Here is a 288,358-nt window from a genome sequence, read left to right as displayed (position 1 = left end):
AATATTTTTATAAGTCTTTTACATAGGATCACACACACAGTGACAAAAAATTTCATGAGCTATTAACAAACATGTTTGTATTCAGTTTTCAATTGTTACATATAAAGTATTAAGACTTAAAATCAATTTTTCATTTTAAAAATAAATTCCCGTGTGTCGCCTAGGTCACCTACTAATTCTTCAATCATTCAAAATAAAACCATGGTCTTACCATCTTCATCAATCACAATACATATGTAGCACCATGTGGCATTGTCCTTGGACCTAGGGTCGACCTTGAGGTGAGGCAACAAAGGTGGTCGCCTTGGGCCCCCAATTTTGAACAAAATTTAGGGCCCCCAACCAGGGGTGTATATCATGTCGTGTTATTTCATAATTACTTTAATATTAGCTCAATCTATTTATTTTCATGTTGTTGTATGGTGTTATTTTGATTCGTGTCTGATTGATGTTTAATGTGAAAACATTCACTTTTAGTTAAAAATAACTTAGCAAGTGTATAGAGAGATTAAAATTTTTCCCATAAGTTGAATTTTATAAAATTTATTTCTACTAAATGAAATTATTCATAGAATGTTTGATTTCAATTCAATTGTGTTTTTCTAATTAAAAAAATTGTACCTTATTACTATATATTTTTTTACTAGATTGACTTTAAAATAGATAACAAAAATACATATCTTAAATGAAAAAAGAAGAAGATATTAGCCTTAATTATTATTTTACGTGCTTTTTTTATTCAGTTAGATAGAGTTAAATAAAAGATTAAAGAAATGTCATGGTGTCCCTTAGTGAATATTAAAATATATAACTAATAAAGACAAAAAAAAAGGTCCAAACAGTAATAAAGATGAAAAAAGAGAGCTTTAAAAAGTAGCAAAATGATAGAACTTAGGAAAACCTTAAGCACTACAAATTGGCCAATAAGGAGGTCAAAAAAGTAGTAAGAGAGGCTAACTTGAAAGCCTATATGACCTATACACTAGACTAGATAGTAAGGACGGAGAGAAATTGATATACAAACTTGCTAAAATAAGAGAGAGGAAAATAAGATATTTTAATCAAGTCAAGTGCATCAAGGGTGAGAACTCTAAGGTGTTGGTGAAGGATGAAGAGATTAAGGAGAGGTGCAAGAACTATTTTGAGAAGTTAAATAAGGAACATGGATGTAACACTTGTTTTATTTAATCTATTAGGGGGTGTATTTAATTCATTTATTTTCATTTGGAAAGTCTTTGGAGTTGTTGTATCTTGATTTTGGAGGAGTTCAAATTGATTTAAACATGTCGAGATTATTCGTTCACACTTGTTTACATTGAAAAGTTGTTTGGGAACTTAGAAATATTTTTCTAGGGTCAACACTAGCCTTGGTGGTATCGACACCTGTCTTTTGTTGTTGGCCTCAAGGGTCGACACCAATCTGGGAAGGGTCGACCCTTATATACAACAGAATCTGGGGTTTGCTTGCTAAAATTTAGTGTCAACACCAATCTGGGAGGTGTCGACACCTTGTCCTTTGCACACATTGGTGTCTTAACATTTCTTTGTAAGGGTCAACACCTCTGTCCTGAGGGTCGACCCTTGTGTGTAATTTTCAGATTTTTGGATAGGTTTGGGCCCTATTTTTTAGGGGTTTTTGACTTGTTCTTTTCATTTAACCTTGGGGCTATTGTTCTATTATTACCTTGCTACTATAAATAGGCTCCAAACACTTATTCATTTCACTTTTCCTCCTATTTTCCTTCTTTACGTCGTGAGCTTCTCTTCTCTCTCTCTAAACTCAAACTTTTTCACTTAAATCTTTAGATCTACTCACCTAGAGTAATCTTTTCACCTTGGCCCTTTAAGAAAGATTGTAGATCTCGTCAAGGGCTTCCTTTTGATCCAAGAGTTTTGTGGTTTCGTCGCTGGTGATTTTTGGATTGTCATCTCTTTGTTTCAAGAGGTAGGGGTTTCTAGTTCTCCTTCAATACCCTCATTTATAGATAGATTCGTGGTATTTTCTTTATATAAATAAAAAGGTTATATTTGTATGCATATTGTGATTAATAATGAGATTGGGGGGTTAGGGTTTGAAGAGTTGGGGTTTACATGTTGGGTTATGATCTTAGGTCATGAGTTTGGGTATAAAAGCAATAGAAGGGTTGGAATAAAATGTGTTTTGTGAAAAACTTTAAATTATCTTAAAACCCTAGTTCGGTCCATGAAGATAGATAACGGTTTTGCTTAAATTGAAAGTAATAGCATGAAATTGATGTGTCAAATTACACATGTACAAGTTTAATTGCAATTTTGAAGAGTTTAAAAATTTATGTAAAAGTTGCGATTGAACTCTTAATATTGATATTTTAAATTATGTTATAATATGAAACCAAACTTGGAGGAAAGAAATTACTAATAGTATGGATGATATGAGCTTTGTGATGAAATGATGATGTGGAGGTTTAAGAGTTTGTATTGAATTAAACAGAATTGTATTGAATAGTGTTGAATTGGGTTGTGATTAAATTATGTTGAGTTGTGTTGAATTTTGTTGTGTTACGTTGAATTGTATTGAGTTATGTTATATTATGTTGAGTTAAGTTGTATTGAGTTTTGTTGAGTTGTGGTTGGTACTCACGCAGGGAGTCGAGAATGTTGTTGGGTGCCCACGTCTCGCCATTTAATAGTCGGCAAATGTGGGGGTGGTTTTGAATTAAAGGTGCCCAAATGCCTTGTCTAGGCTTATCGTTGGACGAATGTGAGAAAAATATTTTTGTTGTCCACACAATCCTGAGGTATAATAGACGGCAAAAATGGAAAAATGTTTTTGGGTGTCCACACAGTCCTGCCGTATAATAGTCGGCAAAAGTGGAAAAATGGGTGGTTTTGAAGATGTTTTTGGGTGCCCACTTCTTACCGTATAATAGTCGGCAAATGTGGAAATGGTTTTAAAGTTGAAAATGTTTATTTTGGGAGTCCACGTCCTGTTGTATGACAGTCGATAAATGTGGAAAAACATGGTTTTTGGAAAAATATGGTTTTTGAGAAAAGGGTTTTTGGGGGTTCACTTCCCGTCGTATAATAGCTGGCAAAAGGTGAAATGTGCATGAATTAGGTGCCCGCTATCCCGCCGTATCAAGTCGGCAAAAGGTGGAATGTGCTAAGAGATGTGTTGAGTTGGTGATAATATGTGTGACTTGTGATGCATTGATGAAATTACAATCTAATGTGTACCTTGATATGGAAGGGGGATGTATATAGAAATTATTTGAAAAGAATGGATAACGAAATAGTAACTAAATAAGGGATTAGTGATAATGAACTCACCGGGTTATATGTAACCATTAAGGAAAGATTATGAGTTTCGTTTGTAAATAATTTAGAAATTGAATTAAAAATGTTTATTATCCTTGTGATATGTTGAATTATAATTGATAATGCAAATGTGGATGTGATGTAGCTGTTGGATAAGTAGGAGTTGAGTGTAGTAGAATTGTTATTGAATATAAAGGAGACTTGGATTTCTACATTAAGGAGTTATAGCAATAAAGAATTGACAGGTGGGAATGGAGTATATGAGTGTTGTTTTTAAGTATTAAGGGAACTTGAACTTGAGGTTATGGAGTTTTTAATAAATGTAATGAGTAGAAAGGGAAAATGGAAATAAAAAGAGGAATATTAAAATGGAAATTAAAGGAGGAATATTTTGGAATTGGTTAATAAATTTAAAATGATGTTGTTTCTTAAACATATTTTTTTTCAAAAAGGATTTATGGTTTTCTGATGATAAGGAATAATTTTTATGGCTGAAGGTTTCCTTAAATGCTTAAATAAATTTTGAGAAAAAAGTACTCCACGTATAATATTTTGAAATTACAAAATGTCACCTTACTATGTGGCATCACTCTGCATACATGATCATTTCTATCTATAGGGTGATTATTGTTTTGGAACTATGAGATTCCTATTAGGCATTAATGCTCATTCCTTATTGTTTCATTTTTTTTTACAAGAAGAGAATTCAGATTTATTGGTTGGAGAGTTAAGAAGTTCATGTATCTTTTATGTGTTATTTCCTCATAGATGTGAAAGAGAAGAATTCTGTACATTGACCTTTGTAATTATTTATTTGTAGTTCCACAGTGGAAGTTGGCATGTATTATTTTTATTGTTATATTCATTGTGAGAGAGAACGGGTATTATTATGTTTCTATTACTCAGGGTAATAGATATTTATATTTTAAAAAAAAATGGACCTAAATTAAAGGCTTTTAGTAATGTTTCTGAGTAATTAAAAATTGAGGTGTGACAATGGAGGTAAGTCAAAAGGGAAGGAAGTAGGCAGTAAAAAAGAAAACCAGAACTATAGGTTTTATCGTAGGATTAGGGACTTTGTAGTAGAGTTTGCACTTAAGAAGATGAAATTGAATAATGTTTTAGGACCTGATGATGTACCTATTGAAGCATGGAAATGTTTGGGTAAGAAGGGGGTTGTTTGGTTGACTAGGTTATATAGTAAGATTTTATTGATTAGGAATATGCCAGAGGAGTGGAAGAAGAGTATTTTAGCGCCAATATATAAGAATAAAGCAGATGTCCAGAATTGCAACAACTATAGAGAAATCAAGTTAATGTATCACACAATGAAAGTGTGGGTGAGAGTGATGGAATGTCGATTGCGAGATATAACAATGGTGTCAGAGAATCAAAGTTGGGTTTATGCTTGGTAGGTCAACAACGGAGGCGATCTATTTTTTGAGGAGAGTAATAAAAATGTATAGAGAAAAGAAAAGAGACATTCATATAATTTTTATCGATCTTGAGAAAGCATATGATAGAGTGTCTCGGGATATTATCTGGTGGGTGTTAGAGAAGAAAATGGGTGACAAAAGATTACATTGATGTGATTAAGGATATGTATGAAGGTGTGGTGACCACTATTAGATCGCCTGATGGAGAGACGAGTGAATTTCCAATTACTGTAGGTTTACATCAAGGATCAACCTTAAGTCCTTATCTTTTTGTTTTATTATGGATGAGTTGACACACAATATTCGTGATGATATGTCATGGTGTATGCTTTTCGCAGATGATATCGTGTTAGTGGATAACACAAGAGAAGGAGTTAACACTAAGTTGGAGATTTGAAGAAAAACACTTTTAGTTATGGATGACTTGACGCGCAATATTCATGATGATATGCCATGGTGTATGCTTTTTACAGATGATATCGTGTTAGTGGATGACAATAGAGAATGAGTTAACACTAAGTTGGAGATTTGAAGAAAAGCACTTGAATCTAAAGGATTTAGGATAAGCAAAACTAAGACAGAGTATATGGAGTGTAATTTTAGTAACAATCACAATGGAAGCAGAGGAGAAGTGAAAATTGAGAACCAAGAACTACCTAAGAGTGAAGATTTTCATTATTTAGGATCGCATATCTCAATGACTAGGGAGATTGGAGCGGACGTGGTCCACAGAATTAAGGCAGGGTGGCTTAACTGTAGTGCATATGGAGTACTGTGCGATAAATGAGTATCCATTAGACTAAAATGGAAGTTCTATAAAACGGCTATTAGACCAATGATATTGTATGGGACAGAATGTTGGACAACTAAGAAACAACATGTAGATAAGATGAGTGTTGATGAGATGATGATGCTAAGGTGGATGTGTGGTACGCTAAAAAAGACAAAGTTAGGAATGAGTATATTTGAGAATGGGTAGGAGTAGTATCGATAGAAGATAAGTTGAGAGAGAATAAATTAACATAGTTTGGTCATATATAATGGAGACCAAGAGAGGCAGTAGTGAAGAGATGCAATACATTGATGGTAGATGAAAGTGTTAGGGATGGGGTAAACCTAGATTGACGTGGACTAGTGTAGTAAATAAATATATGAATCTCCTTAATTTGATTAACGAAATGGCCTTGGATAGAGTTGAGTGGAAAAGAAGGATTCATGTAGCCAACATCATTTGATGGGATTTAAGGCTTGGCCTGGTTTGGTTTGGTTTGGTTATAGCATTGGTAAGTGTGGACGCACCCTTGGGCTTCATGCTACAGTTCGGACTCAATGTCATGGTTCTTAATCTGATCTCACAATGTGCGATGTGAGATTGATAAATCACCAAAGAGTCCAAATTCGACAAATCGTTTTAGAAAACTAATTTTTGTAAAGAAGTGCCAAACATGAACTGCTTTGCCAAATACAGAGTCGCCACTTAAATATTTATTTTTGGAAAATTTAGTGTAACAACCCTCGTTACTGTTTACCGATAAACTACTGATTACCGTTAAACTGAAACTGATTATGACTGATAAGTGAACTGAATAAACTACTGAACTGACTGACTGAAATTGAAACTAAATTGACTGAGTATATCTGCTCAATTGTATGTCTATCTGTTTGATTGTTTGATTATCTGTTTGTGTTTTTATGTTTGAACTACTAATTGAAGGCCTTATCGGCGACGGAATCAGAAATTGATTAGTGTTTTATGATCATCGCAATTTATGTGATTTTATAGCATATTTACTTGGAAACTAATTAGGTATGATTAGATTAGGTTAAATATTGGGTTAATTGCAAAGTTTGACTTAATTAATATTAGACCACTTAGTGGCCATTATCTATGCACTCTTGAGCCTTATACATTGAATCAAAACACTTTTGCTCAGCTCATTTTGAGCACACCACCGACTAGAGAGAGGGAGATTAGGGAGTGAGAGTGTCTGCATCTCTTTTGCTTGATCTTGCTTGGATTGAGAGGATTGAAGTATTGATTTCATAATTGAGCTTCTAGGCTTGAACTACAAGACTTAAGGTAGAATTTCATTTCCTCATTCTTGTGTTTAAGTAAATTCTTGCATGATTTATAGCAAATTGAAGCCTTGAGCCAAGTTATGGCTCTTACATGTTGAATTGGAGCCTAGTTCATGCATGCATGCCTTTATTTTGAAGTTTTGAAGTTGTCTTTCATCAAATTGTACATGCATGCTCATATTTTTACAAAAGACCATGAACTCATCATGTTTTTGAGATTTGGCTCACTAGAGCAGGAAATTGAAGCTTAAATTGGATTGAATTCATGCATGTGTACATGTTCTTCATATTCATGAAATTGGTTTGAAATTGAGTTCATTTGAAACACCCTTGGGCTTTGATTTTGCAAATTGAGCTTTGAATCATGTCATTCTATGAGTTTATAAGAGTTTTCCAGAAAATGGGCCCAAGAGGATCGGTTTTGATGCATTTAAACTTAAGTTTGAGCTTGGAGGTGCAATCTGGGTTTTTCAGATTTTGCATTACCGCTCGAGCGGGGAAAGTGGCGCTCGAGCGGGGAATCCGAGCATCCAGTATCTTGCACTGTTTTACAGTCCGCTCGAGCGGAGGATTGTGAGCTCGAGCGGAGGCATGTGTCTCAAGCTCGAGCGGGCGTCGAGCGTCCGTCGAGCGGAGATTTCACCCATCCAGTACTTTTACAGTACGCTCGAGCGGGGTATTTGACGCTCGAGCGTGTACCTTTGTTGCATGACCGCTCGAGCGGGGAAACCCGAGCTCGAGCGGGACTCTGTTTTTTTTTGAAAATTCTGAAACTATTTTCTGAGCACATCTTTGCATCCTCATCCCATCCTAGGCATTCTTAGGCCTAGTTTAAGGCATCTTGTTGAGGATATAGATGTAGAACACACCGAGGCAAATTAGGGGTTAAGTTATTATCTTTCCCATCTGTGTAGCTTAGCGTGTGTTCAATCTGTTAACTGTGTAGGGTTGGCGACTGGGGAGGCGCGCTCTAGTTTACTGTAGCCCAGAACTCTGTGAGTAACGATTGTGTAAAGATATGTTCAAAAATGATTATTTTCTGAACAACTGAACTGTACTGTTTCTGAATTGAATACTGTTAATTGAATGAATGTATGTCCTATATTCTGAACTGTATTGTGGCATCCTTAGCACCTACTGTTTACTGCTACTGTTATAGAGATCTCTGTCAGTTCCCTTGTTGGAACCACTACTGTTTACTGATTGATGGCCATCTGTAGACGCGCCCCGCGAAGGAGGCCCTTTTGCTACTACAGTTCGGACTCGCGATTTTGTTGTCGCGGTTCTTAATCTGAACCAAAGAGTCCAAATCTGGCAAATCGTTTTGAGAAACAGATTTTTGAAAAAGTAGTACCAAACATGGACTGCTTTGCCAGATACAGAGTCGCCACCTAAATATTTTTTAATGGGGAAATTTAGGAAACCCTGACTCGGTGCCGAAGGCCACATGTCCGTCATCACTGGAGTTGTCTCGGCTCGGGAGCTTGGGTACGATCGGGGAAGGTCAGCTATGAGCACCCCCTTTCGCCCGGTCCGAAGACCGGCCTCTACTAACCATGATATCCGATTTTGAAGACGTTACGTGTTCTTATTCCATTTATTAGCCTAGAATTACTATGTTATGCGCGCAGCAAACAAGTATAGACTAGATCGCCTAATTTGGAAATAAGCATTGCATATCCGTTTGTTTTGAAAAATGTTTTGGATTTGCTACTCGCAAGTAGGCTAAAATGCGGATTTCAATGAGTTTTTCCAACTCAAACAACCCAACCTCCACCCACAGGCATTAAAAACAGTTTATCACATAAGCATTTAGCCACATGGTAAACATGCTGTCATGATAGCATTCACACGCATGCGAGATGCTAAAGCAGGAAAATACTTACATCGTACTCCGTGCCAAAACAATAAACTAGTTAGCAAATATGCATGTCCTAGTTCATGTCAATTATGGCTAATGCATCACATGCAAAAATGCAATTAGATAGGCTCGGCTAATCCTAAACATGGCATGTGAAATGCAATCAATTGATGCACGTATTCAATTTGGAATTGAAATACAAATGCAGTTAGCGTGCTGTACCGAGCCTAATGCATGTAATACAAATGCATGGATGCACGCATGCATAGCATAAGGTATGCTAAATTAAACGTGCCCTAATACTAACCATCAAAGCAGGTAAGTAAAAGGGAAGAAAGAAGTGGGGATTGGAAAACATACACACCACTCACACACACTTATTACAGATTTGCCCTCACTCGGAGGGACCAAATAAATATTACAAATTAATTAACTACGCAAGCTAATTAATATTACAAATTGCCTAATTAATTAACAAATTAAATAAGCTAAGAAAAGCAGTAAAACCGCCTCGGGAAATGCACCGCCATGCATAGGCTGCCTCTGTTTTCCTTCCTTCACTCCTCTGGAGGCTGCAAAAACCTCAGGACTGCTTCCCTGGATGCTGGGAAACATCATCGGCTGCATGGAATTACTACCGGCAATGGGATGTGGTCACCGGCACAAAGTGAGGCTGTCGGCAGAGAAAATATTGCCGATCGGCACTTTACACTGCCGGTCGGCAGAGTGTTCCTGCAGAATCTGCAAATGACAGCAACAGAGGGCAAGGCAAAGCATGGCAGCACAATTCAAGGCATATATGCACCAACCATGTCCCTTATCATGTTAATGACTCAAATGGGCATGTGCCTCGATTCTCGGACCACCAATCACGCATTTCCATGCATGATGGCCCAAAGAGTCGAGTATGCAATTTTCATGTCAAATGAAATGCAAACCAAACACACAAATCAAGGCCCAATTCCTATCACCAAGTCAAGGAACAAGGCATGCATGCAAGATGTAATGCAACCTAGGCATGCAAGCTAAGGATGCAACATGGCATGGCAACAAACTTATGCAAGCCTACAAGCAAACATGGGGCCATGCAAATGGATGCAAAGATGGACTTATACAAGATTTGGGCAGCTCTAATAAGGCCCAAAACAGTAGCCAAAATGCCCAAACATGGAGTCTAAACACACATGCACACATGCACATGTTATGGTCTAAGTCTTAAGCATTAAGCTAGCAACATTCAAGCACACTTGAAAAGAGATTTCATGGACAATTAGTATGCAACATGAGCTCTAAAATCATGCTATAAAATGATGCCAAATTATGTTAAACAAGATAAGCAAATGCATGCAAGCATGGTCCAAACACTTGAGGCAAGTCATGAAGCTTTGAAGCACATTTAGCACAACAATCATGGCATGCATTAAACAACTAAAAACAGATTTTTAGTATGTTAAAATAAGGCTAAAGGACTACTTAGATGGCATCTAAGTGACTCAAAATTCAAAGGCATGCACAAGTGCCAAAACATGGAGCATGAGACGACAACCTTACAAGGCATTAAAGGGACATCAAATGCAAACTTACAAGCATACAATGAGGTCTGAAATGACATGGTGGATGGTCCCAAATCACCAAATCAATGCAAAAGTGCCATGCTATACATGCACAAACTTAAGGCCAACAAGCCAAAATGCAAAGGGGCTATATGATGCATGCCAAATCCGACCCATACAACCTATGACAGACCTAGAACATGGCAAAATATGCACATAATCTTCACAAGACTAAGCCTAAAACATGCTCCAACAAAGGCACACAACCTAAGACATGTTAAGGGATCACAAGGCATTACATGGCAACTATGCTAAGCATGCATGGAGTACCAAAACCAATTCAAAATCATGTTATATTATGGACATATAAGCATGAAAAACAGTCTATACATGCTCAACACACACTCAAACATAGGCTCCCTTTAGAGGCCAAAACATGCCCTTTTCAAGGACAACAAGGAGAGGGGGTGGCCCTCTCCTTTTGGAGACTTCAAGGCACCATCTCCACCACTAAAATCCCTTAAGATTTCAGTGGTGAAGAGGCCCAAACACCAAAGTCCCGAAACTAGCACAAAATAGCACAAAATGAGGCCTTTCAAGGCCTAAGAGGGGTCAAGCACCCCCAAACCAAAAAACACTCTTAATAAACAATCAAGAGGGCCTAAAAACAGAACTTTTTTGTATTATATACCAATCTCAAAAACGAATTTAAGACAGGTAGAAATAAGGTGCAAGAATGGGGAATAAAGGGGTGAGATTCTTACCCTTGAAGACCCCTTCACAAGTGATGCTCCAATGGCCTTCCTTGGCTTGAATCCAACACCAAAACTTCAAAATCAGTCCCTTAGAACCTCAGTAGCTAGACAAAGGTGAAACACTAGGTGTTTATGTGCAATAGTAAGACACAAAACACCTAGAGCACAAAAGAGAGGGAAAGAGAGATAGGATGTGTATCTAACCCTAACCCTAAAACCAGAGCTTAACAATGGCTGTCTAAGCTCTCAAAAATATCTCAAGTCTCTAACCTAAGTGTCTAACCTTGCAACAAGAGAGAGACCTTCTCTATATAGAAGCTTTTGTCTTGTAAAGCTTACAAGACAAGCTTCATAAGAGGGAGATCCCTCCATACGTGTATGGAGGGGAGCAAAAGCAAGACAGCTGTCTTAAAATATCTGCAAAAGCAGATGCACAGTAATCGGCCGGCCAAAAATGTCATTTTGCAAAAAGGAGTGCCGATCGGCACTAAATAGTGCTGACCGGCAACAAATAGTGCTGACCGGCAATATACATTGCTGGTGGCAACAAAAGCCAGCCGGTGGCCTCTAGCCACTGCCGGTGATGTGTGGGGATACCTCACAAGGCATTCCCTGCCCCTCCAAGGCAAAACACAAGTGTTTGGTGTGAAACCAGACACTAAACGATTGAGTTCGGAGATCCTGAGGCAGGGCGCGCGAGCCGAGACCTCCGGGAACTCCAAACGAACATAAACATGGATAATCACCGAGTGTTCAAACGGTGACGTCTAAGTCTTGAGGACGGTCAAAAATGGGGTGTTTACACCATCACTACTGTTCAGTCTTTTAAGACCTACTGTTTACTGCACTGTTATGCTAATGGATGTACCACATATGACTGTACTGACTTAACGACTGAAATGCTGAATCAATGAACTGTTTTCATTACTGTAAGGACATTCATTCTTAACCCCTTTACGCATTATGTTATTCACTGGGCTTTAGCTCACTGCTCATATATATATGTAGGTGTCCAGGCACCAGACCGTAGCTAGAAGCGTCGGGGTAACTCTAGTTTTGTCAAGCTAGCCTATGTGCCTCACTGCGAGGTTCCGAGCCTGCCATGCTATGGCTTAGGGGTCTTTGATTTCCCCCTTCTGTCTCTGTATCTGTTATGTGATAACTGAATAGAATGTATAGACTGTACTGTACCGTTATATAGGGGTTGAGTCCCCGATCGAAATGAATGTAAATATTGTGTGTACTATTCTGTACTGGTTATGTATATATGTATGAAAGTCTTTTTGCATACAGACTGTCACAGCTCATTGGACATTATTTATTTACTGTTTTGGCTTCCGCCAGGCCCTGTACTCTGTTTTACTGTATTACTGTTAAGCAGGCCTTCGGTAATCTCGGATTACTGGCCAGTTACGGTGCTAAACCCATAGGGCTGGGTTTGGGTCGTGACATTTAGGAAACCTTGACTCGTGCCTAAGGCCACGTGTCCATCATTACCAAAGTTGCCTCGGCTCGGGAACTTGGGTACGATTGGGGAAGGTCATGCAATGAGCACCCTCGCTCGCCCGATCAAGGATCGGCCTGTACTAAGCATGATATCTTGTTTTTGAAAACACATGCGTTCTTATTCTGGTTATTAGCTAGTATTACTAAGTGATGCGCACAACACACAAGTATAGACTAGATCGCCTAATTTGGACCAAAGCATTACATATCCGTTTGTTTGGAAAATAATTTGAAGTTTGCTACTCGCAAGTAGGTTAAAATGCGGATTTGATGAATTGTTCCAATTCAAGTAATCCAACCTTCACCCACAGGCATTCAAGCAGTTATATCATGTAAGCAATTAGCCTTATGGCAAGCATGCTTTCATGGCAATCGATAACACACATGCAGTATGCTAAAGCGTAAACACTCACAGTATACTCCGAGCCAAAATAGAGAACTAGTTAGAAATCAATGCATGATCCTAGTTCATGTTAAAATGGCTAATGCATCGCATGCAAAATGCAACTAGAAATAGGCTCGGCTATTCTAAGATGGCATATGAGATGCGACAATTCGATACATGTATTCAACTTGGAATTGAAATACAATGTAGTTACTATGATGCGCCGAGCCTGGTGCATGCAATACAGATGAATGATGCAAACATGCATAGCATAAGGATGCTAATTAAAATATGACCTAGAACTAACCATCAAAAGCAGGTAAGTAAAAGGGAGAAAGACGTGGGGTTAGAAGACATTCACATACACGTACGCTTATTACAAGATTGTGCCCTCTCGACGGAAGGACCGAAAGAATAATAAAAATTAACTAATTAACTAGCTAACAAGCTAATTAATTATTACACAACACTTAACTAATTAAACGAATCAATTAAGCTATGAAAACAGTAAAACAGCCTCGGGAAGGGGGATGTATGCATGTTCGTTCAGCTTCGCTCGGAAATCCGTCGCCATGCCACATGTTGCCTCTGTTTGCACTTCTCTGTACCTCTGAAAATTGTGCCAACTTTTGTGACACTTCTGAACCACCTTGTGGACATTCTGGGAGGCCATCGGCCAAAAGATATGATCATCGGCCAAGGAAAACTGGTCATTGACCAAAAGTATGGCTCTCAGCCAGATGTTTGTAGTTGATCGGCATTGAAGATGGCGGACCGGCCATATCTTCCTGCAGAATGCTGTTTTGCTGCAGCAGAGGACAAACAGAGCATGGCAATGCATTTTCAAGACAATGTATGCACAACCACCCTCCCTATCATGTCATAAGCTCAAGGGAGTATGGTTCTCGACCCTCGAACCACCAATCACGCATTTCAATGCATGATGGCTAAAGGAGCCAAGTGTGCAATTTATATCAAATGAAATGCACACAACACATAAGGGGCCCCAACCTCTATCATGCTTGATCAAGAGGCAAGGGATGCATGCATAATGCTATGCAACCTAGGCATGCAAGCAAGCTAATGCAACATGAGCATACAAGCAAGCAATGTGTAATAGGCATACAACCTAAACAAGTAAACATGCAAAGCATGTAACAACAATGCCAATGACAAACATGCAACAACATGTGAGGCAAACATGTGACAACATGTAAAGGGACAAGTATATTTAGACCAATGTAATACATACATGATGAACTTAACAAAGTAACATAATCATGCAAGCGTTACAATGTAATAGGCATGCAACAACAATACCAATGATAAGCATGCAACAACATGCAACGGGACTAGCATGCAAACATGCAAAGCAACTTAACAAAAGGCATGCCAAATGCAATATAACCCAAGCATGCAACAACATGCAATAGGCCAAGTATGCAACAACATGCAAGGCAAACATGCAACAACATGCGAAAATGGACTTAAACCAACATGGACAGCTCTCAAACATGCCTAAATCAGTGGCCAAAATGCTAAAAAATGAGGGACAAAAGCATATACAAACATGCATACTAATTGGCCTATCACCTAAGCATGAAGACACAACGCTTAAGCATACTTAAAAGAGTGAAAAGTATGCAAGTGTGACAACACCACATGCTCTGAAATGATGTTAGAAATGATGTCAAATCATACATATAATTACAATCATAACATGCATAAGGCTTAAAGCCTAAGACTAGCAAAGGGACTTGAACCAAAGCTACACAAAACAAAGAGCATATGACAAGTATAACCAAAAATAGTCCTAAATCATGCCAAAATGAGCCTAAAACATGCAATGGCCAAGGCCAAAACATGCTAGAAAGGTGGGCTCAAAACAAGGAGCATGCAAGGCTATAAAAGGGGTGTTATACTACACCTATCAAAACCGAACATGGTATGATTTAAGCAACCAAAATCAGGGTTATGGCATGTTAGAACAAGACCAAAAACACATTGAAATGGCATCCTAGAGGCCTAAACATGGAGGTATACACAATGGTCCATTCATGAGGCACAAGACATCAACTCTTTAAAACATTAAAGGAGTGATAAGTGCAAGTATATGAGCATACTATATGGACTAAAATAACATAACGAGTGATGCCAAATCATTGAAATGGTCCAAGTAAAGCATGCTAGTGACTTGGACACTCAAAGCTAAGAAGCTAGATTACATTGTGGTTATAAAAAACAATGCAAGAATGACCAAGACAAGGCAAAATAGAGCTCTAGCATAGTAAGACAAGGCTAAAAGCTTCATGGAGTTGAGCCAAAATCATGCTAAAATGACATGTTACAACATGATGCATGTTGAGGCAAACAAGAGGATTGCAAGACAAGTATATGGAGCATATAAGAGGCCATGAAACCAACTTGAAACAGAGGTATATTATGGCAAAACAAAGCCTAATACACACTGAAATAAAGCTAAAACAAGCTAAGCATACAAGCCACCAATATAAGCCATTTATGCAAGCATTCAAGAAGACAAGGAGAGGGGATGACCCTCTCCTATTTAAGACCTCAAAACCACCTTTCCACCACTGAAAATCCTCTGGATTTCAGTGGTAGAAAGGTCATGCAAAGCTAAGAACAAAGGCCAAAAGGGATGGCCTAAAACAAGGCCTAACAAGGCCTTGGAGGGGGTAAACAACCCCAAACCAAGAAGAGACCTAAACAAAGGTCTAAAGAAAGTAAAAACAGAGCTTTTATTAGTTAATAGAAAAGCTTAAAACAATAAGCAAGAAGGGCTAAAAGCTTAAGCAAGAATAGGGTATTAAAAGCAAGTTTGCTCACCCTTGAAGAACACCTCCAAGAACACAACACTAGCAAGTTTGTCTGATCAAAATCACCTCAAAAACCCTAACACCAACTACTTAGGACCTCAGCAACCAAGGATGGTGTTCTATTAGGTGCAAAAGTATGAACAAAACAACCTTTAGGGCACAAACACACACACAAACATGTGAAGAGAGGGAGATATAGAGATAAATAGATACAACTCTCTAACCCTAATTTTTCAGAACCTCTGAGAAGGGAGGAGGAGCTCCCTTCTTATAGAAGTCCAAATTCTAAGCTTCCTAAGCAAGCTAAGGCAAGGGACAAATCCCTCCACACACGTGTATGGAGGGGGTGAATTGTGGATGCCAGCTGTGCCAGCTAGCATAAAATATTTGCATAAAATAGATGAACAGGGTTCGGCCAAAAAATATAGCCGATCGACCAACATAAGGGCCGACTGACTAAAAAGAGTGTCGATCGGCCAACACTTTTGGTCGATGGCAAGAAAACAGGGCCGATGGCTTCATGCCTTGGCCGATGGGTTGAGGGAATGGCCAACAAGCCACCCTTTTCCCTCAGAAGCAAAAACACAAGTGCTTGGTCTACAACCAAGCACAAAATAGTCAAGTTGAGAGATCTTGAGGCAAGGCGCGCGGCCGAGACCTTCGGGAACTCAAAACGAACACGAGCATGGATGATCATCGAGTGTTCAAACGATGACGTCTGAGTCTTGAGGGTGGTCAAAAATGGGGTGTCTACAGTAAGCTAAAAAATAAATATTTGATTCAACTAATTGAAATTCAACTATTATATATATACATATATACATATATATATATATTTGTTAGCTAAATTTTTTTAAATTGTAATGCAATAGAAATAAATTTTTATCCTTTTTGCTTTGTCCAAACAATTTTTTTTTTTTTTGGGTAATGATATATGAAGGTTCCAATTTAAAAAATTCACCTTAGACCCCTAATAACTCAGGGCCAGCCCTACCTGGACCAACTAATAACTTCTTCTATGTACACACCTATTTTTATTATAAATGTTACATATTTTTATGATAAATATTATTTGTATTTTTTTTTTGGGTGCTGGTGTTAAGATAATTTATGATTCAAAAATAAAATTATATATTTTATGATAATATTACATATTTTTGTGATAATGTTTTATATATATATATATATATATATATATTTTATTCAAAGAATTTCTAATTACAAAATACGTGACATTATCAAAAAGAAAATATTACTGTTGAAATTGACGTAAACAGTAAAATTTTACTTTGTTTCACAATAATATTTTATTTTGATTCACAATAAAATTTGTATAACAGAATAAATAATTTAATAACACTACGAGAATAAAATTTGACTACACTTGAATAGGACATCAAGAAAAAAAACAAAGTATGTATTAAAAGAACAACCACAACAATTAAAGGTAAAATTTTACTTTAATATTTACAAATGAATAAATAAACACCATTATAAATCACATATAAAAAAAACCAACGAATAATTTTTCTTCTTCATGTGCAGTGTACATTTTAATAGGAAAGGAAAGCAAAGCATACAGTCATACCACTTACAAACGTAAAGATTTGGGTTTACCTTTGAAAATGGATTTCATATATAGATAATGTGGGTGTTGATTTTTGACCACACAACCAAAAGGGAACTTAACTGGAGAGCACCAGTAGAATAGATTAAGTCCAACAACCTGTAACAAGAAGATGAGAATCCGGCGGTGGTTCATCCACCTAGGGGTACTCCGATGATCAAGTCAGTAATCAATATTTCTCACAGATAGCAAATTGTACTCAAAATTAACAAGAAAGAACTTCACAAATAAAAACATACCTTAGACTCACGAGAGTGCCTTGTTTTTATAACCAGCAATGACTTAATCCCTTTAGAAGCCTCACTTCAGTGGACTCAGGCTCATTGCTCATCCTAGACCCTCAGCTAGATAGGGATAAACTCTCCTTGAACCTTATTCTTATCTAGACTGAGATCCTCCTCTGTTTTAGGACTCTTATCCCTTATCTACTTATCTTAGATTTCGGTATCTCCATAGATAACCTCGGCCAAGCCGAGATCATCTCGGCAGCATGACCAAGCCACATGGCACCTCGGCTGATACTTCGGTGTCACCTTAGCCACGTGCTGTTACTCTCAAATTATGTCCCCACAACTGCCCCCTAGTTTCTATTACCTTTGCAACCTGAGGTGATGGAACCTACATCATTTGTCTAACCAACATATCGGCTCAAAACTCAGATACTACTCCGACTGAGATCATGACTCGTCGGCTTCACGTAACTAAGATTCAATTGCCTATTTTATCAAAAACCAGGAACCAACTCTCAAATTCTTTACACATCTCGATCGAGATCATTTCTCTGGTCGATATCATAGCCTCATTACGTTAAGACTTGTAAGAGTTTCTACTGCTCATGAGCTATCACGCACAGTCTTTTTACCCATTTTTTCCATGTGTTCCATTTTCATTGGTTCATACCTGACACGCGCTAGCAGGCCGAGTCATTTTTGTTCGTGCTGCCTGACAGGCACGTTGTCCAAGGTACTTCATTGTATTTTTGTCACCTCTTCATATTTTTGACAAAAACCCATCCCCTTTCTCTTCGACCCTTCACCTTTTCAAATTCGATTTCCCTCTCTTGCTTAAAATTTTCTCTCTCTACATGTCCAAAGCTCCGTTACATTCATCTCCTCCAGTGAGCTTTTTATCGTTTGCGTCCAATCACTTACGTCATCTGTCTTTGGCGAGCCTTATTCTGGCGTCCGTTTTGTCGGCTTCACTCAGTAAGTCCTCAATTTTCTCTTATCAATTTTAGTTATTTTATTGTTCCTTCAATATGTTTTTTCTTCGAATTTTGCTACATGCCTACAATGTATCTATAATTAATCATGTGTTACAAACGGTATTTGCGTCTAGATCTTGAATCAGTTTTGATTATGTTTTTGATTGTGCATCACTGCTTTTCACATGTCATTGAAATGATGATTTTGAATCTTTACTAGAGGTTTTGTATCTTGCCCTGTTTCTCTTTGTGTTTCTCATTGCCTTGTACTCAATTGCTTAGAGGTTATGAACTGATGCTTGCAAAATGCCTCTGACTGCACTTCTTAATTTATGCTTTTCTTCAAATTTTCATGGAATCATGTTCTTGAACCATTGTTCCACGTTACTGCATTTGCACATTGTTATTTTTCTCTGTTTCTGTCTTGACCCTGAATCACGTTCTGTTTTTTCTTGCTTGTTTTCAAATCCTTGGCCTTTGATTCTTGTTTCAGTAGTTCTAGGTTTGAGATTTGCTTTAGTACTTATATCCTTTAGAAAATTGAGACAAATTTCTCCTTAGATCTTCAAAAATCCTCACCCTATTGTTCATTTAGGGTTTAGTCAAGGTTCTCAACCCCATACTAGTTTCTTTTCATCTGAAATCCAGTTCCAAACATTTTAAGCTGATATCATGGGCATGTTCAGGTGGAGGGTAGATACCTCGACCAAACTAAAGTACTTCTGCCAGGAGTTCTCTATTCCAGCCGACGTTCACCTTAGGTTGGTTGGCGAAGAGGACTCCATGATGCCCTTTGGAGCTTTTTACCCATTTCCAGTAGTCTCTATTATCAAGGGTAGAATCAAATTCCCCATTGACATCTTCTTTAGAGAAGTCCTTCACTTCAATAAACTCAACCCCATGTAGCTTGCAGTTAACACCTTTAGGGTCATTAACGGTGTTGCTGAGCTGGCACGCCAAGAAAAGGCTAGGATTACTCTGTCCGACCTCCAATATTGCTACACCATGTGTGGCATAAAATCCAAAAGTGGCTATACATACTACTTGAAGCCCAAGTCCACCAAGTACAAGCTCATAGCCAACCTTCCCGACTCCAATAATGGCGCTGGAGATGACTATTTGATTATCTCGAGAAACTGGGAATTCGCTCCAGATGACGATTTTCATCTTTACCCTTTGCGCCGAGGAGTTTTTAGGGAAGACGAGGGTAAGAACTTAGTCACCCCATAATTCTATTTCTGTTAACACTTAGTAATTTATCTCTATTAAATATACTAATATTTTCTCACTGTTTCTGCAGCTCTTCCCCAGCCATCAAAGAATTTTAGCTAAAAGTACATCCCAAGTCGAGATCTTATTCGGCTTCTAGGACTACCGATTGAAAAACACAAGGCACCCATTCTGCTGAATTACATTCCAATGTACAAGTCTCCCATGCTAAACGTCCCTAAACGAAGCAAGACTCCCCCATTTGCATCAACTCTTCCAGCAACTTCTTTCCCGAGGCCAGATTAGGCCTCGAGTTTCGATCCCGTTGAGCAGCTTTCGACTTCTATAGCTGCCCAATTCATTCCTCCGGCTCAATGCAAGCACCAACGTCATATTTCTAACGCACCAATTAGTCAGACAAGAAGTCGAAAAGTCTGAGGTTTTGACTCGTCAGCTTACGATCCAGCGAATCCTCCAATCGCCTTACCTACAATTCATTTTGGCCCTAGAGTGACCGTCGCTGCAACTGCCGACAAGATGGGTCGTAAACCTACCATTGCAGAAGATCTATTGGTTGGTTTGCCCGACGTTGTGTCTTTGCAGTCCACACAGCCTTTCCAACCTAAGCCAAAACGAGTCAAGAAAACCAAGGCCAATGCCACTGTCACTGTGATCTTTCCTGATTCTAAGAAGGATCTAGAAGACTCAGTGCCGATATCTAAATTGGCTGAAGCCAAGAAGAGGCCAACCAAGGCTGCGTCGTCTAAGGCCCCTCTTGCCAAGAAGACGAGGTCCGAGCATCAAGAAGGTGGGAGTAGCTTCCTACGTGACCAAACTTGGGCCCCAAGGTCATGATTGGGGATCGACCTTCGAAAAACGGAGACAGCACCATTGAAAGCGTGGAGGTTGGTGCTGCTCTTTCTATGACTATCCTTCTTCCAGTCGACATGAATCAAATGGCCTCGCTTAATGAATATGAGGACTTTGCTCTAATGATGCAACACTCAATCTTGGTAAGTTTCTTCAACTTTCTCTTTTATTGTCTCTATTTAGCTTTCCAATACTTAGTCAATGTTTTTCTAACTTGTGTTTTTCCTTGCAGGCCATCCAACACGCCCAGTCTCATGTTGTCAGGGTTGAGTTGATGAAGAAGGATTTGGTGAAGAAGACCCAATCTTATTTCTTCACTCAACAAGGCTGAGGCTCACAACTGGAGTCTAATGGATAAGGCCAAGGCTGCTCAAAGCAAGGTCAAGGCTAAAGTCGAAGCAACTAGGGCCGCTACCGAAGCCGCCAAATCCAATGCCCAGGCTACCGATGTCAGGGCTACCGATGTTGAATCCAAGCTCGCCGAAGCCCTCGAGACAAAGGAACCAAGATAAAGATCGCCGATCAGAAGGCTAATGCGGAGAGGAAAGCCAATGTTTGGGACCAGTAAAAAGAGCAAGTGAATCTGGCCTGCAACGAATGTTATTATCTTGGCTGGATGACAGCTCTCAAGAAGCTATCCGTGCCTGATGATTTGCCCCTCCGAGACATCAGTCATTTTAACAAGTCTTTTCTTCCCTCTCCCAACAAATCTGAAAAAGAGGCCGAGGAGGAGGAAGCCGGGGAGGAGGCTGAGGTTACTGTTGGGGCCAAGTCCCCCACTCTAAATGATCAAGTCCTGGACTTGACTGCGGAGAATGGGGACGAGGCTTCCAAAAGCTTTTTGCCAAAGAAAATTACTTTGCCCGTGGCCGAGATCATTGCTACAGAGAAGAGCCTAGACCAAACTCTTCAAGAGATTGAGGTCGAGATCGAAGTCGAGAAGCCTGAGCACCTGTTTGCCGAGGCCAAAACAATGCCAACTAAGGGTGGGCGCGGATCAGTTGCGGTCACAAAACCTCCAATCTGCTATTCGTCTACTAGATTGGCGGATTGGAGAAAATCAATCCGCATTCGTCCACCAATCCAGCGGATGTGGATTGAGCGGATTGGTAGATGGATACGAATCGGTTCGGCGCAAATTTAAATTTTTAACGTAATTCAATTGTGCACTTCCTTAAAAACACAACATGGGCAATGCAATATGTAGCTCGACTTTTTTGCACCCCCTTTTCGGAAGCTCGGAATAAGCCCTACAGTTCGGACTCCACTTGTGGTTCTGAATCTAATCTCACAAGTGCAATGTGAAATTGATAAACACCAAAGAGTCCAAATCTAGCAAACCGTTTAGAAAATTGATTTTGAATAAAAAAATGTCAAAATTGGACTGCTTTGCCAGATACAGAGTCGCCACCTAAATATTTTATTTTGGGGAAATTTAGAAAACCCATGACTCGTGCCAAAGGCTACGTGTCCGTCATCACCAGGATTGTATCGGCTCGGGAACTTAGGTACGAGAGAGGAAGGTCATGAATTGAGCATCCCTGCTCGCCCGATCAAAGATCGGCCTTAATAATCATGATATGAATCTTATGTACATTATATGCTCTTGTTTCGATTTATTTAAGCTAGCATTTACTATGTGATACACACATACACAAGTATAGACTAAAATTGCAAGAATCGGAACATCTTGAGTCATGTTTGTTTTGCAAAATTGTTTCGAAATATGTACCACTTGAAAAAGTGATCGCATATAAACATTGCTCAAATTATTCCAATTCAAGCAATAAGCCTTCATCCACAGGCATTCAAGCAGTTTATCAATTAAGCATTTAGCCTCATGGCAAGCATGCTAGATATGGCAACATTCACACGCATGCGATTATGCTAAAGCAAATAAAAGCTTACCTAGTATGCATGATCCTAACTGTGCAATATGACTAATGCAACACATGCGATATACAATTACTAGGCTTGGCTAATAAGCATGGTATATGAAAAAATTTGATAGCATGTGGTCTAAGCACGTATTCAAAGAAATATTTAAATAACAATGCAGTTAGAATGATGAACCGAGCCTCGGTGAATGCAATACAGATGGATGCAAACATGAGTTATGCTAATCAAAACATGATGTCCCTAAATTAAACATCTTAAGCAGTTAAATAAAAGGGAGAAAGACGTGGGGTTGGAAGACATACACGTTATTACATTGCGCTCTCACGAAGGAGAGTTCGAATAGATTAACTAATTAACTAACTAATTAAAGCTAAGCTAATTTAGCTAATTATTACAAAACAAATAAAATTAACTAAATTACTTAACTAATTATTACAAACAAATATGAATTAACTAACAATTCTAGTTAACTAACTAATGAAAAAATGAAATTTGAATAAATAATTAACTAACTAATTAATTACAACACTTTACAAAATTAACTAGCTACAACTAATTAATTACAACAAGATTAATTACATTCGAAAAAATGCGTAAGTAAAGATGGATGAAGGTTGCATGTATAGTGCCTGAGAGCTACTCTGTCTGCCCAAGCCATCTCTGTTTCACCTTCATCCACTACTTCCGTTTTCTGCAAAACTGCACTGCTGACCACACACCGAGGGCCAGCCGTGCATCACTGATGACCGTCGGGCCTACATATGGCCAGCCGCGCATCAATGTGATAACCATGTTCAGTATTATGCTAATTGATCTTTATTATGAATATGATTATGTGTTTGATATGATTTTGAGTGCCATTTATATGAATATATGTGGTTTTGAATTTCTATCTATTTACTGTAGGAAAATCTGTTTGACTTTCTGCTTTGGAATTTAAATTGAAGGCCATATCGGCCACAGGAACCGAAATTGACTACGCCATTGTGATTGGTGTAATTTTTAGAGCCTACGGTGAAGTTTAATTGAAAATTGATTTGGATCAAATTAAATAGATTAAATTGATGCTATAGTGCTCAATTAATTAGTATTAATAAGTGTGATTAAGGGAGTTTGTATAAAAGGGGCCATTATACACTTATGTTCATTCATTTGAGGCTCAAATCATATTTTATACCTTAGAGAGAGAGTGAGGCCGGCTTAGAGAGAGAGAGAGAGAGAGCTCAAATTGAAGGTTTGATCAAGAGGCTTGAGAATCCTGAAGATACACTCAAGATTTAACTAGAATTTGTGAAGATTAAAGGTCCTAGGTGAGTAAATTCATGAGTTTGAGCTTGTGATTTTATGAATTCAAGGTTAAATGGTGATCAAGAACATGAATTGAATTGATTATGATGAAAATGAGTTGGTTTTGATAAATTGGAAGTCAATATACACATGCATGTAGGAAATTGCCATGAATTTGTATGTTTGAGCTTGAAAAACATGATTCATGTTGAATCTTTGATTGAAGTTCATGCTTTTGATCATCTCTTCATCATTTAAATAGAGAATAAGAGCTATATCTCACATGCATGTACAATTCATAAGAGTATGAGTTTTGAATACATGAAATTGAGCTTCATAATGTGATGAATTTGGTGCTATATCATGTTAGTAATTGTATATGTGAAGTTTGAGTCATAATATGCAAGATATGTTGATTTGAATGAAAGTTTGAAGCTCAAGAACAATTCTGGATTTTCCAGAATTTGGCATGTCTGCTCGAGCGTGGAAAGCGCCACTCGAGTGGGAAATACGAGCTCCCAGAAGTTTTGCAGACATAGGTGTCCGCTCGAGCGAGGATATTCACGCTCGAGCGGGAAGCCATGTAGTGAGACTTTCAGCTCGAGCGTCCGAATTAATGCTCGAGCGTAAAAATAAGGCAACCAGTACTTTTGCAGACCATGAGGGTTCGCTCGAGCGGGGACCCCTGTTTCAGAAATTTTATTAAAGTGTTCTATGTTTCATTTTCCGTTCTCTTTCACTTCTAAGTACTCTTAGGCATGCATTGAGCATTATGAATGAATTAAAAAAATAATAAGGAAGAAGCCTAAGAGGGATGTATGAATTAAGAACAGACTAAATTGATTGTGACCCATATGCGTTATGTAATGTGTAGGGTCGAGCTCCAGGGTGAATCCACCGGCAGATCACTGTGAGTAATATCTTAGTAAAGATATTTTGAAGTATGTTAATTGTCCAATTGCTTATCATAAGTCTTATAAGTCTGTTAATTTGAATTGTAGACAAATGTTTGTTATGCCAGATGGTTGGGCCAAAGGCCGTCAGATACAATTGATTGGGCCGAAGGCCATTTGACATGAATGAATGAATGGGCCAATGAATGGGCCAGAGGCCGTTGGATATGAATGAATGGGCCAATGAATGGGCTAGAGGCCGTTGGATATGAATGAATGGGCCAGAGGCCGTTGGATATGAATGAATGGGCCAGATGCCGTTGGATATGAATGAATGGGCCAATGAATGGGCTAGAGGCCATTGGATATGAATGAATGGGCCAACGAATGGGCCAGAGGCCACTCGATATGAATGATTGGGCCAAAGGCCGTTTGATATACAGGAATGAATTAGGCTCGAGGCCGTTCGTTTAAGAACAAAGTGGGCCAGAGGCCGTTTGATATGTTTAGGGTCGAATCGCCTAATGTACTGAATAATGCATGAAGTAGAATACTAAATGGGCTCAAGGCCATTTGATATATGTGAATCTCATTCGTGTACTTTCTTTGTTTGATATTATTCACTGGGCTTTCGCTCATGCTCATTCATGTGTATGTAGGTGAGCCAAGGGATGTCCAAACCCAGCCTCGGGGAAATATGTGAGAAATAGTCAAGGTTTTGAGGAGTCAGCCCAACGTCTCACGCACGAGACTTGTTTTCGCCTCTTTTGTTTTTTTGTTATAGTTTTGTTATGTTGGCGACAACATTGGATTACTTTTGTACATAAACTTTGGGTTTGACTGACTTAGACTTAAATGATCCTGTATGTACAGTTTATATGTTAACTTCCCTTTGATGTGAGTTATTAACGAATACTTACGTGAAATGTTATGATATGCATATAAGCACAGCCCTTTGGACAAAGTTTTAAATTTGCTTCCGTTTGGCCCCTTTACTCTGATGAGTTATGTCTTATATGGTTTGAGGCCATAGGTAATCTCTTGATTACTGGCCGGTTATGTCCTTAACCCATAGGGGCAGGTTCAGGTCATGACAATCAATTTGGTGCAAAGCTCTATTTTTGTGTTCTGAGGTGAACCAATGCAGACAGAGTGTCCTCCAGCTCTGTTTGTCCCTTTTCTTCCTTCTTTGTCATGGGAAAGCCTTGAGAGAAGGTTGAAATTGATTCCAAAGCCATTAATGAACAAAATGATTGCTTGATGGTCTCAGATGCAATTTTGGACAAAAGTTAATAAAATGCAAAGAATAAGACCACCCTTTCCTCTTATCATAGTATGAACGCAAAGAGGAAGGTTATAACACTTCAAGAATCATCAAAATGCGATGGATTAGCATGTGACAACTCTTGACACAAGGAACTTGGCATAACGTCCGGCCAAGTTGAAGCAATTTAAACCACTTTCTTTATGTGTGTTGATCCAAGTTTTAAGCCAATTTTATTAAGCCTTGCCATTCTTTAGTTCATTTGTCCATGGTGATGTTAAAGTCCTCTAAACAAGAAGTAATGTCAAACGAGAGGTGCTTCTAAAGCATGAGAGAAAGACTATACTGTTGGCAATGAATCTCCGAAAAGATTAAGCCATTAGGTAAGAGTCTTTCTTACATGTCTTGAACAACCTCAATCTGTTGAAATCATTCTCAAGAATGAAAGAGAGAGGGATGGTGGATTGATTGTTAAAATTAGACTCTTAAACATGGAAATGAGTAAAGGAATGCTTAGAACAACATGCAACAAGTTATGTATGCTAACTTATAAGACAACAAATGAACTAAACAAAGCATGAATCAATTTAAAAGGCTTGGACAGCCCTAGAACAACCCTTAACATATGAAAAAATAGAGGCTAAACATGCATGAAAGGAGCTTAAAAAAGCTAAACAATAAAGAGAAGAATGAAGGCTAGTAAGCAAGAATAAGCACCCCTCCTCTTTTGAAACTTCAAAACATGATTTGTGGCTCTTTGAAAACTCTAAAAATCAGTGTAGATATCAAAGAAAAAGAGTGGAGAATGAAGGGTTTGAGCTATAGGTAAAGGTGTAGAAAGAGCAAGATCTCTTTACCCTTTTGGTAGCTCTTCAAACCCAACCTTGAATACTTCAAATAGATTCAAAGCAAAGAAAAAGAGTAAGAATCATGAAGCAAATGAAAAAAAATGAAAGTAAGAGAGAAGAAAACAAGCTTATACCTTTCAAGGGGTAAGCTTGTTGTTTGTGATCCAAACTTGGTTTCAACCGACCCTCAAGCTTGAATTATGCTTCTCCAGGATCAACCAAGGCTCTAAGGTGGTGAGACAAGGTTGTGTATGGAGTATAGAGATGACACAAGGAAGCTAGGTTAGTTCAAAGGTTGCTTGCAATGAAAGAAGGAGAAGAGAGGAGCTCTCAAGGCGTATATAGGCTCTCTAAATTTGTTCAACCCTTAAAACAATAACACAACTTCATTTTTATAGAATTTAAGATCAAAAGGTGCTAAATATCTTCAAAAATGGATAGCTGGCGGGCTCCCACCTAAAATAGTGTTTTTTGCCACCAAGGTCCGGCCGGTCATTCATAGCCACGGCGGGCCATCTCTGATGCACGACCGGGCCTTGATGCCCTCCCCTGTTTTTTTGGTTCAAACTCAACTCAGAGTGGAAAAAGGTCCAAAAATAAAACTCACAGGTTCAAACAAGGTAAATGTTGAAGATTTGAGGTCATTTCGAGAGCCTGATTGAATCCAAATCGCTGTGAATTCAAAGCACACAATTCAACTTTCATCATCGAGTGTATCGAACCAAGCGCCTAAGTCTTGTAGGCTGTCAAAAATGGGGTGTCTATAGTTGCCCTTCTTTGACAGAGTTCGAAGTCTTGAGATGCTGTGAGTCAATATGAAAGCCTAGAGACAACCCATTTTGACAAGGCCGTAAGACTTGGACAAGAAAGCAAAACATAAATTAGATTGGTTGCGCTCGCAAGCTGCCTACGTATCCCTTTGCAAGGAATCAAATCAACGTAGTTCAGGGGCAAAATTCAAATGATCTGTACGATGCAACTTTGAAAGACGGACTGAAATGCTTCGCAAAGTCGGCTATTTTGAAAACTTATGATCATGCAAGATGATGCAATAAGCAATAACAAGTAGACTACACCAGATATAACAATACATGAATAAGCAGCTTCAAGCTTAAAGCGAAAAGATTCAAAACATACTCTACCCATGCCAAAACACAAGACGAGGAAACAAAACATGGCTTAGGGCTGCGTTTCACGCATCCTAAGAAACAAGAAGACGAAAACTGGTTGGGGTCGTGTTTCGCACATCCCGAGATGAGAGCAAAATAGCTTAGGGTTGCACATCAAGCATCTTAACATAGAAAAAAAATTGCTTGGGATTGCGTTTCATGCGTCCCAAGAGCAAACACACCCAAGGCCGCGTTTCATGCGTCCTGAGATAGAAGAAAAACTGGTCGGGGTCGTGTTTCACACGTCCCGCGTAAAACCCATCTTAGGCCGTGTTTCACGCATCCTGAGAAACAAAAACTGCTCAGAGCCGTGTTTCACATGTCCCGAGATAAAACCCGCCCAAGGTCGCATTTCACGCGTCCTGAGAAACAAAAATTACTCGGAGCCGTGTTTAACACGTCTCGAGATAAAACCCGCCCAGGGTCGCGTTTCACGCGTCCTGAGAAACAAAAGCCGTTCAGAGCCGTGTTTTACATATCCTGAGATAAAACCCACCCAGGGCCACGTTTCACGCGTTCTGAGAAATAAAAACCGCTCGGAGCTGTGTTTCACACGTCCCGAGATAAAACCCGTCCAAGGCCACATTTCACTCATCCTGAGAAACAAAAACCGCTCGGAGCCATGTTTTACAAGTCCCGAGACAAAATAGAGAGGTGTGTAATAGATGCACAAAGTAAACAAGTGAATATGTACGATAGATGCACAAAATAAATAAGTGAATGTGTGTGATATATGCACAAAATAAACAAGTGAATGTGTGTGATAGATGCACAAAATAAACAAGTGAATGTATGTGATTGATGCACAAAGATCTTAGCTACAAAGCTATGCAAGTTCTTTTACTGAGACACAAATGACTTATCCAGAACTCCTTTGAACGAACCGTACATACAATATCGTGTGGTACGAAATGACGGAATGAATTACGAACTAGACAAAACAAGTCATCAATGACCAAAATAGTTAAACAGGATAAAAGTTTTAAAACAAGTTACATCACGAATTTGAACTAATGAGTTTAAACAAATTAAACAAAATCAGTGAAGAATAAAATAAATCAAATTATGCACTCACGCAACAAAACAACGTGGATATTTTGCTCACTCTCTTTATTTTTTTTGATCTCTTTGCTATTTTGCCTTCGTTCTTTTTTTTCTCTTTTCTTACTTTTCACTCACTGTTGTTTTGTCTCTTTTTTTTTCATCACTCTTTTTTTTTTTTCATTATTGTTATCATACAACTCATCATTACATCCAAATTAAAACCCAAATAAAATCAGAAATAAAATAATAATGAAATAAACTAACATAACACAATATAAACAACACACAAAAAGGAAACAAAACAAAACAACAAAAAAAAGAAAAAGAAAAACTGAATTCACCAAAGGCCGGCCGGGGCCTCGGCGACGCATGGCGGACGTACCTGATGCGCCCCTTGAGCGGCCGTCGAGCAGAGGGGGCCAGGCCTGTAGCATCGGCGGCTGGGGCCGGAGCGGGAGCAGGGGCTGGATCTTCGAGGAGGGCCCGGGTCCGTGGTAGGGGCGGAGTGCGGGGAGGACGAGGAGCTGGCTGGCCTACCCTGCCTGCTGTATTGACTTTCCAAGGGCAGGGTGGGTCGACCTATCAGATTCCCTTCGCCCCTCCACCGGCTGGTCACGAGTTCATTGACGTCCCCGACTTACCGCCGGTATGTTCTACTGCATTTCGTACAGTTATTCATTTCAGTTTACTTGATATTCCACAGAATATTGATGCATTTGATACTTTTGCAGGCCTCTTCTGAGTACACCCGTCAGTCGTTGGCGATGAATGCCTCGATGATGGGGATGCTCCAGCGGACTTTTGACCTCCTAGCCATCTACAGCATACCGGTATGTCCTTCTGACACTGGCCTCAAACCATTCATACACTGCTTCGCATAATCTGATGCACGGCACAACACCCGATATACTGATCTCACAGTATCTGACACACTGCATACACTGCATTCTGCATCGTACCCTGTACTGATAAACTGCTCACGGCATTCTTACACTGTATTCACACACTGCATTCTGCATTGCTAAACTGCTCACGGCACTCTTACACTGTACTCATACACTGCATTCTGCACCTTTAAACTGTTCACAGTGTACTGATGCATTTCCCTTTTTGTGTACTTTTTCAGCCTCCTTTCCAGATTCCCATGGCAGGAGGTGCTCCGGCCAGGCCTTCTGTCCCTGCTCGGGGGAGAGATGAGGAGGGCAGGATATTTCCCCGTACCAGGGGAGGGCGTACTCACGTCGGGAGTAGTTCGCGAGCTCCAGTCCCGGACGGTGACGACGACGAGGAGTCAGAGGCGGAGGGAGGGTCATCGGAGGAGGAGACCGGAGGCGATTCTAGCTCGGGCTCTGACGACGACGCTGATGATGCCCCTGGACCTTCGTCCAGGAAGAGGACCAGGACGGACTGACGGCCCCCCGGAGTGCTTGACACAGATGCAGATTTTTGCTATCTTTTTCTTTCTTGTACTTTTCTTTTTGGTTGGTAGATAGATTACCTTGTACTGCCGCAGGCAGATTTTGTTTTCCTCAAAACTTGTACATTCGAAAAGACAATGAAATGAAACGGACTTTTTATCTGAAAAAGTGTTTACATTTACACATTTCATGCATTGCATCGCATCTCATCATGTTACACCTCAATGTAAATGAAATTGATTGGTTGTCTGAAAGTTAAACACTTGCACTGTGATAATCAGATAACTAAACAGCCAACAGCAAAATAACCCAAGCAACCCACTGCCTGATTCTGGACACACAGCCCTTACTCTGTTGGGGATTAATCTGCACACAGCCCATAACACAGCATTCGATTCATTCTGCACACGGCAAATTCTCAAACAAGCAGCCCAATCTGACAGGACGGACCTCAAAGATGGAACCGGTTGGAGTCGAAATGCGTTCAAATGTAGAGAATGGCACAGCATTCTGAGCATAAGCGATTTTTGAAATCGAATGAGGGTTTTTCAAACCGGGACATCGAGCCTACAACTGAACACAGCAGGGAGGACTCAAACAAAGAGGTACACGACCTAAACACAACGAGGCACGCTCGGGAGAGACTCAAAACAAAAGACGAGACCGTCGAATGAAAGAGACACGACACACAGACGCGTAAACGAAGATGGGAGACCTCGGACCACGAGGAGCCAGTTCAATCTGGGTATTGTTTCCCACCCTTTCTCATTTGTGATCCTCACATCACTCGACTCTCAAGCTCGGATTTTCTCTCAAAACCCTTTTTTCCTCGCTTTTCTCTCAACTTACACCTCTCTATTCTTCAATCTCTCATTTTTCATCCCTCCCCGGGGTGATTGATGGATGAATAGGAAGTTGTGGGTTCATGCTCAACATCGTTAGCTCACAGCTATTTCCTCTGACGGGTAGAGTGCTCTTCTGGCAAGTACGTCGATGACGGGGGAAAGACAGAACGCCTGGCTCAACTGTGCCCCTAGTTCATCATTTTAACCATTTTTCGTTTTTGCTTTCTACTAAAACGGTTTTGATCAAAACGAGAGTCGGATTAACGTACTTGTTCGATTTTTGATTTGAAAGGCATGCAAGTCAGGCTGTAAGCACTGAAAATTTTCCTTTTTGGGTCCAAGACAATGGTCCGGTTTTGGAAAATGAAATAGTTTTCGAGAAAATAGTCAACCTCAGTAAAAATTTTCAAAAACTATTTTTCAAACAGTCAATGCTCAACAAGCATGGAACTTACTCTTCGAGATGCGCAACCTCGGATCGGAGGCAATGGAAAATTGCCCCTGGTTTGAAGGGGGGTGGGAGGCAACGGAAAGTTGCCCCTAGTTTGAATGGCGTCTCACGACGGCTTGTGGCAACGGAAAGTTGCCCCTTGTTTGGGATGGTGCCGCAGCAATCCGCAGACAGTCTTCATTGGCGATGGTCGAGCTCTTGGACACTGCGATGACGAAGACGGTCACAACACATATATGGACACAATCACCTTGAAGGGTGTTGGCCACTGGACTTTGAAGTGAAATTGAAACCATTGCATGGACTGAGACGCTTATGAAAGCGTTGGGGGCTGGACTTCATGATGAAGTTGCCTATGTATCCCAAACATGGGAATCAAGCCTTACGTAGTTCCGGTTAAGGTCCACTCGGGTATTTTAACCTTCACTTTTTTTAGGCTCTTACTTTTGCCAAGGCGCCCAATGCGGGTTTTCGACCTTGCGAGCTTCTTTTCATTTTCTATTTCTTTTTCTCTTTCTTTTTTCTTTTCTTGCTTTTTTTCTTTTCTTTTTTTTTTCAATCTTTCTTTTTGTATTTTTCTCTTTTTGTATTTTTCTCTTGCTCTAACTTTTGCCTGGGCCGCCCTTCCGGGTTTTCGGCCCAGCGAGCCTCTCAAAGGGTAAAAGTGTAGCAAGTCCATGCCAAATGGTTTTTTTTTTTTAAATTGAAGCCTCTCTGTATCTAGGAGAACGGCTGTTGCACTGATTTGCGGAGAATCCATCCCGGTTGCTCTACGAGCTTCTTCCGACGAGATCTACTCCTTCTGATTCGGCTTTGGTGCCTCCTGCTCGAGGGCTGTTTCGAAACTGGCCACACGGGCCTCCATGGCGTTTGTCCGTTGAACTTTCTGAACATTCTGAACGGGTTCAAACTCGGAGAACAAATAGGTTGAATCTTGAGGCTGAGAGCGATCCTAGGCTGCGCAATCTCAAGAGCGATTCCACACAGGTCTTCGCAGGGCCGCGTAAAACATTTGCTTTTGAAAGTTTTTAAGGAAGCGACGAATCGCTCGCGCCGAAGATAGTGTGGAACCAATCTGGATCAAGCCAGGGTCCTTCTCAGTACTCACGCCGACAAGCATGGCTTTATTCATAAAAAGGCTTAGCACGCCTCTCTTTCTCTCAAAATGATCAAAATTTTACAAAACCCGAGGAATTCCTTCCTCTTCGTTTTCATCACCGCAGTGTTCAAAAAGTTTGTTTTTTGAAAAACTTAGGTTAATGCAATGAGTTTGGCACACAGGAGAGCAGGCGAGATGTACTGTCAGCCCGATCAAATTCTCTGGTCCTTATGCTAAAAGCAAGCATGAAGTTGAGATAGCAACAGCTGTTTCCATCGGCTCCGTTGGTGCAACTGGCCCCTCGGCAGAAACAGACTCAAGACAAAAACAGATAATAATTACAAAACAAAGTGGTGTTCGAGGCAACAACCCCAGAATCACCTGGTATTATATACAACGGGGACTGACTCGATACAATCAGACAGATGCTTAAGCAAAAAACACTGACTCAAGACAAAGAGACAGACTCAAAACAAAAGACTGACTCGACATCCAAGCCAAGATTTACAAAACTCGGTTTCACCGATGCTCAAAAATGCGTGCCAGACGCTTCATCCAAAATGTACCAAATGTTGCCCGCAGGCGGTTCACTTTACATACTCGCAGTATCTGAGCCCTCGAAATCCAACAACTAAGTGGTGACGGGCTTGCCCGAGGTGGGTGGTAGGATAACCTTGTTATCAATCAAATCCTGCACTTCATGACGAAGGCGGGAACATCCATCGGTACTGTGACCGGACTGTTGATGGTACGCGCAGTACAAGGTAGCATCATGAGTGGCGGGAAGATTCTTCGGGAGTGGCCGGGGCTCCAAAGGCTTAAGATGCCCGTTCTTTGCCAATATTAATAATGCCCTAGACAAAGGCATGTGGAGGTCGTGAAAGACTCTGCGCCCTCGGGGCAGGTACTTTGTAGTCTGAGGATTCTTGCCAGATGCGCTGGCGAAAGGATCAGCTGGCGCTGCCTTGGCTTTTTGGACCTTCCCCGGTGCAGGGTTGGGAACTACAGGAACTATCTGGGCATGACGGGGCCCATCCCGGTTTTCTGCCTGGCTTGAACTGCCTTTGGTTGGAGCGGGGAAAGCATCATCTACAGCTTTGGTCACTATTGCAGATGTTTGTTGCTTGTTCATCCCTCTGACTTTCAGAGCCTCGACTGCCCACAGCAATTGTTCAATAGGGTCGGCATCTATCTTTGCCTTGTCTTTTCCTTTGGCCTCAGCCTGATCGAGGGTCTGGGTTGGTGCTGGCATGTCGTGGCTATAGCCGGAAGCCACCTCTGGCTGGCTGAGCTCTATCACAATCCGCCCCAGTAGCGGGGGCTCCTGTGGTACGAAATTCCCAGCATACTGCGCCGCTGGCGGTGAAGCCGACATTCCATAGGCGAGGTCTGCCACAGACCTTTGGAGATCGCCTATCATCCCCATCAATTCGAAGGTGGTGGGCTCACGAGCCTGGTATAACTGGGGAGCCCAAACTGGGTGCACAACGGGCATCCTGGGCGGGTGTGACATACTGATGCTGGCTTCACTCTGCGGAGCGGTCCCCTGCTCCAATGCAGCCGTCATAACCACAATTTCTTCTGAACTTTGTGCCGCCATAAATCCTGCCTCAGCAAAGGGGAGACACTGGCTGTTCTGTATCAACTCTACAACTCTCTGAACTGAAAGAAAAAACAGGCAGCATTTCAGCCCAAACTGATCAAACACGGGTGTAGCCAAACAATTGTACCCTACTGCTGATCACTGTTCCCAGATTTCTGTTCCCAAAATACTGAATCTGATACCCGCGGATAACTGATTCCTGATAACTGATTCTCAACAATACTGATTCTGGCGCCTTCGGGCCCGATACTCAAACTCGCAAGCTGGTATATGCGTTCCTGTAGAGATACACTCTAAAAGCACATAGCAAGTAAAAGAGAGCTCAATCACCCCTATGTTGGGGTAGGGTTTCCCTGTCCTATTTTGTCAGGAGCTAGGGTTTCACTACGCACACAGCGGTTTCAAACAACTTAGCATCGGGTAAGCAACCTGTCCTAGCTTGGAATGGTCACTATGGATTCCGAATATGCACTAGGTCGAATGGTCAAAAGGGTGCCCCGGTAAATCGGGGTTTGTGTTCCCATACTGTCAGAGCCCATAGCCGGTCAGCCTTATGGACATGCCTTGACAAGACAAGCCTCCGGCAAACCGTTCAGGAATGGCAGATGGCAAACACTGTGTTCCTAGGCGCACCAATGCACATGCAATGCAAAGAAACACATAAATGAGATCAAAACAGGATATCACGAGTTCGAGTCAAACTCTCTAAAAACTCCCCAGCAGAGTCGCCAGAAACTGTAGACGTCCCCCGAACGCCCCGGGAGGGTGAGTCCCGTTCTGTTCATTTGGGGTTACTACAGTTCGGACTCGACTTGTGTCACGGTTCTTAATCTGAACCAAAGAGTCCAAATCTGGCAAATCGTTTTGAGAAACAGATTTTTGAAAAAGTAGTGCCAAACATGGACTGCTTTGCCAGATACAGAGTCGTCACCTAAATATTTTAAAATGGGGGAATTTAGGAAACCCTGACTCGGTGCCGAAGGCCACATGTCCGTCATCACCGGAGTTGTCTCGGCTCGGGAGCTTGGGTACGATCGGGGAATACAAAGGAGCTATATCAAGCATGCCAAAATCGACCCAAATACTTATGGACAGATCTAAAACATGGCAAAATAAGCACATAATCTTCACAAATACAAGCCTAAAACATGCTCTAACAAAGGTTAACAACCAAGAACATGTTAAGGCACAAATAAGGCATTACATGGCAACTATGCTAAGCATGCATGAAGTTCCAAAACCAACTTGAAATCATGTTATATTATGGATATATAAGCATGAAAAATAAACCAAACATGCTCAACACACACTCAAGCATAGGCTTCCTTAAGAGGCCAAAATATGTCCTTTTCAAGGACAACAAGGAGAGGGGGTGGCCCTCTCCTTCTTGGGACTTCAAAGCATTATCTTCACCACTGAAATCCCTCAAGATTTCAGTGGTGAAGAGACCTCAACACCAAAATCCCGGAGCTAGCACAAAATGGCTCAAAATGAGGCCTTTTGAGGCCTAAGGGTGGTCAACAACCCTCAAACAACAAAACACTCTTAATAAACAATAAAGAGGGCTTAAAAATAGAACTTTTTTATGTTATACAATAATCACAAAAACAGCTCTAAGGCTAGTATAAAATCAATGCAAGAATGGGGGAAAAAAAGGACTAGAATCTCACCCTTGATGACCCCTTCACAAATGGTGCTCCAATGGCCTCCTTGAGCTTGAATCCAACACCAAAACTTCAAAACACACTCTTTAGAACCTAAGCTCCAAGAGGAAGGTGAAACACTAGGTGTTTGTGTGCAATAGTGACACACAAAACACCTAGTGCACAAATAAGAGGGAAAGAGAGATAGAGAGTGTATATCTAACCCTAACCCTAGAAAAACCAGAGCCTTGTCTGTATTTTCCTTCCTCAAAAATGTCTAAAAGCTCTCCCTATGCCTTAGAGAGAAGCCCTCTCTATATGCCTCTTGTAAAGCTTACAAGACAAGCTTTGCAAGAGGGAGATCCCTCCATACACGTGTATGGAGGGGAGCAAAAGCAATACAGCTATCTAAAAATATCTGCAAAAGCAGATAAACAGCAATCGGCCGGCAAAAAATGCCATCTTGGCCAAAAAGAGTGCCGGTCGGCAACAAATAGTGCTGACCGGCAACAAATAGTGCCGGCCGGCAAACTATATTGCCGGTGGCAGCAAAAACCAGCCGGTGGCATCTAGCCACTGCCGGTGATGGGTGGGGATGGTCTACAAGCCCCACCCTGCCTCTCAAAGGCAAGATGCAAGTGTTTGGTGCAAAACCAGACACTAAACGGTCGAGTTCGGGGATCCTGAGGCAAGGCGCGTGAGCCGAGACCTCTGGGAACTCCAAACGAACACAAACATGGATAATCACCGAGTGTTCAAACGGTGACGTCCAAGTCTTGAGGACGGTCAAAAATGGGGTGTCTACACCCACGCCTGTGGCTATTTAAAACACATTTCAAGCTTCATTTGAATCACACCCTAGATCGAAATCCCCTCCCCCTTCTCTCTAAACTTCCTCTCTTTCTAGATTTTTATTCCCCTTGAGTTACCTAACAACTTTTGCAAAATATTTCCTTAAAACCCTCTTGATCCACCATCTTTTGAACCGATTGGATTTTGGTTTGGTGAAGTTTTGAATTTTCTTTTGGTTTTTCTTAGATCCTCACAACTTTTCCCAACTTTTCCCCCTTCTCCCTTTGATTTTTTGTCTCCTCTTTATTTTCTCTCTCCTAGGGTTTGGTTTTGTGATTTTCACTCCAAAAACACCCAACCACTCACTTTTTCTTCACTTTTTTTTATCTCCTCTCTATGGCTAGCGACGAAGTACCTATTCTCGACCCCGCCGTAGGTATTGGTGTTGTCCTTGGTGCAGACATGGAGGCAGAGGAGGCTACATTGCTTCCCCTTGCCGAGAGGCCCTTTGATGCGGCTGCATACCAACCGCGTACACATGTGCCACCCCCAGGCGGCATCTTGAGATTTGAGGGTTTTATCCTAGGGCTAGATGAGGACACTCTACTATGAGAGCCCATGGAGCATGTATCTGCCGACGCCTCTACGGTATGCAAATTTTCCTTTTATTTTACTTTGCATACATGTTAAAACTGATGAGCAAACTACTCATCTCTGTTGTGTATATACTGATAAAACTTTCAATTGATAGGTGATTGCCAGGAGGATAGGTGGCTATGGCTCTATATCTAGCCCCCGACATTAGTACGAGCGGTTTCCCACAAAGGTCCGCTCTTTAGTAGATGCTGCTGGCTTTAGGCCTTTCTACTCCAGGTTCATACAGATGAGGGCCGAGTCTTGGCTTTATGGGGTCCTAGTAGAGAAATGGTGGGATACCACCAACTTATTACACTTCTTTTTGACTGGGGAGATGACATTGACCATATACGACTTCTCGATGCTGGCCGATTTGCAGGTTGGGGTCAGTAGCCCAGTCCCCTTTGATCCGGATATGACCTAGTGGAGAGTTGTACAGCTCCAGCTTCTCGGGGCGATCCTAGACACCACCAGCCACGAGATGGTACGCTACAACTGGTTCTTGGAGCATTTTTCTGGTACTTAGCTAGCTACTGTAGATGAGGTTGCCTAGTACACTCGCAGCTTCCTCATATATCTTCTCGGTACTACCCTATTTGCGAATAGGGAAAATACCGTGGATTATACATTCTGGGGGCACTAGTACACCTTCCTCGGGTGGTGGAGTATGATTGGGGTGGCACCGGCTTGGCCACCTTATACTGCTACACGAGCTCCATCTCCCACTATAAGGCGGATTCACTCAGTGGCTATTAGAGAGTTTGGGAGGTACACCTTACACCGACTTTTCTGATATGCTTTACATCCTGTTTACTATTACATCTCTTATTTATCTGATCTAATTTCTCATGCCTTTTGTTTGCCTTTTGTTTGCAGCTTTGGGTCTACATATATTTCACTTCCTTGGCTCCAATCCCAGTGAGGTCGATCGAGTTGTCAGCACCCCACTCTCAGTACTACAACTCGTCGTTCGAGCGACACCGCCTTGTAGACCGAACCTTCCTATACTTTCGTCGCTTCTTTGACACGATTATGGCGGACCAAGTAAGCATATTGCACTCTTTCCCACACTACATGGTCACTGTTATGCTGTTACATTTGTACCATATTGCCATTCTCATACTGCACTAGCTTCTAACATTACACTAATTTCTGACACTGCATTAACATTTGTCACTGCACTGATTTCACACTATATTAACATTTGACACTGCACTAATTTCTTCATGCTGCACTGACATCTGACACTGCACTGATTTCACAAGTTGACTGGCACCCTTGGGCAGGCATTTCCCAAGTGTCGAGGACGACCTATACCGCTGTCTGGCATGCCTCTACGATGAGGATCTTGTTAGAGGGCCCCTTTGGTCGAGCGTACTACTTGGGAGAGAGGTTCATCTGCCAGACGCGGGGCGTTGCTGACCCTGACATTTCACATCCTCCTCCTCCCGACATGAGGGTAGTGGATGATCTACAAGACGGTCCTGAGCTCGACCTCTTAATGAAAGGTGAGGGCGGTGATCGTCATCATGAGCCCGGCGACATCACCGCCTTCTTATATACTCAGGTGATGGCACCTCCTACCCCAAGCGTGGCTCGAGATGTGCCAAAGATTGCTACTGCTACTGCTGAAGGTGTACCTGTTAGAGGTTCCCCTACTGTTGCTCCCATTCCTGGATTTCCTATGATCCCCACCAAGATCGTATACATGCGTCCAGACAGAGTGATCGAGCAGATCCCACTGGAGCACATCGAGGAGAGAGACCGTAGGCTCGTATTTGCCTCTAGCATTGAGTAGGTACACATTTCTTTATGCTAGTCCATATTTCACTTTAGATTGTTTTCTGTCATTCCTATTCATTGTTCACTATTACTTCTGTCTGCCTTTCTCAGATTTTGTTCTTTTGCAAATTCCCTACGCGTACGGCGATGAGCTCTTTCGAATGATTGATCGACTACTTCTGATGGTACGAAGGAGGTAGACTGCCTGAGTCACCCATGGGATCGAGGTACATTCTATCTGCGGTTTACTATTGTTTCCATACTATACACTTTGTTTACTCCTATTGATATCTATCCTCTTTTCAGCTTGAGCCGGCGCTAGCAGTGCTTGCAGGACCTTTCGTAGCCAGTAAACGGAGATGGGGCCCGGTGAGAGGCCGAGAAGGAGCCGATCAGGAGAGAGGTCCTGTGAGGCAGCGCTCGCTTTCTGAGGAGTCTTTTGACGGATCCACGACCCCCGAGGACGAGGGAGAGGAGATTGACCTGCAGTCAAACAGCCCTAGTGATGACAATGACGCACCTCCTCCACAACCGAGGAGGAAGAGAGCTAGGATGGGCTACTGATAGTGATGATTTGCTATTTTGCTTTTTTTTTTCATTTTGCGATGTAGTTAAAGACTAGCTTCAGATAGTCCTTTATTTTTGAAGACTTTTCTTTTGTTTTTTGCTTTGTAAAACAATGATCGGGGTTGGTCCCAATGATCGGGGTTTATTGAATGATCTTTTTGCATAATATGATGAATGGCATTTGCATGTGATGAATGGTGTAACCCTTGCATTGTAACCTTTGGAACCATGAATGCTTTGCTCTTGAATTGATTCATGAATCGAATAATGACTTACAACCGGCCAAAATGTAAAATACAACTCGATGATGGAAAAACGAATTGAAAACAACTCAAAAATACTCAAAAACACTTGGTACAAACAAAACAAGACTCAAAAGTATAGTCGAAGTCCATCCGAACAAAGCCCAACTTTTGTTATAACTAATCTGCATTAGACCAGCACCAAGACCCAGCTGGGCTTCATTGATGCCCAGCCGACCATCACTGATGCATGGCTGACCATTAGTGTGATGTCAGCCAGTGTTGTCCAGTTGTCATGTATAGCTTCTTCTCAAACTCTATAAATAGTGCTCACATGCTGTTTTTCTGGCAAACTCACAAGTCTTTGATATTTTGCTCTCAAGCTGGAGATGTTATTTGTCAGCAGGCTTTGAGACTGGATAACCACTTTGGATGGCTTGGAAAAGGTGAATTTTCGCAGCTTTAGCCTAAATGTCCTTTTTCCTTTGAGTCATACTTCTCTTTTCTTTCTATTCCTCCATGCTGCAGTTTGATGTTGGAACCCAGTCACACTTGTATTTAGCTTCGGGGGACAAGAAATATACCCGACAATTGAAGAATTTCAGGCACTAATAGAATCCCAGCGTGATGAGGAAATCATACCTCAGCCCCGTTTCGCCCACGTCCAAGCTTTGGGATGGATGTGTGAGCTTACTCTATGCGAGGTTTGATCTTTGGTTCACAACGGAGAGCTGGATATTCCCAGCCTAATTCATCGATTTTCTGATGTTGGTGACCGAGGCAACCTTCTCTAGCGAGGCTTTCGGCAACATGCCCTCTGCTTGTGCATGCTGGCTCGTTTCCTTTTTGTCCCAAGTTTCAGCAGGTCCAGCATTCGGTTAGTTGAAGTGGCCCATGGTTTAAAAGAAGGCAAGAGTTGCATTGGCTTGGTGCTGGCCGAGACTTTGATGGGCTTAGACACATTTCATCGACGGGAAACTACCAACTTCGCGAGGAGTCCATTACATCTGTAGGTAATGTTTCCCACCCTTTCTCGTATGTGTTCCTCACATCACTCGGCACCCAAGCTCTATTTTTCTCTCAAAGCCTTTTTCTCACTTTTCTCTCAACGTACATCTCTCTGTTCTTTAATCTCTCTTTTCTTTCATTCCTTCCCAGGTGTGGCTTATGGATAAGCTAAAGGTAGTGGACTCTTGCCCTAAGTACTCAACTCGAGGCTATTTCTATCACCACCGACTAGTAGATTTCCCAAATGAAGGGTGGTGGTGCCATTGGATGTGCAGCAGGTCTGCTATTGACATAGCTTGGCATTGCCCCTGGCTTAATCTGACCGAAATGAGCTACATAACTCAGCAACTTGCTATACAGTTGATTGGCCTAACACACTGTGTATTCTACTTCCTTTTTCGGTTCAGACGTTAGTTTGGGTATGATCAGATCCACCTAAAGGAGGGGGTTGAGCACCCGGTTTCATTCCCCATCCAAGATTCACACTTGGCTAGGTACCTTACTACTTGGAGGACGAGAGAGCTTCTGGCCCCTGCTCCTAGTTTCAATTGCACCCTTTCTGGTGAATGCCTGGCTTGGCTTGAGAATGAGGCACAAACCGGGGCCACTTTGGCATCAGAAGCTTCCACAAGCACAAGCGGGGGACGCAGGAGCACCTGACTTATCTATGCCCCTAATTTATTACTTTGACCTTTCTTTTCAATTTTTTTCAATGTAATAAAAGCAACTTCGATTTGTATCAGAGAGTTAGAGAACTTCATGCTGAAATCATTGAAATTAAAGTTGTGAGTACTGAAAATTTTCCTTTTGGTCAAAAAATGGTCTAAATTGTAGAGGGTAAAATTTGAATAAAAATCAACTTTTATTAAAACTTTCCAAAACCATTTTCGAAAATGATCACCACTTGATACTCACAGAATCAATCCTCAGGATGTATAACCCCAAATCAAAAGATGATAACTACCCCTTGTTTAAACACCATTGCTCAACATTGTGACCAGCTCTTCTCTCAGAATAAAGATCACAACCGAACTCTTAAGTAAAGAACAGACAAAAATGACCTGATTAAACACATGAACAGGACAGTTGAATTGGAGGTGTTTACGGCTGAACTTCAGGATGAAGTTGCCTACGTATCCCAAAGATGGGAATCATACCTTACGTAGTTTGGTTCAGGTTCACTCGAGTATTAACTCTCTCCTTTTGCGCTCTAACTTTTGCCAAGGCCGTCCTTTAGGGTTTTCAACCTTGCGAGCTCAATTTTTCTTTATTTCTAATTTTTCATGCTCTAACTTTTGCCTAGATCGCCCTTTTGGATTTTCGGCCTAGTGACCCTCTCAAGGATAGTATTTCTTCAACTTCCAGTCTCCATTTGCTTGAGAAACAACTAGATTCGAGTCCCTGACAACATCCAACCTTTTTGTCCCTAGTTGGGCAACTTCCAAACCAGTGATACACGCCTCATACTCTACATCGTTATTGGATACCTTGAACCGGAGTATGAAGACTAAGGGTATATGAGAATTGTCGGGTGCTATTAGCAACACACCTATCCCATAACCATATTAATTGGACGCTCCGTCAAAGTACATTGTCCAAGTCTCCTCCTCGACTTGCAGAATAGCTTCATCTGGGAACAGGTATTCCACCGTTTCATCCCCCTCTACTGGGTGATCTGCTAGGAACTCCACTACAGCTCTCCCCTTGACTGACTTGCGACTAACATACTTAAGATCGAATTCGGAGAGAATAAGCAACTAACGTGTGACACCCTGAATCTACACTATTGGTTGCAATCAAGGGAGAGTCACTAATGAGTCATATAGTCAATAACCAAGTAAGATCCCAGATCGCCGGAGGAGTCAAATTAGCCTCCCTTCTAAGTCCAGCTTTCTTAGGCAGCGCACTACCCTTTTAACAGATCTTAAAAAGTATTAACACAAGGCCTCATAAGCAACGATAAGGTTCATACATATATATATAGAATATAAGTACATAACAACCACGAATATCCTTAATTTCAAAAGCTTGTTCCATTACATTACATCCTAAAAAGAAAATTTAAAACTTCATATGAGCCTTACAAAATTTCAAAGGGAAATTTCTAACTTTTCTAAGTTAGCCAAAAGTCTTCGAAGGTTTCAGGCTCGTCGTCTCCAGCTATAAGCTCTTCTTCGGCACCTGGCATAATGTGCCGTGAGCTTTGAATGCCCAGTAAACACACACACACCCCGTCCCTTTTTTCCCAGTCCAATACACAATCAAAAATATGACGGCAAATAGTAAAGCATGATACTCAAATAAATAAAGGGTTACAAGGTTAGATGTTAGTAAACTAGAAATCCCCCAGAGAGATTTCGTCCTCCCAACCACAAGAATCGGACGCGGATTATTCGGTATGCCCCCTCTTTTGCTGCTTTGTTGCAGACCTTACCTCGGATGCCTACCAACGATTATGTAAAGCGTAGCGCCAACCGCAGGGCCTCAAAAGAGACAGTAATAATGGGCCTTGCCCAAATCCCTCCTCACACTAAACCACCTAGGGTCCGAATACAACCGCTCCGTTCAAGGGTTCTGGAAATCACTTGCGCAAGATTTTAACTTCCAAATAGGGAACGCATCCCAACAATCCATACATCACATATTATCATATTTTCATTACTTAAGTGATCAAAAACTCAATACCATCCCAATTAAGTTTTCCGTGGAGTTAAGTGTTTTAAATCAAGGTTAGACCAACTTAACAAGATAATAATATCCACATAAGCATGCATCATTAAGATGAAGAAGATAAAGAACATAACCATAACACATACAATATCATGCCAAGATATGATCATAAGCTAATAAGCATTTTCATGAACACAAGAGCATAAAACACCCATGCACAACAGAATTTCCAGATTCAATATCACATAAGGATTAGAATTTTAGATTTTTACCGGACTCGGCCTTCCTATGGCTCGTAGAGATTTTAACCTAGTTTCCAGAACATATTTTGGAAATGGGATAGCTTTTCTAGTTTTTTAGTTATTTAAGAAATACTCCAACGCTGTCCAGATTCGTCGACCGTTACGAAAATTTGATTTTCTTAGAAATCGCTCACTTTTTTTCAATGAAACCAATTTTAGTTGAAAGCTAACTACTTAAGGAAGATTTTGACATAAAATAGAGGTCTAGAAAAATTTTCTACATTTTTATAGAAATTTTGAAAGTTGGCTGCGAAAACAGATTCTTAAGGCACAATACCCAAAACAAGAAGATTTGTGAGAAAAGAGATCCACTAAGGGAAAATTTTCATTTCTTTTGTGATGAAAACATGCTAAATAACATATATTAAACTCAAAAAAATTTCTTGAAGGTGTGCCTTTGGAAAGTTTGAGAGATTGGTATGAAAAAGATAGTTTTGTATCGAAATGAGAGAAACTACAAGAGAGGTAGAATCATGGCTCAACTCTTATCATTTTTAACACAAGGAAATCATTAATAACACATCTGAAAACAATGTTTAGAACCCTTAAGAGCATGTATTTGAAAAAGGAAAATGAAAGAGAGAGTCATGTTGTTTCTTACTTGCTAGGCTAGAACAAGATTACTCTCCTCTTCCTTCCTCTCCCTCTCAAGACTTCTCTCTTGCTCTCTTTTCTCTCCTCTAGGCTGAATGTGTGTGAGTGTGTGTTGTTTGTGTATGCCATGCTATGGGAGGTGGTTGTATTTATAGGCAATTTTGGTGTAAAAAGACATAAAGGCCCACTAGTTGGAATTGGATGGAAAAGTTTGGATTTACTTGGAGTCTAATGGAATAGAGAGTGATTAGGGAAGTTAATCATGGGATTAGACAATATCTAGTTGGTCTCTAGTTGGAGTGAAACTAGTGTTGGGAACAAAACCCTAGATTTAGGGGTACTAGGTGCTAGGGTTTCTAAAATATCATAATTACAATTCTTGAAAATAGGCCCCTCACATTCTCCTAGGGCGGCCGACCATGGGGAAGGGAGATGGGAAATTTTTTGTATTCAATTTAGGTACTATGGACACATTCCCCAATGTATATATATATATATATATATCTCAAATTGATTGATGGTACCTATAGTATAAAAGCACATGTATTAGTTTTGGGGTAATTCTTAAATTTAAATAAAGAAATGAGGGCTTGGAATTAAACTCGTGTATTGGAATCTTACTTATGTAGAATTAAATTAAATTAGGCTAAGGAACCTAATTCGGCTAGGATATTCCTGTTTTGATAAAAATAAAAAATAAAAATGCTAACCTACAAGATTCGAAATAATTCAAGAAACTGAGGGGCTTTAAGGAAATAATTCAAACATAAGGGTCTTTAAAGAGAATATATTTTTCAGGGGCTTCACACAACGGGCTAGCCTACCCGTAAGCGCTAGTTTCTCAAAGAGATATTTGATGGGATCTAATCTCGAAACCAGAATTACAGAGTGAGCTAACAAGTAGTGCCTTAACTTCCTGGTAGCCCATACCAAGGCTAAGCAAGCTTTCTCCAACAGAGTGTAGCAGGTCTCATAATCTAGCATTTTCTTGCTCAAATAATAGATAGCTTTCTCCACCCTATCCTCAGATTCCTGAGCAAGCATGCATCCCATTCTTGTGTCTGTTACTGACAGATACAGAATCAAAGGCTTTATCGGCTCTGGCGGCGACAACACAAGCGGATTCTGAAAGTACTGCCTGATCTGCTCAAAAGCGAATTGACACCGATCATTCCATTGGAATTTCTTTCTTTTCTTCAGGAGACCAAAAAGTGGTTCACAAGTCAAGGTTAAGTTAGAAATAAACCGTCTTATGAATTGCACTTTACCCAGAAAGCCTCGCACCTCCTTTTCAGTCCTTAGTGGTGGCATTTCTAGGATGGCCTTGATTTTGGAAGGATCTACCTCAATGCCCCTCTGTGTGATCAAGAAACCCAGCATTTTCCTTACTGTTAGGTCGAAATTACACTTCTGCAGATTCAACTTCAGTCTGTATTCTTTGATCTGTTGAAAGAATTTCTTCAAGGCGGTGTAGTGGCCCTCTTTTTCTTTGGACTTGACAATCATGTCATCCACGTACACCTCGACCTCTTTATGGATTATGTCATGTAGAATAGTGGTTGCAGCCCTTTGATAGGTAGATCCGACATTCTTCAGCCCAAATGACATCACCTAATAGTAGTAGGTACTCCACAGCGTAGTAAATGCAGTTTTCTCTCTGTCCTCGGGTGCCATCAGAATCTGGTTATACCTAGAAAACCCATCCATAAAGGAGAGCAATGCATGGCCCGCAGTGAAGTCTACCAACTCATCAATATGTGGCAAGGGAAAATCATCCTTCAGACTAGCCTTATTCAGATCCCTAAAGTCAACACAGACTCTAATTCTGCCACCCTTCTTTGGGACTGGAACAATGTTGGCCAACCACGTTGGATATTCAGACACAAGCAAGAACCCTGCCTCAATCTGTTTTGTAACTTCTTCCTTAATTTTCAAAGCCCAATCTGGGCGTATTCTCCACAACTTTTTCTTGATGGGTCGAGCCTCGGGGTCAAAAGGGATCCGATGTTGTACAATCTCATGATCGATTCTAAGCATGTCTTCGTAGGACCACGCGAAAACATATTTGAAATCTTTTAATAAAGTGACTAAGTGCTCGCACTCCTCTGAAGACAACGTGGACCTGATCTAGACCAGACGCGAATCCTTTTCAGTACCCACATTAAAAGCAATGATTTCATCAGCAAGGGGTTTTGCAAACCTCTTCTCCTCTCGATTAATCAAGTTTTTCAAAACCAGAACAATTTCTTCATCTTCATTTTCATTAAAATTTTGAAAATCTTGGTTAATGCAATAAACAAACGGCACAGAGAAATACTTAGAATCGACAACGTTCTCATTCATAAAGTCCAACACATCCAGCTCTTTGGTTACAACCGACTCAAAAGAAAAAGAAAAAGAGGACCTAGACATGACCTTAGTATTCGAGTTATCACCTCCAGGAATACTAGACTCAGACTCAGAAGAACTGGAATCCGATTCTGACTCCACAGACTCTATAGAATCAGATTCTGGTTCACTACCCAACTCAGAACTAGACAAGTAACCCTTTTCCTGCTGCCAGACGAGAGATGGTGCCTCAGATGCATCCAAAATGCCGTTGGATGGGTTGACACCTTGTTGGTCCCTGATCATGAAAACGGTAAGGTTATCCCCCAAGCTCTCTGAGTCGGTCAAAGGATCTATAAGGAGACATGCCAGTGCTGTCCCTACTCCAAGCTCACTGTTGTCCGAGTCACTTTCCATACTCTGTTCAACTTCAACACTTGGTTCAGCCTTTTCCTCGGCATCACTGTCTTGAAGCTGCAAGTCGAAGAAAATTTCAAAACCGGGAACACACTACTTTGAAAAATTCAACCAGGGCTCGGGAAAGCTACAAAATGGGAAGTCTTCTCCCTCCTGAACAAAGTGGCCGTTCAGTGTTCCCCGAATCGGCCTGTGAATAGGCTCATAGTGTTTCCTAGCTTGCTTGGCTCTAGCTCTGCCTGCCACCTCTTCTCTTTTCCTGACGCAATCCTCTTTGATGGGTACATACACCAAGCCAAAGGCATGCGGATTATACGGCACATTGGCTAATGCTGTGACGCCTTTCCAGCCACTTCTTCTCAGTCACATTCCTGGCACATGTTGGAGTTTGTTCATGAAATAGACTGATTGGGCGCTAACATACACACCCTCATCAGTTGCCAATATGGTTTGCACTGCTCGAGCCTCGACCAAAGTAAACCCTGAGAGGAATACATCCTCCTCGCCATGAACAATCTCCAGTACTGGTGTAGTTACCTCTGGCGGATGATGTATGGATGAATTCCCGAACACAATCATCACTCCTTTCTCGTGAGGGTATTTTAGCATTTGGTGGAGGGTAAAAGAGACTACTTTCCCCAGATGCAACCAGGGTCTCCCTAGCAGTAGATTGAAAGTGGCTGGCATATCCAGGACATGGAACTCAACATCATGTTGAGTTGGGCCGACCTGAACTCTGATTTGTATTGCGCCCATCACTTCCCTGCTAGTATTATCATATGCCCCGAATCACTTGGGCTGTAGGCACGAAGTCTGCTGGTTTAAGGCCGATGACATAAGCTGTGCAGGAAAGACAAATGTTGACAGCTAAACTGGTGTTGACCAACACCACTGGCACCCATTTGTCTTTGCACTCAACAGATATATACAGGGGTTTGTTGTGTGCTGAGCCTTCCGGCGACAGTTCCTTGTCAGTGAAAGTTAGGATTGGGCTGAGACCACCTAGGAAAACTAATCCCATAAGCTGTTCAGGGGTGGTGTTAATGGACAGTTTGGCTTTGTCTATCACTGATAGTACAGTCTGTCGATGCACCCGAGAAGCCATGAGCAAACCCCAAATTGAGATGTCGGCTTGAATTTTCTTCAGTTGCTTCAACACTGCCTCTTCTTCCAACTGCTTCTCTTTCTGCTTCTCACCCTCTCTATCTTTCCTAGAGGCCTCAGCTTGGTCTAAGTGCAGTGGCTTAAAATACTGCCCACTTTTCGTCATGTGATCAATCTTTTCAGCGTACCAAGTGTTATTTGGAAGAGACTCATCCCAGTTTTCATCAATGTGGGCCAGATGTAGATCGTTATCCTCCCACCATACATCTCCGACAACCGACAAACAATTGTCCGGCTTCGTTCTGATCATTCTCACATCATGAGTATCCCCCGCAGAGTGTTGGGCTATTCCAACTTTCTAGTTATGTTCAACCCTCTCGTGCGCAAACTACTTCAATGCAGCTTCCTATTCTGTGTCGACAGTACTAACAATGCCCAGTTACTGAGTTGAATTATTCACACCAGTGCTCTCCGGCAGTTTCCCTTTCTCATCGGCCATTCTGGCCACTGCAGCAATTCTTGCTCCATTTTCTTTCAGTTTTGTTTCAGTTCCTTCCTCCTTGTCAGGTTCATCACTCAACCACCCAGAGCTGTCCGCCGGCCCATTCAAATTGAACCAGTCAATCTGCACATCTCCTTGATCTTGTTTGTCATAGAACTGTAGATTGTCTCAGTCCTCCTCTAGCTCTGCCAGATCATCCAAACGACCATCCTCGCTAACCACATTGACCTCCACTACTGTTGGTAATATTACTTCTGGCTTGACTTGATCAATCGGCACAATATAGCAGTATGGGTCACAGATCCCCTTTGGCAAGTCCTCAGAGCTCTCTAGCAATGGACCGACACTTTCCTCTAAAACCAACCTCCCTTCTTCTTCCACTACCATCACCACAGGTTTAGGTTAAAGTGTGGACGTGTCCATCATGCACAAATCCGTGTTTTCATGAATGAACACCGTCGGTCTAGGTAGGTGGGAAGGCGTAATATATACGCTGGGGTCGTAGGGGAGGGCCAGTGTATGGATTAGGTTCAGGTTGTGAGGTGGGGGAACTTGATTGTGGGTTGGGAGAGGATTGATAGTTACATTTGACTTTTGGGGTGTTGCGATCACATTGTTGTCGATGAGGTCTTGAATCTTAAGACGCAGCTTGAAGCATTGGTCGGTGTCGTGACCGTGCTGCTAATGAAAAGCACAGTACTTGGCTGGGTTATGTTTTGGTGGAAGGAGATCAGGTAGCAGGCGAGGTTCTAATGGCTTGAGGTACCCTTTTTTGATCAACACCCTCAGGGCTTGGGATAAATGCATGTAGAGTGGGGTGGAGGTCCTCTGGGATCGGACTGGGTTGTTTGAAGTTTGTGGAGTTATATTGGTAAAGGGATTGGTGGTCTTGGTTGCGGTAGTGACAACACTCACATCCGATGGCCGCGCAGATGTGCTTCTGCTAATGGTTGCATCGGAATTGTGCGCAAAAGGCCTCTTGGCCTGCTCTTTCTCATCAGTTATCAACCCCTGTTTCATGGCATCTTCAATCTGAACATCCATCTCATGGAGCTCAGTGAATGTGAACAAAGGTAGGACGATCATTTTCTGCAGCAACTTTCCGTGCAGATTACGGATTACCATCCTTATTTGATTTTTCTCTGAAGGTCGTGTAGTCATCATTGAAGCCTTGGCCCTCTACCTTGTCACGAATTCTGAGAAACCCTATTTTGGTTCCTAGCACGTTGCTTCGAGATCACAGGTTGTGACCTCGATTTACGTGTTGTAGGAGTACTATGCAATAAAGACCTCAGTCATTTCCTTCCAACTCTACTTCACAGAATCCTCCAGCTTTGCATACCAGATAACTGCTATACCAGATAGGGTTTGGCCAAAGAGTGAGAGCTTCTGTAATCTAGTTAGGCCCATCGGTTGTAGAATGTCTAAAAATAGCCGAAGATGAACCATTGGGTCTCTAGAGCCGTCGAACTGATCGATGTGTGGCATTTTGAACCGGTCTGGTAAGGTTACTGCAAAGGTAATATATCCAGCTTCGATGTCAGGGATTGAGTTAACACCCTGTACCCACTTGAAAAACTTATCCAGCTTGTTGACCTTAAGTACAGTCTGGTTAACTTCAAATTCAAACGGAGCCTCAGTTTGGTATCCGGGTGCCTTGGAGGCTTATGGTGGGATGGGGTCTACCGGATTGCCCTGATTCTCAGCCTGGGCATTAACAGTATGGAGTGTGGCTCCGGGTGCTAGAATACCTGTAGGAGGTGCATGAGATGCAGAAGTCGCTGCCGGCTGTAGTTGTTATTGTTGCAGCCTATTTATTACTTCGACTTGATGGGCTATGACTTCAGCCTGACGAACAGCATCTTGCTGCATGGTTTTCATTGTTTGTTGGAGATGACGGATCAAGTCCTCCATACTAACTGAAGGGTACTGTGCCATCGGAATTGGCTAGTGATCTCGTGCTGGCCTAGATATAGAAAACTAAGCCTAACTAGATGTAGGTGATCGTTGGACTGGTGAATTATGCCTAACTCTTCTCCATCTAGTAACCGGTGGGAGTGAAGCAAACACAGGCTATCCTCTAACAAGATCTCCGGATTAATAAAGCCTCCTGACAAGAGTCTAGAGTGCTTGGGGGATATCCGCACTTTCCGAAGCTATTGTGATAAACTACCTAGCAAAAAGAAAGCAGAAATCAGAAAAACACACAGTACCTTAACTCAAATATTAACAACACACAGATGTAATCAAAGTTGCAGGACTACTCTCAACACTGAATTCTGCCCCCCAAAATTGGTACCCAACTTGCAACTGATACACACGTTCCTGTACAGTTTCACTGTAAAGCATATACCAGTTAAGTGAGATTCAAAATACCCCTATGAGGGGGTAGGGTTACCCTATCCTAGTTTCGTCAGGAACAAGGTTTCACTATTCAAGCAAAGCGGTTTCACGCAATCCTATATTCAGGTGAGCAACCTGTCGTAATTTGGAATAGTCTCTATGGCTTCCGATATGCAACTAGGCCAAATGGTCAAAAGGGTACCTTAGCAAGACTAGCTAATATACCTCTCACACCTAACACCGAGAAGTGAAAGAAGGATCAAATGGTACAGCGGTAGTCCAGATCCAAGGGTTGTGTTCCCATCATGGCAGAGCTCGCGACCGGTCAACCTTTTGGCAAGCTTTTAGGCAAGCCTCCAACAAACTGTCCAGGAATAGTAGATAGCAAACATAGAGACTTAAACGCACCAATGCAAATGCAATGCAAAGAAACATATAAGTGTAGATAAAATTTCATATCATGAATTTCAAGTCAAGTTCTCTAAATTCCCCAGCAAAGTTGCCAGAAACTGTAGCTAGACTTTTCGCACCTCCTTTTTGGAAGCTCGGAATAAGCCCCATAGTTCGGACTCCACTTATGGTTCTGAATCTAATCTCACAAGTGTAATGTGAAATTAATAAACACCAAAGAATCTAAATCCAGCAAACCGTTTGGAAATTGATTTTGAATAAAAAATGCCAAAATTGGACTGCTTTGCTAGATACAAAGTTGCCACCTAAATATTTTATTTTGAAAAAATTTAGGAAACCCATGACTCGTGCCAAAGGTCATGTGTTCGTCATCACCAAGATTATCTCAACTCGGGAACTTAGGTATGAGAGGGGAAGGTCATGAATTGAGCACCCTTACTCGCCCGATCAAAAATCGACATCTACTAATCATGATATGAATCTTATGTACATTATATGCTCTTATTTCGGTTTATTTAGGCTAGCATTTACTATGTGATGCGCACACATACAAGTATAGACTAAAATTGCAAGAATCGGAACATCTCGAGTCATGTTTGTTTTGCAAAATTGTTTCGAAATATGTACCACTTGAAAAAGTGATCGCATATAAACATTGCTTAAATTATTCCAATTCAAGCAATAAGCCTTCTTTATCCACAGGCAAGCAGTTTATCAATTAAGCATTTAGCCTCATGGCAAGCATGCTAGTTATGACAATATTTACATGCATGCGATTATGCTAAAGCAAATAAAAGCTTACCTAGTACTCCAAGCCAAAAAAAAAAAAAAAAAGTTAGAAAAATGCATGATCCTAACTATGCAATATGACTAATGCAACACATGCGATATGCAATTACTAGGCTCGGCTAATAAGCATGGTATATGAAACAATTTGATAGCGTGTGGTCTAAGCACGTATTCAAAGAAATATTTAAATAACAATGCAGCTAGAATGATGAACCGAGCCTCGGTGCATGCAATACAGATGGATGCAAACATGAGTTATGCTAATCAAAACATGATGTCCCTAAACTAACCATCTTAAGCAGTTAAATAAAAGGGAGAAAGACGTGGGGTTGGAAGACATATACGTTATTACATTGCGCTCTCACAAAGGGGAGTTCGAATAGATTAACTAATTAACTAACTAATTAAAGCTAAGCTAATTTAGCTAATTATTACAAATGAATATGAATTAACTAACTATTGTAGTTAACTAACTAATTACAAAACGAAATTTGAATAAATAATTAACTAACTAATTAATTGCAACATTTTACAAAATTAACTAGTTACAACTAATTAATTACAACAAGATTAATTACATTCGACAAAATGCGTAAGTGAAGATGGATAAAGGTTGCATGCATAGCGCCTGAGAGCTACTCTGTCTGCCCAAGCCGCCTCTGTTTCACCTGCAGCCACAACCTTTGTTTTCTGCAAAACTGCACTGCTGGCCACACATTGAGGGCCAGTCGTGCATCAATTTGGTGCAAAGCTCTATTTTTGTGTTCTGAGGTGAACCAATACAAACAGAGTGTCCTCAAGCTCTATTTGTCCATTTCTTTCTTTTTTGTCATGGGAAAGCCTCGAGAGAAGGTTGAAATTGATTCCAAAGCCATCAATGAGCAAAATGATTGCATGATGGTCACGGATGCAATTTTGGACAAAAGTCAATAAAATGCAAAGAATAAGACCACCCCTCCCTCTTTTCATAGTATGAACTACAAGAGGGAGGTTACAACGCTTCAAGAATCATCAAAATTCCATCGATTAGCATGTGACGACTCTTGACATAAGGAACTTGGCATAACGTCCGGCCAAGTTGAAGCAATTTAAGCCACTTTCTTTATGTGTGTTGATCCAAGTTTTAAGCCAATTTTATTAAACCTTGCCATTCTTTAGTCTATTTGTCCATGGTGATGTTAAAGTCCTCTAAACAAGAAGTAATGTCAAACGAGAGGTTCTTCTAAGGCATGAGAGAAAGACTATACCGTTAGCAATGAATCTTCGAAAAGATTAAGCCATTAGGTAAGAGTCTTTCTTACATGTCTTGAACAACCTCAATCGATTGAAATCATTCTCAAGAATGAAAAAGAGAGAGATGGTGGATTGATTGTTAAAATTAGACTCTTAAACATGGAAATGAGTAAATGAATGCTTAGAACAACATGCAACAAGTTATGTATGCTAACTTATGAAACAAAAAATGAACTAAACAAAGCATGAATCAATTTAAAAGGCTTGGACAGCCCTAAAACAGCCCTTGACATATGAAAAAATAGAGGCTAAACACGCATGGAAAGAGCTTAAAAAAGCTAAACAATAAAGAGAAAAATGAAGGCTAGTAAGCAAGAATAAACACCCCTCCACTTTTGAAACTTCAAAACATGATTTTTGGCCCTTTGAAAACTCTGAAAATTAGTGTAGATATCAAAGAAAAAGAGTGGAGAATGAAGGGTTTGAGCTATAGGTAAAGGTGTAGAAAGAGCAAGCTCTCTCTACCCTTTTGGTAGCTCTTCAAACCTAACCTTGAACACTTTAAATAGATTCAAAGCAAAGCAAAACAGTAAGAATCATGAAGCAAATGAAAGAAATGAAAGCAAGAGAGAAGAAAACAAGCTTATACCTTTCAAGGGGTAAGCTTGTTGTTTGTGATCCAAACTTGGTTTCAACCCACTCTCAAGCTTGAATTATGCTTCTCCAAGATCAACCAAGGCTCTAAGGTGGTAAAATAAGGTTGTGTATGGAGTATAGAGATGACACAAGGAAGCTAGGTTAGCTCAAAGGTTGCTTGCAATGGAAGAAGAAAGAGGAGGGAGGAGCTCTCAAGGTGTATATAGGCCCTCTAAATTTTGTTCAACCCTCAAAACAATAACACAACTTCGTTTTTATAGAATTTGAGCTCAAAAGGTGATAAATATCTTCAAAAATTGACAGCTGGTAGGCTCCCACCCCGAATAGTGTTTTTTGCCACCAAGGGCCGGCCGACCATTCATAGCCATGGCCACCCATCACTGATGCACGGCGAGCTTTGTTGCCTTTCCTTATTTTTTTAGTTCAAACTCAACTCAAAGTGGAAAAAGGTCCAAAAATGAAACTCACAAGTTCAAACAAGGTACATGTTGAAGATTTGAGGTCATTTCGAGAGCCTGATTGAATCTGAATCACTGTGAATTCAAAGCACACAATTTAACTTTTCATCATCGAGTGTATCGAACCAAGCGCCTAAGTCTTGCGGGGGGTCAAAAATGGGGTGTCTACAGTGGGCATGATTCAAAACAACCTGGGCAGTGGGTAGTGGGCAGTGGGCATAATTCAATGAGTATAAAACATAAGGAAAACATAATTCAAAACAGTCTGGACATAATTCAAAGCAACCTGGGTAGTGGGTAGTGGGCATAATTCAAAACAACCTGGGCATAATTCAAAACATTGTGCATAATTCAATGAGCATAATCTAGTGGGCATGATTCAATATTGGTTCCGATTTCGGTTCCAGTTACAGTCATCCAAGTTACACATAAAGCATAAGGAAAATATTGTGCATCCAAGTTACAGTCATCCAAGAGTTCAAAAAAAAAAAAAATTTAAGTCATCCAAAACAAGAGTTTAAAAAAAAAACGTTACAGTCATCCAAAGCATTGTGCATCCAACAATCATTGTGCATCCAAACAATAGTATTATAGTCATCCAATAATAAGTAAAAAAGCAATTCATTTCCTTGAGTCAAACCATGAATAAGCCATCTAAACCTGCCTAACAAAAAAATGAAATTATTTAATAAGGAAAACACTAAAAAGTCTTAAACTCAAAACAAGTAAACATATGTTAACAACATTTAACAAAGGGAAAGTATTTACCAATGATATTAAACTTCAATAAAACTACTCTCCGAACTTAGGCTTGAACATGAACTTGATTCCAAAACAACTACACATAAAACATAACATAACAAAAACATGTGACGTGATGATAATAAATCTTGAATAATACAAAATAAATGAAATTTAAAACAAATAAATCATTGTATATTACCCGAATCATATTGCTGTTCAAATTCTTCAACATCATCCATTGCTTGTCGATCGCATATTGAAATGTTACTTCAGAGCCAATTTTGTGTACAAACAAGAACCTCCGCCATCTTGGGAGCAAGTGAACTACAAAATGGATCAAGCATACGACCTCCTGTACTAAAAGCTGACTTAGAAGCAAAAGTGGAAACAGGCATTGCCAACACATCTCGTGCTGTAAGTGATAAAACCCTATACTTTATTGCATTAACCTTCCACCACTCCAAGATGTCAAATTGAACATTCTTCCCACCTTTCTCAATATCATCCAAGTACTTGTCCAATTCCGATGTACTCTCACTACTAGAAAATTGCCCCTCAAAAAATGAGTTAAATTGAGAGTGCACAATAAAGTGTGGGTCATTTTCATCTATCACCATATCTACTGTTTCATTTACATTAGAGGCATGCACATTTGTTGAATCAAGCATGGCATAATGATCATACAATTGACTCAAATAATTTTTCACCTTGTCTGTGGGTGTTTGGGAAGTGAGTTTTTTTGTAGGTTTTTTAGTTGTAGGATATTATTGGAGAAATTTTTTTTTTGTGTTTGGAAAGATAGTTCGGTTTTTTTGTGGTTGGATAGATGTTTGTGGGAGAAAAAAGTGAAATGATTATGGGGTTTGATATGATATTTTGTTTGGATTTATTTTTTTTGGTTTTGTAACCAATTTATCTTTTAGTGAAAAAAAACCCAAAAAAATTCCTTCCCAAATAACGAATCTAACATTTCTTTCACTTTCACCACATCTCCACCAAAAATTGTTGAAAAACAAAATTGCAAGTATGTCACTTTTCTTCGAGGGTCAAGAACAACCGCAACCTACAAAAAGAGATTGATTTTATCTCCAATACTTGTCAAACGTCTCTTTCATTTTCTTTGCCATTGAAGACAAAATAAGATCATTGTCTTTGATTAATTGTCCAATCATATTTTCAATGATAAAAATTTCAGTGTAGAATGTATTTGAAGTAACAAATAAAGACCTAGAAAATCTCTTTGTTACATTGTAGAACATTCTAAAAAATTTCAAAAACACTCTACAATTATCCCAATCCTCGGCGGTAGGTATCTCTTTCCTCTCACCCTCTTCATTATCCAAAAAGTAGTGTTTATAATTGTAATCCTCCTCACCCATTGTTTGAAAAGCACTCTCAAATTTTTCCACCGCCTCCAACATAAGATATATGGAATTCCACCGTGTTGGCACATCTAGGCACAAGAGACTCTTACTCTCAATTTTCAAACTTTCCACATACTTTTTAAAAGAGTCAAGGCAATTTGGAGAAGACATCACATACCTCACTGCATGCCTCACATTCGCTATACAAGACTCAAGATCCTTCAATCCATCACTAACAATGAGATTTAGAATATGCGCACAACAACGCATATGTAAAAATTCATGGCCCAAGACAGTTCATTTCCATAGTTTTGTGGTTCGTTTCAAGAATCTAATGGTTAGATTAATGGAACTCGCATTATCAACAATTAAGGTAAAAAGGTCATCAATGTCCCACTCTTTTAAGAGTACCTCGATTTTTTTACCAAGTGTTTCTCCTTTGTGGTCTTCAACTTGACAAAAATTTATGATCCTCTTTTATAACTTCCAATCGTCATCAATGAAATGTGCAGTTAGACACATATACCACAAATTTTGTATGGAAGTCCATGTGTCTGTGGTAAAGCAAATTTTACACCCCTTCACGATTTTCTTCAACCTCTCCCTTTTATATATATGTCTACGATGCCCCTAGCAACGGAATATCGAGATGGGATCTTGAAGTTGGGTTGCATGACATTACAAAACTTTTTAAAACCAACCCCATCCATAAATCTAAAGGGCAATTCATCAATTACTATCATCTCAGCAAGATACCTCCTAGCAACTTCTATAGAAAATGACATATCCACAACATCAACAGCACCCTCCTCACCAACTTCTCTAAGTTGAAATCTCAATGTTTGTTGCCCATGAGTGTCCCTATATGGATATTTTGTACAATTTTTCAAATGACTTAACAAATTACTTGTTCCGTGACTCTTAGAGCCTGCCATATATTCTTTCTTACAATACTTGCACATAGCCTTATCTTTCCCATCAATACCCTTAATCTTTTCAAAATGATCCCAAGCCTTTGATGTTGTTCTCCCACTACTACTAGTTTTGGCCAGGGGTGGTCTAGGAGGGGGAGCATTAGATTCGGTAGAAGGGTCAATAGAAGATGATTCGGGCTCAACATTAGGACTCACAAAAAATGTTTCTTCACTTAGAGGATCCATGACCAAAAGATTATCAAATAAACTGCCAAAAACCAATAAAAAATCATTCAAAATATGCTTTTCAAATCCATGCTCTTTTTAAACAAACTACCATCAACCTCTAGAAAGTCATCAATGTAGAAAATTAAGTACAATGATCACAGAAAATTTCATCCAAATCAAACACCAAAATTTCAGTTGAATATCCCCAATCCATTACTTGAATAAATAAATAAATAAAAATCCCAAGTTTGAGCAAGGCAGGGGCAAGAAAGAGTTGAGATGCCACCACTATTATTCCTTTAATTTTCTGTGAAAGTGTACTCCAAATTTCAAATTTAAACAAACTACCATCAAAAATCTCAAAACAAATTAATAACAAGTCAAAGAACAGATTAATCTTTTTTTTTTTTTTTCAATTCCAGCCACACTTTATTAGAGAACAGATTAATAACAAGTCCAATATACAGTGTAATAACAAATCCAATATATAATGTAATAACAAAACAGATTAATCTAGTATTTTTTTGACTCTTGGATGCAAATTAATCTAATATTTTTTCTATAAAGTCCCTTACAAAATCCATTGCAGATAACAAGAAAAAGAAACCAAACCTCTGTGGTTTTCTCTCTGTAAGCTTCCTCTCTTTGTAAGCTTTCTCTCTCTGTGTGTGTCGAACCCTCACACTGTGAATCTTATCACCTCTCTAGTTTTAGAACTGGAAAAAAAAAAAAAAAAAAAAAAGATTAGACTCTAAAAGAGAGGTTTTTGAACTGGAACAAAAAAAACAAAAGAATAGATTATGAATTGAGAAAAAGAAGAAAAGAAGAGAAAGCATAGGTTTTCATCTTTGAACTGGATCAAAACAAAAAACAAATAAATTTTTTTTAAAAAAAAGAACAGAGCAGATTAGATCGCTAATCGATCTCCTTTCGTTTTCGAACTAGAACAAAATAGAACAGATTAAGTAGAAAAAGAGAAAAACAGAGGAGAAAAAGAGAAAAGAAGAAGAGAAGAAGAGGAAAGAAGAAGAGAAGAGAATATCTCACCTCGATCGCCGATCGCCTTTTAGTTTAGATCGTTGCTCATTGCTGTTGGTCAGACGATGAAGAAGATCGCCATCATCATTGTCGTCGCCGTCGGTAGATGGGTAGGGTTTTTTGGGAAAGAGAGAGAGAGAGAAGAAAAAGAGAGAAAGAGAGAGAGTTTGTCGAAAAAAAGGGCTGAAAGAGAGAGTGTATGGTGTGGTGTCTCTGTCTATCTGTCCCTCTGATGATGATGGGCATAAAAAATGTAATAAAAAAAAATGAGAGTGCCGGACAGATCAGGTGTAGTGGATGAAATGGCGAACCACCCACAACCCGACCCACACTTGCAAAAAGGCAAAATCCAAACCTACAACCGCCCGCCAGGTGTCACGCATCCACTCATATGGTGTTAGGTTGGGTAGATTTGGCGGGTCGGTAGATCCGTTGCACAGCCCTAATGCCAACAGCCGAGGCTGAATTGTCTAAAAACATTGCCCAAGATCCCAACACTTAAAAACTTTTTTCTTTCTTTTCCTTTGAACTTTTGCTTCTCAGTAGTTGTAATAGTTTCTACTTTTGTTAGGCCAAAGTGCTATCGTTTATAACTGAACAACTTATTTTCTATGCCAGGCCGAAGTGCCTTTTTGTAACTGAACAAGTTCCCTCTTTGAATGCACGTTTGGCTATTTCTTCTAAGTGTTGAATGTTTGCCTCATGTATGCTTTGCTTCTTTGTTGTTATGCCTTGTATGTTTGTTCATACTTAGAATTTTTTTGATCTTTCCAAGTGTGACAACTTGGCTTCTTATCTCGGGTCCCCAGACCTCAGATGAATTCACACCTCGGAGTAGAACAATTCAATCACCTCAGAAAAAACCTTTACTATTTATCTCGGCCAAATAACACTTCAAAATATTTTATTTTTACAAATGTTGTCTCTTCACTTGTATTTGCTGTCTTATGGCAAGACTTTACCCTTCCAAGTCTAGCAGCTTGGATGGGTATCTCGAATAAATACACTTTGGGTACATAGCAGTACTCTCACCTCGGATTAACTCATCTCGGATAGTTCTACCTATCAATGATCTCGGATAACTTTAACTCGAAATTTCAGAAATTTTCACAACTATTGTGTTTATTCTCACTTCCTGCTCCCTGTCTCCTAATGTGAACCTAAGTACCACTTATGTTCACATTAAGCATGCATTTCCAATTTTTGCCGAAGTCTAATTCAAACAAATCTTAGCCAATGTTTTCTACCTTGGTGTCTTTGTTAATCTGACTAGATCAAACTTAGTTCAACTCTGCCGTCATAGCAAGTCTAAGTTATTCGTTATGTTTCATTTGGAAACATCGCCAACTTAGTTCAACTCTACCATCATGGTAAGTCTAAGTTACTCATCATGTTTCATTCGGAAACATCACCATAAGACTTATTCAATTCTATCGTACAAAAATTCATAAAAACAAAATCAAGCTAATATTTTATTAAAACTTCGGCTAATAAAATCATTACATAAATCTCAAAAAACAAAAACTAATGGTAGAAAAGCCTTAAATTACAAGTGTTCTAGGGTCTTGACAACTCCTTGCCATCATTGTCTTCTAGCCGATATGTCCCATTGCTGATAACCGAGATGATGCGATATGGTCCTTCTTAGTTTAGGCCAAGCTTATCCTTCCTATGGGTCTTTTTTACTGCCGACAACCTTCCTTTGGACGAGGTCCCCAACCCTGGACTCTTTTGGATTGACCTTCTTATTGTAAGCCCTAGCAAGCTGCTATTGGTATGCCCTCAGCCGAATTGTTGCTCTCTCCCTTCTTTCTTCCAACAAATCCTGATCTCGGGCAAGGAATGCCTCGTTGGTTCCATTCTCCACTTCTTGGGTTCTGATTCCAGTGATGCCGACCTCCGGTAGGATGACTTTTCAGTGCCATAAGCCATGGCAAAAAGAGATTGCCCAGTTGATCTTCTCGGCGTAGTCCAATATGCCCACAGCATATTAGGCAATTCTTCTACCCATTTTCATTTGGCTACTTCTAGCCTCTTCTTGATCCCACCCAAGATAGTCTTGTTGGATAATCTGCATGACTGTTGCTCTAGGGGAAACTGGGGGTAGAATAATAGTTTTTGATCTTATATTTTACACAGAAACTTTTGATCAGCTTACTATCAAACTAGGTACCATTGTTTGCCACAATGTATAGCGATTTCGGTTTTGGCCCGTTACTTAGTGTATTCCGAACTCGGGTTGGTTTGGTTTTGAATAGTTATTCATATCTTTTTCCCTTGTCTTTCTCTTTATTTTGGTTATCGGGTTGTGGTTACGCGTTTGGGATAGGCTGGTTGCTTGTTTTTCCAAACTTTTGTTGCCTAGATTTTGGCTCTTCCGCTCGAACGAGCGTTCTTGCGCTCGAGACGGCTTCACAAATTTTGCTTCTCCGCTCGAGCGGCCATTCTTGCACTCGAGCAGGATTTGCCAATTCTCAGCATTTCTTTTGCAGTTTTGAAATATTGGGAAAGTGCATTGGATGCTCGAGCGTCCAGTCCTACGCTCGAGCGGGGACCTTCATCTGCAAAACTTCTAGAAATGTACATTTCACGCTCAAGCGCCAACTTTCACGCTTGAGTAGAACCTTCTGTCTGATGCTCGAGCGGTGCGTGTATAACAATCCGAGAATATGACATTTTGAATCACTTTTTATTTTTTCTCTCTCTCTCTCTAAAACTTCCAAAAAGCTTGTTCTTAAGCCTCTCTCTTTAAAATTTACCTTATCTCTAAGATTTCATCTAGATTCATTGATCTTTTCACCCTAGTGCCTTTGAGAAAAAGGTAGAGCTCGTCAAGATCTACATTTTGATCTGAATAGAAGTGGGTTTCGACGTTCTTGGGATTTCTCTCTTGTTTGACTCATCTTCTTCCTTTGAGGTAGGGATCTTTTCTACACCTTCATATGATATTTAGCTTAGTTATTTGTGTCTTGTATAACAATGATGTGGTTTGAGAGTGTTGTAAGCAAACCTAGGGTTTGGGTATAACATGGAATGTGGGATTGTTATTGAACATGAAATAAATGAATGTGGGTTGTGGGAATGAGATTAACATGTGTAAAAATGGTTGATTTTGACCTTTGGATTGAGATTTGGAAAATAAGGGATTTTGCCCTAACATACCTTGATTAATTATTTTATATAAATAATGAAATTGATATGAGAAATGTGAAATTGGAGAAAAGTATAAATGAATAGTGTAGTTGGATTTGTTAATCACTCACCCATCAGAATTCGATGGATTATCTGTTATAGAGATTGTATATCTGTTTAGAAATATCTGTATTGGGCTATCGATGAAGGATAGTTTTGATTGTTGTAGAAATGACATGTGGATTAGGCAAATTGAAACTAGTCTTTTGATAGTTGTCATTAAATATGATTGTATTTATATACATTGTATATGTATGTTTGTTTGGGAGTGGAAAAGGGATGTACTCCATTGTTTGATTTTGTATTTGTATACATTGCATATGTATGAGTGATTGTTTGGGAGGAGAAAAGGGATGGACTCCATTATAATTAAGTTGGTTGGAGTGTTCTGGGTGAAAGTCCCGAAATTATACATGGGTGCCTAGCCCGCGGACGAAATATCTGTAAAATGGTAAATGTAGTACTTGTATAGCCTACGTTTACATGGGTCCCGTTTGACAGTTGTCCACAGATGAAATTTTCGTAAAAGAAAAGTTTGAAGTGTTTGTACATTGATGATGTAATTGTAGAACTAATGAGTTGAAGTCTCATTGGAATTGTTAAAGAGACGACAAAACCAGTCCATGTAATGAAATGAATGGAAATTGGTACCTTATAACTATAAAATTTGTGGATGTCCCTATCATTGACATTGTGTATGCATAGTGTACTCATACATTTGTTAAGTTTCATATATTGTGCTAGATGATTTCTACTGGGTTGTAACTCACCCTATTTGGGAATAACATTTTCAGGTGTTCGTGACTTACTTTTACCAAGGCAATAGCTTGGAGGGATATTTTGAGAGCAAGAGCTTCTTTATTTAAATTGTATATTTTTGTAAAGCCTAGGACTAAATATGTATGAGGTAGTCACCTTTTTGTGTAACCAAGTCAAGGCTTGGAAAGATGTAAGCCAATAGGGCATTCAATTATGTTAAACTCTTTTGTATTATTAAAATCATGTAATGAAAGGATTATTTACTCTGATTCATACTGTTATTGATACATGTTTGGGTTGTATTTATTGTATTATTTTGGGGGTGTTATACAATGGCTCTTGGAATCCCAAACCTGATGATTATATTCTTCTAGATGAAGTTTTTTACATCCACATCTCGGATTTTAGCCAAGGGTTCAACCTTGACCCACTTTGTGAAGTAGTCAGTTGCCACCAACAGGAACTTCCTTTGTCCAGTTGCTTGGGGAATTGCCCAAAAAGATCTGTGCCCTACTGGGCAAATGGCTAGGGACTAGATATTGGATTCAGATCTGTAGTTGGCTGGTGTATCAAAGATGCAAACCTTTGACACTTCTCGTACTTCCTCATATAAGCTTCAGCACCCTTCTGCATGTAGGGCCACTAGTATCCCTAAGATATGATCCTATGAGCAAGTGATCTGCCCTTAGCATGGCTCTTACATACTCTCTCATGGATCTCATGTTGAAAGTCCTCTACCTGGGATGGATGCACACACCTCAGAAGGGGTCCAGTGAAAGATTTTCTGTAGAGATGGCCTTCTACTGACAAATAAAACCTGGCCGACTTCAATCAAGTCTAGTGTGCTTTTTTTTTGTCTGTTGGCAGTCTATCATCTCTGAGGTGTAATAACCCGAAAATTTAAGTTGCCCCTTAAATTTTATATTAGTATTATTTAATAAATGATTTCAAAAAAATAATTTTTACTTTATATTATTTTCTGAGTATTATGGTATTTTTATTATATTTTTCTCTATATTTTACCTAGACCGAAATACACTAAAACATAACATTTTCTGTACTAAGAAGGATGCGTGCCCCCCAATTCTCTTGCTAATCGCACCTTCTCCCCTATATATATAGGGATGTTCACTGTGTGCATCATCATCACATCCCAAACTCTCTTTTTCTCTCTCTTTCGGCACTTCTCTCTTTAATTATTTTATAAGTATTTAGTAAGTCGCAGTGAACAGTAAATAAAAAGCTAGAATTAACAATAAGGTGAGTTATATTATACTTTGAGTCACCATAATATATTTTACATACGTTTTGAGTTACCATAATTTATTTTACACAATTTGTGTTTTATAAATTATATTAATATCTCGATTACATGGATTATTTTCTGACCCCTATTTGCTTTAATTGAAATCCATGGGTATATTTGTTTAACTTTTAATAATTATTTGACAATGATTTTATAAACAATTATGTTTTGTAAGTACCACCACGGGAGTCCTATGCCTTGGAGAACTTAGATAAACCATTGGCTTCTGATTAGTCACCTTGTGGCCCTTTGTTGTCATGGATCTATTGATCTCCGTTCTGTGTGGAGCAAAGTGTTATGTGGAGTTAAGTGCTACACTATTGTGGGAGCCACCTCTAAAATCCGTATGAGCCACCTCTTGAATCCGTATCTCTGTATTGTCATGAATCCATTGACCTCTGTTCTGTTCTGCACCGTGGTTATGGTTATATATTTTCGTATAATATCATATGATTTTTGAAATGGATTTCTGTTATAATATGAGCAACTTATTTACTCTAATAGAAAAATATTCTATTTTTATCTATTTTAAGCCTAAAGCTTATCCATGGTAATTATGTTCTTGGTATAATTTTTCTCACTCTGCCATGTGCTTATACTGTTTACCAATTTTTAAGAAACAATGCAATTTAAAAATAGCTTTTGGAGAGTCTTAGACATAGGGCTGCGGAATAAACACACATAATACTTTTATAGTATTTATAATTCTATTCTTCATATATAAATATCGGCCTTTTTGGTCAATAAATTTTGTTATAAAAATAAAACCTCTGATGATTATTTTGGTAACATCACTTAAATATTATTTCCACTCGCGTTTATTATTTTTTCAAGAACTGGCCGTAGGTAACTTCAGTTACTGGCCATCACGATACTTAATCCTTGGGTACGGGGAGTAGGTCGTGACATGAGAAACACAACTATGGTGTCCATCCAACTTGGATCCATCTCCACGCACATTGCTTCGTACTCTGTTATGAGGGGCTCTGTTGTGGGTGTTGATTTTTGACCACACAACCGAAGGGGGGACTTAGCTGGAGAGTATTGGCAGAATAAATTAAGCTCAACAATTTGTAACAAGAAGATGAGAATCCGGTGGTGGTTTGTCCACCCAGGGGCACTCCGACGATCAAGTTAGTAATCAATATCTCTCACAAATAGCAAATTGTACTCAAAATTCACAAAAACAAACTTCACAAATAAAAACATACCTTAAACTCACGAGGGTGCCTTGTTTTTATAACCAGCAGTGACCTGATCTCTTTAGAAACCTCACTTCAATGGACTCAGGCTCAATGCTTATCCTGGACCCTCAGCTAGATAGGGATAAACTCTCCTTGAGCCTTATCCTTATCCAGACTAAGATCTTCCCCTATTCTAGAACTCTTGTCCCTTATCTGCTTATCTCAGATTCTAGTATCTCTGCAGATAACCTCGACCTAGCCGAGATCATCTCGGCAGCATGACCAAGTCACGTGGCACCTCGGCTGACACTTCGGTGTCACCTTAGCCACGTGGAATTACTCTCAAAATATGTCCCCACAGATAACAAATGTAAATGATTCATCAAAGTAAAGCAACAGAGACAAAGCAATGTAAATTGATAGCCTTGATCACAGATAGATTCAATACGATGGACATATCATGAACTACAGACTAGATCATCGACAATGGTGCTGAACATATAAGGAATGATGATTAAATTGCTGGCCACAATGGTGAGGAACGATGGCCGAGTCGACGACTACTTGATTACCGACAACTATGTTGAGGAAGAACACCAATGGCTTTCTGTCTATTGCTTTCTCTCTCTAAGTACATTTTACTGATTAATACAATATCTATACCATTATTAAAAGGGAACACTTTACTAGTGCCTATAAATTTATTTCTCTTCTTTTGTCAAGTAATTTTCTTTGTTAAATACTTAAAATTTCTTTCCTCTTGTATAAAGAAGTTTTGTACGCATTGTTATATAATTATTCAACACAATATTGAATACACCCATAATATAATATTCTCTTTCTTAAATATTGTAACTTGGTATTAGAGTCAGATTAAATATCTAATAATTTCACTTCACCAACAAATGTCAAGCTTGCCTTAGCTACCTGCCGAACCTCAACTCAATCCATTCCTTGACCTTTTTGTTTTTCCTTCCCAAAGTCTCTCTTCAGAGCACAATTTTATTTTTTTTTATTTTTTTTTTCTATTGCTTGGTTTTGAGAAACCTATCTCTACAAACTCTCTCTCTCTCTCGGGCTCACTGCCTTTCTCTCTCATTTTCTTTCTCAATTTAATTATTATTTTTTATTATTATTATTATTGTTATTATCATTTTCATTCCAATTTACTTCTTGAACATCTTTTTCTTCTTTTCTTCCATTTTTTTTTTTGCCAACTTTTGAAATGGCATGTCCTCGGTCACACCACTCCTGCCTCTATTTTCATTGTTTTTATATTTTTTTTAAATAAAAAAAAAGTTTTCTATTTATATATCCTGTGAAAATCTTCATTCTACTCTACTATGTTTTTTCCTTTGCCTCAACCTCAAATAGGTTTCTATCTTTAATCATATTTGAGTTTGAGGGGAGGGGTATTATACATATATCATGGTAAGTATGGTGATATACCATATGAACCACCTAAGTTGTCCCCGTGGTGCACAACTCAAGCCATCCCTTAGCACACAATCCAAGTCGCCCCTGTGACGTACAACCCAAGCTGCCCCATATGGCGCATCACCTAAGCTTTACTCTATTGGCACACTACCTAATTTACTCTATTGGCACACTTTTTCATAAGTCGCCTCATGGCGCACAATGTCATATATTGCCATTATCGTTCAACACAACATTATAAGTTACGCGTGTGCCACGTTTGCTAGTTTAACATCCATTGCTTCCTTACAATGGTTTGGCATGATCCCTTAAACTGTCTCAACATTGATTTTGGACAGTTCCTACAATAGCCTGGCAGAACCCCTTAAATTGTCCTGACATTGATTCTAGTCAGTTTCTACAATGGTCCGACGCAACCTTAAGTTGTCTAGGCATTAGTTCCAGCTAGTTCCTACAATGGCCTGACAAGACCATAAACTGTCTTCCAGCATTAGTTCCAGCCTCTAATCCATCTCAAGCACCTTTGCACTCCCGTTCGGACTTTGTAATCTATTTGCCTTTTATTTTAATTTTTTAGTTTTATTTCATGTTTATTCCTACTTGAGTTTGAAGGGGTGTTATATATAGTAACTATAAAATTCTGTCTATCATACCTACCATATTATATTTATTACTATACTTAGGTTTCTCACCTCATATATAAAGGAGTCTTGTATACATTATTACATAATTATTCAACACAATATTGAATATACACACCATATAATATTCTCTTTCCCTCTTAGATATTGTAACTTTATCTTCTTGCACTAAGCATCAATTTTACCATCCAAAAGGAAAAGATAATTTTCTCTCTCTACTTTTGCCAAGTGATTTTTTCTTCTTGGGCCAAGTGTTAATTTCTCTATCCAAAAGGAAAACATGAATTTTTTCTCTCTTTTTGCCAAGTGATTTTTTCTTCTTACGCGAAGTATCAATTTCTCTATTAAAAAAAAATAAAAAATAAAAATAGACAAGAATTGAACACTTTTAAAGTGTTCATTTAAACCTTGGTTTGGCTTATCATTTTGGGATTAAAAAAATACAAAATGACAAAATAGATTAAATAAGTTAATAAGACAAAATATTACATCCAACTCATAATTATTATATTTTTTCTCTCACAAAAGTCAAATAAGTCAAAAAATCTGAACCAAACGAGACTAAAAAAGTCCTAATACAAAAAAATTAGTTATATTAATCAATATCAAACGAAATTTAAATAACATCAAAAAATATCAAACGAAACTTAAATAACATAAAAAATATATATTATAAATTCAAAATTAAAAATTCTATTTTAAGTATCCCATCGAATGAATTCACACTCCTAATTAAATATGTAAAATGATAAAATGATATATAAATATAACATATATAAATAATGTGCCCTTCAACTTAAAAAAAAATTGTATCACGGGACTCCCATCATTTAAAATCAATCCGCATGTCCTTCGTCAACATCCATTACAAAAATGTATTAAGGGACTTTTCACAACCAATTCGTTTGGAATATGAATTAATTTTTTCACTTTTTTATTTTTATTTTTTTAATTATTTTAATTTTGAATTAAAAAGGCTTGTTTTGAATAAATTTTTTTGATTTTTTTAAATTTTCATAAGAAAAAAATAAAATAATTATGAATTAAATATAATATTTTATTTTATTAAATTAAAAATTTTATTTTATCTTACTCTCAAAAAAAAAAAAAAAAAGTCTTTCGCTTTTTTATATTAAACGAGCTCATACTAATTTTTCCGTTTCAATTGAGAAAAGTTAGAGGTAATGAAAAAAATTTTATGAAAATAATATGAAAAATTTACTTAGACGTATCTAAAAAGTAAAAAATTTATGAAAAAATATTTTTAAAAATTAATAAATACCTAAAAATATACTAAATTATCGTTTTTTTTTTTATATTTTTGGTATTTAGTGAATTTTTAAACGGTTTTTTTTAATTTTTTTTTTTACTTTTTAAGTATATTTATGTTAGGTATATTTAAAAATTAAAAAAATTGTTTAAAATATTAAAAAAATTAATAAAAATAATAAAATACGAAAAATAAAAAAATAAAAAAATAAAATTTTGAGAAAAGCTTAGTGAAATGTTGCTGGTTTCAATTTACCTCCTCCTAGAATTTCGTCGGAGATTCCTCTGTCTCTCTCTCTCTCTCTCTGTCTCGTTGTCCAGCCGCCGTGTTCCTTTTTCATCTTGCTTCACAGTAGAGAGAGAGAGAGAGAGAGAGAGAGAGAGGAGAGGAGAGGAGGATAACTGGTTATCATTCGATTTTGAAAATGGAGGAGTATCTGAAGGAGAATTTTCAAGTTCCGCCGAAAAACCCATCGGAAGAAGTTTTGGAGAGATGGAGGAAATTATGCCGAGTGGTGAGGAATCCTAAAAGGAGGTTTCGTTTTACAGCAAACCTGAGCAAGAGACACGAAGCAGATGCCATGCGACGTAGAAACCAGGTTAGTGTAGTGAGTGTGTAATGATGTCAAATTAATCATCAAGTACTGTTGTTTGCAACAACTGAAAACAATCCAAGAACAAATTAAATTTCAAATTCAAGTTGGAGTTGCATAATTTATTGCATTTTTAATTTGGAATAGTCCCTTTTTTGGTGAATCTAGTCAAGAATATAAATGATAAGATTATGGTTTCTCACCATTTTGTTTGGATGAACAAACAAGAAAAATAAAAAATAAAAAAAGTTTGAAAATTAACCAAAGAGAAGTCAGTTTGAACTCTCTAGAGCTGATAACAGTTAACACAGGCTAGAGGGTATCCCGCTTTTTGACATACGTACACGAATGGGGCCAATCAGTATGATGCCCGCAGGGGACTCACTTCGGAGCTCAGTCTGATAACCTCGTAGACAAATACTACCTCTTATTACACGGCTGATCCTTCTGACCTAGCAGCAGCTACAGACTCGGAGACAGCTCCAGATCTGGAAAATGAAATCAGTACTTTCAAATGGGAAAACACAATTCTTAGAGTGAAAATACGTGATTTTAGTATTATTTGATGATAACCCAGGCACGACCCCTTTTAAGTTAGATTAGACACTTGTGGGATCTCCACCCCAAACCTGGAATGATGAGATGCACCATCACTGGGCTTTCTATGCCCATCTTTTTCCATAGAGAACCTCCTTGTGCCCCCTTCTCCTGATATTACCTCAAGTACCTTTGGGAATGCTTTCGTTTTACCCTTGTGGCTTCTTGTTTCATCTTTTGGTTCGGTTGGGGTGCAGAGCCCTAAACACTTTGCTTTTCTACTCTTGCTCCTTTGCCTGTTCTGTGGTGCCGGTTTGCTTTTTCAAACCTAGTGCTATGTGAGTGGCACCATCATAGCTCTGTGTGGTTCTCTTGGTGAGCGGAGGGTCAAGGCTTTTTGTGGGATGTGTCACGGTACTCTGCTAGAATCTTGGGTGTCAGTTGTTGTTTGGATGATGAGGATTTTGTGAGGATCTTTGGTACTCTGAATGATTTTGAGGTTTCCCTGTCATGAGCTGATAGGGAAGTAGCTAGAAGTTGGTTCTGTCTTAACCTTCTTGGATGCTGGTTGTGCAGCTGACAGCTAGTATTTGGCAAATGGCATCAAATGCTTGTCCTCGGTGGTGATGGAGTTGCTTGTCTATTTTTAGATGTGTAATTGTATCTTGACACGGAGAGGGAGAGGAAGTTGGGGAGTGTAGATTGTCGCCATTTCACTTATTTATTGCATTATTCTCGTGGTTGGTGCAGATGTAGATGATGTGTATTGCCTCTCACATGGCTGTGGGAGTGGTGCTCGGACGAGTGGGGCGTTGGTTGGTTGTTATGACTAACCAGTTTGGAGTTTTGAGTTTTTTGGGCAGGATTTCTCCCACAGTTTCTGTCATGTTGTACAACCAGCTTCAAAGGGTCAGTTGATTGCGTCATGGCTTGATGAGTGTATATGTGCTGTATAGTGCATGTGTTATACTTCGTGTGCTGCTAACTTGTTCTCTTGCCGGCTGTTGACGTGTATTGTGAATGCCACATGGGTGGCAGTATGTCCAACTTGGCACGGGTTTGTGTTTGTCTTAGCTTCTTGGGTATGTATGTGTGTTGAACTTCATTGTAAAACGCTTACCCAAAAAGAACAAGAAATAAAAATGATAAACGTATCTTCTTATTTTCTTTGCTTTGTATTTAGATGGGCATTTTTGATGTTGTGAAAATTTTACGTACATTAAATTCCGTTGCTTATCAAATCTTGTCAATTATTATTATTATTATTATTATTATTATTATTATTTTGTTTTTGTTTTTTGCCTCCATTTATTTCATTTTTTCATCATTTCTCACCTCCTCAATCATCCAAATAAGTTATGAGAGTTCTTTATCTTCTCATTTATTTATTTTTCTCACCAAACCCTCTGTCCAATGTGAAGAAATGGAAAAGAAAATGCAAAGGAAATCAGTTTCGATTGCTCAATTATCAAGGGAAACAAGGACGAAACAAAATATGATGAAAATGGGTTAGTTTTTTAGTTTTAGATGTTGTGTTCCAAAGTCTCTCTCTTGATTTCTTTCCATTAGAAAATTTTCAATTTAACTTCTATTTGAGTAGTAGGAAAATATGAAGGAAAACATTTAGGGTATGTTTGGTTTGAGTTTGGGAGATGAGTTTTAGAGATAAAAAGTACGAAAAGTTGTTTGGTTTGGTTTTTTTCAAAAGATATTTTGGAAAATTATTTTGAGAGAGTTTTGGAAAAAGTGATTGATTTGATGTGTATGAGAGAGAGATTTGTTTGGAAAACTTGTAAACCAAACAAGTTTTGGAAAATTTTTTTGAGAAAATTTGTTTGGTTTGATTACTTTTGAAAATTTATTTGTAGAGAATTTTTCCCAAAAATTTTTGAGAAACACAAACCAAAGAAGGCCTTAGTTTTTTTTTCTTTTCCCCTACCATTTTTTATCACTAAATGAAGCCTTAGGGTTAATGTTGGGATGCTCTGGCCATCACTTATCTTGAGGAGGATCTTGTACTTTGTGAAACTTTGAGCATTCATTTGCAATGGGTTTGAGATTTGTAGAAGTAGGCTATTGATTGAGTGCTACAGGGTGGGAGAGGATGTTACAATTGCCTGTTAAGTTGACCATGATTCTTGCGACACGTCAATGGCATTCTTATAAAAAGATGTACAAATTGCATTATTCTACTTCAATGTTTTCTAATCATGCTTCTATGGACATGGTGTATGTCTCCTCATGTAGATCTAGAAATGTCTGACTATGCTCTTATCAGGAGGGACATTTGGATAGGGTTTTAAGCCCCTTGCTATATCATTTCTTTGTATCTGGTTACATCTGTTTGGACGGACTGGATAAGGGGGAATTATAATCAATTGAACCATTAATCTTGGGATATATGGTCCCTGGACTATTTGGTTGGAAATGATGTGTACTCCAGGTTTGTTTTATCATGGGATTAAATGTTTATAAATGACTATTCTATTGAATATAATGTTTGATTGGAATATTATGAAGAAGGACAAATATTTAATAGACTATTTTACAATTTTCAATTGTTTAGTTAGTAACAACAATACTAAATTTGTCTTTAATATTTTAATTATTTTTGGGTAGATTAAATAAAAAATTATTTTATTTTATTTTATAAAAATTAAATAAACTTATTTTTTAATAAACTAAATTAAATAAATAAAACATCAATAAAAATTTATGTTATTTTTAAAATAAAATTTATTTTAAAAAATATTAAATATTAAATGATAAAAATTAAATAAAAAATCAATAAAAATTAAATAATGAAATGAAATAAAATATAAATTAAATAAAATGTAAATTAAATAAAATATCAACAAAAACTTAAGATAAAAATTATTTAAAAAATTAAGTAAATAAACATCAATAAAAATTAAATAAATTTATTTTATTTTATTTTTAATTGAGATTTTTATATTATATTATATTTTATTTTATTAAATACAACATAATGAAATCAAATATTTGGAGAGTAAATGTGTCATTTTGCAACTTAATCCCCATGGGATTCCAATCCCACCATTTCTATCCCACATCCTAGGACACAATAGTCCAACATATATGGGATTCATAATCCGGTAGGACTCCTAATACGTCCTACAAATTTTTAACCAAACAATGGACTCTATGGTAGATTGAACATGGAGTCCAATCCCGCCCCCCTTCCTCCAATCCTTCCAAACAAACACCCCGACTATTCTCACAGTGATTATCAACAACATTGAAGGTTGTACCTGCCCAAATAATTCAGCCCATCCAGTTTTTTTTTAAGTATTCGATTTGGGCAAATCATCATCCTTGAGAACTAGAGGTTTTGATTCAGCCATGAAACCAGATAGGAATAGGATACAGACGGCAAATAGAAAAATAATCAACAATTGAACCACAACCAGCAAGATGGGTACCAGTTGAACCCTTAGGGGGATGAATTGAACTACCAAACTCAACCAAAGAAGAAGCAACTAATTACTGAATCTGAAACAGCAAATAAAGTGAACTAGTTGAACCCTAGAAGGATTAATCAAACGATCATAACTCACCAAATCAACAAATAAAGTTCAGGGAAGTACACTAGGGGTAAGTTGGCACCCATAGAAGAGGTTTTGATGAAGAAAACAGTCGAGTAGGGCTCAAATTGCTGGATTGAAAAATTCAGCCCAAAATATCCGAAAATACTTCGAAAAGAAAAAAACCACATCAAACAATTTTTAAAAATTCTAGAAAAATCATTATAATCACCAAAAGATGGAGACAAGTTGAATGGTGTATTCGTCACACCTCGACATCTGTATGGATGATGACCTCCGCACATGTTGTCACCTTGCAAAAATATATAGAGTCTAAGAGGTCCTTCTACAGCAGGATCGAAGCGCTCTAATACCAAGTTGAAATGTAAAATATGTAAGATTAGGGTTAGAGATAGAATGATAGAAGATGGAGAATAAAGAGTTTTATACAAATAGGGATTAGGGTTCTATATGATATTTAAGTTTCTGAAGAATATTGTGTATTCAATTGTATATGTTTACAAATAGTTCATCAGTTTATATAGTCCTAAATCTATGACTGAAAAAGAAAATACATAGATTACGCCTAATTCCTAATATTATGTCTAATTCCAAACATACCATATATGCAATATATTCTCACACTTTCGCTCAAATTCAAGGTGTTTTAGCAGAAAGCACTGAGAGTTTGCTAAGAAGAAACTGAAACCAAGCGGTAGTGTGAGTCTTTGTAAAGAAGTACGCAAGTTGTAAAGTCGAGGAGACGAAAGGAAGCGAGATAGAGCCAAACTGCAGATGCTGCTGGACAAAGTAACAATCAATCTCAATGTGTTTCGTCCGTTCATGGAAGACAATATTGTGGGCAATCTGAATAGCACTGTGGTTGTCACAATAGAAAGAGGTCGGAGAAGACTGAGGGACACTCAAATCAGAGAGAAGACAGCGAAGCCAAACAAACTCAGCAGTAGCATAAGCCATAGCATGGTACTCAGTTTCGGCAGTAGAGCGAGCAACAACAGTTTGTTTCTTACCTGTCCAAGAGATCAAAGAATCGTCAAGAAATATACAGAAACTAGAGTTGGACTTGCGATCATTAACATCACCAGCCCAGTCAAAATCAACATTGGCGACCAAGTCTAAAGAGGAAGTAGAGGACAATAGTAGGCCCTGAAAGATGGTACCTCGAAGACAGCGAAGAATGCGAACCAAAGCAGCCCAATGGGTAGAGCGAGGAGCAGAAACGAACTGACTAACCACATGAATAGCATAAGCAAGATCAGGGCGAGTGACAATCAATAAACTAAACAACCCATAAGCTCGCAATAGAAAGTGGGATCATCCAGAGGGACACCATCAATAGAGTTGAGCTTCACATTAAGCTCAATAGGTGTATCAGAAACCTTAGTATCAGTAAGACCGGCACGGTGAATAACCTCATTAGCATACTTGGCCTGAGATAGAAAATAGCCCTTTGGAGAAGAGGCAACCCCAATACTAAGAAAATACTGCAATGGACCCAGATCCTTCATTTCGAAGGTGCGGAAGAGATGTTGCTTAACCTCAGAGATAGCAGAAAAGTCAATGATGATCATATCATTCACATAGAGTAGGAGAGCAACAAAACTAGCCAAGGTATGCCTCATAAACAAAGCAGAGTCGGAAGTAGAAGGATAAAACCCAAGCTCGGTAACAATAGTCTGAAAGCGATCATACCAAGCACGAAGAGACTGTTTCAAAACATGAAGAGCACGTCGAAGATGACAAACTTGGCCAAAGGAGTGAAGAAGGCCAAGCGGAGGACGCATGTAGACCTCCTCAGTGAGATGACCGTTAAGAAAAGCATTCTTAACGTCCATCTGATAGAGAGGCCAATGTTGAGTAGCAGCAACAAAAATCAAGGTATGGACAATAGTCATCTTCGCAACAGGGGCAAATGTCTCCTCATAATCAATACCGTACTCTTTCGAGAAACCCTTGGCAACCAAGCGAGTTTTGTAGCGCTTGAGAGAACCATCAGAATGAGTCTTGACTTTATGGACCCATTCACAATCAACCAAATTCTTGTTAGCAGGCAAAGGAACCAACTCCTAAGGCAAACAACTCATCCTCCATAGCTTGAACCCAATTAGGATCCTGATAGGCTTCCGTGTAAGACTGAGGTTCTAAAAAAGAATGAATAACAGACAAAAAAGTACGACAAGAAGCAAAAAAGTATGTATTAGACCAATCCAACCTGTTTGGAGGACGACGCTCACAAGTAGGATATCGGTGTGCAGCAGGATCAGAGTCGTTAGAAGTAGAAGGAGCAGCAACAGGAGTAGAGACAATTGGTAGTGGAGGAGCCTAGCAACGAGAATAGACCAACAACGAAGGGAAAGAAGAAGCCGAAGGAGGAGAAAGAGCCATGGGTGATAAATATGGAGAAGTAGGAATGGCCTCAAGAGGAACAGTGGAGATGTACTTATCAGATGGGACGTCAAAAGGAAATGGGTCAATGTGAACCAAATCCTCTTTGGAAACGGGAGCAATGAGAGGAAGAAGCTGAAAGTAAGACAGACGTTTGAGAAAGGCAATATGACAGGATACATAAAGGCGACGAGAGACAGGATCGTAACAGCGGTAGCCTTTATGAGTAAGACTGTAACCCAAAAAGACACACAAGACAGATCGGGCATTGAGTTTGGTCCTATCTTTAGGGGGAAGGAGGATAAAACAAGCAGACCCAAAGACAGAGGGAATAATTGGGAGGTTGGGAATATAGAACCTCATAAGGGGATTGACCGGAGAGTAGGGAAGTCGTCATGCGATTGAGGAAAGCAACGGTAAGAACTGCCTCACCCTAGAATGGTGTCGGAACAGAGGCAGAAACAAGGAGAGATCGAGCTATCTCAAGGAGATGATGGTATTTACGCTCAGCACTACCATTTGAGCAAGGGAATTAGTACAGAAGGTTTGGTGAATGGTTCTCAATTTAGCCAAATACTCACAGAATTCAGTTTTAAAGTATTTCCCACCCAAGTCAGACCGGAGTATTTTAATGGTGGTCCCAAACTGTGTAGTGATCATAGACTGATAGGTACGATATATCTAGTAAAAGTCAGATTTATGAGCCATAAGATAAACCCAAGTATAGCGGGTACAATCATCAACAAAGGACACATAGTACGTAGAACCCCCTTTAGTGAGACAGGAGAAGGTCTCCAGACATCAGTATGTACAAGAGAAAAAAGGGGAAGTGGAAATAGAAGTAGTGTTATTAATAGGTAAAGTTGTCATTTTAGCAAGTTTACATCCTCGATACTCATTAATTTGACTAGGAGAAACTTTACCTAACAATCCTGATTGAGCTAAAGACCGCAAGCGGTCAACAGACAAATGACCTAAACGAGAATGCCATAAATAAAACTGACTCGACTGAGAATCTAACTGAAAAGATGAAAGTGCAACGGGGGAGGTAGACAAAGGAAGATGTAGGTTTTCCACCACATAGAGATCTCCAACTCTATTGCCGGTCCCAATCTATTTCTTGGATACCTGATCCGACATACAACAGACGGAAAAAGAAAAGACAGCATCAAAACCAGAAGCATCAAGCTGACTAATAGAAAGTAAGTTAACAGATAGTTGAGGAACATAAAAAACAGAGGGAATAGTAACAGCAGACATGGCAGAGGGTAAGACAGACCCAATAGATAGGACAAACATACCCGACCCATTAACAGTATTAATAGTAATAGGAAAGGGAGGAGGGATATAGTTTTGGAGTAAGGAAAGGTGATGAGTCATATGATGAGAGGCACTAGAATAAAAAAGCTAGACAAAGGAAGGAATACCTGAAGAGGACCCAAGTAAACCGCAATGAAGAGAGGTGAGAGCAGAGGCAGATGAAGATGACGGAGAAGTGGACCAGAGATGCTGAAGCTGAGCAATCTGGGCAAGGAAGCCAAGTCAGGATCAGAAGCTAGAGCAGATGCAGTATAAGCAGCAGAAGGGCGAAAAGTACTCGGAGCAGGACCTCGGAACTGTAGCTGAGACGGCTGAGAAGACTGAGCAAATTGACGGCCCTTCTTGGGGCAGTTGTACTTCCAATGGCCCTTCTGATGGCAAAGAGCACACTCATCAGAGGCTAGTGGCCCCTTCTTGGGCTTTGTAGTGGCCTGAAACTGATGAGGTGGGGTGTTCGACAGCAGAGGAGGCTGAGTAGGAGCCAAGAAGAAAGATGGAGACAGAGTTTGCCTGGCCATCTTAAGATGGGTTTCCTCGGAGAGGAGCTCACGAACAATAGCATTCATAGAGGGGAGAGGAGACCGATGAAGGATGCTACCACGGATAGCCTCATACTGAGGGAAAAAAGCTGTTAAGAACTGCATTAAACGACCTTGCTCCCGAAACTCAACATAAGTGCCTAGTACCTTGAGACTAGGTGGTTCCATGAGAGCCAATTGATCCCAGAGACCTGTCATCTCAATATAGAAATCCTGAATAGTTTGATCCTGTTGACAAGCACTCTAAATAGCTGTTTCCAACTTATACCGCTTGGCAAAGTTGAACTGCTGATAAACACCCAGTAGATAATCCCACACCTCCTTGGCAGTGTTGTATTTAGAAAAACATCATTCCAATATGGTCATCCACAGAATTATCAAACCAGGTCAAAACTTGGGCATTATCGCAATCCCAAGTATCACAGGAAGTCAGATATCCTTCCATCTTTGAGTCCAATGGCCGAGGAACAGAACCAGAAACAGAACCCCATTTTTTCTGACCAAGAAGAAAATTCTTCATAACACTAGCCCAATAGGTATAATTGTTACCAATGAGTTTGCACTTGATAGCTTGGGTTTTAGTGTCTGACATTATAATGAAACAAGGGTTATAGAATTAAGGGGTTAAAATTATAATATTTAGAAAGTGCTAGGGTCAAACAATAATAAACTTAAAATAAGTTTTAAGTTTACTAACCCAAACCAAACAACCATGAGTAGAGAGAGAGGAGTCAGAAAAGATCAGAGGAAGCTTCAAAGCTCACGGTGTCACGACTCCAGAACCAGAGAGAGACAATCGGAGCACGATCGCGACGTCAGAGAGTGAGAAGGGTTGTGACCACGACTGCGATTTCGAAAGGAGGGACGATTGATGGCCACGAACCAGAGACTAAACCGACTACGGCTGCGATGTTAGAGGAAGGTACGATCGATGGCCACGAACCAAAGACTGAACCAAAATGGTTGATTCGAACTCAAATGAGGACTAGGGTTTCGAATGTGGCTCTGATACCATGTAAGTTTATGGAGAATATTGTGTATTCAATTGTATATGTTTACAAATAATTCATCAATTTATATAGCCCTAAATCTATGACTGAAAAAGGAAATACAAAGATTATCCCTAATTCCTAATATTATGCCTAATTCTTAATATACACAAACATGCCATATATACAATATATTCTCACATGATACCCTTCACTTCCGTCCATATTTATGTTAGAATGATAAAATAACACAATGGCAACAGTACCCTCACTAATAACAATAAAAATCACTTGCCATATAGGACATCTATTCTAACATTAATCAAATTGGAGACCGTCTCACCGAATTTTTTAATTGTAATACAAAGTTACAAGGCCTAATAAGAAAACCATGATTTGAATAAAAGGCGTTTATAAATCAGAGTTGTTTTGGACTAATGGATGGATCCTTTTTTTCTTGGTGTGATGGATGTATTAGTAAATTAGCATATTGACTGACCATTCAAAGGTGAGGTTTTAATAGTAGGTGACTAGCAAAGTGGATAGCCAACACACAGTATATCACAATGAAAGTGTAACGACCCAGAACCGTATACCATGATTACCAGTAATTAATTAAGTGTTAGTATGATTTAATTGAAGATTATCTGTTGAACTTAGAAGAATATCTGTTGAGATGAGAACTTTGGGACTGAAATTGATGACCGTAATGAGTTCAAAAAACGAAATTGAACACGCCTATGTGATACCGGAAATTTTTAGAACCATTTGGGAAAATAAATTGAGGACTGAATTTCGTCTGAATCGCTAAGTCATGTTTGGCTCAAGATTATGGCACAATTCTAGTTTTTGTGTGATATATCTATACATAGATAAGGATGTTGACTCTTTGACTCAAAAAGAAGAAAAGAAAAATCTAGAAAGAGAGAGAGAGAGGAGAATTCGTGAGAAAAGGGAAAGAAGAAGAGAAAAGGGGTTAAGCTCAAATCTTCTCCAAACTAAGTGGTTAAGGTAAGATTTCCATGAAATTGATTGTTGATTCGTGGTATTTAGCATGTTGAACACAAGATCATGGCTTTAAAATGGTATGATTTATGGTTAATTGGCATTTTTGAAGGAAACCTCCATGGATGTTTCAAAATGAAGCTTTTATGCTCAAGTTTATGATTTTCTATTTTACTCCAAGATTTGATCTTCTATTGTTCCATATGGGCTTTGATTTGAAGTTTTGATGTTGATTTAAGATGGGTTTTAAGTGTTTTGGGTCTTGGATTTCATAAATGTGGAAAGTGATTTTGTAAAGAGGAGAATGAAGCTTGGAAGAAGAACCAGAAATTCGGATTTTGCTCTGTACGCTCGAGCGGAGGGAAGCCCGCTCGAGCGGTGAAAACAGCCTCCCAGCAGTTTTGGGACTTTTTACAGTACGCTCGAGCGGCCAAAGTGGCGCTCGAGCGGGAAGGCCTTTTCAAGAAAATTTTGGAGAAGTTGCAGACTTGATTTTAACATGTTAATTGCATCATTTATCATCTTATGAACATGAAATGAAGTAAAGGAAAGAATGAAGTGCATGAATTACAGGATTCAATGATAATGTGTATTGAGAAATGTGTGATATGTTAATATTTGCAGGTCAAGATTTGAAGACCGTGCATTCGGTTTCGGAAACCCTCTGTGAGTAACATTTCTGTAAAGATATGTTATTATGAACTATGTTTTAAATGTATTACGTTATGCTATGCTTTGAAATGAGAATGTTTTCCGTGAACGAATGTCCTGATTTGCGAATCTAGTATGGCATCCATAGATAGTTGGGTCATGGGGGCGGGAACATGCAGGCCCATGCGTCATGAGTCATGGGGAACGGCATGGAAGGACAAGCCCATGACTAGTTACGAGATCTCGTAGACTGTTGACTGATAGACTGTTATGAAAGGTTCTGTGGAGTATGCCATTACGTATGTTCTTATGATGACTGATGACTGATATATGTTTATGATTGATTTATTGTGAACTTATGAAAATGTCGGACTTCATTCACTAACCTCTTTACTGTTATGTTACTTGCTGAGCTCTAGCTCATTGTTTGTAATTATGTATTATAGGTGAGCATTCTGGAAGTCAAGCCTAGGCGGAGTCCGAGCTGAGCCGACGTTTTGAAGCCTACCCGGTGTTTTAGTGTCTCTGAGTTGGGGCTAGGCCCAGAAGGCCGTTAGGAAGCTTGGTTTTGGTTGTACATGTGGCGTGAGCCTATGTCTTGTATATGACTTGTGATTATATGTGATGTAATGTAGTGGGTAAATTAACATTTTTGGCATGTAATGTATGTTCATATAAATGCACAGCTCTTTGGACTATTAGTGTTTTGTTTTCTCTTCCGCAAGCCCTTTTATTTATGTTTTGTATAGCAAGGCCTGTGGTAATCTAGGATTACTGGCCGGTCTCGTTGCCAAACTTCTAGGGGCGAGTTTGGGGCGTGACAGAAAGAGTAATGGAAGTGATCCATGTTTTGCTGGTTTTTCACTATATGAAAAGATTTGGGCACACTATGATCCCCTGTAAGAGTTAGGATTTCTATCAGTAAACTCAGAAGAATTAATTGTTCCCTAATGTAGTTTCTAATATTTGTATTGAGAATATATTCATGGAATGGCAATAATATGAGATTTTGATCTGATTGTCTAACAATATTATTGAATTGTAAGGGAAAATCTTGGTATAGATTCAAGTGCATCGAATCCACATTCTTGCAGTTCTTTCAATTGTGAATGTGAATTTGTAGTTTATATTGTTCATTAAGGATAGTTTAGTCCTTTAGGTGTTAGGGTTTTATTCTATTAGCCTATATAATTGTACTCAGTTGATCATTCTTAATTGATTTGATATATTCAATATTCCTATTCATTCTCTGTTAATATGGTAGCAGAACAAAGTTACGATCAAACCTAGGTTATTCGTGGCACCAGAAGTTGCACATTGCAGGTCATCGACCATCGTTTTTGTCCATCTCGCCTCGCAGGCCTATCGCTGGCTCTCTCTCGCATCGCAGGTCAATCGCTGGTTCTCTCTTGCATCATCAATCATCGTTTTTGTCTATGTCTGTTGTTCACAGCATCATCGACCATCGTTTCCCTCTTCAGCCTTCAGGTTTGCACTTTTTTTTTTCCCTTTGATTCGTGGTTCGTCTCATCTCAGTATCACAGCCCCTGTTGTTCATGGTTCGTCTCATCCTTGAATGTCACGAATCCGAAACCCCTTGATCTGCCAGTCTTGCGATCGTTGATGATCTTTGAGTCAACAACTTCACCAAACTGTAGTTGTTTATTCATGTGATTATCTCTGATTCTGTGTTGATCGTTTATCTCTCTCTCTCCTCTGCGTTGACTTCACTGGGTCATTTGGTTATAGCAATATGGATGATGATAAACTGAAAGCTATCACCACTAAGTTAGATGGTAATAATTATTCTTATTGGTCTCATGTAATGAAGAATTTTATAATGGGTAAAGGTATGTGGAATTATGTTATTGGTGTAACTATTAGACCTATGGAATCCAAACAAACTGAGACTGATGTTTCTAAATGCGATAAGGAAAATACACAAATTCTTACTTGTTTTCATTATTCAGTTCAAACTACCATTGGTATGAATTTTTTCAAGTATTCTACTTCTAAACAAGTTTGGGATTATTTGAAAATTATGTGCCTTGAGTCTAACTTTGCAAAACAGTATGAACTTGAGATGTCTATTCGCAGTGCTAGTCAAAAAAATAAGCCCGTTTAGGAGTTCTACAATGAGATGACAACTTATTGGGATCAGCTTGCTTTAATGGAACCATTAGATTTGTAGTTACTTGACAGTTATACCAAGTATCCGGAGAAACAACGTCTTGTTCAGTTTCTTATGGCACTTCGTGATCAATTTGAGCCACTTCGGGGAGCTATTCTTCATCGATCCTCTTTGCCTTCTGTTGATAGTGCTGTCCATGAACTTATTGCGGAAGAAACTCAGTTTACGGTGGCTCATGGTGCTCCTGCCTCCCAGTCAGTTTTTGTCACTCCTCCGCTCTTGCCTACCCCGCCATCTCATTTATTTCAGGTTATTGGTAAGCCCAAGCCTCGGGTTTCCATGGATGAGTGTAGCTTCTGTCGTCAGCGAGGTCATTAGAAACATGCTTGTCTAAACTTTTGCAACCCAGGGGTCGTTCGTCTGGTCCACCATCCTCTAAGCCGCCATCTTCGGGATCTCGCTCATCTGCCACCTTTTCTGCACCAGCTTCTGAGAATGGTCCGTCTTCCAATATGTAGTCTATGTTTGAGCAGTTCAAGTCTTTCATGGTGGCTAATCCAAATCTTTCGTCCCAGGCCTCCACTATGACTACCACTCAGTTAGGTTTATCTAGTTCATCCTCTTAAAGTAATATCCACACTTCGTGGATTTTAGATTCTGGTTGTTCCCATCATATGACCCCCATTGCATCTCTCCTTGGTAATTATGTCCCCCATTCTTCTTCTATCACTATTACTACTACCAATGGTTCTTCTATGCCTGTACACTCTATTGGTTTTATTTCCTCTTCCCATTTGTCTCATTCTCCTGTATTTTATGTGCCTCACCTTTCACTCAATCTTATTTCTATTAGTCAATTATCTGATTCCGATTTTGATATTGTTTTCTCTTCTTCTCATTGTGTTGTGTAGGATTGGGTATCCAAGAGGCAGATTGGGATCAGGTGTAGAGTTGGAAAACTGTATATCTTAGACAACTTGCATGTTTCTCCAAAAGTGTCTTCTACTGCATTGTCTTCTTTCTGTTTAAACAATAAGTCTTCTTTATTTTATATTTGGCATTCTAGGTTAGGTCATCTGTCGAGTGACTGTTTGAGGATGTTAGTTCGGCCTGGACATTTAGGCAGTTTTTCCATTGATGATATTTCTGAGTGTCGAGGTTGTAAACTGACTAAAATGTCTGCTCTTCCTTTTAATAAAAGTAGTTCTATTTTTTCTTCTTATTTTCATTTGATTCATACTGATGTTTGGGATCCTTCCCTTATAGTTACCAAGGGTGGTTCGCAATATTATGTGTCTTTTGTGGATGATTATAGTCGGTTTACTTGGGTTTATTTGATGACCCGAAAATCTGATTTTTACAAATTATATTCTAATTTTCACTCCATGATTCGCACTCAGTTTTCCACCACCATTAAAGTTGTCCGTTCTGATTTAGAGGGTGAGTATTACTTATCTGAGTTTGAGGAGTTTTTAGCTACTCATGGCACTATCCATCAATTGTCGTGTTCTGACACTTCTACCTAAAATGGTCAAACTGAGCGCAAACATCGCCATTGCCATCTCCTTGATACCGCTCGCTCTTTGTTACTCTCATCTTGTGTCCCTTCTGTTTTCTGGGGAGAAGCTTTGCTCACTGCTACATATCTTCTCAATCGGATGCCTACTCCTCTTCTCTCAGGCTCATTTCCGTATAAGCGTCTTTTTGGTGTTACTCCTAATTATTCTCTTCTTCATATTTTCGGTTCTACATGCTTTGTGCTTCTTCCTAAACGGGAACGCTCTAAGCTTAGTTCTCGTTGTGTTCTATGTGTCCTTTTAGGGTATGGCATTCATCAGAAAAGTTATCGATGCTATGATCCTGCCACCAAAAAACTATGTGTCTAGGCATGTCACCTTTTTAGAAAAACTACCCTACTGCACTATACCTTCCACCCCTGTCCCTATTACCAAGGATGAATTGGTTCACATTGACCCATTTCTTCCTGATGTTTCTCCGGATGAGTTTGTTTCTGATCTTGAGGTCTCTACTTTGTCTCTTCCTAGCACTTCTACTGTCTCACCAGCCACTTCATCTCCCGCTCCCGCTTCCCCTGCTCCTCTTCTTGTTTATCAGCGCCGCAAAGCACTTCCGAGCTCGCCTATCTCTAGCTCTATTGTCCCTCCAGCTGTTTCTTTGGATCCCGCTCTTTCTACACATCGCTTTCCAACGCGAGACCGTCATCCTCCGAACTGGTATGGTTTTGGTAATACATGTTTGTCCCTTTCCTATCAGTCTTTTCTTTCTTGTCTTCGTACTTATTTTGAGCCTAGGTTCTACAAGGAAGCCTGTCATGGTCCCAATTGGATTGCTGCTATGAATGACGAGTTAACTGCTTTGGCTAACACTCAGACTTAGGATTTGGTTCCCTTACCTGCTGCCAAGAATATTGTAGGCTGTAAATGGGTCTATAAGGTCAAAACTCTTTCTGATGGTTCTTTGGAAAGGTTCAAAGCTCGTTTGGTTGCCCAGGATTTTTCTCAGCAGTATGGGATTGATTACGATGAGACTTTTGCCCCCGTTGCCAAGATGACTACTGTTCGCACTCTTATCTCTGTTGCTGCTGCCCATCACTAGCCTTTGTTTCAACTAGATGTCAAAAATGCTTTTCTGAATGACATCTTGCTGAAGAAGTGTATATGCGCCCTCCACCGGGTCTCTCTCACCCGCTTAGTGTTGTTTGTTGTCTTCGCCGTGCTCTATATGGTCTCAAGCAGCCTCCTCGTGCTTGGTATGAGCGTTTTCACTCTGTTGCACTTCAGCTTGGTTTTCATCCTAGTCATCATGATTGTGCTCTCTTTGTTTGGCGCACTTCTGTTAGCATTGTTCTCCTTCTCTTATACGTAGATGATATGATCATTACTGGCTCTGATTATAGTACTATTGAGGAGGTTAAGCATCAGTTGTTTCAGGAGTTCAAGATGAAGGATTTGGGATCTCTTCGGTATTTTCTTGGTATTGAGGTTGCTACTTCTCCTACTGGGTATCTTCTCTCTCAAACTAAATATGCCTATGATATTTTTTATTGTGGCAATCTCACTGATGACAAAATTGTCGACACTCCTCTTGAGTTGCTTGCTAAGTTTTCGGTTTCTGATGGCGTTCCTCTAAAGGATCCCATTGTGTATCGCGAGTTGGTTGGATGCCTTGTTTATCTCACCTTTGCTCGTCCGAATATCTCCTATGCTGTGCACATTCTCAGTCAGTTTGTTTCTGCTCCTCGTTCCACATACTGGGCTGCCTTGCTCCGTACTCTACGATATCTTCGTAGCACTTTGTTGCAATGTTTGCTGTTATCTACTTCTTCGGACTTGACTCTTCGTGTCTATGCTGACTGTAACAACCCTCACTTTATCTTAGTCATGCCTACGTGCATTTGCATGATCTTTGTCTTGATTAAATTGCACTTGCAGACCCTGATTTGTTTTGTCTAAGTGTTGCTTGCATGCTTTGTTTCTTGCTTGGTGCGTTAAGCCTAGGTCACACCCTTGAACCTCTTATATGTAGGACCATCTTAGAACCACTTTGGTTGACCCCCACCTTCGCCTTGGCATATTGGCCGAGGTGTCATCATCTAGGCCGAGGTGTGCCTCACCTAGGCCGAGATGTGTATCATCTAGGCCGAAATGTTATCATTTAGACATCCTGCATCCTTGATCCTTGCACCTAGCGATCTTGTTCCGGGACTGGTATGACTTAGACCGAGGTGTGGCACATCTAGGCCGAGGTGTGGCACAGTTGGGCCAAGTGTTATCCTTCCTAGCCGAGATCATTGAAACCTTCTTGCCGAAGCCATGTCTTGACCCGGGGTCATTGCCTTGTCAGAGTGCCCTTATCACCTTACTTGTTGTACGCCCTTTGTCATGCTCTTGTCTTGTCAGTCAGTTATCTTCTTGAGGAGAGCCAACCAGTCGTTGCCACGTGTCCCAGCAGAGGGTTAAGCCAGCCGGCAGAGTGAGAGAACATATCATTTTGTCACATCCTTGTATTCAAGGAGAGAGAAGCTCTAGGAAGAGGAAAAGGAGTTTTGAGAGAGAAGTAGATTTGCAAGCTTGATCCTTAGAGTCTGAACCGTTTGATCCAAGTTTTGAGGTTAGATTCTTGATTTATTCTTGTTGTTCTTTATGTTTATTCTATCACATTGCATGATCTAGCATGATTCACGAGTCATGCATTGATTTGAAGTTGGTTTTAGAAAGAGAAAATGATGTTCTTGTGTTCTTGAAATAAAATCATGTTTTGATCCGAAAGTTTATAACAAGTTCCATGTTTTGTGTTTGTTTTCAAGAAGATTTTCAAGTACGGGTACCCAGGTCCATGCTTTTGAACTCATATCATGAAATCTCAGATTGTGAATAAAGAAGTTATGATTTTAGCATTCATGTTCTTCAAAAAGAAACCCAGAATTTTCAGACTCCATTTCCCTGAATGTGATCATCGGGACCATACCTCGGCCTAGACCTGGTTGGTATCCAGCATGTTTTTCCAAGATGAGAAACAGTGTTTTAACTTCTAGTACATGTTTTGCTTTGTCTTGACTTAGTTTTGAAAGAAATGCCGAAATCATTTACACTTATGCAAAGCTTGTTTTAGGAATACATTTCATATCCATCCTTAAATATCTCTTCTTGTCTTCTTGAAATGCATTCAATCGGATTTATTATGTACTTGTAGGCCTTGGATCCTTGCTTGTAATCCCCACAACCGAAGAGCTATGTGAGTGGTATTTTTAATAAAGTTATGTTCTAATATTTTGATGAAAGCTTTGCTTGTTTCATTTTGGAAAAAGTATTTGTTCGAGTATAAGTGATTATCCCTAGTTTTGTATCAAGCATTATCTTGTTTTGATGACATTCTTGGAAAGTCGTTAGAGCTAGAGGATTATAATGCAACTAGTACCCTTGTTTGAGATATCTCCCTTGTCACTGACGGCCTTGTGCGGGTGAGTTTGTCTAATCGATTCCGGGTCAATTATTCCCTTGTGCTGGAAATTGTGTTCATGCATATAATATGATAGTGGTGTTGGTGGTAGATAGTGGCATGTATAGAATATGATAGTGGTGTTGGTGGTAGATAGTGGTATGTATAGAATATGATAGTGGTGTTGGTTGTAGATAGTGGCATGTATAGAATATGATAGTGGTAGATAGTGGTAATATATAATATGTAAGTGGCATATAATGGGTTATGATGATGTTTGTAATATCTCCTATATAAGGAGTGTCATTTGGTCTTGTAAGATAAGAAGTTTTGAATATAACAGAAATATATTCCTTCTTCCTCATATTTTCGGAGTTCTTCTTCTTCATATTTTCTAAGTTGGTATCAGAGCAACAAAAAACACAGCAGCCCTAAAACCGTCATAGCCATGTCGGAAGTCACGTCCGGAACCACTTCAACCCCTGCCGCTGCCATTCCGGTGAAAACGTCCAACTCTCACTCTGTCCAAATCACCACCATCCGCCTAAATGGTGATAATTTTCTCCGCTGGTCACAATCTGTCCGGATGTATATCCGTGGGCAAGGAAAGATCGGTTACATCACTGGTGACAAGAAGGCTCCTGCTGTTAATGATCCGCTGTTCGACAATTGGGACGCTGAAAACTCCATGGTTATGACATGGTTGGTCAATTCCATGGAGGAGGATATAAGCTCTAATTACATGTGCTATACTACTGCACAAGAATTGTGGGATAATGTTAGTCAGATGTATTCTGACCTAGGAAATCAATCTCAAGTTTTCGAATTAAATTTGAAGTTGGGAGAGATTCGTCAAGGAGATGATTCCGTCACCAAATATTTCAATTCGTTGAAAAGGTTGTGGCAGGATCTTGACATCTTCAACACATACGAATGGAAATCGGTTGACGACTGCAACCACCACAAGAAAACTGTGGAAGACAGCCGTATTTACAAGTTTCTTGCCGGCCTCAACATTGAGTTCGATGAAGTGCGAGGAAGAATTATTGGCAGACCTCCTCTCCCATCCATTGGCGAAGTATTTGCCGAAGTCAGAAGGGAAGAGAGCCGAAGGAGCGTCATGCTTAAGAAAAAAGGTAATGGTGAATCAATTGAAATTTCTGCTTTAATTAGCGATGCTGCGGCCAACAAGGCTGCAAATTACCAGCGCAGGTTTGATGATAAGCCACGGGTCTGGTGTGATTTTTGCAACAAGCCTCGCCATACACGCGAAACGTGTTGGAAGATTCATGGCAAACCTGTCAACTGGAAAAGCAGCAAACAAGGAGAGAAGAATCGTGGCTTTCCTACCGCTAATGAAGCCGATTCAGGTCCCTTCAACAAAGAGCAGATTGATCAACTCTTAAAGCTGATAAAATCCAACTCCTCAACCGGTACTCCTAGTGTTTTGTTGGCACAAACAGGTAGAAATCCTAAAGCCTTCTCTTGCCTAAACTTCTCTCCGTGGATCATAGATTCCGGTGCCTCCGATCACATGACTAGTTTTTCCCATTTATTTAGTACCTATTTCCCTTGTTCTGGTCATGACAAAATCAGAATAGCCGATGGTAGTTTTTCACCTATTGCAGGAAAAGGATTTATTAAACTAACTGAGAAAATTAATCTCAATGCTGTTCTTCACGTCCCCAACTTAGCCTGTAACCTTTTGTCTGTCAGTAAACTATCTAAGGATTCTAATTGTCGTGTTACATTTTTTGAATCCCATTGTGAATTTCAGGACCAGAACTCGGGGATGATGATTGGGCGTGCTAGGATGCTTGAAGGTCTTTACTACTTTGATGAAGTACCTGTTAGTAATAAAAAAGCTCAGAGCTTTAATAGTACCAGTTCAATCTCTGTTCGAGAAAAAATAATGCTATGGCACTATAGGCTAGGACATCCTAGTTTTCTTTATCTGAAACATTTATTTCCAGAATTATTTAAAGGGATTGATTGTTCTTCTTTTCATTGTGAAAGTTGCATTTTTGCAAAATTTCATCGCTCTACTTATTTGCCAAAACCTTACCAGGCTTCAAAACCTTTTTATTTGATTCATAGTGATGTTTGGGGCCCTTCTAAAATCACTACTCTTTCTGGTAAAAGATGGTTTGTTACATTTATTGATGACCATACCCGCTTATGTTGGATTTATTTGATGAATAAAAAATCTGACGTGAAAAATTTATTCACAAATTTTTACAATATGATTGAAAACCAATTTCAAACCAAAATTGGTATTTTACATTCTGATAATGGAACAGAATATTTCAATGAGCAGTTGGGTGAGTTTTTGGAAAAAAAGGGGATTTTTCATCAATCTACATGTCGAGATACCCCTCAACAAAATGGCATTGCAGAACGAAAAAATAAACATCTACTTGAAGTAGCACGTGCTATAATGTTTTACATGCATGTTCCTAAATATTTATGGGGTGAAGCAATTTTAACAGCCTCTTATTTGATAAACAGGATGCCTACAAAGGTGTTAACATACAAAACACCTTTTGATTGTCTCAAAACTTTTTTTCCTAGCACGAGGTTGTTTTCTGATTTACCCGCCAAAGTTTTTGGATGTACTGCCTATGTTCATGTTCCCAGTCAATTTCGTTCAAAACTTGACCCCCGTGCTATAAAATGTGTTTTTTTGGGTTATTCCTCAAACAAAAAGGGGTATAAGTGCTTCGATCCTCAAAACAAGAAATTTCATGTGAGTATGGATGTGTCATTTGTGGAAACAAAATCCTATTTCCCCAACACTTCTCTTCAGGGGGAGACAAGTGGAGTAGAAGACCGTTTTTGGGATATTTCTATTCCGCTCCCCAATGTCATTTATCCTACACAAAAACCACATCTGTCTGATAATGATCACTTAGGAGAACCGAATTCTATGGTGCCTAGTCAAGAAGATTCTTGTTTAGGGGGAGAAGTACTACAAAATGATCTAAATCCTGAGCTTCAGGTTTATACTAGGAAGCGATTTCATCTGAGGAATAATGACCCGAATGTCCATCCTAATGACCCGAATGTCCACCCGAGTTCTGGCATCGAAATTTTAGGTAATCCTATTCTTTCTATTTCCGACCTTGATGTACCTATAGCAATTAGGAAAGGTGTCCGAAATTGCATTAAACATCCTATTGCAAATTACCTCTCCTATCAAAGATTGTCTAAAAACCATAGAGCTTTCACATCTAGGATTTCACACTTGTTTGTTCCAAGGAATATACAGGAAGCATTGGATGATCCGAATTGGAAATTAGCAGTCATGGAGGAGATGAATGCTTTAAGGAGAAGTGGTACTTGGGAGATAGTTGATCTACCCAAAGACAAGAAAACAGTTGGGTGTAAATGGGTGTTTACGATAAAATGTAACGCAGATGGAAGCGTTGAGAGATACAAGGCGAGACTGGTAGCTAAAGGCTTCACTCAAACTTATGGGATCGACTATCAGGAGACGTTTGCTCCTGTTGATAAAATAAATTCCATCAGAGTACTGTTATCTCTTGCAGTAAATTCAGATTGGCCTCTACATCAACTTGACATTAAAAATGCATTTCTTAATGGTGATCTTGAAGAGGAGGTGTTCATGAGCCTACCGCCGGGATTTGAGCAGAGACTTGGAAGTGACAGAGTATGCAGATTGAACAAGTCATTATACGGACTCAAACAATCACCAAGAGCGTGGTTTGAACGCTTTGGGAAGGCAGTTATCAATTGTGGCTTCTCGCAGAGTCAAGCAGATCACACAATATTTTATAAACATTCAAAAAACAGTAAAATTGCAATTTTGATTGTTTATGTTGATGACATCATTTTAACTGGTAATGATGAAGCAGAGTTAGCAGCCCTCAAAGAGAAACTCGCAAAAGAATTTCACATTAAGGATCTGGGAGCCCTCAAGTATTTCCTCGGAATGGAATTTGCAAGATCCAAGGAAGGTATATTCGTTAATCAGAGAAAATATGTTCTTGATCTCCTTGGAGAAACAGGTATGCTTGGTTGTAAGATGGCGGAGACTCCGATCGAGCCTAACTTGAAGTTACAAGCTGCTAAGGCTGAAGAAGTCAAAGAGAGAGAACAATATCAGCGACTTGTAGGGAAATTGATTTACTTGTCTCATACGCGGCCTGATATTGCCTTTGCAGTCAGCATGGTAAGTCAGTTCATGCACTCACCAGGGGCAGAGCACTTTGAGGCCGTTTATAAGATCTTAAGATATTTGAAAGGAACTCCAGGGAGAGGCTTACTATTCAAGAAACATGGACATCTTCAAGTTGAAGTATACACAGATGCAGACTGGGCAGGAAGTGTTACAGACAGGAGATCAACATCCGGATACTGCTCCTTTGTAGGTGGAAACCTAGTTACATGGCGGAGTAAAAAACAGAATGTGGTAGCTAGAAGTAGTGCAGAAGCAGAGTTCAGAGCTGTTGCCCATGGAATCTGTGAAGTAATGTGGATTAAAAGAATTCTTGAAGAATTAAAGCTTTCTCACCCGACACCTATGAAGGTCTATTGTGACAACAAAGCAGCTATATCTATAGCTCATAATCCAGTTCTACATGATCGCACAAAACATATAGAAGTGGATAAACATTTCATCAAGGAGAAAATCAATGCTGGCATAATCTGTATGACCTACCTTCCAACAGGTGAACAATTAGCTGATGTGCTAACAAAGGGACTACACAAGAAGCAATTTGATAAGCTGACTAGCAAGCTGGCTATGGAAGATATCTTCAAACCAGCTTGAGGGGGAGTGCTGGAAATTGTGTTCATGCATATAATATGATAGTGGTGTTGGTGGTAGATAGTGGCATGTATAGAATATGATAGTGGTGTTGGTGGTAGATAGTGGTATGTATAGAATATGATAGTGGTGTTGGTTGTAGATAGTGGCATGTATAGAATATGATAGTGGTAGATAGTGGTAATATATAATATGTAAGTGGCATATAATGGGTTATGATGATGTTTGTAATATCTCCTATATAAGGAGTGTCATTTGGTCTTGTAAGATAAGAAGTTTTGAATATAACAGAAATATATTCCTTCTTCCTCATATTTTCGGAGTTCTTCTTCTTCATATTTTCTAAGTCCTTGTTTTGTCAAGAATGTCATCCCTTGTATTATGTAGATGCTAGTAAGCATCCCTTGAAGATTTGAAAGACTTGATAAATGAACTTGGTTCATCCCTTGATTTTGTACAAGCTATGATATGTATTGTTTTGATAAGATCTCGGATATCATTCATTTAAATCTTTATTACTGATATCATTCACTGAGTATCCAAGCTCACCCTCCCCCTTATATATATGTAGGTGACGAGCAAGAAGACGGCGACGCCTAGATGTGTTTTGCAGGATGTTTTGAATTCATGTTTTTGCTAGCATCTTGAAGATTATGGGCTTGTTTGGTTTGTTTTTGGGAGAGTTGTTTTTGAAAAAAAATTTGGGGAGAGAGTTTAGAATTTTTTTTAGTTTGTTTGGTTGTATATTTTGGGAGAGTTGTTTTTTTGGGAGTTTGGGATGATTTGATATTTTGGGAGAATTTGAGTAGATATGTGTGAGAGAAAAAGTGATTGAGAAGGAGAGAGGAAAGAGAAAAAGTGATTGATTGATGTGTAAAAGAGAGAGTGATTTTGAAAATTTTTTGAGAAAAACTCAAACCAAACAATTTTTTAGAAATTTTTTTTCTAAAACTCATCTCCCAAATGCAAACCAAACATACCCTATGCTTCTTGGCTTTGTATTGCATGTCTTTTGTATATGTCGGCTTGAGAAGCCTTTTGATCAAGATGTAATATTTGGTTTTAATTCATTTGTATTCAAGTTGTAAAACCGTGTTATGTATGTCATTTCATTTGATCTATGCACAGTTTTTATGGACTATTTAGATTTAAATTTAGTGCTTCTGCACATGTAAGCCCCATATGTATACTCTGATTGTGTGTGACTTTGTAAGTTGGCCTTTGGTAATCTCGGATTACTGGCCATCACGGCACCATTCTACTAGGGGCGGAATGGGGTCGTGACACTGACGCTGATTGGGCAGGTGACGTCTCTGATCGCAAATCCACTTCTGCTCTTTGTGTTTTCCTCGGCGATTCTCTCATATCCTGGAAGAGTAAAAAACAGTCTGTTGTTGCTCGTTCCACCACTGAGGTTGAGTATCGTGTCATGGTTGATGCTACTTCCGAGATGGTTTGGCTTCGGTGGCTTCTTTTTGATATGGGTGTCTCTCTTTCTGATCCAACTCTGTTGTATTGTGATGATCAGAGCGCTATTCAGATTGCCCATAATTTAGTTTTCCATGAGTGGACCAAGCATGTTGAAATAGATTGTCACTTTGTCAGACAACATGTTCAGGCTGGCACTATTACTCTCCCTTTTGTTCCTTCCTCTCTTCAATTGGCCCATTTTTTTATGAAGACTTACACTGTTACTCATTTTCGTTTTCTTCTTGGCAAACTTTCAATGCTGTCTGCGCTCGCATCCTCAGTTTGAGGGGGCATGTGAATTTGTAGTTTATATTGTTCATTAAGGATAGTTTAGTCTTTTAGGTGTTAGGGTTTTATTCTATTAGCCTATATAATTGTACTCAATTGATCATTCTTAATTGATTCGATATATTCAATATTCCTATTCATTCTCTGTTAATAGTGAAGACCTGTGAGATTGAGAACCTGAAGTAAATTCTTTGGAACTTACATGAAAAGAGAAACAACTGTGTGTGTGTGTGTTTATTTAGTAGTTTCATTTTTGTTTTCTATTTCATTTGAGTTTTCTTTATTCTTACACTACTCATATTCTGCCAGGAAAAGTTGCGTGTGGCTGTCCTCGTTTCAAAAGCAGCATTTCAATTTGTACACGGTACAATCTGTCTTATACAAGTTCTACTCATAAGAAGCACTTTAACTCCTTAAGTTTTCTTTTTTCTTCCTCAAGTATTTTTCTGTGACTGTCAATTTTTATGTTGTTGAACAGGTTTTGTTCTTGAGAAATACAAGCCCCCAGAAGAGGTTAAGAAAGCCGGGTTTGACATTGATGCTGATAAGCTTTCATCCTTGGTCTCGTCGCGTAATTATAATGACTTGCTAGGATTCCTTGGTGTCGAAGAGATTGCGCGATGCTTGAAGACCTCACTAGACAATGGAATTAGTACACTGGCACAACCACCTCTTCATGTCAGGAAATCAGTCTTTGGTTTTAATATATTTGTCAATAAGCCTCACAGGAGTTTGTTCACATTTACATGGGAGGCAATGCAAGATATGACGTTCATGATCCTCATGGAATGTGCTACAGTTTCTATGGTTCTTGGAACTGCCATAGAAGGGTGGCCTAAGGGTATGTATGATGGGTTTGGGATCATTCTGTGTATTCTCTTGGTGGTTATGATTATGGCAATCAGTGATTATAAACAGCATTTACAATTTCATGATCTGAATGAGCAGAAAAAGAAAACTTTTATACTTGTCACTAAACCTAACCCACTACTACCTACCACACACACTCACCTCCTCACCTAACCTACCACTACCACCTCCACTTCATCCCCTACCTTCTTCTCTTCTATATATTTGATCATTGTAAACATAACAAAATATCAATATACACAACAATCTTGTAATACATCAATCAATAATATTGATTGTTATTGATTGATTGTTGATACATTGATATATAATATTACAAAGCAGAGTAGCTCATTATATAGGAGAGGGTTTGGGTAGTAGGTGAGGAGTAGGTGAGGGTAAATTGGTGGTAGGTGTAGTAGGTGTGGTAGTAGGTGGTGGTAGGTGTAGGTAAATTCTAACAGCCCCCCGCAAACTCAAGGAGGATAGAAACTAACCAACTTGAGTTTGGAGAGAGGAGCAAAACAAGAAAATACATAAAAATAAAAAGAGGATAAGAGACACTGTATGGTCGTGTCAGACCATTGGTGAAGACACTGGATGGTGGTGTCATAACGTTGTAGAGGACACTGTATGGGGGTGTCATAACCATGTAGAGGACACTGTATGGTGGTGTCATAACGGTGTAGAAGACAGTTTATGGGGTCATGTCGGACCGTTGTAGCAGACAGTTTACGGGGTCATGTCGGACCGTTGTAGCAGACACTGTTGTGACAGTTGTTGTGACAGTTTACGGAGTCTTGCTGGACCCTTGTAGAAACTAACCGAAATCAATGTCGGGACAGTTTACAGAGTCTTGTCGGACCCATGAAGGAGCTAACCGGAATCAATGTCGGGACAGTTTACAGAGTCTTGTCGGACCCATGAAAGAGCTAACCGGAATCAATGTCGGGACAGTTTACAGAGTCTTGTCGGACCCTTGTTGAAAGGTGCACCCTCAAAAGGTGTGCCCAATTTTGTCAAAAGGCGTGCCATCAAAAAGGCGTGCCATCAAAAGGCGTGCCCAATTCATCAAAAGGTGTGCCGAACATGATAGCGAGGCACGTGGGCGTCTTGGCTTGCGTGCCCGTTTGTCGGCTGGTGGCAAGAGGCGCGCGATGCGCGTGGCTGCCTCGGCTATAAGACGGAGGCTGAGACTGAGGCAGAGAAAAGCTGCGAAAAACCTCTGGAAAAAAAAAAAACTTTGTTGTGCTGAGAGAGAGAGTCTGAAAAACTCTTCGTTGTGCTGAGAGAGAGAGTCTGTAACACTCTGTTGCGAGAGATATTCGGTAACACTCTGTTGCCCAGAAAATGGCTTCATCGTCTTCCCGTGGACTGCTCACCCTCTTTCCCGACCTCAACGAGTCAACGAGAGAGAGAACTGGTGCGGTGGCACTGGAAACTCAACCAAGCGCCCCGGAGTTTGCTCCGTTGAACTTTCCGATGCGGTCGGTGGAGCAAAGAATGGCAGTGCAGTCGGATGTGGAGGCCAATCAGTATACTCTGAAGACATGTGTGGAAAGCATGACGGCGGTCACAAACTTGTCGAACCGGCTGCAGAGTAGGACAAATGAGGTGCAGCATTTAAACTCCCAGCTGGCTCTGCTCCAACGCATGTATAAGGATGCACGAGCAGAGATAAGCGTGCTAAAGGCAGAAAACAAGGAGCTGAAGCGGAAAGCCACCGTGATGTTCCGATTTGGAGGTCCTCCATATGCTGCAGTGGAGGAGTATGGGGGAGTGATCATGCCCAGTGGAGTGGGAAACACGGAGGCAACACCGGCAAGGGCCGCCCAGGACGGAGGCAAGAAGAAAAGGCCGGCGGAATAGGCGAAGAAGTGAGGTCGGTTGGTGGCCGGCTGCAGAAAAGAAAACAAATTGTTTTGTTTGTTGTGGTTGTTGTTTGTTTGTTTGTTTGTTTTTTTTGTTTGTTTGTTTTTTTTTTGTTTTTTTTTTTTGTTTTTTTTGGATGTAAAATGGTGATCGGGGTGAGCCCCTGATATGAAAAAAAAATATGAGTGTTGGGCAAATTTGTAAATTGTTTGTTTGTTTGTTTGTTTGTTTTTTTTTTGTTTTTTTTTTTTTTTTTGTTTTTGTTTTTGTTGTTGTTTGGCAAGAATAATAATAAGAAAAATGTAGTAATGGGGGAAGAGGCAATTCCCGTCGATGTGTTTTTTGTTTTTTTTTTGTTTTTTTTTTTTTAATAAAAAAAAAAATAATAATAATAAGAAGAATAATATGGCGCATTGAACAGCATGATGGCTTTGGTGGGTGGAGTCTGTGGGTGCTGTAGTTAATATAGTATAATAAGCATATATTAAAATAAAAGAAAGTGGCTGCAGAGAGAGAGAGATAAAATGCCCATGTGCATAGTTAATATAGTATAATAAGCATGATGGCTTTGGTGGGTGGAGTCTGTGGGTGCTGTAGTTAATATAGTATAATAAGCATATATTAAAATAAAAGAAAGTGGCTGCAGAGAGAGAGAGATAAAATGCCCATGTGCATAGGTCTGCCATGTAGTAAAGGCTGGTTCCTCTCAAATTTGATCTTCTTCCAAGGGCCATCACGTAGAAATGTGAACTGGTCAGAAGAATAACCAGCATTGACAGGCAGTTGTTGGGATGGATTAGAATCAATTGTGATCTGTTCTGAACGCCAGAATGGCAAACCCAGGGATTGGTGTAACTGCTTAATGAATGATGCTTCCAAAGCATCAAGATATGAATTGTGCTTCTCATCCGTCCATGCCATGCACGGTGCCACATTTGTATTCCGGTGAATGAAATCCTTGGAATGATCGACGGTTACAGAGGAAGACTCCAAGTTGGTCCGAGTCAACTCACTCCGGCGACCGTCCGGAGCGGCGAGATCTGGCGGCGGCTCCGGCTGGAGATTCTCTGCCATGGCGTGTTCGGACAATGCAATAACAACCTCTAAATTTAGAGGAACAAGCCCTTGATTCAGCAGAGAGAAACCCTCGCCTGGTTCTTCTTTCCTCTCGGTGTGAACAAGTTTTAGAGAGAGAGAGAGAGAGAGGCGGTCCATGAGGAGAGGGAAAGAAAGCTGCGGGCTACTCACTGGTAAATGTGGCAGCGGTATGTGTAGAGGTCCGGCGAAATAGATTGAGGTCCGGCGGGCGACCAAGGCGAGGTTGCCGCCCGCCGGTGAAGCGAAAAATAGTAAGTGCTTAACCTTGCTCTGATACCATGTTGAAATTTATGTAATATTGATTGTTATTGATTGATTGTTGATACATTGATATATAATATTACAAAGCAGAGTAGCTCATTATATAGGAGAGGGTTTGGGTAGTAGGTGAGGAGTAGGTGAGGGTAAATTGGTGGTAGGTGTAGTAGGTGTGGTAGTAGGTGGTGGTAGGTGTAGGTAAATTCTAACACTCTCTATCTATGAGCTGGTGGTTGGAGATGTTGTTCACCTATTTACTGGAGATCAAGTCCCAGCTGATGGGATTTATATTTCAGGTTACAACTTGTTGGTTGATGAGTCAAGTTTGACAGGAGAGAGTGAACCGGTGAATATAAATGAGAAAAATCCCTTTCTTTTATCAGGGACAAAAGTGCAAGATGGGTCAGGGAAGATGCTGGTGGCATCAGTGGGCATGAGAACTGACTGGGGAAAGTTGATGGTTACTCTGAGTCAGAGTGGAGAAAATGAGACACCACTCCAGGTGAAGTTGAATGGTATTGCTACAATTGCGGGGAATATTTGTTTGACTGTTTCCATACTTACTTTCCTGGTGCTGACCGCTAGGCTTATGGTGGGAAAAGCACTTCGCAATGAGTTCCTGGAGTGGTCAAGAAGTGATGCATTGAAACTGCTGAACTACATTGCTGTTGCAGTGACAGTACTTGTGGTTGGAGTTCCAGAAGGTGTGCCATTGGCAGTGACGCTGAGCCTTGCTTTTTCTGCAAGGAAATTGATGAACGAGAGGGTTCTTTTGAAGCATCTTTCTTCATGTGAAACCATGGCTTCTGTTAGCAGTATCTGCACAGATAAAACAGGGACATTGACAACCAACCACATGGTGGTAGATAGGTTGTTCATCTGCAGTGAAGTGATATCGAGTAAGGATGCTATCAATTTTCTGAAATCTGCTAAATGTAAGGGGGTGTTGGACATTCTTTTGCAGTCTATATACCTTAATTGTGGTTCTGAGATAGTACAGGGAAAAGATGGAAAGAAAACCATTTTTGGTAGTCCAACAGAGTCAGCATTGCTAGAATTTGCCTTTCTTTTGGGAGGACATTTCATTGATCAATGCCAACAGTTTAAGATATTGCAGGTGAGGAATTTCAATTCACTTATCAAAAAAAGGTCAGTGCTTGTTGCTTCTCCTGAAGGTGGAATTCGTGCATTCTGCACAGGTGCAGCAGAAATTATCTTGAAAGGGTGCAATAAGATTGTTTGTAGTAATGGAGAATCTGTGCATTTCTCAGAGGAACAGAAGGAAAATATCCTGGATATCATAAAACGTTTTTGCTGTGGAGCTCTGAGAACTCTATGCTTGGCTTTCAAGGATATTAATGATTCTAGTGATTGCATAGTTCCTGATGATGACTATACATTAATAGCTATTGTTGGCATTAGTGATCCATTGCGGCCGGAGGTAAAAAATGCTGTTCAGACATGTTTAGCTGCTGGGATTACTGTTCGTATGGTCACTGGTGATAATATCAATACGGCTAAAGCAGTAGCTAAAGAATGTGGTATATTGACAGATGATGGTTTGGCCATTGACGGACCAGACTTCCGTTCTAAAAGTCCTGAAGAGTTAGAGGAGTTGATACCAAACATTCAGGTCTCAAGTCACTGGCATTGATGAGTTCTTTGAATCTGATGATTTTCAACCAAATAGGACTGACATTGAAATCTGTGTGTGCAGGTGGTGGCCAGATCCTCACCTGATGATAAGTACACTTTGGTCACTTATTTGAGGAGTACATTTAGGGAAACTGTTGCCGTGACTGGTGATGGAACAAATGATGCCCCTGCTCTTCAATCCGCAGACGTTGGACTTGCAATGGGAATAGCTGGAACAGAGGTTTGTTTCTTACTTGGTTTGTGCATTATGGGACCTCTCACTGCAAGTCAGACTTTTCATCCTCGTTCTCTTTCTACTCAATTTTTGTAAATATAAATCTCACCATTTAGGCCATGTTTGATACTGTTGCCATATTATATTTTTTGTTCTCGTTTTCCTTTTTTTGTAAACTAAAAAGAAAACTTGTTTGGTATGTTGTTTTTGTTTTAAAAAAAATGAAATTGATTCCAAATTTTTTTAACAAAATTGTGTTTTCGCTTGTCCTCAAAACAAGTTTTCATTCTCTCCTCCCTTCCCCACAACCTCTGGGCACCACCCACACCTGTCGGTCGCCGATGACCCTCTAGCAAGCTTCGGCCATCTTCCATGGGCTCTAACCATTGGACGGTCACCATCGGCCACTTTCCGGCAACACTCCAGCCGACACTGCTGGCAACTCGGCAAATATGTTTCTTTATTTTTGTTCAGTACAATATAAGTTTTTATTTTTGTTTTTTACCTCCAAAAAAAAAAAATGAAAACTTAATTCTTGTTTTTTGTAAATAGAAAATACGAAACTGAAAACGTTATTTTAAACGAAACCTTAGTATCTGTAGTTTCTAACTGGGGAAATAACATATCAATTACCGTTTGAAAACAACAGCAGCAATGAAATTTTTTTTTTTAAAAAAAAAAAAAAATTCAAAATCATGGAATTTGCAAATAGAATGCCCTTATGTCTGTTCTGCAAAGAACCCTAGCCCCTTCCTCCGCCCTCCTCTGCCACATCTGCTATTTCTTTTGCCATCCCTCACTGCCCCCACCACTTCCCCATCCACCCACGACACTCCTCCACCCCTACCCCACCCATAAAAAGGTGGTACTCGTGGTGTGTTCTCAGTTCAAGAAAAACAGTGACTACGACTTTAAACAGTGGCTTTTGAGGGGCTTCAAGTGATACCAAAAACAATGAGAGTGACTCTTGAAGTGCTATAGTCACATAGATCTGTAGCCTTTATTTTCGGTGTTCCACTGTGGGTTCAACCAAACCAAACCGAGGAGAGTTTTTGACAGTGAGGTTGTATTCAGTAAAGTAACTTTGTACTGTCTCCATTGTACTTGTATTCCCCATCTCAATCGCTGAACCACGTAAATTGTTGGTGTTTCTTGTGTGATTGCTCTCTCTCTCTCTCTCTCTCTCATTGATTCTTGTTTATTTACTTTCTTAAATTCATTTGGCTTTGGCACAATATTATAATTTATTTTCACAAACACATCTCATTGGCCCAACAAAAAGACTTCACTTCCTTATCATTTTCATTCTTGATCCTATCACTAATTTATCTGCAGGTTGCAAGGGAGGCTGCTGATGTTGTATTAATGGATGACAACTTTGCAACTATAGTAAATCTAGTCAAGTGGGGGCGTTTAGTCTACCAGAACGTGCAACAGTTTGTGCAGTTCCAATTGACGATAAATATTGTTGCTGTTGTATTTAATTTTGTTTCTGCATGCTACTCAGGTATCCTGGTGAACATAAATTCTAATTTTCCCCATTATAGGGGTGTTTGGGAAGGAAGTTTTTTGGTTTTTTTTTTTTGTTTTTTTTCACTAAAAGACAAGTCGGTTACAAAACCAAAAGAAACTAATCCAAACAAAATATCACATCAAATCCCATAATCATTTCACTTTTTCTCTCACAAACATCACATCCAACTTCAAAAAAACCTAACTATCTTCCCAAACACAAAATTTTTTCTCCAATAATATCCTACAACTAAAAAACCTACAAAAAACCCCACTTGCCAAACACCCACTTAGTTTGGTTAGGTTACATCCCTAGTAAGAACTGCCGATGACCCCATTGCCATCAGTTATTATTCTTTTTGTCAACTTTCAGGATCTGCTCCTCTTACTGCTGTCCAATTGTTGTGGGTCAACATGATCAGTGACATTCTTGGTGTTTTACCACTGGTCACAGAACTTCCTAGTGATCAGTTAGAAGAAAGGGCCTTAGTAGGAACAAGCACAAAAATTATCACCAATGCTATGTGGAGGAATATCATTGGTCAAAGTATTTATCAACTGGCTATCCTTTTCATACTCAAATTCAATGGCAAGAGGCTTCTGAAACTTAGTGGTGAAGATGATGGTTGTCTCCTCGATACAGTCATATTCAATTCTTTTGTTCTTTTCCAGGTATGCGCACTATCCAAGAACAAGTTAAAAATCATACATTTCTAAATAGTCTCCAATTCTTGTATTATGATTTCCCTGCTAACATTGTCTTACTGTTTGAACTTGGTTTATGCTTCCTGAAGTCTTAAGAGTCGGGTGTTTCTTTCACTCTTGCTAGTCTTGTGAATTCACAATGTGCATCCATCATAAAAAGTGGAAATTCATCCTACCTTTTTATGAAGGATGTGCCTTTTATGGTGTCTTTAGTTCAAACTTTTGAATTTTGTACTCAAATTGTTCGTGTAGAGCATCACTCTAGAGAGAAGAGTTGAAAAAAAAAAAGGGGGAAATTATCCTATCGGTACCACTGTACCACTGCACCACTGCTCTACTGCATTTCATTTTCATTAGCCCATCTCCATTGTCATTGTTGTCACTGAACTGAAGTACCATTACCATTGCTCTGCTCCACATTTGCTGCCTTCAACGTTGGGCAATGCCACTGCGAATGATTTCACTGTATTCCCATGATTGCCACCAATGCTACGATCTGTCAACTAATTGCCACCACTAATTCCACCAATGCTACTCTTATCTGGCAGGTGTTTAATAGAATAAACAGCTTGGAGGTTGAGAAGATTAATGTATTCCGTGGCTTGCTGAATGGTTGGCTCTTTGTGACTGTCATTGCTTCTATAATGATATTCCAGGTCGTGGTTGTTGAATTCTTGGGGTCATTTGCACACACCAAGCCTCTGGGTTGGCAGCTATGGTTTGTCAGCATACTAATTGGATTTGTAAGCATGCTGATTGCTGTTTCGCTAAAATGCATCTATCCATCCCAGCATGTAGGCACTATCAAAATGTCGACTCAAACTCCTAGTATGCTGACCTCACATTCAGCAACAAAGGATTGCAAAGATTCTCCGGAGTCTAGTGGTTCACAGCTAAGGAAAAGAAAATAATATTCTAGTTTGTTACCCCTGTGATGGGGAACGGAAAGGCATTGGATAGCAATCAATTACAAATTTAGGGATTTTATTTTTACAGAATTTAGAGATTTTATTCTATTTTCCTTGTATGACATTTTATAGTTTTATTTATAATTTTTATAAATTAGTTGTAGGATTTTATTTTTGGTACTGTTATTTAGGGTTTTTCTATGATGCCTATATATATATGGCTTTTATTGTACCATTCGGCCTACAAGACATGTGTGAGGCGTAAGAAAGCCACCCCAAATAAGTGTCAATTTCAGTAGGCGCAAGACAGTCAGCATAGGAGAATAGGGATGGCCAGGAGGCCAGTTTGGGGCGAGTTTGTCATTTCCTGCCCTTGCCGACAATCTCCACTCCTGCCCCTACCCCACCCCGGCTATGGGTGGAATTTTTTAATCCCACCCCTGCCTCCACGGATACCCACAGATATTCGACTATATTTCAAATAGTTAAAAAAATTAAGAATCATTTAAATTCTTAGCATACTAAATAATTTTTTTTATTTTCATATATATAAACCGTAAGACTTTTAAGACTATTATTTATTTATATTTAAATAAAATCATAGACTTATAATATTATTTTCTTATATCTAATTATATTTTATATATATATATATATATATTATTTATTTATATCGGGTTGGGTTTGGATCGGGAAAAGCGATATCCGCTCCTGCCCCACTCCCATTGCGGGTAACCAAAACACAATCTACTCCCGCCTTACATAAGTGTCGAGGCGGTAAAATTTATCCCATTCGAGTGGATATGGGTAGGATCTCGCGGATCGGATTAAAATGACCTCCCTATAAGAGATCGAGTGCTGGAAATTTGTTTTTGTATTTTTTAAATATTATTTTCGTTTCTTTCTTTCCTATATATGCATGTGTGATTGTAAACTTTGGAAGACAGATTATTGTATGGGTTTGGTTTAAGTTTTTTAAATTAAGTTGTTTGAAAATTAAGTCTTTCGTTTTCGTGTTTTTGTATTTTGAGTGAATATTTTTAAAATTTTAAATGTTTATTTTTTAAACTTTTTTAGATACACATTATTTAGATGTATCTAAAAAATAAAAAATTTGTGAAAAAATATTTTAAAAAATTAATAAATATATAAAAACATGAAAAATATATTGAATTTTCGTTTTTTTTTTTTTTTATATTTTTGGCATTTAGTGAATTTTTAAAAGATTTTTTTATAAAAATTATACTTTTTATGTGTATTTATGTTAGGTGTGTCTAAAAATTAAAAAAATTGTTAAAAATATTAAAAAAAAATTAATAAAAACAAGAAAATACGAAAAATAAAAAAATAAAATTTTCTGAGAAATGTTTTTAGAAAATCAAAAACAAGTATTATTTTGAGAAATTATATTGATTTGAGAAAACCCTAGGGAGGGTTGAGTGTTCTTACCTTTCGGTTCTACACCCCACCCTGTCTCTAGTTTCAAGTTAATTATAGCCCATTTATCCCCAGTGCTTCATTCTCATGGAAATCTGTACATATATACTGATTACAAGATGTATCATAGTTGTATTAGCTTGTCAATGTTCTTGATCAGAGTTGTGGGTAACCTCTTAAGCAAGAAGGCTGACCATATCTCTCTAGCTGCTGCATCCAACGTGGCAGGAGAAACAAGAATGAAGTAATTCCCATGTTTTTTTATATGTGCATACGTACATGTCTGTGTATATTACATAATTTTATCAATCTAAGACTAAATGAGGTCAATTGCAATGTGATGAAGTTTGTTTCTGGTAGTTGCTCATGTTTATATTTGTTACTTGTATGAAGATAGATTTAAATTTGTAATGGCTTTCTTTCAGCGAGTAAAATAAATAAATAAATAATATTGTATAACCTGTTGGTTATGTATACCAAGAGGTTAGGTGCTTGTTAATTTGATTAATATGCTTTGGTCTTAAATAATGCTTGGAGACAATCCAAACTTCAGTGTCATTTTTACTTACTTTTGGTGATAGGAATTTCCTTCTTTGTTTTTTCTTTTTAATTTTTTCAAGGGTATGAGGCTCCAACTGTAAACAAGTCGAATTGAGTCAAATAATAAGTTGTTTAAGTTAGATTTGAAAAATTAACAAATTAAAACAATGTATTGAAGTATGGTTTATTTACTTTTTGAGCTGATCTCAAACGTGTTCAAAAAAAAGTTGACCTCAAATGAGTTTCATGGGTCTTCTTTTTTTTGGATAATTATGGGTACTGTTTAAGTAGCTTGTTTTTTTAAAAAAAATAAATGTATTGTGCCGAACTTAGAAAATAATTAGTTTCAAATATATTTTAGTTTAATTTGTTCACATAACGAACGTGTTTTCAATAAGCTAAAAAGGAGTCGAGTCGAGTTCATCTAACACGATTAATTTTTACTGGCCACGACTGTTTTCCAAAATTTTCTACCAGCTTCATTATCAAAACACCAAATAACGACTGTCATAGGTTATGAATTCGAACCAACCCTGATGCAACCACCAAAGCAATAACTCAAAAGGAGTCTTTAAAAAAAAATACTAACAAATTAAAATTAATAATAATAATAATAATAATAGCAGAAGAAGAAGAAGAAGTAATTAGCAATCCACTCATCCGGAGACAGCCAGGAGCTATGGTGCAGAAATCATGCTAAACTACAACACCACTTCCACATCTTTCACTTAATTTTGTAGATCTAGTATAATCTAATCAAAACATCCTCCAACCAAAAACCCATTTCAATATAGAAAATACTGGTACAATCTAGAATTCATCAAATGTCTGCGAATAAAAGTAAAAATCACAACAGCCCAAGAAAACAGGCATTTTATCCAACAGCAACAAGAAGCAAACAATCAACTGATCTTGATGCATGTAAAAGCATGCCATGCCAATGGAAGCTAATGCATATAGAGTACTGGTACCAAAAACTAAAAAAAGTTCTTTGAAACATCCAATTAACTGAATTTGATAGCACTTCTAGAAGGGAATTTAGTTTTCAATAAGACGGGGGAAACCATAAAAGCAAATTTACTGATTCTCACTGAAAAGTGACCCAAATAAATATCCTACTCTATTGAAGTTAACGAGGTCATGATTTGAGGTTAAAAGATCCATTTGTTGCAGTTGCTTGTCTAACCGCAGTCTAATATTTCCCGGAGGCATTTTAATTTCCCCTCATCTTTTCAAAGATTAGAACTATTATGACCTTAAAACATACCATTAGCTAAGTGGCTCCATTTCCTTTCCATCTTCAAGCCAAATCAGGCCCGCTGGGGAGCGACTCATAACCATCATGGTGCTTGGGAGTTGCATTTTCAACTGGGATGCACTTTAAGACAACCGCGATGGGAATGCTCAATGATCCAAGTAAGACGCTTAGTAACCAAAGTTGCCAGCTCAATGGAACAGTGCTTGCAAAGGTACCGAGGAACTCAACTATAATAACTTGGAATGTCACTGTGGAAACCATGACGGCTATGAACACCCAGCTGTTGAACATGCCACGAAAGACGTTGATCTTCTCTATGTCACGGCTGTTTATCTCATTAAACACCTGGAAAAAAAAAAAAAAAAAAAAAGACGAAGAAAAACCGGTGTAGTCAGGGGATGTTATGCTCATTAATCAAACAGAATACTGAAAATTTTGTCACTTTTGCTTCATTTGTTAAAACATTTTCAGATAAGAAACAAGCTCCCTAAAACATTAATCAGGAAGTTGAAGGGCTAAATATAATAGAAGGACTAAATAGGACAAACTTGGGAAGTTGAGGGCTTATTGGAATGAAAATTTAGTTTAAAGACTTAATCGGGGAAAAAATGCAAAATTTGGGGGCTTCTAATATAATTTACTCAAAACATTAAGCTAAGCCCAATAATGTGCAAAACAATACCTGGCAAAACACAAAGGTGTTGAATATGAAAGTATTAAGAACATCAGTAGCATCTGAACTTTCAAGTCTCAAAAGATTCTTCCCATCAAAATTGAAAGTTCCAAGGACAGCCAATTGATAAATGCTCTGACCGATTATGTTTCTCCACATGGCATTGGTAATAAAACTCACTCCCCTCCCAACAGGAGGCCTATTCATAAGCCCATCACTTGGTGGTTCTGTAGCCAGTGCCAATGCACCTAGCGTGTCCATGATCAGGTTCACCCAAAGCAACTGCACGGCAGTTAGAGGAGCAGATCCTGGAATTTATCAGAAATAATCGTTATTGTCAATTTGGGTATTTTATAAGAAAGTGAAAGAGAAAAGTGATTTGGGACCTACGAACCTGATATGCATGCAGAAACGAAGTTGATCACAAGAGCAACGACATTGACAGTCAACTGGAACTGCACAAACTTTTGAATGTTGATATATACTGCGCGTCCCCATTTGGCCACATTTACTATGGTTTTGAAATTGTCATCCAATATGATCACATCAGCGTTTTCTTTTGCGACCTGTAGATGTCATGTGTGAAAAGATTAGGAAAAGAAACACAATAAATTGGAGGAAAAAAAAATTAGAGGAGACGATTAAGCAGTGCAATGGATGTCATTTCTACAAGTTCAAAGTGTTTAGGCAGTATAGTATACATTATAGGAGATTATTAAGCAATTTCTTGATACATTTTAAAGAATGGAATATATTCAAACAAGAAAAACAACAAAATACTATATTAATAAGCAGAAAAACAGACCTCTGTTCCTGCTATTCCCATAGCAAGACCAATGTCTGCTTCATGCAAAGCAGGAGCATCATTAGTCCCATCACCAGTTACCGCAACAACTTCAAACATATTCCTTAAATGGGTTACCAGCTTGTGCTTGTCTAAAGGCAAGGACCGAGCCATTACCTGTATTCATAACCTTAAGCATATCAGAAAAGAAATGTAAGACTTAAGGACTAAAGAATTCAATGCCATCAATTCCCAAACCTGAATTCTGGGTATTATATGCTCCAATTCCTCAGGAGATTTGCTGCGAAAATCTGGTCCTTCTATGGCTAAACCACCTTCAGTGAGTATACCACATTCTCTAGCAATGGCTTTAGCTGTGTTGATGTTATCACCAGTGACCATGCGAACAGTAATTCCAGCTGCCAAACAAGTTCTAACTGCCTCCTTGACACCTGGGCGAACTGGATCCTTAATCCCAACAACTGCTGTCAGCGTATAGCCGCTATCAGGGATGCTACTATTTTCATTGAAATCACCATCAATATCCTTGTATGCCAGGCAGAGAGTCCTCAAAGCTTCAGAGGCAAAACTGTTTATGACATTTGTGGCATCCCTAGTCTGTTCTTCTGACATATGAACCGGTTCTCCACTGCTGTTGACAATCTTGTCACACATTTTTAAGATTATCTCTGATGCACCTTTGCAAAATGCTCGGAGGCCACCATCGGGGAGAGCCACAAGGACAGACATTGTTTTCTTCACAGAATTGAAAGGCTCAATCTTTAACATCTTATAATCCCGGCGTTGAGCATCAAAATCACCATCTAGAAGCAACCCATATTCTAACAATGCAGATTCAGTTGGCGTGCCCAAAATTGAATTCTTTCCATCTTTACCCTTCACCACCTCAGAGCCTGTATTTTGAAATATACCCTGCAAAAGGGTGGTTATAACATTTTCTGATATATCCGAACTCAATATATCTCTTCCTCCACTACCCTTTATTTCTTTGGCTTCTCCACATATCCATATCTTATCAACTACCATACGGTTTGTCGTTAACGTTCCTGTCTTGTCCGTGCAAATGCAAGTAGCAGAACCCATTGTTTCACATGCTGCAAGATGCCTCACAAGTGCCCTGTTGTTCATTAACTTCTTCATTGCAAAGGCAAGACTCAATGTCACTGCCAGTGGTAGTCCTTCAGGAACTGCGACAACAATTATAGTTACTGCAATGGCGAAATAATCCAAAAGCGCTAATGCATCACTGGAAGACCAGTGTGTGAACTCATTGTGAAGTGCTTTCTCCACGAGAAACCTTACTATCAACACCACAAATGTCAACACAGCAAAACCCAAACCAATCTTACCAATGATTGTGGCAACACCATTCAGCTTCACCTGAAGTGGGGTCTCATCTTCTCCCCCCTCACTCAGAGTTTCCATTAACTTACCCCATTCTGTTCTCATACCGACAGTAGTCACTAGCATTTTACCTGACCCATCTTGCACTTTTGTTCCTGCAAGAAGAAAAGGTTTTTCTTTGTGTATATTTACTGGCTCGCTCTCTCCAGACAAACTTGACTCATCGATCAACAAGCTATATCCTGATATGAAAATCCCATCAGCTGGAACTTGGTCCCCGATGGATAGATGAACGACATCTCCAACAACCAAGTCGAATATGGAGACTTTCTGTCTATACCCATCTCTAGTGACCTGAACTATAATCTTTTTCTTTTCTTTATCCAAATCTTTAAATTGCAAGGATTGCTTGTAGTCACTGACTGCAGTGACCATAACTACCAAAAAAATACTGAGAATGATTCCCAGCCCATCATACATGCCCTTTGGCCACCCTTCAGTAGCGAGTCCTACAACTATAGACACGACAGCACAGACCATAAGGATTATGAGGGTAATGTCCTGCAGTGCCTCCCATACAAACATCCAGAAGCCTCTAGAAGGCTGGTCAGTATATCTGTTGAAGCCGTAGATCTTTTCCCTGATAGGTATGTCACTTAATTTGACACCTTCATCCAATGAGACATTCACTTTTTTTGCAACTCCCTCAACTCCTTTAAAGAGTTCCAACCCCTTGGTGTCATGACTACGAACAACAGATGCGAGTTGATTTGGGTGAATTCTAAACCCTGCCTCTCTAGCTTCTTTTGAGAGCTCATCACCTTGACCAACACCTGTAACATCAGAAAAAAATTAAGAAGCAGAGGAAGAAATGAGTACTTAGCATCTGAGCAGACTAAATACACTTCCAATGGAGCTAGTAGTTTGAAAAGATGTACCATCAAGAAACCTGATTGCTGCTTGTTGAACGTAAATAAGAGTTTTTAGGTGTTCCTGGTAAAGACAGGCAGTGAGATATAATCAGGATTATGTTGGAACATTTTCATAATATATTTAAATATATAATATAGTTATATGAATTATTAGATGTGACTTTTGGGTTTAAACCAAATGATGTAACCATTGAGTATAAACAAAAAGGCATGACTCTTGGATTTAAAGGGTATCACTTTTGAATCTAAAGGACACGACCTTTAGTCTAAGGGACACAAACCCATGCCTATATAAAGGTGGAATGGATTGGCAATTGGACAAGAAGAAATCCATATGAAATCCATAGAATTTATCTCAATGATTCATATTGATATTTTCCTCTTTACTTGGTGAATTAGAAAAATCCAAAGATATTCGGGATCTGATTTGGTTCGTGCATAACGTAGTTAGACATCAGTCTTTAGCCTGGGTTTCATTGTATCCTGGAGACGGATTCGCGGGTAACCCGGAGCACACCATATTCGACAGAATTGGTGGGGGGTGAATATCGTCTTAAGAAAAGCGACATTATAACACGCCTTGAAACAATGCTAATTATTTTCTATTTTATCTCTTTCCATCTCATTAACCAAATTTGCACCAACAGATTATGATAAGGGTATGAATTAAAAACAATAAAACTTGCTGCTTTAGGGATTGAGAACTTTTTATAACCTTTGTTCAGATATCATTGTGAACAGCAAGAAACTCACAACAAACTAAGAACTTTTTATAGGCTTTGTTCAGATATAATTGTGAACAGCAAGAAACTCACAACAAACACAGTTAACCTACCATTTCTTACAAAGACGGATATTAAGTGTCTTTTTAAAGTTAATTTCAGTTTGTTTTATGTTGCAAGAAATTTTGTTCCTCTTTTATTTTTATTTTTACATGGAAGTAGAAGTTTGCATGAGTTGCAAATTACAAAGTTTTAGCTTGGACAGCATGACTAGTTTCCTCCACCCACCTGAGTTCAAGTGGTTGTACCTGTAGGATTTTAGAGGGAGGTTGGGAGTACAAGTTTATGGAGAAACATTGAACACCCCATTTTGCTAACCTAACTTACTAACACACTAACATCCTACCAAGTGCAAGAAAAAAGAAAGGAGAAAATGAAACAGTTTATCCCAACATAAATATTCATCAGTGATGCTAGAGACCTCTAATTTAGAGGCTCTAAACACTCCTCTAATGAGGTGGAAAAGGAAAAAAAAAAAAACAGACACAGCACTGGCAGTGGCAGTGGGTATCACTAGTGGCACCTCTAATTAGAGGTCCCAAGCATTTTTGAAATATTCATTAGAAGTCTTAAGGCTTCCTACCTCTCCACTTACAACCAAACTACAGAAATTTTCTTAAGCTTAATTTTCTCTGGCGGTTCTCTATATGCTCTTCTATTGTTTTCTTTTAATAAAGAAACAAATGGCATGTTATGAAGATCCTGATCTCCCGGAAATAGAAGTGGCCGCATTCCATGATCACATGATAATATGAAATTGATTGACATGCTGTTAGTCCATAATTTTTTTAGAATCAATGATACATCTTATGAAATAGAATCAATGATAAATAAAGTTTTTAGGGGTTTGATTTAAACACAATTTGGCCTTAAAATGTGTTTGGTTTTTTAGCCACATTAGTACAAAGAATAGGACCAGGACCTTCCATCTTTGAATATCACTTGGAACAAAAAAAAATGTTAATATGAATCAGCTAAAACTAATTTATTCAGCCTCCGTTTGGGAAGTGGGTTGGCTTTTTGGCTTTTTTGGCTATTTTAGCCTGGGCTAAAAAGCTTGGTTTGGGAAGGGCTTTTTGGCTTTTTGGCTTTTTTGACTTTTTTTGTGAGAGAAGAGTGTAATGATTATGGGTTGGATGTGATGTTTTGTTTGTTATGTTATGACTAAAATAACCTATTTTATTTTTTGTGGCTAAAATAGCCAAAAAAGCCCAACCAACTTCTTCCCAAACGGTATCATTTAAACAAAACATTGCACTTTTTTTATGACAGGTGAGTAATGTTATACAATCATAACATTTAGGGTAAATTATACAACCGGTCCCTATAGTTTGAGACTTTTGTCATTTTAGTCCCTGACTTTTCAATTGTGACACATTTGATCCTGAATTTTGAATTTTGTTCCAAATAATGACAATTGAATATACCATTGCTTAATTTAATAGGCAAAATCATCAATTTCATAAAATATAAACTAATTTGACAAAAATAATGTCAAAAAAATATTTTTGAATTTTTAAAAATTATTTCTGCACACTAAAGATAAAATTATGTAAAATTGATATATTTTTTAGACATTTATTTATTTTACAAAATTAATTTTTATTATGTGTTTGGATGATGATCATGTAATGGGTGGTTGTTTTTATTTTCATTAAATTAGTTTCTATTTTTTCAAAAGTCAAATATGGCTACAACTTTGATATTATTATTAAACCAATTTATTAAATAAAAAATCCAAAACTAAAAATATTTCATATAATAAATATATTGATTACACATCAAAATTTTAACAACCACCCATTACATAATCATCATCCAAACACATAATAAAAATTAATTTGGTAAAAAAATAAAAAAGTAAATGTTTAAAAGATTTATCAATTTTACATAATTTTATCTTTCGTGAGTAGAAATAAATTTTTTAAATTTAAAAATATTTTTTTGACATTTATTTTTATCAAATTAGTTTATATTTTATCAAATTGACGATTTTGCCCTTGAAATTAAGCAATAATATTTTCAATTGTCCTTATTTGGAACAATATTCAAAATTCAAGGTCAAATGTGTCACAATTGAAAAGTCAGGGACCAAAGTGATACGAGTCTCAAACTACAAGGACTATTAGTGTAATTCACTCTAACATTTATATAGAATTTTCGTAGAGAATGGTGTGACTTCTCGTGATCTCTTCATTTTCAATATAAACACCCATTATTGTCATCATAATTTCAAAAATGTCATTAACACATTGTAAAACCCGAGTTATGTGTAGAATTATTTTTTTAGATAGATTAGTTATTAAACTAATTTGTATGGGTCATTTAGTAATATCAAGGAATTAGTTATGAAATGGCTTTATAATTTCTATAACTTAGATGGATAATTTTATAATTTTGAAAAAACTAGGTTATTAAGCCAACATCTTGGCTTTTAAGTCTTGGGAAAACAGATGCCTCCTGAAAAGCTACCACAGGGTTAGAAAAAGAAAAGAAAAAAAAAAAAAAGGAAAACAAAGAGGGAATATTTATAGAGTGGTGATTTTGATCTACTCATCTCTTAGAAGTAAGATTTATTTTATTGTATTTCTATTTATGAATTTAGTTTCAAAATATCAATAGATGATTTGTGTAGGCATATATGATCAAATAAATATATTGATGTAGTCTATGCTGGGGGTCGCCGAACTTTAGAGTGTATTTTGCATTCTGTTTGGGTGGTTTGTATTTTGGGATTGATATGTGATGGGTTAAGTTTAGTGGTGGTGTGTTTGTAGGATATAAGATTGACTGGAAGTAGTTACAAATTTATACATGAATATAAACAACAATAGAATAATATAAGTTGAGAATTTCCGAAACCGTAATGGCTTTGTTTTGATGCTGAAGTGTGGGTGTTCCTGATAGACTACAGGATTAATTTACGCTATTGTTGTTACAAAGAAAAGAATGATGGGTGCAAATAATAATTGTTTATGTGATGTAATATTTTATTAGGTTTGTGACATTGCTGTGGATCTTGGTAATTTGAGATTAGCTTGGGAAATATTATTTTAGCTGTTTGAGGTAAGTAACTCTTTATCACTGTTGGTTCATTTTTATTTATATTGAATCGTTTGAAATTATAAATATTTATTTATAGCCTTCCTGTTCTCTTAAAATAAAATATGAGCCAAGTATAAAACGGCATGAGGTATTATTATGAAAATTATTTGGATATTTTGTAAAACTATTCTGAAAATTATACTAAATGTTTATTATGAAAATATCAAATATTTTATTTAAAAGTTGTGTATTGTTTGAATTCTGAATATCACTCTAATCTGGCTATAATTTGAACCATAGCCAATTAGAGTTATTTATTGGCACAAAAACTAGTTTTTTTGGGACTTTACCACCATGGGCCTATGTGTGGGTCCGGGCCTTGTCATAGGTTAAGTGACCGTAGTCACCAAGACTTGAGTTTAGTGAATCGAATCATTGAATTGTTTGAATATCGAACTATCGATTTGAACAACGAAATTTCTTCGAATTATCTCATTGTCTTTTCAATTAAAATGTATTGCTACACTGTTTATTTTCAACTATGAAATCATTTTAAAAAATAATTGTTCATTTATTGAATTGTAGCAAAAATATATGTATTGGTTATCGATTAATATTTTTTTGTATACTTGATCCAGCTAGCAGTGATGGTTGGTTATTTGATAGGCTGTCTAATTGACTCTTATTTTATTTTTTTACAGATTCTGAGGAGTAGAACTGTGCGAGTTTTTACTTGTGAGAGTGCCAAAAGTAGGATTATGATTTAGGTTACTTTGATTAATATTTTGTTAGTGGATTATATTAGCGAACTTGATGAACAATTTTATATGATAAGAATCTTTTATTATTTATGAATTTTGACATTATGATAATTAGATATTTAATTTGAGTATTTTATATTGGGGCAAATTTCACTTTATCCTCCTATGGTTTAGGCCATGTACGGATTACCCCTGACTTTCGAATATCACCACATAACCCCTTGTGGTTGATAAAGTAAAGTGCACAGTTAACATCGTTAATGACAGACGTAAAAAGACTAATTTGTCCTTGTATATATATATATATATATATCTAACCTGCAGATCTAAGAAGCTTTTTCTCTTCTTACTCTCTCTCTCTAGTCTACCTTACCTGCAAATCTAAAATGTTGAATTGTATTGGGCTGATGATAATGACCACCCTCTCCTTCGTTGATGCTTTTGGTGAGCATCACCATCAACGAAGCACAATGTTGTTTAAATTATGTTGCTTTTGGTGATTTTATATATATATATATATATATATCTATCTATATTATTATAAAGTGAACACCTCTTATGGTGTTCTGAAGTTTTGTTTCTTATATTGTTACTGTTAGTATATTATTGTATATTAATATTGTATATTAATATTGTATATTAGTAGTGTTAGTCATCATTGTAGTCTATCATTATGTTTATGCTTTCATAATTGTTGTTCCCTCTTTCCGTTATGCTTTCGGTGCTAAGGCACCCTATGTCTCTTTTCCTCTCTATAAAAGAGAGGTGTACATCTCCTTGTAATTAAAACAGATATACAACAACTGAACAATTCAGTATTTCTCTCTCTCTCTCTATTCTCTATCACTCTCTCAAATTATTGTTTCATGGTATCAGAGCCCAGTGTTGCATTTCTGGCAATTTTCGATTTTGGTGTTTAGTCCCGTACACAGTGGCATACATCAAACCGCTCGGAATTTCCTCACGAGTCCAACGGCACCAAGCCCATCCTCAGAACACCCTCCACGCGCCCTCACGCGCCACCTTTGTCTTCGGCGCGTCACCACCTCCGCCACCACTCTCACACGCGCCCGCACGCGCCATCTGTTGCACCTTGCTTCCGCCACGCGCCTCCACGCGCCCACACAACCGCGGCTGACGTCAGCCCTACCACTCCCGTACGCCGCGCCTGCTACTGTGCGCTTTTCGTGCGCCGCTTCACTAAAGTGCACCCGCGTGCGCCAAAACGGCTACCGTGCGCCGCGCCTGCGCCTGTCCGCTATCGTGCGCTGCCGCTTCCTGCTAACGTGCTCCTTCTTGCAGCCTGCTAACGTGCGCCGCTGACATCATTGCTGACATCATCTCTGTCCAGCATACCTTTCCTGGCTATTTTCGACCTTCCGGACTCACTGGTACACTCTGTTTTACCTAATTTTGCTCCTACAGGTCTATTCCTCTTGCTTTAATCCTCCTCAACTCGTATTATGGATCGTCCTGATGCCTCCCATCCCATTTCCGTTATTTTGAATGGTTCCAACTATGTTCTGTGGGCCCAAGCCATGTCTTCCTTCCTCAAAGGCAAGAAGCTCTGGCGAATTGTCACCGGGGATGTGACTAAACCGGTTAAAGACAGTGTCACTACTGAAACTACTGCTCATACTGCTACATATGAAGACCGACTTGAGGAATGGGACAGTAAAAATTACCAAATCATTACCTGGTTTCGTAATACATCTATTACCTCTATCAGTCTTCAGTTTGGTCGCTTTCAGCTTGACTCTGTAAATACTCCTGCAAAGGACATATGGAATTTTTTGAAAGAACGATACCAGACTACTGGTCTTGCCCATCAATATCAACTTCAGAACCAACTTCATCGCATGCGCCAAGAATCCACTCAGTCCATTAATGACTTCCTTTCTCAAATGTACTCTGTTTGGGATCAGCTTGCTCTTTCAGAACCAACTTGGCATAACCACGAAGATGCTGTTTTATTTACTATCTATCGCAACCAGCAAAGATTGGTGCACTTTCTCATGGCTCTTACTTCCTCCTTTGAGCCCGTACGTGCCTCTCTGCTTCATCGCCATCCATTGCCCACTCTTGAACAAGCAATTTCTGAGTTGCTCTCAGAGGAGACTCGTCTTGGTACACTTCAAACTCATCATGTGGACTCTGTTCTTGCCACTCCTCCGTCCCGGCCATCATTTACCCAGCGGCCCACTGCTTGCCTCTATTGTCAGAATCGGGGCCTTTCTTCAACCCATCTCCTGGTCAACTGCCCCGTCAGATCCTGCCGCTACTGCAACAAACTTGGTCCTGGTCATCTACAACAGGATTGTTTTCGCAATCCTTCCCGATCATCCTCCAATAGCCACTCCTCTCGCGGTGGCTCTTCCCGGGGAAACTTTCATCGTTCCGGGAATCAGTCTCATCACACTGCTGCTGCTGCTTCCGGGAATCAGTCTCATCACACTGATGCTTCTGCCTCTGCGGAGTTCTCTGAGTCACCTGCTCCGTCTACCTCTCGCTTTTCTCCGACAGATGTAGAGGCCATGCTCAAACAACTTCTCTCCTCTTCTGGTACACCTCCTCCTACTGCTTTGTCTGTAATCCCAGGTAACTCTTCTTGGTATTTTGACTCTGCCTGTTATAATCATATGACCTCCAGTTCTACTATCTTTTCTTCCTCCTCCTCATCTCCTCCTTTTCCCTCCATTCATACTGCTGATGGTTCCCTCATGTCTGTCCGTCATGTTGGTACTGTTTCCACCTCTTCTTTATCTCTACCTCAAGTTTATCATATCCCTGCTCTCACTTTAAATCTTATTTCCATTGGTCAATTATGTGAACTTGGTCTAACTGTCACATTTTCTGCTACTGATTGTTTGGTACAGGACCCTCAGACGGGGCAGACTATTGGGATCGGCCGTAAGCGTGGACGTCTCTATGAACTCATTCACCTTCATGTTCCTACCTCTCCTCAGATCGTTGCTCCTACCTCTACTTCCTCATTATCTCCCTTTCATCTTTGGCATTGTCGCTTAGGGCATATTTTTGTTAATCGCTTAAAGTCTTTGGTTTCTAGTGGACAGTTGGGTCATGTAATTCCCGATCATTTCGATTGTATACCCTGTCAACTTGCTAAACAACCTGCTTTATCATTTAATAAAAGTACTTCTGTTTCCCTTGCACCTTTTGATCTTATACATTCGGATATTTGGGGACCCTCCCCTACTTCTACTATGGGGGGATCTCGTTATTTTGTTGTCTTTATTGATGATTTTTCCCGATTTACTTGGCTTTTTCTCATGAAACATCGGTCTGAACTTAAATACATTTATTATCGCTTTGCCCAAATGGTCCACACCCAATTCTCTAAAGTCATCAAAATTTTTCGCTCTGACAATGCTATGGAATATCGGGATTCAGATTTCCTTTCTTTTCTTCAGCATCATGGTACACTGCCTCATCGTTCTTGTGCTGGCACGTCCCAGCAAAATGGCCGCGCTGAACGGAAACGTAGGCATATCCTTGACACTACTCGTGCTCTCCTTCTGTCTTCTTCCTGTCCTGAAAACTTTTGGGGGGAAGCTGCCCTCACTGCTGTTTACACTATCAACTGTGCTCCTACCCCTGTCATCCTTAATCAAACTCCCTTTGAACGTCTGCATGGCACTCCTCCTCCTTACGCCAATCTCCGGGTTTTTGGCTCTGCCTGCTTTGTTCTTCTTCAATCTCATGAACACACCAAACTTGAACCTCGTTCTCGTCTTTGTTGCTTTCTTGGATATGGAATTGAACATAAAGGCTTTCGCTGTTGGGATCCTCTCTCTAAACGTCTTCGTATCTCTCGCCATGTCGTTTTCTGGGAACACCAAATGTTTTCCTCGCTCTCCTCATTTCACCTACCCACACTTTCCACTTCTGTACTGTTTACTAATCCTTCCATCGATCTTTTCTCTGCTGATTTTGATACAGGGTCTTCATTCATCGAGACGCCCTTGCTCACTCCTGATTCTGTCCAGCCTGCTCCCTCTGAAGGTCTACCTCTTATTGCCACACCTCCTTCTCCACCGGTTCTTCCTCCCACCGATCCTCCTACGGGTCGACCACGCCGGGTAACTCAACCTCCTCTCCATCTTCGTGATTATATTGTTGGATCTGCTGCCTTCTCTACTTATGAACCTACCTCCTATCGTGAGGCTTGTACTAATCCTCTTTGGCAGCAAGCTATGACTGATGAACTCCAGGCCTTGGACAAAGCTCATACTTGGGATCTTGTTGATCTTCCTCCTGGCAAGACTGCAATTGGCTGCAAATGGGTTTACAAAATCAAAACACATTCTGATGGCTCTATTGAACGCTACAAAGCTCGTCTTGTTGCCAAGGGTTTCAACCAGGAATATGGTATTGATTATGAGGAGACATTCTCTCCTGTTGCTCGGCTTACCTCTGTTCGCAGTTTACTTGCCGTTGCTGCTGCTCGCCACTGGGGGCTCTTTCAGATGGATGTCAAAAATGCTTTCCTCAATGGTCATCTTCTTGAGGAGGTCTACATGCAACCTCCACCTGGGTCCACTTTTCAACCTCATCAGGTTTGCAAACTACAGCGTGCTCTCTATGGCCTCAAGCAGGCGCCTCGTGCTTGGTTTGCTACGTTCAGTTCTACCATTCATGACTTCGGGTTCACCTCTAGCTCCTATGACTCAGCTCTTTTTATACGGTCTACTTCTCATAGTACCACTCTTCTTCTTCTATATGTGGATGATATGATTATCACTGGTAATGATGAAGCTGGTATTCTCCACCTCAAACAGTTTCTCCACCGACAGTTTGAAATGAAGGACCTTGGTACTCTTAACTACTTCTTAGGCCTTGAAGTCTCTCATGACTCTACTGGTTCCTATTTGTCCCAGGCCAAATATACATCCGATCTTCTGGCTCGTGCTGGTCTTACTGATTGCAAAACTACCTCTACTCCAGTTGATCCTCAGATTCGTCTCACTCCTCTCGATGGGACTCTTCTCTCTGATGCTACTCTTTATCGCCAGCTCGTCGGCAGTCTTGTCTACCTCACAGTCACTCGTCCTGACATTGCCTATGCTGTTCACATTGTCAGTCAGTACATGTCGACTCCCCGCACTCCCCACTATACTGCTCTACTCCGCATCCTTCGCTACCTCAAAGGCACTCTGTTCCATGGCCTTTACTTCTCTGCTTCCTCCTCTCTTGAACTGCGTGCCTTTTCCGATGCTGATTGGGCTGGGGATCCTACGGATCGACGCTCTACCACAGGTTTCTGCTTCTTCTTAGGGGATTCTCTTCTTGCTTGGCGTAGCAAAAAACAATCCCTCACTGCCCGCTCTAGCACCGAAGCTGAATACCGAGCTCTTGCTGATACTACTCAGGAACTTCTCTGGCTTCGCTGGCTCCTTACTGATATGGGTGTTTCTTCTTCTGGTCCTACCCCTCTCTATTGTGACAATCAGAGTGCCATTCAGATTGCTCACAATGATGTTTTTCATGATCGCACCAAACACATTGAGATTGATTGTCACTTCATTCGCCAGCATGTTACCTGTGGTACTGTTCATCTTCTCCCTATTGCTTCAGTCGATCAACCCGCTGATATCTTCACTAAAGCTCATCCTCCTGGCCGCTTCCATGATCTTGTTTCCAAACTCAACTTAGTTGATGCTTTCCCTCCTTGAGTTTGCGGGGGGATGTTAGTATATTATTGTATATTAATATTGTATATTAATATTGTATATTAGTAGTGTTAGTCATCATTGTAGTCTATCATTATGTTTATGCTTTCATAATTGTTGTTCCCTCTTTCCGTTATGCTTTCGGTGCTAAGGCACCCTATGTCTCTTTTCCTCTCTATAAAAGAGAGGTGTACATCTCCTTGTAATTAAAACAGATATACAACAACTGAACAATTCAGTATTTCTCTCTCTCTCTCTATTCTCTATCACTCTCTCAAATTATTGTTTCAGTTACGTGTCCACTTTTTTATTTAAAATTAAAAAAAAAATCAGATAGATGAGTGGAGGAGACTTGAACCTTAGATTTAAATATCAAGTGAATAAGATACTTACCACTTGACTAGCACACAATATATAATAAATTTTTTATTTTATTTTTATTTATTTGAATAGCAACTGCATCGCGTGTGGCAACCGCTAGTACATATATATAGCTACATCATCAACGAAGCACAATGTTGCTATTGGTGATTATATACATATATATAGCTACATATATATACATTTATTTTTTATAGAAATTATGTTGTTTAAATTAATTTAGGTTTTTGTTTTAGATTTTTGGGAGGTTTTGATTTTCAGAAGTACTATAATTTTTATTCATATTTCCAAAATGTTTTCAGAAAGTGTTTGATGATTTTTCATCAAAGTTGTGTAAGAAAGATATATACGCCAGGCTCTGTCTACAAAATTCCTTCCATGGAGGCACAAAGGTTTGACTTTCTTTCTTATGCTAATACATATATCGACTATTAAGGGGTGAGCTAAATCTTTTTTCTTTTTAGTGTTTTGGTGCCAATTCAAATATAGAAAAATGTTCTTCAGTAGAAAATAAACCGGGTAAGAGAAATAGTTGCGGGGAGAAAAACTTTGAATTTCAAAATTTTAAACCAACAGAGATGCTATATGCTTATCGGAATTTAAATATATGATGTATATTTATATATAATATACAATCACACCCAATAGATTTGGGACTTGGGATGGATGTTATAAGGTTGATCGCGCGTATCATCTTTAAAGAAAAAAAATAAGATTAACAGACCCTAATTGTTTTTAAAAAATTATCAAAATTTTGCTATTCGTTTTTTCTTAAAACATAAATGTGGTCTTATTATGCGGTTATAGATGTTCAAAAAATTCGATCTTTTCTTGAACAGCTCAGATTATCAAAGTATTTACAGACATGCTTCTATGGATTACGTAGCACACCAACCCCACTCTGATAAATCTGATCTCAATTAACATTATTAAATATGATACAGATTGTATCACGGTCTAGTTAGGCTCACGTACCCCACTCTCTCATAATTTAATTCGTACATTTTTCAAATTATTATTTATAAATTGTCTATAAAAATTAAAACTCAATCACTATGGTTATATTATTCTATCATTTAAAAATTGAAAATAAATAAATAGCAAGTATAAGTTTGAAAGTAGACTATTCTGAAATAAATATAATTACAATTAACTAATCAATTTTATTATTTATTATTTATTTTGGTGGAGCATCACAAATCATGGGCCTGTGATGGGGCGATGTGCCCAACTCAACCGTCCTTTTAAATACAACCATAAAGTCATAGATCGAAAATGGTTTTCAATTCAAAATAAAACAGTGGTTTGATTGAAAACCGTCAAGCATATCAGAAACAATCTCCTCCTCTGGAACTGGGGAGGGAATTGTGAGTTCGTGAAGACGTTTTCGTGAATTTATTGTGATAATTCAAATCATTTATATTTAAAATGATCCAATTATAGGATTATGTATGTCTAATTAATTTTATTTTTTATATTAATAATATATTCGATAAACCTTATAAACAGTTCAAGCTATTAAAATAAAATCAAAATGAACCTCAATTGGGCTGTTGGGGTGCTGTAACAAAAAAAAACAATGTATATATTTAAAATTTAGAATTGCCTGAGATTCGAATCACGTTTCGATAATTTAAAACATTTATTTTATCTGATACTTTGTATATACCATTCTCACAAAAAAAATTAAATCGATTAGAAAATTATAACATATTCAATTTATTGTATTTGTTATAAAAGAAAAATAAATAATTTATTTTTAAAAATACAATAATTCTTCTTCTTTTTTTGTGACAAATTCATAAAAATTAATAAAATAAAATTTATCAAATCTATCTAATTTGTTTATTTATAGGTGTTATGATGAACCTTCTAATAAAATAAACTATACAAATAATGCCAATAGTGTACTCTAGTCAAGAATCCTTTAAAATACATGTAAAAGGTAATTAATATATAGTTGAGGACGTAAGGTAACACGCGCAGTTAGCGCACCATTTGCGTATGAAAATTGGTAATCCAAAGTTGGAATCTACCAGCAAAAACAACCAAATCGAAATCGAAATCTCACCATTGACATTTCGTTTCCATTTCACAAAGTTACGATAAACTATTCGAGAATAGTGAAAGTGTGGACTCGGTATTGCTTCATTTTCTTTTCCTTCCCAGTGTTTCAATTTATTTTCCTAGATGCCAAACAGAGAGAGACATAGAGCTAAATGGACAACAAACCTGGATTTTGAGAAGCTTAGTCTTGGCTTCGGATTTCTTGGCGAGATCCACGATCATGCGGAACCGTCTCCGGCGGTTCTTCACGACGGTGACGGCGCATCTCCACCGCCTCTGCGCTTCCTCCGACGGATTCTTCGCCGGAATATCAACCAATTTTCATATATGGTTGAGGCCGTAAGGTAACACGCACAGTTAGCGCACCATTTGCGTATGAAAATTGGTAATCCAAAGTTGGAATCTACCAGCAAAAACAACCAAATCGAAATCGAAATCTCACCATTGACATTTTTCGTTTCCATTTCACAAAGTTACGATAAACTATTCGAGAATAGTGAAAGTGTGGACTCGGTATTGCTTCATTTTCTTTTCCTTCCCAGTGTTTCAATTTATTTTCCTAGATGCCAAACAGAGAGAGATATAGAGCTAAATGGACAACAAACCTGGATTTTGAGAAGCTTAGTCTTGGCTTCGGATTTCTTGGCGAGATCCACGATCATGCGGAACCGTCTCCGGCGGTTCTTCACGACGGTGACGGCGCATCTCCACCGCCTCTGCGCCCCCTCCGACGGATTCTTCGCCGGAATATCAACCAATTTTCATATATGGTTGAGGACGTAAGGTAACACGCACAGTTAGCGCACCATTTGCGTATGAAAATTGGTAATCCAAAGTTGGAATCTACCAGCAAAAACAACCAAATCGAAATCGAAATCTCACCATTGACATTTTTCGTTTCCATTTCACAAAGTTACGATAAACTATTCGAGAATAGTGAAAGTGTGGACTCGGTATTGCTTCATTTTCTTTTCCTTCCCAGTGTTTCAATTTATTTTCCTAGATGCCAAACAGAGAGAGATATAGAGCTAAATGGACAACAAACCTGGATTTTGAGAAGCTTAGTCTTGGCTTCGGATTTCTTGGCGAGATCCACGATCATGCGGAACCGTCTCCGGCGGTTCTTCACGACGGTGACGGCGCATCTCCACCGCCTCTGCGCCTCCTCCGACGGATTCTTCGCCGGAATATCAACCAATTTTCATATATGGTTGAGGACGTAAGGTAACACGCACAGTTAGCGCACCATTTGCGAATGAAAATTGGTAATCCAAAGTTGGAATCTACCAGCAAAAACAACCAAATCGAAATCGAAATCTCACCATTGACATTTCGTTTCCATTTCACAAAGTTACGATAAACTATTCGAGAATAGTGAATGTGTGGACTCGGTATTGCTTCATTTTCTTTTCTTTCCCAGTGTTTCAATTTATTTTCCTAGATGCCAAACAGAGAGAGATATAGAGTTAAATGGACAACAAACCTGGATTTTGAGAAGCTTAGTCTTGGCTTCGGATTTCTTGGCGAGATCCACGATCATGCGGAACCGTCTCCGGCGGTTCTTCACGACGGTGACGGCGCATCTCCACCGCCTCTGCGCCTCCTCCGACGGATTCTTCGCCGGAATATCAAAGTCCTTCAACAACGACTCCATTGCTCTAGCCCAAATTATACATACATATACGTCTAGGGAGAGACAGAGGGAGGGAGGGAGGGAGGGAGTTCTGGCTGGAATCCAAAATCTGAGAGAGAGTCCAGAGAATGGGGCAGAGGTGGAAGGGAAAAAAAATTGATACTCCGGAAAGGATTAGAACAGACCACAAGAGTTCAAAGGAAAGGAAATAAAACCAAGAAAACAAACAACTGCAAACAGAGGCCTAAAGTCTCTGATATTCACGCCACGGAAGGTCAGCCACCACCAAATTTCGAACCTCCTCCGGAGGGTCTTCCTTGACAAGCAGGTGCTCTTCTTGATCAGCTCCAAGATTAACCAACTTGTCAGCACACTGGTTTCTTTCTCTCAAAATGTGTTGGACAGAGCATCTACACTTTTCAAGAGATGTCTTACGTCTTCTACAATTCTCCGGAGAGAAGCATTAACCACGCTTGTGTTTTATAGGAGAAAATGAGTGTGGGTGTTTGGGAAGAAAAAAAGTAGCTAAATTTAGGCTAAAAATCACAAAAAGATAAAATAGGTTAAAATAGTTAATAAGATAAAATATCACATCAAACTCATAATCATTTCATTTTTTCTCTCACAAACATCACATCCAACCACAAAAAAATCCAATCATCTTCCCAAACACAAAAATTTTAGCCTACTTAAAATAGCCAAAAACTAAAATAGCCTACTAAAATAGTTCCCCCAAATTTTTAGTGACATATGGACCTTTATATTGTGAATCTTTTATACTATTTTGATAATTTTTTTTAATACTTGATTTGATTTCAACATTAATATATTAATGAGGCCATATCTAACGTTGTACCAAATTCACCACTAAATTTAAATTTGGTAGTTTCATCAAACCTATATCAAATTAAAAATATTAAAAATATTTCACCAAACTAAGGATGGTTGGCACGTTTCAATATTTTACTATGCGTAGCCGTTGAGGATGTGACCCACCGGACAATCAGTCGAAGGTTCGGTCGGATGTCCGCCCGATCATCCTCTTCCTTGAAAAATGCCCCACAATGGTTTGTACTAAAATTAGCCATTGATTTCGCAAGAAGGTTACTGTTGCTATGGTTTATAAAATCAAATGGCTTTATTTTTCAATTTCACAATATCATTACAATTTCTCTTTTATTTGTCATTATTAATTTCAATCGTCACTTTTTATTTCATTTGTCAGTTGTTTCTTTTATAATAATATTCTAATTGTGTAATCTTCAGTCTTCAGTATTTCTTAAATTTTTCACTTCTTTCTTTAATTTTTTTACTTGTTTTTTTACAATATTTTGAACTATGTGTTGAATATTGTATCATCTTGAATTTTTTTAACTTGTTTATTTGTAAAAAATTTATCTTCAAACTATGACGACGTATATATTTATGTCATACAACAGAACCACCTCTTTTCTTTGACCACTCACTTGCTCTCAGAATCTGTATCATACTAGCATTATTTATCTCATAAAGACCCAAAAGTGTAACCATTTTTTCATTATCACTTTCATTATCAGAGAATGAGGAAGAAGAAGAGGATGAAAAATCAGTGAACAAATAAAAAGTTGAGCTAGTCATTATGTTTTGTTTTTCAGTTATGGGTTGGTTCCAGATACAACGTTGTTTGCTAGGTTTATATACTACATGGTTAGAACTATTTATATCTATTTTTTTAGGGAAATCATTAATGGAGGCAAAAAGAAATAAAAAATATTTAATGGAGGAAAAAACAAATGCCAAGGAATTGAGGGAAACAGAAATTGAGGGAAATAGGTGTTTTTCATTTACTCTTATCGGTCGACTAGCCGAACAACCGGTCGGTCGTCCCCCTAGACAACTTGTGTTTTGTTGATAACTACAAATTCACCGTTACAGTGGTTGATATCAAATAGAAGAATTCGTCAAATTATTACTCAGATTTGATGAAATATTTGGTACACCGTTAGAGATGCCCTGATGAGACCATTTCCAATTATTTATCAAATACATTATTAAATTTAAATTTGATGAAAAAAGTTATTTTTTTATTCCTCCAATGGTTCATCAAAATCCACCATCAAATCTAGGATTTAGTGTTATCTGTTGGTTTTTTCTCCTGTGCGGTTTGGTCCCTCACCAACCCTTTGTGATCGAGCTAGTAGATGATTCAACTCTCTTCTTGGTGCCAACCTAGTTGGGATCGGGTTAGTTTACTATGATACTTTTTGCTCCTCCACCCCTTTATTTGATTTAAATTCATTTGATGTATGATTTTATCATCAATAAAGGTTTCTTTTTTGTTGATAAAAAAAAAATCACTATTAATTGGTCCTATTTGGTAGAGCTTATTTCCAGCTTATTTCAGCTTTTAGCTTAATTTAAGTTATTTTGATTTGTTTAGTTCAGCTTAACAATACAGCTTATAACTTTTTATAAGTCAAAAATCAACTTATTCTTTGAGTAGGAAAGGAGAAACTTAATTTATAAGTCAAAAATCAGCTTATGTTCACAGTTATAAGCTATTAAGATATAAGTTATAATCACTTTCTCACAGCTCTACCAAACGGGGCCATTGCCATTGGATTTTCACCTTCGGATGTCCTACGGATGTTCCTAGATGACCACCTCAAGATAAAAATTTGTGAAAAAATTACACTGGTCTATCGACCGGTCAGTCATCCGCCCGCCTGGTTGACCGATGATTTGATAAAATTATAAAATCTTTCATTAGAACACTTAATATCAAAAGTAATTTTTATTTAAATTTTTACCTAAATTTAATAGAAAAATAAATAAATTAATGGACCATTAAAGATGCCCTAATTTTATTTTATTTTTTGTTTGAACTGGGAAAAAGGGCTCTGTGGTGTCATCAAGGGTCCAACGGGGCCATGACCCTGGAATAATCGGTTGTCAACCAGAAATTAACCCCCACCAAGTGAGGGACCCACCACCACCCTAATGAATCTTATTAGTTATGACATATTTTCCTTTTGCACGATACCATTATACGGCATTTGTTGGGACTACACACTTAATTGGAGCAGAGATGGAAGGATGGGCTTGTTGTACTATGAATAAATTATAAATACATATTTGAGATTTGATTAAAATACAAATTATTTTCTGTGATTTTGAAAATTACATTTCACTCCTTGAGGTTTCTAATTTCATAACAAATCGTCCATTTTATTAATAAATCATCAAGTCAAGTAATAGTTTTTAATGATGTTAAAAATATATTTCAATTAATAATTTAGATAATTTTATTATTGTACAAGATAGCAATTATGAATTTTATTTTTTTAGTTAATTCTGTTAAATAAAAAATTATAATAAGGAGGTATTTGTAATTTTTCAAACCACAAGGAACAATCTGTATTTTAAGCAAATCTTAGGGGGTGTATTTGTAATTTAATCTTGTATTATTATAGGAGAAATTTTTTATATTTTTAGTCATGGATAAATTACAAACACACCCCTGAGATTTATTTAAATTACAAATTATCCCCTATAGTTTTAGAAATTATATTATGCCCTCCTAAAATTTCTAATTTCATAAAGAATAAGTCCTTTTATTAATAAATCATAAAATTAATTAACAGTTTTTAATAATGTTAAAATTTTATTTTAATTAATAATTCAGATAATTTTATTATTGTATAATTGAATAGTTAGAAATTTCACTTTTTCAATTAATTCTATTTTAGATAATTTTATTATTGTATAATTGAATAGTTAGAAATTTCACTTTTTCAATTAATTCTATTAGATAAAAAAATTTAGACATGAAAGTATTTATAATTTTTCAAACTATAAAAAATAATTCATATTTTAAATAAATCTCAAAGAGTATATTTATAATTTACCCTTTAATCATATATGGGCCTTTATATTGTGAATCTTTTATACTATTTTGGTAATTTTTTAATACTTAACTTGATTTCAATATTAATATAATAATGATAGTGGATCTTATTATATGTTATGACATATTTTCCTTCGATGTGAGGTTTGCACATACCTCATTACGCAGTATTTTTTTTTTTTTTTATAAGGGGAAAAAGGGCTTTGAGATGTCATCACGATTCCGTGGGCCCTGATTCTAGAGTAATGGGTTGCCAGTCAAGAATTAACTCCACCATATGAGAGACCCACCACCAAAGCACCAGAGGAATTGGGGTCACTGCTGTGGCAAAATAAGGGAAAAAAGGGCTTTGAGATGTCATCACGATTCCGTGGGCCCTGATTCTAGAGTAATGGGTTGCCAGTCAAGAATTAACTCCACCATATGAGAGACCCACCACCAAAGCACCAGAGGAATTGGGGTCACTACTGTGGCAAAATAAGGGAAAAAAGGGCTTTGAGATGTCATCACGATTCCGTGGGCCCTGATTCCAGAGTAATGAGTTGTCAGTCAAGAATTAACTCCCACCATATGAGAGACCCACCACCAAAGCACCAGAGGAATTGGGGTCACTGCTGTGGCAAAGGCACAGCAGTAACTGTTGTGCTTCATTTTGTGATGCATCATGGGATTATTTTTATGATCTGAACCGTTCATTTTGTAGGGTTTGTTGAGTACTTCAAGCCTACCAAAAATCATATTAATCGGATACCAATAACTATATGATTGATAACCAAAAAAACAAACAAGAAGTTTTTCTTTTGAAAAATAGTATAAAATATGCAATTCGATCATATAGTTGTTGATATCCGATTAATATGATTTTTGGTAGGCTTGAAGTACTCAACAAATACTACAAAATGAACGGTTCAGATCATAAAAATAAGCCCATAATGCATCACAAAATAAAGCACAACAGTCACTGCTGTGCGTTTGCCACAGCAGTGACCCCAAATCCGATACCAGAGGAACTCAATTATACCCCACCGGCCGCCGAGGGTTCGAACCGGAGTACAGAGACGGGGTTTCAAAGAGAACACTTCCACACTTCCCCCAAGATTCGACCCTAGGTCATGCCTATGGAGACGAGTTGTTTTCTCCACTGGGCCACCACCCCGGGTGGTTACGCAGTATTTGTTGGATCACACAATTGTGTATGTTTTATAAAAATATTGGCTATGTTTGTTTTCAGTTTTTTGAAATTATTTTTTAAAAAAAATTATTTTTTTATTTTTAGTAAGTTTTTTTAATAGTTTAAGTAATTTTTTTAATTTTTAGATACACCTAACATAAATATATTTAAAATATATAATTTTCGTGAATTTTTTTAAAAAAGAATTCACTAAATACCAAAAATATAAAAAAAAATACAAAAATTTAGTATATTTTTCATATTTTTTGTGTGTTTATTAATTTTTTAAAATATTTATTTACAAATATTTTACTTTTTAAATATATCTAACTAATGTACATCTAAAAAAAATTTTAAAAAAAAACACTTAAAATTTTAAAAATATTCACTAAAAACAAAAAAACACAAAAAACAAAAAACTCTGTTTTTAAAAAATTGAAACCAAATACACTGATTAATATTTTTTGAAAAAATAAGATAAATAAATTATATTGACATTCACCCTATTTAGTTTAGGAAATTTTAAAAGTAATTTTTTTAGTTTTTAATTCGTATCTTTTTATTTTTAGTATTTTTTATATTTTAATTATTTTTTTATTTTTCAATTTTTCTTAATCTGTATATATTTAAAACGTACAAAATTTGTCCCCCAAAAAATTTCAAATTCATTAAATTCAAAATATTCTCGTATTTTTTATTTATTAACTTTTAAAAAAATATTTATTCACTAATATTTTACTTTTTAATACATTTAGATTAGGTGCATTTAAAAAATTAAAAAAAATTGACTAAAATACAAATACAAAAAAAAATAAAAATACTAAAGACAACAAAATATAAGCAATAAAAAACTTTAAAATTCAAAAACTATTTTTTAAAAATCCTTATAGAACCTTCTTACCCAAGTTATTTTTTAGTAAATTTTTCTTTTTTTTTTAAAAAAAAAAGAGTAAATTAGATTGACATCTCTTAATAAGAAAAATACTATAAACTCTACATTTCGAAATAATTATACTAATCTTCCTTAAACGGATATAGTGTGGTTGTTGTGCGGAAGGCATAACTGTGGCCATTTCAACTTGTTTCAAGGCTCGTTTCGAATATGAACTTTTCACATTTTAGAATATATTGAGTAGAATATATCTACACAAAATCAAGTTGATCGGATATCATTAACCCTTTTATTGAATTGTATTTGTATTTAGTTTTATATTTCAAATCAAATTTGCTGTTCATTTTTGTAGATACAAATATAATTCGATAAAATGATTAATGATATCCGATCAATTTAATTTTTTACAGATATATTCTACTTAATATACTTTAAAATATAAACAGTTTGGATCATTAAAACCCAAATAGTCACACAACAGTAACTATTGTGCCTTCTACATTGCAATCACACCACATCCTTCTTAAACAGTAGTTCTCTTGTATAGGAAATTCCAAACATAGCATGCACAAATAAGAAGAGAGTGTGGGGCTATTAAGTAATTCATCATACAAGGTGATTGCAAAAAAAGTATGGGCCATTTATACACATGTCCTAATGTAAAAACTTATACTTCATTAAGTCCTAATTAAGATTTTTTGAACCTTCAAGTCCCATTAAATTTTTAATAGTCGGAATTACTTTTTAAACAATGGTTATTTATCATTTATGATTATCTATAAAAGAAGATAATGATTTGACATTTATTTTGATTTTCAAAACTTTAAAATATCAATTTTCAAATTGAAAAAACTAAAAAAAAAATTGTGTGCAAAAAAAAAAAAAAAAAAAACTAATCACTCTGTTTATTTCCAGTTTTTAGAATTCACTCTTCAAAAAATTCTACTTTTTTCTTTTTCGTATTTTTTATGTTTTCACTGAATTTTTTTAACATTTTAAGTTTTTTGTTTTTAAATTTTAGACACACCTAACATAAATAAGTTTAAAAAGTATAATATTTGTGAAAAAAATCTTTGAAAAATTCACTAAATACCAAAAATACAAAAAAATGAAAATTCAGTACATTTTAAATTTTTTAAAATATTTTTTCACAAATAATTTATTATTTTGATACACTCAAGTAAGGTACATCTAAAAAAGTAAAAAAAAAATGTTTAAAATTTAAAAAATATTCACTAAAAACAAAAAATTTAATTTTCAAAAAATTAGATTCAAAAAATTGAAACCAAACACACATAATATTTTTTTTTTGAAAAAATTAAATTTATTTTTTGTGCAAAACTAAAATTTTTGTGTCTATAAAGGAGCATGATAATGGAACACTAATGTGTAAAATTAAAATAAAAATAAAAATAAAAACTGATAATATGTTCAATTTTATTAGATAGTTGAATCAAATCAATAAGTAGAAGGGTAAAAACGTTTAATCTCATACTTTGTTTTTTTTTTATCAGTTAGTGAAACAATTATTTGGAATATTATTATGCAAAATTAATAATATTCGTAGTTTTAAAAATTGAGAAAAATTAATAATATTCTCATTTTTACTAATAAGATTTATTGGTTCAAAAAATGTTAGATAGGACCTAAGCTAATATAACATTTGTAAATAAAAATTCAATAATGATTCATCCCCCTTTTCCCCCATCCCCTTTGACCCCCTCTCTCTCTCATTGGTTATATTTTCTTTTTCATTTTCTTTTTTTTCCTGCTCCTCCAATCACCACTCGTCACGTGGCAAAGGGGGTGAGGGGGTGACCCCCAAAAGGGGGTCCCAAGCATTATTCCTAAAAATTTTAGGTAATTAACTCAAGTAATTTATTTACAAAAAAAAGTTTAACCTCTCCCACAGGGTAAATTGGAAAAATTAACCTTAAATTTATTTTTTTTCTCCAACATAAGTTTTTGATGTCAATAATGATTTTTTTTTATATAATTAAAAATTGGATTTTATGGCTAATTTTCCAAATTTGCCCTTTATGTAAGTCTCATATGATATACTTAACTCTTAAAAGTAGACAAAATGTAATACCTTTGGTACTACTTTTTCAATTGTAACACATTTAATCTTAAATTTTAAATCTTATTTTAAATGAGGATAATTAAATATACCACCAAGGGAAAAATTGTCGATTTGTTACAATATAAACTTATTTGACAAAAATAAATGTCACAAAAATATTTTTGAATTTTTTAAAATTATTTTTACCCACCAAAAATAAAATTATGTAAAATTGAGAAATCTTTTAGACATTTATTTATTTTACCAAATTAATTTTTATTATGTGTTTGGATGATGATCATGTAATGAGTAATTGTTAGGATTTTAATGTGTAATCGATATATTTAATTTATGAAATATTTTTAGTTTTGGATTTTTTTATTTAATAGATTGGTTTAATAATGATCTCAAAATTGTCGCCATATTTGTCTTTTAGAAAAATATAAACTAATTTTATGAAAATAAAACAACCACACATTATATAATCATCGTTTAAAAACATAATAAAAATTAATTTGGTAAAATAAATAAATGTCTAAAAGATTTATTAATTTTACGTAATTTTATCTTTAGTGGGTAGAAATAATTTTTTAAAATTTAAAAATATATTTTTGACATTTATTTTTATCAAATTAATTTATATTTTATCAAATTAACGATTTTACTCTTGAAATTAAGTAATTGTATCTTTAATTATCTTTATTTAAAACAAAATTTAAAATTTAAGATCAAATATATTATAATTAAAAAATCAAAATACAAATTTCAAATTATAAGAACCATTGGCACAACCCGTCCTTAAAAAAAAATGCAAAGTTAAAAAACTTTTGACATAATTTACTCTTGTTTTTCTAGTCCACGACAAAAGACCTTTCAGTAACAACCTCCTATCCACATCCTAGGCCTCTATGAGATCTATTGAACGTGATTCTCATTGTAAGATAAATTGATAGAGAGAGATACAGAGAGAATGAATTATGTATATTGATTTATGTATTGAATGTATTTTGTACAATGGTTCAGGAGCTCCTTATAAAGGAGAAGTTTACAAACAATGCACCCAAAAGCAACCGAAAGCAAAGACATCATGATCAGCTAGGACACACTTTACAGCTAATAACAACATAGAATACACTAACAATATAATGCACTAACAGCCCCCCTCAAACTCAAGGAGGATAGGCACAAACCAACTTGAGTTTGAAGAGAGTAACAAAATAGAAAAATAAACTGATAAATAAAATAAAACAGGATAGGAGACACGGTATGGTCGTGTCAGACCGATGTAGCAGACAGTTTATGGGGTCATGTCGGACCGGTGTAGCAGGACAGTTTACGGGGTCATGTCGGACCGTTGTAGAAGACAGTTTACGGGGTCATGTCGGACCGATGTAGCAGCTGACCGGAATCAATGTCGGGACAGTTTACGGGGTCATGTCGGACCGTTGTAGCAGACACTGTGTGGTCGTGTCAGACCGATGTAGAAGACAGTTTATGGGGTCATGTCGGACCGTTGTAGAAGACAGTTTATGGGGTCATGTCGGACCGGTGTAGAAGACAGTTTACGGGGTCATGTCGGACCGTTGTAGCAGACACTGTATGGTCGTGTCAGACCGTTGTAGAAGACAGTTTATGGGGTCATGTTGGACCGTTGTGGTGGTGCACCAAGGGGGCGACTTAGGGAGTGCGCCATGAGCGACTTATACATGATACTGTGTATAACCCCCCCTCAAACTCAAATAGGTGTGAAGATAGAAACCTATTTGAGGTTGAAAAGGGACTGATAAAGCTGACCGGTGTAGAAGACACTGTATGAGTGTCTAGATAGGCTGCCCAAAAAATATACATGTAGATATATATCGAGCCCTCAAAAGTCGTGCCCTCAAAAGGTGTGTCATCAAAAGGCGTGCCCGAGTCATGAAAAGGCGTGCCATGAAAAGGCGTGCCAGGTTGTCGGCGTCAAGAGGCGCGCGATGCGCGTGGCTGCCTCGGCTATTTAACCAAGACAGAGCCTGAGGCCGAGGCAGAAGCAAAAAACCGGCGAAAGCCTCTGTAAAACTTCTTTGTTGTGCTGAGAGAGAGAGGCTGTAACACTGGTGTGCTGAGAGAGAGAGTCTGTAACATTCTGTTGCGAGAAAAAAATGGCTTCGTCGTCCCGTGGGCTGCTGACCCTCTTTCCTGATCTCAACGAGTCAACAAGAGAGATAACGGGTGCGGTGGCCAGTGAACCGCAACCAAACACTGCCGGTTTTGCGCCGTTGAACTTTCCGATGCGGTCGGTGGAGCAAAAAATGGCTGTGCAGTCGGATGTGGAGGCCAATCAGTATACTTTGAAGTCATGTGTGGAAACCATGACTGCGGTGACAAACTTGTCGAACCGGCTGCAGAGTAGGGCAAATGAGGTGCAGCAGTTAAACGCCCAGCTGGCTCTGCTCCAACGCATGTATAAGGATGCGCGAGCAGAGATAAGCGTGCTAAGGGCAGAAAACAAGGAGCTGAAGCGGAAGGCCACCGTGATGTTCAGATTTGGAGGTCCTCCATATGCTGCAGTGGAGGAGTATGGGGGAGTGAATGTGCTCGGCGGCGTGGAAAACACGGAGGCAGCACCGTCAAGGGCCGCGCAGGACGGAGGCAAGAAGAAAAGACCGGCGGCAGAGTAGAGAAGAAAAATCCCGCCTGTGGATGAGGTTGTTGTTTGTTTGTTTGTTTGTTTGTTTTTTTTTTTTTGTTTTGTTTTGTTTTGTTTTATTTTTTTTATTTTTTATTTTTTATTTTTTTTATGTAAAAGTGTGAGCGGGGTTGATCCCCTGATATGAATAAAAGGACAAGGTTGTGGAATGTTGGTGGTGTTAGTTGGTGGTGTTATTTTGTGGAATAAGAAAAACAAAATAAAAGAAAACAATGGATAAAGAAAAGAGAGAAAAAAAAAAATTGGTGGATGGGTGAGAAGAAAAACAGCGGTGTGCAGGTCGTCTTCGTCTTCTGTTTTTGTTGTTTTTGTTTTTGTTTTTGTTTTTTTTGTTTTTGTTTGTTTGTTTGTTTTTTTTTTTTTTGTTTTGGTTGGATAAAATAATAATAATAATAAGATAGTAATGGCGAAAGCATGTGACTCGGTGGGTGGAAAGTAAAAAAAAAAAAAGAAATAAATAAAGAGAGAAAGTGGGAGACAGGATGAGGATGAGGAGAAGAAGAAAACGAATAAAAAAAAAAAAGTGGTGGCGTTATTTGAAAAACAAAAAGTAGTGGATGGCAAAAGTAAAAGAGAAAGAAAGGAAAAGAGAGGGTTTAAAGGGAGAGAGAGAGAGGGAGTGGGTGGATTTAAAAAAAAAAAAAAATGTTTTCATCACATGTGTGTCTATCAATCCCGTGGGTGTGTGTGGGAGTGTGTGTTGTGTTGGGTCTGTCAATCCCGTGGGTGTGTGTCTTGTGTGTCTGCTGTGAGTGCCGTGGGTGAGTATTGTGTGAGAGAGAGAAGCCTAGAAATCTAGAGAGAGAAGAGAGCTGGGTTTGGTTCCTTCAAACACTTGTACTTCTACACTGTCTTGAGCCGATCCTTCTAACAACGAAGGATGGACAGCCTTAGCTTAAAGTCATTTGCTACAGCTTCCTTTTGGCCAATGACTCCAATTTGGCAGACCCCACATCGCAAAGTAAAGTTGGCAGTGTCGGTGTAACTTCTTTTCCTTTGTTGTTCCCTAACAAGATTAAGAGCAAGCCGTTCAACCATTCCAACAGTTCCATCCTTCATAAAAATTGTCTGATCAAACTCTTCTGGAGCTCCATCAGATGGAGACATAGCCAAAGCATCATAATGGAGCCCATCATAAATGAGCATAACCCTTTCATGATAGTTCTTTCCCTGTCCATACAAATCGCATCTCAAGGTTTGGATATCATATGCTGCAATTTCACGTCCATAATAATCTACTAATATTGCAAGCTCTATGGCACCTCCCCACTTCTCTGGGTCAAGAATCCAGGTGCAGTACTCTTCATTTGGCTTCCCAAGGAATGCTTCAGAATATTGTGTCGGATCACTTGCCACTGTCGCAGCTATAACCTGTCTCAACTCGGGAGCTTTGTTTTTGTCATGGTCCATAACATACCCAACAGCATTGAAGAGGCAACTGTTGTCTGAAGGAATGACCCTCCAGTGATCCACAGCGACCAGAAACCAGCTACACGTGTTCCAGTTCGCACACTGCTCTTCAAGGCAGCCGTGGTCACCACCATCAGCAACAAACATGCGAGCCGACTGTGCAGTTGCTTCCAAACTTCCACAGATCATGGTCGGCGGTGGTGATCCACCGAGAAGAGAGAGAGCCCAGGTGCAGAGAGAGAGAGGAACATGAATCCATCGTTGTCGCCGGACCTCTCGACGAGCTCCTGGAAGACGGGGTTGTCAACGACGTCGGAGCCGACGAGGTAGCGACAGCGAGACTTGCCGACGTAGACGGGGTGGGGGGCTTTGGAGATCTTGTCGTTGTTGTTGTGGAAAGAGGAGGAGTAGTCATCGTTGGAGGAAGAGTGGGTTGAGGACGAGGCGGCGGTGACGACGGAGCCGCCGTAGGTGGAGCGGCTGCTGAGCTGTTTGCTGACTTGAGCTTGGTTAGTTTGCCTCCTTTTGCCATCTTATTGTATATGATTAACCAGTGTGGTTCAAGACTTGGTTGAGAGACATGTGCTTAGTTTTCTCATCGTCCGGCGGGCGGCCAGGGCGAGGCTGCCGCCCGCCGGTGAAGCGAAATTACTAGGTTGTTAACTTGGCTCTGATACCATGTAAGATAAATTGATAGAGAGAGATACAGAGAGAATGAATTATGTATATTGATTTATGTATTGAATGTATTTTGTACAATGGTTCAGGAGCTCCTTATAAAGGAGAAGTTTACAAACAATGCACCCAAAAGCAACCGAAAGCAAAGACATCATGATCAGCTAGGACACACTTTACAGCTAATAACAACATAGAATACACTAACAATATAATGCACTAACACTCATATCTATCACTAAACAGATTTTCTATTTGTTTATATTATATAATAAAAAAAAACGTACATTTATATTTCAAAGTAGTATTTTGGTTTTTAATTCGTCAAACCTTGTAAATTAGTGTTCTCACCAATTGGCTTGTTATTTATTTATTTATTTTTAGTCCACAAATATTATTTTTTAATTGGTTTGGTGAAAAGAATGATCTAAAGCAAGATCTTAGAAGACTTTTAAAAGAAATCTATTATTTCTTTATATTTATTGATTTTTTTACCACGTTTAATTTCACCGAAAACATGATAACATACTACTTTTCTTGAATTTAAATCGATTATAACATTTTATCATTACCATTTTGACCAAAAAAATCAAAATGATTTATTGAGATTTTGCTCAAACAAATTGGTTATGTCAATTTCCAAAATTATGTTTACATAATCTATTTTATTTTCCTTTTTTAATTCTCAAAACTTTTTTACATTAAAGATAAGAAAAATACTTATCATTGTCTAATTAAACATGCAAAAAGTGCATTGATTGAAAGTGCTTTTGAAATATGTAAAAAAAAAAAAATTAAAATTAAACAAAATAATTAACATTTGATTCCTTTATTATTAATTAATTGAGCTGTTTTAGTATGATCGTTAAAAATATCACTTCCAACTTACTATATTTGGCCATAATTAGATATATATATATATATATATATATAAAACAACAAAAAAAAGAATAGAGACAAAAATGAGTATTATAGATGTGAGCACTTTACAAAAGTTTCGATACCATCGTCCAACTTATATGGAAGAGAAAAGTGAAAGCTTTTTAATTTTTAATTTTATTTGATTTATATTACAATTGGATCGAAGAAGAGTAATAGGGGAAATTTTATTATTGTCCGTCTTATATTCCTCGTGAACAAAAATAATTGGAATCTGGCCAATTAATTTGTTTTTAATCGCCCTTTGTCACGTCATTGTGATTGAGATTTGATTATTATCGCCGTCTTATTATTCTGGCCAACAAATATTATTGGACCATATTCAATTAATTAGTGTTAATTGCTTGATTTCTTAAATATAATTGGGATTTCAGAATCAAAAAACATGCATACCAACAAATGAAAAATGGTGAATTTAAGTCTCCATCTGTACAATGCAGTACAGCATGTGATAATTAATTAAGTTAATTATACATTAGAGTTTTCTGGTTCATTGCAACTTTGGATTTGTTGTAATAAATTATGTTGGTTTATAGTCATAATCACAAGTTTAATTACTTTAAGTAAAAGAATAGGTGTTCGGTTACCTAAACTTGGAGAACAAAAACCTTGTCTTATGGTCTGCTAGATCATCAGCTGTCACTGTTAAAATTTGACAATAGATAAAGAAAATCTCTACACTTCATGGGTTCAAAATTAATCTTTTTATTTGACATTATGAAATATATTATTTTAAATGGCATTTGCACAATTAAATGAAAATGTCAAAATAACATTTTGAAAACAGTATGTATCTCTGGCTATTAAACAAAAACACTAGAAAATACAAATAATAAAAATTACAGTAACTATTGTAAGGGCTGAGACGCGGGAAATTCGCTCTCTTTAAGGAGATTCAAACCCTCTGCGGTTAGGTAATACCTCACACCGGTGCAGCAGAAAAAACCTTGACTTGTTCCCCCAGGATACAACAGCTCGAGTAAGTCGTATGATTAACCAATACTGCACAATTGGTTGAACCCAAAACTTTATCACATACACCCTTTTTATTTGCCTGATAATCTCACACAAAACATAATAAAGCAACAAAAAACTTCTTCTTCTTACCAAGATAAGAAGTTAGATCAATATATAAAAATGAAAACTTGTTAGGCAAGTGCTTTTGGTGGAGAAGTTTTCTGAAGACTTGGCGAAGACTTGACTTGGACTTGGAAGACTTATATGGTGGGCAAGCAAACTTGGTAGAAAAGAAAAGAAGACTAAACCTATAACACATTATAATATTAAAATATCTGCTAACACAAAACAAACTATTTGATTCATAATGGCTCATTAAAAGTTTGTGTCAAATGGCCCCGTTTGAGAAATTGGGTTAGAGTTAAAATAGTTAATAAATCAAAACACCTAATCACATCACTTTCTTTATTTTTTTTACACATCTTTTTATAAAAAGTCAATTAAAATAACTTATTCCCAAACCTATAAACAAGTTAAGTTTGAACATACTTTTGTGTTTGTCAAGTTTTTAAGCCAACCTTGGCTTAATAACTTATACGCAAGATAAAAAAGTTACTCGAATTTGACTTACTAAAAATCCGTCCAAGATCGACTCATTATGTAAATAATTCAAACTTAAACATATATTAAATTGTATTTAATTTTCAAATCAAATTTAAATAACTTTCTGCTTGAATCGTTTACTACCTTATACGTAGATACAAAACGATAAAGTCACTAGGGTGCCCTGTTTGGGGACTAGAAGTTTTAGCCAAAAGACACTATAAGTTATTATATTATTCTCTCTATTTTTTTGAACGTCTTTTATAAAATATCAAAAAATCAATTAAAATAGGCGATTACTAAACTGGGATTAGTGACATCTCATACAGTAACACTAATGCTAAAAGTTACACCTTATAATTATGTGAAATTGCATTTTGCACTCTCTTTTCTTCCTAATGGTTTATTAGTTGAATACACAAGTTATTCTTCTTCATTGAGCTGCCATACCAGAAAGGTTAGAAAAAGAAAGAAGTATCAACGATAATTTAAGATATTTCAAGGTTTCAATTTAGCTGTATTTCTTAATGTTCGTCCTTTTTGTCAGGCTGATGAACTAACCTATATTCTATAGGTGGAAAGATTCAAAAAGAGTAGCTACTGTTGTGTTCTTCTTTGGCTGCCTTCACTCTGTGGAGACTTTGAATACCAAAAAAGATATACAAATCGAAAAATTTGATCACTGTATCTATTTACTAACATTCGCGAAGGTTGGTGATTTGGGAGGTCGAATATTTTGGTGATTGTAGCAATGATGTTTGAAAAATAAGAATATAGTTCTTTTTGAGAATAAAAAATAAGACGATCCTTCTAAGGTGTGTCGTATTAGTCTTGATCGTACTCACAAATTTTTTCAAGATATTTTGTATGTAGCGACTCTAATAATGTTTGTTTGTAGTGATGTTAAAAAAACAAATTAGTATCATTTCCATTTTTGATATGTCGTTTTTTTGTATTTTCATGCTCAACAATTTACCTATTTTTTTGTAGCGAAAAATATTTTTGATAATTAAAAAAAAAAACAAACCAAACATGCTACTTAATGTAAATTATTCAACTCTAAATTCTACAAATTCTTTAGAAAATCACACTTATTAATATCCATAATTATTTTCAATACATCATGACCTAATTTAAACATTTTAAATTTTAAATAAATTATTTATTATTTATTATTTTAACAAAAAAATTGCAAATACGTTCTGTGACACAACATGTTACTAGCAGCTTAGCCCTTTGCTCATAAAAAAATAGATAGATAGATATTTTTTGATAAACACAATAGAATATATTATATGTTCTTTTTTTTTTTTTTGGAAGGTTTATTAGAAAATCTTTTTTCAGGTACTTGTATCTTAATTAGTTCATAAGATATTTTTGTATTTCAATAAGTCCTATTATTTGAACATTTGATCTACCAGATCCTAATTCTCATATTTAAAGTATTTTATGGACATTTCTACCCTTACAAATATTTTTTGAATAGTTAGTAATTTGGTGATGTGAACATTCTTATTTTACAATGTGAATATTCACATTAACGTGTGAATGTTCATATTGATAATATGAATATTCACATTGACATGTTAACATTCACATTAATAGTATGAACATTTATATTAACTGTATGAACTTTCACATTGACGATGTAAATATTCATATTGACGGAGTGAATATTTACATCACGGAACATTTATATTATAAATGTGAATATTATTAAAGGTATTTTAATAACTATATCACTTATAAAACTTATTAAAATATAAAAAAATAATATAAACTAAATAAAATATAAATAAATAAAAAGTGATTTATGAAAAAATGTCCTGTTTTTTTTAGAAGGTATATTCTTAACGTTTTTGAAAAGTCGTTTGATTTGGTTAAACCCATGTTTTTAATGTGGCGCGCAGCCCATGGGCGTTGACAAGCTTCATGAAATAACTGTCCGACATTATTATCAAATCAAATTGTTCAATTTGCATAAATTGGAAGGTTTTGTGCGTTTTCATTTCATTTCAACCAGTTTTCAAATCGTTGACCATATAAATGTGAACTTGAAGAGTCTTTTCCAATGAACAACCATGGATTGAATGAAAAGAATAAGATTGCATGGTCAAAATGTCCAAAGTCCCCCAGAGTAATAGTTCGGTTCAAGTCTAATGATGAGAAGTTATATGATAATTCTAAGGCATGGTCGGGTGGTGTTCTAAGAATATTATGATTGGTGAAAAAAATATGATTCACAATTTAGTGTTAGATGATGAAGAACATTAAAAATGCATAATTGGTGGAAATACTATGCCTCCAGACCACTTAATAATTTTTTGTATTGATGGGCCAGGTTTTCAACAATAAAATATGAGTTGGGCTGGGATCAAATGGTAGGGCCCATGATTTGATCCATAAGCTTTGCCCAATGGGTTATCTGAAGTTGGAACCATAGGCCGACTACAAAGGTCTTAGAAGAATTTTCTTATCAATCCAACAACCTATTATTAGAAAAATCAAATTGCTCATTCGAGCACAATTTTTTATTGGAAAATGCTCCGTAGCTCGAGAATGTGAGGCTCGAATGGCGCGAATTGTACGAAAAATATTATCTTGCCGGTAAAAGAATCAAAAAACATCCTAAAACGACGTCGATTTGAGATTTTGAGCCACTCGAGCCACGAAAAATTCGAGCTACGAATCAGAACCGTTTTTTATTATATAAAAACAAGTTAAAGTCAAACTTTTAAGGTCCTTTGATAATCGAGCCAAACTTTAACAGAATAAAGGTCAATAGATTCGTGAAAATAAAAATTTGGCCTCCATTTAGTAAGTCTTTCAAATTATAGTTTCACCCATTGATTTGAGTGTGGTGTTTGTTTTGAAATTTTAAATCATAATTCTGCATCCATTTCTCAAAACTGAATTTAAAACATAATCATTATTTTTTAAAATTCCTAACCAAACACATAATTTAAAACTCTTTTCAAAACTCGATTCAAATCAATATTTTAATTTTTTAAATATTTTAAATATTTAAATATTTTAAATATTTAAATATTTTAAAAGTATTTTAATTTTGTTAAGATTTTAAATATTTTAATATTTAAATATGTTAAGATTTTTTAAATTTTTTGAATATTTTAATTTTTAAATATTACAATTTTAATTTTTTAAATTTTAAAATATTTTATAAAAATAAATCCAAACTCTATTTTATAAAAATATTTTTAAATATTTTTATTTTTTTGTTATGTATTTGGTTACGATTTGAGTGTAGAGTTGTAAAAGTAGTATGAAGTTTCGAGTTATGTGTTTGGTTATGAGTTTTAAAAATAATTTCTTAATTGAGTTTTGTTTTATGTGTTTGGTTACGATTTGAGTGTAGAGTTGTTTTTAAATTTAAAATATTAAAATTTTAAATTATTTAATTTTTTTGAATATTTAAATTATTTAAATTTTTACTATTTAAATTTTTTTAATATTTATTTTAATTTTTTACTTATTAAATTTTTTAGATTATTTAAATATTTATGATTTAAATTTTTTGAATATTTATTTTGAAAAAAAATTATTTCCTTTGTAGTATTTTCAATTAAAAAATTAATTAATATTATTTTCTGTTAATAATAATTTTTTTTAATTGAATTTTAAAAAAGAGTTTGGTTATGAGTGTTGATCAGAATTTTCAATACTGTGAAAGTAGTGTGTTTTGTTATGAGTTATAACAATTTGAATTAAGTTTTGAAAACTCTTTCCAAAACTCATAACTAAACAAATTTTCTTACTTCACATGTTAAATCAAACTTTCAAAACTCAATTCCACATATAATTCAAAACTCAATTCAACACTCTATTCAAATACCATAACCAAACAAATTTTCTACACTCAAATCATAATTTCACAACTCACAAACTCAAAATACAACTCATACTCTCAAATCATATTTATAAAACTCTACTAAACGCAACCCTAATTTTTTAACTTGGCATTGCCACAAGCATTACACTCAAACTCCTTGTAATGCCACATTGCATTGCTTGTTTCATATTGAAAGAATAGATCAACGATAAATATTATTGTCTAAAGATGCATACTTTTTTTACTCTTATTTTTATTTATTCGTATATGTGTACATTTTTTTATAATACAATAAAATTAAAACTGAAAAACTATTGAGTAGTATGTTAACTATTAAATTAATAGTTATATTTCAATGAGATTAAAGATGCGTAAAATTTAATAGCATAATGGACAAAATTTTATATTTCAATACATAATGTTCATTTTTTAGTATATGTAATTATAATTGTTGTTATGCACTTTAAATTTTGGCAATATAATTTCTTGTTTTTGTCCCAATAAATTTTGGACTTAATAAAAAAACTCATTAGCCCATGGGTAGGGCTTGGATTTTAGAAATGTAGGATAGATTGGCCCAAGTCTAGCCCGTTGTTGGCTAGTCAAACTCTATGTAATTGGGCCTGGGCCCTAAATTTTAGGCAAAAAAATTAGGCTTGGCCCATAAGACCTTATATGTAAAAGTTTTTATTTTTTTTAACAAGTTGAATAAAATTGTGGGGAAAAAAATTAAAAAATTAAATATACAAAAGTTTTTTTCTTAAGAAAATCAAAATATATGAATGTATTAGCAAAATTTAAATAAGATTTTCACATATATCTTAAGTTTGTTTAATAGTTAAATAACTTGACTAAAATATTTATAAAAAAAAATAAGATATAAAATAAAATTTAAAATCAAACTACATGATAATGATAGCAAGTGTATTGGGAGGAGGTCGATTTAAAACAACAACAATGATTTATCCCACTAAAAATATCACCACTAATAACACTAATGCATTAAAAAAAGGTAAAAAAAGAAAAAGAAAATACAACTCCAAGACCAAAACATCACATCATTAATGACGAGACTCACTGCCACCTAATTAGTGGGAACACTTTAGTGCTCCCAAGCATTTTTCTTAAAACAATGCACTACAGCTTACACGCCATGATAAATTATGAATTATGGTTAGACCTTGTTTTGAGTTAGCTAAATAAGGTACTTTTTTGACTTATTAAGATTTCGATTGAAGAGTTTGAATTTTAAAAAGTTATTAAAAAAAGTAAAAAAACTAACAAATTATACACATAAAATAAAAAGTCAAAAATTTCATTTTCTTTATACTTTTTACACATTTTTTGTAAAAAATTAAAACGTAATTTCAAATATATTAATTTTTTTACATCATAATTTAGTTAAAAAGTAAAAAAATTACTAAAATAATTAGCTAAAATGTTAAAAAATTATTAAAATAATCTTTTCGCAACGAAGCCTAAATACATAAAAAAGTAAAAAAATTGATTGTTATTAATTAAGAAAAAATAAAAGCTATTTAATTTTGCTCCTCAAAAAAAAAAAAAAAAAAAATTCTCGGAAGCACCAAATTCATTTATTTTTTTAATTATTAAAACTTTAAAAAATCATTTATTTTTTTAATTATTAAAACTTTAAAAAATCATTTAAAAAAATGACAAAAAGGTATTTATTCTGACGGCACTGATTTGGCATCCACAGATTGATATGATGTGGTTGCTTCACAGAATAACCCATTTCATACTTTACCGTTCGATATTAGGGCTCCAAAACAATCTTCGCGAAATCGAGCTCTCAAGTAGTACTCTTCTAGTTGCAGAGCAGAGAGGGAGAGAACATTTAGAGAGGGGAGAGAGAGAGAGAGAGAGAGAGGAGAGAGAATGGCGAACGAAGCAGACATGGGTAGCTGGACCGATCTTCTCCATTCATCTTCGAAGCTTCTCGAACAAGCAGCTCCGTCAGCTCAGTTCCCTCCTCTTCAGGTTCATCCTACACTTCACTTTTCCACTCCGTTTGGTTCCCGAGAAAACTCGAGAAATCAAAAGAAAAGGAATTTCGAGCACGTGCTTTATGTTTGTTGATTTTGTTTAATTCAAAAATAAAAATGCTTGAGTCGCTTGGTTAAGTTAAATTGTTATGTGAGGCATAGTGTATTGGAGGCTTATGTTTTTTTCTTGACTGAGCATTCATGAATTTATCATTGTTTTTGGCCTAAAATCATAAATTCTGTTTTTTTTTTTTGGTTCTTCAGAGGAACTTAGATCAATTGGAGGCATTGTCGAAAAAGCTAAAGGCGAAAACCCTAAGAACTGAAGCTCCTACTCAATCTATTGCTGCCACGAGGTACTTCATATAAACTCGCATCACTTATATGCATTATAAAAATACATACAGATGTGTACACTTTTCTCAAGACGAATTTGAAGCAATGATAATTTATGAGTTTGGATGATGAGAAAATACAGGAAAGGAAATTAGAAGTTTGTAACAAATTAGGTTTGCAATGACTGTTTTGAGATTCCATAGTTTAGTTAATAACTGCGGAGGATATCTCATTATCTTTTCCAACTTGGGTTTGCAATGACCTCTCTTTCCTGAAATTCCTCAGCAATTAACCATTTGAGAATGTCTGATTGATGAGTGTCAATAGGTTGATATTCTTTCATACTTTTGAAGTTTTTCTTAATTTATATGCAGGCTATTAGCTCGTGAAGGAATAAATGCAGAGCAGCTTGCTCGGGATCTTAAATCTTTTGAATTAAAGGTAACTGTTTTATATCTTCAACTTGATGCATAATTTTCTGTTCTCATTGATTGCCACTTTTGGTATTTGTATTAGAGTAATTCAATTGTTTCGTTAATTTGAATTTCTGTATGAAGTGAATGTAATTGTGCCATGGGTTTCCACAGTTTTGTCCATTTGGACTAGAAAATGAAGAATTTAGTTACGCAGAGGTTCTGTAAAATCCATGTGAGCATGCATGTTGATATATAAATATATGTTGCTTTTATCATCCACAACTTGTGGCAATAAAGAATTCACAGTCATTTAGTTGTATTCTCAGTTGGAAATGTGGACATGATGAAGTGAATACAGCTTCATTATGGTCTTCTTAGTGCTGTCTAGGAGTATCAGAAAGTTTGGGTTGTGCTTTTTGAGTGTTTACTCAATTTTTTTAGGGAAATTTCTCAGTAAGTCTAACTTTTCTCGTGAAACATCCGTTGAGTCCTATTAACACATAACAACCCTCTCAACATAGTGTAATTGGACTAAATGAAAATTTCATGGGAAAAGTAGAACTTATTTGATATTTTTCATTTTTTTTTATTCTTTCTTTCGTCAATAGGAGGGGAATAAGGAGGGAGAAGCTGCATTTTGCAACGGTGAGACTCGAACCCAGATATGTCACTCATAGTTTTTAAGGGTAGTGCCTCAACCCACTAGGCCAACCCTTTCTTTCTCAATTGCTTTATGCAAGCATGGTACCAACAATTTTGGAACGTCGGACTCATTGCCAACCAAATTATTTTTTGCACAGAAGTTTGGTGCTTCGTATGAGCACATTCTCATCCCTCCAATCTCAACACACACAGCAACAGTGGACTAAATGGCAAGGGTAATGCAAAGATTCTTTACCAATTAGGCTAGTCAACACTGCCATGGGCTACTTTGAGTCAGACTTCCAGTTTAGCAGAGCTATCTTTATGGCCTTTATCTATTTTTCTAGTGACTATGAAGAAAACAGTACTTCACATTTCTTATGTTTGAGATCAGTTAAGGAGTTTGCAAATGCTCTTCCTTCTTTTCAGTCCACCACAATGAGAACTAATGCATGTTTTGTGGAACTTTTACTGTTGCCCCCTCCTCAGCTATCAGGCATTGCTCGAGTGTTCCCATGCCTGATAGCTCTACAGGAACTTTTACAATTACCCCTCCTCAGCTAACTCAACCTCATACCGTTTAAACATGTTTTGTCTACCATCGTCCTTTGAATGAAGAATATTTTGATTAGAGAGAAAGAGAACAGTTTACACAAAAAATAATTAGATTTATATGAAAATATCAACAGGTTTTTGTTACGTAAAATTGAATTTGGATGATCTAATCCATGCATGTATAGAGATTTTTGCATCTTATTGTAACTTGTAAGTGATGTCACTTGAGTTTTTTTTTTTAAATTTTAAAAAGCTTTTTTTTGTAAGATAGAGTTTTTATGATTTCTTGACTTTTTTTTTTTTCCCCCCACTTAGCATTGTTTATTTTTTTATCCATCCTCTCATATTTTAACTTTATTCTTCAAGACGACTTTTGAAGATGTTTTCCCTGCTGAGGCAACAAGCGTGGAAGAGTATCTGCAACAGGTAACTTTTATTCGTTTTGTTGTTTATTGACAACATAATTTCAAAATATTGATATTCTAGCTCTTTCTTTCTTGCATTGTTGTGTGTAAATTTTTGCTCACATTGATCAACGGAGAGAAGTCTGTAAATTTTGGTTCATATTGCAATACAGAGAAAATAGTTTTTCTTTACCATTCACTTTGTTGTGTGCCATTATATCATGGAATACCAATAAAAGTAAAGTAGTTTTAACTTTGGTTTTTATTTATGTGAATTCCATGGAATTAGAAAAAAACATTTTTTTTTGTCATGCATATCAATGTAGTGTTCGAGCATTCACTGTTATATAATATATATCAGTGCTGCAATTATTTTGAGATACCATAAAGAAATTCATTTTCAAATCTTGTGCAATAATCAATTTGCCTTTAGTGGGTGATATAGGTAGGCGTTATTAATTTATTTCAGTGGCAATACGGTCCCAAAAGCAACTGCATGTTTGTCTTTATGCGAGCACGTTAGTGTGTATGCATGGCTTACTATGTATCCTTCACCTTATATCCTACATGCTTGCCTTTCCTTTTGGAATGTTAATAATAGTTTAAGATGTGATAGGGCCCAGTTGGCATGATGTTCTCTACTGCATATATTATACTTCCATGTGTGTCTGTCTTTTTCTCGAAGTCTACAATTCAAATTGGTATGTTGTAGAGGACCACTTTATATAGATTACTAGTCACAAATCCAGAGGTGGAACTGTTTGATGGTGAAGTTTTCCTGTCTTCTGCATTGATATCAGCAATCTGTTCATTATGTGTAAAGCTTGATGAATTATCTTGGTTTTACATGTTTGACAGTGCTATAAGAGTAGTGGTGCTGTATTTCTGTGTTATTATTATTATAGTATATATTTTTTAGGTCTGCCAGTCAATTGCATGATACTGAATGTGTTGCATATCACAATGCATTCAGTCACTTTTCATGCACAGGCACACACTATTTTTTTCTTAGCTAGAAAAATGTTTAGTTGTGTGGTCACATCGAACTTCAACATGTTCACATCAGGTACATGAGATGGCAATGGTTTCAGCTATTCAGGAAGCTCAGAAGGATAACCTTAGAAGTTTTAATGATTATATGATGACAGTTTTGGAGGTTAGTATGCCAGAATTGGCTCCATTATATCTTTAGTTCTTTTCCTCTGTATCATCATCCCTATCATTGTCCCTATGTTTCAGTCCTTCTCATGTTGGTTGCACCTTGCTAGTTCTAATTTTTCTGTTCAGATTACATGGAGTGGCATGTGAACTAAAATTATTTGATTGTTACAATTGGCTATCTCGAAAAAGTTTGATAAATAATGAGAAGGTTTGTTTATGTGAATCAACTGACATTTATTTGAGCTATGATTTTGTTGTCTATGAATTTCTTATCCTTCTTTTCTTTTATTCCTGGATGTAGGAGCTAGTGAATCAATGGTTTGAGGTTTTTTTTTTTTAATTTTTAATTTTTTATATTCTTTTCAATTTCACTAACATAATGCCTTCCAAATGTTTCTTTCTGTTAACCATCCCATACTAAATCCTGTGAACAGCTTATTTTGATTGCAATGATTGTGGATATTTTCTTTGTTTTTTTAAGCATATTCTCTTTATGAACTTCTGGAACCTGAAAAAAGTTAATATGTCAAAGTAGTTTTAATTTTTTTAATCAAAATTTGAGTCCTTTTGTGCCTATTAAGCTTTTTTTTTTGCTTCCACACATCCCCCTCCTGAAATATTGGATATGATATTCATTCAGGGTGCTTCCCTTTTTTTTTCTTTGATAAATGTTTCCCTTGCTTAAGACATCCACTAGTTTCGGGGCAGGACTGGATGGAGAAGACTATGAACCATGTGGTAATACTATTCAGTGCCATGTTAGGTTTGAGAGTTTTGAAACTATTGTAGTAAATAAATAGGTGAAAACTGGGTATTTTATTATTGCTTGTTATGTTACTTATGATTGTGTGGGACTCACTGTGGCAGGAGGATTGGCAAAAGGAAAAACGAGACTTTCTTCAAAGCATGAGCCGAATTTCTACATTACCTAAAACCAATTTGGGTGATTCAAGTACCAGGGGGATTCGTCCAAGTCAAATTATGTCTTTGACTTCAAGCCCACAGGTTTCATCTGGTCAATCTAGCATGGAGCTTGCACCTCTAGCTAATAAGCCTGTCCTTGAGAAAAAAGCTGCAGCCTATGCTGAAGTTGTTAAGAATCTCAATAATGCAAGAGAGCGTAGTTTTCCGTTTAAAGTAAGGCCTTTATTCTTTATTTGTAACTTTAAAGTTCTTCCTTCTATCATCTTAAAACATATTCCTTTTTGTCTTTTCCTTCTCTCCTTGGTTCTTCAGATGAAGCTTGTTAGGGTTTTGATTGCTGGTTAGGTTTTATTTTGGTTATGTTGCTTAGTTGGAGTTGTGGTGGAGGTTGTGAGGCTCATGCCTAATCTTGATCTTCTTGTAGATTTTATTAATTTCATGCATTTGTAAGAACCTTTAGGCCTTTTTGAGTGTTGGCCCCTTTTGTTTCTTTGTTAAAGTTATCATGGTTTAACCTCTTTGTACTTGGGTAGCATTCCCTTTTATGCTTTTTAATAAATTATTACTTACAAAAAAGGTTTTATTTTGATTTAACTAAATGCTTAGAAATCTATGGTATCAACAGATTAATGGTTTGTAATTTGGTGATAGTTAGGAGCTATGAAGCACGGACACGTCCCTGAGGCCTGCGTATGAGCGTCGGACACGGACATGGACACGGACACGTGTCTGACACTCCCTTACGTGCCCCCCTTTTTTTTTGGAATTTTTTCAGTCAGACACGCGGTTGGACACACAAGGACATGTTACAGACACGTAGGTGGATTGAAGAAGCCCTAGAATGGAGAGGAGAAAGAGAGAGAGCCAGAGACAAATCGAGGGGATAGAGAGGGAGAGATTGAGGGAAGAGAGAGACAGATCGAGGGAAAGAGAGGGACAAATCGAGGAAAGAGAGAACAAACCCTAACCTGTTCTTCTCTCTTCTTCTTCTCTCTTCTGTCTTCTTGACTTCGTCTTCGTCTTCGTCTTCTCTTCTGTCTTCGTCTTCGTCTTCTCTTCTGTCTTCGTCTTCTTCGCTTTCTTCTCTTCTCTTCTTCTGATTTTATTTATTCTCTCTCCTCCGTTTTCTGTCTCCTTTTCCTTTTTTATCTTCTTTTGTTTTATTATTTATAACCATGTTTTTATTAAAATTTATAAAATAAATTATTTTTATTTGAAAAAAATCAAATTTTATTAAAAAAATTTAGGTAATGTATTTATTAATTTTATTATTATTGTAATTTTATAGGAACCAATATTTTTTTAAAATTTTTTAGATATATAATAAATAAATAAAATTATATATATTAAACGTGTCCCCAGCGTGTCGTGACTCCCATTTTTTGAAATGTCCCGTGTCCGTGCCCATGCATCATAGGTTAGGAGTGTTGCTGGCTGCTTTTTAATGTTGTACTTTAGATGCATGTTGATGTTTCATGTACTCTTCCCCCTCTTCTTTCTTCCTCTTGAAGTTTTCGTGTGGAAATCACTCTGTTGAAGTTGTGTACTATATTCTGTTCGTGATTGTGTCAACCAATTAAGTCAATTACTAAAATTTGCTGGATTTGTGATCAATTTACTATTTTTCTCCTCATTAGCCTGCTACAGTTTTCAAGGGTGCTTATGAGAGTTTGGGCCTTGATGCTTCTGGTGGGAAATCAGTTAGCATGCAGAAGATATGGCATCTAATTCAGGTGCACTGCTTGCTTTCTGTTCTACTTATAGTTTGCTAATTGCTATTCTGGAAACTTATAATTGCATTAGCCATGGTTCTGTTTGTAATGTTTGTAACGCAATTGTATGTGGATGAATTGAATTATATGATAGACACTGATGGGTGAGGGCCCAACTGTTCCAAGGGATGTTTCGAAGAAAATGTCTTTAGTAATTGGTGCAAGGCGCCACCTCGAATGGGGGCATGAGAAATATATCATTGATACAATACAAAGTCATCCTGCACAGGTAATAAATTATTTTTAATGTTTGCTTTTCATCCTAGCATCTAATAATTCATTGGTGTACTTTCAGCTTTGAAACTTGTACTCTTGTACTCCTAATGTATAATTCTGTTGCTTCTTCAAATCATCTGTTTGGTTATAGCTAAATGAACTTCCTTGCCATTTGTGCCTTTTGAATTAGTTTTTTGGTGCTTGTGCTTTAGGCTGCTCTTGGTGGGGCGGTTGGCAATTTGCAAAGAATACGTGCTTTCCTTCGGGTTTGTCTGCTGATTTTTTTATTTAACTTTGACGAAGTTGCGCGTGTGACTTGGGAAACAATTTTGTTATCTTTCTGGATTATTTACTTATGCCATCTTCTAATTATTTTTGTATGTGCAGATTCGTTTAAGGGATTATGGGGTTCTAGATTTTGATGCAGGGGATGTTCGTCGGCAGCCTCCTGTTGATACAACATGGCAGCAGGTCTTTACCTCATGATCTTTTTAACTTTTGCTTGAAGCTAACCAAACCAAGCCTTGTGTATTAATTGGGGTCAGCCACAGAAATCATTTTCCGCCATTCCGCTAGGGCAATTTAATTAAATAAATTCATATTATCTTTTACCACAAATCTTCAACATCCCATATGAGTTTAGGTCTTTCAGTTCCCACTTACGGTGATCATATCACTCATCCTTACTGTTGGAACTACTGGTCTTTGTTGTACACGACCAATCCACCTTATTATGTTTTCTCTTATCTTATCTTCATTGGTATTGCTCCTACCATTTTATCTTTTTTTATCTTTCTTTCTTTCTTTCTTTCTTTTTTCTTTTTTTTAATTATTTTCTAGTCTTAACACAAATCCATTTTAGCATCTTCATCTAAGTTACACTAATTTTATTAACATGTTTCTTATTGCCCAACATTCTGTCTAGTAAAGCATTGCTGCTCTTAACCTATTCAATAATATTTGCCTCTCAATTTTGTTGGTATTTGTTAATCGCTTAATATGCTGGCAAACATTCATCCACTTGTGTTTAATGAACTTTGATTCTATGGGTTACTTCTCCAACCTCTTCAACCTTTCCATTTTTATTAATAATCGAACCTAGATGACAAAATTGTCCACTCTTTGGTATCTCTTGATTTTCAATCTTCACTTTTTTGCTGTTTCTTCTCGTATCATTACTGAAGTAAGTTCCATATATTTAGTTTTAGTTCTACTTATTTTAAACCTTTTGACTCGCATGCTTCATCCACTGGGAATATCATTTGTGAACAACATACAACATGAGACATCACTCTGAATTTATCTAGTTAATTTATCTATAACTAAGACAAAGTTGTGTCCCTTTCTATAAATAATAAAGTTGTGTCCCTCTCTAATAGGTTAAGTTTTTGGATGAGATTATAGTCAACAATTCAACATGTATCAGAGCAGATAATAGATCATGTATTCAAATCTCACTGCCTACCTAATGATTAGAACACTTTTATGTGTTTGCCTGCTTATCTAAGAGAGTGGCCACACATTAGGGAGCCTGTTGAGGATATAAATAATGAAGGTTGTTCCTCTCGAACAACTTGAGATTTTTAGATGAGATGATGGTCAACAATTCCACAATTCAACATGGACATGACTGCTTGTTTCTAGACCTGTTCTTTCTATAGTTTGCTTGTTTTTTTTTTTGGCGAGGCATGTTATTTGGCTTTGTTTTTCCTTGCCATAAAATCTTGCATTTGTTCATGATATTGATTTAGAAAGACATGGGAAAGAATTAAAATGCATTTTGAGTTACATTCTAGCTAATTTTTGTTATGGTATAAACCAGAGGAGTTCCATTTGAAGCCAAGTTGAACTTGGAATAGAAAATATACCAATGTTGTGTGTATACAGAAATTATATATTAGGGTGGATTTTTTTTGTCACTAACTCTTTTTTTTTTTTTGACAATAGATTTACTTTTGCTTGCGAACTGGGTATTATGATGAAGCGAAAAATGTTGCCTTATCGTCTCGTGTTTCAAACCAATTTGCTTCCCAGGTACCGACTGGTCATTATTATATACACGAGTCTTCTTTTAGTTGTAACCGTTTTCTTTCTGTTTTGGCAGCTTTCAGAATGGGTAACTACTGGAGGAATGGTATCACCAGATACTGCAGCTGCTGCTTCAGAAGAATGTGAGAAGTTGTTAAGGATGGGTGATCGAGTTGGTCGACCTGCATATGACAAGAAAAAGTTGCTATTATATGCTATAGTATCTGGTTCTCGCAGGCACATTGACCGCCTGCTTAGAGAAAACCCTACACTTTTCAACACCATAGAGGATTTCTTGTGGTTCAAATTGTCTTCTATACGAGACTGTCCGGCAGGGTCTAGTTCTGTTGTCCTGAATGAAGGATATTCACCCTACAGTTTGGATGATTTGCAGATTTACCTAAATAAATTCGAGCCTTCATATTATACTAAGAACGGCAAGGACCCTTTGGTATATCCATATGTTTTGCTCTTAAGCATTCAGTTGCTACCAGCAGTCTTACATTTGTCAAAGGATATGGGAGATGAAGGATATAGTATAGATGCTGTGCATATAGCTGTTGTGCTGGCTGACCATGGGGTCCTTTCTGTTAGTGCTGGAGCAGGCCAAAAACTGGGGGTCATGGATGCTTTTGCTGAGGCAGCTAGCATAATTAGGCAGTATGGATCAGTCTATTTACGTCATGGCAATCTTTCAATGGCATTGGAATATTATGCACAAGCTGCCGCTGCAGTGGGTGGTGGGCAGTTGTCATGGAGCGGGAGAGGTAATGTAGATCAGGAAAGGCAGAAAAGCTTGATGTTGAAGCAACTACTTACAGAGCTGTTGTTACGGGATGGTGGAATTTATCTTTTACTTGGTCCAAGAGGTGCTGGAGAAGAAGCTGAACTGGGAAGGTTTTTGACTGATGTAAAAACTAGACAACAGTTTCTGCTTGAAGCTGCTCGCCAGTGTCAGGAAGCTGGGCTTTATGACAAGGTAATCATTTTTCCTTGTTTTTTTCCTTCTCTATGGGATTCTGTTATTTACATATAGTCTACATTCCTCCAAAATTCAGAACTTTGTTAAATTCTTGAAAGTCTCTGGATGCAACTTTGCCACATTACGTGTTCAACTGGGGGAATAGATTCACTGTTTCATTCTGTACAGTTCCGATTCCCCTTTTAGATATGGCTGAGTCATTTCCCTTTTATTTCTCTTGACATATAAAATAAATATCCTTGCAGGCATCTTTGTAAGGTATTGATTAGAATCCAATTTTATTTGTAGAATAGCTCTTCATGATTCACTTCAAAAACATGAATTCCTGTTAGAACCTGTCTCATCTCTTGATTCATCTCACGAGTTTGGAAATTTTTTGTCTAATATTTGTTGGAAACCATTTTTTTTTTCTTCATAGAACATCAAGTTGTGATTCACTCCAACTATAACCTATCACTTTATTCATCTAAAATGTTCGTTCTTTAGAGAACCTGTATCAGCTCAAGTTTTAGTCTGTCGTGTATTAATTTATATGACTTTGTAATTTTACTTGAGCCTCCATCCTCTTGCTGAGCAATGTTAATTAATTCCATGGAAAATAAGCATTTTCATCATCAGTAAAGCCCTATTGTTCGCATATACATATGGAGAAGCTAGAGGGATTTGCTACTGTGTATTGCGACTTTATTCCACCTTCAACATAGCGTTCATTAAGTTCGCTATTTTTGTTTCCTTTTCCTTTTTTTTTTGCTTTTTATATTTTTGAGGGGCTGCACCATGACCTAATCGTGACAAATAAAAAAGCATATATTATGTGTATAATTCTATATTTGAATGCTCTTTACCTCTCCCTCTCAGTCAAATGGAGTGTTGAAATGCTCATGGGCAACTTTTTACACCCTTTCCTTGTAGAAGTATATGTTGATAAATTATTGTTAGTTGTTGGAATAAAAATAATATATGGTCTTTGAATGTACATACTTAATAATTGGTGAAGCAGTATCGTACATTTATGTTGTTGTTTATTATTAATTTAGATGTCTATTGTTTGGTAATTTTTGTCATCCACCATCCTTCCTCCCATTTATTGGCAATTGATCTTAGCAGTAAAATTGGCATTTTTTTCTAAGTCTTTATTAGTTGTGTGTGTTGTTCACCAGTTTTGAACTTTTGATGTTTGCCTGATTTATTGATTTTCTTCACTTCATTTAACCATCAAAATTCAGTCAATAGAAGTTCAGAAAAGAGTTGGGGCATTTGCGATGGCATTGGATACAATAAATAAGTGCCTCTCTGAAGCAATTTGTGCCTTATCACGTGGTAGATTGGATGGTGATAGCCGGACTGCTGGGCTAATTCATTCTGGGAATGAGGTTTTGGAGACATGCAAGTATTATCCGGAAGTCAGGTCCTTTCAAACTTGACATTTACATTGTGATTTTTTTTTTTACTCAATTTACTTTTTTTTATCTATTCATGATTTATGATGAATGCCTTTACTAGAGATTGTTGTCCATGTATCCTTCTGAAAATTGTACCCCATCTAAAAAAAGTCAATGTAACCTTCTGGAAAACTCGGTGGCATCACTGCAAAAGCTTTTATAATATGGACAAGGTTGGAAACTTGGGGGAATGTTTTAGCAGCTGATTGCCTCAAAATTGTTTGTTCTGATTTCAGAACTTCCTCATATTTCAGTTAAGCATAAAAGAACTCAAGTTATCATGCATTTCTGTTTCTCAAATTTATACTGATACTATTTATTTTGAAAAAATAATTACCAAATAAAAAAGGGAGAGCCAATGCACGTGGCACTTGCTAAAACGGGGTTTGGGTGGGGTCAAGATGTTCACAAACTAGCCCCCATTTTTGAAGAGGTCTGTAAAATAATTACCAAATCTTTTTAAATATGTTTACTAAGTGCATATGATTCTACGTCCTATTTCAAATGCATCCCTGAGAACTTTTTGCTTTGTCGCTTGCAATATTTCATGTTACACATTGTGACTGAAAAATCACTTGACATTGACACAGTCATCAAGAGAGAGAACAAGTTTCGGAACAACAAACTGTGTTAAGTCAGCTTGAGGCCATATTGTCTATCCATAAATTGGCGAGAGCGGGATGTCATTTAGATGCACTGAGGGAGGTTGCAAAACTTCCTTTTCTTCCTTTAGATCCACGAGCGCCTGATATTGCAAATGATGCGTTCCAAAATTTGTCAGCCCATGTCCAAGCTTGTGTGCCAGACGTTTTGAAGGTTGCTCTTCATTGCTTGGACAATCTCACAGATTCAGATGGATCACTTCGTGCCTTGAGAACCAAGGTATGTTTGGCAATACAAGTAGATCTTTCTTTCTGTTTTCGTTGTCTGATTTGGGTGCCCTTCTACTTTAGTCATGACTTATGGCTATTCTGGACTTGTTTACTGTTGATAATGATGATGTTCTTCCACGATGAAACACTGCTTATGGAAACTGAATGTTTATTCGTAAAGTAGAACCGTTCTAACATTTCTCTCATTCATGAAAGATACTGTCTTAACTTTACTTTGATGATGAGTTTTCTTGGTGCTGAACCAGCTTTCTGGTATCTGCTTTGAAGTATATTCCATTTGCACGTTGATGATGGTGAGATTTTTTTTTTTGCCCTCTGCAGATTGCGAATTTCCTTGCCAACAATTTGAATAGGAACTGGCCTCGTGATCTGTATGAAAAGGTTGCTCGAAGCTTGTGAAACCATGGCTTTTCCGGCTGTCTAGGTTGGTTACGCATATATGGCTTTTGTACAAAACAGTCAACTTCGGCTAGTCTGTCCATTATGGCCATTTTTGTTGGTGAGATCTTTGAGGAAGAAACTTCATTTTGACCCCCCCCCCCCCCCCCCCCCCCCCCCCCCCCTTTTTTTTTTTTGAAAACTCTCTCTATGTATGTTTTACTCAGTAGCATGCTGTTGTTAATATTGGTAATCCTTCGCTGTTTTCATGATCTGAGGGACTTGCTTTTTAACATTCTCATTTTGGCTGTGGTTTTTATTTTTGTTTACTACATGAAAAAGAGAAAATAGTCTACTGACAATTTAGGCATTGTGTGATTGATTTCGATTGGAGGGGAGATGGATTTTTTAGAGGTGAGTCTATGTATGATTTTTTTTTTTTTTTTTGTTCGTCAACAAAGATAATTATTAATGAACAAAAGAGAGATGACGGTAAGGCATCCTCTATAAAGAAGATAAAACGAGGAAGAAACTACATCAGAAACTTCTACATGTTACACACGGATAACTAATCTTTAGCTTACTCAAAAAAAAAAAAAAAAAAACCAGCTTGTGACTTGACTAGAGAATGCCCACTTTCTAGCAAAAATTGACTCTCGTGGGGTGAACAATATCGGTCCCTCCTTTCGTGTTAAGAATCACAAGGTTTGGTCTTTTTATTTTAAATTTTTGCATATCAAGATGGAGAAAAGGGAAAAAGACAGTTCTTGTAATAAGATTATGCACTAAACATTTTATGTACCTCTCCTTTCATCTTAAGAATCACAAGGTTTGGTCTTTTTATTTTAAATTTTTGCTTATCAAGATGGAGAAAGGGGAAATACACAATTCTCACTAAACATTTCATGTATGGTGCAAAATTTCAAGTGAATGAAATTATACAAGGGTAAGATATTGGCATTTTGATGAATCGAGTTGTTGCCATCAATTTTTTCAAAGGTTGCTGCTGTCTATCCCATCTAATTTTGTTGCCTCTCATGCCTTTATATGTGTTTATTACAATTTTACTTTCATAAAATTCTAATTTTATTTTCATTTTTAACCTCCTAACCCCTGATTCTACCCTACCCTACTCCACTGGCAGCTTTGGCCTCTCCCTCACCTCACCTATCTCCATCTTCGACCACTGTCATCACCCCCTTCCCATCTTCCATCTTGTTTTGCCTCTCCCTAATCCATTTTTGTCCCTTTTACTCCCTTCTCTCTCTCTAGCGCACTTTCTTTGTGTGATGAAGGTTGTGAGGAACAGGTTAGAAGTTGGAAGGAGAGGGCACTAGAGATTGTGAGGGCTAGGAATGGGACAACAGAAGGTTGGGGGGTGGCAGGAAAGGAGTTGTTGGAGATGTGGGAGGTGCCGAGGAAGTGGTTGTCTAAGAATGGGGTGGCAAGGATGAAAGTTTAAAGCAGGGTATAATTGAAATATAATAGGTGTTAAAAAAAAAAAGAGGGAATTAATTTTGATGGATAAAAAATGTCCAAAGAAATTGATTTTTTTAACCAAACAGCCCACAACATTACAAACAAACATTAGTCTTCTTCCTTTCCCTTCTCTCATCCTCACCCACTTTTCCACTGGTAGCATCACTACCATCACCTCATATTCTCTCTCTCTCTCTCTCTCTCTAATCTTTACACACATTGAGAGGGTAATTTTTGGTGAAAATTGGGCCGAGCTATGAAATAGACTTTATGGCCCCAAAGTACGAAGGACCAGGTAAAATGGGCCGAGAAGTTACTCCGGCCCATGAGAAATAAAGTTACTTCGGTCAAAAGAGGTGAAGTTACTTCGGCTCAGGAATTGTAAAGCTACTTCGGTTTGGACAACTTGAGTTAGTCCGGTCTCCGAGTTAGTCCAGTCATGACGTATTCTGGATAGATCGGTCAAGACCTTGCTACTCGGTAGCTAGGTCCCAACATATCATGGTTCATGCATGAGAGAACCGAGATGAGGAGTGAAAGGAAGGGCCGAACTAAGGATAGTTCGGCCTACCTCGTGGCTCAGCTTAGCTAGTTTACTTCGGTTAAATAGTAGTTCGGCCGTAGTTAAAACCATCCCACTTGGTTTAAGCAGTGGGGGGTGTAAAAGGATAAGCATTATCCTTTAGGAGTATGAATCCTAGAAGGACTCTGCATGGAGAAATAACAGTCCTATTAGGATTGTGCCACTCGAAACCTATAAAAGCTCACAAGCATCATCTTAGAGGAGGTAACATAACACAATATACAATTTTGCTTCTCGAATACATTGAGTTTTGTCTATTTGTCAAGTTTTCTGACTTAGACATCGGAGAGGTTTCCGGCACACACCCGCCGGCTAGCTCACGTTTGTGTTTTCAGGTGACAAAGTGACATCGTACGGAGAAGCGTGGACTTAGTCAACAGGATTATACGAGGAAAATTATTTCTTCCCCGTACACACATTAATTGCAAGCACACAACCTTTTCTCCTCCAATCTTACGCCCACCTTTCCATTCAACCAAATTAGAATAACTTAGGTTCCATTTGTTTCAACTTAAAATATTTTACACAAAAAAATATTTTTTTTGTAAATTAATTTTACATAATTTTTTTTTTTTATTTTTCAACATTTGATTTACATTTAAAATAAAAATATTTTATTATTTAAAAGAGAAATTTTGATTCAATAAAAGATCCTTTATTATTTTTTAGTGAGCTATAGTCCTTACCACTTCCATCTCCTTATTATCCATAGACTTTGTTTGCTTGTTTGCTTGTTTTTTTTCGTGGGCATAGCTTCTCTCTCTATATTATATATATATATATATATACGAATAACGCTATATGTACTAATTAATGTACTAACTAGTATACAAATAGATTATGTAACATAATTTTAGAGGTTTTGGATATTTGTGATTTGTATAATAGGTGGGGTCAGTGATAATGGCATAATACTAGTTGATACACTAGTGTGTACATCAGTTGGTGCATGTAGTACCACTGTATATATATATATATATATATATTGGGAGCTTTTTTAATAAATCCCCTTTCTAAGAGTTTTATTCAATCCAATCCATATTCTTTTTTACTATTCCATTAGATCTTATTTGAAATAAAAAAACCAAAACAACCTCAATCTCTCTTGCCCCCATTAATGTTGATATTTGATGTTGATTGTCATTATGTTTTGGTAGTTCTCATGTATCAGGATGTTGACTGTCATTATATTCACATAATTGTGATAGAGACCCTTACACATACATGACTTCCACAATCCCCACTATCATTCCAATCACTCGTAATGTGGGGCCCACACATACGTGAGTGGACTCCACACACACATCAAGGCCAAGATCAAATTGAGAGTCATGGAACTCCCAAAAAATGGGGTCCCAAACATTTTCTATAATTTGAAAATGAATTTTTGTCATTGTGTTGTCAATTACATAATATGAATGTTCATAATAAAACATACGAATGTGAATGTTCATATGAATTCTGGAATATAGATAAAGACACCATGATCATGGTGAAATCAATAACATATCAAACTACTATTTCAATATTTTTTGAAAAAAAAAACAAAAAAAACAAAAAACAGAGGGTTCACATCTTTTGAACACCATCAATACCAATAGCAACTACAATCACAAAAAAGGGAAAAATAATATATTATCACTACTTAAAAATAAGAATGTTCAAATGTTGTAAACATTCACATCACTGCATTAGATGATAGAGAATTTTCCGAAAAAGTGTTGTGAAGATTCGCATAAGATGAGAGAGAAAGTACAAAAACATGACAGCATCAACAATGCATTAACTACACACCACTATTTTTGTTACATTAATTTGAAAATGAATTTTTGTGATTGTGTTGTCAATTACATGATGTGAATCTTCATAATAAAATAAACGAATGTGAATGTTCACATGAATTATGGAATATAGATAGAGATACCATGATCATGGTGACATCAATAATATATCAAACCACCATTTCATTATTTTTTGCAAGAACAAAAAAACAAAAAACAGAGGATTCACATTCTCTAAACACCATCAACACCAATAATAACCACAATCACAAAAGGGGAAAAATAACATATTATCATTGGTTAAAAATAAGAATGTTCACATGTTGTGAACGTTGACATCACTACATTAAATGATAGAGAATTTTCTGAAAAAAGTGTTATGAACGTTCACATCAGATGAGAGAGAAGGTACAAAAAAATAAAAATGTTCATATGTTGTGAACGTTCACATCACTATATTAGATGAGAGAATGTCCACATCACTACTTTCTCTTTCTCTTTCAATTACATGATATGAATATTCATAATAAAACATACAAATGTGAATGGTCACGTGAATTTTGGAATGTAGATAAAGACACCATGATCATGGTGACATCAATAATATATCAAACCACAATTTCATTATTTTTTGGAAAAAAAAAACAAAAAATAGAGGGTTTACATCATTTAAACACCATCAACACCAATAGTAACCACAATCACAAAAAAGGGAAAAATAACATATTATCACTGCTTAAAAATAAGAATGTTCATAGGACGAAAAGAGATTTTTTTGAGGTCCTTATACTCATTATGCCTAGCATTGAATAGACTGGGTATTCACCTTATCAATATCTCAAATCAATGATGGGTTCTGTTTGGCACCTAAATTTAATGGGCACCTGTTCACATGTTGTAAACCTTCACATCACTACATTAGATGATAGAGAATTTTTCGGAAAAGTGTTATGAACGTTCACACCAGATGAGAGAGAAAGTACACAAACATGACAGCATCAACGATGCATTAACCACACACCACTATTTTTTTGGATAATGAAACATGATGTGAATAAGAATGTACAGATGATATGAATGTTCACATCATAACTCTAGCTACACACATAAACAATAATATATCAAACCACCATTTCATTATTTTTTGAAAAAAAAACAGAGGGTTCACATCATTTGAACACCATCAACACCAATAACAATCACAAAAAATGGGAAAATAACATATTATCACTGCTTAAAAATAAGAATATTCACATGCTGTGAACGTTCACATCACTACATTAGATTAGAATGAATTTTTCAGAAAGGTATTATGAACGTTCACATTCGCTGAGAGAGAATTCTCAGGGCATTGAAGCCATTAAAGAACTTTTTGAAAATGTGTGCAATTTATAAGATTATCAAATTTTTTAATAAGTTTGATGAATAGGGAGCTTTTTTTGTTTAGAGTTTAGGGACAAATATCAACATTAAGTTTAATGAAAATGGAACTTTTTCGGTATAGGGTTTAGAGACATTAAATATCAATATTAAATATAAGGGCATAAGAGTTTACGAAAACAGTATAAATTAAAAAAAAAAGACTTTATAGAATAAAAATACACATACATGAGACTAGGGGTTGTTTGGGGTGTCCTAAATAAGTGCACTTTTTGACTTTTTGGACTAAAAAGTTGAGGAAAAAAATATGGTTGTTTGGGATAACTTTTTGACTTTTTATAAAAAAAATGTATATTAACAAATTGTATAAATTAGTGTATAGGAAAAGATTGTGAGGAAATAGGCAGTACGGTGAGATAATTAAGGACAGTGTGTGCAGAGTGTACTTGGGATATGATTCCTTGCTTTTCAGGCATTGAATTTGAGGTGTTGTTCGGCCCGTGGAGACCTACCACGGGTCTTGTTTTGCTAATCAAAACCGTTCAATGTGTAGAACTAGTCGAGTACTATATGCTTGTAAAAAATCACGTTGATCGGATATCGATACCTATTTGATCAATTAGGTTTTTTTTCAACCGTTAACTATAACACCATCAATTTTATAAATTTTAACTGATTTGATCATATATTTACCGATGTCTGATCAACATAATTTTTTATAGACATATAGTACTCGATGAGTTCTACACATTACGGTTCAGATTATTAAAACGGGACCCGTGATAAGCCCCTACGGGCTGAACATCACCATGTTATTTGTGCACCTAAAACCGTGCAATTTTTCCAAAAAGTCCCCTCCGCCTGTTGGACCGTAGAGCTGTCTGAAATGTAATTATGTGTTAAATTAATTTTTTGTAGTTTTTTTGATAAATAGTGATAACTTTTTAACTTTTAAAGTAACTTTTTGACTTTTCAAACATGCCAAACTTGGCCCAAGTGGGTTAAAAAATTCCTTGATAGACTTATTTGATTAGAACAATTTTAAATGAGATTTATTAATAAAAAGCCATATATATAAATATATCAATACATATACACATAGCTTTTCTCTCTCTTTCTCTCTCTTCCTATCAGGCTTGTTCATCTCTCTTCTCCAACAATTGTGTGTGTTTAGGTTAGACTTCGTATGATTTGGGTTCGTTCGAATCCATCAAGGGCCAACGGGGGCAGGAGTTAGTTCGATCCATCAAGGTTTGTTCGAATCTTCATCATCTGGGTTCATCTCTTTCATCTCAAAAGTTTAACAAAATCACAATGTAACGAAGATGAAAAGGACGAAATTGATTGAAGAAAATGAAGAAATTTTTGTGAAATTACATTTGAGTTCATCTTCATCATTTGGGTTCATCTCTTTCATCAAATTATTCATTTTTGTGAAATTACATTTCTGAAATTGCTCGAAATTAGTTAAGATTCCTTTTGCTTTGTTTGAGATTGCTTGAAATTTGTGAGAAATTGTTTGATAGTGATTGTTGTTGTTATTGTTTTTAATTTTGTTAAATATATATATATTTTATGTTTGGGGATTTTGCTTCTTCATCTCTAAAAATCTAGAAAATAGTAATTTTTTTTTAATGATTGTATTGTTGCTGGATTTTTCCCACTGTGTTTCAACAAAGGGCATTTTCATCCTTTTGCATACAAGAGCAAGGGTAATATCGCCATTTTGTATAGGCTACTATCGTCAGTTGTGCAAAATTGACGGAATGTTTGTGCGAAATTAGGGGACTACATGAATAATTACCAAATGTGAATTTATATATATATATATATATATTTTGAAAATATAAAAAATAACCTTTCGCATAGTGCTATCCTCTTCCTTGAACTAACCTACTCCCGGTGAATTTTGGAATATAGATAAAGACACCATCATCATGGTGACATCAATAATATATCAAACTACCATTTTATTATTTTTTGAAAAAAAAAAACAAAAAATAGAGGGTTTACATCATTTAAACACCATCAACACCAATAGAAACCACAATCACAAAAAGGGAAAAAATAACATATTGTCACTGCTTAAAAATAAAAATGTTCACATGTTGTGAACTTTCACATCACTATATTAGATGATAGAGAATTTTCTGGAAATATGTTGTGAACGTTCACATCAGATGAGAGAAAAAGTATAAAAACATGACAGCATCTAACAATGCATTAACCACATACCACTATTTTTTTGGGTAATGAAACATGATGTGAATGTTCACATCACAACACTAGCTACACACATAAACAATAAATATCAAACCACCATTTTATTATTTTTTGAAAAAAAACACAAAAAACAGAGGGTTCACATTCTTTGAACATCATCAATACCAATAGCAATCACAAAAAAGGAAAAAATAACATAGTATCAGTGCTTAAAAATAATAATATTCACATATTGTGAACGTTCACATCACTATATTAGATGAGAGAGAATTTTTCGAAAAAGTGTTGTGAACGTTCACATCAGATGAGAGAGAATTCTCAAGACGTTGAAGCCATTACAGAACTTTTCGGAAATGTGTTCAATTTATAAGATTATCAAATTTTTTTAATAAGTTTGATGAATAGGGAGTTTTTTTGGTTTAGGGCTTAGGGACATTAAATATCAACATTAAGTTTAATGAAAATGGAACTTTTTTGGTATAGGGTTTAGAGACATTAAATATTAGTATTAAATATAAGGGCATAAGAGTCTATGAAAATAGTATAAATCAAAAAAAAAAACTTTATAGAATAAAAATATACATATAAGATTAAGTGAGTTAAAAAATTCATTCATAGATTTCTTTCATTAGAACAATTTTAAATGAGATTTATTAATAAAAAGCCGTATATATAAATATATCAATACATATACACATAGCTTCTCTCTCTCTCTCCCTCCCCTCTCTCTCTCTTCCTATCAGGCTTGTCCATCGGGGCTTTTTCTAAACTAAACCCCTATACTAATTCATTTCCCAAACTAAGCCTAGTTTGGCCGAATTTCCCAAACTAAGTTGAAGTGTGTTTTGTAAACACGCTTTTCAGCATTTTTGTGGTCCAAGCAGACAAAATAAATAAAATCATGAAAATGTGTTCAGAAAACGCACTTTTAATTAAGATTTTACTAATTATCGCGTCAATTAATAAAACACGATTGAGAAACACGCTTATGAAAACGTGTTGTGGAAATACGCTTATGAAAACGTGATTTGCAAACACGCTTTTAACTTTTTCTTTTTCTTTTTAACCCTATGGTATAGTCACAGAAAGGGATTGCATCTATACCTAGATGGTTCCATTTGTTGTCTTATAATATAGGTTCTGTATTAGTCAAGAATTTTACAAAGCTAAATAAGAAAAGTTAAGGGTAAATTACACTGACATCCCCTGAGGTTTATATTTATTACAGTTTCTCCCTCACCTTTTGGAAATTACATCTCCTTCCCTGAGGTTTAAAGTTTCATTCCAAATTCCCCCCTCAGCAATTTAATTTTTTTAAATACCAATTTTACCCTCACTGGATAAAATACATTGACACTCCTCACATTTTAGAAATTATAATCCCCTCTCTAAGGTTTAAAGTAGCATTACCAATAGCCCACTTGGTTAGTATTAGTTGGAAAAAAAAAATTCATTGAAAAAAAAAAAATTTAATTGAAAAAAAAATTATTTGAAAAAAAAATTAATTGAAAATTTTTTTTCTTAATAAATTTTTTAAATTTTGACTAGTAGAAATTGCAAAAAAAAAAATTCAATTAATTTTTTTTCCAATGAATTTTTTTCTCTCCAACTAATACTAACTGATGGGCAATTAGTAATGCTATTTTAAACCTTAGGGAGGGGATTGTAATTTCTAAAATGTGAGGGCTATTAATGTAATTTATTGTTAAAATCCACCTACTCTCCACCTACTTCACCCACTTAAACCTACTCCACTAAACCTAACCCACTACACCACTACCACCTCACCTACTCCACTAAACCTAACCCACTACACCACTACCACCTCCACTTCACCTACTCCTTACCTACTACACACTCACCCTCTTCTATATATAGGAATAATGAATCATTGTAATAGACATCAATATATCAATCAATAATAATACATACAATTTATTCTCTCTCTTTCTCTATACATTATTTCTTACATGGTATCAGAGCTGGTTTAAAACCTAGTATTTTCGCTTCCCCGGCGGGCGGCAACCTCACCTTAGCCGCCCGCCGGACCTCAACCTATTCCGCTGATAAAATCAACAAAGATTTGTACAACTGTAGTCATGTGTGAGGCTGATGGAGAAGAATTCTTCACCTCATATGACGAGACAGTCTGGAACTGGAAACACTGCAACATTCTGCTCTGGAATTCTGCAGCAGCTAGATTATAGCTTGGTTGAGTGCCAAGCTTTGGTTCTTCCACCCACTCTTGAACTTGCCCAGCAAAGTGTGAAGGTTCATGCTTGTGTTGGAGGGACTAGTGTGCGCGAAGATCAGCGCATTCTCTCCAGTGGGGTTCATGTTGTTGTTGGTACTCCTGGTCGTGTGTTTGACATGTTGCGGAGACAATCACTTCGCCCTGTTTACATCAAAATGTTTGTCTTGGATGAAGCTGATGAAATGCTGTCACGAGGTTTTTAAAAAATCAGATCTATGATATTTTCCAGTTGCTGCCACCCAAAATCCAGGTTGGGGTGTTCTCTGCCACAATGCCACCAGAGGCTCTTGAAATCACCAGGAAATTCATGAATAAGCCTGGAAAGAGAAAAAGCTCATGCTAGGATTTGCGAAGTGATTCGCTGCAGGAATTTTGGCTTTGGATGAAACCCTTACCGTACTCCACTCATTCTCTCCAACTGTTCTAACTTTTTATTTTTATTATTATTATTATATCAAATAATCAATGCACTCATGTTCCCCACTAACAGTGTCCACTTTTGACCCAAACCATTTTCAATCCATCATTTCTCCTTCACCTTTTACACCTCACTCACCGACTCTCTCTCCACTTTATCACATGGGTTTGTCCCTCTCTCTCCTCCATTTGATTTCAAAAATCACTTATTTTTATTTATTTTTTCCAAGTCACTTTTCCTCTTTTTTAAATACCCCACTTTATTTTGAAACAATCGCACTGATGTTTTTCATATAATCCATCTATAAATATTTTTTATCTATTTTCTTTCTCCCTTGTTTTCTTTCATTTTATTTTTATTTTTTCAACAAAACACTCCCAAAACAAAAAAAAAAAAAAAAAAAACAACAACAACAACATTTTACAAACTTGTCATTTCTTCATGCCGGGGATCAACCCCAATCAGCATTTTACACCATAAAAAAAAAATAAAAATAAAAATAAAAAATAAAAATAAAAAAACACAAAACAAAACAAAACACAACCAACACAAATCGGAACAGTGGGATTTTTCTTCTCGCCTATTCCGCCGGTCTTTTCTTCTTGCCACCGTCTTGGGCGGCCCTTGCCGGTGTTGCCTCCGTGTTTCCCACTCCACTGGGCATGATCACTACTCCCTGCTCCTCCACTGCAGCATATGGCGGCCCTCCAAATCGGAACATAAAACTGGCCTTCCGCTTCAGCTCCTTGTTTTCCGCCTTTAGCACACTTATCTCTGCTCGCGCATCCTTATACATGCGTTGGAGCAGAGCCAGTTGGGCGTTTAACTGCTGCACCTCATTTGTCCTACTCTGCAGCCGCTTCAACAAATTTGTAACCGCAGTCATGGTTTCCACACATGATTTCAAGGTATACTGATTGGCCTCCACATCCGACTGCACCGCCATTTTTTGCTCCACCGACCGCATCGGAAAGTTCAACGGAGCAAAACCCGAGGTGTTTGGTTGAGGTTCACTGGCCACCGCACCAGTTATTTCTCTTGTGGACTCGTTCAGTTCTGGAAAGAGCGTGAGCAGACCACGGGAAGAGGAGGCCATGTTCTGGGTAGCTGGACGGGAAGAAGAGGCCATGTTGCTGAGTGTTTCAGAGACGGGTTGGTTACAGAGTATTACAGAGTTTCTTTCTCAGCAAAGGAAGAGTTGTTTTCAGAGGATTTTCAGAAGTTTTTTTGTCTGCCTCAGCCTCAGCATCAACCTTGGTTAAATAGCGAGGCAGCCACGCGTATCGCGCGCCACTTGACGCCAGACGACAAACGGGCGCGCCAGTCAAGGCACTCACGTGCCTCGCCATCATGTCCGGCACATCTTTTTATGACTTGGGCTCGCCTTTTGATGGCACGCCTTTTTATGAATTGGGCACGCCTTTTGATGGCACGCCTTTTGAAAGATTGGGCAAACCTTTTGAGGGTGCGACTTTTTAAGGGTCCGACAAGACTCTGTAAACTGTCCCGACATTGATTCCGGTTAGCTCCTTCAAGGGTCCGACAAGACTCTGTAAACTGTCCCGACATTGATTCCGGTTAGCTCCTTCATGGGTCCGACAAGACTCTGTAAAACTGTCCCGACATTGATTCCGGTTAGCTCCTTTATGGGTCCGACAAGACTCTGTAAACTGTCCCGACATTGATTCCGGTTAGCTCCTTCATGGGTCCGACAAGACTCTGTAAACTGTCCCGACATTGATTCCGGTTAGCTCCTTTATGGGTCCGACAAGACTCTGTAAACTGTCCCGACATTGATTCCGGTTAGTTTCTACAAGGGTCCAGCAAGACTCTGTAAACTGTCACAACAACTGTCACAACATTGTCTGCTACAACGGTCCGACATGACCCCATAAACTGTCTTCTACATCGGTCTGACACCGCCATCCAGTGTCCTCTACACCGTTATGACAACACCATACAGTGTCCTCTACATGGTTATGACACCCCCATACAGTGTCCTCTACAACGTTATGACACCACCATCCAGTGTCTTCACCAATGGTCTGACACGACCATACAGTGTCTCTTATCCTCTTTTATTTTTATGTATTTTCTTGTTTTGTTACTCTCTCCAAACTCAAGTTGGTTAGTTCCTATCCCCCTTGAGTTTGCGGGGGGCTGTTAAAATCCACCTACTCTCCACCTACTTCACCCACTTAAACCTACTCCACTAAACCTAACCCACTACACCACTACCACCTCACATACTCCACTAAACCTAACCCACTACACCACTACCACCTCCACTTCACCTACTCCTTACCTACTACACACTCACCCTCTTCTATATATAGGAATAATGAATCATTGTAATAGACATCAATATATCAATCAATAATAATACATACAATTTATTCTCTCTCTTTCTCTATACATTATTTCTTACATTTATCCAGTGAGGGTAAAATTGGTATTTAAAAAAATTAAATTACTGAGAGGGAATCTGTAATGAAACTTTAAACCTTAGGGAGAGAGATATAATTTCCAAAAGGTGATGGGGGAACTGTAATAAACATAAATCTCAAGGGGTGTCAGTGTAATTTACCTTTAACTTTTTCTTGTTTAGTTCTATAAAATTCTTGACTAGTACAGAACCTATATTATAAGACAACAAATGGAACCATCTAGGTATAGATACAATCCCTTTCTGTGACTGTGTAGACGTCCCCGAACGTCTCGAGAGGATGAGTCCCATTCTGTTCGTTTGGGCTCATTACAGTTCGGACTCTCAAATTGTCACGATTCTTAATCTGAACCAAAGAGTCCAAATCCGGCAAATCGTTTTTGAAAACAGATTTTTTTGTAAAGAAGTGCCAAACATGGACTGCTTCGCCAGATACAGAGTCGCCACCTAAATATTTATTTTTGGGGGAAATTTAGGAAATCCTGACTCGTTTGCCTAAGGCCACGTGTCCGTCATCACCAAAGTTGCCTTGGCTCGGGAACTTGGGTACGATTGGGGAAGGTCAGCTATGAGCACCCCCGCTCGCCCGATCAAAGATCAGCATCTACTAACCGTGATATCTTGTTTTGAAAGCATTATGTGTTCCTATTCTGGTTATTAACCTAGAATTACTATGTGATGCGCACAGCAAAACAAGTATAGACTAAATTGCCTAAGTCGGAACAAAGCATCGCATTTCCGTTTGTTTGGAAAATGGTTTGAATATTACTACTCGCGAATAGGCTAAAATACGGATTTCGATGAATTATCCCAATTCAAACAATCCAACCTTCACCCACAGGCACTCATTCAGTAATATCACATAAGTGCATAGCCACATGGTAAGCATGCTGTCATGTTAACATTCACACTTATGCGAGATGCTAAAGCATAAATACTTACATCGTACTCTGTGCCAAAATAAGAAACTAGTTAGTAATCATGCATGATCCTAGTTCATGTTAAAATGGCTAATGCATCACATACAGAATGTCACTAGAATAGGCTCAGCTAATCTATAGATGGCATGTGAAATGCACAGATAACATGTATTCAAGTTAGATTTGAGATACTATGCAATTAGTATGATGCGCACAAATTCGCCCTCGCTCGGAGGGACCAAAAGAATAATACAAACCGAATAAGTAATTAATTACTCTAGCTAATTAAATATTACAAACCCTTAATTAATTAAACAAATTAACTAAGCTACTAAAGCAGTAAAACAGCCTCGAGAAGAGGAATGAATGCATGCTCGGATTGGCTTCGCTAGGAAATCCATTGCCATGACACATGTTGCCTCTGTTTTCACTGTTTGGCACCTCTGAAGACTACACAAGTCCCAAGGTATGCTCTCTGCACACTGTGGAGTGCCATCGGCCAAGGTAAATGATCATCGGCTAAGGGGATGTGGTCATCGGCCACTGCTGTGACTCTCGGCCAACAATACATGATTGGTCGGCACTGTATGTAGTCGACCGGCCAATTCTTCTTGCAGAACCTGTTTTGACAGCAGTAGAGGGCAAAACAAGGCATGACAATGCATTTCAAGTAAATGTGTGCACCAACACACTCCTTATCATGTTTATGACTCAAAGGGGTATGGTACTCGATTCTCGGACCACCAATCGCGCATTTCAATACGTGATGGCCCAAGAAACCAAGTTGTGCATTTTAATGTCAAATATAATGCACACAAACACATAATGAACTCAACCTCTATCATACTTAATTCAAGAGGCAAAACATGCATGCCAATGGAATGCAACCTAGGCATGTGAGCTAAGTGTGCAACATGATCATGCAAACAACAAAACCATGTGCAATAGGCACATGAACTAAACAAGTAAGCATGAAAGGCATATAACATCAATGTTAATGACACACATGCAACAACATGAAAGGCATAACACATATAAATATGCAAAGCGACTTAACACAAGAAGCATGCCAAATACAATGACACTTAAACATGCAACATGTTAATAGGCTAAGTACCTAAAAATACAAACATGTATAGCATGCAACAACATGCCAAAGGGATGGTCTTAAACTAATTTGGACAGCCCTCTACTAGGTCCAAAACAGTGGCCAACATGCTCAAGAATGGAAGCCAAAACACATACAAATAGGCATGCATGCAAGGTCCAACACTTAGGCACATAAAGACAATTTTTAAGCACACTTAAAAGAGGAACAACATGGGCATATGGCATGCAATGTAAGCTCTGAAAATCATGTTAATGATGGTGCCGAAACAAGCAAACAAGACAAGCATAGCATACAACAAATGATCTAAAGCCTAAGGCTCACCAAAGAAGCATTGAACTACACTTAGTGTAACCACACATGGCATGAATTAAATGACTGAAAACAAAGATGTGACATGCTAAAATGAGCCTCAAAACCCACCTAAATGGCATCTAAATGGCTTAAGTATGGAAGCATGCACAAGGGCCCAAACAAGGAGCATAAGACAATAACCTTTTAACACATTAAAGGGATATAAAATGCAAGCATATAGGCATGCCACAAGGACAGCAATAACATGACAAGTGGTTCCAAACCACTGAAATGATGCAAGGATGGCATGCTAGAGGGGTCAATGCTCAAGGCATACAAGAGAGTTTGCATGGTAGCTATACAAAGAAAAGAATGAATGACTCAAATGACCAAAAACAGTCCCTTAACATACTAAAACAAGCATAAAAGTTTCACAAAGCTAGGCCAAAACACATGAGCATGGTAGTCTAAATGCTAGGCACATGTTAAGGCGAATCATGGCATTACAAGACATGTATACAAGCTAAGCATGGTGTGTCTAAACCAAGTAAAACAGTGCTATATCATGGAAAAATAGGCACAAATAGCACTTAAGACATGGCCAACATGAACTTGAAAATGGTGCTCACACATGAGGCTAAAGTGACACTTTTTGAAGACAACAAGGAGAGGGGGTGGCCCTCTCCTTCTTAGGACCTTAAGACACCATCTTCACCATTGAAATCCCTCAAGATTTCAGTGGTGAGGAGGCCCAAACAAGGTGGTCCCGAAGCTCACCAAAAATAGCACAAAATGGGGCCAAACAAGGCATAAGATGGGGTAAACGACCCCAAACACAAAAGCGATCTTAAACAAACTTCAAAAGGAGCTTAAAATAAGAATTTTTTCAGTTTATAACAAATCCCAAATATGCTTGAAAGTAAGGCTAAAAGTGTGTGCAAAAATGGAGAATAAAGAGGGAAAATGAGTTACCTTTGTAGCCAAAAGAGGACAGCAGCCTCTTGGTCCAAAAAAATAGTCCTTTAGCCTCTGAAAATGGCCTCCAAGCTCCTTAGGTTGATGATGGAGGTGTTGTGCTAGGAGGTGTAGTTCAAATGGCCAAGAACTAGACCCTTTTGCACCCTCTAACCCACACAAATGTAGAGAGATAGAGAGATATAGAGAGAGAGAGTGATATATATATCATATGTATCAGATTTTCTAACCCTTGAAATGGGAGGAGAGGCCCTGTATTTATAGAGAAGATGAAGGCTTGAGCTTCTAAGGGAAACTAAGCAAAAGGGTCAAGGGGGTCAAGCTTATCTTAGAAGCTTGGAGTACAAGGGCCAAGCTTCTTGAAGAAGCTAGGCAAAGGGGTCAAGCTTCTCTTAGAAGCTTGAGGAAAAGGTGCAAAAGGTGCTAGCTTATCTTGGAATCTTAGAAGGGTTCAAGCTTCTTGGAGAAGCTTGGAGCAAAGGGTTCAAGCTTCTTGGAGAAGCTAGAATAAAGGTTCAAAAGGTTCAAGCTTTCCCAAGAAGCTAAAACCAAGGGTCCAAAATGTTCAAGCTTCCTCAAGAAGCTAGAACCAATGGTTCAAAAGGTTCAAGCTTCTTCAAGAAGCTAAAACCATGGGTTCAAAGGGTTCAAGCTTCCTCAAGAAGCTAAAATAGGGGTTCAAAAGGTTCAAACCCTCTCAAGAAAAGGGCTCGGCCAGAAAAAGTGGCCGATTGACCAAAATAAGTGACCGGCCGACCAAACAGAGTGCCGACCGGCCAAACATTTGGCCGATGGCAACAAAACACAGCCGGTGGCCTCAAGACATGCCCGGTGATGTGTGGGGATGGTTATCAAGCCACTTCCTGCCCCTCAAAGGCAAAACACAAGTGTTTGGTGCAAAACCAAACACAAGTGTTTGGTGCAAAACCAAACACAAAACAGTCGAGTCGAGAGATCTTGAGATAAGGCGCATAGCCAAGACCTCCGGGAACTCAAGACGAACACAAACAAGGATGATCACCGAGTGTTCAAACAGTGACGCCCAAGTCTTGAGGACGGTCAAAAATGGGGTGTCTACAGACTGTACCATAGGGTTAAAAAGAAAAAGAAAAAGAAAAAGAAAAAGAAAAAGAAAAAGAAAAAGAAAGGCTCTGTTTGGTTGTGAATTGAAAATGTAATTCTACAGGTGTGTTTCAGTATGATGTTTGGTTGAGTGTTTGGAATCAATTTTCAAAATCTCTGCCGAGAGCTCTGTGCATCAGCAGCTTTTTTTGTGATTTTTTTGCCTCAGGGAAGACCGCCCGGATGTCCATGGGGTCTTCCGCCCGGACATCCCTAGGGACATCCGCCCGGATGTCCTCTGCTGTACAGTTTTTTTTTTTTTTTTTTGCAATTCATTTATATAATTGGGAAAAATATTTTCTGAAAATTTTTAAATTTTTTATGTGCTTTAAAATAATTTTGAATTGTATGTTTAGTTATGAGTTGCAAATTTTTGTATCACATATCAAATGTCACATCAACAATTCCCCACTCAAATCAAACCTCTTTTCCAAAACTATTTTCAAAACTCTTTACCAAACAAATTTTCTACACTCAAATCATAATTCTACAACACACAAACTCAAAATACAACTCATACTCTCAAATCACATTTACAAAACACAACCAAACGCAGGCAAAAAGTTTAAAACGTGTTTGCAAATCACGTTTTCATAAGCATGTTTCCAAAACACGTTTTCATAAGCGTGTTTGTCAACCATGTTTTATTAATTGATGCGATAATTAGTGAAATCTTAATTAAAAGCGCGTTTTTTAAGCACGTTTTCATGATTTTGTTTATTTTGTCTATCTAGACTACAAAAATGCTAAAAGCGTGTTCACAAAACACGCTTCAGGTTAGTTCAAAAAATTCGGCCAAACTAGGCTTAATTTGAGAAATAAATTAGTATAGGGGCTTTGTTTGGGAAAAGCCCCTTGTCCATCTCTCTTCTCCAATAATTGTGTGTGTTTGGGTTAGACTTCGTACGATCTGGGTTCGTTTGAATCCATCAAGGGCAAACGAGGGAGGAGTTAGTTCGTTCCATCAAGGTTTGCTTGAATCTTCATCATCTGGGTTCATCTCTTTCATCTCAAAAGTTTAACAAAATCACAATGTAATGAAGATGAAGAGGACATAATTGATTGAAGAATCTGAAAAAATTTCTGTGAAATTACATCTGAGTTCATCTTCATCATCTGGGTTCATCTATTTCATCTTTTTTTATCCAAGTATTCATTTTTGTGAAATTATATTTCTGAAATTGCTTGAAATTAGTTAAGATTCCTTTTGCTTTGCTTGAGATTGCTTGAAATTTGTGAGAAATTGCTTGAATTTTCTCTGAAATTGTTTGATAGTAATTGTTGTTGTTATTATCTTTAAATTTGTTATATATATATATATATATATTGGGGATTTTGCTTCTCCATCTCTAAAAATCTAGAAAATAGTATTTTTTTTTTTAATGATTGTATTGTTGGTGGATTTTTTCCACTATGTTTGAACAAAGGGCATTTTCATCATCTTGCATGCAAGAGCAAGGGTAATATAATTATTCTGTATAGGTTACTAACGTCTTTTGTGCAAAATTGACGAAATGTTTGGGGTGGCTCTATTTACACACCACCTTTTCTCTCAAGGCAAATCATTAATTAATTTTTTTTATTACAATTTTAACCTTAAGTGAAATGATTATAGAGGACAAGTTATGTTACACACCATTTGTGTATTTACCATAAAGGACAAGAATGAATATAATATAAATCATCAATTTCAAACTTGTTCCTTACGTATCTTTTTTGTCAAGAATACAAAAACCCTAAAACCAAAACCAAAAACTCTTCAACAAATAATCAAAAATATAGTATTTTTGAAGATTTTGAATGGATTCAATGAAGGATGCATCTGGCAACTTTGATTCGCAACAATGGAGCAAGGAAGAGGTTATTTTTTTGTTGTTTTTGTTTTCATTTTCGTTACTTGCTGAGTGGTAAATAGTTGGTACAGTTCAAGTAACCAGAGGTGGATATTATATCATTGTTCAACATACTACGGTCGAACAAAATGCCTTTGTTCAACATACTATGGTCAAACAAAATGGCTTTGTTCAACATACTACCGTGGAACAACATGTCTTTGTTCAACATATTACGGTCGAACAAAATGCCTTTGTTCAACATACTACGGTCGAACAACGTGTTCCACATACTACAGTTGAACTTTATTCGTATATTCGGTTAACAAAAATTGAGCAATTTCATTTAATTCGACTCTGTACTGCCGAACATTTACAATTTATTTTTTTGTTATTTTTTTTCCAGAACGGAGCATCCGTGGAATGCAGTAATGTTGTGTTTTCAGCAATGGAGATAAGTGCATAAAACCCTAAAATAAATAATAACTCACCTACTAAATCTCCAATGTGAAATTCCAGCTGTGTTGAGCAACACCACAGACGACGTGTGTTTTCAGCAATGGTGTTCACCAATTTGAATAGAGAATGGAGGGGGAGATGAATATCGTGGGTATGGGGTGTGTGGCTGTGTGGGGGCAAAGATGGAACTTTGTGTGTATATTGTTTGGGGTTGGTGTGTGAGTATAGATAAATATATAAATTTGTGGTGTGTGATGAGAATAATATTTAATATTTAAATTATTTTTGATGTATGTTTAGAAATGATTTGTCTTGAGACAATTTATGGTGTGTATATAGAACCTCCCAAATGTTTGTGCAAAATTAGGGAGCGTCTTATATTTGTCAGAAATCTTAAAGACGTAATTTACTCTATTTCAAAAGAGCAGAAGAAAAAAAAAAAAAAATTAATTACTTTACCTATGAAAACATGAAAAATAATTACCAGATGTGAATTTATATATATTTTTATTTTTTTGAAAATATAAAAAATAACCTTTAGCATAGCGCCACCATCTTCCTTGAACTAACCTACTCCGGGCCACCCTCCCCTGCCGCTGCCAGCCCCCTACCCGACCACCCCACGCCGCCGTCTGCAACCCATCCATCCCCAAGAGAGGTAGTTTGATTCTGTCTGATTTTGATGACCTCAAAATCATCAAAATCCAATTTTTTGACTCTAGGCAAGATTGGTACTTGGCGATAGTGCTGCAAAAGTGCGTTTTCAGTACAGAACAGAGAATCAAGATAGCATCACTGCAATCAGGTGTGCATATTTGGAACTCCAATATGCTATATTGGAATTGTTCGACAATGAGTTTTAATTTTAGTTAAATTTTGATTTTAAGATTTTTGTGTAATTGAATGGTATGGTATCCCATCTTGGCTTTACCTGTTAACATAAAGATATGAACTTGTGTATATGTGTTGGAGCTTTGATATTTTGTTTGGATTAAACACTAAAACTCAAAACTTGAAGAGGATTTATTTATCTGAGACATTACTAGATGACTCACTGTTTAAGGTGATTGGGACTTTGTTCAGAGAAGGCCTATCAAATTAGTATTAGTCAACAACTTAGATGTTTGGGACTTTGTGCAATTATCATTTTCATAGTTTTTTCTACGTTTTTGGTTGACTTGGTTTGTATGAAATGTTGTGAAAATGTTCAGCAATATATTTTTTTTTGTGAGTTTCAATAGGAAGTTTTTTGTTATTGTGGCCTGTATGAACTAAAGGGTTCACTTTACTGAGTCTAATTCAGCAATTAGAGGTTGCCAAGGTGAGCTATTCAATGTTACAATTCAATAACTTCACTAGATCGAAGGAAATCTTATACTATGATTCTCTGTCCTTGAGAACCAAAGTCTTCGTGATCTTGAACTGTGGGACTAAGAAGCAAGGACAAGGACATGCAACACGATGTAGATACGACACATACATGCTGACATGACAATTTAAAAAAAAAATGCAAGATACGACATGTGGGGGACATGGACTTAGACAGCCTAGAACTGCTACTGGGCAATTGGCTATTAGATGCTACTTCCTCAGCTCCCTTTTCATTTGGGGTGCTACAGTAGGTGCTTATTTTTGTTAGATATATAAATGTTATGGCCTTTGAAAGAAAATTATATAGTTTCTTTGAAGTCATGCTTACACTTGTTCTTTTCCAAAAGTCTCTGAACATTACTAATGAACTTGTATTTTGTTGCCCATGTTTCAGGTTATGGGATTTGAATCTTCCATTTATTGTTGATAAGTTATTTGACAAATATTAGTGGGATGGAGGTTGAGGAATGGGCAAGTTCTTCAGGTGGAACGAGTGATTCTGAGGTCTGTGTGCCGGACACGAATGATGAAGAACATTACTTTACATCTGGTGATACACCCAAGTTGCAGTTTAGGTAGAACTTTTGATGAAAGACTGTTTATAAATTCTTTAGATCATTGTGTTTTAACAATTAATTGTGTATTTTTCCATTAGGAAAAATATTTCAAGGGCCCATTGGGATGATGAGATGGGAATGGCTGAGGTTGTTGGGAAGAAGGGTAGCATGTGGACAACAATAGGAATAGTTCGCAGCAGCAAGATCTATTGCTCAATTGAAGAGACTCTGTAAGTGATGTAATGATGTTCTTTGAATTTTCCACTCTTATCCTTATTGTAATGATTTGCGGAACCAGTTGAATAGTGTAGTTTATAGTTTGAACTCTGGATTATAAGTTAGTAGACACCCATTTTTGTTGTATTGCTCCTATGTTATCACATAAAAGTTTTAAGTTTTGAATCTGTTGTATATTTAATGTGATTCGTTGACCCACAGTTTTGTTAGCTTCATCAGTGTCGCAAGGACAATGATAGTGAAATGCGTATGATATATTTGTCATCATTGTTTTCCTATATGTTAAAATCCACCTACTCTCCACCTACTTCACCCACTTAAACCTACTCCACTAAACCTAACCCACTACACCACTACCACCTCACCTACTCCACTAAACCTACTCTCCACCTACTTCACCCACTTAAACCTACTCCACTAAACCTAACCCACTACACCACTACCACCTCACCTACTCCACTAAACCTAACCCACTACACCACTACCACCTCCACTTCACCTACTCCTTACCTACTACACACTCACCATCTTCTATATATAGGAATCATGAATCATTGTAATAGATATCAACATTATATCAATCAATAATACAATTCTCTATTTCTCTTTATACATTAAATTTCTACATGGTATCAGAGCAGGTTTAGAACCTAATATTTTTCGCTTCACCGGCGGGCGGCAACCTCACCTTAGCCGTCCGCCGGACCTTAATCTATTCCGTTTCTTTTCTACACATTCTGAACATTGACAAAGGTGACGACACGACAACACTTGTTTTTCTTTGTGAATGTTCCCGCCATGTGCTTGCTTTTCATTTTAGCTACCACCTGCCAATTTGAATTTATGTTGATAGAAACTTGCTTCCAGTGGAGAGCTCCTTTCCTGGTGCGTTTAAGAAGCTCGCCCCCTTTAGAAACAAAGTTCAATGCTATTGAGACATTTGCTTCTTCAACCTGTTCGTCAGTCAGGGATATACTTGTAGCTCCATACCCCTTTTCCAGCCTTGCCTTCAGTGTGGCAGCCCCTCTCAGTGATTGGGAACGCAGCATGCGCTGGTTTGGCAGTGATGATAGTGATTCTGTCTACTGGTTGCAACCATGAAACAAGAAGAGAATATTCCAAATGGATCTGGAAGCTAAGCCTGACCATTAGCATCAACATCTTGTGTCTAAAGTACACAAACTGATTTTCTCTCTTCTCTCTCTCAGCAAACCCAGCACAAATGGAGAGGGGCTACGAACCTCTCTCTCTCTCTATGCACTGACTCTCTCTTTTTTTTTTCGGAAGCTTTGAGTTTTGAAAGGTAAAGACACACTAGACCCACTCACTTCCTTTTCTTATGAGGAGAACATTTTTAATATCTTTACTCACCCAACATGGATACCACTCACTTTCTTTTCTTATTTCTTTATCATCACACCAGACAACAACTTTTGTCCCCCTCTTTTCATTTCTTTTTATTTTTATATTATTCACCCACCTCTGCTTTTTTCAACTCTTTATTTTATTTTATTTCATTTCCCACACTGATGTTTTTCATATAATCCATCTACCAATTCTTTTTATCTATTTTCTTTATCTCTTGTTTTCTTTCCTTTTATTTTTATTTTTACACAAAAAAAAAAAAAAAAAAAAACCCGGAAGAAGACAAAACTGCACACCAAACTCATTTTATTCATATCAAGGGATCAACCCCGATCACAATTTTACACCAAAAAAAAACAAAAAAAACAAAAAAAAAAAACAGAACAACCACATCTACAGGCAGGATTTTCTTCTCTACTCTGCTGCAGGTCTTTTCTTCTTGCCTCCGTCCTGGGCGGCCCTTGACGGTGTTGCCTCCGTGTTTCCCACTCCACTGGGCACGATCACTCCACCCTGCTCCTCCACTGCAGCATATGGCGGCCCTCCAAATCGGAACATCACGGTGGCCTTCCGCTTCAGCTCCTTATTTTCTGCTTTCAGCACACTTATCTCTGCTCGCGCATCCTTATACATGCGTTGGAGCAGAGCTAGTTGGGCGTTTAAATGCTGCACCTCATTTGTCCTACTCTGCAGCCGGTTCGACAAATTTGTAACCGCAGTCATGGTTTCCACACATGACTTCAATGTATACTGATTGGCCTCCACATCCGACTGCACTGCCATTCTTTGCTCCACAGACCGCATAGGAAAGTTCAACGGAGCAAACTCCGGGGCGCTTGGTTGAGGTTCCAGTGCCACCGCACCAGTTATCTCTCTTGTTGACTCGTTGAGGTCGGGAAAGAGAGTGAGCAGACCACGGGAAGATGAGGCCATGTTCTGGGTAGCTGAACGGGAAGAAGAGGCCATGTTTTTTGGGTTGCTGAGTGTTTCCGAGAAGGGTTAGATACAGAGTATTTACAGATTGTTTCAGAATGACAAGTTCAGAGGTTTCAGTCTGGTTTGGTTTCCACCGCCTCCGCATTGGTTTATATTGACACTGACGACGCGGCCGACACGCCGCTCTGTCGCTCACGTGCCTCGCCGCGTCTCCGGCTCACCTTTTGATGGCTCGACACTTTCTGTCGGGCACGACTTTTGATGAAGTGGGCGCGCCTTTTGAGGGCGCAACTTTTGATGGCACGCCTTTTTATGGATTGGGCACGCCTTTTGATGGCACGCCTTTTGACAGATTGGGCACACCTTTTGAGGGTGCGACTTTTTAAGGGTCCGACAAGACTCTGTAAACTGTCCCGACATAGATTCCGGTTAGTTTCTACAAGGGTCCGATAAGACTCTGTAAACTGTCCCGACATAGATTCCGGTTAGTTTCTACAAGGGTCCGACAAGACTCTGTAAACTGTCCCGACATTGTTTCCGGTTAATTTCTACAAGGGTCCGACAAGACTCTGTAAACTGTCCCGACATTGATTCCGGTTAGCTCCTTCATGGGTCCGACAAGACTCTGTAAACTGTCCCGACATTGATTCCGGTTAGTTTCTACAAGGGTCCAGCAAGACTCCGTAAACTGTCACCACAACTGTCACAACATTGTCTGCTACAACGGTCCGACATGACCCCATAAACTGTCTTCTACATCGGTCTGACACTGCCATCCAGTGTCCTCTACACCGTTATGACACCACCATACAGTGTCCTCTACATGGTTATGACACCCCCATACAGTGTCCTCTACAACGTTATGACACCACCATCCAGTGTCTTCACCAATGGTCTGACACGACCATACAGTGTCTCTTATCCTCTTTTATTTTTATGTATTTTCTTGTTTTGTTACTCTCTCCAAACTCAAGTTGGTTAGTTCCTATCCCCCTTGAGTTTGCGGGGGGCTGTTAAAATCCACCTACTCTCCACCTACTTCACCCACTTAAACCTACTCCACTAAACCTAACCCACTACACCACTACCACCTCACCTACTCTACTAAACCTACTCTCCACCTACTTCACCCACTTAAACCTACTCCACTAAACCTAACCCACTACACCACTACCACCTCACCTACTCCACTAAACCTAACCCACTACACCACTACCACCTCCACTTCACCTACTCCTTACCTACTACACACTCACCATCTTCTATATATAGGAATCATGAATCATTGTAATAGATATCAACATTATATCAATCAATAATACAATTCTCTATTTCTCTTTATACATTAAATTTCTACACTATATTAAAAGAAATGTAGAAGGGTCTTTGTATTTGTCAGATCTTATTATAGTATTGACATCCAAGGATCAAAATTTAATTTTGGGTACCATTTCAATTAGTTTGAAAAGCAACATTTTGGAAATGATTTGCAAACATGATGGACACAGTGAAATAAATTTAGAAATTCACGAAACAGTAGATGCTATGGTTATGTTGAACATGTATGTTCTTTCTTTCTTTATTTATTTTTGTTTTGTTGTAGGTTTTTGGCTGAAAGAGGTGAACTAAGTCTCTTAGATGCTGATGATAGATCAGTTCCCTTAAAAGATATATATAAGAAGGTTGCAGAAGGAAAGAGCGGATGTTGTTGGGAGTCATTTGAAGTCTACAGGCACTTGAGGTCACTGGGATACATTGTTGGGCGTCATGGTATCCCTTGGACTGTGAAGAGTATTAAGAATAAGCCTCCTTCTGTTGAAGGCACACTGGAGATTGAAGTGATAATAGATCAGAAATTTGAAGACCTAAATCTCGTCAACGAGCTTTTCAATAATATAAGGATTGATGAAGTCAGACCTGTATTTGATGTTTACCCTCCTAATAGCAAATTTAGAAAGTCCTCTCCTGGCAATCCAAGTTTCGTTCTCTGCATGACCAGGTAATAAATATTGTTAACTCTTATATGACCATACAATTGTGCTGTAAAATAGTGATACAAAATTGTTGGACCATATTAGCTTGAATATAATGCATTTCTCCAATGCCTTGTAGTTAAAAACATGTGACAAACATGTATTGACTTGTGAGTAATCCATGGATGCAATTAGTGAAAGGCCCTGATGCTTTTTCGGAGCTTTTCTAGTCAATTATAAATGGATTATTCACATATGTGTCTCACAGTCTTTAAATTTCCATGAGAAATTCACCTCTCGTGGACAAAGAGAATCATTTTCATTATTGTATCCACGGGAAAGATCTGGCTATAGTTCATACTCACCAAACTCTAGAAAATTGGTTTTGGTTTTGAACTATCTAAAGGACTTTTTCAAAGATCTTCTCTTGTTCACTTTCCCTGCCCTGCCCTTTCCACAAAACAAAATGTGTCATTGACAGCTCATAGAAGCATTGGCAACGGCTCAAAAATGGCCCCTTAGATCAGTTCTTGCCAAACCCTACTGGTTGAATGGTGCTGGATTGTGCTGCATGGGCATTGTATTTTATGAGGATTAGGTTTTGAGTGGTCCTTTATGTGCTTTTTTCGAAAGTAGCTTAATGCTCCTTTGGGTGGCAAGATGATGGGCAAAAAAAAATTAATAATAATAAAAATAAATAAATGAAATTGGGACTTCCCCTTATTTAATTCAGTTCTTTTTATTGTCTTGGCTATCCAGTAGACCCTAAGAATTATCAGGTAACCTTAAATTATTGCTGCAGTTACTCCAAAAAAATCATTTTTGCTGGTAAAATGTTAGTCTGGGGCAATCATTTTAGTGGTCATTAAATATGATTTTTGGCACTTGAAATGCTCCTTTTGTTTTTCCTTTGTAGACATGGATCTGCATTTCTTGTTAAATCAGACTCAAATTAATGGTGATTTTCTTTCTCATGTAGTGGGCATCCGCCATCCAAGCCAGAGATTGAAGACCTTGAGAGACAGTGTAATGGCATTCCTTTGAAGTTCTGTCATGTTGAGTATGGACGTGTCAGTTTCTTCTCCTTTAACAGGGTGGAGCTCCCTGTCCTTCCTTGACATTCCTGTTATGCTGGAGTTACACGTAAGTGTAGGATGGGCATATATTCATTGGCAAACCATTGTTTGAGTTCCTAGATTCGGTGACTTTGCTGTATGTCATAACATTCTAAATTTTAAATACATTATGATAATGTTTGAGAAATGAAAATGAGATTTTTAGTGCATGCGACTTTGATTTTTTTGTTTTCATTTATGCAAAAAAATTGATAAATTAGAATGCATATATTACTTCTTTGAAATAATTACTAAATCAGCTTAAAATCCCTTTTCTGTTTTATTCTTCTGAATGTCAGTTTAGATGTTGATTACTTTCATTTTTGGTGTTATTTGTTTGTCTGAAACGTAAAAAAATGGAGACAATTATAATCATAATAGCTGTGCCCAAAGCCATCGGATTTTATGATTGGCAATTTCTGTTGAATTTGGTTAATATTTTGTTCGTGTTTTTTATTATGAGTAGCAGGTAAGTTTCAAACTAATATGAGACCTTCAGTTCTGAAAAAAGGATCAATTGTTAGATATTGTTGGTGAGCTTTCTTTAATGGCCTTTGTAGTTTTTCTCAGATCTCTTTGAGTCATATTCAAAGGCAACTCATCTGAATTTTGTTTTTCAGTTGTCTTTGTCATTTTTTATGGGTGTAGATGACTCTAGTATCGAGGTTTAATATTGGCTAAATGACTTTATTTATTGGGACATTTTAGTTTTAGTAGGAATAACTCAAAATAATTACACTTCTATGAAGGTGTAAGTTGCAAGTGACAGTGCTATGTCTCATGCCACAACTTTCACTTGCATTGGACATAAACCCACTGTTAAAACCTATCACCTACTTCACCCACTAAACCTAACCCACTACACCACTACCACCTCACCTACTCCACTAAACCTAACCCAATACACCACTACCACCTCACCTACTCCACTAAACCCACTACACCACTACCACCTCCACTTCACCTACTCCACCTACCACCTCCACTTTACCTACTCCATCTACCACCTACTCTTCTATATATAGGAATCATTGTAGCATTCAATAATTCAACAATTACAAATATATCAATACAACAATCTTGTAATACATCAATCAATAATATACATCAATATATTTTACATGGTATCAGAGCAAGGTTAACAACTTAGTAATTCCGCTTCACCGGCGGGCGGCAGCCTCGCCTTGGCCGCCCGCCGGACCTCTATACATACCTTCCATCCGCTGCCACGAAAACCCTTAACCCAGAAGCTACATCACCGAAGCCCATGTCTCTCTCTGCCATGAAATTTCAGGCACACCGTTCAAACCACTGAGATTCTCGCTCTGCAATTTCGCTTCGTTTCCGATGGGTAACGTTTTAAGGAAATTCAGCATGTGCGTCACCCGCGACGATGGAGTTCGCCGGAGAAAAGACATGTCCCTCGTCATCTCCGACCCCATCGCCGATCTGGGTCACTCCTTCTGCTACGTCAGACCCGACCCAACCCGTATCTCTTCCTCCAACGTCCACTCCGAAGACACCACCACCACTTTCCGCTCCATCTCCGGCGCCTCTGTTAGTGCCAACACTTCCACCCCTCTCCCCACAAATCATTAGAAAACAGAAACACAAAAAAAAAAAAAAAAAAAAAAAAAAGCAAACCAGCACCGCTACTCTCTGTTTTTTCAAAAGCAAAACTGTTTTCAATCTCTCTCCTCTCAACAATGGCAGCTAATCCCTCTTCTCTCTCATCGTCCCCTCACTGTTCTCTCCCACTCAACCGCTCTATCTCTCCCTGTTTTCATCGAACCTCGTTGAACCTTGCTTTCTTCAACAACGACCCTCCGAGTCCGAGGCTCGTTTCGGTTCGTGCCCAGAACCACAGTTCCGAATCTGGGTCGGGGCCCAAGATGGCCTCGCATTTGGATGGAACAGAAGCTTCGTCGTCTTCTTCGACCATTGATTTCCTCACATTGTGCCATCGTCTTAAGACCACAAAGCGGAAGGGATGGGTCACTCACGGAATAGAGAGTCCAAGTTCTGGTATTTTCTGAGGGAGCTTAAGAAGGTGACGCCAAGCAGCACTATTCAGTGTGGTATCACGGTACTCCTTGTACATGTGGTGATACCCAGATGTACCCTGAGATGGCTTCCCCCCACTCTCTCTCTCTCTTTCTTTTTCTTTTTCATTCCTTTGCTGTTCCCCACTCACGACCAAGCCAACCTGTAAATCTCCACCATCTTTTTTTTTCTTTTTTATTCTTTCCACTCAACTTTCTTTTTCTTTTTTTATTATTTTCCTTCAAAAGACTTTTGGCCAAGACATATCTGAGCCATTCCACCATCTTTTTTCTTTTTCATTCTTTCCACTCAACTTTTTTTTTATTATTATTTTACTTCCTCTTTTGAAACAAACACAACTTGCTTTGTCTCCCTTCTTTTCCTTTCTTTTATTTTATTTAAACAAAAAAAAAAAAAAAAAAACCAACAAAAAAAAAAAAAAAAAAAAAAAAATTACACATTTGCACAACACACCCTATTTTATTCATCTCCGGGATCGACCCCGATCACCATTTTACATAAAAAAAAAAAAAAAAAAAAAAAACACATCCACAGGCACGATTTTTTCTTCTCTACTCTGCCGCCGGTCTCTTCTTCTTGCCTCCGTCCTGGCCGGCCCTTGACGGTGTTGCCTCCGTGCTTCCCACGCCACCGAGCACATTTACTCCCTGCTCCTCCACTGCAGCATATGGCGGCCCTCCAAATCGGAACATCACGGTGGCCTTTCGCTTCAACTCCTTGTTTTCTGCCTTTAGCACACTGATCTCTGCTCGCGCATCCTTATACATGCGTTGGAGCAGAGCCAGCTGGGAGTTTAAATGCTGCACCTCATTTGTTCTACTCTGCAGCCGGTTCGACAAATTTGTGACCGCCGTCATGCTTTCCACACATGCCTTCAAAGTATACTGATTGGCCTCCACATCCGACAGCCCTGCCATTCTTTGCTCCACAGACCGCATCGGAAAGTTCAACGGAGTATACCCAGCGGTGTTTGGTTGAGGTTCACTGGCCACCGCACCCGTTCTCTCTCCTGTGGACTCGTTGAGGTCGGGAAAGAGGGTGAGCAGCTCGCGGGAAGACGAAGCCATTTTTTCTGGGCAACAGAGTGTTATAGAGAGTGTTACAGAGTTTCTTCTCAGCAAAACCTCTCTTTCTAAGCAGAACGAAGACTTTTTCAGAGATTTCTCTCAGTTTTTCTGTCTCACTTTCTGCCTCCTCCGCTTCGGTTTATAAAGACCATGACACAGAGGCAGCCACGCGCATCGCGCGCCTTTTGACGCCGACAACCTGGCACGCCTTTTCATGGCACGCCTTTTGATGGCACGCCTTTTCATGACACGCCTTTTTATGGATTGGGCACGCCTTTTGATGGCACGCCTTTTTTGAAAAATGAGGCACACCTTTTGAGGGTGCGACTTTTTAAGGGTCCGACAAGACTCTGTAAACTGTCCCGACATTGATTCCGGTTAGCTCCTTCATGGGTCCGACAAGACTCTGTAAACTGTCCCGACATTGATTCCGGTTAGCTCCTTCATGGGTCCGACAAGACTCTGTAAACTGTCCCTACATTGATTCCGGTTAGCTCCTTTATGGGTCCGACAAGACTCTGTAAACTGTCCCGACATTGATTCCGGTTAGTTTCTACAAGGGTCCAGCAAGACTCTGTAAACTGTCTTCTACAACGGTCCGACATGACCCCATAAACTGTCTTCTACATCGGTCCGACACGAGCCAGTGTCTTCTACATCGGTCTTCTACAACGGTCTGACACGACCATACAGTGTCTCCTATCCTCTTTTATTTTTTATGTATTTTCTTGTTTTGTTACTCTCTCCAAACTCAAGTTGGTTAGTTCCTATCCCCCTTGAGTTTGCGGGGGGCTGTTAAAACCTATCACCTACTTCACCCACTAAACCTAACCCACTACACCACTACCACCTCACCTACTCCACTAAACCTAACCCAATACACCACTACCACCTCACCTACTCCACTAAACCCACTACACCACTACCACCTCCACTTCACCTACTCCACCTACCACCTCCACTTTACCTACTCCATCTACCACCTACTCTTCTATATATAGGAATCATTGTAGCATTCAATAATTCAACAATTACAAATATATCAATACAACAATCTTGTAATACATCAATCAATAATATACATCAATATATTACCTACTCCATCTACCACCTACTCTTCTATATATAGGAATCATTGTAGCATTCAATAATTCAACAATTACAAATATATCAATACAACAATCTTGTAATACATCAATCAATAATATACATCAATATATTTTACACCCACTTATACTTTTATAAAAGTTACAATTATTTTGAGCTGTTCTTGCTGAAACATAATTTCCCCTTAAAAAAGGGGGAGACGAGAGTTCTTTATTGGACAAACAAGAGCTGATATGTGAAAAATGTAAGTCTACCACACAAACAATAATTAGGAATTTTCGGGGATAGGTCCCTCTTAATAAGATTTCAATGCATTAAGGATGCGACCGCAGATTTTTCTGTGTGAACTACAGCGCATGCGCTGCAAACGTCACAATTACAAAAATACCCTTATTTGTTAAATTTAATTTAGATATTTGTTTTTGAAAAAAATACTATTTTTTGAATTCTCTTGTTGAGATCTATCAAATAAGATTCATGTTGTATATAAAATTTAAAAAATGAGAGGGTAAATTACGCTGACCTCCCCTAACGTTTGAAGAAAATACAGTAAGTACTACAGTTTTGGCATAATTGCACATACCTCTCTTTTAGTAAAACTAAAGGGACCGAAATAAATGCAGATCAATGTAATTTATCCAAAAAAAAAATAAAAATATTATATTCTATTTGTTGTTTTTAGACAATAGAATTTCACTATCCAAAACTTGTGACGTGATCCATGAGCAAATCATAGTCAATTAAATTGTATAATTTATGTTGGGATCAATTTTCTTGATGCAGACGTTCAACATTTTTATAATCCACTTCTCTTGTTTGAAAACAATCATGATACGTCCAACTGATTGCTATTTTTTTTAATAGTTAATTTGCAGTCTTCCCAATGGAAACTTGTTTTAAAGTGCGGTAGTTGGAGACAAATCTGCATTGTTAACAGCCCCAAAGACTATTTTGCAATGCACTCCTAAGAAACCAGAGCATTTAGCAAAAGGCCAAATACCTAGAGCATAGAAATCCTCCCCAGTGCTAATTAATGATAACATTATATTTTTTTTATGTACCAATTGTTTTTTTGGTACTGTAGATGTTTGTACAAGTAACTTCTTTTTTTTTTTTTTTTTGCTAATTTAAGTAGCTATTTTTAATCATTCATATATATATATATATATATATATATTATGGGTACTTTAAATGATTTTTTCTGTAGTACATCGATTTGGTATTTGGTAAATTTTTTTTTGGAGGAATTTGTATTATGTTGTATTTGCCCTAATTTCAAAAGGAAGTGATGAGTTAGTTTATTCAAACCTCAAAGAATATATCTGGCTAGCACACATTGATGTTTAGAAATGAGTAATAAAATACAAACATACAAAATTTCCATACAGCATGATGGACCTTTCACTGTAGGAGTTGCACAGCAAAGCTGAACAAAAATGATACACAAACAAAAATTTTATACAAAAAATTCAGTTGAAATTATGTGGCACTAGTATTTTGAAATTATAAATCATAATAGTGAGTGTTTTGGTTGGAAATGAAAAGATCACAAAATATCACATTCTGTATGAAAATTCTGTACAAAAATTGTATCTGAGTTACTCCAACCTGAAAATACTAAACATTACAAAAAAAAAAACAATCTGAGATAAAGTATTTAGAAAAACCCTTGCTCTCAGCCATATGATTGTGTCTTGAGATTTATGTATTTTGAGATTCCCACCATATTGTACATGGTAAAAAGGATATTAGATACAGAGGATCTTCGCTTTTTGGAAAAATTGGGTTGAACTGAATGTATGATTTCATATGTGCTTAACCATTGCTTGAACCCTTGATGTGGAGATTGACGACATAAGGTTATAACTGCCTAGGTACTCAAAGCTGTAGTAATGGTAGTGAATTTCACCATGCAGACAATGCAGATTACAGAATGAGATGTTCACTCAATGCACAAAGACCAAGAAAGAACACAAGAATGAGAATTGGAGGACTTGACTATGCTTCAATCGTATATACTAATATGATTTCATTGATCAAATATTTATTTCCAGATTGTTGTGATTTTGAAGGTGGTCTGGGCCACAATCCAATGTAAGGGAAGTCAATTCATCCCACGTCAATAAACGAACCTATCTAGTTATGTGAGCAATGAATGAACCCAATTCCATCCAAGAAACACCGCCATCCTCCGCTGCCTTCCAGGCGGCAACAGCCAGTTCCTCAGCCCTCTTTCTCATCTCCTCCCCCTTCTATTGATGCCATTAGCTTCTTGACAGCTTCTGCAATGGTTGATGAAGCCACCACCCCCTCTTGAAGTGCTGCCCATTGGTTAACAACCACACCAGCCTTCAATATGTCTGTCACGAGAAATGCATTCTTGGGTTGATCCGAGTGCATCGGCCAGGCTGCTATCGGCACTCCCATGGTGATGCTCTCCAGCCATGAATTTCATCCACAGCGACTCATGAACCCGCCTGTTGATGGGTGTGCCAAAATTTCAAGTTGAGGTGCCCAATCTCTCACCACCAGTCCAATTCCTTTCACTCTCTCTTCATAAGCTTCTGGCAGTGCTTCAGCTCTCTTGACATCGCCTGTGAAAGTATCTCCTTTATCGGCATCTCTCAACACCCAGATGGACTTTTGTCTGCTCTGTTCCAAGCCCATTGCGAGCTCTTTGATCTGTGCATCTGTCATTGAAGTTGTTGTTCCAAAAGAAACATATAACACAGATTTTGGGGCTTGTTTGGCAAGCCAATCCAAACATTTGTGTTGGCAATTTGGCTTTGCATTGTCATTTCTGCGTTCAATGGCCCGACTACCCATAGCTGCTTGTCTTCACCAACTTATACCTTTTTCATTAAATCAATACAACTACCTTTGATTGAGCTGCACGAGTTCATGATACTTCCCGATGTAAATTTCAGAAAACCAGTTTGAAGGGTTATGAAATTTAGGACCTCTAAAGTGTAACATCCTTCGACAGATGGTAATCCTTGTGGTTCTTCTACCTGGAAAGGTTTTCCCATCATTTGCCATCCATCGAAGAAAGAAGTGAACGCACAACTGGCGTTAAAATAGTAGGATTCAGAATTTGGTGTGGTAGGGGTGTCCTGAACCACATAAGCCATGAGAGCATCGTGGTCAATGATAACTCTTCTAGCTGTGGAAGAGATTTCTTGTAAGAGTTCAGTCATGGGATTGTGGAGATGCACAGAGGCTTCGAAGGATGGTAGGAGATGTGATGGGAATTTACTCGAGGCATTGGGGTTGGGCGGAGGAGAGAGGAAAGGTGGGGTAGGGAATTCATGGAAATGGATTTGGGCAAAGGAAAGGTGGTTTGTGGCATTGAAGCAGAGTTTGGCTTGGTGGATGTGGGTGGCGGATCAGGCGTAGTGGACGGGGATGTTGTAGGATGAGATTAGGCAGGAGAGTTGGAGGAGCTGGTTGAGATGGCTCTGGGCGGGAAAAGGCACCATAATTACAACCACTTGAGCTTGTTTGGAACTGCTCAGGTCATGGGTTTGATGCTGGTTGTCGACATCCATGGATGATTATATTTTTCTGAAAGAGTGTTCTTAATCTCTAATCTTTTTGAACTAGAACTACATGAGTAGTAGGTTTTATATAACAGGAAAAATAGACTCATTATCGTGAAGGGAATTTCCATTGAAAACTTGGAGATACAGAAATTGTCACAAAAAATGACACAACACGCTTTCTGTGGCATCATTTCTGTCTTGGTTGTTTCTATGGTAGCTTTATATACATATATATTCTGAAACTGATATTAACAATTATATAATTGCTTTTGTTTTGCATGTTGGATTTTTCATATGAGTCAAGCTATTGAGCAAGTTAAAACTAATCTGAGACCTTCAAGTTGTGAAAGGACCAATTGTTAGATACTGCCGATAAACTCTCTCTCATGGCATTTCTAATTCTTCTTAGACTTGTTTGAGTGGCCAGAACCCAAAACAAAGGCAACTCATTTGAATTACTCCATATTTTTCAAGTTTCTTTCTCGCCTTTATGGGTGCATTGCTTATTTCCACCTATGTTTTATGGAGTCTTCAAAATAAATCAAATACCCATCTTGGACACCTAACACTTGATAAGGGTGTGGGATACGTGTCCGACATTTTGTATCGAACACTTATTATATATTTTTATTTAACACTGTTGTTATCATTATATGTGTATGTTGTGTGTAATTGTTATAAAATTAGTAAAATGTCTTTTGATGTTGTATGTTATATATAAGATCATTTTATCTCACTTAATATATTAAAAATCTAAATTATGACCATTTTTTGTCGAATCCATGTACTTTTAAATTTAAAATTTGATGGGCCCAATCTCAAGATACACACTCACACTTGCACCCGACACCTATACCCGAGTCCATGTATCAAATTTTTACTATAGATGGCTGGAGCAGGAAAATAATCATGGTACTTTAATTGATTGTTACTTCTTTTAATATTAATAGTTTTCCTTCTTCCCAATGAAAACTTGTTTTAAAATCTAAGCAATGTTCTAACAACCCCCAAAGACTATTTTATAATGTACTCATAGGAAACCAGAGCATTGAGCAAAAGCTGCAAAAACCATGATCATAGAAATCCTCCCCAGAGCACCTAAATCAATGATAAAAGAATATGTTTTTATGCACGAATTATTTTTTGGTGAGCATATTTCTGTAGGTGTTTGTACAAGTAAATAGGGATTTTTGGTGATAGCTCCCTCTTAATAAGTTTTGCCGTGTGAAGGACAGTGTCTGCACTATGCACATTACAAATACAAAAATACCCTTGTTTGCTAAATTTAGTTTTCAAACTTTAAAATAGTCTTTTTGAATCATCTCGTTGAGATTTGTCAAACATTACCTGCGTTGAATATGAAATTCTATAAAATAATTGACAAAATTTCACTATTGTTTGTTTTCGGAATATGAAATTTCACTATACAAGACTTGTTATGTGATCCGTGAGCAAACTATAGTCAATTTAATTGTATAGCTTTTATTGGGATCACTTTTCTTGATGCAGTGGTTCAACATTTTTATAGTCTATAGTTAATTTGCCATTTTTATAGTCTAATTAATACCTTTTTTATCGTTAATTTGCCTTCTTCCCAATGCACACGGACAAAGAAAGAACACAAGAATGAGAATTATAGCACTTGACTATACTTCTATCATATATTACTAAAATGATTTTATTGATCAAATACTTATTTCCAGATTGTTGTGATTTGTCTGGACTTCAATCCAATGCAAGGAAAGTTGATTCATCCCACTTCAATAAATGAATCTATCTGGTTATGTGAGCAATGAATGAATCCAATTCCATGCGAGATACTCCACCTTCCTCCACTGCCTGCTGGGTGGCACCACCCAGTTCCTCCGCCCTCTTCCTCATCTCCTCCCCTTCTGTTGATGTGATTAGCCTTTTGGCAGCTTTTGCAATGGTTGATGAAGCCACCACCTCCTGGTGTGCTGCACGTTGCTTAACAACCACACCAACTTTTAATATGTCTGTTACCAGAACTGCGTTCTTGGGTTGATCCGAGTGCATCGGCCAGGCTGCTATCGGCACTCCCATGATGATGCCCTCCAGGCATGAATTCCATCCACAGTGACTCATGAACCCACCTGTTGATTGGTGTGCCAAAATTTCAAGTTGAGGTGGGTGCCCAATCTCTCACCACCAGTCCAACTTCTTTAACTCTCTCTCCATAACCTTCTGGTAGTGCTTCAGCTCTCTTGACATTGCCTGCAAAAATGTCTCCTTTATTGGCATCTCTAAACACTCAAATGAACTTTTGTCCACTCTGTTCCAGCCCCATTGCGAGCTCTTTGATCCGTTGATCTGTCATCGAAGTTGTTGTTCCAAATGAAACATATAACACAGAATATGGGGCTTGTTTGTCAAGCCAATCCAAACATCTGTGTTGCCTATTTGAGTTTTTGCTGCCATTTACTCTTCTCGAGGTCAATGGCCCAATCGCCCATAGCTGCTTGTCTTCACGAATCTGTACCTTCTTCAATAAATCAATGTAAGTATCTTCGATTGATCTGCACGAGTTCATGGTAGATCCGGATGTAAATTTCAGAAAATTAATTTGGAGGGTGATAAAATCTAGAATCTCGGAAGGGTAACAGACTTCAATAGATGGTAACCCCTGTGGTTCATCTACCTGGAATGAGTTTCCCATCATTTGCCATCCTTCAAAGAAACAAGCGAACGCACTAATGGTGGTGAAAGAATAGGATTCTGAATTTGGTGTGGTAGTGATGTCCGGGACCACATAAGCCATGAGGGCATCGTGGACAACTATAACTTTTCTAGCCGTGGAAAATTTTGTGTAAGAGTTCGGTCATGGGGTCACGGAGATGCAAAGATGCTTCGAAGGATGGTTGGAGATGTGATGGAAATTTACACAGGGTGTTGGGGTTGGGTGGAGGAGAGAGGAAAGGAGGGGTAGGGAACCCATGGAAATTGATTTGGGCAAAGGAAAGGCGGTTTGTGCCATTGAAGCGAAGTTTAGCCTGGTGGACGTGGGTGGCGGAGCAGGCGTAGTGGGCAGGGATGTTGTAGGAGGAGATTAGGCAGGAGAGCTGGAGGAGCTGGTTGAGGTGGCTTTGGCATGGAAAAGGCACCATGATTACGACCACTTGAGCTTGTTTGGTGTCATGGCTTGGCTGTTGGTCATGAACATCCATGGATGATTAAAATTTCTGAAAGAGTGGTTCTCAATCTCCTCTCTGTTTGAAATGAGTTGGTTCTTTATATACGAATTTGCAATCAGAACCGGCACAAAAATGACACAGAACACTCATAGAGGTCCATGCTTAGTGTCCTACGATGTTTCTGTGGCACGATTTCTGTGTTCATCCTCTGTATGAAACTTTTATTTTTTATTCTGATACTGTAATATCAAATCAATAATTGATTTCTATTTTTATATATTTTTCTTTCGTCTCTTCCTGACTTGCCGCTGCAGCCTTTGTCATCGTTTTTACCTGTGCATTTGTTTCAGGTACATACAAAGTTGAAGATGATGTCTTATCCATGATTCATATTCAACGAAGTTCACTCTTTTCTACAGGCAGCTCATTTCTTTGTCTGAAAATAATTTCGTAAGCAGTTATGTGTGCACAGAAAAGTACATAAAAAAAAAGGGGATCGGAATCAGAGAACTTTTGAATGAGATCTCTCAGATTGGATCCAATGAGGTGTCAGAACATCACCAAAATCAAATTCAAAGGTTTGCCATTTCTTCTTTACTGCAATGTTTGATTCTTTAGTAGCTTTTCCATTTCATTTTTTTTTTTTGGGTTGTGTACTAGCAAGCAGTTAACAACGGACTAACTAAATGATATTATTATTTTGTCTTAGATCAATCATATCAAAAAATTTGTGCTTTCAATTTGCTGATTTCACACTTCTTTCACTAAAATATTAGCAAGTAGGTGTATGTCATTTGGCATCATCATTCTTTCTTTTTTTCCTTCTAGAAATTGAAAAGTGATTTGTGATGTTTAAATTGTCTCCTTATTTTGGTAGATGATGTTTTTACTTCTTTTGTTGAGGACATCTTGTCCTCTTTGTACTCTTCCTTTTTATTTTTTTTATTTTTTTATTTATAAATAAAAGTTTCTTTTGTTGCTGATCAAATTAAAAAAATAAAATAAAATTCTTCTTAGACTTGTTCGAGTGGCCAGAACCCAAAACAGAGGCAAACTCATATGAATTCTATTTTTCAGTTTTCTTTCTTGTTTTTATGGGTATATTACATATGATGCCGGTATCAAGGTGTAATTATATTGGCCAAATTACTTTATTTATATTCCTAAAGAGGGAGATTTTATTGGACACACTATCATTCAACTATACGAACTAGAACTGATATGTGAAAATTGTTAGAGCCTACCACACAATAAATAGGGATTTTTGTGATAGATCTCTCTTAATTAGTTTTTCCGTGTGAAGGATGGTGCCCGCACAACGCACATGACATTTAGAAAAATACCCTTGTTTGCTAAATTTAGTTTTCAAACTTTAAAATGTCCTTACTTTTTTGAAAAAGTAGTTTTTTTTTAAATCATCTTGTCAACATTTATCAAACATGACCTATGGTGAATATGAAATTATATAAATAATTGACAAAATTTCACTGCTCTTTGTTTTCTGACAATAAAACTTCACTATACAAAACTCGTGACGTGATCCGTGAGTAAACTATAGTCAATTTAATTGTATAATTACGTTGGGATCAATTTTCTTGATGTAGTGGTTCGACATTTTTATAGTCTACTGCTCCTGTTAGAAAATGATCATATGATACTTCCAACTAATTGCTATTTTTTTATACTTAATTTGCCTTCTTCCCAATGAAAACTTGTTTAAAATTATGGCGTTAAGACAAATCTTCAATGTTGTAGCAACCCTAAAGACTGTTTTATAATGTACTCCTAGGAACCACAATATTGAACAAAAGCTCAGAAACCATGATAATAAAAATCCTCCCCAGAGCACCTAAATCAATGATAATAAGCATATATTTTTATGTACTAAGGCCTAGTTTGGGAAGACTAAATAAGTGCACTTTTTGACTTTTTATGAAATATGGGTTGGGTTTGGGTTGGGTTTGAAGTGATGTGTTAGAGAAGTGATGTGACTTAAATAAGATGATGTGACTTAAATAGGATAGTGATTTTTTTACTTTTTGTCTTTTTTCAATCATGCCAAACTTGGCCTAATTATTTTTCTGGTAAGCATATCTCTGTAGATATTTGTACAAGTAGCTATTTTTAAATCAGTCATGCATATACTTATGGGTACATTAATTTTGTATACTACATTGATTTGGTGGTTGGTATTTTTTTGTTTTCTTTCTGAGGAACATTTATTATTTTGTATTTGCTCAGATATGAAACCCTTATTTCAAAAAGAAGTGATGAGTTAAGTTCACTCTAACTTCGAAGAATATATCTGGCAAGCACTTATCAATGTTTTGAAATATGTAGGAGCTTCACACTGGAAATTTTACCAAACGATGTGACAATAGTATTTTGAAGATTATAAGTCATAATAGTGAGTGTTTTGGTTTGAAATAAGGATCACAACACTTCGTACAAAAATTATGTTGGCATAACACCATCCTGAATAATACAATACATTAGCTTTCAGCTACACGATCGTGTCTTGAGATTTCTATATTTTGAGATTCCCACTCTGTTATACGGTTGGGAGTGCATTGGGTACTATATTAGATACAGAGGATCTTGGCTTTTTGGAACAATTGGGTTGAACGGAATATACGATCTTATAGGTGCTTTATATTTGCTTTAAATGGTAGTAAATTTTGCCATGCAGACAAAGCAGATTGCAGAATGAGTTGTTCACTCATTGTACACAGACAAAGAAAGAACACAAGAATGTGAATTATAGCACTTGACTATGCTTCTGTCATATCTAGTAATATGATTTTGTTGATCAATTACTTATTTTTAGATTGTTGTGATTCTGGAGAAGTTCTGAGCCACATACCAATGCAAGGAAATCCAATTCATCCAGCGTCAATAAACAAACCTACCTAGTTATGTGAAAAATGAATGAATCCAAATTCCATGCGAGAAATGCCACCTTTGTCCATTGCCTGCCAGGCGTCACCAACCAGTTCCTCCGCCTTTTTCCTCATCTCCTCCCCTTCTCTTGATGCTATTAACCTTTTGACAACTCTTGCCATGGCTGATGAAGCCACTATCTCCTTCTGGTTTGCCTCCCATTGCTTAGCAACCAAACCAGCCTTCAATATCTCTGTTACCAGAAATGCATTCTTGGGTTGATCTGAGTGCATCGGCCAGGCCGCTATCGGCACTCCCGGGGTGATGCTCTCCAGGCATGAATTCCATCTACAGTGACTTATGAACCAGCCTGTCGATGGGTGAGCTAAAATTTCAACTTGAGGTGCCCAATCTCTCACCAGTAGTCCAATTCCTTTCACTTTTTCTTCATAACATTGTGGCAGTGCTTTAGCTCTCTTGACATTGCCTGCGAAATCTCCTTATCGGCATCTCTCAACACCCAGATGAACTTTTGTCTGCTTTGTTATTGCAAGCTCTTTAATCTGCTGATCTGTCATTGAAGTTGTTCCAAATGAAGCATATTACATGGATTTTGGGGCTAGTTTATCAAGCCAAATCAAACATTTGTGTTGGCTATTTGAGTTGTTGGCTGTTTGAGTTGTTTTCTCCAATATGTTCCCTTTTCATTAAATCAATGCAAGTACCTTTGATTGTTCTGCATGAGTTCATGCCAGTTCCAGATGTAAATTTCTGAAAATCAGATTGGAGGGTTATGAAATTTAGGATCTCAGAAGTAAGTGAACGTGCAACCGGGGTTGAAAGTGTAGGTTTCAGCATTTGGTACTCTTGAACCACATAAGCCATGAGAAAGTCATGGACGACGATAACTCTTCTTGCCGTGGGGGAGATTTTGTGCAAGAGTTCAGCCATGGCGTCACGGAGATGCAAAGTGGTTTCGAAGGATGGTAGGATATGTGATGCAAATTGACTTGAGGCATTGGGTGGAGGAGAGAGGAAAGGAGGGGTAGGGAACTCATGGCAATGGATTTGGGCAAAAGCATGACTGTTTATGCCATTGAAGCAGAGTTTGGCCTGGTGGATGTGGGTGGGGGAGCAAGCATAGTGGACCGGGATGTTGTAGGAGGAGCTGGTTGAGGTGGCTCTGCAATGGAAAAGACGCCATGATTACTACCACTTGAGCTTGTTTGGAGCTGCTCATTAGGTCATGGCTTGGATGTTGGTAATGAATATCCATGGATTAAATTTTTTGAAAGTGTTCCCCCAGTCACCAATCTGTTGGGTCTCGGAGTAGGTTTTTTATAGCATGAAAAATAGAATCATAATCTTTCTAGGATTTGTGATAGGAACACAAAAACTGTCGCAAAAAGGACACAAACTCAGGTATGCGGGTGTGCCGTTTCTATTGCACAAATGTTGTATCCAATATTTCTATGGAATCTTCTTTTTATCGTTATTTTTATTCAGATATTGAATAATGACAATTCAATATTTGCTTTTATTTTATGTTTTTCTGTCTCTTTCCCTCCTGCTGTGTTTGTTTGTTTTCATTTTTGCATGTGTATTTGTTTACTTATATATTATTGGTAGAATATGAGTATGCCAGTTATAAAATTTTATCTTATATATCAACTATATCAAAGATTTTGTGCTCTTTTTTTTTAAGTTTCACACTATATCATCTTTAAAAAATATAAAAAATAATAGAGCACGGCCTTAGTCTGGTGGTGGGAGATACTCTCAGCGTCATTCATTGTCATTTATTGGCTTCATTGATCAATAGCATGATTTTAAATAGCGGTGTTGGGATACGTTTTAGTATCAGCGAGATGGTCATTTATGAATAATATTAGATATGATATCGAAAGTTCAAAATTTCAATACGTATCAATTGATATTTAAAATCTTGATCAATCGAACGCCTTTGGTGCATTAGCAGAACATGCTGTGCCGTCAAGTTTGTGAGAGTTGAAGAGTTCTCAGTTGATGAAAAAATAGACCGTTATAGAATTATAGACTATGGTTAGTGGAGTTTTTAGAACTTATTATTTGAAAGATGATAGAAATTAAATTGATAAAAATTAATATTAAAAAAGATATATTTAAAATTAAAAAATAAATTATTTTGCCCGCAAAAGTAAAAACCATATGAAAATAATGATTGCTTTTTTTTTTTTTTATTATTTATTTTTATTTTATATTTTCAGTAAGCTAATTTTCAATAATTTTTCATGAGTCAAGCTAGTGTGTAAGTTTAAAACTAATATGAGACCTTCAAGTTGTGAATTGTTAGATACTGTTGGTGAACTTTCTTCCATGGCCTTTCTAATTGACGTGGCATTGTGTTGTCTTCTCTATATGTTGGGTTATTTGGTTGGAATGGAATGTAAGGGTCTTTGAGAATAAGTTTGATGACGGGATGTAGGTTAAAAATTAATTTTTAATTTTTTTTTGAAAAAATGTGTTAAGAAGTAGAGAAGTAATGCGATATAAAAAAATCGAAAATCAAAAAATTGACTTTTAATAAACTTGCCAAAATAGGCCTAAATTTGATGATATGTGGGTCTAGGATAGAGTGTGTCAGTTGGCATCATTTGTTTGTTTGTTTTTTCTTCTAGAAATTGAATGCATATTTGTGATGTTTAAATTGTCTCTTTGTTTTGGTAGATATTTTTTCTTTTTTTGTTGAACACATCTTGTCCTCTATTTCTACTCTTTTTTTTAAATATATGTTTTTTTGGCCAATCAAATTAAAATATATATAATTTTTTTTCCTAGACTTGTTTGAGTGGCCAGAACCCAAAACAAAGACAAACTCTTCTGAATTCTATTTTTCTATTTTCTTTCTTGCTTTTATGGGTATATTGCATATGACATTGGTGTCAAGGTATAATTATATTGGCCAAATAACTTTATCAAACTAAAATTCAACCATACTTGCAAGAATTGACATGTGAAAAATGTTAAGAGCCTACCGCACATAATAAATAGGGATTTTTGGTGATAGGTCTCTCTTAATAAGTTTTTCTGTTAAATTTGATTTAGATATTTGTTTTTGGAAAAAATACTATTTTTTGAATCCTCTTGTTAAGATTTATCAATTAATACTTATGTCGAATATAAAATTTAAAAAATGAGAGGGTAAAGCACACTGACCTCCCTAAGGTTTGAAGAAAATACAGTAAGCACTACAATTTTGGCATAATTACACATACCTCTCTTTTAGTAAAGCTAAAAGGACCGAAACAAATGCAAATCAATGTAATTTATTCAAAAAAATAATAATATTATATTCTATTTGTTATTTTTAGACAATGGAATTTCACTATCCAAAACTCGTGATGTGGTTCATGGGCAAATCATAGTCAATTAAGCCTTGGTTTAGTTTTCTTTGCGGGCTATATAATCACAAAAGACAAAAAAAGTTACAAAATCACAAAAAGACAAAAAAGTTATAAAAGTATCAAACTATCCCATATACAAACAAAAAGTCAAAAAAGCATCATTATATATTAAGGGTAATTTTGTTATTCTAAAATCAAAAAGTCAAACAAGAATACTAAACGACTAAAAAAGTCAAAAAATCAACTAAAAAAGTCAAAACCAAACGACACAAATTATATAATTTATGCTGGGTTCAATTTTCTTGATGCAGACGTTCAACATTTTTTTAGTCCACTTATCTTGTTTGAATATGATCATGATACGTCCAACTGATTGCCACCTTTTTTTTTTTTTTTTTTTTAATAGTTAATTTGCAGTCTTCCCAATGGAAACTTGTTTTAAAGTTATGTTGTTGGAGACAAATCTGCTTTGTTAACAACCCCAAAGACTATTTTGTAATGTACTCCTAAGAAACCAGAGCATTTAGCAAAAGGCCAAATACCTAGAGCACAGAAATCCTCCCCAGTGCTAATACCTAGAGCCAAAGGCCACATACTTTATTTTTATTTATTTTTATTTTTTATGTAACAATTGTTTTTTGGTACTGTAGATGCTTGTACAACTGGCTTCTGTTTTTTTTTTGGGGCTAATTCAAGTAGCTATTTTTAATCATTCATAAATATATTTATAGGTACTTTAAGGCCATGTTTGTTTGGGCGGATTGGATTAGCATTCCCATGACTAATAGTCCTAAGACTACGAATCCGTTGGATTATGTATCCTATCTTAATTAATAGTTAAGTTTAAAATAATTAATCCGTACTTCAATTGTTTAATCAAACATCGGATTAATAATTTTATTAGACTATTAGTCAAATCCCAAGCTCATGTCCACCCAAACAAACATGACGTAAATGATTTTCTCTATACTACATGGATTTGGTATTCAACCGTGCTGGGGACCCCCAGTGGGGGGTGACCCCCAGCACCCCCACTCCACGTGGGGCTCTGTGATTGGCAGAGAGAAGGAAAAAAAAAAAAAAAAAATTCCAGCCAATAAGAAAACACTGGGGGTCTGAAAAACTGGGGGTACAAAGCATTTTTGTTTGGTATTTGGTAAAATAATGATTGCTTTTTACTTTTTTCAGGCCTCGTTTAGGAACAGGCTAATTTAGTAACTTTTTGACTATTTGGCTAAAAAGGTAGGTAAAAAAAACTTGTATGTTTGGGATAACTTTTTGGCTAATTACGAAAAGATGTGCAAAAAGTAGAGAGAAAAGAGAATCTTTGACTTTTTGGTATGGGTTGTTGGCTTTTTGGCTAATTTAGTAACTTTTTGGCTAATTGGCTAAAATAGCCTCTTGTCAAACGAGGCCTCAGTAAGCTAATTTTTAATAATTTTTCATGAGTCGAGCTATTGAGTAAGTTTAGAACTAATATGAGATCTTCAAGTTGTGAATTGTTAGATACTGTTGGTGAACTCTCCTTCATGGCCTTTCTAATTGACGTGGCATTGTGTTGTCCTTTCTATATGTTGGGTTATTTGGTTGGAATGGAATGCAAGGACTTCGAGAATAGTTTGATGATATGGTGTGTGTGAGTGTGAGTTTCATTTGGCATCATTTATTTGTTTGTTTGTTTTTTCTTCTAGAAATTGAATATTTATTTGTGATGTTTAAATTGTCTTGTTGTTTTGGTAGATATTTTTTCTTTTGTTGAGCACATGGTGTTTGGGAATTTGATTTTTGGGTTTTTTTTTTTTCACTACAAGACAAATGTTTTACAAAATTAAAAAAATCAAATCCAAACAAAATATCACATCAAATTCTATAATCATTTCACTTTTTTTTCTCACAAACATCACAGCCAATCACAAAAAAATTCAACTATTTTTTCAAACACAATTTTTTTTCTCCAATAATATCTTACAACTAAAAAAACCTACAAAAAAACCTACTTTCCAAACACCCACCTTGTCCTCTCTTTCTACTCTTTTTTTTAATATATATATATATATATATATTTTGCCAATGAAATTAAAATATATATATAGTTTTTTTTTTCTTAGACTTGTTTGAGTGGCCAAAACCCAAAACAAAGGCAAACTCATCTGAATTTTATTTTTTTATTTTCTTTCTTGCTTTTATGGGTATATTGCATATGACACTGGTATCAAGGTATAAATTATATTGGCCAAGAAACTTTATCAAACTAAAATTCAACTATACTTACAAGAACTCATATGTGAAAAATGTTAGAGCCTACCTCACATGATAAATAGGGATTTTTGGCGATAGGTTTTTCTTAATAAGTTTTTCTGTGTGAATGACCGTGCCTACACTACACACATAACAATTACAAAAATACCATTGTTTGTTAAATTTAGTTTTTAAACTTTAAAATGTCATTACTTTTTTGAATCATCTTGTCGAAATTTATCAAGCATGACCTACGTTGAATGTGAAATTCTATAAAATAATTGACAAAATTTCACTGTTGTTTGTTTTCGGAATATAAAATTTCACTACACAAAACTCGTTACTTGATCCGTGAGCAAATTACAACCAATTTAATTGTATAGTTTTTGTTGGGATCAATTTTCTTGATGCAGTGGCTTGCAATATACCTCCAGATTGTTGTGATTCTGGAGGTCTGGACTACAATCCAATGCAAGGAAAGGCAATTCATCCTGCTTCAATAAACAAATCTACTGACTTATGTGAGCAATGAACGAATCCAATTCCATTTGAGAAACACCACCTTCCTCTACCGCCTTCCTGGTGGCACCTCCCAGTTCCTCTGCCCTCTTCCTTATCTCCTCCCCTTCTCTTGATGCCATTAGCTTCTTGATAGCTTCTGCAATGGTTGATGAAGCCACCACCCCCTCCTGCAGGTCTGCCCATTGTTTAACAACCACACCAGCCTTCAATATGTCTGTCACGAGAAATGCATTCTTTGGTTGATCCGAATGCATCGGCCAGGCTACTATCGGCACTCCCATGGTGATGCTCTCCAGGCATGAATTCCATCCACAGTGACTCATGAACCCGCCTGTAGATTGGTGCGCTAAAATTTCAAGTTGAGGTGCCCAATCTCTCACCACCAGTCCAACTCCTTTCAGTCTCTCTTCATAACCCTCTGGCAATACTTCAGCTCTCTTAACATCACCTGCGAAAATGTCACCTTTATCGGCATCTCTCAACACCCAGATGAATTTTTGTCTGCTCTGTTCCAAGCCCATTGCGAGCTCTTTGATCTGTTGATTTGTGAGTGAAGTTGTTGTTCCAAACGAAACATATAACACAGATTTTGGGGCTTGTTTGTCAAGCCATTCCAAACATTTGTGTTGGCTATTTGAGTTTCTGCCATCATCTACTGCTCCGGTGTTCAATGGCCCAACTGCCCATATCTTTTTGTTTTTGTCAACCTGTAGCTCTTTCGATAAATCAATGTAAGCACCTTCGATTGATCTGCATGAGTTGATGATAGTTCCAGATGTAGATTTCAGAAAATCAGTTTGGAGGGTAAAGAAATTCAGGACCTCGAAAGTGTAACATCCTTCAAAAGATGGTAACTCTTGTGGTTCATCTAACTGGAAAGGCTTTCCCATCATTTGCCATCCGTCGAAGAAGGAAGAGAACGTGCAAGTGGGGTTAAAAGTATAGGTTTCAGTATTTGGTATGGTAGCGGTGTCCTGAACCACATAAGCCATGAGGACATCGTGGACAACAACAACTCTTTTAGCTGTGGGGGAGATTTTGTGCAGGAGTAGAGCCATGGGGTCACGGAGATGCAAAGAGGCTTCGAAGGATGGTTGGAGATGTGATGGAAATTTACACGGGGCGTTGGGGTCGGGTGGAGGAGAGAGGAAAGGAGGGGTAGGAAACTCGTGGAAATGGATTTGGGCAAAGGAAAGGCGGTTTGTGCCGTGGAAGCGGAGTTTAGCCTGGTGCACATGGGTGGCGGAGCAAGCATAGTGAACCGGGATGTTGTAGGAGGAGATTAGGCAGGAGAGCTGGAGGACCTGGTTGAGGTGGCTATAGCATGGAAAAGGCACCATGATTACAACCACTTCAGCTTGTTTGGAGTCATGGCTTGGATGTTGGTTATGAACATCCATGGATGACTAGATTTTCTGAAAGTGAGTTTCTCAACCACCAATCTGCTTGAAATAAGTTGGTTCTTTATATAGGAATTTGTGATCGGAACCGTCACAAAAATTACATAGAACACTAGTGCGTGTCGAGTGTTCTGCGCCGTTTCTGTAGCACAATTTCTGCGTCCATCATTTCTATGGCAGCTTTTTATTATTATTCAGATATTGATAATATCAATTCAATAATTGATTGGAAAATGTCTCAGATATTTTTTTTTTTTTCTTTCACTTGCTGCACCCTACGTAGAGGTGGGGTGCAGGGATTCACCCCACTAGAGTCCCAGCACTGTTGTAATTGATTTTATTTATTTATTTTGGTTTAAAGTCAACCCAGAGGCAAACCTATTTCTTTATCTGAAAATAATTTCGTAATTAGTTGTGTGCGCATAGACCGAAAAAATACATAAAAATGGACCCAAATGGTATTTATTTATTTCTTTATTTATTGATTGGTGTGCTGACAGTCAACACAGAACAAAATGATATTCAGTGTGTTTGGTTTGAATTTTTTGGATTAAGTTTTTTTAAAATTGAATTTTTTATTTTTTTATTTTTAGTGAATATTTTTAAAATTTTAAATATATTTTTTTATTTTTTTAGATATACCTTACTTAAATGTATATAAAAAGTAAAAAATTTATGAAAAAATATTTTAAAAAATTAACAAATACATAAAAATAAGAAAAACATACTAAATTTTTGTTTTTTTTTTTGTATTTTTGGTATTTATTGAATTTTTAAAAGATTTTTTCACAAAATTACACTTTTTATGTGTATTTATGTTAAGTGTGTCTAAAAATTAAAAAAAAATTGCATAAAATATTAAAAAAATTCAATAAAAACAAAAAAATAAGAAAATAGAATTTTCTGAAAACTATTTTTAAAAAAACGAAACCAAACAAGCTGATTATTATTATTTAATACCAAGAAAAATTGTGCACGCCAATTGGAGTGATAATATCACAATATGGAATAATCAATGAAGATTCTCCCAGTCAAAGGTGTTTTTTATTTTATTTTATTTTTATTTTTTTAAAAGAAGGAAAATCAAAGGTTAGACTTAGCTAAACACAGTTCAAGATTGGCTAGCTATAATTATTTGGTTTTTTGGCTTTATATGCATGTATGTATCATGTATGTATGTATGTAAATGTAGTTCATATTCCAATATACATTTAATTTAATTGTATGTCAAATTATGAATTGCATTTTTCTTACTTTTTGTTTAGTAAGTCCAGTCAGTCAGTACTATGCTCTACGTTGGAATTCTGCTAATTTTACTTGTGTAAATTATTTTACATAGCTTTCTTTTTTTAATTGTAATTGTCAACTATTTTTATTTTTGAGTGGTAGACATTTTAAAGAGAAAATATATAGCACTTGACTATGCTTCTATCATATATAGAGTAATATGATTTTATTGATCAAATACTTATTTTTAGATTGTTGTGATTCTGGAGAAGTTCTGAGCCACAATCCAATGCAAGGAAAGGCAATATTCATCCCGTGTCAGTAAACGAATCTACATAGTTATGTGAGCAATGAATGAATCCAATTCCATGCGAGAAACTCCACTGCCTGTCAGGTGGCACAACCCAGTTCCTCCGCCCTCTTCCTCATCTCCTCCCCTTCTGTTGATGTCATTAGACTTTTGACATCTTTTGCAATGGTTGATGAAGCCACCACCTCATGGTGTGCTGCCCATTGCTTAACAACCACACCAACTTTTAATATGTCTGTTACCAGAACTGTGTTCTTGGGTTGATCCAAGTGCATCAGCCAGACTGCTATTGGCACTCCCATGGTGATGCTCTCCAAGCATGAATTCCATCCACAGTGACTCATGAACCCACCCGTTGATAGTTGCGCCAAAATTTCAAGTTGAGGTGCCCAATCTCTCACCACCAGTCCAATTCTTTTAACTCTCTCTTCATAACCTTCTGGCAGTGCTTCTGCTCTCATGACATCGCTTGCAAATATGTCTCCTTTACCGGAATCTCTAAACACCCAAATGAACTTTTGTCCACTCTATTCCAACCCCATTATGGGCTCTTTGATCCATTGATCTGTCATCGAAGTTGTTGTTCCAAGCAAAACATATAACATGGAATGTGGGGCTTGTTTGTCAAGCCAATCCAAACATCTGTGTTGCCTATTTGAGTTTTTGTTGCCATCTACTCTTCTTGAGTTCAATGGCCTGGATCGCCCATAGCTGCTTGTCTTCATCAATCAGTACGTCCTTCAATAAATCAATGTAGGTACTTTGATTGATCTGCACGAGTTCATGATAGATCCAGATGTAAATTTCAGGAAATTAATTTGGAGGGTGATGAAATTTAGAATCTCGAAAGGGTAACAAACTTCAATAGATGGTAACCCCTATGGTTCGTCTACCTGGAGGATTTTCCCATCATTTGCCATCCTTCAAAGAAACAAGCGAACGCACTAATGGTGGTGAAAGAATAGGATTCTGAATTTGGTGTGGTAGCGATGTCCTGGACCACATAAGCCATGAGGGCATCGTGGACAACTATTACTTTTTTAGTCGTGGAAGAGATTTAGTGTAAGAGTTCGGTCATGGGGTTGCGGAGATGCAAAGAGGCTTCGAAGGATGGTTGAAGATGTGATGGAAATTTACATGGGGCGTTGGGGTTGGGTGGAGGAGAGAGAAAAGGAGGGGTAGGGAACTCATGGAAATTGATTTGGGCAAAGGAAAGGCGCCATTGAAGCAGAGTTTAGCTTGGTGGATGTGGGTAGTGAAGGATGCGTAGTGGACCTGGATATTGTAGGAGGAGATTAGGCAGGAGAGCTGGAGGAGTTGGTTTCTCACGCCCCAAACTCGCCCCTAAAAGTTTGGGCATGACCTACTCAGAAACTGACACTTAACCTGGTATACATAACGTATGGGGCCTGAACGGAAGCATTTAACAATGTACAATAACATAAAACTACATCCATCGAGCTATTACTATCATGCCAGGATCACAAACTTTGCATCGGATAGATAGACGCATAGTAACGTGCATCTAAGAAATTAGTTATGCATACATATATAATTGCAAACCCAGCCCCATGATTGGGCATATAACAAGACATTGGGGGAAGGAAGGAGTTATATGCATTACAACTTTAGACAGACAATTAAAACACAAAGCTGAAAGCTTAACAAAGCTCCATAAAATTTCACAGGCTTCATTTAAGTGCCTGGACCCCCCTGAGGCTGACAAAAGAGAGACAAGCATCCATGGTTATGACTGACCTCCAAATGGATTACCTACAGAATCAGACAAAACACAGAGTGAGCAAGGCTCGGTGAATAATAGTATTTAAACAATTCGATACTCAACTTAAAACATGATACATATCAATGTGCGTGTAAATGCAGAGATCATGTGGTTTATTTGATTTTGTACTAGTTTCAGAACGGCCTTAGGCCCAACCTTTAAACATGATGGCTTTAAGCCCTTGAACGGATTGGCATTGAGCCCTTAAACAGAATGGCATTCAGCCCTTATCAGAATGGCATTAAGCCCTTATCAGAATGGCATACAACCTTTATCAGAATGGCATTAAGCCCTTATCATGCATGTATGAACTCAAGAGGTGTCTCGCACGGATTCTAGAGGTGACTCACATTGTAGCACTTAGTTTCGTACAACATTTTGTTTCAAACCATAAAATACAGATTGGCCATAGGCCCAGATATCTTCAGAGCAGGCTAGTTTCAGAATCTTACAGAGTTCCAGAGTCATGGGAAAGTATACACATCCTTTCCATCATTCATTCACATTCTTTGAATCCTTCACACAGTTACATAATTGACATGCGATAACAGAATGTTAATGGCCATCATTAGCTGTAAGTAGAGCGTATGTTACAGATTGACACAGTTGTCTTGTGTATAACAGAACATTAATAATAGTTGTTTACAGAAACACATGTGTCATTACAGCACTAATCATGGGGACGGACCAATTCACACCATAACATGGGTCATATAACAAGGTTATTGATATTCGATTCTTTGACGTATAAGGCAACCCATGGTTCTATCCGATTATTCATTTCGATAATCCATTCTAGACAGATATCTATGTCATAAAACATGCGTCGAATTAACCAGATTATAGGAGTCCATAATAGGACATTCAAAATATCCTGTTTCCGTAAGCGGGGTTTACATCCACAATTCCTTTTTTCATCAATCAATTGCACAGTATTAACAATTCGTATGTAATTCTTATGCGGAGTCCTAAGTAACTTACAGGTTGTAGCACATTAATGCTAACTATTAACCATAACCAGAATGCAGAGTAGTTCCAGAGTCATGTCGATGTATACAAAGTCTTTTAACGTTCTCACCGATTTCTAAACAACATAAACGTTAACGTAATTACTTGTAAAGAGCAGAGCGTTAATAATAAGAATTATTAATGGTAGTAAACATACGATTATAGTACTACTACTCACAGTGCTGGAGTGGAGCGTTAGTCCTTGCCGGAGTGTGCCCTGCACACATACATAACTCACAAATTAGTTCATTTTTCTTTGTTGAATCATTTCTTGACTCACTTCGCTTCAAACAAATTTTACAAATATCAGAAGGCATCAAATATAGGTTTTAAAAATATCCGAGGGTTGGGCACGCAAAACAGAACAAACCATTTTTTCCAGCATAGGCCGCACGTATGGCTGTGAGCCCTGCACATGCGGCGGTTGGTCCCGCACGTGCGGCAGTGAAGCCCGCACGTGCCTTTTAGACAGTAACCAAAGGTCCAAAATTCTTCATTTCCTGCACGTGCGGCCATGACTCCCGTACGTGCGGCTGGGGTTCCCACACGTGCAGCCATGACCCCCGTACGTGCGGCGATTTGCTGAATTTTGTAGTCCAAAATTCAGTAGAAGTTCCATTCTTTGTAGGTATTTTTAGGGCTCAAAACTAGTCCATAAATTGCTAGCATGTGGTCCCAAAACTCACATGAATAAGAATTACAACACATACATCAAATTAACATAACTAAAATCTTTAACCTCTAAACTTATGAACACAACCCAATTCCACACTATCTCCAATTTCCTCACCCATCCACACACACACACAACCATGTAGCCAAGTAGATAGGTTCAAATTTGACAATTAAGGAAAACAAGATAGATTCTCATTAGATACCTCACTAGATAATTCAATCTCTAATCAATTCAACACAAGAAATAACAACTCAACCAACCATTAACACAATAATATAGAGGAATTCCTTCCCCATGCAAGAGAGGGGTTAATAAAAAAAAACGAGACATACCTTGAATCAAGCTTCCTTCAACCTTCTAACCAATTCCTTCATTGAACTTCTTTTCAAACCTTCTCCTCTCTAGTTCTCTTTCTCTCCCTCAGGAGCTTCTCTTATGATGGTTCTCCATCAAATGTTCAAAGGCAAAGATATTTATATAAAGGTGAGTAAAGATGAAAACTAATTAGTTTAATCATCCCAAATCAAATTTTCACAACAATGCTTATTATAACTTAAAAATTATGCCGATCTCATATGTAAAATCAATTTCGGATTATCAAGCCTCCACGGCTCTCAATTTCTGATCCAAACATTCTAATTGTAACAGATCTTTCTCTTGTTGGACAGATATGCATTCATCAACATAGGATTCACTTAATCAAACTTAATTTAACATCAAATTTCACAATAAGCATTTAAATGCACAGAACGAGGGGCTGAAAGCATACCAGAAACTTACATGAGGGTCAGGTCATTACATGGTTGAGGTGGCTTTGGCGTGGAAAAGGCATCATGATTATGACCACTTGAGCTTGTTTGGAGTCATGGCTTGGTTGTTAGTTATGAACATCCATGGATGATTATAATTTCTGAAAGAGAGTTTCTCAATCTCCTCTCTGTTTGAAATGAGTTGGTTTCTTGTATACAAATTTGCGAACAAAATCGTCACAAAAATGACACACAACACTCATAGGGGTGTATATTCAGTGTCTTATGATGTTTCTGTGGCATGATTTCTGTGTCCATCCTTTCTATGATGCTTTTATTTTTTATTCTGGTACTAATAATATATGTTAGTGTATTAGCTGTAATGTTAGTGGATGTTAGCTTTAATAATGTTGCTTTATTGTAGTGCCACTTTCGGCCAAATGTAACTCCTTTCCTTTATAAAAGGAGCCAACTAAACATAGTGCAAATACAATATATATACACAATTTATTATCTTTTATCTTTCTCTATTATTCTAACATAGTATCAGAGTCGTTGTAGAAGACACTGTGTGGTCGTGTCAGATCGTTGGAGAAGACACTGTGTGGTCGTGTCAGATCGTTGGAGAAGACATTGTATGGTCGTATCGGACCGTTGTAGAAGATACTGTGTGGTCGTGTCGGACCGTTGTAGAGGACACTGCATGGTTGTGTCGGACCGTTGTAGAAGACACTGTGTGGTTGTGTCGGACCGTTGGAGAAGATTTTGGCGGTGCATCAAGGGGCGACTTAGGGAGTGCGCCATGGGGTGGCTTGGGTGGTTTGCATGGTGTATAACCATGCTCCGTAATATATGTATAATATCTTCCCTCAAATAGGTTTGAAGATAGAAACCTATTTGAGGTTGAAACAAAGAAATTGACAAAGTGGAGTGGAATGACTCAACATAGAGTGAAGATGTTAAAAAAATGGTTGAAGGGTGTTTTTTTGTTTTTTGTTTTTTTTGGAACAAGTTCGAGTTGTACAAGAAAAAGTAAGATAAGAAAGGAGAATAGAAAAAAATATATATAAAATATATAAAATAAAGTATATATAAAATAAAATAAAATAAAGTTGACTCGTAAGAGACATGCCTAGGTGGATGGAAGATTGAAAAAAGGAAAAAGGTTGAAATATTAAAAAAGTGTTGTAGGTATGTTGGTAGTAGGGGTGTAATTTTGGCCTGGCCTGGCCCATATTGGGCCTTGCGGGCTTCCGCCAAAAAATCGAATCGGGTCGGCCCGGCCCGGCCCGACTCACGGGCTAGAAAACTAGGCCTAGGCCCAAGCCAAGGCCCAGGGATATTCGGGCTTTGGGCGGGCCACGGGCCTAGGCCTGGGCTCGGGCTTTGGATGGGCTTGGGCGGGTCTAAACAATTTTAATTTTTTTTTCCACCAAAATTTTAATATTTTCTATTAAAAATAACACTGTGTCTTGAGTGGGCCGGACCCATGGACCGAGTCGGGCTTCAAAATGAAGGCCCTGACCCTGACCCAAGGCCTCGGTCTGGGCTTGGGCTCAGACTTTAACGGGTTGGGCCTATCTCGGGCCGCGGGCAGATTTCGAACCATGGGCCAAAATTACAGCCCTAGTTGGTAGTGGAAAATATGGGTGTGATTAGAGAACATGGGAACATGGGTATGTAGGTTGAAATATTAAAAAAATGTGGGAAAGGACCTGAGAATTGGTTGTTGCGTAAATCTAACTCCGTGAGTGATGAGAGGTCTTTGAATGTGTCTAGGACTGTGCCCGTGCATCTGTGACAAGAGTCCTCATTGGCGATGTACATCTGACTGTAAACAGGACATCAAAGTTAAACACAACCTTTTCATTCACCTCTGACATTAGTTTCACAGTGTTGATTGGTCAAGATTGGCCTCACGACGCAATCGGAAGCAGATGGTGTAGGCGATGTAGTCGGGAGAGACGGCGCCGGAGCGCTAGCGGGAGGTGACGGAGGACTCAATAGCGAAGGAGACAGCGCCGGAGATGTCGGCTTCGTGCTTGGAGCCGGCGCCAGAACCAGAGCAGGTGGAATAGCTGGCGGAGGCGACAGTGCGGGAGGCGGAGGAGATGGTGGAGGACTCGGCGGAGGCGGAGTAGCTGGTGGTCGGATCAGGAGTTGTCGGTGGTGCTGGAGTTGAAGTTGGAGGAGAAGCTGTAGGCGTAGTAGGAGTAGAAGCCGTCGGAGTCGACTCCACTGGTTTAACGTGCGCACTGGTTTAGACGAGTGGGATTTGTGTCGAATAATTGGGTAAAGAAGAAGGTGTGCACAGAAGACTCCTTTGTAAGAACACACATTTGAGCCAACCCATGTGGACAAAATCCTCAATGGGTCATCTGTGATTGCTAATTTCCATGCTTGGAGAGCAATGTAAGCATTGTTGGTGCTTGAAATTGAGGACCCAGATAGACTCACACAGTGTCTCCTATTTTATTTTATTTTATTTGTCAGTTTGTTTTCACGTTTTGTTATTCTTTCTAAATTCAAGTTAGTTGGCACGTATCCTTCTTGAGTTTGAGCTGTAATGTTAGTGACTGTTAGCTTTAATAATGTTGCTTTATTGTAGTACTTAGGCCTCGTTTGACAAGAGGCTATTTTAGCCAATTAGTCAAAAAGCTACTAAATTAGCCAAAAAGCTAACAACCCATACCAAAAAGTCAAAGATTCTCTTTTTTCTCTACTTTTTGCACATCTTTTTGTAATTAGCCAAAAAGTCATCCCAAACATACAAGTTTTTTTTACCTACCTTTTTAGCCAAATAGCCAAAAAGTTACTAAATTAGCCTGTTCCCAAACGAGGCCTTAGCTTCTGTTTTGGCTTGGAGTACTCGGTAAGTTTTTATGCTTTACCATCCTTGCATGCGTGTGAGTGACTGCCATGATAGTATGCTTACCATGAGGCTATTTGCTTATGTGATATAACTGCCTGAATGCCTGTGGGTGAAGGTTGGGTTATTTGAATTGGAACAATTCATCAAATGTGTGTTTTAAAGCCCACTAGATAGTGGCAAAATCATGTTTTCTAAGCCCACTTGAGGGTGGCAAATCCACGTCTTAGCCTACTTGCAGGTAGCACCATCAAACCATTTTCAAAATAAACAAACATGAAGTGTTTTGTTCCAATTCAGACGATCCAGTCTATACTTGTATGCTGTGTCCATCACATAGTAAATCTAGGCTAATAACCGGAATAAGACCGCATAATGTTTTCAAAAATAGATATCATGGTTAGTAGAGGCCGATCTTTGATCGGGCGAGCGGGGGTGCTCACGAAGTGACCTTCCCCAATCGTACCCAAGTTCCCGAGCTGAGGCAACTTTGGTGATGACGGACACGTGGCCTTAGGCAAACGAATCAGGGTTTCCTAAATTTCCCCAAAATAAAACATTTAGGTAGCGACTCTGTATCTGGCAAAGCAGTCCATGTTTGGCACTTCTTTCAAAATCTGTTTTCTCAAAACGATTTGCCGGATTTGGACTTTTTGGTTCAAATTTAGAACCGTGACAATTTGAGAGTCTGAACTGTAGTGAACCCCAAATGAACAGAACGGGACTCATCCCTCCCGGGGCGTTCGGGGACGTCTACAGTTTTTGGCGACTCTGCTGGGGATTTAGAGAACTTGACTCGAACTCATGATATCTGTTTTTTGACTACACTTGTGTGTTTCTTTGCATTGCATTTGCATTGGTGCGCCTAGGACACCGTGTTTGCCATCTGCTATTCCTGAACGGTTTGCCGGAGGCTTGTCTTGTCAAGACATGACCATAAAGCTGACCGGTTGTGGGCTCTGCCAGTATGGGAACACAAACCCCGGTTTTACCGGGGCACCCTTTTTGACCATTCGACCTAGTGCATATTCGGAATCCATAGTGACCATTCCAAACTAGGACAGGTTGCTTACCCGATATAGGTTGTTTGAAGCCACTGCGTGCGTAGTGAAACCCTAGCTCCTGACAAAATAGGACAGGGAAACCCTACCCCAACATAGGGGTGTTTTGGCTCTCACTTGTCTGCTATGTGCTTTTAGAGTGCGTCTCTATAGGAATGCATGTATCAGTTTGCAAGTTTGAGTATCAGGTCGGCGGGCATTACTATCAGTACTTAGGGAATCAGTTTTACCCGAGGGTATCAGATTTGAGGCAGAATTTTGGGGCAAAAATCAGTAACGAGTACAGTCATTCAGCTCTGCTCATATGGGTTATCGTGAAATCAGGTTGAGATGCTCTTTATTTTCCCTTTTTGCTAGGGTAGTCCTGGAACCATAGCTTCAGAAGGCTCCGATATTCCTTGGGTACACCGAACTTGTGTTGATAGACTTTGTTGGGTCAGAGATTCAGTTCAAAGGCAATCAGTGTTCCTTTACCAGAGGCAGGGTGAAAAGGTCGGTCAGGCACAGACCACCAGTACAGCAGCTACCAGCTCAGTGGTCTTTGAACAGCCAGGTTGAGATTTCTGAGCCTACTGCAGACACAGGTATACCAGTTGCTCAGTTAGATCAGGGCAATATGTCGGGTCTGGAAGAGATAGTGCGCCAACTCCAGGATAGTATGAAAGCCATGCAGCAAGATGTTGTCCGTCAAGCAACAGGCTATGGTCATAGCCCAACAGGCAGAGACAATTGCCAGGTTAGAGCAGCAAACTGGAGTATCTACTTCACACCAGGCTCCTCCCCCACCAAGAGTTCCCATACTCGGGGAGGCAACCCACGTCCAGGAAGATACGGACATTCCAGATGGGCCAGTTCCGCCCCCAGTGCTACCCCAGCTGTCTAAAACACCCACCAACCTGCCAGACTCCTCCTTTGAGTTCAAGACGGACCCCACAGCATTGAAAGTGAGCAAGCTTGAGAAATTGTTCAAAAAGTCTCAGGGGCCCCACTCTATTCCTGATATAGAGGATGGTTATACCGACTTAGTGGTGACATTACCGGATCGGTTCAAGATGCCACATATCGATCGATTCGATGGCTCTGAAGACCCAATGGTGCACCTCCAACTGTTTTCTGATATTTTGAGGCCAATGGGTTTGACCACAGCCCAGAAATTGTCACTATTCGGCCGAATCCTGTCTGGGATAGCCGCAATCTGGTATGCAAAATTGGAGAACTCTGTGAAACAGAACTGGGAAGGGCTGGCTGAGGCCTTTATTGCTCAATACTCCTACAACACACAGATTGAGGTCACAACTCGTGATCTCGAAGTCACACGCCACGAGCCAAAGGAGGGTTTCTCAGAGTTCGTGACAAGATGGAGAGCAAAGGCCTCAATGATGACTACAAGGCCTTCCAACAAAGATCAGATCAGGATGATTGTTCAGAATCTGCATGGCAAGTTGCTGCAAAAGATGGTCGTTCTACCTCTGTTTACCTTTCCAGCCCTTCATGAAATGGGGGTTCAAATCGAGGATGCCATCAGACAAGGGATCTTTGCAGAAGATAATGAGCCTTCGAAGAGAAATGTTGCTCACAGTTCCAATGCTACTACTGATGGTAGCACAGCTGCGAAATGCTCAGAAGTAGACACTATCATCACTTCCCTCAATGGCCAAGAACCAACCACTCCAACTCGGCCCCAAGCCCGAAAATTCCATCCTCTTTACATGAGTCTTTCCCAAGCTTTGAAAAAGCTGCAAGAAGAAGGGCACCTAGAACTCCTAGAACCCCAACCCCTTCCAAATCCTCTTCCACCAAGATATGACCCAGCTAAATACTGTACCTATCATCAACAACACGGTCATGATACGAACCGTTGCATCCGCCTCCGTCATAAGATTCAGGATCTTATTGACGAAGAGACCCTAGCTCCACCAAAAGAACCTCAGGTTAGTGCTAACTCGTCATCTCCCCACCTCAACCTCATCCATACACTACCATCCACCTTCGACCCCAGCATATACATCACCCCAGCGCATCTACCCAAGCCTGAGGTGTTCATTCCAGAAAGCATGGACTTATGCATGATGGATGCACCTGGACCCCAATCATCTCAAACTCATGAGCCCACTACTTCTGAGCTGAAGAGAATGATAGAAGATCTTCAGAGAACTGTGACAGATCTGGCCTCCGGGACATTGGCTTCGTCATCAACCGCATCACATACCAGGGAGTTCATGTCAAAAGGCTCCCCAGTCTTGGAACGGGCTGCATTTGAGGAATGCCAATCCCTTGGCAAAGTGGAGGCAGACGGTAAGAACAAGGTAGGGGCAGGCATTGGTCCCCATGAACATCTTCTGTTGGCTGTTGAGGTTTTGAAGGCCGAAGGACTAAATAAACAGCAAGTGCTTACAGTGGTTGCAAAAACTGTGGATGATATTTTTGCCACTCAAGTTGGGGGCAGTTTGAATCAAGGGGCAAGCCGGGAGAAGGGTCGTTGTATCAGAAACGTTCATTTAAGCTATAATCCTGCACTCAGAAGAGATCAACAAACCAGGCCAGCACCTGCCAAGCCCTTTGCTGGTGCGTCCAGCAAAAATCCACAAACTTTGAAGTACCAACCCCGAGGTCAAAGGGTCTTCCATGCCCTCCACATGCCTTTGTCCAAAGCTTTCCAAATCCCTATAAGACAAGGCCATCTCAAACCCCTTGAGCCTCGGCCTCTCCCGAATCCTCTTCCGGCTACGCATGATGCTACCCAATACTGTGCCTCCATCAACAAACCGGTCATGGTACTGACAATTGCTCTCGTCTTCACCACGAAGTGCAAGATCTGATTGACAATGGGGTCATCCTCCCACCAGCTCAGCAAAGTCTATCGCCACTGGATCAGTGAACTTGGGGGATAGTGCAAATATGTGATTAGGGGATGAACCACCTGCGGGCGGTACTCAGTTTACTCCAGATGTGGCATGGGGTACGCATTGTTTTGAGCATTTGCGAATGATGGTTTTTGTAGCTTCTGACTTGGGTGTTGAGTCAATTCTGTGGTTTTGTTTTGAGTCTGTCTCTTTGTTTTGAGTCAGTCTATTTTGATTAAGGGTCTGTCTTGTTGTATCGAGTCAGTCCTGTTGTAATAGAAGTCGGGTGATTCCGGGGGGTGTTACCTTGGGCGTCACCATTTTGCTTTATGTTTGTCTTTTTGTTTTGTTTTGAGTCTATTTCTGCCAGGGAGCCAGTTGTGCCAACAGATTTTTGAATAAAACAGCAGTGATCTTCACGCTCTCGCATTTGTTTCTGCCTTGTGCCAGTTATGCTGGAAGTTCTGAATGAGACGACAGTATTTGACTAAAGAATTCTGTCTTTTCTGTGCCTCGAAATCATTGTATCGACCTAAGTTTTTTAAAACTTTTTTGAACACTGCGGTGAAAACGAAGAGGAAGGAATTCCTCGGGATTTGTAAAACTTTGATCATTTGAGAGAAAGAGAGGCGTGCTAAGCCCTTAATGAATGAAATCATGCTTGTTAGCGTGAGTACTGAGAAGGACCCTGGCTTGATCCAGACTGGTTTCACACTATCTTCAGCGCGAGCGATTTGTCGCTTTCTTAAAAACTTTCAAAAACAAAATGCTTTGCGTGGTCCTGCGAATACCTGTGTGGAATCGCTCTTGAGATTGTGCAGCCTAGGATCGCTCTCAGCCTCGAGACTCAACCCCTTCACTTCCAAACCTTGAACTTGAATTCAGAAGGTTCAACGGTCAACTACGATATGAGGCCTGTGTGGCCAGATTTGAAGCAGCCCTCGAACAAGAGGCCAGGAAAGTCAGATAAAAAAGATCAGAAGATCAGAAGAAGCTTGCAAAGCTAGAACAGAAGTACCCCTCGAACTAGGGGCAAAGATATCAGACATGCTCGAAGAGCTGAAGATGAGTCCTCTTGCAAATCAACAGCCACTCTCCTGGATACGGATGGCTTCGAAACCCTATAACCATTTGGCATGGACCAAGCTACACTTTTACCCTTGAGAGGCTCGCTGGGCCGAAAACCCGGGAGGGCGACCCAGGCAAAAGTCAGAGCAAGAAAAAGAACAAAAAAAGAAAAAAGAAGAAAAAGAAAAGAAAAGAAAAGAAAAAGACAGAAAAAATGCAAAAAAAAAAAAGAAAAGAAAAGAAAAGAAAAGAATATCAAAAAAAAAAGAAGAAAAGAATTGAAAAGAGAAAGAAAGAAGAACAAAGCTCGCAAGGTCGAAAACCCGCGACGGGCGCCTTGGCAAAAGTTAGAGCCTAAAAAGGAGAGGTTAATACCCGAGTGTACCTTAACCCCGAACTACGTAAGGCTTGATTCCCATCTTTGGGATACGTAGGCAACTTCATTCTAAAGTCCAACCGTAAAACAATTTGATTGTGTCCATGCGATGGTTCTGGTCATCTTTGTCTTCTCTGTATCTGAGGATTTGGTTGTGTTCGTCACTCTGAGGACTGCCTGCAATGCGCTGCGGTGCCATCCAAACAAGGGGCAACTTTCCGTTGCAATTCAATGCGCCGCGGTGCCGTTCAAACAAGGGGCAACTTTCCGTTGCCATGCAGTTCCCCTCAAGCAAGGGGCAATTTTCCTTCGAATCTGAAGTTGTGCATCTCAAGAGCGGGTTCCGTGCTCGTTGAGCAGTGGCCGTTTGCAAAAATAGTTTTTGAGAATTTTTAATGAAATTGACTAATTTTGTTTCAAAAATTATTCCATTTTCCCAAAACTAGACCATTTCTTGGACCCCAAAAAGGGAAAATTTTCTGTGCTCACAGCCTAACTTGCATGATTTCAAATCAGAAAATCGAACAAGCGCGTTAATCTAACTCTCATTTTGATCAAAATTGTTTTAGAAAGCCAAAACAAAAAATGGTCAAATTGATGAACTAGAGGCACAGTTGAGTCAGGCTTCCTGTCTTTTCCTCGTTGTCAATGCATTTGCCAGAAAGGGCACTCTACTTGCCAGAAAGGGCATCGTATTCGCCAGAAGCGGGCACAACTGAAGTTAGCAGAAAAGGGCTGAAAGCTCTCAACATCCTCCAAGCAGCGAGGTATCAAGCCAAGTGCAAAGCACGAACTGGAATGATCTGATCACGTCCAAACTCCCCGGTGGAGCATCATCAACCAATGTCAATTATAGATCTGCTGCACATCTAGCCGCATCATAACCCCTCTGTGGGAGAAACTCACTGTTGTGAACAAGAACAAGAATCTATCGGAATGCTAGGGGTAAGAGCCCGCAACTTTCTGTTTGTCCATCAACCACCCAGGGGAGGGATAAAAAATGAGAGATTGAAGAATAGAGAGATGTGCGCTGAGAGAAAAAGTGAGAAAAGGGTTTTTTCAGAAAAACAAAGCCTGAGGGTCGAGTGATGTGAGAACCACAAATGAAAAAGGGTGGGAAATAATACCCGAAGAAACTGGCTCCTCGTGCACCGACAGGTCTCTCGCCTTTGTAACACAGCTGAGTGTTGTGTTTGTGCGTTTTGTTTGTCTCGTTTCTTGTTTTAAGTCGTTTGAGTGTCAACAAATGTGTTTAGGTCATTTTACATTGTTTTTCCTTTGTTGAGTTGTGTTTAGGTCGTTCTACCTTTGTTTTCCATTGTTGAGTCGTTTTGGCTGTGGTCAGTTGTAGGCTCAATACTCGGTTGAGAACCCATTTCTCATTTCAATTTCAAAAATCGTTTTGTGCTCAGAGTGCCGTGTCGTTCTCCACATTTGTGCAAAAAAAGGATCAGTTCTTTCATAAAGCCGCAGGGTTCAACCCAGGTCATGTTAGAATAGTAAAACCAGGACCTATCTGAAGCTATATGGGTTCCAGACTGCAAAGCAAAAGAAAAAAGGAAAAATTTGGAGCATCCGAGTTTGTTTCAACTTCTACAGGTTCCGTTTTTACATCCCGTCTTTTCAGATCGGACTGTCTGTTCAGACTGAGCTGTGTGCTGAGTAAACCGAATACTGTGTTATGAGCTGCGTGTTCAGAATGAGCAGTATGCCGATACGAGCTGTGTGTTCAAATTGAACAGAATACTGTGTTGACTGTTTCACTGTTTCAAGCCAGAATGGCGATCAGAAGTGCTCTCCCTGAGTACCGTTCCCCGTCAGAGTAAAGCGGTTTAACGCCACTCACTCTATAAGGTGCTTTCTAGAGTGCCGCTTTGTCTATTCATTGCATTCCCTAAACATCATGCTCTACATTGTTTGTAACATGTATTGTATCATCGCACTTGTTGCGTTTATTTGCATCTTGTGTTATCTTATATCCTTTTGCGCCGTGCTGCGTTTAGAATCGTTGTCCTCCGGGACTTTCTCAGGTTGTGTTGTGTACGCATCTGGGCGGTTGTTTTTGGGCCTCCTCTCACGATTTCAGCGTGGTTTGAGTGTCCCGTTCCTTACGCGATTTCAGTGTGTTTAGAATTTTTCTCAGGTTGCGTTGTGTACGCACCTGGGGGGTTGTTTTTGGGCCTCCTCTTACAATTTCAGCGTGGTTTGAGTGTCCCGTTCCTTACGCGATTTCAGCGTGTTTGGAATTTATCCTAGGTTGCGTTGTGTACGCATCTGGGCGGTTGTTTTTGGGCCTCCTCTCATGATTTCAGCGTGGTTTGAGTGTCCCGTTCCTTACGCGATTTTAGCGTGTTTGGAATTTTTCTCAGGTTGCGTTGTGTACGCACCTGGGCGGTTGTTTTTGGGCCTCCTCTCACGATTTCAGCGTGGTTTGAGTGTCCCGTTCCTTACACGATTTCAGCGTGTTTGGAATTTATCTCAGGTTGCGTTGTGCACGCACCTAGGCGGTTGTTTTTGGGCCTCCTCTCACGATTTCAGCGTGGTTTGAGTGTTCCATTCCTTACACGATTTCAGCGTGTTTGGAATTTATCTCAGGTTGCGTTGTGTACGCACCTGGGCGGTTGTTTTTGGGCCTCCTCTCACAATTTCAGCGTGGTTTGAGTGTCCCGTTCCTTACGCGATTTCAGCGTGTTTGGAATTTATCTTAGGTTGCGTTGTGTACGCACCTGGGCGGTTGTTTGGACCTCCTCTCACGATTTCAGCGTGGTTTGAGTGTCCCGTTCCTTACGCGATTTCAGCGTATTTGGAATTTTTCTCAGGTTGCGTTGTGTACACACCTGGGCGGTTGTTTTCGGACCTCTTCTCACGATTTCAACATGGTTTGAGTGCCCCTTTCCTCACACGATTTCAGCGTGTTTGGAATTTTTCTCAGGTTGCGTTGTGTATGCACCTGGGCGGTTGTTTTCGGACCTCTTCTCACGATTTCAGCGTGGTTTGAGTGCCCCTTTCCTCACATGATTTCAGCGTGTTTGGAATTTATCTCAGGTTGCGTTGTGTACGCACCTGGGCGGTTGTTTTCGGACCTCTTCTCACAATTTCAGCGTGGTTTGAGTGCCCCTTTCCTCACACGATTTCAGCGTGTTTGGAATTTATCTCAGGTTGCGTTGTGTACACACCTGGGCGGTTGTTTTCGGACCTCTTCTCACGATTTCAGCGTGGTTTGAGTGTCCCGTTCCTTACACAATTTCAGCGTGTTTGGAATTTATCCCAGGTTGCGTTGTAGACGCGTTGGGCGGGTTGTTTTTGGACCTCCTCTCACGATTTCAGCGTGGTTTGAGTGTCCCGTTCCTCACACGATTTCAGCGTGTTTGGATTTTATCTCTGGTTGCGTTGTGTGCGCACTTGAGCAATTGTTTTCGGACCTCTTCTCACGTTTTCAGCATGGTTAGAGTGTTCTCTTCATCACACGACTTCAGCGTGTTTGGAATTTATCCCAGGTTGCGTTGTAAACGCGCTGGATGGGTTGTTTTTGGAGCCTCCCATTCCTCACACGATTTCAGCGTGTTTGGAATTTATCTTAGGTTGCATGGAGCGCGCTCCTGATTGATTTTCTTTGTTCTTCCTCCACTCGCGAGTCGAGCGTGGTTGGCGTGTGTTCACCCTTTGCATCTATTGCATCATATCTATTACATCGTATCTATTTTACTGTCTGGTCTAGGAGACCTTAAATTCCCTGGTCTAGGAGACCTTAAATCCCGCATCTTTATTCGCACTGTCTCGTGCACTTTCCGGTCTAGGAGACCTTAAATTCTCTAAAGGTGCAATTCCTTTAGTGTTTGTCGTGCCCGAACGACTTCCGGTGGTCTGGTATAGCCACCTGCCTGTGTTACCGGTGAGTTCCTAGGAGACCAACTAAGACGGTGGAAACTAGAGTTCGAATGGCTTATGCCTAGAACGCAAAGGTTCGGGATTTCCGAGACTAAAGTCTGGTTTAAATACCCAGGGGTATATCCTCGGCTTGAAATCTGTATGGCAGCCCCATAGATTGAGATAGCATCTGTATGCACCTCAATTCTGGATACTGATCCAACCTAGTCTGTCATCCTGTTGGAGAATAAAGAAAGCTGCAACCATAGTCAGGGAGAAAAGTAGTACCTGTGGTTCAACTGAGAAGAAGAGGAAGATTCCCACATCAGCATGAGGTAGGACATTGCCGAGGTAAGTCATTACCAATTGCCCCTGTAAGATACCTTTACCTCTTAGCTATTACATTGCATCTTAGCTACTACACTGCAGTGCATTGCATGAGTCCTCAATTTTCAAACCGGCTTCGCATAGCGTATAAATCCAATTTTCAAAACCGGCTTCACGTAGTGTATAAGTCCAATCCTCAAAATATTTCTGCATATCATTTTGCATCCTGCCCCTGAACTACGCTGGTTTGATTCCTCACAAAAAGGATACGTAGGCAGCCTGCGGGCACAACCATTTATTTATCTATATTTTGTTTGTTTGTCCAAGTCTTCGGCCTTGTCAAAAATGGGTCGTCTCTAGGCTTTGACATTCACTCCCGTCACTTCTTGACTTCCGAGTTCTGTCAAAGAGGGGCAACTGTAGACACCCCATTTTTGACCGCCTTTAAGACTCGGACGTGACTGATGGTTTTGGAAGATGTGCAGGGCAAAGGTTCAATTTCTTCAGTAAGGAGAGAGTCAAAGCTCAACTTCATACCCCTTTTTGGACCAAAACAATCTTGATCAAAAGATTTTAGCCGTAAAACCCTCTCTTTCAAAACTTTTTTGAAATAATGTTTTTACGATGTTCCGAGACTCGCATTTTGTCAAATGTTGCGCTTTTCGGTAAATCGAGCAAGGGCAAAGTGGAAAAGAATGAAAGAGAGATGAAATCTTTGAAAAAATCTTTCAAAACACCTTACTTAGGGGTTTGAAGTTGAAGAAAAGAGGAGAAGAGGGAAGAAATCCAGTTGGGGGAGAAAATGGGCATGAACCGTTAAGAAAGAGTCGAGCAGCCCTCGCCAAATCGGGCCTATTCATTTGCACACTTGGAATCAAGCTATGAGGCCACCACCGTTGGAAATAATACTTCCGGGGCTTCATTTTGCACTCAAGAATCTCCTAAATCCAATTCCGGACGAGGGAGATATAGTTGATTGAAGTAGGGCATCACTCCGGTTGGGACCGAATCTGCGCGGCTTCACGGAAACGGGCATAACTTTTTCTACAGGAGGAATTTAAATGCAAGGTTTACGCAATTGGAAAGATAACTTCCGGGGCTTCAATTTGGACACTTGAGTGGCCACCATTAGACTTCCCAATCACCCACCGACCACTTTTCTTTCCGGCAGCCCATTTTTTTATCCTGAAAGTAGCTGGCCGGCCAGAAAATCTAGCAGGCCGGCCACCTAGCTGGTGAAATGACTTTTTTGCCCTTTTTAGTTAGCCGGCCATAACCCCCTCCCCAAGTGTGTCTTAGAAGTGAATTTTGTTTTCCTCTAGGCCTTATGTTTGAGGGTTTGGCCTTTTAGGGGGAAACTTGAATTGTTTTCCCCCCCATTTTCCCCCTCTTTTCCACTCTTTTTGCCTATATAAACCAACTTCCAGCTCTGGTTTTAGGGGTTACAAAATTTCCCTAAGAGCTTTGCATACATACACCTCCTTCTCCCTCTCTTCCAAGCTCAAAACCCTTAAGTACTACACTCATTTCTTCACCAACCCATAGCCCTACCCTTCCATCCTCCATTCCAGCAGCTGGAGGTTGTTCTTCAAGGCCTAGGAGTGCTCCAAAATCAAGCCAAGAGTTTCCAAAAGATTGGTCTACAAGGGTAAGCTCCATTTCCCCCTTTTTGCTCCATATTTTGCATGCTTTCTTAGCCATACTTGCTTGCTGTTTTGGGCTCCGACCCTAACTGGAACTAGGCTTATTTTGAGCTATTTTTCATGTTTGTTTAAGGGTATTTACCTGTTTGAGGTCTCCTTGTTGCACTTGTTTCATTATCTCCCTTGTATGCCATCTTCTTGTGTAGTATTTTTGGCCTACGTATAAACTGTTTTGAGGCATGCCATAAACTGTAAAGAGACTTATTTTGAGCCCTTCTTCAATGTTGTTGAAGGGATCATCACTGTTTGAGGCTTCTATCTTCCACTTGCCTTTATATCCCTTTTTTGGCTCCATTTTTGCATGATTTGTTAGCCTCTTTTGCTTCTGTTTTTGGACTCTGGTTCGAACTTAAAACAGCCTTATTTTGACCCCCTATTCATGTTTTATTAAGGGTATATTACTGTTTGAGGCATCCTTTTTGTACTTTGTGTTATATCTCTCTTTTTGGCCTTGTTTTGCATAGTATTTTGAGCATGCTTGTGTACTGTTTTTGGCTCAGTCATAAACTGTAAAAGGTCATATTTTGGGCCCCTCTTCAACATTGTTGAAGGGCCCTTAGATTTTTGGGGCCAGAAGCGGTGACTTGCTTCTTTATCTCACATTTAGGGCCATTTTTGCGTACCGGTTTAGCCCTATTTGTGTTTGCTGTTTGGCCTTGCTTAAAACTGTAAACATGATTGTTTTGGGGCTGCCTTGAACCTGTATTTACATTCCATGTTCAAATAATGTATGCTTGATGTAGCTACAAGTCATTTCATGTGCTTAATCTTGCATTTCGGGACCATTTCATGCATCAGGTGCTATGTTGTCACGTTACGGGGCTATTTTGCATCACTTTTTGCTACTGAAATTTGTATGCTAATATGCCATATTCCATGCCTTACCATGTCTTGTTATAGTGGCATTTGGTGCCTTAGGGTCGGTCCTCGGTTTGCGTGCATGCGTGCATGTACTTCGAGAGTTTCATTTTTTATCGTATGGCTACTGATGTGAGTGTGGCTGAGGTTCACTCATGTTGGTGTAAGTCCATTATGCATTGTGTATGTCATTTCATTTCATAGCATTGCGTATGTTAGGTTGTATGTTAGTGCATCGTGTATGCCATGTTACCTCGTGCATCGTGTATGCCATTTCATAGCATTGTGTATGTTAGGTTGTATCTTAGTTGCATTTCATGCATATCATGCATATTGCATTGTGTTTGGGATAGGAGTTAGCCCGAGCACGGGAAACGAGGTACGTTTCGTACTCCGAGTGACGGAACGTGTCTCAATTCCCCAGTCACCGACACTCCAGATTATCCATGATGGAGTTAGGTTTTAGTTGAGTTTTTATGTGCATTCATTCTATATCGAGTTGCACAATTCGACTCCTCAGCCATCATGCATCGAGATGCGTAATTGGTGGCACAAGGATCGAGGCATGCATACATCTGTGAAAATACATTGCTATGCCCCTCTCCTGCTTTCTGTTGCAGCAAATCAAGAATCAGCAGTCTTCCAGAGCTTGGCGCGCTTTCCAGGAAATCATTGCAAAACAGAGGCTAATTGGGGCATCCCAGTGGATTTCCGCGCAAGGCAGCCCAAACATACATCATTCATCAGAGTCAAGGCAGTCCCTGGCTTGCATGCCAGTTTATAGCTTTTCTAGATTAATTTGTAAATTAATTAGGATTTTTTGTATTTATTCGGGACTGTAATTATTTATTTGGGACTGTATATTTATTCGGACCCTCTGAGCGAGGGCATAACTGTAATAAGTGTGCGTGTGTGTGATGCATGTCTTCCAACCCCACGTCTTTCCCCCTTTTATTTATCAGCTTATGATGGTTAGATTAGGGCATATTTCAATTAGCATACAGTATGATAGCATGTTTGCATTCATTCATCTGTATTGCATGCACCGGGCTCGGCGCATCATACTAACTGCATTTGTATTTCAATTCCAAGTTGAATACTTGTTAGCTGTTGCACCTCATATGCCATGTTTAGAATAGCCAAGCCTGCTATAGTTACATTCTTACATGTGTTGCATTAGGCATTTCAGCATAGTTAGGATCATGCATGGATTTCTAACTTAGCTTCTGTTTTGGCTTGGAGTACTTAGTAAGTTTTTATGCTTTAGCATCCTTGCATGTGTGTGAGTGATTGCCATGATAGCATGCTTACCATGAGGCTATTTGCTTATGTGATATAACTGCCTGAATGCCTGTGGGTGAAGGTTGGGTTATTTGAATTGGAACAATTCATCAAATGTGTGTTTTAAAGCCCACTAGATAGTGGCAAGATCATGTTTTCTAAGCCCACCTGAGGGTGGCAAATCCACGTCTTAGCCTACTTGTGGGTAGCACCATCAAACCATTTTCAAAATAAACAAACATGAAGTGTTTTGTTCCAATTCAGATGATCCAGTCTATACTTGTATGCTGTGCGCATCACATAGTAAATCTAGGCTAATAACCGGAATAAGACCGCATAATGTTTTCAAAAATAGATATCATGGTTAGTAGAGGCCGATCTTTGATCGGGCGAGCGGGGGTGCTCACGAAGTGACCTTCCCCAATCGTATCCAAGTTCCTGAGCCGAGGCAACTTTGGAGATGACGGACACGTGGCCTTAGGCAAACGAGTCAGGGTCCCTAAATTTTCCCAAAATAAAACATTTAGATGGCGACTCTGTATCTGGCAAAGCAGTCCATGTTTGGCACTTCTTTCAAAATCTATTTTCTCAAAACGATTTGCCGGATTTGGACTCTTTGGTTCAAATTTAGAACCGTGACAATTTGAGAGTCCGAACTGTAGTGAACCCCAAATGAACAGAACGGGACTCATCCCTCCCGGGGCGTTCGGGGACGTCTACAGTGCACAAGCATTAAAATGCTTGCAGATAAGCGCTCACAGAAGTAGACATATTATATATGGATCAGTGAATACATGTCTAGGCATATATTTGGGCACATATACAGTAACACAAGTGTATATAGATTAATATGCATATATAGGCACATATATGAGATGCCTAGGTCTATATATATATATGGATTCATATGCATATATAGGCACATATGGAGCCTTATTTTCCTTGGTTGCTTGCATCCCACAGGATTAAGAAGCTTTATTTTAATACTACTGCTGTGGGCTACTGCTGTGGGCTTGCTACTGTGTGTATGCAATAGTCACAAAGTTGCCAATTATTTGCAGGTCAATACAGATGTCGACGAGTCAATGAAGAAATTTGTTTTGGCATCTGTTGGAAAAAAATGGAGAGAGTGGAAGGCCTGAAAAGGACATACCCTCAGATATATGTACTGTTTATTAATATATATGCATAAGTTATCATTCAGAAAATGTAGAAAAAAAGAAGAAGAAATGTACACATGTATAGGCCTGTAAAGGCCATTCCCAAGTCTCTTCTATTGAAATTTATGCTTTTTAGTTTTAGAACAAATACCATTCAAATAATAGTATTAGTACTAGTTGTGGTGGTGGTAAAAAATAGTACTTTAGTCTCCATTGGATTGGGGTTTGTGAGGAAGTAGATTGGGCATAGACTTGACCTTTTGCACTCTTTGCATGAAGTGGGTGTCCTCGGGTTTGAACCCACAATCTATCAGGTTAATAAGCTGAGTTTTAACCATTGAACCAGTAGCCACTTGCCTTCCCGAAAACAAAAAAAAAAAAAAAAAAAACAATATTACAAAACAATATCACATAAAGAGAATGAGTTGGTTTCAGGGATAGTTTGTTTTCAGGAATTGTTAATCTTTATATGGATCTGTTTGTGTCTGCTTTGGTCTTTTGGTCCAAAGCAAGTCTAAAAACTCATTTGTGTGTGCTTTGGTCTTTTGGTTTACTTATGATGATTATTATTAGAGAGAAATGAACTAAGAACTTGCCAGAATAGTAGTTAGTGACCAAGGAAAGATGGAAGTAACTAAGGATCCATATTACAGAGAGAAAAGAGTTTAAAAGGTTCTATATAGGTCATAAAAGATTATGAGGCTTGTTCTGGCATCATATGGGAGAATCAAAAAATTGATGAAATAAGATATTAAATCAAAACTAATAACATAAGAAAATTAAATTATTTCAAATAAAAAAATGATACAATTTTACATTATTCTAGACTAAATTATACAGTGGACACACACAACACCACCCCCACCCCCACCCATCTAGACAGAAGAAACCTTTCCTCTTTTTCTTCTTTTCATTGTGTCTATTACTTTGGTGTAATATGTGGGGCAGCAATGATCTGACATCCCATATTCTCATTGATGAGGTAGGTATGTATTGCCTTGTTGACTGTTAGGAGTAAGCTAGCTTGTTTTCAATTCTATTTGCATTCTGAGCTCTTCTCTGTTTTGATTTTGCTACACATGTGATGGAAATATTGATTTTGTTATTTATACTTTCAATAAAATCTCTAATTAAAGAAATGGTACAAGAAATAAGCCAATTTGAATGTATATATTATACAAATCAAAATTAAGCATTATCTATGTTTCATTGTTGTTTTGCAGCTTGTTGGAAGCCATTGATTTCATCCTCCAAGGTGCTCAGAATCTTGTGGTACCAATAAAGTCCAATTGAAGAAGAAAACCGCAAGAATCTCCCATAGCTCACAACGGCTGTGAATTCTGCTGACCCAAGAAGACGTGATCAGATTTAGTCAAAATTGAAATAAAAACTTGTGATTTTAGAGTTGATATTTCAATACAATTACCAAGACTTTCTGACATTTAGTGATCTGCCTTCTGCTTCTCTATGTACTCTTTGATGTATTGGTTGTTAAGATACAGTTCTATTAACTATTGGTATGCATATATAATTACCAAGTTACAAGTGTGTATATATCATAGATGAGTAATATGGCTTTGAAATTGGATGATTTATGTAGATTGTCGCCTAATTTCATGTGGTATTTGAAGTATCTGGAGTGTGAATTTGAATTTTGTTTTTTTGGATTTTATTATAATGTATTTGGCTTAATCTAATAGAAGATTTGTTTTTTCAGATTCATTATAATGCATATTTTCTAAAATGGTATGCTTTGGACATAATAATAATAATAATAATAATAATAATAATAATAATAATAATAAATAAATAAATAAATAATTAAAAACAAAAAAAAAAGTGGGGTTTTTGAAAAACGCCACTAAATGACGTCATGCTCACGTCACACGTTAGTTTGTGACGGTAATAGAAGCGGACGTCAACATTTTGTGGCGTTTTAAAAACGCCGCCTAATAGTTTTAGCGACGTTTATTAAACGCTGCAAACCTATTGCGGCAGCCGTACCAACGGCGAAAATTTTAAACGTCGCTATAACTTTTCACGGCGTTTTTCAAACTTTTAGTGGCGTTTTAAAAATGCCGCTAAAACTCGAATTTCCTGTAGTGTTCCCATTGCACACGGACAAAGAAAGAACACAAGAATGAGAATTATGGCACTTGACTATACTTCTATCATATATTACTAAAACGATTTTTATTGATCAAATACTTATTTCCAGATTGTTGTGATTCTCGAGGTCTGGACTACAATTCAATGCAAGGAAAGTGAATTCATCCTGCGTCAATAAACGAATCTACCGAGTTATGTGAGCAATGAACGAATCCAATTCCATTCGAGAAACACCACCTTCCTCTACCGCCTTCCGGGTGGCAACTCCCAGTTCCTCCGCCCTCTTCCTCATCTCCTCCCCTTCTCTTGATGCCATTAGCTTCTTGACAGCTTCTGCAATGGTAGATGACGCTACCACCCCCTCCTGAAGGTCTACCCATTGTTTAACAACCACACCAGCCTTCAATATGTCTGTCACGAGAAATGCATTCTTTGGTTGATCTGAGTGCATCGGCCAGGCTACTATTGGCACTCCCATGGTGATGCTCTCCAGGCATGAATTCCATCCACAGTGACTCATGAACCCGCCTGTAGATTGGTGCGCCAAAATTTCAAGTTGAGGTGCCCAATCTCTCACCACCAGTCCAACTCCTTTCAGTCTCTCTTCATAACCTTCTGGCAATACTTCAGCTCTCTTAACATCACCTGTGAAAATGTCCCCTTTATCGGCATCTCTCAACACCCAAATGAATTTTTGTCTGCTCTGTTCTAACCCAATGGCGAGCTCTTTGATCTGTTGATTTGTCAGTGAAGTTGTTGTTCCAAACGAAACATATAACACAGATTTGGGCTCTTGTTTGTCAAGCCATTCCAAACATTTGTGTTGGCTATTTGAGTTTTTGCCATCATTGTCTGCTCGGGTGTTCAATGGCCCAACTGCCCATATCTGTTTGTTTTTGTCAACCTGTACCTCTAAATCAATGTAAGTACCTTCAATTGATCTGCACGAGTTAATGATAGTTCCAGATGTAGATTTCAGAAAATCAATTTGGAGGGTAATGAAATTCAGGAGCTCGGAATCGTAACATCCTTCAACAGATGGTAACCCTTGTGGTTCATCTAACTGGAAAGGCTTTCCCATCATTTGCCATACGTCAAATAATGAAGAGAACGTGCAAGTTGGGTTAAAACTACAGGTTTCAATATTTGGTATGGTAGCGGTGTCCTGAACCACATAAGCCATGAGGGCATCGTGGACAACGACAACTCTTTTAGCTGTGGGGGAGATTTTGTGTAGGAGTTGAGCCACGGGGTCGCGGAGAAGCAAAGTGGCTTCGAAGGATGGTTGGAGATGTGATGGAAATTTACATGGGGCGTCGGGGTCGGGTGGAGGAGATAGGAAAGGAGGGGTAGGGAACTCATGGAAATGGATATGGGCGAAGGAAAGGCGGTTTGTGCCATTGAAGTAGAGTTTAGCCTGGTGCACGTGGGTGGCAGAGCAAGCGTAGTGAACTGGGATGTTGTAGGAGGAGATTAGGCAGGAGAGCTGGAGGACCTGGTTGAGGTGGCTATAGCATGGAAAAGGCACCATGATTACAACCACTTCAGCTTGTTTGGAGTTATGGCTTGGATGTTGGTCATGAACATCCATGGATGACTAGATTTTCTGAAATTGAATATCTCAACCTGCTATCTGCTTGAAATGAGTTGGTTCTTTATATAGGAATTTGTGATCGCGGAACCATCACAAAAATTACATAGAACACTCGTAGGACTGTGTGGCGCGCCGTTTCTATAGCACAATTTCTGTGTGCATCATTTCTATGGTAGCCTTTTATTATTATTCAGATACTGATAATATCAATTAAATAATTGATTTTATTTATTTAGTTTGGTTTAAAGTCAACCTAGAGGCAAACCCAATTTTTTATTTAATTTCGTAATCAGTTACGTACACATATACAGAAAATTGCATAAAAATGGACGGAAATACAGACTTTGTAATGAGATCTCTGATCGAATCGGATTCCATTTCTTCTTATAACAATGTTCGATTTCTTTAGTTTTTATAGTTATTGGTGTGCTGGTAGTCAACACAAAACAAATGATATTATTATTGTAAAATATCAAGAAAAATTGCGCACGACAATTGGGGTGATAATATAATATCGAATAATCAATGAAGATTCTCTCAGTCAAAGGTTGGATTTTTTTTAAAAAAAAAGGAAAATCAATGGTTAGATTTAGGATAGCTAAACACAGTTCAAGAGGCTATAATTTTTTTGTTTTTGGTTTTATATGCATGTATGTATGTATGTAAATGTTGTTCATATATTCCAATATACATTTAATTTAATTGTATGTCAAATTATGAATTGCATTTTTCTTGCTTTCTGTTTAGTACGTCCAGTCAATCAGTACTATACTCTACTTTGGTATTATGCTAATTTTACTTGTGGAAATCATTTTCCATAATATATATATATATATATATATATTTTGTCTCTTTTAATTGTAATCGTCAACTATTTTCATTTTTGATTGAGTTGAGTGGTAGACATTTTAAAGAGAAAACATATATAGCACTTCACTATGCTTTAGGAATGACAGTGGAGGTTAATAGGGTGGATATTAATTTCCCATCCCTATTTTTTTATAATAATTTTTTTCCATTCTCCATTCCCCATTTCCCATGAGTACCACTCTTCCAATTTCTTAATGAGTTTGGATTTTTCCCAACTCATTTTAATCCCCATTTTTATTTTATTTTTATTTGTTATATTTAATGTTAACAACCACCATTTTTTTTTTTTTTTTTTTAAGGTTCACAACAAAAGCTAAATATACCTTCAATCTTTTTTCTTTCTTTTTAATATATTTAATGTTAACAATTTTTTTTTTTTTTTTTTTTTTTTTTTTTTTTTTTTTTTTTTAAGATTCACAACAAAAGCTAAATATACCTTCAATATTTTTTCTTTCATTTTTTAAATATTTAATGTTAACAACTTTTTTTTTTTTTTAAGGTTTTAGCTAAATATACCTTCAATCTTTTTTTTTTTCTTTCTTTTTTAATATATTTAATGTTAACAATTTATTTTTTTTATTTTGTTTTAAGGTTGACAACAAAAATTAAATAATTTATTAATGTGTTTATTTTTTTTAAAATTCAAATATCAAAAAAGGTCAAAATACGCATGACGCCTACTATAATGTAGTCTCTCTTTCTCTCTCTCCTATTCTTCCACCTCTGCCGGCCTCGTTCCACTCATGTTCTCTCTTTCTAATTTTTTATCTTTTATTTAAAAACTAAATTATTGATAAAAGAAAAAAAAATTGACTGAAACAATTTTAAGACCTCACTTTTTTCTTTCTTTTTTTTTTTGTGTGTAGAATATCAAAAAAATCAAAAGTAAAAAATAATTACAAAATGATGAAGATAAAAGTGATTTATGCATTTAATTATGGCAGTGTTTGGAAATGAAATTTATAGATCACTTTAGCCTCTTCAAGAAAAAAATTCAAAAAGTATTGTTGTTGACTTCCCACATGATAAACAGCTGTAACGGACAAAGGGTAAAATGACGCTTATGCCTTTTTTATTTTTGAGAAACTCATAGCAACAACGATAATACACACAGGGACATTTTGGTCATTTATTATCTCTACATTATTTCAAACACATTTTTTAATACATCAATCTAACAAAAAATCCAACCCATCTTCCTAAATGCAAAAACTAAAATAGTTTACTAAAATAGTCAAATAGCAAAACCTCTAAAAAGAAAAAAGATTGAATGTAGATTTAGCTTTTGTTGTGAATCTTAAAAATAAAAAAAAAAAACAAAAGAAAAAAGATTGAATGATATTTAACTTTTGTTGTGAGCCTTAAAAATTAAAAAAAATCTTAAAAAAAAAACCAAAAGAAAAAATATTGAATGTATATTTAACTTTGATTGTGAATCTTAAAAATAAAAAAAAATGATTGTGAACCTTAAAAACAAAAAAATAAAAATAAAAAAAGGATTAAATGTATATTTAGCTTTGGTTATGGATCTAAAAAAAAAAAAAATTGGTTGTGAACCTGAAAAAATAAATAAATAAATAAAAGAAAAAAGATTGAATGTATATTTAGTTTTGGTTGTGAATCCTTAAAAAAAAAAAAAAAAAAAAATCATATGGGGAAATTAGTGGGTACTCATCCCCAACCCATCCCCTGTGGATATTTAAAGAATATCACTTACCCTACCCAATGGATAAGAAAAAAAGGAAAAAATTTATATTTTTGAGTTGGATCTCCATGAATACCCACAGAGTGGGTTATCCATTGCCATCCTTACTATGCATCTATCATATATAGTAATATGATTTTATTGATCAAATACTTATTTTTTGATTGTTGTGATTATGGAGAAGTTCTGAGCCACAATCCAACGCAAGGAAAGGCAATATTCATCCTGCGTTAGTAAATGAATCTACCTAGTTATGTGAGCAATGAATGAATCTAATTCCATATGAGAAACTCCACCTTCCTCCACCGCCATATATATTTTGTATGAATTTGTGATGTCCCACACACAAACAATTGAATTAATTAATTAATTAAATTTTTTTTTGAATGGAGAATTAATTTATTTTCAAACAAAAGAACAATTACAATCTATGGGTTTTGTCTTCCACCTCTCTATCTATCAAACCTCTTATGGGTTTTTGATTGTATGATTGATATCTATAACAACAATCTAACCATCTATTTATACGTTTCTAAACTGTGTATCAAATGTGTATTAAATTCACAGTTGTGGTTTGAATTCAGTTTCTTTCCTTCTAAGTTTCTGACTTGGTGAGCTTTAAGGAAGCTTCATGGTTGCTTCTTCATTATCTTATTTCATCTTCAGGTAGCTTCTGGAGATTACTTGAATAGTCAAGTTTATTCTCCAACATCCCCCCTTAAACTTGAATCACCAAATAAGGTAACTTCGAGCATTTTTGTAGCTTTACAAATGTTGTTGTTTTAAGAGGCTTGGATTTTCTCATTCATGGCTTGTCTCCATATGTCTTCTTTTTGTGCTGCTTCAAAGTGAATAAGATCACTTCCAGAGAATAGACAAAACATTGTGAAATTTTCATCATCTTCAAGTCTTCCTGTAACATCATATAGATCTTTAATAGTTCTAGTCTTGCTGACTATATTCTCTGTTGCTGATGAAGAGCTGGCATTTTCTTGTTGCGTACTAAGTTGTGGAGTACTCATTCTTGTTCCTCTCCCCCCTTGAGGTGAATGTGGGTGACTGTATACTTCAATTCCAATGGTTGGATTATCTTCATTATGGATTATCAGAACTATTGCTTGACTTGGGTTCTGCCAGTTCCAGCTTGATGCTTCATCAAATTCAACATCTCTTGAATAGAATACTTTCTTTGTGATGAGATCATAAAGTTTGTATCCATTTTCTCCATAGCCAATGAAAACACATTTTTGGCCTTTATCTTCTAGCTTCGTTCTTTTCTCGTCTGGAATTTTTGCACAGGCTGTGCATTAAAAAATCCTCAAATGATCAGCTTTTGGTTTTCTCAAGCTCCATGCTTCTTCAAGGGTCTTGTTTAGTAATCTCTTGGTTGGAAAATGATTGAGCAAATATACTGCACAAACAACAGCGTCTCCCTAGAGCTCCATTGGCATAGCTCTTTCTTTGATCATGTAACGAACCACATTTAGGCTCGTGCTATTCTTTCTTTTTGAGACATCATTTTGTTGAGGTGTGTATGAGATAGTATGTTGATAAATAATCCCATTTTCTTTCCAAAATCTTTCAAATTCGTTTGAGGTATATTCTCCTCCACAATCAAATCTCATCGTCTTGATGAAATATTCACTATGTTTTTCAACTAAGGATTTAAATTCCTTAAATTTTTGAAAAACTTCACTTTTCTCTTTCATGATATAAATCCATGTCTTGCCAGTAAAATCATCAGTGAAAGTAAAGAAATACCTGTTTCCACCGAGTGTTATGGGTTGTATAGGACCACATACATCTGTGTGGACCAACTGGAGAGGTTGCGTTGCTTTATTTATTCTTCTATGTCCAAAGCTCTTTCGATGTTGTTTGCCGATGAGACATCCTTCACATTTCTTTAGCGAAAGCTTGATCAATGGCAACCCTGTCACTATGTTTTTCTTTGACATAATGTTCAATCCTTAAAAGTTCAAGTGACCAAATCTGGGATGCCATAATGTAGTGTCATCTATGATTTTGGCCTTGTAACAGTTGGATTGAATAGCATTACTAGCTTGCAAATAGAGAGGAAACATGTTTATATGCGTGATCAATCTGTTGTGTTGATTGCAAATGGATAATCCCAACTCTCTTGTGTGGATATTGTAGCCTTTCTCGAGTAATTGATCTAAACTAAGAATATTACTCTTTAAATCTGGCACATAATAAACATTGCCGATATATTGTTGTTCTCCATTTTTCAACTTAATGCTGATAGTTCCTTTGCCTTTTATGGGTCTCTTTGTTGAATCTCCAAAGGTGACTTCCCATTGCTGACTTTCGTCAAGTGTTGCGAACAATTCTCTCTTGCCCCACATATGATTGCTGGCACCAGAATCAAGGTACCATAAGCTGTTTTGATTTGCTTCACCACTATCATTATATGTCAGTAACATAGTGGAATCTTGTTTAACTTCTCTATAATTGACTTCATTTTTCTTCATTGTTGGTAATTCGATACCCACATTCGTAGCATGATGTCCAAAATTTTGACAAACATTACATTGAATTTGAGATTTGTCATACCTTTGTGGTCTTGTGTATCGACCTCTTCCTCAACCTCTTTGACGGTTTATTGTTGGTGGTTGATGATTTCCATAATCCTGTTGTTGTTGTGGATGTCTTGTACTATTGTATTGAGAATATCTTCCTCTTCCTTATTGATTTGATGTTTCCTTTCTTCATTTTATTGAAAGTTTTGTTTGGAGAGCTTGCTCAAGGGAACTTGATGCAATCTTCTTACTGATTTTTTGCTCGTGAATTTCTAACGATGATTGCAATTCATCGATTGTCAAGTCATTAAAATCCTTTGATTCTTCAATGGCAACAACCACATGTTCAAATTTCGAACTAAGAGTTTTCAATGCTTCTTTTGATGTGCTTACACTATAGATCTTTTTGAAAGTAGCTGGATCTATGCCTTGACATATCAAATATAAGACTTTCTTGTCTTTTGTCTTTTCATCTTTAAGTGTGGTCTTCTGAGTTTCTGTCAAATTTTCTTCATTTTCTTTGGATGCTAATTCATCATATCTGTGCTCCACCAAATCCCATAAATCTTGGGATGATTAGGAGTACCTTCATTTGTATACTCTAATACTCATAATTGCCTTTGTCTAATTTTGGAAACTGGGGTTGGAAGAAAATTCTAGTGGATGCCATTGGATAGCTTGCTTTAATCTTTAAATATTTTTAGAAATTGAATTTCCAAAATCTGACCATACAGATAAGTCCAGAATGGTCCAAATAGTTGGAAAACATTATTGGATCGTTATGATTGAACTCCTGATGGCTTAGATTTAGCCAAAATAAAACTAACGGTTTAAATCTATTGGAAAAATGTGGCGCGCGAAGTAGTAGATAATTTTCGTCCGTCAGACAACGTCAACGACTTATTGGTGTGCGACTCAGCGTGCGTGTGGAGGTGATGACGTCAGGCGTGTGGTGTCAGCATTACGTGTCTTCTTCCTCTAGATTCACGTGGGGCGCGTCGCCTGTGCGTGGTGACGGCATCTCTTGGTGCATGTGGTGTCCTCCGGGCTCGATTTTTGACATGGTTTTTTCCTATGTGATCTTCTTGATGAGACGTTCAACATGGTATGATCAAAAGCTGATTTTGACAACTTTTATTTTTGGGCAATTCTGAAAATTACTCTGTTCTGCCTCTGTTTTTGTAGAAATTCAGCCTCATAGGCTTTGATACCACTAATGGTAGGCATCTATATATTTTGTATGAATTTGTGATATCTCACACACAAACAATTGAATGAATGTATTTTCAAGCAAAAGAACAATTACAATATGTGAGTTTTGCCTCTCACCTCTCTATCACTCAAATCTCTTATGGGTTTTTGATTGTATGATTGATTTCTATAACAACAACCTAACCATCTATTTATAGGTTTCTAAATCGTGTATCAAATGTGTATTGAATTCACAACTGTGGTTTGAATTCAGTTTCTTACCTTTTAAGTTTCTAACTTGGTGAGCTTCAAGGAAGCTTTATGGCTACTTTCTTCATTCATTTCTTCCATCTTCAGGCAACTTCTGGAGATTACTTAAAGAGTCAAGTCTATTCTCCAACAGGCACAACCCAGTTCCTTCGCCCTCTTCCTCATCTCCTTCTCTTCTGTTGAAGGGGGCGAGTTTGTCGAATGGGGAGAATTTTCATCTAAGGGGAAAAGTACTTCGAAAAACAGAGACGAACTCTAGAGGGGAATACTTGGAGAAGCAGAAACGGAGGAACAATTCTTTGCACTCTGTAAAGAAAAATGTCCCACCGATTACGTCACAAAATACCCCAAATTAAAAACATTTTCGAGAGATCATTACAAAAGAGAGAGGCTTCCATATACTAGCCCCTTTAATTCATTTCCTTTTTTAAATGAAGAAGTAAAAAAATGGGCAGAAAATAATATTTTGTTTGCAAGTCAAAATTTCGTTCAGTACGAGTTATGTCAAAATTGCTGTCTCTCCGTTTGAAGGGAAGACGACTTCCTTAAATTAGGGATATACAAAAATAATATAAACAATTTATATACTGACGAAGAACTCTCCTCCTCCTCTGATAACATGAACCAGAATAGAGGCCCATCCGCCCAATCTCCCTCTACCTTGAAGGATCCTCAAGAATAGGAAAAACCTCCTGGGCCAGAAGTCTCGGACGACACAATTACTTCTCTGGAAGAATAAGCTTCAAGGACTACGATCAAGACGCCGTTTACAACGTCATAGATGACATCAAATACTCGACAGTCCCCACCGAATTAATGAAAAATTTAGTAGGCTGCCAGAGAGATTTCCATGTATTTGTTAAATTCCAACCAGATCTCATAATTAAAGGAGGAATTCCTTATATTATATTAACTAATGGAGACAGTAGTTGGTAGATGCAATGTCCCCAAAAAAGAGAGAATGGTTTGATGTTAATGTAACCATCATTATGATTAATGAAATTTTTTTATTAATTTTAATTACGAAACCACTCGAAATTTTATTTACTTACTACATTTCCCTCACCATCAACTATTACATCTTGAGTCACATCACTATTTTTTACAATGATGATTACATTTCATATAACATTAGAAAATTCTGCTGGATTCATAACAACTAATCCTCTACGATCAACTTCCTGTTTGTTAACACCAACCTCCGAAATCGACGGACCAGGATCAACATCACTAGTGTCATCACCACCTCTGCGTACATCAATCTCAGACAAACTCAGACGACCTCTGCGTTCATGAATAACTGAACCACTTTTCCCAAAACCTCCTAACAACAAATCTCTTCGCCTCTCCGGTAAACCCACTGACTTAGTCCGTGTCAGAATCGGAATGGCCTTCGTGGGAGGATAATGCCAAACATCAACATTTTCATTAGAATATTTTTTAGATAACACAACAATAGAGGGGCCCTCTGTAGACACCCCATTTTTGACCGACCTTAAGACTCAGACGTCACCGATTAAGTGCTTGGTGATGTTGCATATTGTGCTCGTTCTGAGGTTGCGGAGTCTCGGCTGCGAGCCTTGCCTCCAGACTTCGGGGCTCTTTTATGCTTTGCCTCGGTTTGTGAACCAGGTCCTGTTTTCTTTGTTTTCTCTTCCCAAAGGGAGGGAGAGGTCTCGTAGATCATCTCTCAGTGGCCGTAGGCTACGTTTCGTGGTCGTAGGCCATTTTTCCCGTTTGGAGCCCAATTTTTGGTTTTTCAGAGCCGTCAGCCGTGTGCCTCAGTTTGGGACCGCTTAACCACCTCCGTTTGCTCCAGTTTTTGGCATACACCTTATTTTATCCCTTTTGAGGGACACTGTGGTCTAAAAGACCAACTTCGTGGTCGAACGCCACTTCCGGTGCCTAACAGCCTGTTTTCGGGGCCCTAAACTACGTGTTTCGGCCCCCGAACCTCTGTTTTGCATCTGTCTTGATTCATTTTTGGCGGAGACCTTATTTTCACTGTTAGAAAGGTTGTAGGAGAGTGGGAGGCCATCAATTTTTCTGAAAAGCTAGCTTTTTTTGGTCAAAAGTGATTCAGCATGAATCCGAGAAGGAGGAAAACATCGGCGCGGCTTCACCGAAACAGGCATAACTCTTTGCACATGAGGAATTAAGATATGAGGCCACCACCGTTGGAAAACTTACTTCCGGGGCTTCATTTTTCACTCAAGAATCTCCTAAGGACAAGTTTGGGTGGGGGAGATATGGTTGGTTGAAGTCCGTTTGGACCGAATCTGCGCGTCTTCACGAAAACGGGCATAACTTTTTGCACAGAAGGAATTTTGATGCAAGGTTTGCGGCATTGGAAAGCTAACTTCTGGGGCTTCATCCTAGGGGGTGGCTGGCCACTTTGAACCTTTTGACCTGGTCGGCCGGCCACTTGCCTGGTCGGTTGACCACTTTGGCCCTTTTGAGCTGGCCGACCATTCTTGCCCCTGTGAGTGTATTCCAGCTGTGCTAGCTATTTTCCATTGGATTCACTGTCCGAGATTTTGCCTCTTGTTTTGGTCCATTCAAATTGGTTTTTCCCCCCATTTTTTGATTTCAAAATAAGCTTAGCCTCTCTCCTTCTATATAACACACACTCCACCTCCATTGTTAAGGGTTAGAAGCTTTTGGGCTGGAAATATACATACATCTCCATATATCTCTCTCTTTTGGTGCTAAAAGTCCATATTTCTTGCATATTTGCACTACAACCCATAGCACAACACCTCCACTACTCATTCCAGCACCTTGGAGGCCATTTGTAAAGGCTAAAAGCTTAGAAATTTGGACCAAAAGCTGCTGGAAAGCTTCTCTTCAAGGGTGAGTCCCTATTTCCCCTTTTCTTGCCTTATTTTGCATGATTGGTTAGCCTTATTTGCAAGTATTTTTGGGCTCCGACCTGAACTGTAAATAGTCATATTTTGAGCTCCTTTTCATGTTTGATCAAGGACCTCTTGCTGTTTGAGGTCTCCTACTGCCACTTGTCTCTTTAACTCTCTTTTAGGCCTATTTTTGCATGATATTTTAGGCTTATTTGTGAGCTGTTTTGGACTCGATCATAAAATGTGAAATGTCTTTTTTTGAGCCCCTCTTCAACTTTGTTGAAGGGCTCTCCTCTGTTTGAGGTTAGCTGCTACCACTTGCCTCTTTGTCTCTCTTTTAGGCCTATTTTTGCATGATATTTTAGGCTTATTTTTGAGTTGTTTTGGACTCGGTCATAAACTGTGAAATGTCTTGTTTTGAGTCTCTATTCAACTTTGTTGAAGGGCTCTTCACTTTTTGGGGCCAGCTTCTGTCCCTTCTCTCTATTCTCTCTTTTAGGGCCATTTTTGCATGATAGATTAGCCCTATTTGTGTTCATTTTTGAGATTTGTTGTAAACTGGAAAAAGGATTTTTTTGGCATCATCTTAGTGTCTTATTAAGGGAATTTTCTTATTTAAGGTCATATGCTTCCTTGTATGCTTGATTATCTCCTATTTTGAGCCTTACACCTAAGCCCTTGTTGCATGCTTTGTTTGGCCTTCTAGACACGAAAATCCAGTGGATTTTTAGTGGATAAGACACTATTTTGAGCTTCCAAATCAGAGGGGGGTGACCCCCTCTCACCTTGACTTGTTTGGTGGTCATTTTGGCTTTCCAAAGAGACCCTATCTTGTATGCTTTGGAGTCACTTTCTAGGGTCAATTTGGTGAGTTTTGGGACTACCATATTTGATTTTCATAGTTTTTTATGCCATGCAAAATATCTATCTTGCATGTGCTTAATGACTCCTTGCATGGCCCTCTAAAGTAACTCATCATTTTTGCATGCCATGGTTGCATATCAGTGGTTATTTGGGCCTATTTTCACATGTTTTATTCACTAATTTTTTCTGTTTTGGTGAGATTCCATGTGCATCCTATACTTGCCATGTAAACCATGTTTGCTAGTCAAAATTGCATGCTATTTTAGTCCATCTTGCTAGCATCTTTTGGCCATGCTTTGAACTGAAAATGTCCATGTTTTGGGACTGCCTTGGCTCTTTCTTCATGCTTCATGATCAAATAATGCATGCTTTGTATAGCTACAAGTCATTCTATGTGCCTAGTTTCGAGTTTCGGGGTTCATCTCATGCATCGGGTGCCATATTTCCATAATTCGGGACCATTTTGCATCATATTTCAGTGCTGGAATCTACATGCTTGTATGCCATATTCCATGCCTTGCCATGCCTTGTTAGAGTTGCATGTTATGCCTAGGATCGGTCCTCGATTTGCGTGCATGTGTGCACGCATCTCGAGTGTCTCATTTTCATCTCATGGCTACTGATGTGAGTGTGGCTGAGGTCCACTCAGATTGATGTAAGTCCATCATGCATTGTGTATGCCATTTCATTTCATAGCATTGCGTATGCTAGGTTGTATGTTAGAGCATTGTGTATGCCTCGTTACATCGTGCATTGTGTATGCCATTTCATAGCATCGTGTATGCTAGGTTACATGTTAGGATTGCATTCATGCATGTCATGCATATTACATTGTGTTTGGGATAGGAGTTAGCCCGAGCACGAGAAACGAGGGACGTTTTGTACTCCGAGTGACGGAACGTGTCTCAATTCCCGGTCGCCAACACTCCGGATCACCCATGATGGAGTTTAGGTCCTGTTGTGTTTTCATGTGCATTAATTTCATATTGAGTCATGCAATTCGACTCCTCGGCCATCATGCATCGAGATGCGTGATTGGTGGCACGAGGATCGAGGACTACACTCCCCGAAGAGTAGTCATGCATACATATGTGAAAATACTTTGCCATGCCCCTTTGTTGCTCTCTGTTGCAGCAAATCAAGAATCAGCAGCCTTCTGGAGTTTGGCATGCATTCCAAGAACAATTGCAAACAGAGGCAAACCGGGGCATCGCAATGGATTTCCGCGCAAGGAAACTCAAGCATGCATCATCCATCATTTGGAACAGAGTTGAGGCGGTCCATGGATTTGCGTGCTAATTTACTGCTTTCCTAGATTAATTTGTTAATTAATTAGGGTTTTGTAATTATTTATTCGGGACTGTATTATTTATTCATTTGGGACTGTATTATTTTTTCGGACCCTTCGAGCAAGGGCACAACTGTAATAAGTGTGCGTGTGTGTGATGTATGTCTTCCAACCCCACGTCTTTCTCCCTTTTATTTACCAGCTTATGATGCTTAGATTAGGGCATGTTTCAATTAGCATACAGTATGATAGCATGTTTGCATTCATTCATCTGTTTTGCATGCACAGGGCTCGGCACATCGTACTAACTGCATTGTATTTTCAATTCCAAATTGAATACTTGTTAGCTGTAGCATTTCATATGCCATCTTTAGAACAGCCGAGCCTATCTTAGTTGCATTTTGCATGTGTTGCATTAGGCATTTCTGTATAGTTAGGATCATGCACGGATTTCTAACATAGCTTTTATTTTGGCTTGGAGTACTCGGTAAGTTTTTATGCTTTAGCATCCTTGCATGTGTGTGAGTGACTGCCATGACAACATGCTTATCATGAGGCTATATGCTTATGTGATATATCTGCCTGAATGCCTGTAGGTGAATGTTGGGTTATTTGGATTGGAACAATTCATCAACTGTGAGTTTTAAGCCTACTAGATAGTGGCAAAATCATGTTTTCTAAAGCCCACCCGAGGGTGGCAAATCCACGTCTTAGCCTACTTGCGGGTAGCACCATCAAGCCATTTCAAAATAAACAAACATAAAATGTTTTGTTCTAATTCAGACGATCCAGTCTATACTTGTATGCTGAGCGTATCACATAGTAAATTTAGGCTAATAACCAGAACAAGAACGCGTAATGTTTTCAAAACTAGATATCATGGTTAGTAGAGGCCGATCTTTGATCGGAAGAGCGGGGGTGCTCACGAAGTGACCTTCCCCAATCGTACCCAAGTTTCCAAGCCGAGACAACTTTGGTGATGACGGACACGTGGCCTTAGGCAACGAGTCAGGGTTTCCTAAATTTCCCAAAACAAAACATTTAGGTGGCGACTCTGTATCTGGCAAAGCAGTCCATGTTTGGTACTTCTTTCTAAAAAATCTGTTTTCTCAAAACGATTTGCCGGATTTGGACTCTTTGGTTCAGATTTAAAACCGTGACAATTTGAGAGTTTGAACTGTAGTGAGCCCAAAACGAACGGAACGTGACCTCATCCCTCCCGGGGCGTTCGGGGACGTCTACACCCTCATCTACGAATCTTCTGGCATGTCACTCGTAGAATATTTTAGATACCCCTTCATTTTACAATACGTAATCCCCCTTTTAATATTCGAATTTTCAAGTCGATACTTCACCATCCATGGCACCTGTTTGTCGTTAATTGAACAATAACCATTCCCATAATAGACTAACTCGCATTGACAATCGACAGGGAAAAGAAACCATGCCTGCAGACTGTCATTACCATCTAACCTTCGATCATAGACATTTACTCTGACCAACCCACTAGCATTGGGTGCGCAAAGGGGGGAATATTTTATCAACCTTAATACTTTTTTGTTTGTATCTTAACCTCAATTGAGAAAATAAATTAGGCAATGCAAGTTACATATAACTGAAATCACTTGCTAAAACACCTTCAACAACACCAGTTTTTATATCGTCCACCTTCATTAACCTGAACATTAAAAATAAAAATAGATAAAATTACAATTTTAAACAGTTTAAAACATTTGACTCCTTAAAATAAGGATGAAGATTCCCCATTCAAAATAATTCAAACACATAATTTTTCTCGCTTTTGCTTTATGTCTATAATTCTACAAGAATAGTTGCTTTATAACCACGCAAAGCACCAGAAAGTGTATAGTACTATCTGGCAAAGGAATCAAAACTACTCACACCAGTCATACTTGGGCCCGGGTGTGACTTTCTTTTAACTACATCCATACACGTGTCCATAAGTACAGCAATGGACGGCCCAGATCAGCGAGAGGGGGAGCGCTGGTAATATTAATACAGCGCCCCCCCAGTCACACCACTCACACCATTCACATCAGGTTTTTTAACTAATAGGGAGGCCTTGTATGGCTGGTCTGAGTTCACTGTTTACCACTACAAAATGCCTCGCAAAGCCTCTTTCCGTTTTTATGCTAAGAATGTTTTCCTCACCTACTCACAATGTCCATGCCCAAAAGAACAACTCTTAAAACTCCTCCAATCCCTTCTCCAACTAGCCTGTCAGCCATACTACATACTTGTCGCAAGAGAGCTCCACGAAAATGGAAACCCTCACCTCCATGCCATGGTTCAATGCACGAAGAAAATTCAAACTTCCAACCCGAGATTTTTCGATCTCACTGGAACAAACGGCAGAATCTATCATCCAAATATAGAAAAACTCTACTCGCCAACCGTAAGTCGACAGTATATACATAAAAGGGGGCGAGTTCGTCGAATGGGGAGAATTTTCATCTAAGGGGAAAAGTCTTTCGAAAAACAGAGACGAACTCTGGAGGGGAATACTTGGAGAAACAGAAATGGAGGAACAATTCTTTACACTCTGTAAAGAAAGATGTCCCACCGATTACGTCACAAAATATCCCCAATTAAAAACATTTTCGAGGGATTATTACAAAAGAGAGAGGCCCCCATATACTAGCCCCTTTAATTCATTCCCTTTCTTAAATGAAGAAGTAAAAAAATGGGCAGAAAAAAATATTTTGTTTGTAAGTCGAAATTTCATTCAGTACGAGTTATATCAAAATTGTTGTCTCTCTGTTTGGAGGGAAGACGACTTCCTTAGATTAGGGATACACAAAAATAATATAAACAATTTATATACTAACGAAGAACTCTCATTCTTCTCTAATAACAGGAACCAGAATAGAGGCCTATCCGCCCAATCTCCCTCTACCTCGAAGGACCCTCAAGAACAGGTAAAACTGCATGGGCCAAAAGCCTTAGACGACACAATTACTTCTCCGGCAGAATAAGCTTCAAGGACTACGATCAAGACGCCGTCTACAACGTCATAGACGACATCAAATACTCGACTGTCCCTACCAAATTAATGAAGAATTTAGTTGGTTGCCAGAGAGACTTCCATATATCTGTTAAGTTCCAACTAGATCTCACTATTAGAGGAGGAATTCCTTGTATTATATTAACTAATGGGGATAGTAGTTGGTTAGATGCAATGTCCCCAAAAATGAGAGAATGGTTTGATGTTAATGTAACTACTGTCTTGATTAATGAAAAATTTTATTAATTTTATTTATGAAACCACACAAAGTTTTATTTACTTACTACATGTCCTTTATCATCAATTATTACATCTTGAGTCACATTACTATTTTTTACACTGATGATTACATTTCATAAAACATTAGAAAGTTTTGTTGGATCCATAACAATTGATCCTCTACGATCAACTTCCTCTTTGCTAACACTGACCTCCAAAATCGACGGACCAGGATCAACATCACTAGTGTCATCACCACCTCTGCGTACATCAATCTCTGACAAACTCAGACAACCTCTGCATCCATGAATAACTGAACCACTTTCCCCAAAACCTCCTAACAACAAATCTCTTCGCCTCTCCGGTAAACCAACAGACTTAGTCCGTGTCAAAATCAAAATGGCCTTCGTTGGAGGACAATGCCAAACATCAACATTATCATTAGTATATTTTTTAGATAACACAACAATAGAGGGAGCCCTCATTTGCGAATCTTCTGGCATGCCACTCGTAGAATACTTCAGATACCCCTTCATTTTACAATACGTAATCCCCCTTTTAATATTCGAATTTTCAAGTGGATTCTTCACCATCCATAGCACCTGTTTGTCATTAATTGAACAATAACCATTCCCATAATAGACTAACTCGCATTGACAATTCACCGGGAAAATAAACCACGCCTGCAGATTGTTATTACCATCGAACCTCTGATCATAAACATTTACTCTGACCAACCCATTGGCATTGGGTGCACAAAGGGGGAATATTTTATCAATATTTTATCAATCTTAATACTTTTTTGTTTGTATCTTAACCTCAATTGAGAAAATAAATCAGGCAACGCAAGTTCAATACAACTGAAATCATTTGCTGAAACACCTTCAATAACACCAGTTTTTATATCGTTCACCTTCATTAACCTGAACATTAAAAATAAAAATATATAAAATTACAATTCTAAATAGTTTTAAAGTACATTTGACTCCTTAAAGTAATTTTGCATTCTTTTCCACTAACAGTAGCAGCCACTAAATATATGGCACCCTTTTGAATATTTTCAACATTTCCCAACAGCGTATCTTTGTAATTCGTCCAAACATCAACTGGGAGGAACCGTTCCACAACTTCTATCCCGTGACGAACATACTCTTTGTCCTTGCCATGTAGTAACCCTCACGATGTCCTAACCATACTCGTATGCATTCACGTGATTTTTCCTTGTAAGCTTGCATTTCAAGTCTTGTCCTTGTTCGTTTAAGTGTTACAACATGTTTTCTACCTTGTTTGGTGTGAGTTTAGCCGAGGTCATCTTCAGTCTAGAATTATCTTGGAACCACTTTGGTTGACCTCTACCTTCATCCTGGTATATTGGCCGAGATGTCATTTTCTAGGCCGAGGTGTATCATCGAGGCCGAGAGGTGTATCATCTAGGTCGAGATGTTGTCCTTGAACCCAAGTGATCTTGTTCCGGATTGGCGCAACCTAGACTGAGGTGTGGCATATCTAGGCCAAGGTGTTGCACAGCTAGGCCAAGTGTTGTCCGTCCTAGCTGGGATCATAGATACCTCACCTACCGGAGCCGATGTTTTCACCCGATGTCAGTACTTTGTCAGAGTGCCATGCCGCTTTGGTTGTTAAACACTCTTTCGCCATACTTTGTCTGGTCTGTCAGCCACCTTTTCGGGGAGAACCAACCAGCCGTTGCCACGTGTTCGAGCTGAGTGATAAATCAGCCGGCAGTGAGTAGAACCTGTCATTTTATATCATATCTTTGCCTTGAGAGAGAAAGAGAAGCTCTAGAAGGAAGAAGGGGTTTTAGAGTGAAAAAGTGGATCTTCAAGCTCAATTCTTAGAGATCTAACCGTTAGATTCGTGTATTAAGGTTAGATTCTTGACCTACTCTTGTTGTTCTTGTTAATCATCTAGCTGCATTGCATGATTGAACCTGATTTGCAAGCCATGCATCGATTGAAAGTTTGGTTTTAGAAAGAGAAAGTGGTATTCATGTGTTCTTGAATAAAAGTCTCGTTTGATCCGAAAGGTTTAATTAAGATTCATGTTTTTGTGTTTGTCCTCACAAGATCCTTGAATATGGGTACCCAGGTCTATGTTTTCGAACTTATAGCATGAAATCTCAGATTTCGTAATAGCAAATTATGATCCTTGCATTCATCTTCCTCATGTTCATGTTCTTCATGTTCTGCAAGAGAGGGAAACCCAGATTTTTCCCGATTCATTTCTTTGAATGTGGCCATCGAGGCCACACCTCGGCAAGGAGGTGTGGGACCTCGGCCTTGACCTGGTAATTGCCCAGCATGTTTTCCCGAAATAAAGAACGGTGTTTGTTTTGATTTGACTTAGTCGTGAGGAATGCCGAGATCATCTGCATGCATGTGAAACTTGTTTGAAAGTGCATCCAACAGACTTTGCCGTGTGTTTGTAGGACTTGGACCTGCCTTGACCTCGACGTTTGAAGAACTAAGTGAGTGGTATTTTTAATAAAGCTATGTTATAATACTTTGATAAAAGTCTTGTTTTGCTTCGTTTCGAAAAGTATTTATCAGCATGAATGGTTATTCCTAATTGGAAAATATGTACTACCTTATTTTGATGACATTCTTGGAAGTCCGTACGTGCTAGGGGACTATAAGCATTAGTAGCACAAAGTTTGGAAGTTCGTACGTGCTAGGGGACTATAAGCATTAATAGCACAAAGTTTAGAAGTCCGTACGTGCTAGGGGACTCTAAGCATTAGTAGCACAAGTCCTTAGTGTCAGGGGACTATAATGCAACGACACCGTTGAATTGAGATATCTCTCTTGTCTTGTCTTGTCTTGCCTTGTTTGCCACTGACGGTTTACCGCGTGGGCTTGGTTGCCGAGATGTCATCACTTGTATTAAAAATGATGCTAATAAGCATCCTTTGAAACCTGACAGACTTGCTAGATGGACTTGGTTCATCCTTTGACTTGCACTAATTATGTTATGTATTATTTGATAAAGATCTTGAATACCAGTCATGCAAACCCTTTTATTATTTATACCGTTCACTGAGTATCCAAGCTCACCCTCTCTATATATATGTAGGTGATGAGTAGGAAGGCGGTGACGCCTAGGTGTGATTTGCGAGCTTGTTTAGGGTTTTTGTTATGTCGGCCTAACTTGTATTCACGTCGGCAGTCTTGAAAATTATGCTTCTCGGCTTATAATACTTGTAATTTACACATGTCGGCTTGAGAAGCCTTGTGGTCAGGATGTAATATGTATTTTGTACTTCTTGGTATTTGTATTCAAGTTGTAAAATTTTGTAAAGTTGTATGCCATTTCATTTAAACTTATGCACTGCTCTTATGGACCACTTATATTTTAAATTATTGCTTCCGCATTCGTGAGCCCCACATGTTTATACTCTGATTATGTGTGAAATTTTGTAAGTCGGCCTTTGGTAATCGTGAATTACTGGCCATCATGGCACCATTCTACTAGGGGCGGAATGGGGTCGTGACATGCCACCAACGAGCTTGAATCTCATTTTCTTTAGCATCTGAAATCGGTCGGACTGGTTAGGATCAACAATTAGGATCTCAGGATTACCCTCGCCAACTCCAATAAATATCTTGTCAGGTGTGGGGACAGAATTTGACGAACTATTATCACTTATGATGAAAAACAATATGTGGTGGGGACTGTCGAGTATTTGATGTCGTCTATGACGTTGTAGACGGCGTCTTGGTCATAGTCCTTAAAGCTTATTCTACTAGAGAAATAATTGTGTTGTCTGAGGCTTTTGGCCCAGACGGTTTTGCCTGTTCTTGAGGGTCCTTTGAGGTAGAGGGAGATTGGGCGCATGGGCCTCTATTCTGGTTCCTATTATCAGAGGAAGAGAAGAGCTTTTCGTCAGTAAATAAATTGTTTATATTATTTTTGTGTATCCTAATCTAAGGAAATTGTATTCTCTTCAAATAGAGAGACAACAATTTTGACATAACTCGTATTGAACGAAATTTCGACTTACAAACAAAATATTATTTTCTGCTCATTTTTTTGCTTTTTCATTTAAGAAAGGAAATGAATTAAAGGGGCTAGAATATGGGGGCCTCCCTCTTTTGTAATGATCCCTCGAAAATGTTTTTAATTGGGGGTATTTTGTGACGTAATCAGCGGGACATCTTTCTTTACAGAGTGCAAAGAATTGTTCCTCTGTTTCTGCTTTTCCAAGTATTGGCAAGTGGAGTTTTTCTACATTTGGATAATAGATTCTGTCGTTGGTTCCAGTCAGATCGAAAAGTCTTGAGTTGGAGGTTCAAATTTTCTTCGTGCATTGAACCATGGCATGGAGGTGAGGGTTTCCATCTTCGTAGAGCTCTCTTGCGACAAGTATATAGTATGACTGACAGGCTAGTTGGAGAAGGGATTGGAGGAGTTATAAGAGTTGTTCTTTTGGGCATGGGCATTGTGGGTAGGTGAGGAAAACATTCTTGGCATAAAAACAGAAAGAGGCTTGGCGAGGCATTTTGTAGTGGTAAACAATGAACTCACACCAACCATACAAGGCTTCCATATTAGTTAAAAAACTTAGAGTGAATGGTGTGAGTGGTGTGACTGCAGGGGCGTTGTATTAATATTACCAGCGCCCCTCCTCCTGGTGATCTGGGTTGTCCATTGCTGTACTTATGGACACGTGTATGGATGCGGTTAAAAGGAAGTCACACTTGGGCCCAGGTGTGAGTGGTGTGAGTAGTTTTGATTCCTTTGCCAGATAGTGCTATACATGTGTTGCTTTTTTGGTGGCTTGCGGGCCCCCTCAATTGCTGTCCCACCGATTACGTCACAAAATACCCCCAATTAAAAACATTTTCGAAGGATCATTACAAAAGAGAGAGGCCCCCATATACCATCCCCTTTAATTCATTTCCGTTCTTAAATGAATAAATAAAAAAATGGGCAGAAAATAATATTTTGTTTGTAAGTCAAAATTTCGTTCTGTACGAGTTATTTCAAAATTGTTGTCTCTCTGTTTGGAGGGAAGACGACTTCCTTAGATTAAGGATACACAAAAATAATATAAACAATTTATATACAGGCGAAGAACTCTCCTCCTCCTCTGATAACAGGAACTAGAATAGAGGTCCATTCGCCCAATCTCCCTCTACCTCGAAGGACCCTCAAGAACAGGCAAAACCGCATGGGCCAAAAGTCTCGGATGACACAATTACTTCTCGGGTTGGAGGTTTGAATTTTCTTCGTGCATTGAACCATGGCATGGAGGTGAGGGTTTCCATCTTCGTGGAGCTCTCTTGCAACAAATATGTAATATGGCTGACAAGCTAGTAGGAGAAGGGATTAGAGGAGTTCTAAGAGTTTTTCTTTTGGGCATGGGCATTGTGCGTAAGTGAGGAAAACATTCTTGGCATAAAAACGAAAAGAGGCTTGGCGAGGCATTTTGTAGTGGTAAACAGTGAACTCACACCAGTCGTACAAGGCCTCCCTATTAGTTAAAAAACCTGGTGTGCATGGTGTGAGTGGTGTGATTGGGGGGGGGGGGTGCTATATTAACATTACCAGCGCCCCCCCTCTCGCTGATCTGGGCCGTCCATTACTGTACTTATGGACACATGTATGGATGTGGTTAAAAGGAAGTCACGCCCGGGCCTAGGTGTGAGTGGTGTGAGTACTTTTTATTCCTTTTCCAGATAGTGCTATACACGTGTCGCTTTTCTGGTGGTTTGCGTAGTTGTAAAGTAAATATTCTTGCAGAATGATAGACATAAACAGGAAAAATTATGTGTTTGAATTATTTTGAATGGGGAATCTTCGTCCTTACTTTAAGGAGTTAAATGTACTTTAAAACTGTTTAGAATTATAATTTTATCTATTTTTATTTTTAATGTTCAGGTTAATGATGGTGAACGATATAAAAACTGGTGTTGCTGAATGTGTTTCAGCAAGTGAATTCAGTTGTATTGAACTTGCATTGCCTAATTTATTTTCTCAATTGAGGTTAAGATACAAACAAAAAAGTATTAAGGTTGATAAAATATTCTTCCGTTTGCGCACCCAATGCCAGTGGGTTGGTCAGAGTAAATGCCTATGATCGGAGGTTAGAAGGTAATGACAGTCTGTAGGCGTGGTTTCTTTTGATGTTAATGTAACCACTATTATGATTAATGAAAAAATTTATTAATTTTATTTATGAAACCACTCAAAATTTTATTTACTTACTATATTTCCCTTATCATCAACTATTATATCTTGAGTCACATCACTATTTTTTACACTGATGATTACATTTCGTAAAACATTAGAAAATTCTGTTGGATCCATAACAACTGATCCTCTACGATCAACTTCCTCTTTGCTAACACCAACCTCCGAAATCGATGAACCAGGCATTTATATCGTCCACCATTTATATCGTAGTCCTTAAAGCTTTTTTCGTTCGAGGCTTCTATCCCAGGCGATTTTGCCTGTTCTTGAGGGATTACGTATTGTAAAATGAAGGGGTATCTAAAGTATATCCCTAATTAAAAACATTTTCGAGGGATCATTACAAAAGAGAGAGGCCCCCATATACTAGCCCCTTTAATCCATTTCCTTTCTTAAATGAAGAAGTAAAAAAATAGGCAGAAAATAATATTTTGTTTTTAAGTCAAAATTTCGTTTAGTACGAGTTATGTCAAATTTGTTGTCTCTCCATTTGGAGGGAAGATGACTTCCTTAGATTAGGGATACACAAAAATAATATAAACAATTTATCTACTGACAAAGAACTCTCCTCCTTCTTTGATAACAGGAACCATAATAGAGGCCTATCCGCCCAATCTCCCTCTACCTCGAAGGACCCTGAAGAACAGGCAAAACCGCCTGGGCCAGAAGCCTCGGACGACACAATTACTTCTCCGGCAGAATAAGCTTTAAGGACTGCGACCAAGACGCCGTGTACAACATCATAGACGACATCAAATACTCGACAGTCCCCACCGAATTTGCAACACCCCCAAAATAATACAATAAAGATAACTCATATGTGGAATAAATATGAGAAACAACATACTTTCATATATCAGAGTTCAATGTTTAACAACCATTTAAATGCTATGTAGGCTTACATCTTTCCAAGTCATTACTTGGTTACACAAATTGAGTCTCGCTCATTACGTCTTAAGCCCTTGGCTTTACAAATATCAAACATACACACATAAGGCATAATTAAGAAGCTCTTGCTTCCCGAAAGTCCATCCATGTTGTTGCCTTGGAGGTAACACCTCACCTGCACCTGAAAATGATATTCCCATATAGGGTGAGCCAACAGCCCAGTAGAGATAATCTAACACAGTATATGAAGTTTAGCAAAGGTACAAATACCACGTGCATAAACAATACCGATACTATAACATTCACAAGGCCTGCATAGTCATATGCCACTAAGACCAAACCTCATTTCCATTTCAAGTTCATATATGCTACTCAATTCATGAGTTAAATTCATCATCTTTCAACAACCAAAATGAGACTACAACTCAATGGTTTCCCAACTATGCGGAATACACATAAACACTTCAAACCTGCCATTTTACGGATATTTCGTCCGAAGGAATCAGCACCTATTTATATATGAAATTTTGGGTCTTTTACCCAGGACATTCTAGCCAACTTGCTTTAAATGGTGTCCATCCCCTTTCTCCTCCCAAACGAATATACATATGCAATGTATTTATAAGCATAATCATATATGGAGTACATCTCCTTTCTCCTCCCTATAAACATACATATACAATGTATTTATAAACATAGTCATATATGGAGTACATCCCCTTTCTTCTCCCAATAAACATATATATATATATATATAATGTATTTATAACATGGTCATATTCAATGACACCAACAATGGATTAGCATTAAATCTCCTAATTCTCATGTAATTTCTACAACAATCATAACTATCCTCTACCAATAGCCCAATACAATTATTTCTAAAGAAATGTTCAATCTCAAAATAAATAGTTTATTCAAAACTTACATAGGTGGGATAATACATATCCAATATCACCAATTATAACCACAACATTTCAATTTCACATTTTCAATGTTAATTCCCAATTATTTATACAAAATAATATTTTAATCAAAATTCGGGCAAAATCTCCCTCTTTCCAAATATCAACCCAAACACCAAAATCAACTATTTTGGCACAATATGATCTTATAATCAAGTCTCATACTCATTTACCTCATATTTATCAAATATGCCTCTTTTCATTCACACCAAAATCCTAGATTTGTCCCAACCACAACCATATCTCATCATTTTTACACAATAGCAAATAACTAAGCTAAAAATCATATTAGAGTGTAGAAATTCCCTACCTTAAGAAGAGAAGACAAGCAAAGCAAGGTTGAACTCCAAAAATGGTGAAACCCACTTTTACTTAGATCAATACGAAGCTCTTGAAGCCTTCTACCTTATTCTCAATGACACTAGGGTCAAGAACTCAATGGATTTAGATGAAATCTTAGAGAGACGGTGAGTTTCTAGAGAGAGAAGCTCAAGATCTGGAAATTTGGAGACTTTTAGAGGGAGAGAGAAAGCAGAAAATGATCTGAAATGTCACTTTCACGATCTGATAAAGCGCGGTATGCTCAAGCGTGGAAAGCCCCGCTCGAGCGTAAGACACAGACTCCCGCTCGTGCGTAAAACCCTGTGCTTGAGCGTGAAATACACCCTTCTAGTATTTTTGCAAACACAGTCCCCGCTCGAGCGCCCGAATGCCCGCTTGAGCGAAAGAGCAAAATTTTGGGCAACAAAGGTTTAGAAAAACAAGCAACCAACCTGTTCCAAACATACAACTACAACCCAATAACCAACATTAAGGGGAAGAGAAGGGAAGCAAGACATGAACCATCATCCAAACCATACGAACCCGAGTCCGGAACACCACAAGAGAAGGGTCAAAACCAGGGTCGTTATAGAATTAATGAAAATTTTAGTAGGCTACCAGACAGATTTCCATGTATTTGTTAAATTCCAACCAGATCTCACTGTTAGAGAAGGAATTCCTTGTATTATATTAACTAATGGGGACAGTAGTTGGTTAGATACAATGTCCCCAAAAATGAGAGAATGGTTTGATGTTAATGTAACCACCATTATGATTAATGAAAAATTTTATTAATTTTATTTACGAAACCACTAAAAGTTTTATTTACTTACTACATTTCCCTTATCATCAACTATTACATCTTGAGTCACATCACTATTTTTTACACTGATGATTACATTTCGTAAAACATTAGAAAATTCTGTTGGATCCATAACAACTGATCCTCTATGATCAACTTCCTCTTTGCTAACACCAACCTCCGAAATCGACGGACCAGGATCAACATCACTAGTGTCATCACCACCTCTGCGTGCATCAATCTCAGACGAGCTCTGCGTTCATGAATAACTGAACCACTTTCTCCAAAACCTCCTAACAACAAATCTCTTCGCCTCTTCGGTAAACCCATTGACTTAGTCCGTGTCAGAATTGGAATGGCCTTCGTGGGAGGATAATGACAAATATCAACATTTTCATTAGAATATTTTTTAGATAACATGACAATAGAGAGGGCCCTCATCTGCGAATTTTCTGGCATGTCACTTGTAGAATACTTCAGATACCCCTTCATTTTACAATACGTAATCCCCCTTTTAATATTCGAATTTTCAAGTCGATACTTCACCATCCATGGCTCCTGTTTGTCGTTAATTGAACAATAACCATTACCATAATAGACTAACTCGCATTGACAATCGACAGGGAAAAGAAACCACGCCTGCAAACTGTCATTACCATCTAACCTTCGATCATAGACATTTACTCTAACCAACCCACTGGCATTGGGTGCGCAAAGGGGGGAATATTTTATCAACCTTAATACTTTTTTGTTTGTATCTTAACCTCAATTGAGAAAATAAATTAGGCAATGCAAGTTCAATACAACTGAAATCACTTGCTGAAATACCATCAACAACACTAGTTTTTATATCGTGCACCTCCATTAACTTGAACATTAAAAATACAAATAGATAAAATTACAATTCTAAACAATTTTAAAGTACATTCGACTCCTTAAAGTAAGGATGAAGATTCCACATTCAAAATAATTCAAACACATAATTTTTTCCGCCCTTGCTTTATGTTTATCATTCTGCAAGAATATTTTCTTTACAACCACGCAAACCACCAGAAAAGTGACATGTGTATAGCACTAACTGGAAAAGGAATCAAAAGTACTCACACCACTCACACCTAGGCTCGAGTGTGATTTCCTTTTAACCACATCCATACACGTGTCCATAAGTACAGCAATGGACGGCCCAGATTAGCGGGAGGGGGGGCGTTGGTAATATTAATACAACGCCCCCCAGTCACACCATACACACCAGGTTTTTTTAACTAATAGGGAGGCCTTGTATGGCTGGTGTGAGTTCACTATTTACCACTGCAAAATTCCTCGCCAAGCCTCTTTTCGTTTTTATGCCAAGAATGTGATGTCATTAGACTTTTGACAGCTTTTGCAATGGTTGATGAAGCCACCACCTCTTGGCGTGCTGCCCATTGCTTAACAACCACCCGAACCTTGAATATGTCTGTTACCAGAATATAGCGTTCTTGGGTTGATCCGAGTCCGTCGGCCAGGCTTATTGGCACTCCCATGGCGATGATCTCCAGGCATGAATTCCATCCACGGAGACTCATGAACCCACCCGTTAATCGTTGCACCAAAATTTCAAGTTGAGGTGCCCAATCTCTCACAACTAGCCCAATTCCTTCAATTCTCTCTTCATAACCTTCTGGCAGTGCTTCTACTCTCATGACATCTCCTGCAAAACTGTCTCCTTTACTAGCATCTCTAAACACTCAAATAAACTTTTGTCTGCTCTGTTCCAACCCCGTTGTGAGCTCTTTGATTTGTCGATCTGTCATCGAAGTTGTTGTTCGAAACGAAACATATAACACGAAATGTGGGGCTTGTTTGTCAAGCCAATCCAAACATCTGTGTTGCCTATTTGAGTTTTTGTTGCCATCTACTCTTCTTGAGTTCAGTGGCTTGGATCGCCCATAGCTACTTGTCTTCATCAATCAGTACCTTCTTCAATAAATCAATGTAAGTACCTTTGATTGATCTGCACGAGTTCATGATAGTTCTAGATGTAAATTTCAGAAAATTAATTTGGAGGGTGATGAAATTTAGAATCTTGGAAGGGTAGCATACTTCAATAGATGGTAATCCTTGTGGTTTGTCTATCTGGAGGGATTTTCTCATCATTTGCCATCCTTCAAAGAACAAGTGAATGCAGTAATGGTGGTGAAAGAATAGGATTCCAAATTTGGTGTGGTAGTGATGTCCTGGACCACATAAGCCATGAGGGCATCGTCGACAACTATAAATTTTCAATCCATGGAAGAGATTTTGTGTAAGAGTTCGGTCATGGGGTCGTGGAGATGCAAAGAGGCTTCGAAGGATGGTTGGAGATGTGATGAAAATTTACACGGGGTGTTGGGTTTATGTGGATTAGAGCGGAAATGAGGGGTAGGGAACTCATGGAAATTGATTTGGGCAAAGGAAAGGCAGTTTGTGCCATTGAAGCGGAGTTTAGCTTGGTGGATGTGGGTGGCAAAGTAGGCGTAGTGGACCAGGATGTTGTAGGAGGAGATTAGGTAGGAGAGTTGGAGAAGGTGGTTGAGGTGGCTTTGGCATGGGAAAGGCACACTTGAGATTGGCTGGAGTCATGGCTTGGCTGTTGGTTATGAACATCTACGGATGATTACAATTTCTGAAAGAGAGTTTCTCAATCTCCTCTCTGTTTGTAATGAGTTGGTTCTTTATGTACACATTTATGAATAGAATCGTCACAAAAATGACACAACACTCATAGGGGTGCATGCTTAGTGTCCTATAATGTTTCTGTGGCATGATTTATGTGTCCATTTCTATGAAACTTTTATTTTTTTATTCTGATACTCTTATAATATCAAATCAATAATTGATTTCTATTGTTACATATTTTTCATCTCTTCTTAACTTGCCGCTGCGGCCTTTGCTGTTGTTTTTCCCTATGCATTTGTTTCAGATACATACAAAGTTGAAGATGATGTCTTATCCATGGTTTAACTTTACCGAAGTGTGCTCTTTTCTATAGGCACCTCATTTTTTCATCAAAAAATAATTTCGTAAGCAGTTACGTGTGCACAAAAAGTACATAAAAAAAGGGATTGGAATCAGAAAACTTTGTAATGAGATCTCTCAGATTGGATTCAATGAGGTGTCAGAACATCACCAAAATCAAATGCAAAGGTTTGCTTTTTTCTTTACTGCAATGTTTGGTTCTTTAGTAGCTTTTCCATTTCCATTTCAAATTTTTTTTTTGGGGGTGTACTAGCAAGCAGTTAACAATGGACTAACTAAATGATATTATTATTTTGTCTTATATTAATTGTAGCAAAAAATTTGTGCTGTCAATTTGTTGATTTCACACTTCTTTCACTATAATAATAGCATGTTGGTGTATGCCAGTTGGCATCATTCTTTATTTTATTTTATTCTAGAAATTGAAAAGTGATTTGTGATGTTTAAATTGTCTCTTTATTTTGATAGATAATGTTTTTGCTTCTCTTATTGAGGACATCTTGTCCTCTGTTTGTACTTTCTCTTTTTTTTTTCTTTTTTTTTTATATATTTTTTAATACAGTTTCTTTTTTTACTGATCAAATTAAAAAATAAAAACAAAATTCTTCTTAGACTTTCTTAGACTTGTTTGAGCAGCCATAACCCAAAACAAAGGCAAACTCATTTGAATTCTAGTTTTCAATTTTCTTTTTTGCTTTTATGGATATTTTACATATGATGCCAATATCAACGTATAATTATATTGGCTAAGTAACTTTATATATTGAGAGGGAGATTTCATAATCTGGCTTTAGGCTGTGGTAATGGCCGGGCTAAAATGGGTCCAAGTGTGTTTGGGCCGAGCTGGCCTAGGCTGATCCAGGGGGAGTTTGCTCGATTAAAGTCCTGGCCCCATTTGGCCGAGATGATTCTCTGTCAGCCCGGTCTCTATTGTTTGCTCGTTTAGCTCGGCAAATGAGGTCCTCCGCAGGCCGGCCCAACCGAGCAGGAGCTCGGTTATAGCGGTGGGCTACTGAGCTCAGTCATAATGGAGCTCGGCGAGGAGCACGGTTTGTCCCGTAAAGTAACACGGTCGTAGGAGGCTGGGTTAGTGTCGCCGGGCTACCCGTTCATGCTAACGCCATTTGGCGGTTTGATTAGGTGGTGTTTAGCTGAATTTGCGCTGACACATGGGAGAGCGTGATATGAGAGCAGGTCCGTGCGTCAATGGGCGAATGGATGCAGAGGTGAGCGCATAAAGTATATAAACGTGACAGCGCTCCCCATGCGGAGGATGGAACATCTACTGGTGAGAGAGATTCTTGCACATTGTCTTCTCTTCTCTCTCTTTCTCTCTCTCTCAGAGTGTGTGCTAACTTGACCGTCAGAGGGGTTTTTTGGCAACACACCACCGGGTAACTCACCTTCGTTGTGTTCGCTCGATAATCGGAGAAAGGTGCAGCTTGGACACGAGGAGTACGGGTGGCGTCAAATATTTCCTCCCCGTACACTTGGCGCTGTTTGTGGGAAGTTTTGAGTAGACACAACCTTGCCCTCCAAGCTCATCGGATCGCCCTCCATGGCAAACAACGACGAAGTACCATTGTCTGCCACTGACGGTATTACCCCAGAGTCAGTCCGACGGAGAGACGGACTTCCGCCATTCCGAACATGGTGGGCCTGGAGAATTCCCTAGGAGGACTTCTAAGAGATGCACAAGATGAGGGCACCAGGAGCTTCGGTCACTCGCGGAGTCCAGACGGACACCGGCGGCGAAGAGGGTCACATGCTCAATGCCTGGAGCACAAATTAAGGGTTCATGACACCGTCATCCAGAGAATGGAGGCAGAGATGGAAGCTCTCAAATGGCAAGTCAAAGGGAAGGGTGTTGCTGGAGTGGGAGACCACAGTGAGCGCACCCAACCCCGCCGCTCAGGCAGCCAGAACCAGCGGCACACGCCCTCCCTTTCCATCGCTAGAAGCTCTAGGACTAGAGACTCAGAGCCGCCTGCAGAGAAGTCTAGCACGCAAGATAGTAGCTGCCATCCCTCACGTCCGTCGACGATGTCGAGATATTTCTACTTTGCTCGTTCGGAGGACTTGAGGGACGTCTTGAAGGAACGAGCTCGCCGACGGGAGGTTCAAAGGGTGTCGGCGCTCCAGTGGTTATCCTACAGAGGTCACGCCAGTGAGGAGGTTATAATGCCGCCATCTTGTTCAGCTGTGCCTATCCCTCTAGGCAAAGATTTGGCGAGGCTGAACGCCACTCCCTTCTCCCTTGAGATAGAGACACACTGCTCTCAACGGGCTTTTACCAGCACAAGTTTACGCTTTATGACAGGAAAAGCGATCCGTACATGCATGTAAGCCACTTCCGACAGGTCATGGCTGGACACAGGCGTAATGATGCTCTCATGTGCCTTATTTTCCCATCGAGTTTGGAGGAGTTGGGCTTGAAATTGTTTGAGAGGCTTCCGGAGGAAAGCATCGAAAGGTGGCAGCAGTTGGCGAAAGCATTCGTGACCTGATTCAAAACTAACACCAAAACGCCAAAGGAAGTGGACCATCTCCTGAGTGTCAAGATGGAGTCGAGCGACACCCTCAAAGCATACAACGCGAGATATTGGGAAACCTTCAACGAGATCTTAGATTGCTCGACCAACCTAGCAATCACCCAATATAAGTGCGGTCTCTCGGTCGGACACAGACTGAAGGACTTGCTCTTGATGAACCAACCAACTTCTATGGGACAGCTAATGCAACGCATCAATGAGCACATCTGAGTAGAGGATGATGTGGCGACATCCACCACAAAAACAAATCCGATGGCAACGGACAAAAGGGCGGCTGGAAAAGTACACACGGTCGGACAGGAGACAAACCGTCCAAGTGACCACGCAAGGGAATCTGACCGTGGTTCGGATCGTAGAAACCGGGGTAAAGGTTGCCGAAATGAACGAGTAGAGTATCCCTGTGATGACGCAGCAGATGTGAACATAAAGTTAAATGCTCGGACGGGTATCACCACAGTTTTTAAAATTCCAATCTACCGCATACTTAGTGAAATCTGCGACGAGGTTTACATTCGGTTTCCTGCTAAGTTAGGCGATGCACAAAAGGGCTTCAATCTGTGGTACCGCTGCACATTTCATAAGGAGTGAGGGCCCCGGACGGAGGACTGTTTGCCCTTAAAGTAACACTTGGAGGAGTTAGTCGTAGCCGGTCACTTGGACCGTTACATCGACGGGGGCGTCAGGGCTGCGCACCACACTCCGGCTGAGCCAAGTGGTTCAGATGACCTAGAGGCACCCCCCAAGGAGTGGTCAATGTGATCCACGGTATAGTAGAGCCGGCACGGGTATGCAAGCTTCAAGGGATGATCAAACAGGCGAAACATATGAGGGAAGTTTTGTCAGTCCAGCCCGCGGTCAAAAGAGGCAAGACCGAGGAGAAAAATGCTTCTCAAGTAGGGATCTTGAGCGCATTCAAACGCCGCACAGTGATACCCTAGTGGTCACCCTTTGCGTTAGGGACTTTGATGTTAAGCGCATCCTAATCAACTAAGGCAACTCGGTCAAGATCATGTACTACGATGTCTTCAAGCAGCTCAAACTTTGAGATATAGACTTGGCTCCGGCAACTTCGCCACTGGTTAGTTTTAACTCACAACCGGAGTGTCCAATAGGAAAGATAATCCTACTAGTCAAAGCCGGATCTGGGGTCAAACAGGTGGAGTTTTGGGTATTGAAGATGCCGTCCACATACAATCTGATCCTTGGTAGAGGATGGCTTCACGCCATGCAAGTGGTAGCGTCAACCTACCACCAGGTCATGAGGTTTCCCTCGGCTACAGGGGAAGTAGAGGAGATTTGGGGCGATCAAGTCATGGCGAAACAGTGTTTCGTGGCAGTGAATAGGAGCCGAGCTGCCAAAGGCTTTGTGCAAATGATCGAAGGTCTGGAAGACCAAGGGGTCCTGGATGACGTGGGCACTAGGGCCGAGGAAAAGGCTGTTGAAGAGTTGGTAGAGGTACGGATCGACACAGAAAATCCTAACAAGTTCTTTTTGCTGGGATCTAGCCTGACTGCCCAAGAAAGTGCTGAGATGGTGGAGTTCCTGGTAGCGAATATCGAAGTCTTTGCATGGACGCCATACGACATGCCCAGCATTGATCCAAGCTTTATTTCCCACCAACTCAATGTCTTCCCGGATGTGCGTCCTGTCATTCAAAGAACGAGGAGATCGCCTTTCATCACGCCGAGGTAGTCGCGAAGGAAGTCAAGAACCTGCTAGAGGCTAGGGCAATTCAGGAAGTGCGTTACCCTCGGTGGGTTTCGAACACGGTCGTAGTACCCAAGAAGAATGAGAAGTGGCGAGTTTGCATTGATTACAAGACGGTCAACCGAGCTTGCCTTAAAGACAGTTTTCCTCTGCCTAGAATAGACCAGCTAGTGGATCTTATAGCCGGACATAACCGGTTCAGTTTCTTAGATGCCTATCGTGGTTATCACCAGATCGCCATGCATGTACCCGACCACGAGATAACCTCTTTCAATACCCTAAGGGGATTGTTTTACTATAGAGTCATGCCTTTTGGTTTGAAAAACGCCGGGGCCACTTTCCAGAGGATGGTGACCAAGATGTTTGCCCCTCTGCTAGGCCGCACGATGGAGGCTTACATCGATGACATGGTGGTCAAAAGCAAGCAGCAAACCGACCACTTATCTGACCTAGCCGAGATGTTCGCCATTCTCAAACAACACAAGCTTCGCTTGAATGCGTCCAAGTGTGCCTTCAGCGTAGGATCAGGGAAATTCCTGGGCTTCTTAGTCACAAACCGAGGCATCAAAGCGGACCCCTCACAAATTAAAGCCATACAAGAATTAAAGCAGCCCAACTTGGCAAAGGACGTGCAACATCTTACCGGTATGGAAGCCGCACTTAATCGATTCATAAGCTGGTTATCAGATTGTTGCCGCCCTTTCTTTCGAGCCTTGAAGTCCAAGTTTTCATGGGACAAGGAATGTGATAGGGCCTTGGTCGAGCTCAAAACGTATTTGTCTTCCATCCCACTCTTGGTGAAGAACTCTACCTTTGTCTGGCAGTTTCTCAACATGCAGTTAGTGCAGTGCTTGTCCGGTCAGAAGGCATCCAACATCTCCCTATCTTTTACATGAGCAAAACCTTGCTACCGGCGAAGTCGAGGTACTTGCCGCTGGAAAAATTTTCTTTGGCGCCAATGATGGCCTCCAGGATATTAGTGCACTACTTTCATGCTCAGACAATCGTGGTGTTGACCGATTTCCCTTTGAAAGCCTTATTTGAACAGGCGGATTTCTCCGGTCGAATCTTGAAGTGGGCAGTCGAATTAGGGCAATTCGACGTTAAGTTTTAACCCCGAACCGCCATCAAAGCCCAAGCCTTGGCCGACTTTGTTGCTGAATTCTCACCTGGAATTCACCCGGTATGCCCGATGGATCTTACCGCAGCAGCCGGGGTGGCGAGTGTAAGCCCAACGAAAATTGCACAACAGGCTGATGTTGGCGACGTAGAACTTGTGCGCCTGTCCACAGAACCTTCAGTCGGAAGTGTAGTTCAGCTCGGCAATGCGACGATAGACTTGGGAATAACAGATCAACCTGTTGGGTCTGGTATAGCATCGCCGATGAGAGATGAAGACGTGTCTGTTAAAATAGTCAGCAGCGAGCTTGAAGCCGAGCAGTCCAGCGACCGTGATCCCATCAACCTTCAAGCCTCCCAGGACCCCTTAGAATGTTGGAAACTCTTCGTTGGTGAAATGTGGAAACTTTTTGTAGATGGCGCCTCAAATCGGCACGGTGCCGGGCTGGGCATAGTTTTGATCTCGCTGAACGGTCTAACCATCGAAAACTCTATCACACTTGGATTCTCAGCATCAAACAACGAGGCTGAATACGAAGCACTGCTGGCCGGCCTTAAAAGCGCGCTCCAGTTGCGAGCATTCGAGTTGATGGTCTACAGCGACTCCTAACTTATTGTCAACCAAGTGTCTGGAGTGTAGGAAGCCAAAGATGACAGAATGACCAAGTACCAAGCTTTAGTGAGAGAACACATCAAGGAATTCCAAGCAATAAGAGTCCAACAAATTGGCTGTGAAGAAAATGGCCGAGCGGATGAGTTGGCCGGTTTAGCTTCCATGTTCGACAATTCAACTCCCAGTCCTCTTCTGATCGAGTTTCTTCCAAGGCCTAGTATTGAGGACTCCGAGCAGACGGAAGTACTCTGCACCGAGGTTAGCCTCTCTTGGATAGACCCTATCATCCTTTTTCTAAAAGAATGGACCTTTCCGGCCGATAAAAAGGAAGCACATAAAGTCCGAGTGAAGTCAGAGCAGTTTTGGCTCTCTCCATCTAGCGCTTTATACAAGCAGTCATTTGCCGGTCTGTACCTTAAGTGTGTTCATCCAAACTGCGTAGAAGCTTTCCTTTACGAGATCCACAAAGGCATGTGCGAAAGTCATATCGGGGGGAGATCTTTGGCTTACTGCGCTATTTCCCAAGGATACTGGTGGCCGTGCATGCAGGCAGACGCGCATAAATATGTTCGAAAATGTGAAAAATGCCAAAAATTGGCCCACCAAATTCACCAGCCGGCTAAAGAACTTCTCCCCCTTACAAGTCCTTGGCCGTTCGCAATGTGGGGGCTAGACATAGTGGGACCAATTCCAACAGCGCTAGGCAACCGGAAGTTCTTCATTGTGGCGACAGATTACTTCACCAAATGGGTTGAAGTCGAGCCCTTAGCGACCATCAAAGAAAAGGATGTCAAGCGGTTTGTTTGGCAGAATGTGATAACGCGGTTTGGCGTCCCCAAGGCTTTGATATCTGATAATGGCACCCAGTTTGACAGGCGCCTGTTTAGAGGATTTTGTGAGGAATTGAAGATAGAATTCTACAATTCCACCTCGGCCTACCCTCAGTCCAACGGCCAAGCTGAAGCACCGAACAAGACCATTCTAGATGGGTTAAAGAAAAGGCTTGAGAAGGCCAAAGGCAAATGGGTTGAGGAACTCCCTAGTGTCCTCTGGGCATATCGAATGACCTCGAGACGCTCGACTGGGGAGACTTCTTTGGCCCTGGCATATGGCATTGAAGCGGTCATTCCATTAGAGATCGGCATGCCCACCATCCGCAGCGAAAATTTTGAGCCCGAGATAAACTCTAAAGCCATCGCCTTGGAATTGGATCTAGCTGACGAGCACCGAGAAAAGGCACTAAGTCACGTGGCCGCATATCAACAAGAATTGTCCAGAAGATACAACAAGACAGTGCATCCCAGACTATTTAAAGTCGGGGACTGGGTTGTAAGGAAAATGATGGGCAACACGCTGGTGCCGGGTGAAGGCAAGTTAGGGGCAAACTAGGAAGGGCCTTACAGGATAATCGGTCTGGCGGGCAAGGGGGCATACCACTTAGAGGACTTGGATGACAAAAGCATACCCCGGCCATGGAGTGCGGCTAACCTCAAGCTGTACTATTTTTAGTCTTTGTCTTTTGTCTGTAATTTTTTTGTGAAGGGACAAGTTTCCCCTTTATTTCTGAATGAAATACTCCATTTGCCATAATATAAATGAATTATTTATGCTTATGAAGTTTGTTGTGTTAGAAGTAATGTAGTGAATGAGGGGCAACTGCCTCTAAAGCCAAGATGATTTACCCCGGCTAGAAGAGTTGATGATTTGCTTAACTCCTAGGGTTAGCCGAGATGATTTACCTCGGCTAGAAGAGTTGATGATTTGCTTAACTCTGAGGTTTTAGCCGAGATGATTTACCCCGGCAAGAAGAGTTGATGATTTTCTAAATTCTGAGGTTTTAGCCGAGATGATTTACCCTGACTAGAAGAGTTGATGATTTTCTTAACTCCTAGGTTTTAGCGGAGATGATTTACCCCGGCTAGAAGAGTTAGCGATTTGCTCAACTCTTAGGTTTTAGCCAATATGATTTATCCCGGCAAGAAGAGTTGATGATTTGCTCAACTCTGAGGTTTTAGCTGAGATGATTTACACCGGCTAGAAGAGTTGATGATTTGCTCAACTCTTAGGTTTAGCCAAGATGATTTATCCCGGCTAGAAGACTTGATGATTTGCTTAACTCTGAAGGTTTTGCCGAGATGATTTACGCCGGTTGGAATAGTTGATGATTCAAGTAAGTTAGTCGTGGTGTTTTATCCCGGTTGATGGAAATAGTATATAGCCGGGATGTTTTACCCCGGCTGGAAGAGTTAGTGATCTAAAATCTAGATAATTTTCGTGTCTTTGACGGCCGGGATAATTTTCTCGGTTCAATCAGTTTACGCCGGGCAAGAATAACACTGTTAAATGAAAAACTACGGCAAACATTGCAAGAGTATAGGCAAAATGAGAACTTTTCATTGAATAGAAAATTTGGTACATGTAGTGAGGCTTGTAGCCCGGTTACAAAAATTCAAACAAAAAAAAAAAAGAAAAAAAAAAAAGACAAGTCTAAACTACGCTAATGGGGAGAGGTCGGCAAACTCATCCCCGGCTCCTTCCGTCGCGACCTTTAGGTCAACAACAGCAGCCTTTTCCTTTCCGAGCTCCTACTTGCTGCCCTCGTCCTCGGCTTCTTTTTCTGCCTCCTCTTACAAAGCGTTGAAGACTTCGTTGGCGTAAGGAATCAGATAGACCGACAGGAAGGCCAGGGGAGGAGAAGCAAACACCTCGGTCTCAGATCCTTGGCTGAGTTTTTCACAAGCGGCCTTCCAACCGAACTTGAAGTAAATGTCCTTGGTGGCTTCGACTTGCTTGGTGTAGTTGTCCTCGGCCTCCTGGAAATCGAGATTGTTGGCCTTGTCCACGGCGGCCTTCTTCACCTCTTTTTCGGCTGTGAGTTGGGCTTTCAGCTCGTCCCTCTCTTGCTTGGCCCTGCCGAGTTGGCCAAGGAGTCTTGCGTTGTCAGCATTGGCCATTTCGAGTGAAGCCTTTGCCCGGCCAAGCTCAGCGGCCACGTTTTTACTGGCGTTGTTCAGCTTGGTGACTTTGTGGCGCAAGTTCACTATTCGATCCATGACCATGTGTTGTTTTTCAAGGGCCTGTAACAAGAAGGATTTAAGCCAAAATCAGAAGACAAACCCAGCTCGGCAAAAGCGAAATAAGAAGACAAACCGAAGTAATAACAAGACATGGCAGGGTTTAGAAAACATACCCTGGTCATGGATTTGACCGCGAATTTGACGAGCCGAGTGTTTGGTACGTGTTCGCTTTTGGTCATGTCGCTCGGCAGAAGCAACGCCTTCGATAAGTCGAAGGCAAGGAGATGCTCCTTGTCACCCTTGACGGAAACAGTAACCGGGATCTCCTTGCCCCGATGTTTTAACTCCGGCCTCCAGGCTGCAACCGGTTCGGCCTCCCGCGTCGTTTGTTCAGTGCTCAGTTCGGCAACAAGCTCGACGGAGGGATCAGCCGACCGTGCTCTCTTGCTAGCTCAACGCAACTCGGAGGGGGCGATCGTGGAAGCCAGGGTGATCATGGTCCCCGAGCTCTGGCCGACTGATGGGGCTGGAGGTGGAATCTCGGTTGAGGTAGAGGTGTTCAAGTTCTTGATCCTGCTCCTTTTTGCCATTTCTTCTCTTTCGGTCAGCTATATTAGGGGCACGTTTGGCAGACTAGGATCAGGAGAAGGAGATGGAGCTAAAAGAAAGTCAGTGACCTTACTCCTGTGCGGTGCTGAATAGCGGTAGGAAGGGACGTAGCCGAGAAGATCGTGACAATCTCGGTGTCGATACTGCAGCACGGCTCGGATGACTGCCTCGTTTGGGTTGAAGTAATTTGTTTGTAAGGCTTCAATAGCTGCAAGGAAAAGAGCGATTAGGACAAAATAGTAAAGGAAAGTAATTTGACCGGTCAGTGAACACGACTTACATGTCAAACCGAAGTTCTTGTTGATGTACCAACCAGGCACATCAGCCGTCTCATAATTCGCAGATACCCAAAAGAAGTCGTCATCATGCATATCTTTATCCGGGGTGTCGGTTACTAGTTCTTCCTTGCCCGGTCTAATTTTTAAATAATAGCTAAACCCGTCGGTTGTGTGCCCGGGGGTGTATTGGCGCAAAATCTCGGCTAGTCCTAAGTTCAGGCCAAGCCGGTTGTTCAGCTCGGTTACCCCGTTTATTATTCTAAATGTATTTTTCGAAACTTGTGTTGGCGCTAGCCTGGTACGCCTAAGGAACTCACACATTAGCGGCTGAACCGGTAAGCGTAAGCCTCCTTTGACTATGGACAGCACGGTGAAGGGGCATTGGTCCAGTCTGCCCCATGGAGTGGTATCCTCTTCATCGAGCTCAAGGTGGACGTCTGTGGGGACGCCATATTCCTCCCGGAACACGGCTAGTGCGCCCGGTGTGTCAACGAGGAAGCGGTAATGCCCCATGTGAAGCCTGCTGGTTTCAGCATGGCAATGTTTGTTTGACAGAGTTTCGTTTGATGGTTGCTCAGCCTTTGAGAGCCTCGGTGTTAGTGTCTGGTCTCCTAAGACTCTGCAATAAAAGGCAAGTATAAGTGATAGCGCGGTTATGCAAACGAGCTTGACTTTAGCTCGGTCACAGGAAATGCAGCAGCATCTTGGTCACAGTGGTATACCAGAAGTTCGGTCGCTCAAGCGGACCAGATATTAACCCGGTCGAATGATCTAGCATTCTGTCACCTCGATTCCCACACAAGTCTTAAAAAACTTATAACTTGCTCGGCTCTATTATGGTTTGGGATCAAATGAAGACCAGGATCTCGGTTGGTCCTAGATTTTAGCACCTTCATCACAAAAGATGATGAACAGTTCAAAGGATGGTTTTTTGTGATTACAGTGGGAAGGAGCCCTAACCTAGCTTCATTCGACGCCTTAAAACCCCACAATCGTTATGCCCTAGACTCGCCTATGTGGGATGATTTCTAAGAATGAGAAGGACTTACCAGTTCAGGGACGGAGGACCCTTCTGCGCGACGTTGATGAGTCCAGATCCGCCAAGAAGATGCTTCGAGTATAGTTGCGATATAGCTTTGGACCACAAGGTTGCAAGGGGAGGAAGATGAGAAGTAGAATGAGATAGTGAAGGGGCATACAATATATATATATGGAAGCAGAAAAGGAACCAAAATTTGAAACTGAAGAGACGGCGTGTGGCGGCTGGGTTGGCTGTTCGAGGCCAATGAATGAGTGACGCGTGTCTGTAATGACAGCGGCGTCAGTACTGAAAAGATAGGCTGGTAAGTCGGGGCGCCAACCGAGCAAGTCAAGAGACCGAGCATGCGGCTTAGCGCGGCTAATGCCTTGCGGTGTAAGGCCGGGCAGAGGAACAACCCCGGTCGGAGCATGTAATCCCGGTCACGCTAGTGCGGACGGAATTAAGGGGCAATTGAGAGGGAGATTTCATAATTTGGCCTTGGTCTGTGGTAATGGCCGGGCTAAAATGGGTCCAAGTGTGTTTGGGCCGAGCTGGCTTGGGCCGATCCAATGGGAGTTTGCTCGGTTAAAGTCCAGGCCCCATTTGGCCGAGATGATTCTCTGTCAGCCCGGTCTTTATTGTTCGCTTGTTTAGCTCGGCGAATGAGGTCCTCCGCAGACCGACCCAATCGAACAGGAGATCGGTCTTAGCGGAGGGCTACTGAGCACGGTCGTAATGGAGCTCGGCAAGGAGCATGGCTTGTCTCGTAAAGTAACACGGTAGTAGGAGGCTGGGTTAGTGCCGCCGCGCTGCCCGTTCCTCCAACGCCGTTTGGCGGTTTGATTAGGTGATGTTTAGCTGAATTTGCGTTGACACGTGAGAGAGCGTGATAGGAGAGCAGATCCACGCGTCAATGGGCTAATGGATGTAGAGGTGAGCGCAAAAAGTATATAAACGTGACTGCGTTCCCCAAGCGGAGGATGGAACACCTGCTGGTGAGAGAGACTCTTGCACATTGTCTTCTTTTCTCTCTCTCTCTCTCTCTCTCTCTCTCTCTCTGAGTGTGTGCTAACTTGACCGCCAGAGGGGTTTTCCGGCAACACACCGTCGCGTAGCTCACCTTCGTTGTGTTCACAGGACAATCAGAGGAAGGTGCAGCTTGGACACGAGGAGTACGGGTGGCGTCGAACATTTCCTCCCCATACATATATGTTTCTAAAGAGGGAGATTTTATTGGACACATTATCATTCTACTATACCAACTAGAAAGCACACAATAAATAGGGATTTTTTTTTTATAGATCCCTCTTAATCAGTTTTGCTGTGTGAACGACGAGTCGACGAGGCCTACACTAGGCACATGACAATTACAAAAATACCCTTGTTTGCTAAATTTGGTTTTCAATTTGTTTTTTTTAATCATCCTGTTCAGATTTATCAAACATGACTACCTTTCCCCCCCCCAACTCTACAGAATCAACTTGAACAATTAGAACTTGACCAAATTTTAGGCGTGGCCCATTTTTGACTATACATACATTTTTACAAATAAACTGTCCAAGACTCATTTTTGTAGATGTCTTTTCACAATAATTGTGATGGAGAAAATACCAATTCAAATTGAATAGATTCAAAATGATGTTCCTGCATAGATTGAGATTTTGAATTTTCTCATTTTTATTCATTAAATAATATTTAATTATTTGAAAAGTCTATTTTAAATTGTCCAGTTGTAAATAGTTAGTTACCAGAATCTAATTATAATTTTCCTTTTTCCCAATGAAAACTTTTTTGAAATTATGAAGGTGAGACAAATCTTCAATGTTTCCGCAATAAAGACTATTTTATAATGTACTCTTAGGAAACCACAGTATAGAACAAAAAGCTCAAAAACCATGATCATAGAAATCCTCCCCGGAGCACCTAAATCAATGATAGTAAGCATATATTTTTATGTACTAATTATTTATTTGGTAAGCCTATCTCTGTAGATGTTTGTACAAATAGCTATTTTTTAATCATTCACGCATATATTTTTGGGTGCATTAAAAAAAAAAAAAGAAGAAGGAATTTTAAGTGATAGGTCTCTCTTAATATGTTTTTCTGTGCGAAGGATGGTGCTTACACTACACTCATAACAACTACAAAAATAAGGTTTGTTTGCTAAATTTAGTTTTTAAACTTTAAAATGTCCTTACTTTTTTTAATCATCATGTCAAGATTGGTCAAACATGAACTGAATGTGAAATTCTATAAAATAATTGACAAATATTCATTATTGTTTGTCTTCGGACAATAAAATTTCACTATACAAAATTGATTACCTATGAAGTATGGATACTTTGAAAAATATGTCGTACCCATACCGGATATTTATTAGCGTATAATACCTTGTATGGTACTTCTGCATACGTATCGAGTACACACAGGCTCGGCCCTGAGGGCAGGCCAAAGAGGCCTGCGCCTTGGGCCCCCAGATTTGGGCTGAAAATAGGGCCCCAAAATATGATTTTATGTTTTAAATATTAAAAAAAAAATCCAAATACTATAAGCCCAATTGTATATGGGGCCTAAAAAAAACAAAATATATCATGACAAATTAGAGGCCCAACTGACATGGGCCCAAAAACAAGAAACACATTATAATTTATAATACCCATCGAGGCTAAGAATGTGGGTTACTGAAAGAAAATTAACATTAGAAAATTAAAAATTTTCTGGAAGTAGGTTAGAAAATTTCTGAAAATTAGAAAATTAGAAAATTTGTGGATTTGTGATTATATAGAGTAGTCATGTCTCCTAGGAAGTATATTTTTAGATGTGAAAAAAGGAAAAAGAAGCAAAAATTAGAAAATTTTATTCAATCTCAATCGGGAGCGCTTGATAAATTTTTTGGTAGTAAGAAACAAATAAAAAGTTTATGTTTGGTTGATGAAGAAGTTGTTGTAATTAATTTTTTTTGTGACTATAAACAAATAAAAAAGTTATTGTAACTTATTGTTTTATCCATCAACTTTTTTTTTTTTAATATAAGAAAGGCCTCATTTCCGAAGGTCACCTTGGGCCCCCTAAATCTCAGGGCCGGCCCTAAGTACACGAAACACGTACTCAAATTTTTTTCTTCTTAATTTTTGACGTACTTAGACGTACCTAGTATATACCCAAACCGCATCGTACCTTAGTTGAAACAATCTTTTCTTCTACTACAAAGATAAAACTCCTTTCACTAGACTTCTTTTTTAATTTTAATTTTATGCTTAGTATGATTTTAAAATTAAATTATGGTTTGTAAATTATTTAATATATTGACATTTAGTTTTGATTTATACCTTTACTTTTAACATTAAATATTAATTATAAGTTGGATCTTAACAAATTAAACCATTTAATTAATTTTTGCATTACTCTAAATTAAAAATAAATATTTTTTTACAAGCGTACCAGGATGTATCTATACCTTACTTTTTTTTGAATTTTACCGTATCAACGTACCCACATCATATCAGTACTAGTATTTGTATCCGTACTTCATAGCTGATGACATGAGCTGTAAGCAAATTACAACCAATTTAATTGTATAGTTTTTGTTGGGATCAATTTTCTTGGTGTAGTGGTTTGCAATTTTTATAGTCTAGTTAATTTGCCATTTTTATAGTCTAATAAATACCTTTTTATGGTTAATTAGCCTTCTTCCCATTGCACACGGACAAAGAAAGAACACAAGAATGAGAATTATAGCAATTGACTATACTTGTATCATATACTACTAAAATGATTCTGTTGGCTTTTTGGCTTTTCAAAGGGTATTTTTGTGAATGTGAGTGTGCCAACAAGGATCAATCAGTCCTTATAGAAATTGTGATTGCCAACAAATTATCAGACGATTGTGTTAGTTCTTTTCAGCCTCAATGAAGAGGACTTTTACTGGTGGCTTGACTTAGGAGAAGTTAATAGAAATAATAGTAATATGAAGAACAATTGAAGTATTTCATAAAAATGAACACTTACAATGGTCCGAACTCAGCCTCAGAGAGGTTTACAACAGCAATCTACTTGGATCTACTTGAAGCTACTCCTATGAATCGAAGTGCAGTGCAGGTATTTAAAGTGCAGGTATTTAAAGAACAGGTATTTAAAGACTGGAAATGTAAAAGACTGGAAAAGAAAATATATGAAGTAAATGACTGGTTTGTATGATCTGAGTCCGTCCTTTTTTCTGGGGGCTGCCCTGCTATTTACACTCGTCAGTGATGACCTTCGAACTGCACTTCGAACCGTCGAACTGCTCCTCCATGATCGCTGATCATGCTTCCTTACAAGTAGCTCCATTACGCCATTACTAGCAGTTGAGTTTCCCTCTTGTACTTGAATTTGAATATGAGTAACCGTTGAAGATATGTTATCTTGCATCCCGTTATTGATCTAGTGTTACTCAGATCATGTGAGGACCAATATTTGTTACCACGTGTACGATCAGGATTAAAGGCTTGAATAACCTCTCTTTATTACCCTTACTCTGCCACGTGTCGAACTGTAACTGGCTTTTACAAAATATGTAGCCAACATTACCCCCCGCACTAATATACCCAATACTTGGTGATATTAGTGGATTACAGTTTTCCCACGCCTCTAGATCGTGTATGGAGTCCAAATTCTGGAAATACAACCGTCATCCATTTGGTGATTATTTGCATTAACTCGTTGAACATCCCAATACCTTAGTATTCGAACAGGCTATGGCTGCATCAACTTCCCTTACTACTGATCAAGCATATGAAGAGCCTTTGAGTGATGTTATTCCTCCTCGAAAGAATCTCCACGCATTCATTAGCCACCTTTACCCGCCCTTCTCTATTCAGGTAATGGAGGCTTTTGCAGATTATAAACCTTTGGACTACGAACACATTGCCTTTAATCCCTTGGTTTACAAACTTACAGACACAAAGAGTTCTTCCCCTAAGCTCCCTTTGTATTTCGACCGAACTACTCTCAAGCCTTTGCTTCGACAAGTTGAAAATATGGACTTAGGAAACTCTTCTTTACAGACCTCTGCATGGGATGAAACTGTAACCTCTTCACTCTCTGGGGCTTCTGGCTGGACAAGCTGGTCAACTCCTGAGACTTATGATTTAAGGGAGCGAATCAATCACCATTTTGTTGAGTTCACTGACCCCTTGGAGTTTCCCTCCTACGCTTGAAGCTCAGTGGTCTACCCTTACGTGCCCATTGACCTTCGACGTAGCTTGGAAGAGACTCTGCTTGTGGCTTGGTATACTTCTTCCATGCCTACAAAGATAATGCACCCTGCCCGGCGACCAGAAGAAGCACAAGGGTATACCCCTTCATTCTTAGCCAAGAAGGCGAAGATTTGTTCTTCTGATTGGCTTGATTACATTAATGCCTTTGTTCCTTCTGCTCCCGTGCCATCTCCCATAATAGAGGCATCCACACCCTCTTCTGCACCTTCTGAGATAGAAACATCTACTCCCTCCCCTTTGTCTTCTGAAGCAGAGCCATCTACTCTCTTCCCATCTTCCGAAGCAGGATCATCTTCTCCTTCTCCTTCTCCCATTCTTTCCTGGACAGAGAAACTAAGACTTGCCCTTCCAATGGACAAAGTTTTTCCACCTTACCAACCTCCGTCACCCCCTTCTCCAGCCGAGCGAAAGCAAGCTCAACTTTTGCTCGCGGCTTTCTCCCACCTGCCCTTCAATGTTCTTGAGGATGACATTCCTCTTAAAAACTTTCAATGGGCTTGTGATATCCTAACTAGGGGCCATGTCCTTAACCCTCTTGCCCAGGCAGAGCTTTATTTGTTTTTGGACCAACTCCCAGTGCTCCTCTACTGGCATCAGAATTCTAAGATCACCATCCAAAATCTGGATCAACTTTCATCTCTCCGAATTCATGCCCAGTATGAAGCAGAGAATTTTATCGAAGAGTTCGATGACTTCAGGAATAAAGATTCTGCGTACTGGGATGATTTGGTTATAGATGAATTGGAACAAAAATCGAGGGAAGAGGCTTTCGAAGCGAAGGCTGAAGAACTCTATTATGAAGTGAGAGCTCATCAGCTTATGCAGCCAACTTTAGAAGAGATAGAAGAAATAATAAAGAAAGAACAGAAATTTATTGACCATTGCTGGACAAAATTTCATGACCTCGTTATTTATTCTATTCCTTATTTTTATGAACTTAAATTTGTACCCAGATAGGGTCACTTAATGTAATCGTCTTGGCTTTAATATAAACAAAGTCTTTCTGTACTTAACACTGTTTGACTCTGTTTCCTTTTATCTTTAACAGCTAACTCGTAACTTCGAATTTGAACAATCTCATCATTCGAATCAATTGTTTAATGAAGTACTAAAAGAACCAATCATGTCTTTTTCCAATTCATGGAGTAAAATTGACAATTCTGGCAGATATTATTTTAGTACTTCGATTTCAATGACTTTACTCTTCAACACTAACTGTAACCAATATATGGTCATGGTTGATAAAGCCAATCAATTTTAAACTGATCTCTTTTGGCTTCGAAAGGCAACCTATGGCAATTCCTTCTTGCTCATATAGAAACCAATGATTGGTCTTGGATGTTTCGAACAGTGCCCCTCTTCCTTAAAGAGTCCTAAGGTTTGCTTCGAATGTTGTCATTTTGACTGATAACCTTCAAACAGGTCTTTAGATTTTTTGAAGTAGACCAATATTTTGAGCATTCAAGCATTTTTAAGCATGTAGTATGCTCCGAACACCGTTTCTCATACTCAGAGAATACTAGGTTTTGCTCCGAAGGTCGTTACTTTGATTTATAACCCCTAAACAGACCCATAATCAAGCAATTTAGCACCTTTAAGCATATACTAGGCTTCGAAGCCGACTTATGTATTTCGAAGCCGTTGTTATTTGATTTTTTGACGCCAAGATCTTGTTTTCGAAGCCAAATATTTCATTTCGAAGCTGGCCCCAATCCCCGGAATAAGCTTTTCCCTCCAAAACTATCAATATTGGAAGAAATTCCTCGCATTCGTACTTTTAGTACTTAACGACTTACGGGGTATAATTTCGGACACAAAGGTTTTAAAACCCTCTCGTTTCGTGTTCCGAAATCTCTTGCCTTTTACAAACCCTTCTCTCTACTGGTTCTTCTGATCTTCTTTGCTCTTCTTTTGCTTACTACCAATGGATCCCTCCTCTCTAAAAGTACTTGCTGGCGACCATATCAGTCCTACCATGGCTTTGAAATATTGTATCGATGAAGAAATCAGCAAGCTGACATCTGGTGAGTCAAGTAACATCGATGGTCGTCTTTTCGTTCCTCGCCACAGCAACAAACAGGAGTACGTCCTAGGTCCTATCTTCCGGGAGGTTCCTACTCAACTCCCAGCTCTGTACCCTCGTTTGGAGGACCATTTCCTTCTTTACGAAGGAAGGCTTGATTGGGGAACTTGGAGGGTAAACCGTCCTCATCGCTGCTGGCCGACATTGAGGATTGAATGGGAGGAATGGTATGACAGAGTGGTGCCTGCGAGAGAAGATGACCTGCAAGAGCTTTATATCCTCGATGCCCTTCGACTTTCCAGGTTCATTATTCCTGAAGACCCCTTTTTGATTCCTGCTGCCTTATGTTTTTGGAATATGGCTTTCAATTTCTTCCAGTTTCGGTGCGGTATGATGGCCCCCACCGTTCTTGATATTTGCCATCTCCTAGGGCTTTCACCCCATGGTTCTCCTTTTACTCCCAACTATCCAGACCTTCCTGTCAAATTTTCTCTCCCAGCCCTAAACTCTTCTTATAGTGACTTCGTAAAGGCTGAAAATAAGAGAGAAGGTCCTGTGCGGGACAGAGAATTCTTCTCCTTCATATTATACTGGTTATGCAAATTCCTCTTTTGCACCTCATCTCAGAGGATTATGCCTGAGTTTGCTCCACTTGCGAAGGCACTCGTCTTGAAGAAACATATCGCTCTTGCTCCTTATCTTCTAGGTCATGTCTACAGAACCTGCTCCCAATTTTGCGAAAAACCCCTCGATGCTAACCAAGGAGGTCCCCTCTGGGTGCTCCAACTCTGGCTCTTTGCTTATTTCACTGACCTACATCCCAAGTGTTTAGGATTCCTTGTTCAGGATCCTAGTACTTACGGGGAAAAATATGCTAGGATTGCCCTTTACCCTGCTTCCTTTGCTTATTACTTCACCTTCTTTTATCAACTTCCTATCTCTCCATCTGCTTCCTTCTTTTGTCCTTTCGAAGCCAATAGAGGGCCAACCTGGCTACAATCTTTTCTGGCTGATAAGGAATGTTCCACTTCTCCCCACAAAGATATGTGGGCCTCTATATTATTACCAAGGGAGCTGTTCATTGGCACTCTGAACCCTCGAGCCTATAAATGCATATCTGAGGTATATTGCCCTTCTCAATTTGCAAGGCAATTTGGGCTCTCTCAAGGGATACCTGTTCCTCTTTGCAGTCTTTCAAATGTCCATCTCACTGCCAGAGATTTGAGAATACCCAAATCCAAGCCAGAGGCAGCAGTACTCAGACTGCTGAAGGAATTGAGTGAATTCCAATTTATCCCCTTTCGCCCCTTTGGCTCAGTCTTAAAAAGGTTTAAGAACTGGTGGACAGCCAATATGGAAGTGCGCCTCTCTGCACACCCTCATGACTTGTTGGTGGGGTTGGGATTGCCTTCGAAGGATAAGTCAACAACAGCCCAGAACACTTCTCCCCCTCCTGAAGTTGTCACCACTACTCCTGCCACTTTACCCCTTCCAGCCAGGGTTACTAGAGCTGCTTCGAAGAAGGGTGAGTATCTTCAAGTTCTTCTCCTCCCTTTTTATTTCTGAATCTTTTGTTGGTTTCCTTATACTCATGCTTTTGGTGTAGGGTCTCCACAAGAAGAGTCTCCCAAGAGAGCCGAGACTTTAGCTATTCTCAAGAAGAAACAACAACAAAAAACAAAAAAGAGACTAGTCCTTCCTCCTGAAGTACCTAAATCTCTTGAAGAAGAAAGAGAGGTTGAGTCAGAGAAGGAAGTGCCCTTACAAAGAACAAAGAGACAAAAGGTAGCTGTATCTTCATCTGATGTCATTGAAAATCCTGTTAGCGAGGCAACCACCATAATAGCGGAGAAAGAACTTATCTTTGGAGAGTCTGAACCCCGATCTGAAGAAGGGGAGGTTGGAAAAGAATTGGTTGTATCTCTGCCAAGGGAGAAGAGAAAGAAAATGACTGTTCCTGTCACTGACTATGTTGAGGACTCTACTCATAAAGCAGCCGCCAAGGCAGTCGAACAAGAACATTCCAAGGCAATCGTTGTATTTGAGAGGGCCAAGAAAAGATGGCAAGAGCAAAGAGAGGAAGCTGCTGCTGCCGATGCAACACAAGGGGAAATGGTAAGAAGGCAGCAGACTGCTGGACATTACTCTCTCCGCAGTTCTCCCATCAGTACTAGCGCCTCTGGAACAAGTAATTTCTTTCATACCTCTGCTGTTTTTTACTTTGTCAGCTTGTGGTATTGAAGTTTAACATTGTTCTGCATTTCTTCCTTTTGCAGTGACAACTACTGCACTCACCTTTCCAATGAGACCTTCCTCAATTTCGGTTGAGGTTGACCAAATACAGAATGTCAGGGTTGTTCGAGTCGTACTTCCACTTTCAAAGCCTATATTTGTCATACCTTCTTTAGACTCCAGTATTCCTGCATCTCCTTTTCTTGGATTAAAGCCATACCTCCCTTTTTTGGCTCGTAACCTACCTCAGTCTACTTTTCCTTCGAGCCTTGCTCTTTCTCCATCCTTTATAGAAACTCCAACTGCTACTCCATTCCCAATGGCAGTTGATTCTTCCACAGAAGACACTGGTAGCCCTTCAATTCATGGTTCATCACCAATGCCCACTTCCAGTCCCTCTTCTCTTGATTTGCTGGTGGCCAAGACCATAGAGGCTGCCAAAGATGCTCCATCCGTTTCTCCCATCCCTATGCAGCCCTTTGCGTCTTCCACCACAACACTCTCTATGCCCTTCATGTCAAGGGATGAGGTAGACATCTTTGAAGGAAGACTAGCTAGTCTCTTTGACATACCTTCTACCTCTCCCACCTCTACTGCTGAAGCTGAGCCATTAGCCTTGGCTGACTCCCTATTGGAAATCTTCAAGAGTTCTCCTTCCTCCAGCAACAAGCCTTTTGCACCTTTAGTAGATTTGGACACATGCTTGCAACTGTTGACTTCTTTTTCAAGGATCCCCTTCGAGGCTCTACAAAGGCCCATCATCAGGAATGGGTTCCTTCAATGCTGTAACATTGCTGAGCAGTCTGCCATGAGTGTCTCAAGTCATCTATCTCAGGCTGCAGCTACTATTGATTTTTATCTCAATATTTGTCATGCTGCTAAAACTGCGGATGAGAAGCTGGCTAAGGACCAGAGTTTTGTTTCTCAAGTGCATACTGAAGTATCGACTCTGAAAGAACAACACTCTTCTGCCTCCCACTTTCGAGTCCAACTTCTGGAGAAAAAAGCTCAGCTTGAAGAAGAGTTAGCCGCAGTAAACCAAGCCTTGGTTCGAACTGATAAGAAACTGCACATCACCAATCAAGGGCTGGCTAATCGAAAAGAAGACATGGCTGTGGCTATCCAATTATTTCCTTCCCTTAGCAATAGGAAAGCTATTGTAGAAAAACAACTAAAGCATTGTAATGATTTTTGGGCCAATTTGTGGCACAATGTACTTGATTCTTTATGAAAGCACAATATTTTGTATATCATTTGAGCAAGCTTGTGTTTTTGCATATGATGCTTGCATATGATGTTTACTCTATCCCTCGTGTTTCCCAAATGGTTGGAAAATAAGGTTTTAAATATCTGCCATTAATCTTTTTGGGATGTACATAACCATTCAAATTTCTTAAATGGTATGCTCCAAAAGGCAGAACCCTATGAATTTGATATGGTCCTTCCCAGTTAGGTGACCATTTGCCAAACTTATGGCTTTTAATCCCAATTGGGAGTATTGTCTTCCATACCAAATCACCTTCATCAAAGCCAATGTGTTTGACTTTCTTATTATAATTCTTGGCTGCTTTCTTCTTTTGGAAAAGAATGCTATTTAATGCCAAAATTCTGGCTTCATCTATGCCTTCTATTTCTAAGCACATACTTTGATGGTATTGTTCAGGATTCAATTGATCTTGACATCTTACTCTCAAAGATTTAACATTAATCTCTACTGGTAAGACTGCATCATGTCCATACACCAAGGCATAGGGAGTGACTCCTGTGCTTGACCACGGTGAGGTTCTATATGCCCACAAAACATCCAATAATAAGTTATGCCAATCCCTGGGATTGTCATCCACAACCTTCTGTATTCCTTTTTTCAAGGACTTATTGGATGACTCAGCTTGACCATTAGCTTGTGCATAATAGGGTGTGGAATTAACAAGGCTAATTCCAAATTCTGCCACAAAAGCCTTCACCATCTTCCCATCAAACACAGTTCCATTATCAACTGCTATGGTTTGCGGGATGCCAAATCTATGGATCAAATCTTTAATAAAACCAATAACCTCTGTTTGGTCTATAGCCTTGTATGGCTTAGCTTCGACCCATTTAGTGAAGTAGTCAGTGGCCACTAAAATGAAACAATGATGCTTCGAAGAAGGTGGGTGTATTTTTCTCATCATATCCATGGCCCACCCTCTGAATGGCCAAGGCTTCACTACTGCATGTAGGTCAGTTATGGGCACGTGCCTTATTGTGCCATGCTTTTGACATGCCTGACATCCCTTTGCATATTCTATGCAGTCCTTAAGGATGGTTGGCCAATAATAGGAATGCCTTCGAAGCAACCATCTCATTTTTACACCAGGTTGATGAGCACCACAGATGCCTTCATGAACCTCAGCCATGGCTGTTAATGCTTCTTTCGGGCCTAGACATTCTAACAATAAGCCATCTCCCCCCCTTTTGTAGAGAGCATTACCATATATTATATATTGCATAGACTGCAACTTAACTTTTCTACTGGCCTTCGAAGATGGACCAGCCAAGTACTGCATTATTGGATGCCTCCAATCTTGTTCTTGTAAGTCATTATGATTGACTTCCAAGATCACATTCCTTTTATTCAAAGGTTGTATTAATCTCTGATATGTTGTTTGGCTTATGTCCCTTTGGGTATTATCCCTTCTCTTGAAGTTCGAAGCCTTTTGAGCCACATCATTGGCTCTATTGTTCAAGAATCTTGGAACATGGGTTACATTTGCTATTTGAAACTGAGAAAGCAAATGTAATGCAACAACATAATATGGCAGGATACTTATGCTTTGACACTTGAAAATTCCTTTCACTTGGTTAACCACCAATTGAGAATCTCCAAATATGTCAACTGCATGTACTTGTAATCCAATAAGAATCTCTAGTCCCACAATTAAGGCTTCATATTCAGCCTGGTTATTGGAACAGGTAGCTTCATCCACTCTAAAACCATGGGTAGTTTCTGTCCCCTGTGGAGACTTGATTACAATACCAATTCCAATTAACCCATTTGCTTTCGACCCATCGAACCACATTTGCCATGGCTCAACACTGGCCATACCAAGTTCCATTATCTCCTGGCTCTCTGTTTGAGATGGATGATCTGCCAAGAAATTGGCTAAAACCTGCCCTTTTACTGCCCTTTGAGGGACATATTCTAGATGAAATTCTGATAAGGCAAGCATCCATTTGCCAATCCTTCCCCTCAACATTGGTCTAGATAACATATATTTAACCAAATCCGTGGTTGCAATTACCAAGACAGTTGTAGGTAAAAGATAGTATCTCAATTTTATTGCAGCAAAATACAAAGCAAGGCACAACTTTTCAACAGCTGAGTATTTACATTCACAAGAATTTAAAAACCTACTAAGGTAATAAACAGCTTGCTCCTTGCCTTCTTCATTGTCTTGGGCCAAGAAAGCTCCCAATGAATCTTCTGCTGCAGCTATGTATAACTTCAAGGGGTTATTACCCTTTGGTGGCATCAGCACTGGAGGGTTGGCCAAGTAGGCCTTGATACCTTCGAAAGCAATTTGATGCTCTGCTGTCCACATAAATTCCTCTTCATCTTTCAGCCTTAACAAGGAAGAAAATACTTTAGTTTTCCCTGCAGTGTTAGAAATGAACCTTCGAAGAAAGTTAACCTGCCCAAGGAACCTTTGTAATTCTTTCTTACTTGATGGGGGTTTGGCTTCAATGATTGCTTTGGCTTTATTCTGATCAATCTGTATTCCTTTCTTGTGAACAACATAGCCCAAGAAATTTCCAGATGATACACCAAAAGCACATTTAAGAGGATTGAGCTTTAACTTGAACTTTCTCATCCTTTCAAAAGCTGCTTCTAAGTGAAACAGGTGCTCCTCCATGGATTGGGACTTAACCACAATGTCATCAATATAACATTCCAAATATCCTCCAATAAGATCATGAAAGATTGTGTTCATGGCTCTTTGATATGTAGCTCCAGCATTCTTTAGACCAAATGGCATCTTAACCCATTCAAAGGTGCCAATATTCCCAGGACATCTGAATGCTGTCTTGTGGATATCTTCCTCTGCAATGCAGATTTGGTTATAGCCGGAATGCCCATCCATCATTGACAAGACTTGGTGACCTGCTGAACTGTCCACCAGTAAGTCCACTATAGGCATAGGGTACTCATCTTTGGGAGTTGCCAGATTTAAATTTCTGAAATCAATACATACCCTCATTTTGCCATTCTTCTTGACTACAGGCACAATATTAGATAGCCACTCGACATACCTGGCTGTTCTAATAAAACCTGCCTTGAGGAGTCTAAGGATCTCTTCCTTGACCTTCTGAATTACTTCTGGACTCATCCTCCTTGATTTCTGCTTGTAAGGCTTGAAATTAGGCTTCATGGGGAGCCTATGTTCCACTAATGACCTATCCAATCCTGGTAGTTCATTATAAGACCATGCAAAGCAATCTTTGTATTTCTTCAGAACAACCAATAGCTGGTTTCTGTCCAGAGCATTCAAACAAGCACTTATATAGGTGGGCTGTTGTACAGAACCTTCCCCTAGATTTACTTCTTCTAAAGGGTCTTGTGCATGAGAACTCCCTCTGGTTTCTTCTACCTTTGAAGTGATCTTCAAGCTTGGTTCTGCCCCCAGGTTCTTCAATTCAATATCTCTGTCCTCCTCCTCATAGACAAAATCTGTCCACAAGGCTTCCTCTTCCTGTATCTCCTGGACTTTTGATTCAATGTCCAAGGCACAGTACTTACCAAGAGTCAAGACTCTAGCCTGTTGCTGCTGCTGTTTGCAGCCAATTATCATGACCTCTCTCTCTTGCTCCTGAACCTTCTGGACTATTGCTTTTATGTCCAATGCTGAAAATTTAATCAAAGCCAAGGACTTGGCTTCTTGTGGTTCCTCTCTTTGCCTATAACCAGGCATCATTGTCATCTCTAAGGACAACCTCTTCATCAGCACTTTTTTGGACTAAGTGCTTCAGGTGCGTCACCTCCTCATCAGCCGTCACTTCGGCTGAGCTGTCATCTTTCATTAGTATACTGAGAGGTGTCACTCCCTCAATATACAATTTAGCCTCCGCAAAGTCTGCACAGGCTATGAAGGGTTGAGGATCTGCATCGATTTCCTCTGTCTCTCCATTCCCTAAAGCCATCATGATTTTCTGATGTAAAGAAGAAGGCACACATTTGTTAGTGTGGATCCAATCCCTTCCAAGCAAAGCATTGTATTTAGCATTACTGTCGATTACGAAGAATGCTGTCATACAATCCCTGGTTCCCACACTTAAATTAATGGGTAGAATCCCCTGAGCCTTTTGCTTATCTCCAGCAAAACCAGCAATGGTTGTGCTGGTTGGTATCAACCTGGGATTCTTTTTTCCTAGTTTCTTCAAAGAAGATTTCGGGAGTAGGTTTACTGCTGCCCCATTGTCTATCAGGACTCGGTTCAGCTGTATCCCATCAAAGAAAGCCTTGATGTACAAAGGCCTGACGTGCTGCGTCATCGAATCTGAGGGGTACTCAAATGGATACGATAGATTGATGCTTACCACTTCCTCACTTTCATATTCATCTTCCATCGGGGTAACCATTTCGAAATTATCTTGCACCATGCTTGCTTGCGAGTCTTCACTAGAGATCTGAACTGGATCAGCTTCCTGCCCCTCTTGATTTTCATCTCCAGCTTGGAATTCCTGTGGTAGTATGTGTACCATGTTCACTGATACTGGGGGAAACGAGCCAAACTGGATGGCTGGCTGTACTTGTTCCCCCTCTTGGTTACTTTGGTTGACTCCCTCAAAAACATCCTGCATGATGCATTCTGGTATTTCATTGCTAACTGATCCCTTCGAAGGATCTTTCTCAACTGGCTCTTCAGTCAGAAACGTTTGCTCAGCCATGAAGGCTTCGAACATCTCTTCCTCCACGACCTCTTTCTTCTGGCTTATGCTAATCTCTTCTTCGGTCTCGCTATCTATCTCCATCAGAGCTTTCTCCAACCCTACCAAACTAGCTTTCTCTCTGGTTTTCAGTTCAGAATGAACCTTGGCCAACTGTTCCCGGCTGCAGACCACTTTGCTCTGTGGAACTGGCTTTGGAGCATGGTCTGACTTTGGGTTCTTCCTTCCTTCCGTTTTGACTGGTGAAGAATTTTCTCCACTTTCCTTCAGATCTTTCTGATACTGGGTGTACCTGCGCTGAATTTTCCTTCTCTGTGATCTTGAGATGACTGGGACCATATCTGGTTCCCTTGTCTTTGGGTGTTTAAGCAGCACCCAATTATTTGGAACCACCATAGGAGGCCTGATCATCCTGCCTTGGTTTACAACATCTCCTCGAACAGGCAATTCTCTAGGTTTGTTTTGCATTACGAACCAGTCTGGTACTCCAGGTACCCATGAACTTGCTGATTCAGATGCTGAACTGCCCTTTTCCACCTTCGAAGCCATCTTCGAAACTGGCCGTGAAGGTAAGTGCTTGGTTTTGTCCTCATGTTTTGAATCTGAATCAGACCTTCGATAAGGGTGACCATTTTCTGTCCTGCGTGAAACTGGTCTAGGGGGCCAATCTCTGGCTTTGATTCCATGAACTGAACCTCTCTCCAGTTTTCTTTCAGAATGGCTACTCTCAATTCTATAATAGTTATGTGGCCTGGATTCATGCAAGAGCTTCTTGCCTTTGTCATGCATTCTGTTCACCACAGGCTCAACCACTGGTGGTCTCTGCCTATCACTAGCCGGGTACGGCCTTTTGTTATAAGCATTGGTTGATTTAGGACGTCTCTGAACATCCCTGTAGTATTGCTTCCCATCAGTTGGAAGCCCCTTCAACCACTTGTAACTGAGTCTGCACCTGGGGCACATTCTCTGCATCACCGCTGCTTCTAAAGAATCATCATCCAGTGATTCTTCATCAGAGTGTTCCTTCTGGTGCGAGAAACCTTGTTCAATAACTGGTGGGCTTCTAGTATTCTTCTTGATGTTGGTTTGATTAGCAACATGCATCTGCACATTGACTTCCTCCAATTCTGTCAAGGACAAGTTCTGGAAGTCTGATGTAATGACATTGGCTGCTGCCTCTCCAACTTCTAGAAAGGGATCACTGTCAATTCCCATGGCTTTTTCTGTTTTGGCTGAGAACTTCAAACTTCCTTTTCGAATCTGTTCTTGGATCCTGTCTCGAAAAACAATGCAGTTTTTAGTCGAGTGAGTCCAAGAATTATGCCATTTACAGTATACTTTTCCTTTTAGTTCATCTGGAGATGGTAGTTTTACTCCTTTAGGTAACTTAAGGAAATTAGCCGCGAGCAAATGATCAAAGATGTCATCTGCTTTTGTTAAATCGAAAGAGTATTTTCTGTGAAAGTCTTTCTTTTTAAACTGCTGGTCTATAGTTGTATCCTTATGAATTAATGCTTCACAAATTACAGGTTCTTTGCCTACAATCTCTGCTGCATCTATTTCATAATTAGGATCTCTATAATATGTCTTATATGATGCATTATTTCGATCTTGTTCCTCTTCTAATAATGCTTCATATCGAGACACCTTATAGGTCAATTCGACCAAATCTCTGAATTCAGTTGAATCAAACATCTTTCGAAGCCTGAATTCTAAACCATTTTGAGCCAATCTGACGAATTCTAGTTCTGGCAGGATGACTCTACATTTATTTCGAGCCCTTTTAAATCTGGCAATAAACTGAGTAGCCTTTTCTTCAGGCCTTTGACTTAATCTAGCCAAATCTGCCATAGATACTTCTGGCTTTGATTGGAAGAATTGGGCATGAAATGCCTCTTCCATTTGTTGCCAATTTTGAATGGAGCCAGGTGTAAGGTTGATGTACCATACGAATGCTCCCCCCGTTAGGGAATTTGGAAATAATCTCAGTTTCATATAGTCATGGTTAGTAAATTCACCG

The 288,358-nt window shown here is 38.6% G+C and overlaps 7 protein-coding genes, 3 long non-coding RNA genes and 3 pseudogenes across 21 annotated transcripts; 3 read left to right on the top strand and 10 right to left on the bottom strand.

The window, feature by feature from the left end:
* Window positions 1-69,267: 69,267 nt before the first annotated feature.
* Window positions 69,268-103,458, top strand: LOC145801484 (calcium-transporting ATPase 4, plasma membrane-type-like). 2 transcript variants are annotated; one of them, XM_082893179.1, is made up of 9 exons: window positions 69,492-69,592; window positions 87,423-87,464; window positions 94,525-94,579; window positions 94,694-95,056; window positions 98,589-99,925; window positions 100,010-100,168; window positions 101,498-101,669; window positions 102,048-102,346; window positions 102,928-103,458. In XM_082893179.1, exons 4-9 carry the CDS (start codon window positions 94,972-94,974, stop codon window positions 103,288-103,290), a joined length of 2,415 nt encoding a protein of 804 aa, XP_082749305.1. In that variant the 5' UTR covers window positions 69,492-69,592; window positions 87,423-87,464; window positions 94,525-94,579; window positions 94,694-94,971; the 3' UTR covers window positions 103,291-103,458. The 2 variants fall into 2 exon arrangements, with proteins under 2 accessions (XP_082749304.1, XP_082749305.1); XM_082893178.1 differs by lacking the exon at window positions 87,423-87,464 and having other exon boundaries at window positions 69,268-69,592.
* Window positions 103,459-106,017: 2,559 nt separating this feature from the next.
* On the bottom strand, window positions 106,018-125,139 carry LOC114322302 (calcium-transporting ATPase 4, plasma membrane-type). Of its 4 annotated transcripts, XM_082893177.1 has the most exons (9): window positions 124,048-124,285; window positions 123,608-123,845; window positions 123,168-123,405; window positions 110,283-110,337; window positions 108,238-110,177; window positions 108,001-108,156; window positions 107,590-107,761; window positions 107,205-107,503; window positions 106,018-106,867 (listed from the first exon to the last, which is right to left on the bottom strand). In XM_082893177.1, exons 3-9 carry the CDS (start codon window positions 123,222-123,224, stop codon window positions 106,565-106,567), a joined length of 2,982 nt encoding a protein of 993 aa, XP_082749303.1. In that variant the 5' UTR covers window positions 123,225-123,405; window positions 123,608-123,845; window positions 124,048-124,285; the 3' UTR covers window positions 106,018-106,564. The 4 variants fall into 4 exon arrangements, with proteins under 4 accessions (XP_082749303.1, XP_082749302.1, XP_082749300.1 ...); XM_082893176.1 differs by having other exon boundaries at window positions 123,608-124,285; XM_082893174.1 differs by lacking the exons at window positions 123,168-123,405; window positions 123,608-123,845; window positions 124,048-124,285 and adding an exon at window positions 124,486-125,139.
* A 10,905-nt stretch (window positions 125,140-136,044) lies between these two features.
* On the bottom strand, window positions 136,045-137,242 carry LOC114322301 (OVARIAN TUMOR DOMAIN-containing deubiquitinating enzyme 2 pseudogene; annotated as a pseudogene). The gene has a single exon (XR_014343165.1). The product of XR_014343165.1 is annotated as an OVARIAN TUMOR DOMAIN-containing deubiquitinating enzyme 2 pseudogene (transcript).
* An 8,285-nt stretch (window positions 137,243-145,527) lies between these two features.
* On the top strand, window positions 145,528-158,196 carry LOC114322300 (nuclear pore complex protein NUP93A). The gene is made up of 15 exons (XM_028269574.2): window positions 145,528-145,770; window positions 146,040-146,131; window positions 146,486-146,552; window positions 148,091-148,150; window positions 149,195-149,284; window positions 150,157-150,426; window positions 151,851-151,946; window positions 152,080-152,214; window positions 152,414-152,467; window positions 152,589-152,672; window positions 154,149-154,235; window positions 154,306-155,208; window positions 156,438-156,619; window positions 157,244-157,535; window positions 157,868-158,196. The coding sequence occupies exons 1-15, from the start codon at window positions 145,669-145,671 to the stop codon at window positions 157,943-157,945; spliced, it is 2,592 nt and encodes an 863-aa protein (XP_028125375.2). The 5' UTR covers window positions 145,528-145,668; the 3' UTR covers window positions 157,946-158,196.
* Window positions 158,197-177,575: 19,379 nt separating this feature from the next.
* LOC114322297 (tRNA-splicing endonuclease subunit SEN54) lies at window positions 177,576-200,132 on the top strand. Of its 7 annotated transcripts, XR_014343065.1 has the most exons (8): window positions 177,727-178,003; window positions 178,964-179,144; window positions 179,225-179,356; window positions 183,268-183,663; window positions 184,617-184,780; window positions 194,236-195,894; window positions 196,035-196,262; window positions 198,512-200,132. XR_014343065.1 is itself a non-coding variant. In XM_028269573.2 (6 exons), the coding sequence occupies exons 2-5, from the start codon at window positions 179,023-179,025 to the stop codon at window positions 184,753-184,755; spliced, it is 789 nt and encodes a 262-aa protein (XP_028125374.2). In that variant the 5' UTR covers window positions 177,710-178,003; window positions 178,964-179,022; the 3' UTR covers window positions 184,756-184,780; window positions 196,035-196,424. The 7 variants fall into 7 exon arrangements, 2 of the variants coding, with proteins under 2 accessions (XP_082749299.1, XP_028125374.2); XR_003650648.2 differs by lacking the exon at window positions 194,236-195,894 and having other exon boundaries at window positions 177,710-178,003; XR_003650647.2 differs by lacking the exon at window positions 194,236-195,894 and having other exon boundaries at window positions 177,710-178,003; window positions 198,374-200,132.
* LOC145801481 (uncharacterized) lies at window positions 181,018-183,261 on the bottom strand. Its single transcript, XR_014343067.1, has 2 exons — window positions 182,775-183,261; window positions 181,018-182,732 (listed from the first exon to the last, which is right to left on the bottom strand). It is a non-coding gene; the product is annotated as an uncharacterized LOC145801481 (long non-coding RNA).
* Window positions 187,207-189,259, bottom strand: LOC145801482 (uncharacterized). Its single transcript, XR_014343068.1, has 2 exons — window positions 188,795-189,259; window positions 187,207-188,752 (listed from the first exon to the last, which is right to left on the bottom strand). It is a non-coding gene; the product is annotated as an uncharacterized LOC145801482 (long non-coding RNA).
* On the bottom strand, window positions 190,846-199,515 carry LOC114322274 (uncharacterized). The gene is given in 11 exon segments (XM_082889785.1): window positions 190,846-191,239; window positions 191,241-191,758; window positions 191,761-191,774; window positions 191,838-192,397; window positions 194,318-194,683; window positions 194,685-195,348; window positions 195,350-195,696; window positions 198,675-199,066; window positions 199,069-199,109; window positions 199,111-199,234; window positions 199,290-199,515. Coding segments are annotated over 11 exon segments (3,369 nt in total). The 3' UTR covers window positions 190,846-191,122.
* A 4,334-nt stretch (window positions 200,133-204,466) lies between the features above and the next one.
* Window positions 204,467-206,375, bottom strand: LOC145801480 (zeatin O-glucosyltransferase-like). Its single transcript, XM_082893172.1, has one exon. It carries the CDS (start codon window positions 206,105-206,107, stop codon window positions 204,695-204,697), a length of 1,413 nt encoding a protein of 470 aa, XP_082749298.1. The 5' UTR covers window positions 206,108-206,375; the 3' UTR covers window positions 204,467-204,694.
* A 1,086-nt stretch (window positions 206,376-207,461) lies between these two features.
* On the bottom strand, window positions 207,462-208,804 carry LOC114322315 (zeatin O-glucosyltransferase-like; annotated as a pseudogene).
* Window positions 208,805-209,123: 319 nt separating this feature from the next.
* On the bottom strand, window positions 209,124-212,941 carry LOC145801483 (uncharacterized). The gene is made up of 3 exons (XR_014343069.1): window positions 211,444-212,941; window positions 210,614-210,652; window positions 209,124-209,417 (listed from the first exon to the last, which is right to left on the bottom strand). It is a non-coding gene; the product is annotated as an uncharacterized LOC145801483 (long non-coding RNA).
* Window positions 212,942-231,449: 18,508 nt separating this feature from the next.
* On the bottom strand, window positions 231,450-233,156 carry LOC114322312 (zeatin O-glucosyltransferase-like). The gene has a single exon (XM_028269586.2). It carries the CDS (start codon window positions 232,971-232,973, stop codon window positions 231,567-231,569), a length of 1,407 nt encoding a protein of 468 aa, XP_028125387.2. The 5' UTR covers window positions 232,974-233,156; the 3' UTR covers window positions 231,450-231,566.
* Window positions 233,157-258,284: 25,128 nt separating this feature from the next.
* Window positions 258,285-262,529, bottom strand: LOC145800145 (zeatin O-glucosyltransferase-like; annotated as a pseudogene).
* Window positions 262,530-288,358: the final 25,829 nt, after the last annotated feature.

Source organism: Camellia sinensis, chromosome 10 (assembly GCF_055761805.1).
Source record: "Camellia sinensis isolate YWXY chromosome 10, ASM5576180v1, whole genome shotgun sequence".
NCBI lineage: Eukaryota > Viridiplantae > Streptophyta > Magnoliopsida > Ericales > Theaceae > Camellia > Camellia sinensis.
This window is presented reverse-complemented; position numbering and strand designations above follow the sequence as displayed.

Excerpts from the sequence above, each read along its gene's own strand:
- LOC145801484 (XM_082893178.1), top strand. The coding sequence starts at position 69,419 with ATGGAGGAGTATCTGAAGGAGAATTTTCAAGTTCCGCCGAAAAACCCA. Across the intron at positions 69,593-94,524 it reads CCATGCGACGTAGAAACCAG|GAAAAGTTGCGTGTGGCTGT; the intron begins GTTAGTGTAGTG and ends ATATTCTGCCAG. Across the intron at positions 94,580-94,693 it reads AGCATTTCAATTTGTACACG|GTTTTGTTCTTGAGAAATAC; the intron begins GTACAATCTGTC and ends GTTGTTGAACAG.
- LOC114322302 (XM_082893174.1), bottom strand. The coding sequence starts at position 124,656 with ATGGAGTCGTTGTTGAAGGACTTTGATATTCCGGCGAAGAATCCGTCG. Across the intron at positions 110,338-124,485 it reads CTAAGCTTCTCAAAATCCAG|GAACACCTAAAAACTCTTAT; the intron begins GTTTGTTGTCCA and ends TGTCTTTACCAG. Across the intron at positions 108,157-108,237 it reads ATATAATACCCAGAATTCAG|GTAATGGCTCGGTCCTTGCC; the intron begins GTTTGGGAATTG and ends TTATGAATACAG.
- LOC114322300 (XM_028269574.2), top strand. The coding sequence starts at position 145,669 with ATGGCGAACGAAGCAGACATGGGTAGCTGGACCGATCTTCTCCATTCA. Across the intron at positions 150,427-151,850 it reads AGCGTAGTTTTCCGTTTAAA|CCTGCTACAGTTTTCAAGGG; the intron begins GTAAGGCCTTTA and ends TCTCCTCATTAG. Across the intron at positions 151,947-152,079 it reads AGATATGGCATCTAATTCAG|ACACTGATGGGTGAGGGCCC; the intron begins GTGCACTGCTTG and ends ATTATATGATAG.
- LOC114322297 (XM_028269573.2), top strand. The coding sequence starts at position 179,023 with ATGGAGGTTGAGGAATGGGCAAGTTCTTCAGGTGGAACGAGTGATTCT. Across the intron at positions 179,357-183,267 it reads TGCTCAATTGAAGAGACTCT|GTTTTTGGCTGAAAGAGGTG; the intron begins GTAAGTGATGTA and ends GTTTTGTTGTAG. Across the intron at positions 183,664-184,616 it reads TTCGTTCTCTGCATGACCAG|TGGGCATCCGCCATCCAAGC; the intron begins GTAATAAATATT and ends TTTCTCATGTAG.
- LOC145801480 (XM_082893172.1), bottom strand. The coding sequence starts at position 206,107 with ATGGATGTTCATAACCAACATCCAAGCCATGACTCCAAACAAGCTGAA.
- LOC114322312 (XM_028269586.2), bottom strand. The coding sequence starts at position 232,973 with ATGGATGTTCATGACCAACATCCAAGCCATAACTCCAAACAAGCTGAA.